The sequence below is a fragment of the Homalodisca vitripennis genome, unplaced genomic scaffold (genome assembly GCF_021130785.1).
Source record: "Homalodisca vitripennis isolate AUS2020 unplaced genomic scaffold, UT_GWSS_2.1 ScUCBcl_267;HRSCAF=1843, whole genome shotgun sequence".
Taxonomy (NCBI): domain Eukaryota; kingdom Metazoa; phylum Arthropoda; class Insecta; order Hemiptera; family Cicadellidae; genus Homalodisca; species Homalodisca vitripennis.
Window position 1 is genome coordinate 1 of NW_025776392.1, and position 224,988 is coordinate 224,988.

Genomic DNA, 224,988 nt, shown 5'->3' on the forward strand with positions numbered 1-224,988 from the left:
CAAATATTGTCCCAAAAACGGCATTCAGCTCTGTCTCCAACTTGTTTATGTTTCGAAGTAACACCAAAGCAGCTACTCCTAATATCTCTGAATCCTCTATGTCTTCTGAAAGTTTCACCAGTGCCTGTTTTATTTCTTGATCTCTTCGCCAAAGAGCTTTGGTAGCATCAGCTCAACATGACTACGATATTGTTGTCGTTTTATTTTGGTACAAGGACGTTTTATCAAGCCATGCTTGTTTCAAGCACTCGGTTGGAGTCTGGTATCTGTTGCTTGAGGCAGTGAAATATACAAAAATCTTTTCCAACAAATTGAAAGAATTTACATCATTAAGACAACAACCGGCTGCAGCTTGTAGTAATACATTCAAAGAATGTTAGCGGTAGGTATCCATGCTAAACGGTTTTCTTCTCAAAACAATCGCTTGCAACCCATTGCATTTTCTGCGTGCGCCTATGTCGCTTATGCTTAAATCCGGCCTGCTTCGTTGTTATTACCTGTGTATTAATTCATGTACATGAGCAGAAAGTGAATAAAATATATAACCTATGTATTATATTGAAAATGAAACTGGCCAGCCTTTGCTTATATGTTTATTTATTGCCTGCTATTGTTAAAAGCACTAATCAAAACTATAATTCACTGACAAAATTTGTTTTAAGTTCTTCATGCACACATATTATCTTTATGATGTATTAACTAACCAGTATTAATTTCAGTTTTTCTTCTACGGAAAAGTAATATCGAATTAAATTAGTACTTTAAAGCTAACTTACAATTTTTGATAAGTCTATATAGTTGAATATATATTGTTGTGAATTAGTCAATACAAAAACTATTGTATGCTAACCAGAGTCGTAGTTAGATCGGATTTCTCGGGTATTTTTTGTTGGGGCCCGGGTCTGCTTCAGCGTTAGAAATTTTGGAATGACCCGATCTACATTAATTTGCATATAAAATATATGGGATCGTTTCACTGTGACATTCATCTAGTTTATATTCTTATAAAGGAATGATAAATGTCTAAGGGGAAAAATGTCATTCAGGCCTGTAGCACGACTTGATAGATGTCGATGAGAACCTGAGCCCCGTTCTAGTTGGGCGATGAAAAACGTGTCAACCTCAGTGGTCTCAACAAATGACCGTCAACATTGGCACGCGGCAGTTGTATCGTCAGGTGTTTACGTTGTACATTAAGCATAGGACTAGAAAACATATTATCTGTGAGTAAAATACAGAGTTGTTACTGCTAAGGTCGACATTGGCGTAGTGTAGCGGGTACAATGGTTATCACAGGATAACAGTTTCAAGCAACATCGAGCGTGGTTGCTGCTTGGATGAGTGACCGCTGAGCGATCCTGTTCTTGCAAGCAGCCCGTCTGCCCGGCTGTTGGTGGTAGTTCGAAAGTCACCTTTATCCGTTGGTCCCCAGGTTGTGTTTAATTGTACACTGAAATATAAATACTTCACTAACAGGTATATGACATCGTTCTATGGTAGGTAGTAGATAAGTTGTATGAAATAATATGACATGTATGAGTATTGAACAGTAAATTCTATATTGAACTATGACTTATACATAACTATAGTTTCGAAGTTATTCAACCATTATGTAGAATGTCACAATTATACATAATGTTTGTTAACATTAAAGTAACTTTACAATTCACTAGAGTCCACACTGAAGATCATAAACGATCTTTCATCAGCCCATAGTGATAATGAGCTTCTCACTCTCGAGTCGGTGACTAACTTATCGTTTAAGGTATCTCGGACGAATTTTGAAGTAATGAGGAGCTCCATCTTGTCGGAAAAACAAAATTGAAGACTATGGTAAAATATGGATATTTATTTGCGATAAAATACTTAACTGAGAACTCAGAGAAAAGGGTTTATCTTTCCATTATTTTTACGGCTAGCGAAAGATTTCAGCTTACCATGTAAAACGAGATCTTTTTGTAATTCTGGTGAGGTAGATTAAGGGGCGAATTCAATAGTTTCTATTCGGTTTGTGACCCGATCAATTGAATAAGCCAGGCCCCAGAATTGTAAATTAAGTAGTTTTTGAGAAAACTAGTGCCAAACGCAAAAAGTTTAGTGAAAAGTACATTGTTTCATCTTTGGGCAACAGGAACTTGTTTCACCAAGAAAGATTTCAAAATGTTTAATAAAACTTGTATAAAATTTGATTCTGAACAAAACTGTGCAGAAAGCGAATATACGTTTGATTAAATGAATTTTAATTCATAACTGTGACACTCCTTGGTCTGTTCATACCCAAACAACGACGTGTGTTTTACTTGGAATGACAGAACGAGGGCTATAAGATTTTACTAATACAACACAAATTGAACTGAAACTGCTTCATCAAAATGCTCAATTTGCAACCAACAAAATTGGAAGAAATTCAACTCATGTGCGAGGATCTCAAAACAGATCTTCTTGTTGTCACTGAAAACGGTTTCAACAGTGATAACATCGCACTGTGCAAAATTCCAAATTATAAAATTGGCTTCCGCGTACTGTAGACCCTACTCCAAAGGAGGAGGGGTTGCTATTTTTATAAAACAAAATTTCACGTTTGCCCCCTTTCCGATCCAAGAATCACTCGAAAAAGATTATGAAGCAGTCGGAATCAAAATTCAAACAGACAAATCAAAATTAGTAGTGATCGGAATATATAGGTCTCCCAGTGGAAACGAAGATATTTTTTTTCTAAAAATTCGAACAATTACTGACAGACCTGACTGATCAACGTCAGGAATATGTCGTGATGGGGGATTTTAACATTGACGCGTTGGACAACACACACCATCATTCCACAGTTTCGATTAGTTGATTTACTTAGGTCATTCGACCTGGACTTGTTAGTCAAAACTCCGACGAGAGTGACGGCTACAACCCAATCGGCTATCGACAACATCATCACCAACCATCCAAGTTTCGCGGTGTCTGTGGTAAACACAGCTATATCTGACCACTACGGGCAAGAAGCTGTCGTCAGTGGAATGAAACTTGAAAGGGAGCCCAAAATTAACCAAACAATAAGAGACACAAGGCCAGAAAACATCGCTCACCTCAACACTTCCCTGTCAACAGAAAAGTGGAGTTTCCTTCACTCTTCTCAATCTGTAGAGCAGCAGTTCAAAACATTTAACGACGTCCTAAATTTCCATATTAACACATGCTGCTCTACAAAAACGATTAATATTTGCGAAAAAACGTCAAAAAAACAGATGGATCACAACAGGTATTCTGATCTCGAGAGAGAAAGTGAAATTTTTCTCTGAAATTAACAAACGTACTTGTAATGAAAATTTCAAAACATTCTTCAAAAAATACAAAATAATTTACCGGAAAGTGATCCAAGCTGCGAAAGCATACGATGTCTCCAAATCTATTCTATCTTCTAAAAATATTTCAAAAACAACTTGGGACATCATTAACAATAAAACAAAAGTTAAAAAAAAATCAAAATAAAAAATGGGAAACATACTTGTGGAGGATGGAAACTGAGGTTGCCAATCAGTTTAACGAATTTTTCGCATCCGTTGCTGTTGGGCAAAGTCCTCGGCCGTCTGAACCGCAAGTACGTCCCTCGCGAAGACAGAGTCCAGCAGCCTCAATGTTGCTGACAGCCTGTCACTGAGGATGAGCTTCACCGAATTATTCAGCAGCTCCCAGCCAAAAAAGTCAAATGATCTTAATCTAATGTCCACATGTCTCATCAAACAATGCTGCAAGCATTTGGTGAGACCTTTAAATAAATTGGTAAATTCTTCATTCCAAACAGGAGTTTTCCCCTCCCTCCTGAAAATTGCAAAAGTTGTTCCAATTTTTAAAAAAGACGATCAATTTTCAATCAATAACTATCGGCCTGTCTCAATTTTGCCAGTATTGAGCAAAGTTTTTGAAAAGCTTTTTCTCATAAGAATGCTTCAATTTTTGGACAAATACAGTCAGCTCTCAAATGAACAATTTGGATTCAGAAAGGGCAAATCGACGACAGACGCAGTAGTGAGTCTTGTCGATATGATTGTAGAGGGAATAGAATGTCGGAACCACACAATGAGTGTGTTCTTAGACTTGTCCAAAGCATTCGACTGCGTTGACCATAGCATACTGCTCGACAGACTTGGGTCCCATGGCATCAGAGGCGTGCCCCTTAAATGGCTTAGCTCATTTCTAAGTCATAGATCCCAAGTTGTCCAAATATCAAATCAATCGTCAAAACCAATAGAACTGAGGTACGGTGTTCCCCAGGGATCAATTCTCAGTCCTGTGCTTTTCCTGCTTTATGTCAACGACATAGGATCATCACTTCTGCATGGAGGACTAGTGCAGTATGCTGATGATACGACTCTCTGTTTTAGTGCAAGATCAAGTGAAGTGTTGGAACAACAGGCCTTTGTTGACATCAATAACTGTGTACAATACTTCCAAGCCACGAACTGCAAGCCACAGAACAGTGGTTTTTGAACACCTGCCCTCGCAGGCAGGTATTAATTTTATTAACAGACTGCCAAATTCAATAAAAAATTCCCTAACGCCCAAGGCGTTCAAAAGTCGCCTTAAACACCTCTTGGTGTCACAAGCATTTTATAATGCAGGGGAGTTTTTAGCATTTAACTGGGAGACCGCCCAATTACACGACTGATTCTGCTGTTTAAAGTGGGATATATTGGCGAAGGATGAAAGGTGCATAAGTGTATTGTATGTGTAAATGAGAATTTTGTGGCATGAATGTAAGAAATTTTAGATTAAAATTTGTAACGTTTGCTATACATTGTAATATTGTCGCTGCAGTAAAGCTGATTTGATTTGATTTGATTTAATAAAACGACTACTTTTCTGTGATCGAATAATATATTGAGCATGTTTCATTATCTAAAACAAAAGCTGAGATTAGCCACATTTATATCATTAAAACATCCACCACATTGCTAATTTGCAAGTAACTTCTGCGTAGGTCTACAATTGACCAACTGAGAGCATTTCTAATCTTGTACCAAGTTAGTTTAAGACATAAATAATTTAAATTATTATTTGGATATTACTGATATGAACTTGTATTCGTAATCTACTTCTTTCGGCTGTTAAACTAAGTAACACAGTCTGTTGTTTAAAACCGGATAATTCAATTAGTAAGAAATACAATTATTAAACTTACGGTTGCATTGTTTCTCGTAAAAGATTCATTGATCCTTAAGTGATTAACTACAGAATAGGTTAAATATTTACTAATGGTAAAACTGATTTAAATATTGTTTACTGTTGTGTGCATGTTATCGTCTAATAGTTTGGCGTTCACTTCAAGTGATAATCAATTCACAATTAATGTTTCTTGTAATATTGTAACCATGTTGAAAACATTTTTAGTTCACCCAGTTATAAATTGACTCAATTCACGCTTGGTGTTTATAATAAGAAATATAAGATAAACTGATAATTTGACTATCGTGTATGACATGGTTTATACTATACTTGAAAAATTACTATATTAAATAAATATTTAGACGACACAAAGGTTTCTAGCAATAAAGTTATATGACAAGCACAATAAACGATCTGATTATATTTCGCCTACTATTTAAGGATGTAGCCAGGAAAAATGTGGGGGAGGGGGAAGACGAAATTGGGGGCCTTCCCCTGAAACTTTGAAAATTTGAAACTTTCAAATTTAAGAAGCAAAATAGTGAATTTTGCACAAAGTTTTTACGTCTTTGAGTAGTTTGTATTTTTGATTGTTATTCATAAATGTGGAGGCACTGCTTTAGTAGGCTGTGGAGGATTTATAATTGAAGTGTTCCTAACACTTTCAACAAACGAAACATATGTGGGAAAGACTGATGTCATAACTGTCGAGAAACTCGGTATATAGCTCGTAACGACAGTCATAATAAACTGAAGTCGGGCTTTAAGAGGCTGCGTAGTAAAAACAATTTTAAACTGGTTTAAAAATAAAATAAAAGTAAGAGCTAAAATAGTAATACTGAATTATTTAAATAATAATAATAGTTTGATACAAAGTCATTTAAAAAAATTAAAGCTTTCGAGGGGGGGGGTTCTGGACCCTTGAAGCCCTCTCGCTGGCTACGCCCCTGTTTATAGACTTATATGTCTTATATAGACTTATATGACTTATATGTATAGGAATGACCCGGTTTAATCGGATCACCGAAATGAGGCGGATCTTCAGATATCTGACGTCACTCACTCCGTATGCTCGATCACATCATCGAATAAACCAATTAAAAATAAACAATTAGTTTAATGAATTGTTTTATCATGATGCAATCAAATATTTGTGAAAATAATCGATTTTGCTTTTATTATTAAAAATATAATGTAAAAGATTAATTTCATGGTTTTTCGTAATGTATAGGCCTAAGTAGTATACTTTGGCCGTTGCTGGGACAGAGCACCCGAGACCGGTTCTGGGACAAACCGTGTGAGACCGAATCTGGGACAGAATTTTTAGAGAGCGACTAAGAGTGTGAGAATGGGTGGTCAGAACCGCGCCGCGCGAATCACCACGCATGTCATCGCTGTCCCGTCACCGCCACCGCGCAGACACCACGCGTTGTTACTGTAAGTATACAAGCAATTGGCACGCGCCTCGTCATCACCGCGCCGCGAGACTGCTGAACCGTCACCACCACCGCGCCGTGTGAGACACCGCGTGTTGTTTCTATAAGTATACAAACAATCGGTACGCGCCTCGTCACTGTCCAGTCACCGCCGCGCCGCGCGAGACACCGCACCTTACTAATCCCACTCACCCACCTTCTTCCTACTCCTCTTCCTTTCAGAGTCAAATGTATTAATAATGTTATCATCCTTCCTTCCACTCATCCCACCCTCTTCCTACTCCTCTTCCTATTCTCATCCATCCATACCTCATCCTTTTCCATCGTCAATCGCCCATACAGTAAGAGAGTAGCCAGCTCTATAATAATGGCGTTTTCTCCTGCTAGCAAGCAAACAGCATTTCTCAATGCTACGGATGGTCTTCGAAGATCATCAGTCAAGAAATGTCCGAATTGTGGAGAAGAGGTTACTGCATCTAACCTATCCCGCCACCAAGAAACAAAGAAGTGCATCCATACCTCATCCTTTTCCATCGTCAATCGCCCATACAGTAAGAGAGTAGCCAGCTCTATAATAATGGCGTCTTCTCCTGCTAGCAAGCAAACAGCATTTCTCAATGCTACGGATGGTCTTCGAAGATCATCAGTCAAGAAATGTCCGAATTGTGGAGAAGAGGTTACTGCATCTAACCTATCCCGCCACCAAGAAACAAAGAAGTGCATCCATACCTCATCCTTTTCCATCGTCAATCGCCCATACAGTAAGAGAGTAGCCAGCTCTATAATAATGGCGTCTTCTCCTGCTAGCAAGCAAACAGCATTTCTCAATGCTACGGATGGTCTTCGAAGATCATCAATGAAGAAATGTCCGAATTGTGGAGCTGAGGTTACTGCATCTAACCTATCCCGCCACCAAAAAACAAAGAAGTGTATGTCAGCGTCAAATCCACCAGCTTATGCTTCTTCCAACGGATTCAATGAAAAACCTCCTTCGATGAAACAAGTATGTTCAAGGTGTGGTGCTGAAGTCAGGAACTCCTCCATGTCCCGCCATAAAAAAACAAAGAAATGCATGTCCAAGTTAGACAGACAAACTCCGGATTTTGATATGTCTATGTTGGAAAACTACGCTGATGCTGTGAGTGACAATCAATTCCAGAACGTGATTGCTGATTTTGATATGTCTATGTTGCCAGAGTCCTATTCAAATCTCAGACCTGAAGAACAAGACGCGATTGCTGATTTTGATATGTCTATGTTGCCAGAGTCCTATTCAAATCTCAGACCTGAAGAACAAGACGCGATTGTTGATTTTGATTTGTCTATGTTAGACACTCCAGATTTCTATTCCAAAATTAGAGCTATAATTGGTCCATCTACAGCCGACGCTCCAAAGTTTGAACCACCAGTAAAAAGGATACACCCCGATTCATCGAAAATTATATCAATACTTGGTCCACCACCATTTGAAGTTCCGGATACGTCAGACTATTCACTGCATATACCATACAGTCCTGTATACCATTCACCACTACATATCCCAGAGAGTCCAACATACAACGTGCTTAGTCCGACCGATGTACGTGCTCAAATAAAACCCCAGAAGAAACCATGTCCAAAATGTAGTAAGGAAATAACGGTTTCCAACATGGCTCGGCACCAAAAATCTCAGAAAATGTGCCAAAAACCAGCATGGTATGACATATAACGAACGTCTGAAAAAGATGGAAATCAAACCAGCTCCTAAAAGTAAAATGTGTTGGACTTGTGAAACACCAATAGAGTCATCCAACTGGAACCGTCACAAACAATCGAAACGCCATATCCGTTTGTCAGCACTTCATGAAGGTCCTCGATACAGGAGTGAAATATTACCCATTACGAGACTGACACCAAGACTGCCGGCACCCACTCCAGACATCAACATGTTGGTAAAGAAATACCCAAAACGACCAAGGGAAATCAAACAAGTACCGAAGGTCAATACAAACGATATAGCTCTTGAAGCGATGATCCGAAAACCGACTAGACCACAAAAGATTCCTACAGGTGTGAAAAAGATTATTAGTGAGACACCGACTAGTACAATTAATAGTGAGAATTCGATTAGCCCTACCATGGAAGAGAGACAGCTTCTGTCTGAAACAGAATCGCCTTCAACACCTCATCTGGTTCCGGTACGTACTCCAGAGGAGTCACAGACAATACTTGATGAAATATCAGAAGTCCAGTCGGCATTCACGGGAAGATTGAAAACGTATGTGATTATGAACAAACGTGGGATCAAAGATCCAAAAATGTTTCTTGAGATATGCAAACCACTCGTTGTTGAAAAACTTCAGGAAGCTGTAACAGAAAAAAATCTTAAGGTAAACATGGTTTATCATGCTGAATTCAAGAAAATAATAAACGATGTGGAGGTGACTCAAGTCATGAACTTTAAAACGAAAAAATGAAATTCTTTACTCGACAACGTCTCTGTCTGACTATTATAACTCAGCAAAACTTAAGATGTTGGTTGAGATGGAGGAGTTTGAGGCAAACGGTTCTCAATGGTCACTAAAAAGTGTGAAAGACTTGGAGATCAGAGTCAACCGATACGTTCCTTTTCACGGATCCAGCTATGTGGTTCTACCAAAACAGATTCAATCCAAAAAGGCTGTTATTAATGTAAAAAACGAAGATCAGAAATGTTTTATGTGGTCTATTCTGGCAGCTTTACACCCGGTTAAGGTTCATCCAGAAAGAATCAGCAATTACGAACCTTTCAAACGAGAGCTGCTTCATGCACTAGCAACTTGCGAATGCCCCATGAAACTTGATGATATAGCAAAGTTTGAAAGACGTAGTGGAATTTCTGTTAATGTCTATGCTTATGATGACAAGTTCGATATATTCCCGCTGAGAATAACTGATAACGAGATGGAAAAACATGTTAATCTACTGTTTATCAGAGAAAAAACAAACACTCACTACTGTTGGATCAAAGATATGTCCCGTTTGGTTAGTTCACAGATCTCACGAAATGGACATAAGATGTGGATATGCAATAGGTGTTTGCAACACTTTACGAGAGAGGATTTACTCATCAAGCATAGAGAAGACTGTAACACACACGATGCTGTGAAATTGGAACTACCAGAGCCAGGAACTGTAATTAGATTTAAAGATTTCAATTGCTCAATGAGAGTGCCCTTTGTGTATTACGCAGACTTTGAATGCTGTCTAGCACCTATTTCAACATGTCAACCGTGTAAAGTGGATTGTAATGGTAATCATCAATCGTTCACTATTAAATATCAGAAACATAATGCCATTTCATTCTGTATGTATGGGGTGTCAGAGAACGGCTTTTCCAAACCACCGATTAAATACTTTGGAGACGATGCTGCACATGTATTTGTAAAATCATTGATTGAGGAGTCGATAAGGATTAATGAACTTTACAAGAGTGAAGCAATAGTCCCCATGCAATTGATGACAAAAGAGCAACAGGAAATGTTTGAATCTACTACTACATGTCATATCTGTGGAAATTATCTTGGTGATGATCGTGTTAGAGACCATAACCATTTGACGGGTTTGTTTAGAGGAGCAGCTCACAACAAGTGTAACATCAATTTCAAAAAACCTAGGTTCATTCCTGTTTTCATTCATAATTTAGCAGGTTACGACACTCACCTATTCATTAAAGAGTTTGGTAAGTTCCAAAATCGCATATCATTGATACCCAACAACGAGGAGCGGTACATTTCCTTTACGGTCAGTGTGGAAGGTGGAATTGAACTACGATTCATCGATTCATTCAAGTTCATGTCACAAAGTCTCGATAGGTTGGCAAAGAATCTGACTAGATCTCAATTCAAACACATCTCAACATATTACAATGGTAAGGACCTCAATTTATTGCTACGAAAAGGAGTGTACCCTTACGACTACATGGACAGTATAGAAAAATATAGTGAAACATCACTACCTAGTCAAGAAGAATTTTACAATAGACTGAATAAACAACACATAACAAATGAAGATTACAAACATGCGTGCGATGTATGGACCGCCTTTAACATTCAGAACATGAAAGAATATACAATGCTATATAACGAAACCGATGTCTTACTGCTTGCAGATGTTATGGAAAACTTCAGGGATGTATGTCTCAATACATACAAATTAGATCCTGCATGGTATTTCACAGCACCTGGGTTGGCTTGGAACGCAATGCTGAAAATTACAAAAGTCGAACTGTCTCTATTGACTGACATCGATATGGTACTCATGGTTGAAAAGGGTATTCGTGGTGGTATTTCACAGTGTTCTCATCGATATGCGAAGGCAAACAATCCCTACATGAAAGACTACGACAAATCGAAACCAAACAATTACCTCATGTACTTGGATGCAAACAACCTGTATGGGTGGGCAATGTCTGTAAAACTACCATATGCAAACTTTCAGTGGAGCAGTACAGACATCGATGTAATGAAAGTTAGTGACGATTCACCCACAGGCTACATATTAGAAGTTGATTTGGAATATCCTGAAGAACTACACGACGTACACTCTGATCTACCTCTCGCTCCAGAACGTAGAGTCCCACCAGGATCGAAAATGGCAAAGCTTCTGACAACTCTCTACAGCAAAGAAAAGTATGTCGTACACTACAAAAATTTAAAGCTTTATTTGAGTCTGGGTATGAAACTAAAACATGTTCATAGAGTTCTTAGTTTCAGTCAAAGCAATTGGTTGCAGCCGTACATTAATCTGAATACCATGGAGCGTACAAAGGCGAAAAATGATTTTGAGAAAGACTTTTTCAAACTTATGAACAACTTAGTTTTTGGAAAAACTATGGAAAATATGAGAAATCGTGTGGACATTCGTTTGGGTACTAAGTCCAAATTAGTGGAAAGATGGGTTAGCAAACCGAACTTTAAGAGTCGAACCATCTTCACAGAAAACCTAGTTGCTGTACATTTTAGTAAGAAAAAAACTTTTGTTAAATAAACCTATTTACGTAGGTATGAGTATTCTAGACATATCAAAGACACTGATGTATGATTTCCACTACAATGTAATGAAAGAGAAGTATGGGTCTAATATAAAAATGGTGTACACCGATACCGATTCCCTGATATATGACATCAAAACTAAAAACTTCTACGAAGACATGAAACATTTAATTGGATTATTTGATACAAGTGACTACCCCAACCCCAACCAATATGGGCTTCCCCACGTAAACAAAAAAGTTCTGGGTAAAATGAAAGATGAACTTAATGGTCGAATCATGCGAGAGTTTGTAGGACTACGATCCAAGATGTATGCGAGCAATATAGAAGACAACCATTTCATAAAGAGGTCTAAGGGCGTGAAAAAAGCTGTAGTTGAAAATGAAATTACCTTTAGCAACTATAAAGACTGTTTGTTTAGTAACATCGAGCACTACAAAACGATGAATACAATTCGGAGTCAAGCACACAATCTCTACAGCGTAGAACACCATAAAGTGGTACTTTCATCAAAGGACGACAAGCGTTTCGTACTCGAAGACAATATCCGAACCCTAGCATGGGGTCATTATAGAATATGCGAAAACTGTTAAATTGTAAATGTATGTAAGAGAACATACTATGGAAATTCAAGTGTATTGCAAAGATAAATTCGAAGACCAATTTTTACCTAGACCGTTACGGTGTCTTATTGTAGGACCGTCTGGGAGTGGTAAAACGAACTTGTTATTGAATTTCATTTACAACAAAAGATGGAGTTCCGTTCAAGAATCTATACGTGTTCAGTCGTTCAATAGAACAACCTGCATATGTAGATCTGCGTGAACAATACAGTAGATTAGAAAAAAACCTTAGAAGACAAATAGCGTTTTTCTATTCGTCCTGTGAAGATCTCATTTCTATCGATGACTGCAAACCAAACTCACTTGTGGTGTTTGATGACTGCCTCCTAGAAGAGCAAACTAAAATCAAAGACTATTTCATTAGAGGACGTCATAAAGGGATTTCTTGTGTCTACCTGAGTCAGAGCTATGGTCGAGTTGATATGCAGGTCATACGAAACAATGTTAATCTGTTGTGTCTGTTTACAATGAACAAGTACTATACAAAGAGAGTGTTCCAGGACTTTGTAGGTTCTGACATGACTTTCAACCAATTTGAGGCTCTCTGTTTTGAGTGCTGGAAAACACCTCATGGGTTCATATCTATTAATACAACAGCTAAACCACAAAAAAGGAAATACATGTGCAATTTAAAAAGGAAACTAAGTGTTGAATAATACTTCGCTGTACAACGTACCAGTATAAACGTAATTTGATGTTTAAGTATAAACGTAATTTGATGTTCAAGTATAAACGTAATTTGACGTTTAAGTATAAACGTAATTTAACTTTCATAAACGTAATTTGACGTTTAAGTATAAACGTAATTTAACGTTTAAGTATAAACGTAATTTAACGTTCATAAACGTTATTTAACGTTCATAAACGTAATTTGACGTTTAAGTATAAACGTAATTTAACGTTCATAAACGTAATTTGACGTTTAAGTATAAACGTAATTTAACGTTCATAAACGTTATTTGACGTTTAAGTATAAACGTAATTTAACGTTCATAAACGTTATTTAACGTTCATAAACGTAATTTGACGTTTAAGTATAAACGTAATTTAACGTTCATAAACGTTATTTAACGTTCATAAACGTAATTTGACGTTTAAGTATAAACGTAATTTAACGTTCATAAACGTTAATTTGACGTTTAAGTATAAAACGTAATTTAACGTTCATAAACGTTATTTAACGTTCATAAACGTAATTTGACGTTTAAGTATAAACGTAATTTGACGTTCATAAACGTAATTTGACGTTTAAGTATAAACGTAATTTAACGTTCATAAACGTAATTTGACGTTTAAGTATAAACGTAATTTGACGTTCTAGTGTAAACGTGACTTGAAAGATTTGAAGAATAACGCTGTATCTATTACTATAAGTATACAACATGGCGAATAAACTAGATGCAAAAGAAGCAAGGCGACTTGAAAAAATTCAGACTGTCTTGGCTGCAAAGTTCAAACGTGCTGAACAGGATGAATTAAAAAAACTTCTCAAGCAAAAATACTATATCATCAACTGCTAATGAGACGTCTGCCAATCGTAACATATCAATAACACATGATCGACCGCTCACTGTTTCTAAAGCTAGAAAGTTGGATGAGTTAAACCGGAAATTACAAAGTGAGTTTGCTCAGACCCATTTTAAAGAGTTAGAAGATGTTCGTGAAAATGAGAAAAAGTACGAACCAATCACCAGAGCCATTAGGGAACAACAACATAGAGAATTGGAAACACAAAAGATACGTAGTCAAAACCGTATGAAACAGTTGGTAAGATTTCAACCTCAAGCATCAGATCGTCGAACGTTTGAGGATGTAGATTACGATGATGAGCCAGAAGTACAACCTCAAGAGCAATCGATGAAACAGTTGATGGATTCTAAAGTAGTAACACTTGGTTCTCTAGGAGCCCGATACCTTCCAAAATCCAATGACAAACAGTTTGGTATTTGGTACGATGAAAATCTAGAGCAGCCGATGATCGGTTCCGAACCGATTACATTTGATTATGATGACATTATATTAGTCAGCTCTCAAAAGAAATACAAAGGGACTGAGGGTCTTTGGAGATTGTTGACGAAAAACAATATAGTAGAGAAGGATCTGTACACCGATGAAGACTGGAACTCTTACAAGGACATGTTGGTGAGGACAAACTCGCTTTTCCAAAGAAACAATCCCAAAAGTAATCGTCCCAAATCAAGTCAAGGACTAAAGTGGAAACATATGATAAAAACCTATTTGGGATGAGTTGGTGAATGGAAAAGTGGCAACAATTGGTTCAGGGTTAAAGGTTTACAATGAAAGTCCGGTCGAATATAAGTACATAAAGAACTTCAAAGACCTCATTGACAGGTTACACTACATTCAAGCTCAGGAAGAAGCTGGGAACAACAACTTTCATAATGAAAAACTGTCTGTGGTTGATTTCCTTCACGATGAAATGGAAGACCTAATTGCTACACCTAAAGGGTTGAAGTACCTAGTCAGATGTTTGTCTGTTTTGCCTGAACATGTTATAGAAGGTAAAGGGCTTTTGAACGACATCATTAACAAGTTACCATTCGAGTTACATGCGCCCAAGAACTGGAATCTTGATACGTACAACTACTGTGGGCCCGGCACCCAGCTTGACAAGAGACTTGTTAGGGGAGATAAGGGAATTAACCCCCTCGATGAAGCTTGTAAGAAGCATGATATATGGTATAGGGATCATAAAAACACAGAAGACAGGTGGGAGGCGGACAAAATATTACAAAAGAAAGCTTGGGAGAGGGTTACCTCAGATGATGCTGACTTGAATGAGCGTATGGTCGGCCTAGCAACAACAGGAGGAATGTGGTTGAAACGTAAACTCGGTATGGGGTTAGGAACTTCAGGATGTATCTACCCATCAGATATATAAAGCAATGAGAGCAAATATTTTTTACCCTATATATAAGAGAGGATATAATAGAACAGTGATCAGTGGTAAAACCAGTGATGGAGAAACTGTATATTGAATTTTCGAGCGGTATAGCAAGAAGTGAGTATAGAACTGCAATGCCAGTTTCAGAGCTCAACTTCAATGCACCTAACAACAATACAACATTCAAACTGGATCATGGAGACGCATTTTATGATTCACGCATAATGTACCACATTCAAGGAAAGTATGTGCAAAAATCTGATGGATCTGATTATCAAACTAACTCTACCGTCAAACTGGTAGACAACTTCGCGGCCTTCTTGTTTTCAAGAATAGAGCTGAGGAAACACAATACATTGATCGACACAGTAGAACTCCCCGGCATCACCAGCACTATAAAGGGGGTTGTTAGTTACAGTAACACTGAAAAACAAACACTCTCAAGTAGTGGTTTCTCATCATCGTTTACAGGAGGTGGGAAGTTTGAAGCACTCGGCACACTTGGGCATTTAGGATTAGGGTTCTTTGACCACCTACGTTACCCGATGTACAAGGGAGGTTTTGAAATCACATTTACTAGGAATGAAGATAATGATGCGTTGTTTCACTGGAAAGGGGCAGGGTCCACAGCAAACGGATCCTGGTGATGGAAAAATTGTGATAGAGTCGTTTGTGTTACGAGTCCCCATAGTCGATTATACCAGCACTTCCAAAATCCAGTTCATTGATGGTTTGAAACATCTGAGTGACAAGGATGCTTTAGTCTACAACTTCTTTCAATGGCAATGCATCGACAAAAGAGGGGTGTTCGGTTCATCGTTCAGCTTCGATATTACAAGTGTTTACAGAAATGTGTACAATCCTAGATTTGTTATAATCGCACTTCAGACAAACAGAACAAACACCCAGGCGAAAGATCCTAGTAGATTTGACAGCTGCAACATCAAAAATGTGTCTGTGAAAATTAATGGAGAAAGGTACCCTCAGGAATTGCAGAATTTTGATATTACTAATGGTATATACAGGATCATGTACGATCAGTACCTAGGGTTCCGAAAAATAAACTTCGGAGACAATAACGTGTTAGTAAACCTGAAAGAATTTATTGATAACTCACCTTTGGTTGTAATTGACACACATCTACATCAACCAACAACAGACAGATCTCGAAGTGACATTCAGATTGAATTAGATTTTGTAAAAGCTATTGCATCTCCACAGGGGAGCAGCGGCACCACAGCATATGTTGTCGTTGTATCTGAGGCACATTTCTCATATGACATTACTCGAAACATAATCAAATTCCTGTAAAAACAAATAAAAAAAACAAACAAACAAAAAACAAAAAAAAAAAAACAAAAAAAAGTAAAATAAAAAATGATTTATTTTTTTCATTAGTAGGGGCAATTATTGTTTTCATGTCAGTGTTTTGTATATAAGAAAGCGTATAGAATGGAAAGTCAGTATAATTATACAGTTCGGCTATCCGAAGCCCAAAAACGTAAGCTTCGTATAGCGTACAAAAGACGGAAACCTACAGTAATCAGATTATCTAATGAACAGCTGTCTCACGGAAGTGATCGTATACTTCTTTCTGGAGAGCAACACAAAGCCGTTTCTAGAGCTGTTAAGAACAAAAAAGGTTTACAATTGCTTCTAAGTTACAACCAACTCGTATCTAATAAACAAGGAGGGTTTTTGAAGGAAATTATGGAAATGGTGGATTCGTCAGTTCCTGGAGGTAAACGCTTCATCTCTCCATTAATAAGAAGAAAGTTGGCTCCTTTACTGAGAGAAAAATTTATACCTTGGTTAAAGAGTTTAGTCGATGAGGAGTTGGACACCATTATTGAAAAAGACCCTACGGGTAGAGGGTTGAAACGTCGTATTGGTCGGAAGCTTGATGCACTGTTGTCTGTGAATAAAAAAAAGAGATCTTCCCGCTGTCTCTTGGTGAAATAGAAAAATTAGCAGGTATATTAAACATTAATGAGTTTAGAGGTGTTTTTCATGCGACAGTTACTTCCAGACAAACCTACAAAATATCGAACGTGGTATTGTAAATCTTGGTGACCTTTCATCTGGTGGTACTCACTGGACGTGTTATGTGAAACGTGGTGAAAAGAAATTGTATTTTGATTCATATGGCGATGTCAATCCTCCAATAGAAGTAGTCAGGTACTTGGGGCCAAAAGGGTTGGTTTATAACTCAGAGCGTATTCAGGGGTTTGATGATCCTCCTATCTGTGGACATTTGTGCCTTGAGGTTCTACGACGAGATTCAGCTGATGAGGACTGGGAACATATTCTTCGTAATATAAGGAACAATAAAAATGCATGGAAACCGTGGTTTTATTTTCAACAGATTTGGAGAAGAAATTGAAATTGGATCAATACCAACTCAACCCAATTCAGACCCTTCTCCTAACGAGATAATTGAGCTTGCAAGTGATGTATCAAAAATCTCACAAGATTTATCCGAAGTCAAGAAATTATTGGAATCGCATTTGGTAAAATCGGAAAAATAATAAATGCGATCGAGATTGTCCCCACTAGTACCGTAAATGGTGAAAAGATATGGGGCAGCTTCCTACTGAAAAACCACCAGAGAATTGGTCAAGTGAGCAAAGCAGTGGAGCCATATGATGTGGTTGTCAAAGTTCAATTGAGTGAATTAGAAGGCAAGATATACATCATGCAGAAAAAATTCAACAACGAAATAAAAAATATATGGAAAGAGGTTTTGAAGACTTCCATGATGGTAGTAACTTCATCTAAAACTTGTATAGAATTATAAGTATATAAAAAACTGCAACCATGCCATTACTCAAACTAACTGGAACTGAGTCTGTATTGACTCTCCATCTAGAACACCCCATCCACTTGGATCCAAACGCGGAGTATTATATAGCTCTTGTTGGATTTTACTCTGAGAACAACATATACAACTTGTTGCAACATGCAAAAGTCTATTTTTGGGAAATACATTTCATTCCGAAACCACTGATACTTCAATGCGGTTACTGGACCATTGAAAAACTTGAAAAGAGTTTCAGAGATTACATACAATCGTTGAATCTTAGTGTAAATTCTAACGATTTCAAGATCTTCAAAGATGGTGACAAAATATCAATTAATTCTCCAATTAAATTCTACTTGGATAAAACCGTTAGTGATCTCTTAGGTTTTGAAAAATCTGATGCAACAAACTTACAAAAAGAATCGTCTTACTTCAACTCAAATGAAAATGTAATTGCATCGAATCCACCGAATCTCAGAGCCGTTGATGTCATCGAGATACACTGCAATATTGTCAACAACAGTCTTGTCAATCATGATGTTCACTCTCACAAACATTTGGAGACAGCAATCCTCTACTCCTTTTCCCCTAATGTACCACACGGCTACAAAATATCTCAATCACCTCAAGAAAAACACTACATACCTCTTCGGAGCGGTTTACGAAAGATTCAACAGATCACAATCACACTTGTAGACCAAAACAACCAACTGCTCCAGAAACAACCATGTAAACAACATCGTCTATTTAGATATGATCAGTAAATCACAAACACATACATACTCACAATTGTGGTAGATAAAAACGCGTGGTGTCTGCGCGGTGGCGGGACAGCGATGACATGCGTGGTGATTCGCGCGGCGCGGTTCTGACTACCCGTACTCACACTCTTAGTCGCTCTCTAAAAAATTGCGGTGGCGGGACAGCGATGACACCGCGTGGTGATTCGCGCGGCGCGGTTCTGACTACCCATACTCACACTCTTAGTCGCTCTCTAAAAATTCTGTCCCAGATTCGGTCTCACACGGTTTGTCCCAGAACCGGTCTCGGGTGCTCTGTCCCAGGAACGGCCAAAGTATACTACTGGCCTACTATGAAATGTAACTGATAAGTAATTTTGACTATATGCCGCTCTGTACACTTAATTTACTCAAACGAGTCACTTTATTTGTATTTAATGTTAATAACACCCCAACGGAATCTCACCTTCAATAAATTTGGTACTAATGTGTGAGAACTGTACAGAATATATTGTTGTATTGGCTCCTAATTTTTTTGAATAAAAATGACCAGGTTGTGTAATAAAAATTAAATTCAAAATCCCTCCTTTGATTGTCTTTATAATCCCGGTGATACAAGTCGATAATTGAAAAGTTATAATAACTTTTTTATTAATTATATAATAATTAAATAATTATAAAGGCTTAATTAAAAATCTCGCCAACGTTCAAAATTTATTTTCAGTATTCAGTTTTAATTTAAAAGAAATCGCAATTGTTTATGTTGCATTGTGTTGCAAGTAGACAGTATTGCTAATTAAGTTCTTGTCCACCAGATGGAAGGCCGAGTTAGTTTGAACTAAAAACTGGTAGGTAGCGCTTTTACAGTTGTACTTTTGTTTGATAGTAAATATTATTAGTATTTTAATTAAAAATACAAACCCTTCTTCAATTAAATAAAAAGTAAATATAATTTAGTTTTAAAGCCCAAATAATATATATTAAGTTTAGTACAAAATAAAATAAAACAGAGCAAAAAATTACACATATTTAAGAAGATCGCGTCCGCAGATATAACTGTAGTTTGTTTTTTTTATGTCAATTCATTGTATTACGCCATACACTTGTTTTCATTACTCTAATTGACTTGTATGTAATTATTTGAGAGCTGCATTCAGTCATTTTCACCTAAGTGTTGAATCGCAGCTTATTGAGAATGAATACGTTTTGTCAAATGAACGGTAATATGCTGGTAAGTTATAAAAAAGTATATAAATAGCAATGCAATTGAAGCCTTCGTTTATTATTGACTATGACTATGTAAGTTAACACTCTCAACTTTATGTTATATTGTAATAGCTGATCCCGGTGATACGGGTCGATAATTGAAAAAAATTATAACAGTTTTCATGAAAAACCTGGCTAACTTCCAAACTTTATTTTTAGTATTCGGTTTTAATTTTATTGAATAGAAATCCCGATTGTTTACGTCGCGTGTGGACAGTATTGCTAGTTCAGTTCTTGTCCACCAGATGGCAATACTGTCAGAGTTAGTTTGAACTAAAACTGATAGGTAGCGCTTTATATTTGTACTTTCTTTTGTAGTAAATATTATTAGCGTAAAAAATTCAAGACTTTCTTCAATAGAATAAAAAATAAATATAATTTACCTTTTAGTGCAAGTAATATATGTTGTAAGTAGTACAAATAATAATAAAACAGATTAAGAAATTACTTAAACGTAAGAAGATTGCGTCCACAGATATAACTGTAGTTTTTTTATATAATTATCTATTTATTCCTCCTATTATGCACTTTGTTATTATCATCATCTTTGTAGATTGTTTGATAGCTGCGTTCAGTCATTTTCACCTAAGTGTTGAATCGCAGCTTATTAAGGATGAATAGGTTTAGTCAAATGAAACACTGCATTAGTGTTAGTAACGCCGTTATTCAGTGGTAACCTATAACCGGTATAACGTGTTCCCAGTAACACCTTTTATTACAGTAACAACACTGGGTCGAATGATTTGCCATTCTCATAACGATTTTTTTTGCATTAGTTACTCGGTAACCTAGTTAGTGAGTAACAGCTGAGGCTATTATCGTACGAGCAATTAGGCTAGGAACGGACCAGTTCTGGTAACGCTTTATTGGTATTAGGTTACTGAGAAACAAATAACGTAGTGAAGTGAGCTGGATGGTAAGGGGGGCAGGAATTGAATAATCATAGATAAATAAATAATAATAAATAGAAACGTAAAATTGTTTCTGAAAAAATGAAAAACAAACTAAACTTATTTGTCATTTAATTGTAGGCTATAATCGGCAAATTTATTTAAAAAGTATAGTCTAATAATACAAATATTACATTGTAGTCAGTTAGTTAAGTTTCTGTATACTAAATAATAAGTTAACTGTATTGTGCAGTGAAAATTTTAAGTAACCCGTTTATAATTGGTTAGTATATTTCAAAGCAGTCTACCAGTCTAAAATTATATTGTACAGACTTAGTTAAGTTTTGTGTACTAGTCTATGAATCACAGCTTATTGGGGATGAAAAAGTTTTGTCAAATAAACTTTAATATGCTGGTAAATTATTTTTATAAAAAGTATATAAATAGCAATGCGATTTAAACCTTTGTTTATTATTGACTATGATTATCTACAATAAACGCCAATACTCCCGACTGTATGTTATATTGTAATAGCTTTATAAACATTAAACCCAGTTATTAGAACAAGCGATAAAAAGAATCTAATATTTACAATTACTTAGGAGCTGCACATCGATATTTTTAACTCGATCTGATATGTACGGCTGGATAATCGATCACATATTACAATCGATATATTTGACTAGATTATGTGAAATGACAAAAAGCAAATAAGTGGTGATACTGAAATAAATGAATATAATACTACCTAATTGATTGTTATTCCAATATAAAAAAACTTATAGTCTACGGATCAAACATTAGCTATTGTCATGCTTGTTTCTGGCATTTCAAACACAAAAATAACGTAAATCTGTAATAGCTAAACAGTAGATATTAGCTAAAGTTATACTAAAATAATGTAAATACTTATTATGTTAATGTACAGCACAGTAGCGTAGCCAGAAATTTAGTTCGGGGAGGGGGGGGCTCCGAAACCGGGGGATCCGGGGGACGTTTTGTGTGTTATTTGCAAATGAATTCACTGGTAAAAGGTAAATACCAAAAATATGGAGCTTTAGTAACTACGCCTTATAGAAAGTGGAAAGATGTAATAGGCAAATTCAACTCTCACAGCAACTCTCGTACCACAAATTTTCTTGAATAGCTACAGAAACTTTACGAAGTTCGATTCTGGCCGAATAGAAGGCACCAAAGTGATGTTAGATTCACTGGATAAGAAAGAAAAAGAACAAAACAGAGCTTCACTGAAGCGTATAATTGACACAACAATATTCTTTGGAGAAAATGAAATACCCCTTCGGGGAAATTGGGCCACTAACGGCTGAAAACCCTTTAGAAAAGGAGGGCAATTTTCGTGCGTTGCTCGGGTATAGATCAAACTAACGGTCGGAAAATGCCCCGGAAAAACTCTACTGATTAGAAGTTCGGTTACTTTGGATATCACCGATTGAGGTATTTATGAATGAGTTATAATGACAATTTTTTTGTATCATTACACTGTAGACAAGTATATAATTATCAGAAAAAATAAAAAAAAAATCACTTTCGATCGGAAATAAAATACACCTGAAAAACTCTAAACGTGGTATTTTTGATTGAGTTTATCTCAATAACCGAAGTCCGAAGTAGTTGAAATTCTAATCATCAGAGTTAATCGTCAAAACTTGAATCTGTAGAGAGCTTTTCTTCGGTATTTAGTGAACAGAAGTGATTTTTTTTCTCGATAATTATATAGGTATTCGAGTACAGTTTAATGATAACAAAAATCGTTGTCCTAACTCAATCGAAAACACCACGTTTACCTCAATCACTGAAGTCCAAATTAGTTGAAGTTCTAGCCAGTAGAGTTTTTCAAGTGTATTTTCCGACCGAAAGTGATTTTTTATATTTTTTGATAATTATATACACGTTTACAGTTTAATGACACCTAAAATCAACGTCGCAACTTAATTCTAAGCAGTCATTTTACGTCCCCAAGACGAATTTGAACGAAGTGGTCGCTAATTTAAACTGTTCGCCGTGTTACGGTTCAGGTTACTTTGCGACGTCACGTGACCGCGCCCTATAGAAATACCGTGATTACACTACACTATCCGAAAGGCCGAGCCCAAAAGTATCGTTTGATACTTTATGATTTAAACAAAAGGACAATTATATTTTTAACAACGGTCACTTCAATCAATTAAATGTTTGTAGACAAGAGTAAAATTATAACTCTCCTTTTTCCTGCTCCATGCTTTATTTTTTAATATGTCTTAAAGTTTCGGGGGGGGGTCCGGACCCCCTAGACTCCCCCCTTCGCTACGCCACTGGTACAGCACCTATAGTGTGATTACTAATTTTTGGTATAGAAATGACCAAGTTTTATAATAAAAATTAAATTAAAAATCTATTTTTTATTATCTTTATACTCCCGGTTATATGAGTAGATCATTTAAAAACTTATAAAAACAGTTTTCATGGGAGATGTGGCAAATGTCCAAAATTTATTTTCAGTATTCAGTTTTAATTTTATTAAATAGAAATCCCAATTTTGTTTATTTTGCAAGTCGACAGTATTGCTAGTTCAGTTCTTGCCCACCAGGTGGAAGGCTGAGTTAGTTTGAACTAAAACTGGTAGGTAGCGCTTTTATAGTTGTCTTTTTCTTTGATAGTAACTATTATTAGTATTTAAATTAAAAATGCAAAACTTTCTTCAATAAAATTAAAAAAGAAATATCAATTATTTTTATTGGAAATAATATACATTGTGTGTAGTACAAATTAAAATAAAACAAAGCAAGAAAATTACATATATTTTATAAGAGCGCGTTGGCAGATAAAACTGTGGTTTATTTTTAATTTCTCTATGTTAATATGTCAGTTCAGGAAATTGAATTTGAAGGTTATTTTGAATTATTTGGGAGCTGCATTCAGTCATTTTCACCTGTTGAATCGCAGCTTATTGCGGATGAATAATTTAAGTCAAATAAACTGTAACTTGATAGTAAGTTATTTTTATAAAAGGTATTAAATAGTGATGCAATTGATACCTTTCATTATTATTGACTATGCCTGTGTACCATAAACGCCTACACTCCAGACTGTATGTTATATTGTAATAGCTTTATAAACACTAAACACAGTTATTATAACAAGCGATACGAAGAATGTAATATTTACAATTACTTAGGAGCTGGACATCGATATTTTTAACTCGATCTGATATGTACGGCTGGATAATCGATCACATATTATAATCGATATGTTTGACTAGATTATGTGAAATGACAAAAAAGCAATAATCCAATCAAACTTTAGCTATTTTTGTGCTTGTTTCTGGTTATTTCAAACATAATAGTAAATCAGTAATAGCTGAACAGTAGATATTAAGCTAAAGAGGCAAAGGATTTGGACTGTTCGAGAGAATTTAGGTGGAAACTTACTTTTAAGGATAAATGAGTGTATAGGTCTAAGTAATATGGATGACGTATATAAGAGGCCATACAACATTGTGTATACATTTACAGACTTGACACATGCTATGTACTGAATTTAAAACAACAAATATCGGTTCGCAGATTTCACTGCAGTTCCTTTAAAATAAATACACACGAAAGAAATATATATCTTACCATCATGAAGGGTTTATTCTAACTTGAGGGAATTTTTCACTGAAAAGGGAGAAATCTGTGTATAAGTTTTTAATACTTTTTATATTGTACAGTATGTTAAAATTGTAAAAAATGACGTGTTTTATTTTTATATCAGAAACATGTTAAAAACTACGGTGTTGGAAGAATTTATAGAGGCATGGCTTAATGAACATAAATAAATGGAGTTTGCTAGCTTTGAAATATTCTGAGACATTTGACCAAATAGGACCGATACACTTAAAATCTTTTTGAAATATCATAACACTTTTTTAATTTGTTATTTTTTGTATGAATGTAAATTGGCCTAATTATTTGCCTAAAGATGTATAGAGTAAATGGTAAACATTTTTGCGTATTATTATGTATATAACTTAGTTTTACAATCCATGAATTATGTCTCCCTGCTCGGTAATCTGCAATTCAGTGAAAAAGTAATCTTCAATGTGCAATACAATAAAACAATAAAAATACCCAATTTTAGAACACTATTTGTGTGTTTATACTTTGAATGTGCTTGTTTATGTGTACTTTACAAGGCCGAGTTAGTTTGAACTAAAACTGGTAGGTAGCGCTTTTATAGTTGTACTTTTCTTTTGTAGTAAATATTATTCGTATTTAAATGAAAAATACAAATCCTTCTTCAATTAAATAAAAAAATAAATACAATTTAATTTTTAGCCCAAATAATATATATTATTTGTAGTACAAAATAAAATAAAACAGAGCTGCAATGTATACATATTTACGAAGATTGCGTCCGAAGATACTGATCGCGAGAGAAAAGAAGAGACCTGGATTCTGGCCTATCTGAAATTTGCAGGCGCTACTACTAGTATGTTGCCGCGCCTTGTTTCGTAATTCCATTATTGTTTCACTGTTTTCATTGATTTGCGGCCTAATTGTTATGTTTTATAAGATAATTTAAATGACGGTACTGTTTTGATCAATTAAAATTAAGCAAAATTTATGTTTGTAATAAATTCTAATAATTAGGCTCTACAGGGGTTGTAAAGAAACAATAATTAAAGGAATGAATTGCTGAAATTGAAGGTTTTTTATTGTTAAGATAACAATTACTAATGTTCATATATGTATAATGTAAATTTAGTGCTTTTATGTATATAAAATTTAACATTGATACCTTACTGACTAACACAATATTGAATATACAGTAAACAAAAAACCTCTTACGCAAAAAAATAGGAACATTTGTAATTGGATAAAAAAATTTGCTTCAACAGCTTTACAAATACCACGTCAAAAGAAAATAATTATATTTTGCTAAAGTTGTAAATTGTTGAATATGAAACCGAGAGAACACAGTTTACTCCTCCAATGGTAAGCATGTTCGGAAGATAACATAAAAAACTTACTGTTAGTAATGTTGAAATTAACAAGACTGAAATAATGGGCGCGTCTAAGATGAGTCAAACTCTGCAGGAATGCCACATTACTGAAAAACAAATAACTCCATTGCTACTTGCTAGGATAAACAATTCGCAGGGTTAACTGTGGGGCGAAGCGCCTGAAATTACCGCGTGGCAACACACTAGTACACAGCTGTGCGCCGGCACGGGCCAGGACTCTTCTTTTCTCTCGCCACCAGTATAAATGTAGTTTGTTTTTTATATATCCATTCATTGTATTATATCTTACACTTGTAATCACCAGCCCACTTACGCGGATGTATGTAATTATTTGAGAGCTGCATTCAGTCATTTTCACCTAAGTGTTGAATCGCAGCTTAATGAGGATGAATAAGTTTGGTCAAATGAACTGTAACTTGATGGTAAGTTTTTTTAATAAAAGGTATATAAACGGCGATGCAATTGAAACATCAGTTTATTATTGACTATGACTATTGAAACTTATTGTGTTTTTTTAATTGAATTGAACTATCTAGGCCTACACTAAACGTCAACACTCCCGATTGTATGTTATATTGTAATAGCTTGATGAAAACTACACCCAGTTATTAGAACAAATGATAAGAAGAATCTAATATTTACAATTACTTAGGAGCTGGACATTTTTATTTTTAATTCGATCTAATATGTAGGGCTGGATAATCGACCACATATTATAATCGATATGTTTGACTAGATTATGTGAAATGACAAAAAACAAATAATCGATACTGAATCTAAAAATATTCAATTGATTGTTATTCCAATAGAAAAAATTATAAGGATCCAATTTTAGCTATTAGTATGCTTGTTTCAAACATAATTTTAACCTAAATCAGTAATAACTAAGCAGTATATATTATTAGCAAAAGTTATAGTAAAATAATGTAAATACATATTATGTTACATTATTTAAAATTTAGATTGTTTAACAATCATCTTAAAGTTGTAACTAAACGTCAACCTGAGATCTGAAAAGGGAGCACGGTATAGATAAAACTTTTGTTAATAACACATTAGTCAGTTTCTTTATTTACCAGTTTCTTAGAAGCAAGTACGCTGAACCTGAAAAAATAAAACTGATAAGTTTCAGTAGGAAAAGTATCAAAAAACACAGCAAAATAAGAATTGGAATAAAGTATTGATTGAAAGAGATGTTGAAAATCAAATACATAATTTCCTATCACCAAATTCGTTTAATAGAAAAATTAACAAACGAGAACTTCTAAGTACTTATTTTTTACATATCAATGATACCCAATGATTAATAATTATTATAAATAAAGTAGTTTGAACATAAAACTTATTGTTAGAGTAAAATTTGACCATGCCAGGGGTTTGACTGTTGCTGTTGGCAACCCTTTGAGGGCAACCAGAAAATTATCACCGATTCAATTTTTTTTACTATTATTTATGTATATTTTATTCCTGAAATTGACCTAAACATAACATGTTCTTGTTTGTAATATAAAACACTAAAAATTGCAAGTTATTTAATATTTGAATTACCACGATATTTCTTTACTTTGATTGAGGACTTATAGTTTGTGTGAATATTTGATTAAAATATGTTATACAATAAATGAAATGGAGTATTCCATAACCTCGGATGTATCAGAAGTTCACTACCAAAGGGTTGCAAGTTCATTGTCTTATATCTACAGTTAGGTCACCTACAAACCACGTTTTGATAAGAATATTATATTGTATTTGTCTTATACTGTACAATTTTAGTTAAAAAAACTCCGGAGAAGTGGAAAAGTAACAGCGAGTAAAATTTAATCACTTTTAAGAATTGTAATGTTTATAAATGGTAAAATCGGCAACCTAGAGGTTTTTGTACTTTTATTTTATTTTTGTTAGTAAAAAACATCGGTATTCATTAATGGCAAAATTGACTAAAAAACGACTACCACCAACAACGAAAGCAATGAGAACTACGTTAAAATTAGGCATTCGTGGTCTCGCTCTCTCTATTGCCCGAAGTGCAGGAAGTGAGGTCTGTATTATATGTGTCAGCCTCACGGGTTGCAGACGGACTCGTAAATTCCGAAAAAAAATTACGAATTATGCGTCCTGTGTTTTATTATATTATGTCAGCTGTTATAGTAAAAATACCGAAAATAATTAAAAAAAAAAAACTGTACTATGATACATTGTTCGACTACTAGTATACTTTCAGTGTAACGCAAGTTAAGATATACCTTGCATGTTTGTATTAATAGGGGGGGGGGGGGGGTTAAAACCCCCCGGATGCGCCTATGATTAAGGTGTATATCTATGGCTAAACCCACAAACTTAGAAACATTTGACTGTGATATTATTTTGTAATCTAACTAATTACCGGATTACGTAGTTTTGTTGAAAATAACGTTTGTTTTATTTTATACAAATAGACTGCAGCTCATTATTACTCTTGGAATAGTTAAGTAGTGATGATAACGTAAACATCATCATTAATCGATGTTTTATGTTTCACAATATCTATCTGTTTTGTAGAGCAAACGTTCAAAGCTTTGACTTGGAAGTGTTGGGATAAACAAAGTACTTAATAGTAATAATCTTAATAGTAAATAAGATGATTAAGATTATTATTAGTGTACGCGGTTAACGTTAAAGTAATGTAAGTTATCGGAACTTATCTTAGTGTAATTCAAAACGGGTACAGAGAGACATATTGCCAAACAGAACTAACATATAATATACATGTTATATGTATATATATGTGTTATATGTACAGTGATGCGATCGTCTTTTCCCCTGTTGCGGATGATGAGGGGTTATAACGCAATGCTTTTGGGTGGATCCGACATTGATGTTCACTTTGACAGTTTGAATATCTTTAAACAGAAATGCATTTCATTAATTTTGCATACCAGTCCTTCATAGTATATTTTTCCTTTTACAATTTCTTAAATTCAAGCTATATTTATTAAATGTTGATTTATTATTAATTTATTAATTAAAATTCCATTAATTTATTAAACTAATTTCCTGATATTGTCATTACCATATACTATATTTGTTATTTATCTGAAGGTGTATTATTTATTGTTTATTTATTTATAATAGTGCCTATGTAACGTTTAGAATAATATTTATTTATAGTTATTTTGCTTATAAATATTCCAGTGTTACAATGGACATGGGACTTGGACTCAAACCACTTATTTAACATTTTGATTTTTTTGTACTTCTATAATGTAATTGGGTGTATTTCCTGTTTCATAGCATGAAAATAAAATAAAAATAAATATATATATATATATATAAATGTTTGTATACATATATGTTATATTATATATATAATATTAATGTTTGTCTGTTTGTCCTTTATAGGCTCAAATTATTTGACTGATCGTTATGAAAATGTTTATGCATACGAATTTTTTACGGAGAAGGTTTATATACTATACCCATTGATGTAACTGCAAGCAATGAGGCTAGGAACGGACCAGTTCTGGTAAAGCTTTCCTGGTATTACGTTGCTGAGAAACCAATAACGTAGTGGAGTGAGCTGGAAGGCGCGGGAGGCAGGGATTAAATCATTCATAAATAAATAATAATAAATAAAGAAAATATATTCATCAAAATAGAAACGGTGACTTGTTTCTGGGATAATGAAAACAAACTCAATTTATTCGTCATTCAATTATTCGACCTGAAGAGAGCTGGAAGGCGCGGGAGGCAGGGATTAAATCATTCATAAATAAATAATAATAAATAAAGAAAATATATTCATCAAAATAGAAACGGTGACTTGTTTCTGGGATAATGAAAACAAACCAAATTTATTCGTCATTCAATTTTTCGATCTGAAGTGAGCTGGAAGGTGCGGGGGGGGGCAGGGATTAAATCATACATTAATAAATAATCATGAATAACTAAAATATATTCATCAAAATAGAAACAGTGACTTGTTTCTGGGATAATGAAAACAAACCCAATTTATTCGTCATTCAATTTTTCGATCTGAAGTGAGCTGGAAGGTGCGGGGGGGGGGGCAGGGATTAAATCATACACAAATAAATAATCATAAATAACTAAAATATATTCATCAAAATAGAAACAGTGACTTGTTTCTGGGATAATGAAAACAAACCCAATTTATTCGTCATTCAATTTTTCGATCTGAAGTGAGCTGGAAGGTGCGGGGGGGCAGGGATTAAATCATACACAAATAAATAATCATAAATAACTAAAATATATTCATCAAAATAGAAACAGTGACTTGTTTCTGGGATAATGAAAACAAACCCAATTTATTCGTCATTCAATTTTTCGATCTGAAGTGAGCTGGAAGGTGCGGGGGGGGCAGGGATTAAATCATACACAAATAAATAATCATAAATAACTAAAATATATTCATCAAAATAGAAACAGTGACTTGTTTCTGGGATAATGAAAACAAACTCAATTTATTCGTCGTTCAATTATTCGATCTGAAGTGAGCTGGAAGGTGCGGGGGGGCAGGGATTAAATCATACACAAATAAATAATCATAAATAACTAAAATATATTCATCAAAATAGAAACGGTGACTTGTTTCTGGGATAATGAAAACAAACCCAATTTATTCGTCGTTAAATTATTCGATCTGAAGTGAGTTGGAAGGCGCGGGGGCAGGGATTAAATCATACATAAATAAATAATCATGAATAAATAAAATATATTCATCAAAATAGAAACAGTGACTTGTTTCTGGGATAATGAAAACAAACTCAATTTATTCGTCATTCAATTTTTCGATCTAAAGTGAGCTGGAAGTCGCGGGGGTAGGGATTAAATCATACATAAATAAATAATCATTAATAAATCAAATATATTAATCAAAATAGAAACGGTGACTTGTTTCTGGGATATTAAAAACAAACTCAATTTATTCGTCATTCAATTATTCGATCTCATTAACACTAATTATGCGTAGTGTATTTAAAAGTAGTCTAAGTAGTAGGTACTAATAAACACCCTTCAACAAGGGAGTGCCACACCCCCTGCCTGCTTTGACTAGAGAGGCTGGTTCAGAGCTGGCTCACGGCCCCTTCTTCCGGGGAGACATGACTTTGCGATATAGTGCCCTAATTCTTCCTCATGGATCTCGATAGGAGGCGGCCCTTACTTCCTAACCTTGCCCATCCTGAATATCCTGTCACTTCCGGAAGCAGTGCTAAGGTTCTTATAGGACTAAGTGCAATTTATAAGCTTCTTGACCTAAGAGAGAAAACAAACTAATGATGATAAAAAATTGTTAGATGAATAAATAATTGGTTTTCATTTAACAAATGAGTTCGCCCCCTTTCATCAGTGCGCCCCTGGTTTGTACAACATTAATTCCGTTAACCGTTAAAATTTTGTTTAAAAACTTTAATTTACTGCAGATACAGACTTAAAAACTCGTACATGGGTTCAATGGCATAAATATTCTATGGTAGAATAGCAAGTTTTTTCCGCAGGAGTGATTATTAACTAATTAAATTACCCGGGAAGTTAATACTACACTACTTATAGTAATTCTAAATGTCCAGTATAAAAACCAATCACTGTCCAATTATATAATTAGTGATGTCAATTAACTCTAAACCCCCTTGTTTATCTTGATTCTTTACAAATCTTTTTTATATGTGTAAGCAATAAACAAAATCTAAAAACTCATTTTTATGAAACAAATTATGTAAGATTTCATACGTTATACATCGGCTGTACTTAGTTTAGTTACTGTCCACCAGGTTACAGCACGAGTTAGTCCTGACCAACGAACTATACTACTGGAACGCGCACTGCCCATAAGCCACATGTTGTGTTTTCCGGTCGCACACAGCTGTGCGTTACTGGTGTATCCATGGATTTGCAGGCGCTTAAAGTGGGCAAGAACTCACCGAGTTCTGTACTCCATGCCAATGATGCTGATCTTAAGAACACATTAACTTTTTATTGATTTTAAATCTAAGGGTAAATTAAGTAGATCAAGTGATGATGTACGGTATTGAAAATTGTAAAATATTATTATTTGCTCTAGTTATCTCAAACAAATGCGACCACTTCTAAGTTGACGAATTCACTGGAAGCCACAAGTCATTTTTAATTAAAACTGTGACTAAACTATTTTTTTAAATAATATCTCATCACATCGAAAAAACAGAAAACTTTTGACATTATAAGAAAATCCGACTTAGAAATAAGGCAAAAATTGGTCAAAATAATTTTATTTTCTAACACGTAGATTAAGTGTGTCATGTTTGTAAATTTTATGTAGTTTACTTTGAAATAAAATACTGTCAATAAAAAGTTGTTTTTTTCATCTGGGAAATATTTTAATGCCTGTAATCTTTGTTTCCGACTTTGTAAGAAAAATAAAAGTCAAAATCTCAGTTATTTTGATATTGTACAAACATCCGTTTTTTAACTAAAAATAAAAATCCACGGTAAAAATCAGCTACTAACATTTGTAATAATAAATAAAATTGTAGTATCTAACAATTGTATTAAGTATAAAAGGCGTTTTAAAGTGATGTTAGATCATTACTATAATGCCTGCCATATGGGCGAAGTTAGTTCTTGCCCATTTCCAGCGCCTGCAGACTCGGAACGCAGCCCAGGATTTCGGCTCGGTTTCTCCGGCCCAGAGCGCGTTCCATTATTATAATTCGTTGGTCCTGACTGAGTCTGTTGGGAGTACCTTGTTGCTGTGTTCATCTTCTGTATAGTCAATACTTTTTGGCATTTAAATTCAAATTTAATAATGTTTTCAGAGTATATAAAACGTTATTATGTTTGAATTTTATACCGCCATAAATATATGATTTGTTTTTAGTACAATATAAATAAAAACAAAACAATACAATCAACCGTACTTTTATACACTCTCGTCCGCACATTTAACTATAGTGTTTTCAAAATTACTCATTCCCATTGAAAGACCTGCAATGGTAATCCTTGAAGATCATGAGATGTTCTCATAACCCAATGTTTGGAAGTTGCAGTCATTCATTCTTACCTGAGTGTTGACTTAGCAACTCATATTCTTGTCTAATTTATAGTGTAGACATTTTAAGAGTGTCTAATTTGTTTTGAAGGTAAATGTTATTTGTCTATTTGGCATTATTATCATTTAAAACACTTAACTTATATACAACTATGACCAAGTGTAGTAAATACTGTTATTTAAATCCTGAAACAGAAGATTTTAAACACTAAACCTTGTAAATAAGTTGTACCGTAATTAACTTTTTTAGATAAAATGTGGCTATATTTTAATTATTGTCACTATAAGTATATAATATAAATACAAACAGAGAAGGAAATAAGGGTATTTGAATTTGTTCCCGTTCATAATTTAACTGTAGTACATTTTTAAAATAATACTTACTCTATACTGTAACCGTGTCTTACTTCAGACTGATTGCGATTAAATTGACTGTTTCGAACCTGCAATCATTCACTCATACCTGAATTTTGAATTGCAGCTCATCTGGATAGAAACACATGAAATACAGTCTTTATCATTAGAAAAGGGTCAAAATGTGGGTATATTTAATTGTAGACATTTGTCTACTACCTAATATTTTATTTAAATATTAATTAATTATCGACTATGGATACATAATGTAAACATTCTTATTCAAATACAAAAACATCGTTAATTGTTTTGTCCTTAAAATAGTCAGTCTGACTATAATATTGAAGCTTTAATTTATATATAATAAAACAGGTTTGAACAGATAATGTGTTATTAAATTATATATTGTAGGCCTAGTGCTGAATTTGTAAAAACGAACCCCATATACTAAAATATACATATTCCTTGTAATAGTATCGTGGTAAACTGCAAATGTCTTATATATAGGCTATAAAGTAGAGGAAAAACGTCTATTACAACTTCCTTTCATAAATGGTCAAAGGTCAGTTTAAAATTGTTTTGATTTGTAATTTTAATAACGAGGTATCACATCATACCGAACCTATGAAATATCTTGAAAATAGAATCCCTCTCTAAATAAAAAAATCATTATTTTTATAATATGATCTAAATGTTGTACACAAAATTCTAAGAAATACAATAGCTCCCTAAATTTATAAAATATGTATATATTTTGACATTATAAAATAAAAACTATGTTAACTAAAGTTCTATATGTAAATTAAAATTTTTAAAATTATTATTGTTAATACATTTTACTGTATATTTGATTTACCAAAGTAAAATACAAAGCTCGCTCCAGCACATTCCTCGTGTGGTCAAAGGCAAAGAGGAAGCAAATGATATTTTACTCACAGTTCCCTTTTGTGGTTATCAGAAAATAGTCTAATAAAAACTTCAGGCTGTATTACCATCATTATCATTATCGGATTTTCTTATCCACTGGAAAATCCAAACTACTCATGTTGCCATCGGCAGTGTTTGTGAAACCATCATAATTTTAAAATAACCGCTCCTATCAAGCTTTTTCTTACTAGGCTTCTCTTTAGATTTTGTATTGGCATTCAAATTAAATCCTTACATTTCTTTATTAATTTCTTAATATTTAATTTAGCGTTAGTATTTATTCTGGATTGATGGCCGATGATTGCATTAACACTTCTGAATTTCTGTCTATGATGAGCCAGTTAACATCCAAGCACTAGAGCTTTGCGGTCACTGCGTAGTGCTTTGTACTCTAGGGAAGTTATAGCATGACCGGTGGGATGCGCGTGAGTGGAGGAGTTGAGCGCGTGGGGGCACAATCTAAAGTAGGGGAGTGAATACGGTGCTACTAACCCTACTGAGAGTTTTCGGCTCCCGGCTCATAGTGGTGGCGGGAGCCGAATATTGTAGTGTTTGCCAACATTTCTAGACCCTTATGTTCTTACCACGGTGGTCTTTTATGATGAGCAATTTAATATAGGAGACCTTGAGAATATTTGAACATTTCTAGACTCTTTTGAAGTTACGGCGACGGACTTTTATGATGGGGAATTCAATACAGGAAATCTTGGAAATATTGGGACCGGATGTACGTGATCTTAACAATGACTATGTTCTGCCGAAATTGTGTTCATAGCTCACCCTTCTTAATGAGTTCGCAGTAGAGATACCTGGTGGTAAGAAAGGGTTCTCATAAATTGGGAAAGGGTAGGAATTTATATTATTCTTGATCTCCAACGACGACAACAGTTCAGAATTGTAATTGTTACGCTTTGTTAGCCATTAAAATTCAATTTATCATATAGGCCTGCTAACCGTGTAAGCTTCAGGATTTACGATAGTAGATACAATTATACACTACAAAATTTTCAACTGACATAGCCTAGCTGCTAAATTAAAAATTAATATAAAACTGGTTAAACTAATTTGTCAATATACACAGTAGAATAAGAAAAAACTCAGTTTTATCTACCAACTTGTATCAAGTTAATTTAATGATGTATACTTAAAATAACAATAACGCCAACGATCCACACGCAATAGTTAACATAACAAAACCCCGTTGTCGATGAAAATTATTTATTGTTCTTCGAACTACACCCAAATCAAAATTGTCCAGATTACTTTTAGTATGTTTGCGTTTTCTTACTTTGTTGGGCGTACTAAAAGAATTGCCAATTGGACTTATTTTTTTCCTCCTTCAAAATTCGTCTCAGCGTACTTTCAGAAATTCCAGTTGCCTCTACGACACGCTGTTGAACTTTCTTCAAATTTATAAGTGTGTTGGTTTCTGCTTCCCGTTTCATAAAATGGGAAGCACTTCTCTTGCTTGGCCGTATATAACCTTTCTACCTCCAATTTTACTTTTTACATTATGATCCATCTCAAACTCTTTACTTAAAACGTAATGAGCACAACGCAATTAATTCACAAATTGTATAACTCGTGAATTGGCACAAGCGAATGCTTTTTGCGCGGCACGTATAGAAGACTGGAGACCGAAGTTCACAAGGCTAAATACGGCAACAGACTGAGCCGCTCCACCCCCCACCACTTAAGTTCCGTCTTTGCCTACGGCGCATCTCGAAGTCACCGGTCATGCTATAAATTCTCTACTATACAAACACCTTGATATGTCTTTATAAACGTCTAGTGAGCACGAAAAAGAAGTTCCACAGGACTTGCAAAAACAGCTTACTTATGTGGCAGTGTATAAATAGACTGATCAATCAGTGGCTTACTTTAACCGTGTTTAAAAGCACAATCCATAACACAGTTTGCACGCTGGAACGCCTTATAATCAATAAAGGTTTGATTCCATAAAAAGTAAATATCTACACTTTTTTCTAATTCATGTTCTAGTATCGGCTTCCTTCTAACTTTAATAGTCACAAATTTAGAAGGGGGCTTCACCCTTTTTGTTAATATCTACCGTACTGAACGTTATAAAGATGATTTTATGGTTTTCATTTTCAACATTTTAGGTTATGTACGGCCAAGAACGGGAAGTGACTAATTTCATTAACACACAATTTATGAGTCTAGAAACCTATTCAAACAGGTAGATTACCGCCTTTAAATCTAGAACTAAAATACTATGATGCAAAATTGATAAATCATGTTTTTGTTACATCACTACAAGGAAACTTTGGTTGAAAATATGCTTCCGACAAGCATAGACAAAACTTACAGGTTTATGATGTAAACAGCATCAAGTTTACAACGAATATGTTACTGCATCAAGTTAATACGCAACATTATCTTCTTAGCAATTTTACTGGTCTGCTTGTCCCTTTTGTAATTGTATCAGCCACTGTTCGAAGTAATAGTTATTGTTCCAGTGCCGTTGTCTAGTTCTGATAAGAATTTTAGTTCTATAGTAGTAAATACAAATTTTGTGTTAGTGTTCTCTGGATCATATAATAACGTTATAACACTGAATTATGGAGAGGTGATTCTAAGACACCGAGGCTTTACTGGTTGTCTCCTACATGCCATTATCAGCGTTTAAAATCCAATATATCATTTTTATGAAACACATTATGTAAAATTACATTATGTTAAATATTGACTGTACGGTTAGGTCAGTTCCTGTCCACCAGGTTACAGCACGAGTTAGCCCTGACTGAGTCTGTCGGGAGCATCTTGTTGCTGTGTTTATCTTCTGTGTAGTCAATACTTTTTGGCACTTAAAATAAAATAAAAAAAGTCTCCTAAAGTTATATAAAACGTTATTATATTTCAATTTCTCACAATAAATATATATTATTTTCAGTACAATACAAATAGAAACAAAACAATACAATCAAACGTACTTTTATACGCTCTCGTCTGAAGATTTAACAATAGTGTTTTATCAATTAATCATTCTCATTGAAAAAACTAATTATGGTTACTCCTTAGACATTTACTCTTAACTGAATGTTTGGAAGCTGCAATCATTCATTCTTACCTGAATGTTGATTGGCAGCTCATCTTCTTGTCTAATCTTTTATGTTTGCCTGATTTGTTTGGAAGGTAATGGTATTTATAGTTATTTAGCAATACCGTTTAAGCATTAACATATTTACTACTATAACCAAGAATTGTAAATATTGTTATTTATAATCCTAAACACGGATGATTTGAAACCCAAAACCTTGGAAATTGTTTGTACCGTATTTAATAATCTTATCATGATATGTATATATTAATTATGAGTTTCGTAATATTTCTACCATCGTTAATAAAAAAGAGGTTCGTAAATATTAATTTAATATACACATTCTTAAATTAGTTAAATGTGTCTATATTTAAAATACTGTCTCTATAAATATATAATACTGTGATTAGTACAATATAAATACAAACAGAGCGACGTAATGGAGGGTATTTTAATGCGCTCTAGTTCACAGATTTAAATGGTGCGGCTGCATAGCACCTAATGTTATAGCACCTAATCCCATATCACCTAAAGCAAAATAATCGTGAAGTTAGGTGGTGTGACATTAGGCGCTGTAAGATAATGTACTGTGCGACGATCCACGGTTTGTTTAGGTGGAGTGCGACTGTGTCAGTGCCACATCACCTACTCATTTCGCATTGGTTTCAATCAAGCCTTGGTGGGGACAGAGCGGTTGGAGGAGAATAACAGCCCAAGGAGAATCCAACCTTACCCCTTCCCCTCTCCTGACGATCCGCCATAGTTACAGTTCGAGGACTTTAGCTGAGCGCGTGACCTTCAGTGTGTGGTTATAGGCGGGAGGGGTGGCGGGGTAGCATTATGCGCTGCGTCCCGAAAACATTTCCTGTGACTCATGGGTAAAACCCGCCTTTCAGGAATCGTAATGACCCAAATAACTCATCACATTTGCTAAAATCAGTCTGTTTTGTGACAGTGATGATTGTGGTGGAATTAAATAATAAGAGAATACCAAATAATAGCAATAATAGGACTTATCCTTGTTTTTCAGTTGCTATAGTGTTGTTTAACGTGTTATTGAAAATATCGTATTTGTCAATACTAATCTGCAAATCTAAATCGTGAGCTTAAAGTCGTTAAAGAGATTGTTGCGCCTTCATCTCAGCGGCTAGCACGTAAACGCAACCCGCCACACAGATAGCGTGTATTTGTTGAAAGGGTAGTATTAGGGCCCTATGAGCACAGCTTAATTCCTCCAACTGTACAGAAGGGCGAGCAGTCGACAGCACAAGGCGAGGCGACACGAGATAGACAATCTATGACGCTTCGCACAAGGAGGACGGGTCTGTGCGTCCCTTTATTATAGATCCTTCCCAGAAGGACCTATAATCAAGGGTATGGCGCACGGCGGTTGGTGATTACAACTAAGGATAGCACAAAAATTAAACACCTTGAATGCGAATGATGTTTAGGCAAAACTAAAAATCCTGCACATAATTCAATAATGTCACTGATTTGTTCGTCTAATGTCACTGTAGTTTTAAATATTTATGTCAGTTTTTAATTGTTTTATCGTAGTTGGAATCGAAAAACTATACAAGTTCAACTCTCATGTACTGTGCACCAAAAACCAGTAATAGTATCGCATTCCAATAACTTTTATTAAAAAAAAAATACAAAGCTCTCACCACTAAATCTCCCACATCCCGATATCACACACAGTTTAAATTTGACCCACGTAAGCATCATGACAAATATAAACAAAAGTATTTTGATAACAATCGATAGGACTATATTTTTATATTTAAACTTCCCGAAGTCCAACAACAATGAAAGGTGACACACTAGTGTCTTATACTCTCAACAGATAAAGTTAACTATTTCAAGTCAAACTGTCAGATAAATGTTATACTGAATACAAGTACTATGTATGTGATTAAAGTTTGTGAGCTAAATAGGAGATTTTATTAAAATAATCAAATATGGAGCATGGAAAAACTCGACAGACCGTAATGCGAGTTAGCGCACAAACGGGCAGATGATTCTTTTTTACTCTAAAATCAATACAGTTTACTTGGACCAATTAAACCTATGTGCCAAGTTTCACTAGGACCTTTGTAATGAGAGCTATCGCACAGACGGGGGTACAACAAACGATTGTAATAGGCCTTTTCGGTTCTTTATAGAGCTTTAATAAATAGGAGGCTTATTGCATTGTAAAGCAAATACATTAATTTATAATATATACGTTTAAAGGGCATTGGAGTTTCTATCAGTCATCCTATAAATTTACGCAACTGACTTAAGCTTTTTATAATAAAACCACAAACTAAGACGAAATTGAGTAGACTATATTAGATTTGTAATATTCAACACAATGTTGTTTGGCCGAAATGTCAGATTAATTCAAGAAAAATTATTTATTTTTCTATTAAAAACAGCATAATATCGTTCGTCAATATAAATCTTTGGTATGAGTTTACATGTCATAGAGGGGAAGATATTAAACTTTCTTATATCGTCATATTAATAATTACAATTTTATACATCTTATAAATAATAGAAATGAGTTGCTAATTGCTTATTCCGAGAACGGCTAGACTAATTCGGGTAATTTTTTGTTGATGTCTATTCGTTGAAATGCGAAGAAGTTTTATGTGAATAGAAAGATCAAAATGGTTGCCTGGAATATTTTACAATTTGGAAAATATTATATTTATGTTTCATAATCCAGAACGGAGTACTTAACAGCTTTTGACACTTTCAGTATGAAGTTCGTCAAACAGACAGAAAGATGTGTATAACATTTAAATTTTAAAACAATGCTTGACCAGTAGCGATGCAGACAGCAAACAATTAATATATATTAATCCAGCCTGCGTACAAACCTTGTAAACACTAGTTAACAGTGCTATAAAACCAGCCTTGATAATTAAAGCTGTGAATATTTCCACATAAGCTACTCCAAACCGGTGGGCTTCCTTTACATTGTGGTATGAGTTGAAATAACCATTGATAATTCATGCTACTCCAAGGACAAAATACGACAAACAATGCAGTTACTAATACATACCTTAGGAAGATATCATTTTAAACGAGTTTAATAAATAATTTTTCACTTTAGCGTCATCATCTCAATCTTATTTTCTTAGCATCGGACATCCTTTCGACGAATAGTCGCAAAAGTAAATGTTTCCGCTGCCTTCGGTCTTGAGTGGTTCAGTTTATCCTCTTCAAAGAAACGGACTAATAATTGGTTTTAGCTTACTAAAACAGTTAAAGATCTTTCCTTTTCTCAGTGATGGGATCTGTTCGTTCGATAAGACTGGGAGAATTCCTTGATATGAGAAGAATACGCAAGTTGATCTTACTCTTCTGAAAGCTTGAAAATACAGACAAATCGATCAAGTACGTAAGTACCCACCAAAATCTTTTTCCACAGACACTTCCCCCTTTATTTTCTTTTGTAACCCTGGATGCAAATTAAAGTATTACGAATATTTTTTAAATTTATCTTCATCAGTTTCCATGGATATACTTATTGTAGAGATAATAAATACAGTTCACTGTAGAAATCAAATTAAAGATAACTCGCCTGATGGTTATATTATATTATGGTTATTTATATTATACGAGATACCTGTATTAATATTAAAAGTATATTACTGTTAATCCACGTGTTCTAAATTCACTTGAAGTATAATTATATTGATAATTATTCTATATATTTTGAACTGGAACATACACTTGTTTTACTTATCCTATTAATAAAATGGCTGATTTCACAAAAGAGGCAGTATAGGCAAATTATTGCACCGACCAGGATGAAACTTTAACATTCAGCCAGGAAAGAATGTTATTTAAGTAACATTTAATGGCCCTGTAATAATTTCATACTTTACATGTGCTTAATCCGTTTGATTTTTATTACTCGATAAACAACAAATAATAACCTGTTAGATGAATATTCGTGTTTTAATTTGACAAAAATAAATTTTAATTTGAATATGGTAAAATATTTGTTTTCTTGAGCCAAGAACTAATCGTTAATCAAATGAGGGGATGATTAAACGTATATTTTTTATTCTTAGTTTACATGTCACAGTAAATATTATTTTGTATACCTAATTAGTGAGTATAAGATATAGAACAGATGAAGAAAATCATTGAATACTATGAAAATGAAGCAGAAGTACACTAGACTAAGTGTCGCATAACATGCTTTGCTAAAGATGTAACGATCTCGATTGTAGAATTTATTTTTCCCTTTCCCTGCGATACGGTGACTTGTAATGAACGAGGTTCTCGCAAGATTCTTTACGGTGTTACTCTTAGGCAGTAGAATGCGGTTTTAACACTCTTTATAGCCTACTGTATCTAGCAATGTTATTGGTTATGTTGTCTTTGTTTTAATCCTCTGGTAAAAGTGGCTTTGAAATTCAACCATGAATCAAGAATACACTTTTATACAATATTTTCTTGTTTGAGGTATTGAACTGTACTTTATGGCAACGCTAAATTAGGTAGATTGCAATTGATGGTGAAGGGGTTAATTCTGTTACGTATAGAGCTTTACTTTGGTCTCAGCCAACAAAATCAAGATACTGTTGTAATAAAAAGTAAACCGTTTGCTGTGATATTTTAGCATGTGAGAGAGGTCGCCAGGACCCGGCTTCATCAAAGACCTTTTTTAGAAAAACAAACTGTAATATTTTTCTTGTTTCTTGATACGTCTCGAAGCGTAGCCCGTATAGTTTGTATTGAGCTACCTGAATTTGTTTACTTTATATGGAAGAAAAATCTGTAAATAAACACACTACTTGAAATTTGTTTTGGGATATTTCTTAAAAACTTTGGTGCTGTGATATTAGGGGTTATGGTATTAGGTGCTCTGAGAATCGACCTTATTGAACGGTTGAATTTTAGATGCTATGGCACGAATACGTCTAGGTGCTGTGAAACTCCACAGTTTAACCGTAGCAACCTTATACATCTTTATAGCCCTATACTATAACTGCAAGTCTTACTTTAGTCCCAAGTGAAATAGCACAAGTAGAAAGTATTTCAACTTTAACGATAAGTACTAAGTCGGGACATAAACCCCGAATTACGACCATCACATACCAGAACGAATAAATGAATATTGTTTTTCAGCAAAAGTCAGGTTTGTATAATCCTTTCATACACTTAACCTGATTCAGTACATAAATTATATTTTGATTCTCGAAACTAAACTCACACCAAATAACATTTAAAGTATGATAGATTATTACAACACGTTATAAACCGAATTAGGCTGCTCCGTTGAATGTAAAAGGAATTAGTGTAGGCCTAACCTGTAACCTGTAGTCAGCGCTGTTATCCTTGTATTCACGCTAGAGTTGTTATACAAGAAATAAGTTCAAGGCAGGGCTATCAGCAAAATCCTAACGCCAAACTTGTACTACTGAAGCCAACTTGCACTCACTCGAATATTGTCTCATAACAATGCATTATAGTGCAACTGACAGGAGTATATGTAGATCTCTTACATGCTCCTGGAATTTATTTTATAAATATGTCTATGATGAAGATAAAAATAATTAAACGCCAAAATTTGATCATATGAATTCAAATATAAACTAATTTATTCACTGTTTATTCTATGTTTTAATCCAGGCTGACAATCGTGTTAATACTAGTTTAACTTGTGTCCACCAGGTTGCAGGCTGGGTTAGTTTGAGGTATTTGTTGTTTATTTCTGAAGTATGTTTATTAAAAATTGAAATGAAAAATTCAAAACTGTGTTAAATTTAGTTTAACGTGAATGCGTTAACAGGTTAGTAGTAATGAAAATGGATAGTCAATTGTGTCTTCTACAATAAAACAACAAACCGACAAAGAATATTAACCTTATTTTTTACCTTCCCACTCGCAGATGTAATATAGTACTTTTATAAACATTGTCCATAGACAAAGATTTTTAATCCGAGGAAGGTTTATATTTGAAGATTATTGTTTGAAAGCTGCTATCTGTCGTTCTGACCTGAATGTGGATAGCAGCTCATTAAAATGTAAACTACATATAGTTTAGTGTGAAATTGTAACATTTACATTAATTTATGAAATAGTACCTTAACGGCACACTTCTAAATACATAAATCGATTGATTTTTCATCGATTTATATTCGTGTAGTTCATTAATTATTACGATACTTATTCACCGACCGCTATAAACGTGTTTCTGTCACACTGTGTGTATTGTTATAAGGTTTTCCATTTTCGCCTTTGATTATTTGAACGTACCTAAAAACTGCGCTATGTTCTGTGTGTTGTGAACTGTAATTGAAAGGAATGGTACAATTTTTATGTCCGAAACAATTAATTGCATTATAAACTTCATCAATTGGCAATGAATCAGTTCATTTTGTATAGTGGGACTCAAATAATTTTTTGGACCACTAGGCTTTTGATAAAGTCCCTTTAATAATGGGTCATATTCTGAGAGAAGTTGAATGATTGAAAGAAAATTTCCTTTATTTGAATCTAGAATGTTTTTGATTTTGCTACGAAACGGAAGATTGCAAGTAGCTAACAACAGTGAAACGCCTTTAGCCCTTTTTAAAATCTTTCTCCAGTAGTTTCGTTCGTTCTTTAAGTTAGTATCCAATGCCCAATCAACTGTGCTATACATTCGCCATGTTTCAAAAAGAAGGCAATAAATTTTGTGGAGTTTTGAATCCTTGTGAGTTTTAATACGATCTGTTAAATGCTGCCAGTCACATATTCTAGTCTCCCACGAGTCCCGGAAATAACCACAATTAACATGAAAAGATCTTCCCTTCTGAGCAGAGTCTATTGGGGACCATCCGGGAGGTTGACAGGATATATTGACAATTATGTCTTTCTTGATCCTATGGTCTGTTATCACAGCAGGGAGCTCGTAGTCTTCTTTCGTAATAAACGCAAAAAACCGCTGTTACAGATAGGAATTACTTTTAGTAGCAGTCATGGAATACACATCAGATTCACTCATTTCAAATATTTTCAGAGTTAATTGTTGCATTATATTTAACTAGCCTATATAAATGTAATATGGTCTTTTTCAAAGCATTTATTTTTAATATATAATTTTAACTTTGTTACAGTATTTCGTAAAATAGGATTTAAATGCAATCATGTTATAAATAATTTTATGAGCCCTGAAATGTAATGAGAGAAACTCATAAGCTGAAAATAATTGATATACCACCATTTTATATATTTAAAAATGGTTTAGATGCATGCCATAGCGTCACTTACCTCACATCTAAAAAACCCGTGGTTTTGTTACTCGTATTAGCAGTTCCGTGTCCGGTTCCGGTGGTATGATTGTTTCTAATGATACTTTTAAAACATCCTGAACATCTTTGCCGCGGCCTGAAAAATGTGTAAAGCTTATAATTTTTTTAAATACAACAAGTAGTTGTAAAACAGTGTTTGTTGATACTTCACTTGTTTTAATACAAATAAAATTAATAATACAAACACTTTTAATAGATAAATCTTTGTTTGGCCAAGTTTAACCCATCTTATGCGTTGTCTATATGATACACGTATATTCTACTGACCATAGACAGATTTATCATCGTCACTTGAAGTAATTCTCTGGATGGAGAAGCAGAACTTGCAGAACTATTTTCCAATCGATTAGACATAGAGCTTGAATACTGAGCAGCTTCTTTTTTTCTGGGGTTTCTTTTATTGTCGTTTTTGAAAACCACTCTTATGAATTCTCTTTATTTTACCATCAGTATTTAATTGTAATTAATTATTACACTTTGCCAGATTAACACAAGAGTCAAATCACATCACCACAATGGGCGTATTGAGACTGAAACCGTGAAACCTGTGGAACATGAAAGGAGGGTATGAAGAGGAATGGGGGAACCACGCTGCTCAGTGCTAGTTCTAATTGCTAGCGTTGCTACTAGTAGGCAATGCATATGCCAGATTCGCTGTTACTCTCATGTAAAACTATTGATGACCTTTTTATTGATGTGTGGGACATTTTAAAGAGAGTGTAAATGATATTTTTGAATCAAATTAATTTGCTTTTTGAAGAAATATCTTTATTTTAATAAGATTTCTTACTATGAATAAAATGCTTTCACATGGCAAATTTTGAGTTAAAGAGAAAACTAGATGCGAGAACGCGGCTTTGAAGAAATAAGAAATTAGCTAAGCTGCATGTTTTCAGAATCTCAACTCCAAACCTCGGGGATACCAGTTCACCGAACCAGCCTAGCTACGCCCCTGTTTCTAAATGCATAAATAGATTTATTTTTTATTGATTTATATTCGTGTACGTTCATCAATTATTTACAGATCGCTATAACGTGTTTTTGTCACACTTTGTGTATGAAACCCAAAATTTAAATAACTTAAAACAAAAATATTGTACTTTGTAAATGATATTTAACTTGAAGTTCATATTGTCTGTCTATATTTTTTTCATCGTAGAGCGTCTGTCGCGTCTATGCACGATACATGCAGTTAACGTCAACCGCTTAGTGGCGGTAAAAACCAAGGAATTATACTACAATTTGTTGGTAAAACACAGTTTCTTATTTCCTGTTTCAAAATTCGTGTAGTTGTATATAAAGTAAATATATCCTCTATAAAATACACATACATTTTTATCCCAACATTTAGTTATCAGGAAAATGTATAATAATTATTTCAGTAATACAACTAACTATATATTTCAAGTATAAGGTATGTATAATGGAAGACCATTTTAGAATTTTTAAAGTCTAGGTAAAAGGTGAAGTATATGTGTTGTAATTCTTAAGATATAGCCATTTTTGCAAGCGCCTGTTATTCTCTTTTGTTTAATTGTTATTCTATTACGTTATCGGGTGGTCTCCAAAAGATTTAAATTTAGCTTAAATATGTTACAGCTGTTTTTGTAAAACATAAAATAAGAAGAAGAAGAATACTCTCAGATGGCTTTAAAGCTTAAAACTTTTAATATTATTAGCATTTAACATATTCCAAGGCCCCGTACCTCAGCTTGAGTGGAAGGTGGAAAATCTGTAGTGGTAAACCTCTATTAGATCGTCTTAAATACAGTTATGGCAATTATGGCAATGAGCCATAGTTCCTCTCTTAGTCGAGGAACTATGATGCCGCACCGTAGACCGCTTATTAAAGCTCTCCTCTCCTGTTTTCTATTTTCAATTAGTAGGTTTATTAAAGGGAAAACATTTATTTCATCAGCATACATATTACATATATGTATCCTGGAAAATGTACTTCAACCGTGGCCCAAGTTTCGTAATAGGAATGCCTTAAGGGTCTCTGGCGAGTAGCAATCCTAATTCTCACCAGCTATTCATTTCCCATATTAACTTAGATTCCGGAATTCTCAATTTTCACGTAAATAACAAAAACACCACAAATCAGGCCAATGGTTTTACATATTTTTAATATTCACTAACAAATTTTACTAATTGTATTCTTTTAAACCTATTTTATATTAACGTAACTAACAGGGAAACCACAATAAATTTTATCGGACTTTGAAGCAGCATGGCTTATTCCAAAGCATGCTTTGTTTGTGCTAATGTGCAAAACAAACAGAAAGAAGAAAATAAATCTAACCTCAAAAACTCTAAATCATTTAAATTAGGTTATTCGATTTGTTGTGAAATTTTTTATGTTAATTTAAAAGTATATTTCATATTTAACGTATAATTTTTTAATAATTGTATATTTTTATACTTAGTTTTTAGATTTAGTTATAATATAGAATATAGATTCATGTGATATAAACTTTTCAGTTGGAGACTAGTGAAATTAGTAATAGTTTATCAAACCAGTTTTAAATGTAAATATCAATGCAATTAATGATTAGGAAAATGGGTTCACTCTAGATTGCCTTATTCTTAATGCAGTATTACCAATAATAATGTTCTAGTGTTTTATGATTATGGATTCTACATGGGAAGATTTTGTTGGATTACCTGCTGATCCTCCCTCAAAGCGGGATATCTGTGATAAATGCAAGTATGTATAATTCTTCTTTGCACGCATTATTGAAATTGTTTATTTCAGTTAAGATGCCATTTTTCAGTGCAGACTACATTATAATACTGATATTACAAATATAGGTCTAGGTTTACAATTAAAAGATATTATATATGGCCCAAATAAACTATGTAATAATCTTGATTTATTTAAAAATTATATGCTAAGGGCTATGTCTAGAAATAGAAAAGATTGTGTTTTGGTAAGTAGACAAGCCTAATATAAGGTAATATGTGGGATCTCTAATGTCAAAAAACAATCTTTATTTTGATTTTCACCCCCTTAATCTAAGGTGACCAAACATCCCGGAAAACCGGAATTGTCTTGGTTTTTGATCATGTTCCAAAAGATTGTCTCAGGACATCTAAAAGTCTCGGAATTTGGTTTTTAAATGATTTCATTAAACTATTTAGAAATTTATATAGCCCATTTGAGTTTTACGATGTTGCTTCACCGTGCGTTGAGATTGTGTCTATCACATCGTAGTGCACTCAATTGTGCACCTGATGAGACAATGAGAATACCTTTTCACCCATATTACACTATATCTTGTGGTCTAGGTTTCTCTGATTTCAAACAATGTATTGAGTTCATTTAAAATTTCTTTGTTAGAGACTTTTTTGGATTTCTTCAAACAAACATGATTCCTATTTTGATTGCAGTGTTAACCCATTGCGGATTGTGTTGTTTTTGGCGCGCGCGGGCACGAATTAATTTACGGTCAGCAGCCGAACGAACAGCAATGGTGCGCCACATCATATTGCTCGCTATTGTATACTAGAAAATTCAGCTGTAAAGGTATTCGTTCAGATGGGACATGGGCCTGCTGTTATCCGTGATGTAGGAACGATAACACGCGAGCAAGGTTCTGATGTGGCAGGGATGATGTCTGAATCATAGTCTAAATAAAGCGGCTCGGGCGAAGTGATTACAACATCCGGGCCATTGTCTAGACTAAACCCGCCAACATGTACGTCTGCGTCGTTTAGTTCTTTGTCACTAACCTCAAAAGTATTATAATAACAACTGTAGAAAACACCCAATCAGAAGCGCTAAAAAGCAAATAGTAAACTCATATGAATGATTTTTCAAATTCGACATACAACTGCAATCTGTAGGATATTTATAAAACTTTTGAAAACTCTAAACGTAGACCGTTGTTAAACACGGTTGTTAGTTGATAAGTGAAGACGATCGCCCGATGTATCAGACATTACTAGAACTATTTGGAGGGAAACTTAAAAGCAGACTGCTTTTGCGACCTGAGCTCGTCATCGTGCTGTTAGGCCCGGGCGCTGCGTGACGAGCCCAGCTCGTCAGTGATCTGCAATGGGTTTTAATCCCTTTCTACTCATGTCCTTTTTAACTTGGTAAATCCACCTCATAGAAGGTTTGTACGGATCATGCACATGGAGGTTACATGCAGTTTTACAGTCTACATATTTTAGTCTTTAAAATTTGATAACAGTATTGTGAATGATATTTAATGTCTATGGAAAGTGCAAAATTAGAAAATTCCGTTACTCTGGAAGTTCTAGGAAGGGTAAATCATATAGCATGTGTTTGCCCGTAGTCAGTGAGAACAGAAAATTTTGCTGAGGAAAATATTGTGATATAAATTAAGGAAGTTGCTTACAAATAAGTACCATGTGGTTTGTATTTTAAATGCTACTTAAATGTAACTAAAATATTATATTTTTTCAAAAATATTTGCTTTTAATCTGTTGTTCATTTTATATTTCACTATTAGGTGAATGGAGAAAAACAATTTGACTAAGACTTTGCAAACAAATTATGAAGTAAGTGAGATGGACTACATTCTAATTTGTTCCCAGACGGCCAAGCAATGTCTGCTGGTGCCCATACCTGCCCAGCGAGCCGCTAAGCCCAGTATCTCGTGTCGTGCTGCTGCAGCATCCTGCAGAAGAGAAGAGATGTCTCAGAACTGCACCAATGCTGAGTCTTGGCCTGTCTCCTGGACGTTGTCTCATTTACAAAGGAAAAAAGTTTCCTCAGCAGAGGTAAATACTTCTTGTTAGGAACAGCCATCTTTAAATTTCTTGGTGTCTAGATTTGCAATTTTGACTGTTGCAAATATTTTCTGAGCTTGTTTGTGCTTTGTGGAAGTGAAAGGGTTTTGAAAAAAATAACAATATTAGATTATTTGAATTTATTTAAATATTTACACATTATGCTTATACATGGGATATTTTAGTTGGATCACCATTTTAATATCTTTCACTATCTCACATACAGTTATATCTAAAAGAATTATTAATATTAAGTTAACACATGTAACTATGCAATTTTAATACTTTTTCACGCATCACAGTGTCTCTACCTCTAATAACTATTACTAGCATATATTGGTTTTTCTTGTATTCATAGAAATTTCGTGTTACAAATTCTGCATCTATATAAATGTTTGAAAATGTAATAATTTGAATATCAACTTTTAAATATTGCTAATTTATGGAAATGTAAAGTATAGCTATGTTCATTGTATTAGTGTCACAATACAACTGAAAAATAATGAAAATTTAATTACACTGTTTTGAAACGGTTGATGATTTTCAACCTGGTCAAAATATTAAAAAAATTTAATTTTTAAACATGTGTTACTAATACAAATATTTTATTCTTAATACAAAATAAATTAATTCATTGGCCTAGACTATTACTCTTGCATTTGTCACATTAACACATTGGCCTAAACTATTACTCTTGCATTTGTCATATCAACCCATCAGCCTAGACTGTTACTTGTGCAATCGTTATTTGGACTGACATGGGCTCATTATCTCAGCGTAATTTTAGACTTGCAGTGTAATATTTGTTAGTATTTCTAATTTATACCGCTACATTTTGTGCCAGTAATTTTTTTGCAGACGTTTTAAGTTGTGGTTGTGTACAGTTACTAACTGTAAGCAAAACTTACAATATTTTTAAAATTGTTACAATTGATTGTCAGTGCTTTTTTGTTGCTCGTACTGTGTTATGTCAAAAATTACTAGGTGCTTTGTTTAAAGTATTACTGCATATATTACTCCATTTCTTAGAGTTTGCACTTTGGAACTCAGAACAGGATCATGTAAAAAAACATAGAGACAGGGCAAGGTCAATAATCCAAAATCCCTATAAGAATCTCAACAGGAGTCTTTGTGATTCAACCATGCAAGGATTCTCCCTGTCTCTTTTTGCAGCCTGAAAATTCATTCCATTTTGTGTTCGTCACAACCCTCCCCTTCCAGTTTTAACATTTTTGTTTGAAACATGTAACTTGCATGCATTGGAATTGATTCTTAAGAAGAAGCAAACCACAATTGGGCAGACACTGGATGTCACATTTTGGTTTGAAATGTGAAACTTACATGCATTGGCCTTTTATAAGCAAGCCACAATTCGGCAGACCCTGGATGTCACATTTTTGTTTGAAATGTGAAACTTACATGCATTGGCCTTTTATAAGCAAGCCACAATTCGGCAGACCCTGGATGTCACATTTTTGTTTGAAACGTGTAACTTGCATGCATTGGTCTTTTATAAGCAAGCCACAATTCGGCAGACCCTGGATGTCACATTTTTGTTTGAAATGTGAAACTTACACGCATTGGCCTTTTATAAGCCAGCCACAATTCGGCAGACCCTGCATGCCACATTTTTGTTTTAAATGTGAAACTTACACGCATTGGCCTTTTATAAGCAAGCCACAATTCGGCAGACCCTGCATGCCACATTTTTGTTTGAAACGTGTAACTTGCATGCATTGGCCTTTTATTAGCAAGCCACAATTCGGCAGACCCTGGATGCCACTTTTTTTTTTTATGTGAAACTTACACGCATTGGCCTTTTATAAGCAAGCCACAATTCGGCTGACCCTGGATGCCACATTTTTGTTTGAAATGTGAAACTTACACGCATTGGCCTTTTATAAGCAAGCCACAATTCGGGCAGACCCTGGATGTCACATTTTTGTTTGAAATGTGAAACTTACACGCATTGGCCTCTTATAAGCAAGCCACAATTCGGCAGGACTCTGGATGCCACATTTTTGTTTAAAATGTCAAACTTACACGCATTGGCCTTTTATAAGCCAGCCACAATTCGGCAGACCCTGGATGTCACATTTTTGTTTGAAATGTGAAACTTCCACGCATTGGCCTTTTATAAGCAAGCCACAATTCGGCAGACCCTGGATAAGGTGAATACTTGCACCTAACTAGTGTAACACTCAAAATTTGTATTGGTATAAGGTGTTGCGGTAGGGTGTGTAGTTCTTAAATCCTCGGTGATATGAGGTCGTCTTCTCAATCAGACGTTCAAGATCGTTTTGTACCATCAAACAGTTGCACGTTTAGGCTCTATTTCACAATTCGTGTCAGCATCTGCTTATCCGGCGATCGTGTGGGTTCCCATAGCCAAAATGGCTTTTACTGGTTGATAGCTGCGATTAAAATCAGCGTGCCCCACGTCTTTAACCCGGTTGCGTGTAATAGTGATGGGGAATTATTGACGCCATTACAGGTTATCATTTTATAAGGTTGAAAGGGATAAACCCTTTGCCAATTGTTTTAATTACATTTAGAATTCAAAACCAAAACATCAACCTCTCCGAGTATTGATGTCGGCGCACGTTACGTTTCGTGTGTGTGTCCGAATCCGTTCCGGCGTGGCTTGCATGTTCTAAATTGATTGAGCCTGCGTCAATAAATTACAACCATTCCGTCTTTCAGGATGGAGGTGTGCTTCTGTTGTTTCGACTTTGTTTAGTCTCTTCAGTCGTAGATAGGTCCGAAGACCACTACAAGACAACATTATAGTGAAAAGAAGTGATGTCATGTCATTGATGATAATCACAATTCACTGGGCGGTACGAGCGTTCGACTCGCTTTTACATACTCCTTCTTTCTGGAGTGCCCTTTTTCAAAATTTAATGAGACTGAACTTAAACCTCAAATGTATATAAATTTAAACTTGATTTTCTGATAAGTAGCTGAGGAGTTGCAGATTCCAGCAACTCTGCTACACAAGGTAACAGATTACAGTTACCTAGGGAGGTGGAGAGCAAGGCACAATATCCTTGTTTAGTAAACATTCTCTCCTCAATAAATATCAAACACCGTTCTAAAAAGACCCTGGATGCTGTTTATCTGTAACTGGTGCTGCAATTTTTTCATGATACACACAGACGAAAGCTTTGGGTAGGTCAATTAGTATGCTGGGTATTTATAAAGCCATCAACAACACTATTTAAGAGATTAAAATGTTTTGTATATGTATTTAAAATTGTATAGTGTTGAATGATGAACTTTTTCTGAAGCCATACTGTTTAGAATTTAGAATTTCATTTCATCTAAAAAGCATTCAAGCCTCTCACAGAGGTTTGCGTTATTTAAAAATATTCTTTTCACAGTGTATTATGTTGCTTCATCCCACTTCATGTGGTGATTTTTAGACTTAAAATTCTATACTTTTCTAATAGCCGTTTTTCTCATATTGTCTTTATGTTGTTTAGCTCTCATATTTAGTGATCGTTTTGTATATCTATATATTTCCTATCACAATAGCATTTATCATGTAAACACAGGTCTTTGAGCTCTGCGTGCCCATTTTTTGGTGTGTTTTTTGTGGGACTTTGCATGAGTGTTTTGGCTTATGTTTTAGCTTTTCTTAAATACTGGCATATAAGGAATTGAGGAATTGACACGTAGGTAAATTTTCCTTTGTTATAATTTTCTAACTCAGTGTGTATTCTAAAACCTTTTTTGCACTTATATGTGATAGACAGAGGTATTTTTACATCTGATGAAGAGGATAGATTCCAATCCTCGAAATGGAGTGTTCTATCCTTAAGGATGGCAAATGTCCGAATCCTGTTTTCCTTTCAAATCAATTTTTTGTCTACAACAGATTTTAAGCAAGGATATTATTTCATAAACATAAAACAAAATTAGACTTCAAGAGTAAACTTGAGCCTTGATGTATTTGAAACGTAAGAGTATAAATACCATTGCAATAACTTAGTTTAACATTGTATTAGCTGAAGTGTTAATAAGAGAAAATATTTTGCACATAGGATTTATTCAAAGGACCAAGTTCCAGATGGAACAAAAAGAAAAATTGAAATGATACAAGATATGAACATAATGATGAGAAAATGAAAGTATATACTATTAAGGAAATAAAACAAGTGAGTTATAATTTATATTTAAAGTATTTGCTTTAGCCAAAAGAACACTGTATATTGGAATTTACTTGCCAGTCACTCTTTAAAAACCGTTATTTATAAAAATACTAGTTAGTTTCGTGTGATATACCAAGCTCTGTAATAACTGTAATTCCTTGACAAACATCTTTACTGCAGCTGATGCAAAGGCTGAGTGCTCTGTTTGGTCTAACTCCGTGTAGCCTAACCATGAATGTTGCAATTGGCATAGCATAAAATATCCCTAATTCTGCGTCAAATAAAGAATGACACTTCATTTCTTCATTTCATTTTATAAATCGGATACCTTTACATTTTAGGCAAAATTAACCCTTTGAGCAAACATTCAACAGGCTTAAAACGTAATAAAAGATTTTTCATGTAAGTTTTTTATCATTATATCGATACTTTATTGTTTTTGTTAATTCAAACATTATAACATTTTGTGCCAAATTTGTCACTTAACCATTGTTATGGTATGAAACGAACTTAGAAATAACACCTAATTTTTAACAGTAATTAATTAGCAGCTTCCTAAATGCTTTCTTCAATCCATTTCTTAAGCCTTTTCCTTAAATAAAAACCTATTAGTCACTAATCAGTGCTAGTAACGACAAGACAGCCAAAGTAACAGCGTGTAGGCTGATTGGTATGGTGGAGGGTAGCTGCCTTACCTAGTAGCGCTACAGAAACTTTTTGATTCTGACACCTAGCAGATGTGATTAAAACTAAAAGAATTTGCTAATAAAATCACCGAATGATTGCAGAATAGGTCACTAAAAAAAATAAGTAAATCACAACATATAAAGTACGTTCATATTGCTTTAAGATAAATATGAAAACACAACAGTGATGTTGTTACTGCGGGTCGTTTGCTAGTTTTGGTTTGTGAACTTTCGGAAAAATAACAACTAAGCCAATGGGTTAAAGTAATGAAAATTCTAAATTATTTTTGGTTAATTTTTATTTGTTCAAGTTGAATAAAACCTATTTGAATATTTATGAATGTTAATAAAACTAATTTTGAAAATTATGCATATCTAAATGTACTATATTTTGATTTTCATCAAAATCAAATTTACCCGGAATCTGATGATTATGGAGTTTTATGAAATGTAACAAAAAAGACATTAAATGTATCATATTAAAGTACAACCTCATTTATATGGATCTCATTTATCTGGGTTATCTGGATCAGTTTTACAAAATTGGAGAGAAAAATATGAAACAAATAAGATTTTTAAATTTCCAACATTTATCTATTAAAACATGTTTGACGTTCATCAAATAATGTTTAAAATATAATAACATCTGGATTTTCATTTAGCTGTGTTACTTCTGGTTCTAATTACTTTGGATAAGTGAGGTTGTACTGTATGTACGTTTTGCCTTAAAAATAAACAGCTACAATGGTTGTGCCATTAAACAAAGTTGGCTAATATTAAAAGTCCGAAATTTTTTAGAGATTGCAGAAAGTTTTAAAGTGTTTTGTGTTGATACATTTTTGCAACACAAAATATTCAGGGTAGGCTTTAATAGCTGAAGCGTCTCTTAGTAAACAAAAACATATAGTTTTGCTAGGGGGTTTTAGTGTTAAATACAAGATGAAAATTAACTTTAGGTTCACCAAAAATTTTACAGGAGTGGCACCTTGTTGTATAAGCTTCTCTATGAATAATGTTGTTTTTGAAGACATGATGGTCTGCTTGAGATACTCTCTGACCCACATTCGGTACTGCTGTATCCGAGCAGGGCTGCCACTACATTGGATGATTTACTGCTAACCTCCAAGCCTACCAATCTTGTGATCATCGATGGAACATGGCCGCAGGCTAAGACCATTTACAACAACTCACCAATCCTACATTCAATGAAGCAAGTGAGTATTGTAAATTTTCGTACTTATTTTGTCTACCATGTCTTAATTTTGTTAATGCCGTTACTCCTAGCCTAAGTATATTTTTTGCTCTCTTTCACTATTTATAGCCTATTAATATATTTTTTTAACACCTACTTATTGTTTTTCTTTCACTTTTGTAGAACGTATTCATTTCTCCGTTTTATCTATTAAATAACAAGAGTTTTCAAAAAAAATGTTGATTACAAAAGTTAATTACAGGGATGCTACAGGTCAGGGAAATCAGGGAAGTCAGGGAAAAAAACAGGACTGGAAATCAGGGAGAAAAGTCAGGGAATCCGGTCTCAAGTCAGGGAATTTCGACGTTGGTCAGGGAAAAATATAAAATCCCTTTACACAAATAAACTTACTGCCGCCGCACCGAGTCCAAGCCTGCAGATTTAAGTCAATCTTTTTTGTACGTATTAAACTGTGTTCACTTTATTTTTTGCTTTTTTATATTTGCCACCCTGTTAGCCTCAACACCGCTTTTTTCCACCCATTAATTGCCAAAAACCCTGGGGATTGCGTCGAAAAAAGTCAAGGAAAAATGAAAAATTTGGTCTGGAAATCAGGGAAAAGTCAGAGAATTTCATTATTGGACTCCTGTAGCAACCCTGAATTATTACTTTGTTTCGATTCAAATCAATAGTGAACAAAACAGTAGAATGAATTTAAGCTGAAAGTATCAATGTCACTTGGTTAGTTTTTACTATATAAATTGTTATGCAGGTGAAGCTTGTGTTGGGAGTGACGAAGTGAGTATGTGATCCGCAGTCAGCCAACGGACGGATGCCTCTCGACGTTAGAAACTGCTGCAGAGGCACTGGCGCTCGTGGAGCGGTCGGCTGCTTACAAGGCGGGTACTTCTGCAACCTCTACGGGCCCTGTGTGATTTCCAGCTGACTCATGGTGCCGTTACAACACCAGAGTAAGGAATTCCGCATCAAAAATGAGACTTACCCCAAGCTCATCGGCAAGCGGCTTGAAAAACTTCTCAGGTCTACTGAGAGTTGAGGGGAAGATTCCTAAATTGTTTTCTAATAATGAAAACATTAATTACATTATTTATTATTTTTAATAAATATAATTACGCTTTAGTATTTTTTTAAATTGGTACTGCAAAAAAAGGATGTTTGTAGTGGAAAAAATGATATTGTATTAATTATAATTTTTTTCCACTAATACTTTTTGGATACACGTCATATATATTTTTATGATTTATATGATATGAGTATATTATGTACAAGGTGGTACAGTGTTTTAATTACAAACAAGCAGTGGTTTGTTTATGATTTTAAGAACGGATTTAATGTTTTCTAAAAAAATTATATCTTATATTAAGTACCACATCATGAGTGCAAGAAAAGGATTTGGATTTAGATAAACTAGTTTTAACTCTAGAAGTTGCAATGTAAATTCTCTGTATCGGCAGGGTGTTTTAGACCATCTGTTCATGTATTTTTCTAAAGCATGTTATAAACTTAATCAATGCCCCAAACTTAAAATTTATAATTTTTTTAATAATATTTACTGTATAATGTTCTTAATCTTAAATTAGATGTACAAGTCATCAAAAATGTAGTGGTGATTTCAAAAATATATAGTTTGTATATCTTTAAAAATACATATTTATACTTTTTATGTATATTTTTACAAAAATATACAAACACACTTATTTTTTATTTATAAGCGAATAGACAAAAATCTATCACATACATGTTGACATATAATGTATTTATGGCCCTAAAAAAATGTTTATGAATCATTTTGATTATAAATGAACTAAAAATAAATATAAAAAGGACGGATGCAACATACCTATATTTACAATATACACAAGTGTAAATATATCCGTTTTCTTATGTCCATAGAGGAATTATAAATAGTATAAAACTAAATTACACAAGGTATTAGTGAGAAATTTGACTCTTCTTTGCAAACATATGAGTTTTATCACTATCGGATTTACTCCTTCAAAACTAACATAATACAACACAATGTAATTGGGTCTGATATCAGGAACTGCCATTTGAACAACTACTAGCACCTGTCACTTCTAGAGCTAAGCTGCCAGATATCCTTGGTTTTGGGTTTGTATGTATTTACCAAGAAAATGCTGTATTAAGTATTAACCCTTTGAGTGCCAACGTCCGATTTTACCGGACGACAAAAGTTGGCCGAAAAGTGCCGACGTCCGATTTTACCGGACGTTCGGGAAAAAGTCACTAAAAATTGTAACCTTTAATATTTTTAAATAATATCATATTGAAATGTTTGTGAAGAATCGTTCTTTTCAAAATAAATTGTTATAGTACACTTCCGATCAAACTTTAAATTATGAAAGTGACATATAAACATTTTTGGTTGCCATAGCTACCAGAAAACAATGTGACAATAGTTTCTTAAAAGTTGTATAGCTCACTCATTATTGAAGATAATAATATAAATTTTTCAAGATTTACAGACAATTGCATACACTTTCCAGTGATATCGACTATGAAAAGGATATGAATTTTTTTGTCATAATAATTTGGTTGTTGAAAAAATGAAATTAAAAAATATTTTTGAAATTTGTTTAGATAAGTCCATTTTTGGTATTCCTAAATTTAGTGTTATGGTAACTTTGTTATTTTATGTTAATTAAACAGAGTTTTCAGAGAAAAATAAAAAAAGAATCATGTTGATAGCTTATTAAATAATCGAACTGTGAATTTTTTACTAAAACCTTCCAAAATGCCTGAAAAAGGGCTGGCACTTTTAGGTACACCCACTAGAAAAATACCTGGCACTTTTCAGTATACCCACTCAAAAAATACTTGGCACTTAAAGGGTTAATCATAATATATAATAAGAGCTTAAAATAATGGTAAAATACATATTAAAAATCAAAATACCGTCTTTATGTTGTTAAAATTCTGTAATGTAATATGTAATAAAACAAATAAGTATAAAGGTAGCTAAAGTGTATATTGTATCAAAGTGCAAAACTATCATATGTTTAAATAAGAATTGTACCAGTATGTAAACATTTGATTTATAAACTTTACTATATAAGACAAAAACATAGGAGAATAGCCTGCTGAGTACCCATGTAACATTTGTGAACAATTAGTACAGTAGAATTTTAATTTTGTATTCATACAAAGTTAATTTGTATAGAGAATATGTAACATGTATTATATGTATTGTGATTCTTTTTATATTCAACTGATAATGACAAGTGATCTTAAATTTGTTACATATACAATTAAAAATGTAAAAAGCATTTTTTTAAACTAAACATACAACATTTTTTAAGGCATGTGTAATGGGACTGCCATTAATTCCCACACTATAAAAAATCCTGCAAAGTTTAAAGTGTGCATTTTTTATCCATAATACTCATTTGATGACTGGTTGTTATTTTTAGTACTAAGTTTTTAAATCAAAAGAAACAGCAGAGTTGCTTGTCAATTTAAAAAGTACAAACAGGTGTTGAGTAAAACGAGCAAAGTATCAATTTACAAATATTTTTACTGATGTACTTATGCGCGAAATGAATAAACATTTTTAATTTGTTGAAATTGATGTTTTACTCTTGATAACTTTCGCAAAATTTGTCCCAAACTGTTTTAAACATTTTCTCGCTAAGAAATTTCTCGACATTTATAGAACAATGAGTATTTCTCAAAGGGGTTAATTGATCTGCAGAACCTACCCGTGGTCAAGTGATTGAATGTTTTTAAGAAAAGTGTGAACGTTTTATGGATTACACGTTTCAAAAAATAACTTGTAGTTCTAATTTCAGATTTTCATTATGTTTCATAACCAAATTAAAACTGAATTCTTTGTTTAGGTTCACCTAAGGAAGAAAATCGTATTGCATATCTCTAAACGTAATGTTACTGTTTTTTGTATCACTGAATAATGGCAAATGTTTTTTTCATAAACTGACTGTGGGTGACAATTATCTGATAGCAAAATCTTGAATAATGTATCATTACATGGATGTTTAAGAATGAAAAAAATTTGTGAATGAGGGTATTAAAAGATTTATCCACTAGTGCAGAAAATTTATTGTGAGCTTAATGGAGGAGACCATGTAAGAAATAACATGTACGTCTAAATTAAACTGCACATAGTTTTTTAATTATTTTTAATTATTAAATATTTACCATTCTTCTATCTTTTGCTTTCTGAATAAGCCTCATGAATTGTAACATTTTAAGAGAGTTTGTTCCAACAAGTTTTCTCGCCATCAAAATAAATTTGTCCACAAGGAGGAGTGAAAACTCATAGCACATAGAGGGTTATGTATCACTTTTCTCCATAATGGAGAAAAATAGCTTATAGTCTAATTGAGTTGAATAAGTCTAAGTTAGTCTGTACTTAATTTTGATACAGAATATTGAATTGCTTGTAATAAGCCCATCATCAGCTCTTTCCTGTTTGCTGCAAACATAAACTGTCCCAATTTATGGGTTTGTAATATAATCATGTAAATATGTAATTATGTCCAAACATGTAATAAATGTTTTATAAAGATAACTGTATCTTATTACCTCTATTAACTCTTACAACTCATACGTCGGACAGTATGGGCAACTAATTATGACAATGAGTTAAAGTTTATCTTCAGATAGTTTTTATGTGATGCATGGAAACCATATGACACCTTATCATCTGACAGTGTCAATTGTTTGGTATTAAAATATCACTTCAAGAATTCAATATCTATGTATCAGCCATTTATATTCTTTTATGTACTGAAGTTATCATTAATTGATCATCATTCAGTGATATATTATAAACTCGATGTAAATTAAAATTGTATTATACAATGATGTAATACTTCATCTTGGGAGTAATTTTAATTTCCATTAAATGTTATGTTGTGGATGAAACATTGAAAATGGTAGCATTAAGTTTAGAATATATAACATTTTATTTCTGTTTCGTAAAATTTGAAAATATGTACTTACTGGGGTATTAATTTTAACAAGAAATAATCTATAATTCTTAGTTTTGACTTAATAGTTTTGTGTAAATACTTTGTGTGTATATAGTAGGCGCTGCAGTGGACCGCCAGTTTAAGTGTCAAATATAGACTGTTGTATGCCAATTTAGTTGTTTGATAAACTGTGCTAGCCATCTCCACCTGTCTAGATGGCTAGAATTCCGAGTTTTTAATTATAGACAATAGACAATAGACAATACACTTTATTGACATGTTCGTTGAGAACAGTACATGCGTCATTGGTACAGATTTCATGGTTGTATAAAAATTACATAGCTTAATCTAAATTACAAGTTTAAAAATTCACTTTCTGAGTAAAAGGGTCTCTCTTGTAGCCAGGCAGTTAATGCTTTTTTTAAACGTTTGGGTGGTTCATTCTTTAGGGATTCTGGAAGTTTATTGAAGTAGGCCGCTCCCTTATATGATGGTTTCCTGGCTGTGAGGCTCAGGTGGTGTACAGGCAGTGTGAAGTCAAGGACATGGCGTGTGTGATACTGGTGAAGGTCTCTGTTTCTAGTTTTTCTTGAGTGTACCGCATGCAGAATTACTTCTAGGATGTACAAGTTTACTACTGTGAGGATCTTCAATTTTCTAAATGCTTCCCGGCAGCTTTCTTGGTATTGGAGTCCTTCTAGAGCTCTTATTGCTAGTTTTTGCTGCCTGAGGATCTTCTCCATGTTGCAGTTAGCTGTTCCTCCCCATAGTGCTATACCGTATCTGAGATGTGTCTCAAATAGTGAAAAGTAGGCGGTTTTAGCTGCGTCTTTATTGCTAATCTGTTTAATTCTGCGTATTACAAATATGCTGGTGCTTAATTTTTTGCAAAGCTGTTCAGTGTGTGCTTTCCAGGTTATATGTTCATCAATTAATATACCAAGGTGATTTGTTTGGTTTTTTGTTTCTAGGTCAGTGATTGGAAGATGTGTATTTTTTTGCCTGGTGGAGAAGTTTATTTGAACAGTTTTATTGCCATTTAGCACTAAGTTGTTCGAGATGCAGTATTGTTTTGTTGTGATTAGGGCGCTGCTTAGTCTTCTGGCAAGGTGTTGCGTGGTTTTGTCAGATATTGTTATGACAGTGTCATCTGCGTACATGGTTGTGTGACAGATGCGCTCTAGGTAGTCGGGTAGGTCGTTTGTAAAGCAGTAGGAACAGGACCGGGCCCAGCACTGATCCTTGTGGCACTCCCATCTGCATGTCGGCAGTTTTTGACTGAACTTTTTCTAATAAATTGTTTTTAGTGTATTGGATTTCCACCAGTTGTTTCCTGTTGTTTAGGTAGTTCCAGAACCAGTTTGCAGTTTTATCTTTTACACCCATGCTTTTTAGTTTTTGAAGAAGGCGTTTATGATTTAAGCAGTCAAATGCTTTTGTAAAGTCTAAGAATAAACTAGTAGCAGTGTGGCCCTCTTCCAGTTTGTCTATGACATGCTCTATAAGTTGAATTAGGGCTGTGGTTGTGGATCGTCCTTTCATGAAACCATGCTGATGTTTAGTTAGTAGGTTATTGTGCTCAAGATATTGTAAAAGTCTTTCTAGTACTATCTTTTCAATAATTTTGGAGAAGGTGGATATGAGTGATATTGGTCGGTAGCTAGTCATGTCGGTGGTTGGTCCTTTTTTATATTTCGGGTATACTTTTGCTGTTTTTAGTTTTTCAGGGTAAATCCCTTGTTGTAAGGATATGTTTATGATGTGTGTTAGGGGATCAGAAATTTCTTCTTTACAGATTTTTGCTAGTTTTGATGAGATGTTATCTAGGCCAGATGAGGTTTTTGTTTTCATGGAGTCTATTATTTTCTCCACTTCTTCTTTTGTTGTTGGTTCGAACTGAAAAGTGTTGTTAGTGAGTGGCGGGGGATTTTGGCTTGTAGTATTTGTGGCATTTAAGTGGCTGTCTTGGAGAGTTCTTTGTGCTATTGAGGAGAAAAATTTGTTAAAACAGTCTGCTACTTCTGCAGGGTTGTGAAGTATTTTTCCATTGATTTGAAGGTATATTTGGTTGTTCGATTTGTGTCTGGCTGTCTTCTCTTTGTTTATTATTTGCCATAGGGCTCTGGGCTTATTTTCGGAGTTACTTATATGTGCTGCTACCGACTCTTTTTTGAGCTTTAAGTCGTAGTTCTTTTTCCTGGCTATTGTCTCTGTTTTGTCTTCTATTCGGCCTGTGCACTGCTCTTTTTCTAGGGCTCGGATGTACTGTTCCTTGAGTCTTGTGCATTCAATGTCCCAGGTCTGGGTTTTGTTATGTTTATTTTTGAAGGTCTTCAGTGGGCAGGTGTTGTCAAGGGTTGCTTGGATGATATTGTGGAATATGTTGTAAGCTGTGTCAGTGTTGTTGGAGTGGCACACCGCATCCCATTTTTGTTTGGCTAGAGTTGATTTGAAGTTTTCTATTGATTTTTTGTTGAAATTTCTCTTCTTTGTTTTAATTTTGGTGGGACAGTGTTTTACTATGGTTAGTGTGGTTAATTGTGCTGTGTGGTCAGAGAGGCCGCTTTGGATTACTGATGTTTTTACTAATTCTGGGTTTATGTTAGTGCACACCCAGTCTATTGATTTTGAAGTTTCATGGGTGATTCTTGTGGGTGGGAGCTGCATCCTTACCAAATCAAATGCAGCGAGAAGTTCTTTTAATTTAGTGTTATCACTGTTCTCCTGTAGATTGTCGGCATTAATATCACCCATGACTATGATTTTTTTGTATGTGCTAAGTGCTTTGTCCAGTACATTTAATAATATATCGATGGCATTGTCTATCTTTGTGCTTGGCGGTCTGTAGACCCCGAGGACATTTATTGTTTCCTTTCTAAGTTTTATTTCGAAAAGGGCTGACTCACAGATAAGTTCAGTTTCATCTGAGCTGGTTTCTAGTAGTTTTACAAATTTTTGTAGGTCTTGTTTAACATAGCCTGCTACTCCTCCCTTAATGTGGTTCTTTCTCGTAAAGCCTCCAACGAGAGAGTAGCCTTCTATGTTTGTTCTTTCTAGTTTTTCTTGATTAAGTCCATGCTCTGTTAATATAATAAAGTCTGGTTTATTGTTGCTTAAAAAATGATTTAGCCTTTCAATTTTGTTTGACAGCCAGTTAATATTCTGGTGAAGGAGAGTGAATTGATTAAGATTTGTGTTTTGTTCTGTTGGTGTAGCTATTGTTATGTGTGTTCTTTTCCCTTCAGGGCCCGCTTCTAAAAAAGGGCTGTTATTTGGTAGTGTGGTGTATTTAGGGTTTTCAGGGGATGGTAATTGTCTGTTTGTTTCAGGGTTTAAAATACTGTTCAGAGGTGGTGGAGGATGCAGCAATTTTTGTTTTACATTTTCCAGTTTTAATTTTTTAGTTTGCTTATAGTAGAAGTCAGCTATGGTTTCACCAGAGTTGAGTTTTGTGGCTGTGATAGGAGGGGCTATTGTCACTTTGAAATTATTTTTGTAAGTTTCATTTTCGTGTGTGGAATTTTCGGTTCGGAGCTTTTTAATGGTGTGGTCTGTTGTATGTGACTCTGTATTTAAGCCTTGGTTCGATCTGTATTTTGTTATTTGCAGTGATGTGCTGTAAACATTTCTCGTTTTCTGTGTCTTTGATTTTTTGTGTGGGATTGGAAATTCTTCTTCCTGTCCTTGCTTTGTTTGTTTAGGTGTTCTGGAAGTCATTGGAGTTGGAAGTGTGGCTGTTCTCAGGTCTTCAGTTTTGTCAAATGTCATATCTTCAGTTTTGTTAAATGTCATATCTTGTTTTTGTGTTGTAACACTCAGGTTCTCCAGCTTATTAAGTCGTAATTTCAGTTCGGCTAATTGTGTTAGTACATACATGTTTGTATTCATGGCCGGTGTTTCATTATTGCTTGTCTGTGTTTCTGAGTTTTTCAGTATTTTTTCAGATATTGTGTATTTGTCCATTGTGTTTCCCTTTTCAAAGTGAGATTTGCGTTGCATTTCTTGAGCCCTTTTTTCTAATTTGGTAATTGTTACTTCTTTTTCTTTGTCATGCTCTTCAAAGTTCTTCTTCAGCTGTTCTTGCATTTCTTTTTCTTTCACTAGCTGCTTTTCCAGTTCGTAAACCAGATTTTCCAAGAAGTTATTTCTGTTCAGAATGCGCTCCTTTTCAATTTCTAGTTGTGCTATTTGTTCTTCATAGATTAGTTCATTTTTGTTTTCTAGTTCTAAGATTTTTGCATTTAGCTTACAGTTCTGTAGGCTAGTTTGGTATAGGTCTTGTTTAAGTTTCTGGTTTTCAGCAAGTAGCGCGCTCCCTACCTCTGCAGCTAAGGTGAGCGATGTTTCAAGGTCAGCGTTTTCTTGGTTTTCAAAGTTCTCTACTTTGGTTGTAATTTCCTCCATTTCAGTATCATGGATTTTAGGGATATCTAGGCTCGTGTTATTTCTTTCTTCCGTCTCTAAGATGTCGCATGGGGTGTTTTCAGATAATTGGTTCACAGGTGATTTTGGAATGTTAAGGCATTTCTTGCACATCCAATTTTTAATTTCATTTGCTGTTAGTTTTTTTAGTTGTTTGTCCTTAATGTTAACACAGCCTCCATGGTACCATAGTTGACATGAGCCAGTGCATTTAATAGATGAGTATTTGACTCCAATGTCACAGGCACCACAGGGGTATTTAGAGCCACTAGTTTTAGTTTTGGACATTTTAAAAATAAGTTTTATAGGCTTTGGCTGCCTGTCTGTCAATTTTTGGTGGTCAGGTTTAATTAAAATATGAATCAAAAAATGAGTCAAAATAGTTAAATCAATCAAGTTAGTATTTATTAAATTTATTTTAAGTATTTTTATACTCCTATAAAAGATTAACAATTTAAATACACTCAAGCCAGTAATATGAGTTTACTAGTATTTTTAAATATATTTAAGGACTGAGTATATTTCAATCAATATGTATGTATTATTCTATAGGAGTGATGTGGAAGTAATATTGTTTTTTATTTAATACTTGTCGTTGGTATTAGAACCACACAAGTCTCAGTGGTAATCGCAAGTTGTTATCAGTGGTTAAAGGTCAACTTTCTCTAGCCTTTACAAACTAGATAAGTTGATTACTGTTTGTACAGGTGCTTCTCATGACAGCATCTGGCTATTGTATAGTCCACATTGTGACTCACGTAGTGCAGTGATTGTAAATCTAAGATAGTTTTTCCAAATCCTTTTTTTTATATTAGTCATCTACAAGTTTGTTCAAAAATATGTTTATGAATTTTAATTTCAATATAAAAAACACAGTGTTTCCTTGTTAATTAATAAGATTGGATTAAATCTTCAGATACATGTGATTTTTATGCTAATCTAACCATACCTTGCAATAAGTCCATTTATATTTGATAAAACACTTTATATTTTTAAAATACCTCTTGAAATTTATTGTCTAACTTTGTTCAGTGCATACAAAATTTCACTATAGTATTGAATAAAACTTAAAAATATCTTGTTTAAATGGTAAAATTACTTATAAATGTAGAGCACATAATCATTTCAACCACATTTTAATTAGTCAAATCACACTTATGATTTATATCTGTATTTATTTTCAAATGGAATAAATATTTCTTATTCTTCTTCTTATTCTTATTCTTAATTTAGAAAATTATTTATATAATGATGGGCTTAGCAAATAGCAAAGTATGCCAAGGGATGTGAATTTGTCTTTCCAACAATAGACAATTTGTCAGATAATAAAAGTAACTTAGACTTGGGACTCACAGCAAATGAGATCATCCTTCAGAATGTTTAGGGATATACCATACATCTGTTACAATAAAACACTTTCTTGTTTGAGTAAAAGTTTATTTACATGTTATTTGTATAAAAAGGAGTTTACAATTTAAACATATTAAATATAATTATTTATGTAGGCTACATGTACAATAATTATCACTAAACTGGTTTTACATTTAAATTATGCCAAAATAAACACTAACTGTGGAGGCAGTCCTCAGATGCAGTCCAACTTGACACAAGTCAGATTTACAACTAGGAAGTATGTTTTCAGTGTAACGTTTGTTATGTAATATGCAATATTTTGGTATAATCATCATACTATTTTGTATGCCCTCAAGTGGAAATTATGAAAATTCTAATATTTTATTTGGTAAAATAGCTTTTTTTAAAGATAGACCAAATTTTAAAACAAAAAAGCATAAATATCGTAACAGTTTTATTTTTGTAATACGTTTGTTTCTTCTTTACTTCATAATTTACTTTCTATGATAAGACACTCTGTAATACAACCATTGTCAGAATAATAATAATAATAATAATAATATTTATTGTCATATTAAGTTTTGCACTCATCGACAAAGTCACTTTACAGCCAGTAGCCAAGTCAATAAATAAATACATGTTTACGTACTAAAATATAAGTGATATGTAAACACATCCAAGAAATATAAACAATTATCCTTATTTAGCTTTAGATATAATTATAAATTAATATGGGATACAGAAAAAAATTCATCTACAGAATAAAAAGGATTGTTTAGAAGCCAATTATAAAATTTATTGCAAAACACTTTTTTAGGGTATATATGTATTAAATTACGTAATTTGTTGTAAATTTTTAGTGAAACAACCTGGTGACTATTAATGGGTTTATTTAGTCTGCAGAAATTGATTGTAGTAAGCCTACTTGCCTTACTCCTAGTATTGTAGCTATGATCAGCATACTTAATATTGTTAGGGTATTGAAAAGTATACAAAACTAAGTCATATATGTATAAGTTGAAAATAGTTTGAATTTTTAAGTTTATAAATAAAGGTTTACAATGTTCTAAAAAACTAACACCACACATGATCCTGATTGCTCTTTTTTTGTAAAATTAATATTTCATCTATCCTGCTGCAGTTTCCATAAAATATTAAACCATATCTAAAAATTGATTGGAAATAAGAAAAATAAGCGGATCTAATATAATTTGTTTCAATACAATTAGTAAGCTTTTTAATTAGAAAAATAACCCTCGATAATTTTGAGCTAATGTAATCAATATGAGAACCCCATGTTAAATTTTTATCAAAACAAACTCCTAGAAATTTTACTTGATTTGAATATTTATCTAAATTATTATCAATACCAATAGCTCTTAAAGTAAAAATTATGTTTTGGGTTTTATCTTCATTTAAAAGAAAACCGTTTGCTTTAAACCAATCCGATGCCTTATCCAGAGCACTTTGTGCCAAGATATTAAGCTCATCAATGTTTGAATTAATGTTGAGGAAAGTGGTATCATCTGCATACAATATTGATTTACAGTCAATAAAAGCAGGGAGGTCATTTATACTAATTAAAAAGAGAAGAGGACCTAAAACCGATCCCTGGGGGACACCATATTTAATTGTAACTACCTGTGACCAATCACTATTCACTAGAACCTTTTGCTTCCGCTCAAAAAGATAAGATTTAAAAAATTCAAGTTGCAAATTTTGAATACCATAGTATTTAAGTTTTAACAATAATTCCGAGTGATTTACACAATCAAAGGCTTTGCTCAGGTCACAAAAGGTAGCCTGAGCAAAAACCTTATTTTCAAATGCTAGTAGCACTTCGTGCACCAGCTTATCTATTGCATCTACTGTGGATTTACCTTTTCTAAATCCAAATTGAGAAATACTTAAAAGATTATTTTTCTCAAAATAGGCACTTAGCTGATCAAAAACTAAAAGCTCAAATATTTTTGATATTACAGGAATAACTGAAATGGGTCTGTAACTTTCAGGTTTGTCTTTAGATCCCTTTTTAAAAATTGGACTAATTCTTGCAATTTTGAATTCATCAGGAAAGATTCCTTCTAACAGGCAAAGATTAAAGCAGCAGGATAGTGGCAAAGATATGTTATCAATGATTTGTTTTAGAAGATTATTGGAAATTTTATAAACATCATTACAATTAGAGTTTTTTAAACGCTTAGTTGCATTGATTACATCCAGTGGTGTTATTATATTCCACGTAAAATGTACATTTGGAACAGGGAAATTTCTCATATTATTCTTAACTAAGACGTCTAAGAAAATTAATCTACTTTTCATAGCAGCTAACTCATTATTGAACCAGGCATTATTCCTTTTTTTACCACTGTTCGAATTAACTCTTACTGGTTTAGAGAAATGGTTAATATTGTTTGTCAATATATAAAGAATGACAGAACAGACATTCCGAGCACCGACAACATCAGAGCTCAAAATATTATTCCAATCATAGCATCCCAATCTATCTGTTAACTTGGAGACCTTTTGTGTAGGTAAAATAACTTTAAGAAACTGCATATTATTGGGTATGTTTGTGTGGTTTTGTGAAGTAAAATCATTGATATTCAAATTCAGTGTGAGACCACAATGGTCCGAATATGGAAAATTAAAAATACTACAATTCAGTACATTATTTCTATGGCAATTTACAAAAATATTGTCAAGACAGTTATTTTTTCGAGTAGGTTTAGTATTCAAATGATAAAAGTTATACTGTCGCAAGAGATTAAGGAATTGGTTTGAGAATCTACTACCTTTAGTTACATCAAAGTTATAATTAAAGTCCCCTCCAATCACAGATGTATAATTTGACCATTTTGTCAAAAACCGCAGCAATTTGTCAAAAGAGTCAAGAAAAGTATTTGGGTTACCTGATGGAGAGTGATATATAGTTAAAACAATCAATTTTAAATTATCCACAAAAACAGCTGCCGCCTCTAAATCCAACTCAGAACAAAACTGACCAACATCACATATTCTTACATTCAAACTCTTACGTGTAAGTACTAAGGAACCCCCTCTAATATGTTCAGTTCTACAATATGCACTTTTACAAAAATAACCATCAGGCAAAGCTGAGAAAATTTCTACTTCTTTAAGCCAATGCTCAGATAAACCAATTACGTCCAAATTATTAGATATTAAAAAAGTTTCTAGGGTTAATGTTTTGTTGAATAGGCCTTGAATATTTAAAAATAAAAAATTTAAAGTTAAATTCTCAGATTTATAGGCCAATGGTGACTTTTGATTTTTTTGTTTTGTAGGCTTACTACTTTTGAGAGTGCTAAATATCCTGCTTACTTATGTTTAAGGGTGAAGTTGTATACAAACTATTTAGTCGGTGTGTAGTATTGTTTGCACTGCACTCTTCTACCTCAATTACACACTCATTAAAAACTAGACTGACTTTCAGGGCTACACAAAACACTCTGATCCTGGAACCTGGGGGATGTTGATTCACGAACGATAGTCTCTGTAAAAGTCACAGCCACTCCGGCTGACATATGAAAATCTGATGACACAGAATGTGCTAATGCAATTGATGAATTATTCTTGACTTCTTCGAAAACTTCCCTCATGTCGGCTTCCACAACAGAAATTCCGCCCTCTATGGGTAATAAAGATGGACAAGGGTTGTTCAGCGTAGAGTGAGTGTTATTTAGATTATTATTTTTGTTGATGATTTTTACTATCATTTCAGCTACTCTTGATTTACCCCTCTTGTTCATATGTAATCCATGATTTGTATAAAGATGGCGAGGTAGATGGTGGAGTGGTAGCACAGGACAATTTCTGTTAGCAGCAATACTTTCAATTTCTCTATTAATTATAGAAATTTTCAAATCTAAATTAGGCTGGTCATGCCTCATTGGTAATGTGGCTAGGATCAGATTCAAATCATTGGACTTATTGATCAATTCTTGAACCTCATTCAGGAAACGTTTTATACCCATGGTTTCCATATTGTTTGTTCCAGCTATGATAAGGACACTGTCATCTTTAGTAAAGTTCTTGCTTAAGGCTGTAATGTCTTCCACCACCCCACTAAACTTTGCTCCAGGCCGAACACATGAAAATACGTTCATTGAAGATCTTTGCTGAACCAGTGAACTTAAATTTTTTCCATGACTATCAGCCATGATGAGAAGTTGTTTCTTGATTGAAGCAGCTGATGTTGATACAGATTTGGGTGTATGAGTTTCTATATATTTTTGTTTGACATTTTTACAGGATTTTTTATTTAAGAAGTGCGATGTCTGGGTGGGTTTATTATTTAAAATGACTATTTCATTCTCAATTAAATCATCTTCAACATCATCTTCTATTTCTAGAATTTTAAAACGGTTATTGCTTGTCAGAGTATGGTTTTTTGTGGGAGGTGACATGTGTTTTGTTTCTTTATTCAAGAATTTAATTTTGACCTCTTTGAACTCAGAGTCCTGCAAGGGAGGAAAACAGTGGAGACATTTTTTATTTATGGCTGATTCATTTTGCATGCAGAATCATATCTACATAGCAGTTTTGCTGCTTGATTTGATGATTGCAAAACAAATGTTTTCACCTCATTGGTTATCATCACCGTCATAGGGCTAATCATTCAGATTCATCTTCTCAAGTCTGCCAAATAAGTCAAAAAGTATTTTGAAAAGTAAGAAAAAAGTAAACACCAATACATAAGTTGTAATAAAACTTATATGTTTGCTGCACTTAAAAATACTTTCCACCATGGGAAGAGGAAAGACTTCAGCTAATCTAATCTAGAAGCCCATTCTCATACTCAAGTAATCTCTTCATTTAAAACAGATTGTGTCTCATCATGGTATTTTAGTTTTTAGGATTTATAGCCTTCTCAAAATTACTATGCATAAATTTCCAATAATTAATTAATTTTTAATTTATTATGTTATTTTTGTTATGAAAAAATTTCTTATCACCACTTTATCAATGAACACATCTAGAAATATCAACAGACAAACAGAAATATGTAACGTTTTTAACTCCTTAGTTCTTTTTGTACTTTAAACTGTGTTGTTTTACTGAATATTTTGTTCTTAAAAAAAAAAAATATTTTTAGAGTTTAGATATTTACTTGTTTATGCAAAAAAATTACTTTTAGTGTCTTTAAATTTGTATTGTCTATTATACGTCACTAAGTCATTTTCTCTATCTGTGTTTGTGTCATCATCATGTAAACAAAGCCAATAGTCAATTTGTGTGTCAGCTATTGCCTTGTTACAATGAATGCTAGAACTACTTGTGCGAACCATAAAATACTCCAGGATAGTTGACATACAACAACACGTGGTAGCTGTCTGTACTGTGCGACTACAGCGAACTCACCATGGTGCAAACACTCATTACAGAGGACCAAGGAAGTGCTGACATCTAGTAGAAAACACCAGAACTACTTGCGCGACTTGGTTGTCATAGAAATCCTTCTTGCACAATATTAGGGCAGAGAACAGAATAGTAGCACACTTTTATACAATCGCTATGAACTTAATATTACTTCAAAAATCGTGAAGGGTTTAAATTCACATGCATAACAACACACTAGATGCAAGGTAATCAATTTTATTTTGACATGTTACAACACATATTATTTTATACACAATTAATTTACAATAATTTTAAAACATAGATAAAATTTCATAGTTTAGTGTTTAAAAACAAAATTTATTTATCACGTCTATTTACATTTATTTGGAGAATTTAATAAATCCACAAGTAATGTTTTTAACAGAAAACATAATAATGTGGATAATTTAGAAACTAATTGATTAATATTTGATGAATTAATCTTCATGTTATGTCACCCCATTGGTATACTATGATGAGAGTGAACTGCAGGTAATGACAGTACCACAATGACGGAACAGTCTAACCATGAAACTTTGGCTATGTAGTTGTTTTAAATAAAAAAATCAATGGATAATTTAGTAACTAATTGATTAATATTTGATGAATTAATCTACATGTTATGTCACCCCATTGGTATACTATGATGAGAGTGAACCGCAGGTAATAACAGTACCACAATGACGAAACAGTCTAACCATGAAACTTTGGCTATGTAGTTGTTTTAAATAAAAAAATCAATGGATAATTTAGTAACTAATTGATTAATATTTGATGAATTAATCTACATGTTATGTCACCCCATTGGTATACTATGATAAGAGTGAACCGCAGGTAATAACAGTACCACAATGACGAAACAGTCTCACCATGAAACTTTGGCTATGTAGTTGTTTTAAATAAAAAAAAATCAATGGATAATTTAGTAACTAATTGATTAATATTTGATGAATTAATCTACATGTTATGTCACCCCATTGGTATACTATGATGAGAGTGAACCGCAGGTAATAACAGTACCACAATGACGAAACAGTCTCACCATGAAACATTGGCAGAGTGGGTATATCCAGACCCTTTAGAGGAGAATTTAACGGAGCACCAGGTGCCACTCTGAAATAATCTAGCCTTCCCCAGACCTCTGCCTGGGTCGACATGTTAGAACCCTAACTGCTCATGGAAGCAGAAGAAAGAACAAACCAAACTGAATTGCCCTTAAACACTTGAAGTTGAGAAACAACAGAACCAGTACTATCAGTACAGGTTCAGGATCTAAGTGGATCGAGTCTCATTGAACACTGGAGGTTCCGGCGAGATCTTGTGATGCTTACACAAGATCTAAGATAGATATGGACTATGCAGAGAGGCGGGAGCTTTTGAGAAGTCTATATCTTAATACTCTCCAGACTTTCTTGCTGAGGCGACTCAGAAGCTGGGTGGGCTGAAGGTCAAGAAACCTAGTCACAGCATGGCTCAGTGAAGAGTGTCCATTATAATCAGGCTGCAGGAGTGGGGTAAAGAATGGGACCCAGCCAAATGGTGAAAGGGTAAAAGAAAATACAGAAGGAGACAGACAGAACCCCAAGCACTGAAGTACGCGGCTTGGTTTTGCCCTTGAATGAGGCACTGAGAAAGAAGGCTACGGTGAGGCTCAAGTTCTTGCAGTGGACAAGAAAAAAGGCAAAGAACTCACAAAAATGGCAATTGAAATCGAAGGCTTTCCAGAGGCGAAGCAGAGAGAAGTCATCGAAGATACACTCATGGATGTACTCCGACCAATTGACAATGGGTGGATTCTTTACAGGTGGTTATCTTGAAAAAGGGGCACTGGTTATCTCTTGCATCAATAATGCTGCCAAAACATAGCTGGAGTCATTGATGGGAAGTTCTGACCAATTGGTGAAAAGGTTAAGCTTATTACTGGACTGAGAGAGGACTTTATAAAGACTATGAGTTCAATTATTTATGTATCAGTTTTGGATTTGTCTTCAGTTTTCATCATATCGTACAAAATCTCTTTCAAAGTACTCTTCAATAGTGTACAAGAGATTTTGTAGTAGCCACTTCTTTACTTCACTCTTGAAACTATTTACTTTTCACTTAATGAGATCTTATGGTAAGTGGTTTGACAGCTTTATTCCCATGTATGTGGGCTTCCTTTCAAACAGAGCTAGCCTGTGTACATGAAGCTGAAAGTTTGCTGCACCTCGAGTGTTGTAGTGATGGATGCTGGAGCCTCTGGTTAGTCTGTTCTCATGAACATATGTTACTGCCTCCTGAATATACAGAGCTACAACCATTATTAAGGACATGCAACAGCTCTCTCTTGGTTGCAAGCCAATAAGTGCCTTCACTGCCCTCTTCTGGATCACTAAGATGTGATGTAAGTTGCCTGTTGAAGATTTTCCGACACTAAGAGAACATAGTAGAGATGAGTTTCAATCAGTCCTAAGTATGCTTTTTTAGTAACATTTTTTTTAGTCTTGTTATAAGATACATCCCAGTATTCAGTTTTCTACATAGATTCTCAATATGCGGTGTCCAGCTTAGGTCTTTATTATCACTCCCAAGTATTTTTGGTTCTGTTGCCACCTTAACACTAGGTAAGTGAGCTGTTTGTTCCTTTATACTGCCCATTATGATTTGCTGAGTCTTAGCTTCATCAACTACCAGGTTGTTATATTGGCAATACTGAACAGCAATGTTCATCGCAATGTATGATTGGATCTTTAGTTGTTCTAGAGATTTTTCACACAGAAGCAAGACTGTATTAATTGGTATACATTAAGGTTGTAGCAAATTCTTCCAGATACTTAGGGAGATCGTAAAAAAAGGTGTGAAAAGTACAGTCGCTAGGACAGATCCTTGTGGAACACCCCTTAGAATTTTTTGGACTTTATTTTGTTGAGTATGTTTAATTTCAACCATCTGCTCTCTATTCGTCAAGTAGATCCTAAACCATTGCGTTGTCTTGCATGCCCAAGGAGGGTAGTTTTCAAGAGTGGTTCAAAGTCAAGAGTGCAAAGGCTTTGCTTTGCCTTCTATTTGGTCATTGATGTATTCCATGAAGCTAATCAGAGTCATCATCAAACTCAGTTTTGCTTAATAGAAATGAAGCTCCATACAAACTTTAAAGTCATAAATCAGTTAATTTTTTATATATCTAGCGGACAGACAGAAATTAAAATTTTTTCCTGTCCTTTGATAGGGTTTTCTAACGCTCGGTCAATTAAATAAGTGAAAAAAATCCGCTGGAAACAGTGTTCACTCCCTAGATCTGCCACTGTTATTATTTTGTTGTTGGTTTATTTTGCTTTAAGAAAGAATAAATTAATATACTCCATCAAGTCTTGTATTGTTAGAGATTTTTTCTTTTACTGAAATATGTTTTGAAATTAAGGCGTTGGTGTGAATTAAAAATTCAAAATAATACAAAGTGTAAAATATGCCATCTTCACGTATGTGCTGTTTTGATAAGCACATCAATTAATTTCCAATTACTTTGCAAAGTAAAATATTTTCTATTTGTTGTGAAACCAAGTACAGTTAGATGTTAAAAAATTTTACAATTTCCTTATAACAATGATTTGAAAGTTTTAAACTAAAATGTAATCTAAAAACACTCTCAGTGATTAAATAAGGTATCTGGTAAACTGAGAGGTAAACGCAGATCTCAAATGGAGTGTAAACAGATGACTTGCCATAGATCTTGAATGGAGTGTAAACAGATGACTTGCAGAGTGTTCACATGAAGCCTCATTTATAGATTTATGATGATGACAGCTGACCTTGAGTTTGGACAAAGAGAGAAAACCCTACTAGGGCCTTGGAGAATGGTCAGTTGTAGACAAATTTGTATTTGGACTGTAATAGAATATATGTTTTAAAACGACTGTAATATGTTTTTAAAACGTATTATAATTGATTATTTGAAAATTACAACTAATTATACTAATACGTAAATGTAAAAGTTTAGAGGTTTGTATTTTTGTTCTTTCATCATGCAAAAACTATTGCTCCAATTGAGTTGAAATTTTGTATAAACTTAGTTTAAGACATAAGAGATCACACCTCCTTCTTGGATGTAAGAGATCATGTAAAGCTAATTGGTCATGCTTACTTTTTTATTATTTGCTATTTTCCTTTAGTAGGAAATCTTCTCAAAAACAACCTGCGATTAGTTTAACAAACTGCGTCTCAGAATATACAACTTTAATTATCTACAAATAAAACAGTGTTAATAAAAAACATATTACAAGTAATGTATAATTTGTTGTAAAATTTAGATAACACAGGAAATCGTGCATTCATGCATAAGCAAATTGTGTTGTGTGTTTTTTTTAAGCATATAAATAAAAGAATTGTATTTTAAAATGTGTTTTTTTAATTGTATGTGTCTAATTAGAGAAAAATGTACAAAACGGAACTTGTATTTATTATAAGTGAGTTATTATGATAGTATTCTTAAATGTAAATGTTAGTTTCAGAAAATATTGCTGAATTGGGTGCAGGGGACAGCAAAATTGTATTTATTTAAAAAATAAAGTGAGTAAAAGATTTACAAATTTCAAAGTCTTGTGTAGAAATATACGGGAAGACAAAATATGAGTTTCCAAGCTAGAGTTATTGTTGATCATAATATTACTACGGAATATTGAAGATTGTGTGGCATATTAAACACTAGAATAACATATAAGCTATACAGTATATTATCATTTCAATGTTATTGTCTTGCCAAATGACATTCAAACATCCCATTTAAATGCATGGAGATGTAAAACATAGAGATCAAACTGACACATTTGTTTATATAAGCATTATACATTTTGGAAGTATAGTATCATTTCTTATTTCAATCCAATAATTTTATTCTGCTCAGCGTTTGATTTGATAAGAAAATTAAAGAATCTATTCTAAATACACTAATAAATGCAGATTTAATTGGTATACTTGATAGTACTGTGCTGCAAAAGCAAAGGCAAGATTTACTACATAACGTCACAATTATTATTCAAACTTGTAATACATTGGTAATATAATTTAAACTCTGTCATAAAGCCAAACTAAATAAATAAAATGTGTATGTGTACATGCAGATACTCAAAAATAGTTTCCTTTTCTTTAACATTGTGGAACGACATATTAACAGCTGCATATAGAAATATGACATTTTAGCTGGCCACAAATATTTACTTGACAAACTTCTTTCTAAAATTCTTTATTCGTGCTGAAATGATTAAATACAAAATAATGTATTGAGCATGTTAAGGGGACAAGTTCATACAGTATTTATCTAGGCACTAATATCTTACGTACGATAATTGAAATTTTTAAGTGGTTATAAATTATACTTTCTGTAAACCCCAGTATATTTAAATGTACCTTTAAAAATGTTAAATAGGTATAAAATCCAAAAGATGAATATAATTCAGTTGCTGCAAACTTTTTACGCATCATATTTCCAAGTTTATACACAAAATTGAGAGCCCATTCATTTTTTATTGTTTGTGCTGTGTTATAATGGAAAATTGGACAATATTGCATGTTATTTAACTACGTATTAAGCCAATTGAGACAATGTTTGAACTTTACAGAATATTTTGAAAAATGTCATTTAAGAATAATAAAACATTAACACACGTCACAAACTAATTCCGTTGCTTTTATTTTGTATTTCATGTAACCATGCATTTAGTATTAAAGGATCTACTTGGTAGGAATTGATCTTTATTCAGTTTTGGTAAAAAAGAAGAAAATCATAATAAAAAAATGTCATTGCCAACAAATATATTTAGTTTTTCAAAACATTTTGTATTTTGAACATTTTGGTTCCTATGTGTAAAATTTGTTATTTTTCAGTAAACCCATAAAGTATAACAAGGAAGTTTTTGACCATAAACAAAGATCTAGCCAGTACTCAAATTTTTAATTGTTTCAATTACTTTTTAAGTAAATGATTATTATTATTGAAATAATTCCATATTACTGATATGTACTAATGCTGAAAGATCGTTCTCAACCCAGATATGGATCAAGAACTTTTTAAGGAACAAAATGAGGTTTTACTTTCTGTCTACTTTGGGAAAATATCATCTATCTTGACCCCCCCCCCCAAAATTGTTTTCCTGGCTACCTTATTGGCCACAAATACTATATAATATTTTTATATAAATTTTACCTAGTAAAAATGCTTATAAGGTGTATTTGTCTTACTCAACTTGTTAGAATTTAATACTGCAAGTAGGTGAAAAATAAAATAAGCTACATCAGTTATAACTAAAATCATAACAATTAGAGTAAAAGCTGTAATTCTGATAATTTTTATTGCTAATTCATGTGTAACTGAGGTTTTAAACGTCAGCTAAACAAATGGGTTCCTGAAATTTAAACTTACATATGGACTGACAGCAAATTATCATAACTGGATGTCCTTGAGAGTGGATGTGGAGAGAGAGAGAGAGAGAGAGAGATAGAGAGGGTTTAATGATGCCGTCTGCTGGACCTGTGAATTATCCACTCATAGCCAGCTTCTGTTAGTAGAAGTGCGCAGTAAAATATTGTTCAGTGTGTTATCAGCTGATTCTTTTTAGGTAATTTAATTTTACTGCAACTATTTTATCTATACATTAACTTTGTAAACAATCAGGAAAATAATTAATTTTGAAACAGTCTACTGTAGTAAACAGTTTTTTACTTGTTTGATATGTTCCAGCTATTGAAATGTTATAATGTAAAGAAAGTAAATTATTGTGTTAAATAATTTTCATGAAAACAATAAAATTAATAATGCAGTATCATTTAAATAATATTAAATTTATTGATGGTTTGTATAATAATTAGGAGAAAACCTTTTTTAAATAAATTTACTAAACAATATTATAACCTTGGTTTTGAAAATAGTTGTACTGTTGTTTATTATATATGTAAATTGTTTGATTTTGAAAGTAATATGTTTATACAATCTAGTTAAATAGCCATGTATTTTATACGTGTTTAACGTTTTTAGCTACAGTATTTAAAAAATATACAGAATTGAGTAAATAATTGAATTGAGGAAATACTCAACTGTATTTTATAGTTATTTAGACTCAGGGATTTATTTTATTAATTCATCAGGACTAAGCAACATTTGCTTTGTTTTAAGGGACAAGTATGATTTGGTTTGAACAAGAACAATAATTCATAAATTGTTGAGTGAGTAACTTTTACCATCCTTTATTTAAGGTTATAACCAAACATATGATAAAAAATGTATTTGGGAATGACAGAATAAAACAAAGAAAACTTGGTAATCTACTTGGTTTGTGAACCACAAGTATGCAGGAAGTAATAGATAACTGAATGTGATAATAGTGTTAACAAAGCTAAAACTGTTATTTTGGAATATTATTTTAAAACTTAAAGCTCTTATACGAATTATTTGTATGGATGTATAGTTTAAATTCATAATACTATCATCAGTTACTATGGGACTAGTTTGAACGGAATTCACATTATCAACAAATACACCACAATACTGAGTTAAAATATTACATCACAATTTAAATTTGTATTATTTAAAAGAATAAAGAACGGATAAGCTTTATTGTCATTAAATACATGAGGGCGCAATAGACATTCTCAGAAAAACAGTAAACACATGCTATACAACTAATGAAAACTATATTACAGTTAACAAAGTTATAAAACAGATACAATAATAAAAAAAACACAAAGTTTACAGTTAAAACATTAAGGTACTTGTGTCACAGGCTAAGAATTCATTGACTGAGTATAAAGGAGTTTTAAAAGCCAATTTATAAGAACAATTTTAAATTTACTGAGGCTTGTCCATACTCTACCAGGTAACTTATTGAAAAGTTAAACCTCCGTTACAGCAGTGGCTTTTTTAACTTCTCAAGTTTTAGTGGAATAAAATTTAACATATGTTACAATAATATTTGGTCCTTGTGTTAAAGTTATGGATATTGTGATGCATCTCATACCCATTTCGATTTTCGTCCACTTTGACAAAAAAATAATATATATATTCTCTTAGAGCAGTTTTAAAAGAAAACTACAATTATTTACTGTACAATATTTTGTTGTAATTGCAGCTTTCTCAAGTACATTGTATAAACGTACACCGAATGAAATAAAATACAAAAGAAGGAACACCTGATAACAAACTTTTTTTAAATCTCATTTAAGCCTCAGTGTCAGCTATGCCGGCTTGATGTGCTCTGGTTTTTACTTTAAAAGTACAAAGTAAATGATTGGACCTCCCTGGGATTTGAACCCGTGATCTTTCGGTTAGAGAACCGAGACTATAACCATTAGTCTACAGAGGACATAGCAATCTTTCTAAATGCAAATAACAATTTTCACACTCAAACAAGTTTTGATTAGTTGTTGATTTAAAAAAATAATAACATAATATAATTTTGAATTAAGGTATGATCAGATATAGATATATTATAGATCAGAATCTAAGGAAAAAAACAATAAGTTAGCGAATGTTAAGTCCATATGGTTGTATTGATTTTAATATAAGTTGGTGTGCTAATTCATTATTCCTTAGATTCAAATCATTTCAACAGCTATTTTCAATAGGTTTAATTTTGCTTATATCTTTGACTTTACAGCAATCCTCAAAGCTTTTGTTATGGTGAATAGCGTGTAAGGCTACTGGTTTTTTTGTCTTTGCGATTAATAGAAAAACGGTGTCCGGTCATTCTTACCCGCAAAGAATTTGAGGTTTGCCCAATGTAGTCCTTGGGACAAAACCTACAAGTTAGCTGGTAAATTGAATTGTTGGAGGTACCATCCAATTTACCAGCAATTGGATAAGTTTTCTTAGTGACTCTACTTTGGAATTGATCGGTCCTATCCATAATTTTACAAATACCACAATGTGGTTTATTACATGGTTCAGAGCCAAGTGTATATATACACAAGATTCTCTACCCTTCATATTCTTGATCAACCTGAAAGCTTGCTTTTACTATAGGGAAACTCTTTGTGGTCCATTACTATTGTACCGTACCACAGGATTATTCCATGTGACAGAAGTGAGTGAAAAATTGCAAAATATGATGTTAATAATGTATCTCTATTTACACATAAACTTAACCCATGAGTTAGTAACCCTAGATAACTTTGTACATAAACTACTTGTGTGAGTATCCCAACTAAGCCTGTCATCCAAATGAACCTCCAACTGAGTTACTTCTATTTGCCACAGCAGAGCTTAAAATAAAATAGTAGTGTCTGTTTTATTAGCGTTTATATTTAAATAATATGCAGTAAACCTATAAAAAGTGATCTTATAACATTACTCTGCACAATATCTAAGCTAATTAAATCTTTCCCAAAATTTAGTAATGTGGTATCATCTGCATATAAGACAGAATACAGGGTACAGTAAATGCAAAATAATTTACAGTTGTAACATACGAAAAAGGCCAAAGGATAGAGCCTTGAGGGCCAATTTGAACGGTTTTAAACTCTGATACATGAGAACCTTGAGCAACCATTTGCCTCTTATTATTTAGATAGGAGGTCATTAAGTTAAACTCTTTTCCTTGAATACCATAACAATGAAGATTTATTAAATGCAAATCATGAAATATACTGTCAAATGCTTTAGACAGGTAAATTAAAGTGGCAGATAATGTTTCCTTGTTTTCGATGCTTCTCAAGATTTTTTTAACAACCAATTTAACTGCAAAGCAAAAACTGCTCTTTTCAAAGACGTTTTCTCACAACAAAGTAATTGTGCAATTGCTCTTTTATACAACATTCAAAAACCTTACTAAATATAGGTACTATTGAAATCAGATGATAACTAGAATAGTATGATTTATCTCCTTTTTTTAAAAATTTTTAAAACTTTATCAACTTTAAGAATATTTCGAAAAAAACATCCAGATTAAGAATTGAGTTAAAAGAAACACTCCTTAGCTATTTTGGTGGAGGGTACTTTTTTACATCTTCACTTTATGATGAACTCGATTTAGAGACACATTGGAGCACATCAATTAAACATATCTGCTTCCGATGAAAAATGTTATTTCAATATTATTTACATTAGATGTGTATGTATTTAAAAATTAGATAGCAGAGTTATTACAATATTCACAACATTAATTACTCCGTGTGTGATTGTGGAATTAATAACAATATAATAAGTCTGTGTGGAAATTGACTTAACCCTCAATCTGTCTATGATATGAAACCATAGACTCTCCTACGGATTTCATTAACACTATCATCCGAGGTGTCTGTCGATTTACTTTTGCTTGTTTTCTTTGCTGTTGGAAAACTATTCTTCCATTAAAGCCCCAGCGAATCCGAGTTTCAACGGTAACCATGTTACAATTAGCTTTGTCCTGTAATAGATTGGATGGCTACTGCTTGTTTTCTTTTCCCATATCTGCTTCAAATGCAAGTAGCTGAGCCCTTCCTTTCTCCCTTTGCAATGTTTGTATTTCACCTTCAGCATCAAGTTTGCTAATTATGAATGCATCATTCAAAGCTTTCACTTTATTGTTGAGTTTTTTTAGTGATTGATATTGTAGCTTGAGCATATTTTCCAGTTATTGCTGAGACTTTTTTTATATTCATCCAAGGTATTCTGATTTAGCAAGATTAAGTTTACTGCCATAGTGAAGTAGATTCAGTTTATTCTTTGATATGAAGGTTCCAGATTTTTTAATTTACAATGTGTTATGAAAGGATTTCAGTTTTATTTTTGGATTCTTTTAATCTGTCTTCTAATTCTGAGTGAGATGAGCTATAATTAATTTTAAAATCATGAATTCCATTCTTTAGCATACAATAGACAATAGACAATAGACAGTTTCTTTATTCATGTACATAGAGTTACAGAATTGGCGTCAAGTAGGTAAAGGTAATAATTTGGGATATTAGTCAGCAATGTAGAAAACAGTGGATAAACCATTTTAAGCACTATGATTAATGGTTCCTCCAGTTTATAAATTCTTCAAGGGAGTAAAATGTCCTCTGTAGAAACCATTCTTGGAGTTTCTTCTTGAAGCATTTCTGTCCACTGTTTATTTTCAGATGGTCTGGAAGAATATTGAAGAGTTTAGGTCCTGCATAGCTTGGCTTCCTCTCGTACAGAGCAAGACGATGAATTGGCAGAGCATAGTTCATGGCGTTCCGGGTGTTGTAATGGTGCATTTCTCCCAGCCTTGTAATGTTCTGTGAGACAGCATAGCAGATCACTTCAGTCACAAACAGAGATATCACAGTCAAGATTTTAAGATTTTGAAAAGCTTGCCGGCAAGTAACCTTTGGGTCTAGTCCTGCCAATGTTCTCACAGCTTTCTTTTGAAGTATTAGTACCCGTTGGAGATTCCCAATGGAAGAGTTTCCCCATACCACTAATCCATATCTTAGATGTGCTTCAAAGAGTGAGAAATACGCAGTTTTTGCTGTGTCCAGATTGCTCATTTTTGTTATTCTTTTTAATACATATAGGCTACTGCTGAGCTTTCTGCAGAGTTGGTCTACATGTGGAGTCCAGGTTAGATTGTTGTCAATGATGATTCCTAGGTAGTTAGCTTCATTTTTCAATTCAATATCTGGCAAGCCATGTATTACTGCACTTGCTCTTCCTAAGTTCAGTTGTTGGGTTTTGCGGTCATTTAATATAAGATTGTTTTGGTGACAGTATTGCTTTGCCATGTCCAGGGCTACAAAGGAAGATATTTCAAGTTCTGGTATTTGTTTCTCGGCCACCAGCAAGGCTGTGTCATCAGCATACATCATGACTTGGCAGAACTCTTGTAGATATTTTGGGAGGTCATTAGTTAACAGAATAAAAAGCATTGGTCCAAGAACTGAGCCTTGGGGAACACCTTTGTCAATTAAAAGTGGTGGTGATCTAGTTTTATAAATTGTATTGTTTAATGTATATGCTATCTCTACTGTTTGTGATCTGCCTTTAAGATAACTTGACATCCACTTTGCAGAAATCCCTCTTATCCCCATGTTCTTCATCTTTTCTAATATAAGATCATGCTCTAAGCAATCGAACGCCCTACTGAAATCCAGGAAAAATGCACTGATGGCAGTTCCTTCCTCCATTTCATTCAGCACAAGCTCAGTGAAATTTATTATGGCAGAAGTTGTTGATCTGCCTTTGAGGAATCCATGTTGCTGGCTTGTGATGATGTTGTTTACTGTCAGATGGTTCAAGAGTCTGACAAGGACAATTTTCTCAATTACTTTGGATATTGTTGATAGGAGGGATATGGGGCGGTAGTTATCGATTGAGGTGCTCGGATTCTTTTTGAGTTTAGGAAAGACTTTTGCTAGTTTTAATGCTTTGGGAAAAATTCCTTGGGTGAAAGATAGGTTTATGATGAATGTAAGTGGAGGTGCAATTTCTTCCTTACAGTGTTTTAGTAGTATGGAGGACACTTCATCAATTCCAGAGGACGGTTTGGATTTAAAAGAAGATATGGTGTTTGTTACTTCGATGACTGATACTGGTAGAAAAGTCAAGTCAGGAATATAGTCAGTTTCTAGCTCATTTAGTTGTGGCCTTTGTTGTATCTGGCCAGCAGCAGTAAGAGTTTTCTCCGCCACTGAGACAAAATGTTGATTGAAGTGTTGAGCAATTTCAAGCGGCTCCTCAATCAGTTCATTTTTGACTAATAGTTGAAGGTTGATGGAATCTTTTGTATTTTTACACCTTTCATAGTTGATCACCTCCCAAAGGGCTCTTTGTTTGTTTTCACAGTTTTGAATGTAGTTCGATGTGATTTCTTTTCGCTTTTCCTTCAGTTTTAAGTCATATTCCCTTTTTCTAGCAGCTGTTTCTGTTTTATTTTCTTCTGAACTATGAAGTAGCATTCTGTCCAGTGCTTGTAAGTAGTTGTGTTTTAGTGTTTGTGTATCCTCATCAATCACTACACCAAATTTTCTTTTTTTCTTTGACCTTAATTTTTTGGTAGGACATGCTGTATTCAAGGCTAAAATCAAAGTATTATTAAAGCTGTCATAGGCCTGATCAACTTCTATTTTGTTGTAAACGTCACACCAGGTTACGTTTGACAGTATAATTTTTAGTTGATTGAGATTTTCCTGATTATACTGTCGACGTGTTGAGGATGGGAGTCTCAAGTTCTGGGGTTGGACGTTGATTGTGCTGATTTGCGCTTTGTGATCCGACAGTCCTGTAGTGATGACATCTACGTTGATGTCTTTAGAGTTTCAGTTAGAGCATACCATGTCAATAGATGTGGCTGATGTTGAGGTGACTCTAGTTGGCGGTAGCTCTAGTCTTTCGATGTTATGACTGCTCAACATATTTTCTAGTTTGTTTCTGTTTTGGTTTGGTGTCAGCATGTCTATATTTATGTCTCCCATGATGATGGTAGGGCATTTCCATGTAGGTATTTTGTCTAAGGTACTTGAGATTATATTCAGGGCATCTTCAAGGTTCGAACTTGGAGGTCTGTAGACGCCAAGAAGGTATACAGTTTTCTGCTTCACTTTAATATTGACTGCATATTGTTCACAAATCAGTTCTTCAGAGGTTGTGTCTTTCTGCGGATGTTTCAGTTTTGCTTTTTTCCTGTGTGTTGTCTCTAAAAAATTGTGTTTTTTGTTATGATCTGCCATGATGTTATAGTTTACAGCCATATGTTCTTTATAAAATGCTATATTACTGCTAAAGAAGTCATCTAGAGTTTGGTCCTCTGCTAATGTTTTTGAGTTTAGAGGTGGTTTGCAGTTTAGAGCAGATGAAGTCTTCAGACAGTCAGTTAGTCTGCTAGTTTTAAAAGTGGAGTTGGGGTTTAGGTGGTGAACATCTGCCTCCACTACAATGATGTTGAAGTCCTCGTCATCACTTGGAGTGAAATCCAAACCGTTAACCTGGGATCCTGTTGCCTGTAGGGTTGTCATTTGGCTGGATACTTCTGTCAATGTTGGTGTAGACAGTTTTTTAGTTGGGGTTTGACTGGTTCCCCCCGTTAATCCTGTTTCCAGTAGAGTTGTCAATTGGCTGGATACCTCTGTCAATGTTGGTGTGGACAGTTTTTTAGTTGGGGTTTGACTGGTTCCCTCCGTTAATCCTGTTGCCTGTAGAGTTGTCAAGAGGCTAGGTTCAGTTGCCTGTAGGGTTGTCAATTGGCTGGATACCTCTGTCAATGTTGTTCTAGACAGTTTTTTAGTTGGGGTTTGACTGGTTCCCCCCGTTAATCCTGTTTCCAGGAGAGTTGTCAATTGGCTGGATACCTCTGTCAATGTTGTTGTAGACAGTTTTTTAGTTGGGGTTTGACTGGTTCCCCCCGTTAATCCTGTTTCCAGGAGAGTTGTCAATTGGCTGGATACCTCTGTCAATGTTGGTGTAGACAGTTTTTTAGTTGGGGTTTGACTGGTTCCCTCCGTTAATCCTGTTGCCTGTAGAGTTGTCGAGAAGCTAGGTTCAGATGCCTGTAGGGTTGTCAGTTGGCTGGATACCTCTGTCAGTGTTGTTGGCAGTTTTTTAGTCGGAGGTGGATTTGTTCCCCCAATTAACCCTGTTTCCTGTAAAGTAGTAGTTGATGGTCTACTTTTTGCCACCTGCAGGGAGATGCTGAAAACATTGCCTTTTCCATTAAAAGCTCTTGATTTTCTGAGACTTGTGTTTGTCTGGCCCTGTGACTTCGGTTTTTCTTTATTTTGTTTACAGTAGTCAAGACTAGAGGCTGTTTTTTCTTTGTCACGTTGTTTGGAGTTATTGTCAAGTTGAGCAGCAATATCCCTAATCTTAAGATCTGCTTCATCTTGCCTCTGTCTTAGCTTAGCTAGTTCCAGGAGAAATGATGAGTTTGAGATAGTAGTCAAGGTTTCACTGTATGTTTGGGTCTCTGTTGATTTATACGATTTTGGGTTTTGCAGTTTGTTGGCACTTTCATGTGAACAATTTTCTTCATTATTCATCTTCAAAATTGATTTTTCAAGATTGGTTATCTTTTGTGAATATTGTGTGAGCAGTTGGTTTTGAGTGTAATCATGGTCTTCAAATAAATTTTGTAGTTCTGATTGGTTTTGTTTACTTTTTTCCAATTCTAATAGTGTGTCATGCAGTTTTTCTTGGAGAGTTTCAATTTGTTCTACATATTTTTCCTCAGCTGCTAGAAGATCCTCCATTTTGGCTTCCATGCTAGCCAAGGTAATCTCTAGTTTGGAGTTACACTCATGTTTGCTTTGGATATCTTGCCGAAGTTTGTTATTTTCATGTAATAGTGCATTCCCAGCCTCTGCAGCCAAAGTAAGTGAAGTCTCTAGGTCAGCTTCATCTAGCGTTTTTTGTTCCTGTAATTTTGACTTCACCTCCTCAAGCTCTGAGGTCAAATGGTTGTTATTCATCAATAAATAAGAGTTGTCTTTAGCCAAGGAGTTTTCAGAAACTTTAACTGTTTTACAGTCAATACAAATCCAGGATTCAACATCTGACTTGCACATCTTTATAAGTTTTTTATCAGATACACCTATACATCCTGCATGGTACCACAATTTGCAGTGACCTGTGCATTGTATTCCTGAAAATTTGACCCCAATACTACATACACCACAAGGATACTTAGTTGGTGGCATTTTATACAGTAGAAAAATATATTTATATTGGATTTTCAAACATTGTCAGATTGGCATTAATTTATTCCAAATGAATGAAGCAATTGAATTGAGTGAGGCAAATTTTGTTGTTCATTGCATGGTAAGAACAGTCAGTGTAGAGCTGTTAGTCAGTAGGCAGTTGTTTATGCGGGGATAGTTGAGGTAGGCTCTGTAGGTATGTGAGCCACTAGTGCAGTGTCAGCGATTGTGTCTGTCTGTCTGTCTGCCAGCTGTGCTACTCTGGTAATGGTGTAGCTCAGGTGTCGAGTGTTGCAATAATACAATATGAAACAGTTCTCTTGACTTGAATGAGAAGTTATGATTTTTATCTTTTACAGAGTTCTTGATAAGTAATTGTTATTATATACTTATGGAACAGACTTACAGTTGTTAGTTGCAAATGATGTGAGTATAGTTGTGAATATTTGTTGGTTAAAACACCACTAATACTACACTTTTTAAGAGGTCACTTTCACTTAAATGTTACTTGTCGGCCATCTTGGGTTTTTTTTTTTTTATATGTTTATTTATAAGGAGACTACCAGCTTCAGCAGTAAGAGTTAAGAGTCTCTAAATCTTGCTCTTCATTCGTTGACAGCTTTATAATTTTTTCTTTTAGAGTATTTTCTTTGATTTTTTAAGGCAAATGTTGTTGGTCATGTAGCAGTTTTTTGTGCTTCTACCAGAGCACTTTGAAAGGCAGGAATTTAAATTTTGTCATTAGAAGTTTCAAATAATTGAAAGTTTTCAAAAGGTGTGCTGTATTTTTCAGTACAAGTAGTAGTTTTTTGTGCCATAAAAAACAATGTGGTAACTTAAACGCATTTTAAGGTTTTCAATTTTATCGATGAATGCTGGCCATGGTGACAGACCCTTAATTTTAGCAAAAGTGGTTTTATTTATTTTAAACATTTTGTTTAAATTTTTACAACAGTAGATTGTGGATAAAAATATTTCTTAGGGACAGATTGGTGTTATATTGGTTGTGGGAAATTATAGCAGAGAGCAGTGTAAGAGAGATGTATCAGGTTGTTGTAGAGAGATACAGTTACACAGACACAGCTGTAAACTCTGCTGATGCTGACTGAACACTACAGCACAATAAATTGGAATTGAAAATAGGATTTTGTACTTTACACAATGTGTTGAGTGGTATATTTAAATTTTATTTATAGTTGAGTGTAATGTAGTAAAGCTTTGTTGCACAACTTTGATTTTGTGTTAATGAAGTCTGTTATTTTATTGATTTCAGATGCAGAAGTAACGTCACAGATATGGCTGTGACCACTGACTCTATATTTGTGGATGTTCTAATAGCTGTCATTCCTGCTCTATACCTAGTGTACTGGTACATCACAAACAATAACGACTATTGGGACAAAAGAGGTGTACCTAATGTCAAAAAAGGACTGTTATGGGGCACCTTCTTAGGCAAACAGTCGCAAGCAGATGCAGTTTTGGAGATTTACAAACAGTTCCCTGATGAAAAGTACGCAGGACTCTTTCAATTCAAAAGACCTGTTCTTATGGTGAGAGACCCAGTCTTAATTAACAAGGTTCTAGTGAAAGATTTCACTTACTTTCAAGACAGAGGAGGACCTATAGTTAAGAAAGATATCTTCTCCAAAACTCTATTTGGGTTAAGGGGACAAGTATGGCGGGCACTGAGATACAAGTTGACACCTACCTTCACAACAGGCAAATTGAGAGGAATGTTTGAACAAATTTCAAAAAGTGGAGATAACATGGTTGATAAACTCAAGGAGCATTTGTCCACAAAGGAAATGGCGAGAGGTATAGATCCCAAAAACTTCCTATTTGAATTCACCTTAGATGTAATTGCAAGCTGCGCTTTTGGTTTGCAGTTTCAACCAAACAGTCCTGACTTCAACAAGTTCAAGTCGATTGTTGAAAAGATGTTTAAGTTCTCCCCTTTGCGGTTTATAAGATTTGGTTTTGTAACTATAGCACCAAAGATATCTGACTTCCTTAACATTAGCATGTCGTCCAGTGAGGCTGCAGAATATTTTACCAACCTGACAAAAGCCACCATTAAATATCGTAAGGAAAACAATGTCCAAAGGAACGACTACTTCCAAATGCTGTTATCACTCAAGGAGCAAGAAGAGAGTGGGAAAGACATGTCCCATGTGGTACCCGCTCATGTTACTGAGGAAGATGCAGTCATTGACCAGATGCATTACACTCAGGAGGATGACCAGTCCATAGATACACCTGAGAAATGTAAGTTGTACATAGCTATAACTGAACAATTCCAGTGTTTTAAGTGGAAAGCATATATTAAAAGTTATAAAGAATAGAATAATTGTTGTCACACACTTATTCACAGGTCAATCATTAGTCCACCCCTATTAATTTTTAATAAAAAAGTAAACTATGAAGATATATTCTAAAAGAATGACATAACATTTTAATATGTTTAAAGTTTTGAGAAATGATTCCTCTTTTAAGAGCACCTAAAACTTTCAAATGCCAACTATGTCTTGGTGATGTATAAAAGCAAAGCATTTGGCATAAATAAGATATTTTTGGTTGTATGTTTTCAAGACACTCAGAAAAATCAAACTTATAATTGGACACACTAAACAATGATAATTCTGAAACATTCTGAGAGAAATTAACAATAGATCATTGATGCACAGAAGTTTTGAGAAAATTTAATCATCCATTAAGAATTTCTAACCTCCAAAAGAGATTTGCACCATCCAGTTTGAAAACCAGGTAAATAACTTTGTTTATCTAGCACTGGTAACACTGTTTTTTATAACACCCCACGAAGTTTATATGATCACGCCATAAATACAAATCTATATGTAAACCGCTTACAAAAAGACACTGGGCGATTTTAGTTCACGCAAGGTGGGGTAAATGCCCCTCCTACGCTGTGATGCAGCTCTCTCCCAGTATCCTCACCAATGCTCGGCACTTGGCCGCTTGCTCTATCCCCTGACCTGGCTGCTTTCACTTAGCGGCTAACCTCACAGCAAAATGCATGCTCCCTGGATACTTCTGTGGTTACATTAGTCTGTTCAATTATTATTCTACGCTTGTATAGGCATACACACAAAAGTACAAAATAGTTAGAGAGTAGGTAAGTAGCTGCAGTGTAAATAAAATGGTGCGAGCAAGACATGATCCACACAGCTGATAAAACAGAGACGAGGATATGCTTGTCACACTCCTCACCACTGGAGGGGGCCCCTCATGCGCGTGGCTGCTCAGATATTTGCTTCTGTGCAGGTTTCTTTGCGAGCTGTTTATCTATAATTACTTTTTTTAACTCTATTCTGTAGCAACGGAATCAGAAATCAGAAGTTATTTCTCGGAAGTTATTACGGAATTTATTGAATCAGTAATCAATTTATTAGATGAAAAAAAGAAAGTAATGGGGGTTTTTATGGACCTAAGCAAAGCGTTTGACTCTATATCTCACCCATCCCTACTTAAAAAGTTACACAGTTTAGGCATAAGGGGTAAGGCATATGATTGGGTTGAATCTTATCTTGAAAATCGAAAACAATTTGTTCAAATAACACACCTTGACGGTAAAAATATCAGGAATAATTATAGATCTTCAGTAAAAACAATTAAATATGGGGTCCTGCAAGGCTCCATTCTAGGTCCAATTTTATTTATTTGTTATATAAATGATTTTCCAAAATGATGCTGCTCTAGTAAATCATGCTTGTATGCTGACGACACAAGTCTAAATATTAATGGATGCTCATGGGATAACATTGAAATCAAAATAAATAGTAATCTAATAAGTCTTGAAAATTATTTCACTAAAAACAATCTTCTTCTTAATTTAGAAAAAACTAATTGTATGATTTTCCAAACTGTAAAATTAATGAGCCACCAATTAGCACAGGTGAGTTAAAAATATCCCAAGTATAAAAGGTATATTTTTTGGGATTAATTGTGGTAAAACTCTTAACTGGGACAATCATGTTGATAAAATTTTTTTCAAAATTATCCTCGGGTTTATACGCAATGAGGAAATTAAAATATTTGTGTGATTATAAAACTTTAAAAATGATTTATTTTTCTTACATACACTCCATAATTAGTTTTGGCATATCTTTATATGGAGCAACAACGTCTAAAAATCTTAATTCAATTCTAAAAGTACAAAAAAAGGAAATAAGAATTATATTGAACCTAAAGCCACAAACCCCAGTAAAGGAAAAAGTTGCGAAACTACAGATTCTTACTGTTTATTGACTATATGTTTATGAAGTGATATTGTCAGTCAGGTCAAGAATCGGAGAGCAAATGCTTAATGGTACTAATCACCAGTATAAAACAAGACAGAGAGATGAATTGGCTACTCCTTCTCATCAATTGGTACTTTTTGAAAAAAAACCACAATATGCTGGAATTAACTTTTACAAAAAAATACCTGAAAATATAAAATCAGGAACTTCTTTTCCAGAATTTAAAAATAAACTAAAAATGTATTTAATAAATAAAACCCTTTATTTGTTCAATAGACTATGAGGATAATGTACTGTACTCTATTTGAATTTAGTAAAAGATCATAAATACATGGTCTTAATTTGTAAGTTTTTGACACCATTCAATTGTATTCATGTAATACAGTATGAATAAAGAAAATTTAGATTTAATTTGATTTGGTATTATTTCTCCATAACAAAGTGGTTATATCATTGAAAATAAACTGCCCTTTTGGTTACGTGAAACTTTGGCGTATATATATAATTTCAATAAACTTTTTGTGATTCAATGTTTATTGAAATTAAATTAAATTAGGCTATACACACACACACACACACACACACACACACACACACACACACACACACACACACACACACACACACACACACACACACACAATACAACATATATGTATATATAAACAAACCTATATTCTGTATTGCTGAAGACATTTTATGTAGTTGCGCAAAAATGTACTAATATTTTATGTTCCATCAGTGTTCTCGGAAGAAGCACTCACTTCAAACACTGTCATCTTCCTCTCTGCTGGTTCGGAGACAGTGGCTCGCACTATTGGCTTTACTCTGTTCGAGATATCCAGGCACCCAGATATTCAACAGAAGCTTCAACAGGAAGTGGACTCTGTTTTGTCGAGGCACAGGGGCTGGTCATACGACGCACTCAAGGACATGACGTATCTGGATGAGGTCATACAAGGTCAGTCCAATCATTCACCACTTGTATTATCTGGTGTTTGTTTTTCTTCAACTGATACAATATTTGTCCAATAGAGTCACAAAGGATCTACAACCTCCTGCCCATGCTGATGAGAGAGTGTGTCCGACCCTACAAGGTACCTGATTCGGACCTCATCATAGAGAAGGGAACGCTGATTCTCATTCCTGTTACTGGTCTACACAATGACCCTCAATACTACCCCGAACCTTGCCAATTTAATCCAGACAGATTCAAGGGTAACAACTTCAAGCCCAGCTCTACATTCTTACCCTTTGGCGATGGACCAAGGATTTGTATTGGTAAAACATATTGAAATTAATTCTAACAACTAAAACATAGTCACAATTAAATTTTTGAGGCTTTGAGCTTCTTAATTGACTTGTAAAATGCAAGGTAATAACTTAAAGTTAATTCTGATTCAGCGATAAATAATTTAGGTTTCCGCACCTGGTAATCCATCCGATTTATGAAATATTTTATGTGTTAACTGGGTTTTTTGTGTGTTTGAATTGATAAGGATATTTTGAAATTTTGATTACTTCATATATGCTCCATCTGAAAAGCAATATCAACAATATAAGAACAAAATTTGGTTTGTATGAAACACTTGACTACAATTTCAATTGCTTGAATAAGGTATATTTTTTACTTCTGTAATGCTACACAATATTATTATATTTAGAATATTTTTATATGTTCTGTCTATCAAATTCATACTATACCTGTAATCATTAAATTTATAATTACAGTCTGGTTAAGAGTTCAGCAAAGAATTTCTGCTTCTTAAAAAAGTTAAATCAGTAAATTGTTTTGAAGTAAAACTCAGCGGCTTTTACCAAAACAATAATTGTAATCGTAGTTCAACAATAAGTACAATTCGGCTAGTACTTTGGTGTGGGTGGTGTCCCATTATTAAATTAACTTGATTCACACTCACTGTACTCTTCATGACACATTGTCCTGTGTTATTATTACATAAAGTGGTTGCTCAGCTGTTACTATCAGAGTACAATTACAAGATATTTTCAAAGAAGACTAAAGTAATTCTCCAAATCTTGATTGGGTTTATTGGAGTTATTGGGTTTATCATTCACACCAATAAGCTCAAAAGCTTTTGAGAAAATAGCATGCATTCATATGCATAGGCATACATTTATAGGAACTTTTTGGTTTGTTTTTGACACCAGAAACAACCTCCTAAAGTTTGTCTGTGTATTTAAATTACACCCTGTATAGACCATTGCGAATAATAAAAATAAATTTATAGAAAAAAACGTTTTAAAGATGATATAGAACAATTGTATGTTTTACATGGGAATATAATAAATGTATGCAATAGCACATACATTTTTACTTTCTATAATGAATTTAAAACACTTAAAAGTATAATTAGATGAGGGTTTTTAACTCCTATAGATGTTGCAAACCAGCCAAACCATAAAAATAACAATTCATGGGTGCTGCTGAATGATCACAGAAAAGTAGTATTGTAACAGGTTAATCATCTTAACAATAGAATACAAACTTACGGTATTAGTGGACAGATAATAAACAAATAGTACTGCAACAGGTCAATCATCTTAACAATAGAATACAAACTTACGGTATTAGTGGACAGATAATAAACAAAGTATCTCCAACAGCCCTACAATAACAATGACAGCCATAACATAACATCTCTCTGTTACAGCCATGAGATTTGCAGTGATGGAGGTGAAGGCTTGTGTGGCCAAAGTCATGTCTCAATACACAGTGGAACTCAGCGACAAAACTCAACTGCCTCTTCAGTATGAAGTTCGTTCATTTATGCCATCAGTTAAAAACGGAATTTTCCTTTCTTTTCAAAGGAGATCGTTGAAACCAGAAGTGTCATAGTAGTTTAGTACAATGGTATTGTTACTCTGTTGCTTAATTAAGACTTTATTTTTTATTACGCACTACACTATTAGTTACCATTACCTTTATATTCCTACTATATTCACATCTATTTAGAAACATATGTAACGATTTTCAACAATTAAATTTATTTGAATCGGATACGATTGCAAATTTAAAAATCATGTCACAGAGCTGTTGTTACAAATTGGAGTTCAAGGATGTGAGACTTTCATTTACTCAGACTGGGGACCGACCTGACCTTGACCCCTCCTCCCGTGATCGTCATATCACGGTCTTGTGTATGTAGTCTCACTTCCAGCGATGGTTTTGTCTGATACTCTTAATTCCTTCACCACACAACTAGTATTTCTATATCAGTTTATGCCCTAAAAAACATATTGACACATAACAGTTACACTCTTTTTCAACATTTAGATAACATTAAACTTTTCAATACAACTCTACCCTACACACAGGCTGCTTGCCTATGTAGGCTAATTTCCATTATAGACATAATATTTAGCTGTAACATATGGTCTTAATAACTCTTATTTAAATTATATCAATATTATCCAACTACTGTAATTAATTTAAACTGTTTCATTTAATCGCTGCTTCGTAAGTATTGTAAAAGGGTAACATAATTTACAACTGTATGTATTTGTATATGTTCTTGGAAATAAATAATTTTTCTATTTCTATTTACCAAATAGCCAATATATTTTACCTTTAATTTTTATTTTTCTTATATAAATTAATACAATTTCTATTCAACTATCAAAGTCTTAATCTTCACTTTTATGAAAAAGATTTTAGTAAAATAAAAGTAATGTATATAGCATAAATAAATAATTCTAGTACTTAAACTATTGCTCGTCTTAATAATATTATTGCGATTATATAATATAAGAGAAACTACAATAAACCCAAAAATCTCAAGGTAACTTTAGGTTTGTGATTTAGTTAAACAACTGTAATGGGCTTTGCTGATTAGAAAATAATGCCAGGAAAGTATTAGTAAAAAATAAAACTATTATAAATATATAACTCTTGGGACTTACATGAAAGTATAACAAGTGACTGACATGTCCAAATTTGTTCAAAAAATCAAAATCAAATCAAATCAAAACATTCTTTAATAACATGTTCATTGAGAACAGAAATGGTGTCAATTATACATAGTCATAATTCAAATCACATAGAGAAACAAATTATACATTTGTAAATGAGTCAGTGAAATGTTTTAACAGATAAAGCGTTCTTTGGAATCGTTTTAGTCATGTTGAAGGAACTCATTGATGGAGTAAATTGGACGTTCGGCCAACCAGCTGTGAAGTCTTGATTTCAGCTTGCTTCCACTTCCTGTTCTTATGTCCCTTAGCACCTTTATATGTGGTTTTTTTCTCATATTGAGTGAGGCGATGTGCTGGGAGGTTGTAGAGGTTGGCATTACGTGTGCAGTAGGTGTGTAGATCCGATCCTCTCAAGAGATCTTCTCCATCCACGTACATCACAACTTCTTTGATGTAGAGTCCAACAATCGTTAAGATATTTAATGATTTAAATGCTTCCCTGCAGCTGTCAAGTCGTTGCAGTCCGGCTAAAGTTCTGACTGCCTTTTTTTGAATGACCAGGATTTTCTCGATGTTTTCTGCAGAAGCTGCACCCCAGACGGCAAGGCCATACCTTAAGTGTGTTTCGAAGAGTGCAAAATATGCAGTTCTTGCTGTTGCTAGGTCACTAATGGCCTTAATTTGTTTAATTGCATAGACACTAGTGTTTAATTTTTTACAAAGATTTTCTATGTGTGGGGTCCAGCATAACATGTTGTCTAGAGTTATGCCTAGAAATTTCACTTCTCTTTCCAAGGTGACGCCTGGTATCTGTGGTACATCTTTGTTTCGGTGCCCAAATCCATCTTGGTTAGTTTTTGTAGGGTTGACGACCAGGTCATTGTTATGGCAGTACTGATAGGCCATGTTAAGAGCTATGTATGTGGTAACGGCTAATTTATCAGTTGTTTTGTCATTTAGTAACAGTGTCGTATCATCCGCATACATGATGGACAGTGGTCCTGAAGAAGTTGGGGCATGTCATTAGTGAATAAAACGAAGAGAACTGGGCCCAGCACAGAGCCTTGAGGTACGCCACGGGTTACTGGCAATTTATTTGATTGTACATGTTTGGTAATGCCATTTTCTGTGTGCTTGAGCTCCACCAGTTGGTGTCGTCCAGTTAGGTAGCTTTTGAACCAGTCTTTGGCTTTCCCTGATATGCCTAAGGCTTTCAGTTTTGTTATAATGAGGTCATGGCTCAAGCAGTCGAATGCCTTTGAAAAATCTAAAAAAAGTGCAGTAGAAAGTTTTCGCTGTTCGAGGTCGTCAATAACAGATTCTATGAGTTTAATCATGGCTGTTGTTGTTGACTTGCCCTTAATAAAGCCATGCTGTGCGTTTGTGAGGAGACAGTTTTCGTTGCAGTATGTCAGGAGTCTTTTAAGGACTATTCTTTCACATAGCTTAGAAAATGTTGATATTAGGGAGATCGGTCGATAGTTGCTAGCAGTGGCTGGGCAACCCTTTTTGTGTTTTGGATACACCTTGGAGATTTTCATTCCTGATGGAAAAAGTCCTTGATCAAATGATTTATTGAATATAACTACCAGTGGAATGAAGGACGGTGGAATGAACCAAAAAGTGTAGTCACACTGCATTTCGGCTCCGTATATTTTAGTAATTTTAACCAGTATTTTTCGAAATTGCATACTATTTTTTGCAGATAAGTGAATAGTGATCCGCTGGATGACATATTTTTAAAGTTTAAAGTAAAATAACTAACCTAATTATCGCTACAGTCGTGAAAATAACCTCAACGGTTCATGTTTCGATCGCCTCAGAAGCTAAGGTCTGGGAGTAAAGGTCAGCCAGTCCCTCTATCAGCTGGAGATAAGCGCAAGACCGCCCGTTCCCTGTCTACACCGGAGTCGTCTGCTAGCCCCGAGTCGTCTGCTCCTGTCATAACAACTAAGATGCCAACTGAAGTGGAGGCCTGTGTAGACGCCTATCTGTCAGGAGAAGCGTTTATTAAGACGTTAGTTGACAGATTGTGTGAGGCCATGAAGCCCATGATTGCAGAGGCCGTCCGGGCAGCGATCGCGCCCGTCAATGCCGAGCTCACGGATCTGCGCAAGGAGGTGGCATCGCTCAGAGAGAAAGTCAACAATATGAAAGAGATGGAAGACCTGGACGTCTGATGGAAGGATCCTGTGGATAACCGAGGATGGAAGAAAGAGTATGGCAACACGCATGGCAGACCTGGAGTAGCGAGACACATGACACTGAACAGTAGTAAGAGAAATGTTTGTTGATTTTTATTTCCATTGTGGCACCGTCTTAAAACGAACTAATTAATTTACAGTAAAATGCTTTATTGGTAAAGTGCCTGCGCTTGTTTTAAAATTTTTAAATAATTATATTGACTTTATGTTTTTATTCCGAGCTTTATGTAAGAGAGTAAACTTTTTTCTTTTTCTTTTTTTAAAAATATAGATTATGATAATGCTAGCCAATAAATAAACTTGATTTTGTATAACATAGTTGATTACTACATATTCCAATAATTTATTGTTAATTGAGATAATGTTTTAATAATGAAAGTCAGATTAGTTAAGTTATTGTTATTTTTCATTTTCAATACTTTATTATAGGCTGTTATAATAAGCGGTTAATATTTTATGTATATGTATATATGTGTATGTATGTGTGTATGTATGTATGTACGTATGTATGTGTGTATGTATGTGTATGTATATATTAGTATATCAGGTTTTGCTTATTTAACATTGAATGGTTTTGTTTAATATTTATATCGTTATCATTTAGCGGATAATTTTAATTTTAAGCTATAAGTTGTTATTTTTATTTAAATTATTTGTCCGGTTAAAAAAAAAATTACTTGTTTTTATTTTATTCTGGAGCCAAAGGGTTAGTGGCCAAGGTTGGCAATGAAGTTGTGCCCTGCATATGGTCACATATATTATAGAATGTATGTAAATTGTATGAATAGTATGTGCTTGTTGTGTGTGTATGTGTGTCTGTGTGTAGCCACGGTAATGAGAGTATCCGCGTCCCCGTGCCGACGCCATGTCTGGGCGGCTGTGGGTCTAGGATAGCAGGCCCGCACGACTCCGCTCACACTCCGCGACCGGTTTGTCCTCCCCCTCCCATTACTCCCCCCGCACCCCTCCTAACCTCCTTATCACGCAACCCATCACCACGGCCCAACTCCTTATCAATAGTATGTCTCCCTATCGAAAAACAATTTAAAGCAGCTCATCTGAACGCTCAATCGCTTAGATGTCATATAGATGAAGTTAGAACTATTTTTATGAATCAGATGTTTGATGTCATTACTATATCTGAGTCTTGGTTAAAGCCGAGTATTCCTGACGGTGAGGTAGCACTTCCGGGTTATTTAATTTTCAGAAATGATAGATTGTCCAAAATTGGCGGGGTGTGTGTGTATTTATAAAAGAAAATTTTGGGGTTAAGCACTTGTACTCTACAACCGCAGGAATATTCGGGTAAACCGGAATTTATGTTTTTAGAAATTAATGTGTCTGTTTCAGAGGTACTTCTCTTAGGATTATGTTACCGTCCACCTAAGGTGGGGCATATGGATGACTTTGAGGATAATCTCTTGCGCCTTCTCCCGGGCTATGGTCGTGTCTTGATTATGGGTGACTTTAATACGGATCTTCTGAAACCTAACAATCACAACACTATACAGCTCACTAGGATGTTTCAATCCTGCAACCTGACTATACTACCACTGAACGCCACGCACCACACTGCCGAAACCGCCACCTGGCTAGATCTTATGGTAGTCTCGGACCCTGAGGAATCATTATACCATGGGCAGCTTCCAATTCCGGCAATTTCCCATCATGATTTAATTTTCTGTGCCCTTTCATTAAAAGTTCCCAAACCTAAAGAAAAATATATAACTTACAGATCATACAGAAATATGAATGAAATTGCATTTTTTGCGGATGTTTATTCATACCCATGGCATTCCGTGCAGAATAAGGAGACTGTTGATGAGATGGTTGACTCTTTAAATTCTCTTATATTAAAGCTGTATGACAAACATGCCCCTCTTGTTACCAAGCGAATTAATAAGAAACGACCCGTTCCCTGGATTACCGAGAATATTCTCGGTCTAATGGCCGAAAGAGACGCCTTGTTTCGGAGGGCTCGGCGCTCTAGAGATGTCAACTTAATGATACGGTACCGCCATCTTCGTAACCAAGTCAAACAACAAATTAGAAATTCCCGTCTTCGATACATAAATGGAATGTTTTCAGACAGAAATCAATCGACAACTGCGTTATGGAGTAATGTCAAGAAGCTTGGTTTTGGTAAGCAACCCTCTCCTGCCTCTATTAATATTTCACTTAATGATCTAAACGAGTATTTTTCATCATTTTCTCAAAAATCTATCACCGCAGTTGTTCAAACCCATTTAGATGAATTGAGTCAACAAACCCATAATATTCCCTCAGACAGCCAGTTTCGTTTAAATCCAGTATTAGAGGTAGATGTCCTTAAAGCAATCAGGCGTATACAAACGAATGCTACGGGTTCAGACAACATATCAATCTTATTAGTTAAGAAAATTCTTTTTGCTATTCTCCCTGTCATTACAGCAATTTATAATAAATCTCTCACAACAGGTGTTTTCCCCACACAATGGAAGTCCGCCTTAGTTCGTCCACTAAATAAAATTAAATCTCCATCTGAACCCCAAGACTACCGACCAATTAGTATCTTACCAGCTCTCTCGAAAGGCCTTGAGCGAATAGTTCATTCCCAAATATCAGATTTCTTGTCTAAAAATAATATTATTAATGTTTTTCAGTCTGGCTTTCGCCAAAACCATAGTACAGAAACTGCACTTCTGAAAATAACTGATGACATTCGATTAGCCATGGATCGAGGTCTTTATACCTTACTAGTTCTATTCGATTTCAGCAAGGCCTTCAATACAATCATTCATAATATTCTATTTAAAAAGCTTAAAAATTTAGGTTTCTCTGAAAATGCTTTAGCATGGATAAAATCATATCTGAGGGACAGAAAGCAGTGTGTGTGCAATGACAACTCAATGTCTGATTTCAGAACTGTGACCTGCGGAGTTCCGCAAGGATCAATACTTGGCCCACTACTTTTTATTTTGTACATAAATGACATTAACACTGTATTGCGACATTGCAAATTTCACTGTTATGCTGATGACTTACAAATCTACTCACACTTTAACATTATCGACATAAACCAGACTGTGAAGTGGATGAATGAAGACATACAACGACTTGTTCAATGGTCTTTAAAAAATGGACTTAAACTTAACCCGGATAAAACCCAACCCATGATTGTCTGTCATCAACGACTTGCCAACTCCATTGACCTACAAAATACACCGACAATAACTGTAGACGGAAAACTTTTACCATACGTTGAAAGGGTAAAAAGTTTAGGACTAATCATAAGCAAGACACTTGGATGGACCGATGCAGTGGTGTACACCTGTAACAGGGTGTTCGCTGCTGTGCACACACTGAAACGAATGCAAGGACTTCTACCATTTCACATTAAACTTCTGTTGATCAAGTCACTTGTGTTTCCTTACTTTAACTACTGCAACTCTGTAATCAATGACATGACTGTAGCCCTTAGCACTAAACTGCAAAGAGCACAAAATTACTGCATTCGCTTTCTGTTTGATTTACGTCGTAGGGATCATGTTACACCATATTTTATTCAATCATCAATTCTAAAATTAGCTGATTCAAGATCGATTAGAATTTTGTCATTGTTGCACTCTATTATTAATACGGATTCACCAAAATATTTATCTGAAAACTTTCAGTTTTTGGCGGGGAGTGGCGCAAGAGAAACTCGGTCTGGTGCACTAAGTCTCAGAATTCCAATACACAGAACCAAAACCTATAACCGATCCTTCACCGTTACCGCATGTAGATTATGGAACTTCTTGCCAGATCCTGTCAAACAAATTAAGAGCCGAAAACGGTTTGTGGCGGAGCTTAGACGAAAATACCTGGACCGGATGATCGTGGCGGGCGGCGGGGCTACTCTTTGAATCGTGACTGTGTGAATGGAAGAGTGAATGGAATACTGTAAGTGTAAGCTATAGTTAATTAGCCTTAATTTACATTATTAAGATTAATTTTTTAAGAGGTTAAATGTAAGAAAGGACCATGTGGTCCTAATTTCGCCTCAATAAAGAAGTGTTTCTTTCTTTCTTTCTTCTTTCTTTCTTTTCTTTCTTTACCAGTGGTGTGCTAAGTTCATTGATACAGTGCTTTAAAAGTTTTGGTGATATTTCATCATTTCCGGAAGAACTTTTTGGTTTGAGATGTTTTACTATTTCTTTAATTTCTTGGTCAGTAGTGTGAGGCAGGGTTGAGAATGTATGATTTAATGTTTTTTGTGAATGGGCTATTGCATTTGATCTCTTTTTATTACTTTTTAAGGTTTCCTCTGCGATGCTGGTGAAGAATTTGTTTAGGTGGTCTGCAATTTTTCCTGCATCTCGGACTATTTCACCTTCTATTTGGAGATTTATTTCATGTGACTGTTTTTTCTTGACTCTTACATTGTTTATAACATCCCAAACAGCCTTGGACTTGTTGTCAGAATCATTAATGTAATTTTTAGAAGCCTCCTTTCTTAATGACTTAAGCCTCAAGTCATATGTTTTTTTCACTTCAGCGGCTTGTCTCTTGTCGTTAGGGTTTCCTGTTACTTCATAATGATTTAGAGCTTTTAGGTAACTGTTTTTTAGTTTTAAAGCATCTGCATCTGCGAAGTGTTTGGGTTTAAGTCTGTGTTTTTGCCTTTTCTTTATTTTAGGGCAGGCCGTGTTGAAGGATAGGGACAGTTTAGCGCTAAAAATATTATATGCTTCTTCTGCTGTCGGGGCATAGATGACAGGTTGCCAGTCCTCTTCTTGAAGTAAAGCTTTCAACGTGTCAAGATTTCGTCGATTTAGGCATCGGTAAAGTATTTGTGGTCTTTGTGGTTTCTCCGGGTAAGTTATATTGCACATTTGGGCTGTGTGGTCTGAGAGGCCAGCATTTATTACACTTGCATCAACATCTGTCGAGTCGAGGTTAGTACAAATACAGTCTATGGATGTTTCAGAGTGAGCTGTTATTCTAGTAGGAGGTAAGTCCACCCTTGTCAAATTATGGAGAGCTAAAACTTCATTCAGTTTAATTGTCTTTATGTCAGGGTTGATGCTGTCAATGTTGATGTCACCCATAAGGACTAATGGTAAGTTCTCAGTTTTTGTTTCCTCAATTACTTGTGAGAGTATGTTTAACCCATCATCCAAGTTCCCTGCTGGTGATCTGTACACTCCCATTACATGAATAATTCTTCTGTCTACCTTGATCTTTATCAGCGCAAGTTCACATGCGATTTCTTCACAGTACTGGTGTATGTCAATGGATTCTGAATATTCTTGTAAGGTTTTGATTAACATAGATAGCTACACCGCCTTGTTTGTGTGTTTTCCTGCTGAAATGAGCCTTTAAACTATAGTTGGGAATGTGGCAACATCCTTCGATTTGTTCTTGCTTAAGGCCATGCTCTGTCAAGATTATAATTTCAGGATTGGTATCTTCTATTAGATGGAGGAGTCTGTCTATTTTATTAGAGACACCCTGGATATTTTGGTGAAGGATACTTAATCTGGTTTGTTTTGTGGCTGGCTTGTCTCTAAAAAATAGGTGGATGTGCTGGGATAGTTGACATTGTGTCCAGTAGACATGAAGTCTTTATTGGTATTGGAATGCAGGCTAGTTGGTTTATTAAAGGAGTGGTTTATTTTTGTGTAGAAATCAATGTGTTTCCTGAAAAAATCCTCCAGGTCTTCGTCAACGGGTCGTATTCTTGCAGTTATTGGGGGTTCTTTCCCAGTTCTTGAAGGACATGTTGACATGAATGGTTCTTTTATGTTTATTGGGGGGGGAGTTGTGATTGTCTTGGGGGTTTGGCCTTCAGTAAGGTTTTCTGCATGGGAAGTGGCGGCTTTCACCTTTTGCACTTGAAGGGAGACACTGAATTTGTTCTCTTCTTTCTTATTGACAACTGGTTTTCTTGCATTATTGTGGTATCTTTTATGTTTGTGTGAGGGGGTTTTTGAACGATACGTGCATTCCTCTGCATTTTTCATAAGTGTTAGGTTCTTTATTATTGCTTCCAGACTTTTAAACTTTTCTTCCATGGAATTATGGCTGTTTTTTAAGAGTCCGATTTCCAAGAGAACTGAGGGGAAGGTATTATTTGTTTGATAGTCAGGGGCCAATGTTTGAGTTCCTGTAGTCCTGAGCCTCCTGTCAGTTTTTTTCAGGTGTCTGTAGCTGCAGTGTCATAATTTTACTCTCTAATTCTTCAATCTTATTTTCATAGTCTTTAATAAGTTCGATCTGTTTCCCGTCATGGTCCTCAAAAATAGTTTGTGCTTCAACCACATACAGTTTTTCCTTGGTCAACTGTGCTTCGAGCTCGGATATCTTTTCTTGGAGCCTTTCCATATGTGAGACATACTTTCCTTCGCAGTTTTCTAACTCCTCTACTTTGGCTTCTAGACTATTCAGTTTGTCTTGGAGTCTACGATTTTCATTTTTTAAGTAGTTGTTTTCCTGGAGTAAAGCGGATCCGATTTTGGCGGCTACTATCAAGCTTTCCTCGCTACTCTGTGTGTCACATTCTGTCAGGCTTTTTTCGAGTTCTTGGAGTGAGTTGCTTAAGGGGTTAAGTTCAGAGTTGCTGTTTATATGGGGTTTAGTTTGAGGGAGGTCCTGTGAGACAGACTCCGCCATTACTAGGGCTTCATTAAATTTTTTGTTTTTAAAATTGTTGGTTTTTTGTTTCCCATGTATGTGCTTGTATTCTGTGTATAGGCATATGTCATTTTGTCTGATAATGGCGGTGGTGTCTTCCCCAAAAAATGTAACTGTGTATTGTTGTTTTCTGTAATTTCTTTTATTTAAAGAATACAATTATTCAAAGAAACATCTGTTATAGCTATAACTCCAGTAGCACTTTCAAAGCACATACCACCAAGCTTGCACTTGATAAGCAGACGTGATAGTCAGGAGAGCCAGGTCAGGGTTGAACAGCAGATGATCATCTGCCCCCACTGAACTCATAATTAGCCTTGAATATCACCCAGATCATAGAAACAGTTCCCATTGTCATGGGGCAACATGATCAAGTCAAGTCAAGTCAAAGCAAACTTTATTCGTGAACGTAGAGTACAGAATATGTGTCAATAGATAAAAGTAATTATAAATTAGGTTGACAAATCTCTCCAATTTGAAAATTCTTCAACGGAGTAGAATGTCTTGTCGGCCAGCCAGGTGGTGAGACGTGTCCTGAATGGGAATAGTCTCTTCTCTTCTTTGAGATGTCTTGGCAGTACATTGAAAAATTTTGCTCCTGCATAGGAAGGTTTTTTTGCAAACATTGCAAGTCTGTGAGATTGAAGGTTGAAATTTACTGCGTTTCTGGTGTTGTGGGTATGGATGTCAATGAATCTTTCAGCATTGCTTGTGAGAATGTGATTGATGGACTGAAAGATAAACAAGGCAGTAACAGTTTGGATACCAAGGTCTTTAAAGGCACTTCTACAAGTGTCTCTTGGTCCCAAGCTTGCTAGCACTCTCACAGCCTTTTTCTGCATTATTAGGACTCTATTCAGATTTCCTGCAGTTGATCCACCCCAAACAAGCAGTCCATATCTTATGTGGGATTCAAATAGTGAGAAATAAGCAACTTTAGCTGTTGCGAGGTCTGTGACAGCTCTAACTCTTTTGAGCACATACAGGGCAGTACTTAATTTGTTGCAGACCAAATCAACATGAGGTGTCCAAGATAGAGCACTGTCTACAATAATTCCCAAGTACTTAGTTTCTTCCTCCACCTCTAACATCGGGAGTCCAGCATTTTCATTTTGTGCTCTACTAAACAGTACTTGCTTTGTTTTTCCTTCGTTTAGTGCCAAGTTGTTAACATGACAGTATTGTTTGGCTACATTTAAAGCAATGAAGGCCTTACAGTCTAAATTATCAGGTTGCTTTTCTGCCAACATCAAAGCAGTATCGTCTGCATACATTGTAGAAGAGGCATACTCACTGAGATGATTGGGTAAGTCATTAGTGAACAGTATATAGAGTACTGGTCCAAGGACGGATCCTTGAGGAACCCCTCTACTGATAGGAAGTTGATCAGATCTTGCATGGTAAGTTGTGTTGTTCACTGTATATTTGATCTCAACCAATTGAGTTCTATTTTTCAAGTAGCTTGAAAACCACCTTTCTTCTGTATTGTGAATTCCCAATGTTTTAAGCTTTTTAATAAGCAAGTTATGTCCCAGACTGTCAAATGCTTTAGAAAAAATCTAAGAACAAAGCTGTGGTCAAGTTTCCTTCTTCCAACTGGTCTATTACACCTTCAACAAAACTTATGATGGCTGTAGTGGTGGATCTTCCAGGTAGGAAGCCGTGTTGGTGTTCAGATAAGAGATTGTTAGAAGAGAGGTGTCTCATCAATCTTGTTAAAACAATTTTTTTCAATTATTTTAGAAATCGTAGGAATAAGAGATATTGGTCTATAATCACTTGCAACTTTGCATGTCTTTTGTTTATTTATCGGGATAACCTTAGCTACTTTAAGATCGTCTGGAAAAATGCCTTGTAAGAGAGACTTGTTAATTATGTTTGTCAATGGAAGCCTGATTTCTTCGACTATATATTTCAATACAGTGGATGATATATCGTCAATTCCAGCTGAGGGTTTTGATTTCAGTGAAAGAATTGTTTTTTCAACCTCGGTTAGATTTGTCATTTCGAACTTAAAATCAGAAACATTGTTGATTATGTCCATTTGGTTGTCAGTGAGGTCAAGATTTTGACCGGCTTCTTTCAGTGTTTTCTCGGCTACAGTTGTGAAATTAAGTATTTAGGTGTTCTGCTATTTGGAGTGGATTCTGAGTTTTGTTTCCGTCAACTTCCAGTTCAATTGCTGATTCCGTGCATTTTTTTTGTCGTTCATTGTTTATGGTGTCCCAGATCGCTTTAGGCTTGTTATCAGCATTGTTAATAAAGTCGGCAGTTGCTTGTCTTCTACAAAATTTCAATCTCAAATCATATGCTTTTTTCCTTTCTGCTGTTAATCTTTTTGCCTCAACCCCAGGTCTTAATTTTTCTTGCTCAAGAGCCTCAAGAAAGTCTTTTTGAAGTCTGTTAGCAACAGGGTCTGACATGCTTCTAAAGTTATGCCTTTGTTTGGATCTAGATTTTTTGTAAGGGCAGGCTGTGTTCATTGCTGAGGTGAGGATGCCACTAAGTTTTTTGTACGCTGTGTTTACATTTTCTGTATTTATGATTTCATCCCATTCCTGATCGCGGAGAATTTCTTTTAGGTGGTCCAAATTTTTTCTTGTTTAAGTGCCTTCTTTCTGAATTTACAATGGGCAGAGGAGCTGAACACTTGTAGATTGAGCTTAGCTGTGCTTTATGATCAGAAATCCCAGTAGTGAATGTAGAGACATTGATTTCTTGAGGAGTGATATTACTACATACACAGTCTATGGATGAAGATGTAGTATTTGTCTCTCTGGTAGGTGGGAGTTGTAAACGGTGAATATTGTATGCTGCCAAAGTATTAGTTAGCTTTGCGTTGTCCCTATCTTGTTTTAGACAATCGATATTTATATCCCCCATGATTATAATACGTGACTTCCATACAGGTACAGTGTCCAAAATGTCAGATACATGGTCAAGGGCTATGTCAAGATCTCCTCCAGGTGGCCTGTAGATTCCCAAGACATAAGTGCATTCCTGTCCCTCTGAGATAGCAACTAGTTGCGTTTCACACACCATTTCTATTGATGGTTTTGCAATGATTGGTTCTATTTTATATCCAAATGTATTGTTCTTATAAATGGCAACTCCTCCTTTCTTATGTGTGTCCCTGGAAAAACCTGCTATGAGATCATAATTTGGGATTCTGGTATTTTCAAGATGTTCATTTTTTAATCCGTGTTCAGTAAGAATTACCAGACCAGGATTTGTGTTCTCAAGCATGTGACTCAATCTATTTACCTTGTTTGCTAATGAATCTACATTCTGGTGAAGAATTGTCATTTGACAATTTTTTCCTCCATGTGTTCTATTTTGATTTTTCTTGGGATTCTTATTGTGAGGACGTTCACTTAGTTGGTTTTTTAAACCAGTTGCTTTGTTTTCCGGAAAGAATTTATGAAGGTTTTTGTTTTTTGAAATTGTTTCAATTTGAATTTTTTCCTGGGCACTGTTTCTAAAAAATTCTTTTGAACATTTTGGGCTGGTATCATGTTGTAGTTTTTGGCCATGTGTTCTTTGTAAAAAGTTATATTTTTATTGAAAAAGTCATCTACAGTTTGGCCCTCTGAAAATTTCTTTGAATTTAAGGGTGGTTTGCAGCTGAAAGGATATGTGATAATATGATCATTCTGTCTGTTTGTTTTAATTATAGAGTTGAAAAAATGAACATCTGTCTCACCTACAATGATGCTGGCGTCTTTCTCATTACTTGGAGCAAATGCAGTAGGTGTAGCCTGTGGGGTTGTCGACTGGCTGGGGTCCTCTGTCAAAGATGTTGTGGACAGTTTTTTGGTCAGGGTTTGACTGACTCCCTCCGTCAATACCGAATGATTCTTTGATTGAGCATTCATCTTCTTATATTTCAAATAGTTTTGTATCATTCCAACACTTAAAGTATTCTTAGTTTAAAATTTATTGGAATTAATATTCAATCTAATGGAAAATGGGAAAATCACATAAACTTGTGTTAGCAAGGGTATATTTGTACTTAGGATACTGAAAGATAGGGTAGGCACAGATACCTTACTATGTGTTTATTATGCATACATTCACAGCCTATTGTCCTATGGCGCTTCCCTCTGGGGCAATTATCATGGAGCTCAGAGACTTTTTGTGTTGCAAAAAAGGTCCATCAGATTAATATGTGGGGTATCAGCTAGAACACATTGTAAACCTCTCTTCATAAAATCAAGAATTCTTTCCCTGCCATCTATTTATGTATTGTCTGTTTTAATGTATATAAGAAACAATTTGTCTACTCTTGGGGATTACACCTCAGTACATGAACACAACACAAGATACAGGCAACATTTGGTGACAAAGAGGTGTTGTTATACTCTCACTCAAAATAGTTTTGTCTACCAAGGGATTAAAATGTACAATAGTTTACCACAACATCTTAAGGTGCTGCCTGTAAATAAATTTAAGAATTAATTGTATTAAGCTTATTTTATTGGATGAATGTCTGTACAGTGTTCAAGAGTATTATGACATAAACTTTCTTAATTATTGACTGTTATTAATTGTTGTAACTTATTAATTTATTGCTGTTGTTGTTGACACTTGTCCTGCATTCTGTAATGTGTAAATGACAAATAAAGGAATCTAAATTTTACTATATCTGAATACAAATTTTGGCTGGCCTATTTGCTGGAAGAATTGCTAAAATGCTGCCTTCATCGGGAAAACCGCAAAACCCACATGAAAGTTTTAAAAGTTCAATATGGCAAAGGATTCCTAAAACTGTATTTGTGGTACTCGGTACACTGAAACTAGGGACAACAGATGCATTCATTGGTTTCAATGAAGGAGCAGTATAAAACTAAATGTTTTCGATAGGCTAGGCATTTGATCTGGAAAGTTTTTGGTTTTAGGACTAAAGATAATCGACTCTGGAGAGTAAGAAAAGGTGATAAAGAAGTAAAATAAGGCAACAAGAGAAAGAGAGTCAATAGAAGGTTATTGTAAACAAAAAGAGAAAACAGTGAAGGTGAAAGTTACTCACCTGGTGGGGTTTCACAGTGAAAAGTCTGCAGTCTTGAATTGTGTTTACCCTTAAGCTAGTTTTATCATGTTTAGGAACAAATATTTAGGAAGTTTTTACTGCTTCAGGAGGAGTGTAAATCATAGGTTTAACAAGAGGAAATATATTTTAAACCCTTGCCAAGCTGTAGATAAATATATTTGAATGGTAGATTTTGATCTAATTGCCAAACACGATTATATCCGATATTATACTTTATGTATATTGGAGGGTTATTAAGGACACAAAAAGCCTTTGAATTGGCAGGTACATGCTCCGTGCCTATCGCGGTTGGCTAAGAAGTATTTTTAGATGATCTACATTCCGCGACAGGGGGCATCCTTCGTCAAGCTCCATCTGCCCTGTGCCATAACTAAATATATCCATTGTCTGCCGATGGGGTGTATTACTAATTCGTTGGTTGCCACAAATGGGTATACTACGTACCTCTTTTTTTTTGCTTCATCGTGATAGTGTTGTGTCTAAGTTAAGTTTTTTAATCTTGTTTTATAGTGCGACGAAGTGTACTTTATTTTAAGGGTAGAGTAATGACAATGATGAGAGTGTATTGTAAACTTCCCTCATAGTAGTTGGGCTAGAAATAAATGATAAGAAAATATACTAATAATTAGTAGTTCATATAATTTTTCAGTTTTATTACCAGGCCCGTGTTGGGTACGTCGAAAGGGCGGGGGACAGGGGTGGTGAGGGCGCCAACCAACTGGGAAACGGGGGATGTGGGGGGTATGGAATACCCCCCAGGTTGGCGGGGGGTCCGGGGGTTCCCCCCTGGGAATTTTTGAAAAAATAAACACCTAAAAACGTGTTTTTAAGCTACATGAAGCACATTTTTCTTCAAGCAGTAACGAAGAAAATTTACACTTTAGCAAAGACCTGTTCATTGTAAAAGTATTACAAATAATGCACACAAATCAAAGATACAAAAAAATTTAATAAACCACTTAAATCTGCGTTTTTTACCTTATTTGACACTTACAAATTGTAATGAACGAACATTGCTTATTTTTGTGCATTATCAATTTAAAAAATAAGAATGAAATCAATAAATTTGAACGTATATACCTCGAAAAAGGAAAATAAATAAATGGTAGTTAGTTGCAAACACTTTTAACTAATTAAGTTGTTTATGTTTTCAAGCATCTCCTCTTTCCTACCCTCCCCCAACACGACTGCGTTATAGAATCGCCCACTGCCACTGCGCAAATGTGTAGACCCGCTCAGTCAGCAATTCGGCAAGGCTTACATGTTACATTTTAAACAACATTTTAACTCATTTTAACTCAAACGAGTTTCCGTAGTTTATATTATAGTGTCTACAACACAGTTATAGACAGTTATCCTGAAAGAAGTATCTTCAGGAGAAGAGGCAACACTTTCATCACTACATTTTTCACCAGCCATTTTTTTTACTATCCTTGACCTTGACTTTTTGAATGTAGTTTCCATCATCAAATCTTTCAGATCCTCAAATTCTGAGGATGCCTCGATCTTCTCATTGAATTTCCTAACGAATGTGTGTGCTACTTCTAGAGTTTCATAAAACCTATTTCGCAGGTCTTTCAGTCTTTCAGTTGCTGACCCTATTAGCCTCCAGGCTTGAGCAAAGTCAAGATTCTTCGTTTGGAGGTAGTCTGATAACGGTGTAGTAACTTTAAATATTTGCAGGAAGGTCATTGCAATAACTGTTGTTTCAAACTCTAGAAACTTACTAAGAAGTCCTGTTGCAATACTCCTGACTGTAGTGTTAAATTCAGGGGACATGGAAATCTTTTGTAACGCCACGGTCAGTTCATGGAATAAATGTTTGGCTTGATGTGAAGGGTCAAGTGGGGTGCTTGTTGTCCAATTATCAATCCTGCCAAATATCTTAGTGGTAGCATCACTCTTACTCCGCCAACGTGTAGCACCAATAGCGCCGAGTTTAAAAACAGGATTTTCTGCTGAATAAAACTGTTGTCTCTTTAATAATTCCTTCAAAAATACTTGTGCCTCTTGGAGCAAACCAAAAAATGTGATCATTGAAGGAAGTATTTGTGCTGTATCAGTAAGAACTAGGTTTAAAACATGATCGTAGCACCAAGTGTGTATATGGTTCGGAATTCTCTCCGACAATTTCGCAGTTAAGCCTGCATAGGCTCCATTCATATTTGACGCCCCATCAAAAGCATTAGCTATACAATTTTCCACTGGGATTCCAACATTTTTCAATGTATTTTCTAAAGAATCCATCAGAGCATCGGCTTTAGTTGATGATACACATTGTAAAGCTATCAGTCTTTCCTGCACTTGGCCTCCGTTTACGAAAAACCCGAACAACGTATGAACATTGATCATTTCCTGATATGTCTATTGTAGTGTCCATTAAAATGGAGAAGTTTACCGGTTCCTTCACTTGAGCTGATATATTACTTACAATTTCATCACAAAGAATTTTAACAATTTTAATCAATGTTGTATTGCTGAGAAATGTCACGTGGCTACCTCTTCCGACTACCTTTTTCTTCTCTCCTGTTTCCTTTTCCTTTTTAGCTCTTTTCTCGAATGATTTTTTGCTTTTTCGTCTAGTTTCAAGAGGGCGCCGGTTTACCTTTAAGGTGAGGGCGCCTGTTAATATGTTAATAAATTTGTTAATAAACGGGCCTGTTTATTACACTGTACCATTAATTTTAATTTAGATAAAATTAACAACCGTCAATTTGTGTGTCAGATATTGCCTTGCTACAATGAAGACACTAGAAATAAAACTATAAAATACTCCAGACAGGTGACATGCAACAATAACATGCGGTAGCTGTCTGCACTGTGACTACAGAGAACTCACCAAGGTGCAAACACTCATGACAGAGGACCAAGGAAGTGCTAGAACTGCTTGCACAATATTAGGGCACACAACAGAATAAAACATGAACAATATAACGATACATAACATTACGCCAGTAACACACTTTTACACAATCGCTATAAACTTAATATTACTTTCATAACAACACAGACTAGATGCAATGCAATCAATTTATGACATGTTTATAACACATACTTATATGTAATTAAAGTACAAAAATTTTAAAAGATAAGAAAATATTCCATAGTTTAGTGTTTAACAGCATTTATTTAACATGTCTTATTTACATTTAGTTATGGAATTTATTACTGTCACAAGTAATGTTAGTAATATAAAAAATAATGCAATGGATAATTTAGTAACAAATTGATTAATATTTATGAATGTTCACTTTAAAAAAATTTGATTTCACAGTATTAACAACATTTACAAGAGATTGGTACATAACAAAAACATAAAACCATAATTCATGGAATATATAAAACTTAAAAATAAGTAAATAATAATATAATCTGCAGACAAACAAAATATAAACAGGCAAAAACCCAATGAAGTATACACATCAGATAAAACTTAGATAGTAAAAGAAAACTTGAAGAAGGACTGAACTGCTACATAAATAATATATATAAGGAAAATCCATACACAATCTATAAAACAAGCCATGGATATAAAAATAAAAAAGATTAATTGGAATAAACTATAAAAGGTAATAAAAACATATAATGCAATGCCGCAACCCAGTTGAGACACAGAAGTTGATGTGGCTGTTGCTGGATCCGAACACTCTCGTCAACTATTTTTAGTTGAGCAATCGATCTTCCATGGCTAATACCTTCAATCTGATTCAACAAACGTAATCACCATCTACTGGTGGTAAAATTTGTTAATAGCGGCCAAGATTAGGAATCCCTCAAGGGAGTGGCTTCTACATGGTCATGTGTGGCAATCCCAAGGTACTCTGCTATCCAGTCCAGATTCCTTCTCCTTTTGTTCTGGGTCTTTCGCTCTATGATCAGCACAACTCTTGAAGAGCTGACTGTACTTTTCTCTTCACTCTCCTGTTGAAGTACTCTACTTCTTCCTTTCCCTCTTTTTTTACTTTGTTTCAGGCCAATCCCAATGGTGTCACTCTCTGCGATCCTTGCAGAGGGCGTAGACCAGTGGCGTAGCAAAGGGGGGGGGCGGGCCGCACCGGGTGTCACCTTTTTTTGGGGTGACACCCAACCCGGTCTCTCAACTTTTAGAACAATGTAAAAAAAAAATTGCTGGCACAAAAATTTCTTGTTGGGGATTCCTCCACTAGCACTAGCTCAGCTGTATGTACTGTATAATTTGGGGATTCCCGCTAAAGAGCCTGACGTTGTTGTGGGGGATTCCCTGTCCCATACTCGCAATCTTTGACTTTTCAGTTGCAACATTTCTCATTTGCTCATGAAGTGTGTTGTGTTTGGTTGGCGTGAATTGTTAAATGTGTATTATTCTACAGTGATACATAATAAAAAGAAAAAAAATATATTATATCCATGACCTTTATCATATAAAATTTATTGCTTTTTACTTTCGATGGGGTGACACCACCAACTTCTACACCAGGTACCACCCAAGGTAGCTACACCACTGATCCGGCCCCTTTAGTGGAGAATTTAATGGAGCATCAGTTGCCTCTCCGAAACAATCTGGCCTTCCCCAGGGCTCTGCTTAGGTTGAAATTTTAGAACCCTAGCTGCCCATTAAAGCAGAAAAGAGAACAAACCTAACTGAATTGCCCTCAAACACTTGAAGTTGAGAAACAATAGAACCAGTACTATAAGTAAAGGTTCAGGATCTAAGTGGATCGAGTTTCAGTGAACACTGGTGGTTCTGGAGTGATCTTGTGATGCTTACACAAGATCAGAGACGGATATGGACTATGCAGAGAAACGGGAGCTTCTGAGAAGTCCAACATCTTAATACTCTGCAGACATTCTTGCTGAGGGGACTCAGAAGCTGGGCGGGCTGAGGGTCAAGAGACTTAATCACAGCATGCCTCAGAAAAGAGCGGCCATTATGACCAGGCTCCTGCTAATGAGGTAAAAAATGGGAGCCAGCAAAATGAGGAAGGGGTAAAAAAAAAATACAGAAGGAGACAGACAGAACTCCAAGCACTGAAGTAATCAGCTTGGCTCAAGTTCATGCAGTGGAGAAGAAAAAATCTAACAGCTTGAAATAGTTTAAAGATTTTCATACCTGTGAACACTTTTATTTCCACTTGGTGAAAAACTCTAACTTTAACCATAAGGCCTGTCTTGTCATAACAAGTAAAGATTGCTAGATAACTAAATAATCCTACCAACATCTGACAACTGGCTATCACTTACTGATATAGCTCAGGGGTATAGTATCCTGCTTCTAACCTCAAGGAACCTGGATCAAATCCCACCCAAGGCAATATCTTTTTGCTTGAAAATTCAAAATGAATTAATTTCATTCTGAGAGTTTATATCTGTATCAAATGTTGTTTTTATTGAAACTGACTGTGCAAGGTGTGTTATTTTAAGTGACATTCTCAATATTTACCTGGTTAATCATCCATGTTTTAATTGTCTATTGACACAGCTGCAGACAGTATTATTGGCTAGTCTTACCTACCAACTGTCAGTCAACAAAGTAAACAACTATTACTGTGCTACAAGCCCAAAGTCTAGAACTTTATGTCTTACATTATGCTTATCTGTTTGAATTTATTGAGTATTGAATTTATTACTGCTACTGTTTAAGCAATAAAATGATATAATGGTGAATTATATTATTATATAAATTATATTAATAACACCTTGCCTACTACATAACAGCCAACTCGTGTACACAGGCCAAACTCAAATAAATATTATAATAAATAATATAAATAAATAATGTTAATTTAATATAATATTATTATAACTCTTATACTCTGACCCTCAAGGTTTTATTTCTACTAGAGATAACCCACACAACATGTACATTATAGGAGAACTGGTCTTTGCTAGGCTTAGAGGCCATCCATACTGGCCAGCACAAATAAAAGAATGCGTCACAAATGAAAGTGGAAAACCTCCAAAGTACAATGTGGAATTTTTTGGAGACCACGACACAGCTATGATGAAAGAAGGCGATATATGCCTCTATTCTGACTATAAACATATACATGGTAAGCCTAAAACTGATAATTTCAAAAACAAAAATTTTAACAAAGCCTTGACCGAGGCTCAAATGTTTTACTTAAATAGCCTAGGAAACGATACCCTTAACAAAAAACGACTCATTCAGTGAAAATACAAACGGCCGCAATGAACCACAAAACATATCAATCAAAGTCCTTGAAAGTAGTCTAATCGAAAATAACTTCCTAGAAACCTCAGGCACTCAGGAAGACAAACTAGAAATGGCCGCCAAAATAGGCTCAGCTCTTGTAGAGGAAAATGAATACCTAAAAAAAGAAATAAACCAACCTTCACATTAAACTAACCATCACGGAGGGAAAATTGGAGGAATTGGAAAATGAAGAAAGAGAAACCACATAAATAAAATAGAAACTCTGCTAGAACTAAATGCAAATACCCAGGCCTCAACTCACTAAAGAAAAGCAATCGCACTCAGAAGCCCAAAGAACATACGAGGATCACGACTTGGAACTAAATCAACTCATTGAAAATGATGCAAGAAGAATAAAAGAGCTTTGAAAAAACAATCTCTACATTAAATAAAAAAATACAAACTCAAGAAATAAAACCTACTACTACTCTAAAGGACTCCACAACCCAAACCCTCCCTCCCTCTAAATATACTCAGATGAATAAAGATAGTAATACATCCCTCCTGCATGAAATGTCACACATAAAGACTAAACTTGACCAGTTAATACTAAACGTCAGCCCCTTGACAACAGAGCTTAATCAGGCTTATCAAGAAAAACTGGAAAATATACTAATGGGGCCCTAAACCATCAAAACCCCTAGAAACCACACCACACTACAGAGAAAATCTGACAATACCAAAAGTGACACAGTCCGTCAAGTCCGTAACAAGACTAGCAGGCCCGCCCACAAAAACTAACAAACACTTATTCCAGGCAGCTGGCAATAAGCAAATAAATAAGTTCAGTGTGTGTCACTTCAAGTAAAAAAATCAACTGAAAAAACCAAAGGTCTCAGCTATTAAGCTCTCAACTCATTCGACAGAAAAAGAAAGCACTAAGTGGCTGTCCCTACACAAGAACACAAAGATCACAAGAAACCAGCAGATGAAAATCAGTGATGGACCTCCACTGAATGCAAGAAGAAGGAGTAAAGATGAAAGCTACAACGACTTCTTTGTTAAAAACATTGACTTCTATATAACGCTCAAGAAGAAAGAAATGGACTCAGAAAAAATCATGTGGAAAAAACAGGATCCAGTGAGGACCCTGACCCAACACCACACCTAGAGTCTAATCTAACAGCCTCCTCATCAAAAGAAGATCATAGACAACAACAAAATAATCTTGACCCAGGATGAAACCTACCAACAACACTTTTTTTAGACAAACCGCAAACTGAGAAACAAAAATCCCTGACAAAACCTAAAACAATGACATTATCAGAAAGCATGCAAGACCAATATAAACAAAACACTAAACGAGCCCCTTCAAGGAATAAAAAACTTTCCATACTACACCAAAATGTAGATAGAATCTCTAATAAAATAGAACGACTTAATGCTCTCCTAAACACCCCTTGATCCTGATGTCCTAATTGTCACAGAGCATGGACTAAAGAAAGAAATACTGGAACACACAAGATTGACTGGGTATAAATTGACGGCCAATTTCTGCAGGGAGTGCCACCTGAAGGGAGGAGTCACAATCTACACTAAGCGACACTACAGGGAAGTGTTGAAATTATAGAAACTCAAGATTTGAGCATTGAAATGACCTGTGAAGTAGCAGCCTTAAAGATAAGCCTAGGTAAAACTACATCCTATCTCATTGGCACATACAGGACAAAACACAACTTATCACTTGGACTTGAGGTAATATCTGACTTGCTTGAAAGAACCCCAACAGCTAACCATCCAGTGATACTTATGGGTGACTTAAACATAGACTGTCTGGACAAGAAAAGTGACTATTTTCAACTGCAAAGACATGCTGACAAGCTTTAATATGCACATACTTGACCTCCCCCCCACCAGAATTACTCCAACCTCCAGGTCATCCATAGATAGTGTCTGCACAAATCTTCAAAACGAAGAACTTGAAGTCCAAATCATTGAGGAAGGGCTATCTGATCACACAGGTCAGCTCTGCAATATAACTTGGAAGAGCGATGGCCCAACCAAAATCCCCACCATTGAATGCAGAAATCTTAATAAAAAGAACCTTCTTCACCTTAAAACAGAACTTAGCCAACAGAACTGGGTGGAAGTATACACTGCTGGAGAAGTAAACACAGCCTATAATAACTTCAACTACATCCTGACAAACGCATTGAATGATACCTGTCCTTTGAATAAATTTAAGAAAAGAAATCTAAGACCCAAAATAAAAGACCTTCAGGCGATTCATCTAAAAACCAGATTTTTGGAAGCTCAGGACAGGTACAATATAACCGGGAAAGAAGAAGATAAAAAGAATGCAAGTCAACTGAAAAAGGAATATGATTTATACCTGAGGACACTAAGACGACAAGCCACAGCCAAGATCATATCTGAAGCCAACGACAAAGCAAAAGCAGTGTGGAAAGATAATAAACACAGAAAGAAAAAGTAGAAATAAAGCCACATCACCTACAGAACTCGACATCAGTGGCAAACGCACATCAGACCCAACAATGATGGCAGATCATTTTAATAACTTTTTTATAAGTGTTGCAGATGAGACGTTACAAAGAAGTAAACAGCCTTGCAACCAACAACTGTCTGTAGAGACAAGAGAACCTGAACACTCCTTCACTAGTTCTCTACCCCACAAATTGTGAAGAGGTTTATAAGACTATAAGCTCTCTAAAACCTAAAACCTCATCTGGGTATGACGGGATATCAGCTAAATTAATTAAGACCTGCAAGGAAGAACTAGTTAACCCACTGGTTGAGATTATAAATAAATCATATTCCTCAGGGACCTTTTCCCAACGCCTTAAAAACTGTCAAAAGTATATCCTAAGTTTAAACAGGGATCTACTATTCAAGCATCAAACTACAGGCCGATTTCTCTAATATCGACCTTTTCTAAACTGATAGAAAAACTGACCCTGACTAGACTCTTTCACCACCTATCTAATAATGGACTTCTCCCAACCCATCAACATGGATTTCTCCCTGGCAGATCAACCACCTCAGCTTTAATCACACTTAACAGAATACATAATTGACCAACTTGAAGTTGGTAACACCACCACTGCCATTTTCCTGGACTATAGCAAGGCTTTCGACTCCCTTAATCATGACCATCTTATGAAGAAATTGGCCACGCTAGGAATTCGAGGACAAGCTCATGACTGGTTCAAAAGCTACCTCACAGGAAGAAATCAAATAGTTGAGATGAGCTATGTCACCAACAAAACCATTCAACAGGTCAAGTCCAAGCCAAAGAGTATCATCCGAGAGTTCCACAAGGGTCCGTACTGGGGCCAGTTCTCTTTATCCTATACACCAGTGACTTCACAAGATATCTGAATAGCTATAGCCAATGCATTATGTATGCAGACGACACTGTCCTACTTCTTAGTGATGAAAACCCTAATCAGCTGGAAGTAGCATCACACATAGCTTTTAACATGGCAGTCCAATACTGTCATCAAAATGACCTTGTTATTAATGAGAAAAAGACTCAACAGTTAATCCTGGGAAGGCACAAAGACAACACATGTCGACTACCCGAATCAGAAGATAACAACGTGACAAAATATTTAGGTATACTAATTGACGACTCTCTGTCCTGGACACACTCATATAGACCACATCTGTAACAAGCTGAGTACAGGCCTCTTTGTAGTGCGAAGAATAAAGTGGATAGCCAATGCAGACACTGCAAAGACTGCATACCACTCACTATTTGAGAGTCATCTGCGCTATGGAGCTTCAGTTTGGGGTGCTACAACAAAGCACAAATCTGGATCGACTATTGATCATACAAAAACGTGCCATAAGAATACTGGCCGAGCTTCAGCCCCAGAGAAAGCTGTAGAGAATCGTTCAAAACCATAAACATTCTCACAGTAGTAAACCTCTACATTATGGAAACAATAATACACCATCATCTAAAGTCACTACAGCCTTTGAAAACAGCAGGCCAGATGCATCACTACAATACCCGGCATAGAGCAAAACTACTGTCTCCCTATCCACCACCGCTCACTGACAGAAAGAAAACCAAGCTACGCTGGAGGAAAAATGTGGAACGCCCTACCCTTGCAGCTGAAGACAATTGGAGGACAACGTTTTCCATGAAGAGCTCAAAAATTGGCTACTGGCCAACCCATTCTACACGATATCAGAATTCATGAACCGGGGATAACAGCAAAACATTTACATTACAATCAACCTAATGTATATAGCATATCAACAATTTTTTATAACCTCGTAAAAACTTGTATTTATGACGCTAACACTGTTCTTGAAGAACATGTAAATAAAAGAAGTATTGTCTATTGTCTATTGTCTATTGTCAAAAGGCAAAGAAGTCTCATACATGGCCATCTGTCACAAAAATGGCAATTGGTATCGAAAGCTATCCAGAGGCGAAGCTTATTGCGATGCAGAGAGAAGTAATCAAGGTTACATTCATGGATGCGGTCCGACCCACTGACAATGGGCAGATCTTTCACAGGTAGTTATCTTGAAAAAGGGACATCAATGATGCTGCCAAAGATAGCTGGAGTCATTGATGGGAAAGTTCTGATCAATTGGTGATCAGGTGAAGCTTATCTACTGTACTGAGAGAGAAAATTATAAAGACTATGAGTTCAGTAATTGATTTATCAGTTTTGGATTGAAGACTTGAAGCTTTCAACATACCATAAAAAATCTCTTCCAAGATACTCTTCAATACTGTAAAGAGAGTTTGTAATAGCTACTTTACTTCACTCTTTTAAATGTCACTTCTTAAGATCTTCTGGTAATATGTTCCACACCTTTATTCCCATGTATGTGGGCTTCTTTTCAAACAGAGCTAGTCTGTGCACATTAAGTTGAAAGTTTGCTGCACCTCAAGTGTTGTAGTGATGGATGCTGGAACTTATTCAGTTTTCTACATAGATTCTCAATATGCAGTGCTATTATTATTATTATTACTAGCTTAAGACCAGCTTAGGTCTTTATTAATATCACTTCCAAGTATTTTGCCTCTGTTGCCACCTTAACACTAGGTTAGTGAGCTGTTTGTTCCTTTATATTGCCCATTATGATTTGCTGAGTTTTAGCTTGTCCAGGTTGTTATATTGGCAATACTGCACAGCGATGTTCATCGCAATATATGACTGGATCTCTAGTGCTAGTCTGCAGATTTTTCAGACAGAAGCAAGACTGTATAATCAGCAAACATTAAGGTTGTGGAAAATTCTTACAGATACTTAGGAAGATTGTTAGTAAAACTTGTGAAAAGAACAGTCGCTAGGACAGATCCCTGTAGAACAACCTTTAGAATTTTCTGGACTTTATTATGTTGAGTATGTTTAATTTCAACCATCTGCTCTCTATCCATCAAGTAACTCCTAAACCATTCTTCTGTGTTGTCTTGCATGCCCAAGGAGGATAGTTTTGTCAAGAGTTGTTCATGGTGAATAATGTCAAAGACTTTGCTTCAGTCCAGTCATATTGCAGTAGATGTACTTTTGCATTCCAATTGGTCAATGACGTCTTCAATGAAGCTAATCAGAGCTATCATCAAACTCATAATTTATTATAATTAATTGTTTGAAAATTACAACTAATTATACTAATATGTAAATGTAAAAATTTAGAGGTTTGTATTTTGGTTGTTTCATCATGCAAAACTATTGCTCCAATTGAGTTGAAATTTTGTATAAACTTAGTTTAAAATGTAAGAGATCACATAAAGCTAATTTTTCATACTTACTTTTATGAAAAATTTTCATTTAATAGGAAATCTTCTCAAAAACAACCTGTGATTAGTTTAACAAACTGCGTCTCAGAATATACAACTTTAATTACCTGAAAACAAAACTGTGTCACTAAAAAACATATTGCAAGTAATGTATAATTTGTTGTAAAATTTAGATAACACGGGAGATCGTGCGTTCAATGAGCAAATTGTCACAAAGCATGTAAACAAATTTGTACTTTTAAATAAAATGTGTCTAATTAGAGAACAATATACAAAATGGAACTTGTATTTATTATAAGTGAGTTATTATGATAGTATTCTTAAATACTAAAAAAAGCTCTTCAATAAGTTACCATTAGGCTGTAGAGATATTACGTGTAAAGTTTTAAAAAATGTTGTTTTAAGATGGCTTAAGAAAAAAGCTTTTTATTCTGTTGATGAGATGTTATCAGGCAGTATTGACATTGTATTTTAATTTTAATTTAGTTTTTTTTTGTTTTCTGACATGTACTTATGACCATAAGTGCTAAACCTAGTATTATCTAATTTCTTTGACTTTGTCATGGCAATGTAATGTGGGACGACAATAAAATGATTCTTGATTCTTGAAATTTAAATGTTAGTTTCAGAGAATATTGCTGAATTGGGTGCAGGGGACAACAAAATTGTATTTATTTTCAAAACAAAGTGAGTAAAAGATTTAGAAATGTCAAACTCTTGTGTAGAAATATACGAGAAGACAAAATATGAGTTCCCAAGCTAGAGTTATTGTTGATCATAATTTTACTACAGAGTATTGAAGATTGTGTGGCATGTTATACACTAGAATAACATATAAGCTATGCAGTATATTAACATTTCAAAGTTATTGCCCTGCCAAATGACATTCAAACATGCCATTTAAATGCAAGGAGATAATTATAATACTTTGAAAATAACATTTCTTATTTCAACCCAATAATTTTATTTTGCTCACAGTTGACTTGATAAGAATATTAAAGAATCTATTTTAAATACACTTTTAAATGCTGATTTAACTACTAGTATACAATGAATGCAGGATTACTACTGTACTGCAAAAAGGAATGATAAAATTACTATCTAACTTCACAATTTTTCAAACTAGTAATACAAAGGCAATATATTTTTAACTCTGCCATAAAATCAAACTTAATAAACTACACTATGTACATGTAGATAAGATTAGCTTCTTTCTCTTTGACATTGTGGTACAACATATTAACAGTTGGTGACAAGAGACAAAACATTTTAGCACACATGCTACAATATTTTCTTGACGGAATTCTTTCCAAAAGTCTTTATTGGTGCAGAAATGATTAAATACAAAATAATGTGTCGAGTTGTTACGATAACCATTTTATACACATTTATTTAGGCACTAATATCTTGTGTATGATACCTAATTGAATTTTTAACTAGTTAGAAATTTTAGACTTTCTGTAAACCCTAGTATATTTAACTGTGCCTTTAACAATTTTAAATGGGTATTTTAATCCAGAAGATGCATATTTCAGTTGCTGAACAGCCCAATTTTAGCCAAAACTATTCCAGTTATGAATCAAAAGTCTAACTTTTTACACATCATATTTTTAAGTTCATACTTGTAACATCATAAATACACAATTAAATGGTTATACTCTGGTCTCCACGTTTGGAAGAGTGCATAACATTAAAGGAGGGATAGCAATATACAAAAGTAACAAAATAGAGAATGAAACTACAAGTTTGGAAATGGAACATCTCAGTATACCCCTAGTCTGTGAAGTAACAGTTGCCTCTATCAAACTTTCTGGAAAGGGACAACTTTATATGATAGGTGTATATCGGCCTCCTATAATCTGATTGACATCACAGCAGAAGCTATCGAGGTCCTTCATAAAGTTCTGGATAACATTCTGACTCACAGCAGAATTATTTTGATTGGGGATATAAATATTGACATTTTAAGACCTACTAGGAAAACTATCATGTTTGATGAATTTATTTTGTCCCATAACATGACACGACTCCAACTTTCAGCGACCAGAGTATTTTAAGGTCATCAGTCCTCCATAGATGCTATCTGCACAAATGCTGAAATTGATGAATCTCAAGTGAAAATTCTCCATACTGATATAAGTGACCATTTCGGACAACTTTGTTATCTGTCTCTGTCTGTTGAATAAAAAAAAAAAACTACTACCTCCTTTCATCGACATGTAAGTCCAGAGAACTTAACAAATCTCAAACGATATTTGGCTGAGGAATCTTGGAATCAGAACCAGAATCAGAAATTTATTGTCACGTAACGTATTGGACTAATGTACTTCAACAAGATAGTGTGGAAGAGGCCTACAGACAATATTTGGAGACAATAACATACTTTTTAGATCTCACTTGTCCGATCAAGACATTCTTAAGTTATATATAAACTTAAGTATGTCTTAAGTTTATATATAAAATTGGAAGCGTATTCACTTTTTTCAATTGTTTGTGCTGCATTATAATGGAAACTTGGACAATATTGCACATTATTTAACTACGTATTCAGCCAATTAAGACAAGTTTGAACTAAACAGAATATTTTTAGAAATTTTATTTAAGAATAATAAAACACTAACACACATCATAAACTAATTCCTTTGCTTTTATTTTGTATTTCATGTAACCATGCATTTAGTATTATAGGATCTACTTGGTAGGAATTGATCTTTATTCAATTTTGCTAAAAGAAAAGAAAATCATAACAAACAAGGTTTTTATGCCAAGAAACATATTTAGGTTTTAAAAAAATGTTGTATTTTGAACATTTTGGTTCCTATGTGTAAGATTTGTTATTTTTCAGTAAACCCATAAAGTATAACAAGGGAGTTTTTGACCACAAACAAAGATCTAGCCAGTACTCAAATTTTAAATTGTTTCAATTTATTACTTTTTTAGTAAATGATTATTATTATTAAAATAATTCAGTATTACTGACATGTACTGCTGAAAGATCATTCTCAACACAGATATGGGTCAAGAACCTTGTAAGGAACAAAATGAGGTTTTACTCTGTCTTTGGGAAAATGCCAGTTGTCTTGACCCTCCCCAAAAAAATGTTCCTGGTAACGTTCTTGACCACAAATACTATATAATATTTGTATATACATTTTACCTATTAAAAATGCTTATAAGGTATTACAAATTTTTGCTACTCGCTTTGTTAGAATTTAATATTTCAAACAGAAGAAAAATAAAATAAGCTACAACTACTCATAACACTAAAATCATAACAATTAGAGTAAAAGCTGCAATTCTGATAATTTCTATTGCTAATTCATGTGTAACTGAGGTTTCAAACATCAGCTAAACAAATGTGTTCCTGAAATTTAAACTTACATATGGACTGACAGCAAATTATCACAACTGGATGGCCTTGGGAGTGGATGTGGAGAGAGAGAGAGAGAGAGAGAGAGAGAGAGAGAGAGAGAGAGATAGAGTTTAATGATGATGGTCTAGTAAGCTGGACCTGTGAATTATTTACTCATAGCCAGCCAGCTTCTGTTAGTAGAAGTGCGCAGTAAAAATCTGTTCAGTGTATAGTCAGCTGATTCTTTTTAGGTAATGTAATTATATCTGTCTATATATTAACTTTGTAAACAAACAAGAAAAATAACAAATTTTGTAGTAAACAATATTTAGCCATTTGAAATTTTAGCTATTGTGATGTTATAAATAATTACAGAAACTCAGCCTGTTAAATTATTTTCATCTAAACAATAAAATTTTAATATAGTATCACTGAAGAAATATTAAATTTATTTATTCTTTATATAATAATTAAGAGAAAATCTTTTTTTTATAAATTTACTAAACAATATTATAATCTTGGTTTTGAAAATAGTTGTACTGTTGTTGTTTATGTATGTAAATTGTTTTATTTTGAAAGTAATATGTGTTTAGACATAGACATAGACATAGATATTTATTTGTACAAAACGTTCTTTACATGTTTTTTTACAATAGTGAACTGGTACATTGTCATAATATACAATACATACTAAAGCCTTTATGGTAATTTTATTACGTTACAATAAAATTTAGTCAGAAAAATAACAAACACTTGATTTTTATTTAGAATTAACTAAGGAGGTTTAGCTGTAGTTCATCTATTTCATATATAGCTTTTGTCAATAAGAACAGTCTTTAATTCATTTTTAAATTTTCCTATGGTCATAGACTTTAAGTGTTAAGGGTAGGTTATTGTACAATATCAACCCCGATACAAAGGGCTTTTTCATAGAATGTTTTGAGCGATGGAGGGGTATTCTAAAATTAGCGTTATTTCGAGTGTTATAATTATGTTGAAAATCTTAGATATTCTATTAGTTGGTCTTTGCTTAAATGGATATAAACCAACAACTCATATATGTACGAATCCTGAGGCAACGGGACTGAATGGTGGACGAATCTATGTGAGTGAAAATTTATCTACATGCTATCGTAACTTGCTGTTGAAAGCAAAACAAAGGGGAAGGGAATTAAATTTCAAGTACATTTGGTTTAAGAATGGTGTTGTCAAGATGAGGGGAAACAGACACAAGTAAAGTTTTTGACATTAAGAAGTTATCTGACTTGGATAGGATGGGATAACTGGTTAGTTTTAGGTACAATTCATTTTTTTGTTGTAATTTTTCTAATGGACAGAGATGTAACCAATTTAGAAGATCAAATTAATTGTAGAACTTTTGATGATATTATGTGTTTTTTGAAAAATATTGTGTTGAAGGTAATATGGGTAATGGTTTTTAACACTTCATGTAAATATAAGGTCTTTAAAACAAAACTGGGACCAGTTTTTGGGTTATTTTGGAGGTTTGCTTAATAAGTTGGATGTAGTTATTTTAACAGAAGTTAATATAAAGTATGACCTGATAGAACTGTTCAAGTTGGAAAATTTTGTAAGTTTATGTAGTCCTGAGAGAAGCAAGAAAAGGTGGAGGAATAATGTTATTTTGTAAAAGGATAATTTAAGCTTTGAACAGTGGAAAATAAATGTGGAATTGTTGTGAGGGAATTCTTGTAAATGTGAGGAAAAATGAATTAGAGTTAAATTTAAATATTCAGGCACTATATAGACCCCCTACTAAGAATATGTCTGTCCTGTACGAGTTTTTTAACTGACCTGGAAAACGTAATACGTGAAAAAGTAAATGAAAAAAAACTTGTTGGTTATAGGAGATGTCAATATTGATTTTGACAGATCTAGAATTTAAAAATAGTTCAAAATTATAAAAATTTAATGCAGAAAACGGTTTTTTAGTCTCATATATAAATGGTTTTACAAGGGAAGAAGTTTTGGGAAACAGACTAGTTTAGATCCTGTCTTGATCACGTTTATCTCAGGGCTGATAAGGTTACAGCAGAGGCTTTCTTACTGAAGTTGAAACTGGCTGACCATTATACTTTGCCTTATCAATGTACAACCGGATAGTGGGTCCTTTCCACATAACAAAAGTCTGTCTACTTATCATAGGATTGATAAAAAAATATTAAAAGAAGTATTATTTGAGTGCGATTGGACTGTTCCATACGGTAACAGTCATGACACAAATTTTTTATGTAATTACTTAATTAACAATTTTAGCAAAGCATATGAGAAATGTACAGACACACTTGTAAAAACGGGCAAAAATAAGAGACATAAAAAACCATGGATCACAGGAAATATTATTAAAATGATGAGAAAATAGGGATAAATTGTTTAAAAAATTGAGGCAGGATATCAATAACTTATTTATTAAAAATGAATACAGAAAGATAACGCAATTCGATCAATAAAGAATTGTTAAGAAGGAAAAAGGCAGTATTATTTGAAGTTTTAAATAAATGTAAAAAAAATATTAAAGATGTATGGACTAAAATTAATTGTATAATGGGAAGACAAAAAAAAAAAGTCTGTTGATGAATACAATCAATAATTTTTTTATAAATGGAAGAGGCTTAAAGGAGTAATGAGGTTTGTCAGGGATTTGTGGACATCTTTACAAAAGAAGTGGATAAAGTAGTTCATGACTGTGATATAATAGTATTGGACGAGCAGAATGAGAATGTGCGTACAAATCTGACATCTTTTTATATACCAAAGGCAAGTAGTGGAAAAGTTATTAAAATTATAAATGAAATGAAAAAGAAAAGTCCAGGAATTGATAATATTAGAATTCAAGACATCATAGAGTGTGAGAGTGTAGCTTCACCCTTAATCACAAAAATGATTAACACGTCAATTAAAAGTGGAAGATTTCCAGATAAGCTTAAAACTGCAATAGTAAGGCCGATATACAAGGGAGATGATCACAAAGAATTTAAGAACTACCGTCCAATATCGATATTATCTGTATTAGACAAAATAATTGAAAGGTATGTTGGGGATTATTTAACAAAGTATCTGACAGAAAACAAAATTATAAACATTAAGTCAATACGCTTTATCAAAGAGGTAAAGGCACCAATGAACTATTAAGTGATTTTTCAGATTTTGCAAATAATACATTAAATGAAAAAAAACACATACTCATACTTTTGTTGATTTTTTCGAAAGCGTTCGACTCCCTAAAGCATTGCAAAATACTTAAAGTACTTGAGAAAAATGGAATTAATGGAAATTTGAAAGATTGGTTCAGAAGTTATTTAGAAAATAGGAAATTAGTTGTTAAAATCAATGACACATATAGCAGAAGAGCAATACTAAATTCAGGAGTACCACAGGGAAGTATATTGGGGCCAATACTATATTTACTATATGTGAATGAAATACCAAATTTGATGAAATATGCAAAAGTATACATGTATGCAGATGACACTGCGCTTGTGGTGGCCCATGAAAATGTATTGGAAGCAGAAAGACAATTACAGCATGACTTTACCAGGCTAACAGTGTGGTGCCATGATTATGGATTGGTTATGAATGGGGAAAAAAAAATCAAAAGTCATGCATATTCATTCCCCAAGGTAAGTAGTGTCCAAGCTAATATAAAACTGCATACAAACTCTTGTCTCCACGATTGTTTGTATATTGATAATGTCTGTAGTTGTGATGTGTTAGAACAGGTTGTGAACTTTTGTTATTTAGGAGTAACAATAGACAAAACATTTAAAATGGGATTTTCATATTAATAAAATATGTCAACGATTAAGATTATGTCTGGGAAAATTCTACTATTTAAAACAATATTTGCCATATAATACTTTGCACCTAATATATGCATCTTTATGTGAATCAATTATAAGATATGGGATTAGATCATGGGGAAGTGCAGTAGACACAAGGTTACTACAAGTAGAAGACTTACAGAGAAGGATTTTGAAAATTATACTGCCTGACCATATGAGACATTGCATACGAGAGGAGATCACAGTGTTTCATATTACACAAACTTTGCCAGTCAAAAAATTATCTTTTTTCATTAATTACGTTGATTTTTATTTTTCTCTTGAATATAAGACTATTAACATCCACAAATATTTTTCGAGGAAAAGATTGTATGTAGTGCCAAGGATTAACAATGGCTACGGTAAAAGAACCAGGCAGAGATTAATTCCAACACTTTTTAATAGGTTGCCTGAGGACCTTCAAAATTGTAATACATATAAACAAGTAAAGGTTAAAATAGGGCAGTTTTTAATGTTAAAAAAATATACATGTTTGAAGCTTGAAATTGTTACTGTTGTTGGCACTGTTGTTTGAAATAAGTTACTATTGTATATAAATTATTGTATTGTATTTTGATTTGTTACATTGTTAAAAATTTAGAAGTATTGTTAGATGTTATAATTACAGTTAAAATTGCTCAGTTCTCGTTTGTGAAGCTTTATAAATATTTAATTTGTTTGTTATGTTTGTCCTGTTATTCTTTGAAGTTTGTGTTTGTTATGGCTTTTAAAAATGTTGTCGTGTTATTTTTGTACATAATTTTATTGTTGCTGATTTGAAGTTTTTATTATTTTTGTTACATAGTTTTCTTGTTATTAATTTATTATATATTTATTTATACTTATTGTAAGAATTAACTGTTAATACTGTAAAACTGAACAACATTTGGTTATTCAAAAATTAATTAGAGCTGCTCATGAAGATCAACCACATCAAAATAAATAATAAATTAGTTTGTATTGACTACAGGCAAACCTTTTTAGGTTTTTGTAGTTTTGTGTAAGCAATGCATGTAACTTGATGTTTTTTTCGTGAATAAATTGAATTGAATTGAATGTACAAACTGGTTAAAGTTAAATATTTTTTTTATTTCTAAACAATGATTTGCAAGGTGCTCGAAAATGAGAATTTGTCATTATTCGGATAATTCTTTTTTGTAATCTGAAAACTGCTTTAATGGCAGGAGCTAGACCCCATAACACAATCCCATAACTAAGAATTGATTCCACATAACCATGGTAAACAGATTTTAGAACGTCAAATGAAACATTTTCTCTTAAGTGTAAAAATATAAAAGAAATGGATCTTAGTTTTGACAGAAGGTCATTTAGATGAGCTTTCCATTTAAAATTACTATCAATTTTAATTCCCAAGAATTTATGTGAGTCAACTAAATTTGGGAAGTTAAAATTGCCATTTTTATTATTTCTAATACCAAATTTTATTACTTGGGTTTTATCTATATTAAGTTTTAAACCATTGGAATGAAACCAAGAATCCAAATCATCCATCACTTCTGAAAGAGTGATTATTAGTTCTTCACTAGTAGAGCTTTTGATAATAGCTGTTGTGTCATCAGCAAATAATATTAAATCTTTGGTAATAGATCTAGGAAGATCGTTTATAAAAATTAAAAAGAAAAGAGGACCCAAGATAGAACCTTGTGGCACTCCCACACTATTACTTTTCCAATTTGAATACACTTTATTGTAGTTCTCTTGAATAACTGTTCTTTGTTTCCTTTTTGTTAGGTAAGACTTTAGAAGGGACAAACAATTTCCACCAATGCCATAGTCATGTAGCTTTAACAGTAAGACCGAATGATCTACACAATCAAACGCCTTAGACAGATCACAGAAAATACCTGCTGTATTCCGTGACCCGTCCAGACCATGTAATATGCTGTTTGTAAATTCTGTCAAAGCTGATTGAGTATTCATGTTTTTTCTGAACCCGAATTGTTTATCGTAAAAGAGTTTGTTTTTTTCAAAGTAATCAACTAATCTAGAGTGAATAATCTTTTCAAATATCTTTGAGAAATTGCTTAGAACTGAAATAGGTTGATAATTATTTAAATCTAACTTCGAGCCCTTTTTAAAAACTGGAGTAACTTGAGAATACTTTAATCTATCAGGAAAAATCCCTTCATTTAAACATTTGTTGATTATTTGTGTCAATGGTTCTGAAATGATATCAACAGAGATTTTAATTAGTCTTATTGGTATCCCATCCCACCCTACAGAAATTTTATTTTTAAGACCTAAAACACATCTCCTGATCTCATCAACTGTACAAGGTTCAAGATTGTGCAATGCAACCCTCTCTTCAGTACAAAAATTTCTTAATGAATTATGAATTCCTTTTACAGTAGCCTTTGGAACACTAATTTTTTGTACAATGTTAGAAAAATAATCATTAAAAAGTTCAACAATTTGAGCTGGATTACTTATTTCCGTGTAATTTGAATCTATTAAAGTAATTTTATCTTCTCTGTTTTTATTATCTTTACCGAGTACTTTATTCATAACATGCCAGGCAGCCTTGCATTTATTTTCTGAGTTCTGTATAAACGAGGAGTTTGCCCTTTTCTTTGCCTCAATAACTACTTTTTTGAAAATCTTTTTGTAGGATTTAACATAACTTAGAAATTATATACTTCTACTGAATTTTGATTTCCAGTGAAGTTCACGTTTTATTTTTGCTGATATTTTTATTCCTTGTGTAATCCAATGTAAAACTACTTTTTTTCTTTTCTGTTTAACTTTAACAGTTTTTGGAACAAAAGCAGACTCAAAATGTCTTAAAAAATAAGTTAGAAAGTTATTGTAGCTTTCCTCGGCATTTATACTTGGGCTTACTGTTAAATCGTCACAATTTTTTATTGATTCCATAAAAATATTAATTTGTTTACTAGAGAATATCCTTTTCCGTACCAGTATTTCTCTAAAGCCTTGCTTTTCTATTGTATTTTGTGGGATATTTAAAAAAATCGCATTGTGGTCAGAAAGACCTAGGTCAATATTCATTTTGGCTATAACATCATATCCTTTTCTAGTTAATATGTTATCTATACAAGTTGAAGTATTTACTGACACTCTAGTTGGATCACCAAACATACACTGAAAACCATTACATTCAATTATTTCTAAGAATTTGCTTGTTATATCATTTTCTACTAGTACATTAAAGTCACCTACTATTAAGATCGATTTATTCTTTAATACTTTTTCAATTATTAAGAACATTTTCTCAAGTTTGGCAAAAAATATTTTTCTGGCATTATAGTCTGGTGTAGTGTAGATAGAAACAATGACTACGCTATGATCAAGAAGCTCAATGCACGAACATTCAAAAATAAAATCTTCATATAAATCAATAAAAAGTTTAATTGGTATATAGGGATAGTGTTTTTCTATTAAAAGACAAGAACCTCCTCTTTGATTATTTTGTCTTACATAATAATCACCTAAAATATAATTATTTAATATATTTATACACTCATTGTCAAGCCAATGTTCGTTCAGTGAGATTATCTTTATTTTTGATTCTGATAAAAATATATTTAGTTCTGAAATTTTGTCTTGGCTTTATAATTTAGTCAAATAACTGTGTATTTTATTTGTGTCTCATATTTTTAGCTACTGTATTTAAAAATAATATGCAAATATTGAGTAAATAACTGAATTGACAAAATACTCAATTGTATTTTATAGTTATTTAGACTCAGGGATTTATTAATTCATCAGGACTAAGCAACATTTGTTTTGTTTTAAGGAACAAGTTTGATTTGGTTTGAACAAGAACAAGAATTTATAAATTGTTGGTTTGGTAACTTTTATTCTACTTTTTCTAAGGTTATAACCAAACAGATGACAAAAATTAATTTGGGAATGACAGAATAAAACAAAGAAAATTTAGTTGTATCTACTTGGTTTGTGAAACACAAGTATGCAGGAAGTAATAGATAACTGAATTTGATAAGAGTGTTAACAAAGCTAAAACTGTTATTTTGGAATATTATTTTAAAACTTAAAGCTCTTATACGAATTATTTGTATGGATGTATAGTCAAATTCATAATACTGTCATCAGTTACTTATGGGACTAGTTTAAATGGAATTCACAATTATCAACAAATACACTACAATACTGGGTTAAAATACCACATCACAATTTAAATTTGTATAATTGGAAAGAATCAAGAACGAAGAAGCTTGATTGTCATTAAATACATGAGGGCGCAGTAGACATTCTCAGAAAAATAGTAAACACATGCTATACAACTAATGAAAATTATATTACAGTTAACGTTATCTTGTCTTAGGTGATTTGCATATTTGTGGCCTGAAGATAAACATTATTCTAGTCTTAAAAATTAAAATGTCTACAATAACAAAATAAATACGGTACATAATTTACCAAACAGAACCCTGCAAGTGATATTTTTACTAAAAGCTTTATATTGAGTATTATGAGGTTTTCTTTCTCCCTTTGCAATGTTTGTATTTAACCTTCAGCATAAAGTTTGCTAATTATGAATGCTTCATTCAAAGCTTCCACATTATTGTTGAGTTTTTTTAGTGATTGATATTGTAGCTTGAGCATATTTTCAGTTATTGCTGAGACTTTTTTTATATTCTGAAACATTGATTTAGCAAGATTCAGTTTACTGTCATAGTCAAGTAGATTTGTTGTAACTGTTTCTTTCAGAAGTTTGTGTTTTTAGTTGTTTTTCTTTTTGTACATTATTATTAAACTCATTTATCAACATTTCTTTGGCCTTCAATTTATTCTTCAGATGTAAAAGTTCCTGATGTTCAAATTTTTTTTGATGTACAGAGTGGGCCAGATAAAACCGGTCCCGAGCGAGTTTACGTAATACTCATACAATGCGTACAGGAAACTGAAAAAGTGACTAGGCGAAATAAAAAAAATACATAATATTAAGTAAAATGAAATTTTATTTTGTCTATTTTACAACATGTACATTTAAGGATTTACAGTCTCTGTTCAAAATGGGAGCCACCAACTTGTATGCAAATTTCAGCACGGCGAATCATGTTCAGGAAAACAGTCTGCAATTCTTCTACTGGAATGTTGGCAATTTCTTGTCGTATGTTTTGCTTCAATTCTTCTAAAGTCCGTGGGTTGTTGTGATAGACATTACCTTTGAGACGGCCCCAGAGATAAAAATCGCAAGGCGATAGGTCGGGCGATCTGGCTGGCCACAAGTCTTTACTGATGGTTCTCTCTTTAGTAAAATCACTGTGGATTTTACACGTCTAGCCAAATCAACCTCTTTCAATTCCTGAACAACACTCACACGATAGGCATGCATTTTTAATCCATGCAGTATACGCCGACAAGATGTTCGAGAAATTCCGACTTGTTGCGATAATCGTCGTGTTGACTTTGAAGGACTCCTTCCAATAATGGTCTGTACATTGGCCACAGCTTCTGGTGTTCGTACAGTTGGTTGTTTGTCTCTCTTCATATTGGACACATTGCCTGTTGTACGCCACTTTTTAATTAAATCCTGAATGGTTGATTTAGCAGGAACTCGACCTTCAGGATACTTCTCAAGAAACTTTTCATGGACCGACATTATTGAAGTTGTACGAACATATTCCTCCACTATGAAAACACGCTGTTCTATTGAATACGGCATGATCCACACTGCTCGGTCAAACACTCAAGCTACACTGACGTGGACAGATAGACAGGACAGGAACGGACGGCAGACAGTAGTGGAAGGGGAAAGGTCAATGTCCCGTCATGCTGTACATCGGCGCGCCTACGCCTCTCGGGACCGGTTTTATCTGGCCCACTCTGTACAATGTGTTGTGAAAGGGTTTCAATTTGATTTTTGGATTCTTTTAATCTGTCTTCTAATTCTGAGTGAGAAGTGGTATATTTAATTTTAAGATCATGAATTTCATTCTTTAGTAGATTATTTTCATTTGAAAGGAGGCTACCAGCTTCAGAGCAAGAGTTAAAAGTCTCTAAATCTTGCAGTTCATTTGTTGACAGCTCTATAATTTTGTTCTTTAGAGTATTTTCTTTGATTTTACAAGACAAATGTGGTTGGTGCCGTAGCAGAGCTTCTTGTGCTTCAGCCAGAGTACTTTCAAAGGCAGGATTTGAGATTTTGTGTTTAGAAGTTTCAATTAATGGGTAGTTTAAAAAAAGTTCACTACAAGGTAACTCAAACAAGTCTTGAGGTTTTCAATTTTATCAATGAATACTGGCCATGGTGAGTGAACCTTAATTTTAGCAAAAGTTGTTTTGTTTATTTTAAACATTTGGTATTAATTTTACTATAATAGATTGAAGATAAATGTATTTCTTAGGGGCAGATTGGTGTTATATTGGTTGTGGGAAATTATAGCAGAGAGCAGTGTAAGAGAGATTTATCAGGTTGTTGTAGAGAGATACAGTTACACAGACACAGCTGTCGACTCTGCTGATGCTGACTGAACACTACAGTACAATAAATTGGAATTGAAAATAGGATTTTGTACTTTACACAATGTGTTGAGTGGTATATTTATTTTTTTTTTATAGTTGAGTGTAATGTAGTAAAGCTTTGTTGCACAACTTTGATTTTGTGTTAATGAAGTCTGTTATTTCATTGATTTCAGATGCAGAAGTAACGTCACAGATATGGCTGTGACCACTGGCTCTATATTTGTGGATGTTCTAATAGCTGTCATTCCTGCTCTATACCTAGTGTACTGGTACATCACAAACAATAACGACTACTGGGACAAAAGAGGTGTACCTAATGTCAAAAAAGGACTGTTCTGGGGCACCTTCCTAGGCAAACAGTCACAAACAGATGCAGTTTTGGAGATTTACAAACAGTTCCCTGATGAAAAGTACGCAGGACTTTTTCAATTCAAAAGACCTGTTCTTATGGTGAGAGACCCAGTCTTAATCAACAAGGTTCTAGTGAAAGATTTCACTTACTTTCAAGACAGAGGAGGACCTATAGTTAAAAAAGATATCTTCTCCAAAAATCTGTTTGGATTAAGGGGACAGGTATGGCGGGCACTGAGATACAAGTTGACACCTACCTTCACGACAGGCAAACTGAGAGGAATGTTTGAACAAATTTCAAAAAGTGGAGATAACATGGTTCAAAAACTCAAGGAGCATTCATCCACAAAGGAAACTGCAAGAGATGTAGATCCCAAAAATGTCCTGTTTGAATTCACCTTAGATGTAATTGCAAGTTGCGCTTTTGGTTTGCAGTTTCAACCAAACACTCCTGACTTCAACAAGTTCAAGTCGATTGTTGAAAAGATGTTTACCTTTTCCCCTTTGCGGTTTATAAGATTTGCTTTCGTAACTATAGCACCGAAAATATCTGACTTCCTTAACATTAGCATGTCGTCCAGTGAGGCTGCAGAATATTTTACCAACCTGACAAAAGCCACCATTAAATATCGTAAGGAAAACAATGTCCAAAGGAACGACTACTTCCAGATGCTGTTATCACTCAAGGAGCAAGAAGAGAGTGGGAAAGACATGTCCCATGTGGTACCCGCTCATGTTACTGAGGAAGATGCAGTCATTGACCAGATGCATTACACTCAGGAGGATGACCAGTCCATAGATACACCTGAGAAATGTAAGTTGTACATAGCTATAACTGAACAATTCCAGTGTTTTAAGTGAAAAGCATATATTAAAAATGATCAAAACTAGAAAATATGTAGTCATACACTCATTCACGAGCCAACCATTAGTCCACCCCTATTAATGTTTTAACAAAAAAGTAAACTTTGAAAATATATTCTAAATGAATGGTATAACTTTTTAACATGTTGAAAGTCTTGAGAAATGTTTCCTCAAAGTAAGAGCACCTAAAACTTTCAAAAGCCAACCATGTTCTGGTGATAGGATAGGAAAAGCAAAGGATTCGGCATAAATCATAAATATTTTTTTATTTGTTTTCTAGATATTCAGAAAGGTCAAACTTCTAATTGGACACACTAAACAATCATAATTCTGAAAAATTATGAGAGAAATTAACAATAGATCATTAATGCTCAGCAAATTTGAGAAAATACACACTAATCATCCATTATGAATTTCTAACCTCCAAAAGAGATTTCCACCATCCAGTTTGAAAACCAGATAAATAACGTTTTTTATCTAATACTTGTTTTTATAACAGCCCACTAAGTTTATATGTTCACGCCATACATACAAATCTATATGTAAACAACTTACAAAAAGACACTGGGCGATTTTAGTTCAAGCAGGGTGGGGTAAATACCCCTCCACTGCTGTGATGCTGCCCTCTCCCAGTAACCCCACCACTGCTTGGCACTCAAACGCTTGCTCTATCCCCTAACCTAGCCACTGCCACTTAGTGGCTAACTTCAAACCAAAATGCAAGCTCCCTGGATACGTCTATGGTTACATTAGTCCATTCAATTAAAGTTTTTCGCTTGTATAGGCCTACACACAAAAATAAAATATAGTTACAGAGTAGGTAAGTAGCTGCAGTGTAAATAAAATGGTGCGAGTGAGACACAATCCACACAGCTGATAAAACAGAGCTGAGGAGATGTTTGTCCCACTCCCCATCACTAAAGGTGGGCCCCTCCTGCACGTGGCTACTCAGATATTTGCTTCTGTGCAGGTTTCTTTGCGAGCGGTTTATCTATATTAATTTACTTTTTTAATTGTATTATTTTTCAATTACATAGCGGTTATATTGTTGGAAATAAATTAAATAAAACTGTCCTTTTGGTTACGTGGAACTTTGCAGTACACACACACATACAACAAACTTATATTCTGTATTGTTGAAGAAACTTTATGTAGTTGCAAAAGTTTAATATTTTATGTTCTAACAGTGTTCTCAGAAGAAGCACTCACTTCAAACACTGTCATCTTCCTCTCTGCTGGTTCCGAGACAGTGGCCCGTACTATTGGCTATACTCTGTTTGAGATATCCAGGCACCCAGATATTCAACAGAAGCTTCAACAGGAAGTGGACTCTGTTTTGTCCAGGCACAGGGGCTGGTCATACGACGCACTCAAGGAAATGACGTATCTGGACGAGGTCGTACAAGGTCAGTCCAATTATTCACCATTTGCATTATTCTGATGTTTGTTTTCTCCAACTGATACAATACTTGTCCAACAGAGTCACAAAGGATGAACAACCTTCTGCCCATGCTGATGCGAGAATGTGTCCGACCCTACAAGGTACCTGATTCGGATCTCATCATAGAGAAGGGAACGCTGATTCTCATTCCTGTTACTGGTCTACACAAGGACCCTCAATACTACCCCGAGCCTTGCCAGTTTAATCCAGACAGATTCAAGGGTAACAACTTCAAGCCCAGCTCTACATTCTTACCCTTTGGCGATGGACCAAGGATTTGCATTGGTAAAACATATTAAAATTAATTCTTAAAGTTAGTCCCAATTAATATTTTGAGGCATTGAGCTTCTTAATTGAATTGCAACAAATGAAACTTATTAATAAACTTCAAGTTAATTCTAATTTGGCTATTAACAATTTAGGTTTCCGCACCTGGTAATCCATTCGATTTATGAAATATTTTTTGGATTAACTGGGTTTATTTGTGTTTGGGTTGATAAGGGTATTTTGGAATACAATATTTTGATTACTTCATATATGCTCCATCTGATAAGCAATATCAAAACGTAAGAACAAAATTGGTTTGTATCGAAACACTTAACCACAATTTCAATTTCCTATATAAGGTATATTTTTTTTACTTCTGAAATGCTACACAATATTATTATGTTTAGAATATTGTTATGTATTCTTTCTATCAAATTCATACTATACCTGTAATCATTAAACTGATAATTAACAGTCCGGTAAAGTGTTCAGCAAAGAATTTCTGATGCTTAGAAAAGTTAAATCGGTAAATTATATTGGAGTAAAACTCAGCGGCTTTTACCAAACAATAATTGTAATTGTAGTTCAACAATAAGTACAATTTGGCCAGTACTGTTGAGTGGGTGGTGTCCCATTAGTAAATGACCTTGGTTTACACTCTCACTGTACTCTTCATGACTCTTTGTCTTGTGTTATTATTACACATGTGGTTGCTCAGCTGTTAGTGTCAGAGTACAGTTAAAGTAATTCTCCAAACACTAATTGGGTTTATCATCCACACCATTAATCTCAAAAGCTTTTGAGAAAATAGTATGCATAGATATTTGAAAAAAAATATTATATTTTTTTCCCTTGTTAGTTTGGTATAACGACTTGTTTGCACAGTGGAACCTAAATATTGTTTATCTAGATTGATGCAAATAATACAAAAAAATCTTTTTAGAGATGATATACTACATTTGTACATTTTATAGACAATAGACAATAGACAAGAATCTTTATTTGTAGTTTCTTCAAGAAATACAATGGCGTCAACAGAAATGAAATGATATTTTATGTCTCTTGCTTTACAATATTGTAGAATTCGTTAATAGTGTAGACAGGTCGTTCCACTAGCCAGTCCTGGAGACGTCTCTTCAGTTCATTTCCTCTGAGGTTTTTGAGGTTTTGTGGAAGTGAGTTTAGAACTTTACGGCCCAGGTAGGATGGTTTTTTACTAAAATGTGTTGTCCGATGGGTAGGAAGAGGGTAGTTTAATGCTCCTCGTGTATTGTATGAATGAATGTCTTCATTCCTGGGAAAGTCCATCTGGTCGGTGTAAATGACTGCTGCAAGAAGATAAAGTGCTGTTACGGTTAGGAGCTTCAGTGACTTGAAGGCATCTCTGCAGCTGTCTGTATGATTCAGGTTTGCAAGTGCTCTGACTGCTTTTTTCTGAAGGACTAAAACTTTATTCATGTTGCACTCAGATGTTCCTCCCCAAGATAGTATTCCATATCTGATATGGGATTCGACAAGAGCATAATAAGCTGCTTTGGCTGCATCTGTGCTTGCAATCCACTTTATTCTTCTTACCACGTAGATGCCTGATGAAAGTTTTTTGGTGAGGTTGTGTATGTGGTCATTCCATGAAAGAGCACTATCTATAGTTACACCCAGTAGCTTTGTTGTATTGTCAACTATAATATTGGGAGTTTCCGGGATTTGCTCATGTCTTCTGCTGAAGTTGATCTGAGTGGTTTTAGACGGATTTATTGCGAGATCGTTTTGAAGACAGTATTGCATTGCATTGTCAGTTGATGTTAAAATGTCCATGTGTAGTCCGAGAGGTGTGTCATTTGTAAAAAGTAGAGTTGTGTCATCTGCATATAAAATGGGTTGAACCCTGGGGTCATTAATGTAATTAGAAAAGTCATTGGTAAAGAGTATATATAGAAAAGGACCCAGGACTGACCCTTGGGGTACTCCTCTACTTACTGGAAGTTGTGTAGATCTATACACACATTTTTTCTTGTTTGCAATTTGTTGAATTTCAACAATTTGCCTTCGACCAGTTAAATAGCTGCCCAGCCAATCTTTTGATAAACCTTTTATCCCCAAAGTTGGTAGTTTTCTCAAAATGAGATCATGGTCAAGACAATCGAATGCTTTACTATAATCCAGCAAAACGGCCGATACAAGCTTCCCATCATCCAGGTGATCAGTTATTTGTTCAATCAGACTTGTGAGAGCTGTGGTTGTTGACCTTCCTTTAAGAAAACCGTGCTGGTTATTTGATATCAGGCTGTTTTGTTCAAGGTGTTTTGAAATACGTGAAAGTGCTATTTTTTCTGCTATTTTTGAAAAGGTTGATATCAATGAAATCGGGCGATAGTTTTCTACTTTTGTAACTGGACCTTTTTTATGCTTCGGATATATTTTGGCAATTTTCAAAGAAGATGGAAAATGACCAGATTTGAAGGATTTATTTATAATGTTTACCAATGGTGGTGCTAATTGTTTAGCACAGTGCTTTACAACTTTTGAAGGGACTTCATCCAGTCCACAAGAAAGCTTAGATTTGAGGGAGGATATCACTGATAGGACTTCTTTTATGGTTGTTGGTGTAAGATTCAATAGCTGTTCGTTAAAGTCTGGAAAGGTGAGTGGTTTGGTTATGTTTATGTTATCCAGTTTTTTTCTATTTTCTTTTAGTGTGGAATCTGCTATTGTTGAAAAATGGTGGTTGAAGAAGTTAGCTATTTGGGAAGGATTACTTAGCATATCCCCTTCTACTTCAAGCATGAGTTTGGATTCTTCTTTTTGTTTAGACTGCTTTTCTGAATTTATAATGTTCCACAAGGCTTTGGGTTTGTTGTCTGAGTTAGAGATATATTCAGCAGTGACATTTCGCTTAAGATTTCTTAGCTTTAAATCATAAGCTTTCTTTTTTGTTATCATAAGTATTCTGTCGTTTTCGCTTCCAGTAAGTTTGTACCTGCGTAGAGTGGTTAAAAATTCTTCTTTGAGCATAGCTGTCTCTTCGTCGTAGTGGACTCTCAGTTTATTTCTTGTTTTTATCCTAACCTGTTTTTTGGGGCATACTTTATCCAATGTGTACCTTACAATTTGTTGAAAGCAGTTATAGGCCTTCTCTGTGTCATGAGTTTCAAACACACTTTCCCAGTTTTCTTCTGCAAATTCACTTCTCAGACAGTTGAGGTTCTGAGTAGAAAAATTTCTCTTTTCACAAGCAGGTTTCTTGGAAGGTTGTTCGAATTCCACTTTCAGAAAGCAGATTTGACCAGTATGGTCTGAAATACCAGCTTGAAAAATTGTAAAGTCAACAGTGTCTTGTGAGATGTTTGTACAAATACAATCGATGGAGGTTGTTGATAGGTTGGTTATTCTTGTAGCTGGAAGGGGTAGCCGTCTAATACCGAAGGTCAGCAGTTCGTTTTCTAGAAGTGTGCTGTCTGAATTTACTGTTAGGCGATCTATATTTATGTCTCCTATTAAAACAAAGGGTTTGGTTTCAGGTTGGATTGAGGTAAGTATATTTGATAGAAAGTCAACGCCTAACTTCGTTTGTCCAGCTGGTGAACGATATACACCTAGTAAGTAGAAGGACTTGTTCTTGATGTTACATTTTGCTAATGCAGCTTCAAAAGTTAGTTCTAGACATTTGTCTGCTATGTCAATGGCTTCTACCTCTATAATTGATGTTTTACGGATATAGATAGCAACTCCCCCCAATCTGTGGTCTTCACTGCTATATTCTGTTACAAGATTGTACCCAATGATGTTGGTAAGTGACAATCTATCTTGGCTGAGACCGTGCTCTGTTAGGACTACAAGTGTTGGATGTAAGTCGTTCAAAAGGTGATTTATTCTTTCCACCTTATTTTTTAGTCCTCTAACATTTTGGTGTAGGATAGTGATTGAGGTGGTTTGGTTTGTTTTTGTGCTGTGTTCCAAAAGGTTCTGGTGTTTGGCTTGTTTGTGATCGGTTTGTATTTTTCTCTCTTGTGGATTATACCTAAAAAATGAGAATCATTTAATAGTGAGGTATGGTCTGATTCTTTGGATGCTGTGTGCGAGATATCTATGTTAAGATTGTGTGGAGAGTCCTGCCCTGCGGTTTTTGACAAAACATGTTCAACTTTTTTACAGGCAGGGGATATTGTCCCTAGGCTATCTATATATTTGTTCAGAAAGTCTTCATATGTTTCTTCTTTTTCCAGTTTAGTAGCAGTCATTGGTGGTTTCCTGTCTTTAACTTTGTGCACTGTCAGAGTGTTGTTTCTTGGTGGTCTAGTAGCCGTGACTTCCTCATAGTTTGAGTGTGTATTGTAATGCATTGCATTTGTGACAGTATTGCTTTTTTCTTTTACATGTTTTTTGTTTTTTGCTACCTGGAGAGAAATGCTGAACTGGTTTTGGCGCTGAACTGGTCTTATTTTACTTGATGCTAAGCTAGTTATTTTTGAAAAAGACCCTTTTCTAATAATAGGTGTGTTTTGTGTTACTTTCACAGATGTGTTTGGTTCCAGCTTATTTTGATTTTGCATTTGTTGGTGTAGCATCTGTAGCTGATGTTCCACTTGGTCTTGACGGGTAGTTAGCTGAGTGAGTTGGTACAGTACAAGAGCAAGATTGCCTTGCTTGTGCAAGTCTGTACCAGTAGTTTGCGCTTCTGGAGAAGTAAATTCTATCACCTTGGTGTGTAGGTCAGCACTTAAAGTTTGCGTTTCCACATTTTTACTTACTCCAATTTTTTGATTTCTTGTATCTCGATTTGAGGTAATGTTCTTTTCAAGATTTCTAATTGTATTCTTTAAGTTACTAATTGTCTTTACATAGTCATCAATAAATTGTCCTTGTTTATTGTCGTGCTCTTCAAAAAAGGCTTGTGTGTCTAAGCGAAGTTTCTTTTCTTTTTCCAATTGGACTTGTGTTTCAGAAATATTCTGTAGTAGCCTTTCTATTTTATTGATGAACTTATTTTCTTCACTTTCCATCTTCTCAATCTTTTCTTCCAGAGTTTCTATTGTAGCTTCTAGTCTAATATTTTTCTCCTTCAGGAAGTTATTTTCTTCTAGAAGAGCTGCTCCTATCTTTGCGGCCATTTTTAATTTTTCATCATTATCTTCTAGATTGTGTAGAACGTTACTCTCATTCAGACTGCGTTCGAGTTCATCTAATGAGGTATACAAGACATCTGAGCTTTTGGAAGAGCTAGCTTTATATGCCACTTCTGCTTCAGCTAGGGCTTTGTTAAATTTTCCATTTTTGAAATTTTCTGTTTGTGGTATACCGTGGATATGAACGTTTGTAGAATATAAAGATAGACAGGACTCTTTCACTGTGGCTGTTGTACTGTCGCCAAAAAATGTGACAGAAAATGTTGAAGCTTTGTTTTCATGTTTTACTATTTCTGTGATTGTGGCAGGCCAGTGACGTATTCCTTTTAGTTTAGCGAAAACTATGTCCCCCTCTGAGAATTGTTGTTTATTGCAAGCCATATCTAATAGGCTCAAAACTGAAGTGGGTCAGTTTTTACAGCCTTCAGTTTTGACAGAATCCTATTGCAATACACTGTTGTTGCCTGGTTGCATTCTTAAATCAGCAGGCACTGACAGATGTGGTTGATATTAGATTGGCTCAGTCCTCTTGGTAAACTAAAAATTTACTGAGCCAGTTGCCTTCGGATTCTTGGATGTGATTCAAGCAGTACACTGTTGTAGTCGTGTTGCGTCGCTGAGATGCAGGCACCAGTGAGTGTTTGCTCTTTAGCTTAGAGTGGTAGTAGTCTGGTGCTCTGGTTGTGAAGGATGTCAAGTTATTGAAGAGTTATTGATATATTATTTGCATAATATTTCTGTCAGAAAAGAAATACTTGGGAATAAATATTAAGTTAGTTAGTAATAATAGTTAAGGATTGCAAGTAATCAAACTTGTTCGTTATCAGATAACACAAGATGCATTAAACAACCTCAGTCAAGTTTCAAGGTCAACACAATCAAGATAATAGTCAAAGCTTTATCAATTGTGAATGTCAAAGTTCGATTGTGCTGTGGTTGGGGATGGAATAGTCTCAGACAGGAAACTACCACAGTTATCAAATGCAGGTTATAACTTCTTGTCAAAAATAAAACTAAGAGATTGTTAATATTACTATTTCCTTATTGAAGACACTGGAAAGAGTGTTAGTTTTTAATAAAATCTTGACTACTTGCAGTGATTTTCACAACCCTAAGCTTTTTAATTAATAAACCACAGTTAATCCAACAGTCACAAAACATGTGATTGAGTGAACTGTATAGGTGAGTTTTTTACAATGTTATTTATCCCTAATACTTAAATTTATGGAGTAAAATTTACTATCTCAAAATTATTTAAATACTTAGCCAAAACACCCTTTACACTTTTCTTTCTAAAAAACTAAAAAGAACTTGATTAACACAGTATATAATTGGCACTTGTTGTCACACACATAAGCTCAGTCACACAGTTTCAGCTCTGTTATATATTTTACATGGAAATATTATTCAATAGTACTTAAATTTTTACTTTCTATAGTGAATTTAAAACACTTAAAAGTATAATTGGGTGAAGTTTTATAACTCCTATAGAACTGAAGATATTGCAATTTGTAAAACCACCCAAATCATAAAAATAGCAATTCTTCCCGGATGTAGCTAGCAAGGGATCCAAGGGGTTCGGAACCCCCAAATTTTCAATTTTAAAAATTACTTTTGTAGTAAACAATTATTATTATTTAAATACTTTAGTATTACCAACATGCACTGTTGAAAGATCGTTCTCAACAAAGAAACAGGTCAAGAACTTTTTAAGGAATGAAATGGGGCCTTACTCTCTCTCCACTATATGAAAATATGAGTTGTCTGGGCCCCCTCTCCCAAATATTTTCCTGACTATGTTTTTTCCAATTAATTCTTGGTTGTTGAATGATCACAAAAAAGTAGTATGGCAACAGGTCAATCATCTTAACAATATAGTACAAACTTATCAGTGGACAGGTAATAAACAAAATATCTCCAACAGCCCTACAATAACAATGACACTAATTCTCTGTTACAGCCATGAGATTTGCAGTGATGGAGGTGAAGGCTGGTGTAGCCAAAGTCATGTCTCAATACACAGTGGAACTCAGCGACAAAACTCAACTGCCTCTTCAGTACGAAGTTCGTTCGTTTATACCATCAGTTAAAAACGGAATTTTTCTTTCTTTTCAAAGGAGATCGTTGAAACCAGAAGTGTCATAGTAGTTTAGTAAAATGGTATTGTTACTCTATTGCTTAATTAACGACTTTATTGTTTATTATGCGCTACACTATTAGTTACCATTACCTTTATATTCCTACTATATTTCACATCTATTTAGAAACATATGTAACGATTTTCAACAATTAAATTTATTTGAATCAGATGCGATTGCAAATTTAAAAATCATGTCACAGAGCTGTTGTTACAAATTGGAGTTCAAGGATGTGAGACTTTCATTTACTCAGACTGGGGACCGACCTGACCTTGACCCCTCCTCCCGTGATCGTCATATCACGGTCTTGTGTATGTAGTCTCACTTCCAGCGATGGTTTTGTCTGATACAATATTATCTCTTAACTCCTTCATCACACAACTAATAATAGACACAACTATATCAGTTTATGCCCTAAAAAACATATTGACACATAACAGTAACACTTTTTTCAACATTTAGATAACATTAAACTTTCAATACAACTCTACCATACACACAGGCTGCTTGCCCATGTAGGCTAATTTCCATTGTAGACATAATATTTAGCTGTAACATACAGTCTTAATAACTCATATTTAAATTATATCAATATTATCCAACTACTGTAATTAATTTAAACTGTTTTAGTTAATCGCTGCTTCGTAAGTATTGTTTTAATGGTAACTTATAATTTACAACTGTATATGTTCTTGGAAATAAATAATTTTTCTATTTCTATTTAACAAATAGCCAATATATTTTACCTTTAATTTTTAGTTTTCTTATACCAATTAATAAAATTTCTATCCAGCTATCAAAGTCTTAATCTTCACTTTTATAAAAAAGATTTTAGTAAAATAAAAGTAATTATACCAATTACATGGTATACTTTAAATAAAAATAAAAATTTAATAAATAAAATTTCAAATTAAAAATATTAGCAAAAAAAGGACAAAAATCTTATTTTAGAATTGTAAATGGATAGGGAATAAAAAGGTAAATTTATATTGTAATCCAGCGGCAGGCACAACGCGCTTGGAATCTGGTCTAGACCTGACTTGATGGCAGTGATTGCTAAACAATAGTTTACAGTGGACTCAATCTTTTGTTAGGGGGCGAACCTGCGTTGAGAGAGATTTAAACAGGCCTGCAGGAACAGGAGCGTAGTCGGTGCAGGCCGAGAAACCACGCTCTGCTACCATTCCGAGTTGAGAAGCGATAGAGTAAAGTCTTTTAGTGCGAGTTTAAAACTAGTGTCGGGCGTAGGATCCGTCGGTATAAATTATTTTAATACCGAACTCCAAGACCTTCACGACCAAAGAGCTAAGTACTTTTGACTGAATTATTAAAATTTTCTAAATTTGAAATTTGCAAAATTAAGAAGTGAATTAATTTGAAATTGGAATTGAAACTTTGAAATTAACGATCCAATTCTGTTGAGTGAGGACTATAATATATATAAATTGTAAAGGAGTAATTTATTTAAAGTCTAACGTAAAATTTCATTGAAATTAAAGGGATTGTAGTAAAAATTAAGAGCTGCAGGTGCTGCACCATATCCTGTAGGAACTTGTGAAAAATTCCTGTTGAGAACTGTTTAGTTTGTTTGAGAATTTTATTTGAAAGAAGTTTATAATTATTATTTTATTAGTTTTGAGAAGAAGCCTATTAATTTATTTCATTCAAATTTATTCAAGAATATTATTTTACTTTATATTTTATACACACGTATTTAGAGGACAGTGAGCCCATATTAAATAATTGAAAGTGCCATGCCAAAGGAAGTAGTAATTTTAACCTGTTGTTCAAAACATTGATTTGGTGAAATATAAGGTTAATAATTGACATTTGAATTGATTTAATAAACCTGAATATAAAAAAATAAAAAAAGGGTGCAGGTTAAATTCCACCAGTATCTACTTAAATCTTATGTGTTCGAGACTATTTAGGGTCATCATAATAAAAACAAAAAATTTTGTATATTAACATTCAGTATAGTAATGTACAAGTATATAGCATACATAATTCTAGTACTTAAACTATTGCTTGTCGTAATAATATTATTGTGGTTATACAGTATACGAGAAACTACAATAAACCACAAAATCTCAAGGTACCGTAACTTTAAGTTTGTGATTTAGTTAAAAAACTGTAATGGGCTTTGATGATTAGAAAATAATGCCAGGAAAGTATTAGTAAAAAATAAAACTATTATAAATATATAACTCTTGAGACTTACATGAAAGTATAGCAAAAAAGACTGACATCTGAATTTTTTCAAACAAACACCTTACCTATGATGATAGCTATAACTCCAGTGTCACTTTCAAAGCACATACCACCAAGCTTGTACATGATAAGCAGCCGTGATGTCAGGTACTGCCAGGATAGGGTTGAACAGCAGATGATCAACTTCTCTCACAATTAGCCTTGAATATCACCCAGATCTGGAACCGGTGCCCATTGTCATCGAGCAAAACGATTCCTTGATTGAGCATTCATCTCTTTATATTTGATATGGTTTTGTATCATTCCATCAATTACAGTATTCTTACTATATATGAATACAAATTTTGGCTGGCTTATTTGCTAATGGAGTGGTATTAAGCAAAAAGGAACCAACACACAAAAATAAAATGTCGTGTTAGGAGCCTTCAAAGTTAGAGCCTTGCCATAAATCATACTTTCATTCAAAACTATTGTTTTTTATACTAATCTGTTAATGTTACTTTTGTCTTTTTTTTAATGAAGAAATAATGTGCTTACACCAAAAAATGTACTGTAATATAACAATTTTAATAGGTCTGGATCTATTTTGCTATTGGAAATAAAAGTACATCACCATTAAGCAGAAAGGAACCAAGTAGTTGGTTCTGTTATCTGAAATTGGAAACATTGAATTTTTATAACAAAGGAACCAACAAGGTGCAGATTAAAAACTCCAGCTTATTAGTCAAATTTCAGAAGTTTATTTAATATATTACACAAACGGAAAAAAGTGTCAGATTAGGTTGGCTAGTTGTTTTCTTCAAGATCAAAATCCAGAGGAGCACTGTACCCATCGATATCATCCTCTACTGCCCTGCTTCCACTTAAAGACTGATAAAAGGCCTTAGCATCGTTTGGGATGAGGTGTAGAATTGATTTGATATCCTTTAATTTTGGAGCAGAAATCTCCTTTCCATGAATCCAAAGAGGTTGCAGGGATTGCTTAAAACTGAAATTTCCACTATTTGGTCTCCCTTTCTTTGCTTTTTTTTCCAAATCAATTTTGTCATATTCAGAGTAAAAATCATTCCGACAAAACAGTTTTAGTGGTTCTTCTTTTTTTTAAATATATTTCCCTTATTTTCAGCCAATTAATCTTTTTAGGATTTTCTTCATCTGTTTGCTTCCTATTAACAATTTTCTTTTCCAATACTGATGTTCCTTTGAAGTCATTTGGTACCATTCTGGTTACAGAAAATGGTTTTTTCTTTCTGCAGCTTCTCATGACTTGGACATACTCGTCAGGGAGATACAGTCTTTGAACATGCTTTAATGCTGACTCTATGTCAGAGAAATCAGAGTCATTTGGGAGAAAGCTATGTCCTGGTATTAAATATTTTAGCTTTATAGTTTCAAGTGAGGGATGACTTTCCAAACATGATTTCATAATAAGAACAATTTTTATATTCCTATTCTGCCCTCCACATGAATCACTCCAAAGAACTAAATGTTTGATGTCATTCCCAAGTTGGGACTCTATGTGTTTTATTAGGCAAGAGCCAATTTCTTGTGCTCCCCTCCCCGCTTCTCCCTCAGTCCAAACATAACAGTATCCAGTGTTGTTTTTGAAAGAATGAACTCCTGCATTATACACCCATAATTGCCTTTTGTAAAATATGAGGTTGGTAGGGATCCTTGGTAGGGGTAAAGTTTTTTCTAAGTCGAATGTTAAACATTCAAATTCTTTATTTCTTTTTGCTTCTTCACCATCTTCTTTCATTTTTTCTCTTGCTTCTTTCCACAGAGCTATATGTTTATTTTGAGCATCTTCTATTTCATTCTTTTCAGAAGGTGTAGCAGATTGGATTCTTGCAGAAAAATTGTCACATGTATTGCATGTGTCACTTTTTAACGCTTTAAATTTCAAGTTAAAATATTTCAAAAAGATCCGTCTGTATGATGAAAAGCTTACAGCGTCTACATTTGCCTCAATATTCCTTTTTTCTTTTTCACTTCCATTTTTCCATTTATTTTTCAAATACTCTCCGCCATTTCTTTCAATTTTTTCTTCGATGTATAAATCAAACATTTTTTGTAATGTCATTTCTGGAGGAAGGAATTCATTGTTGTTCTCTGCTCGTTTGTAGTGGGAAACATACTTTGGTATTTTATTGATTTGAGTTTTGACTTCTTCTATTCTAACATCACTAATCTTGTTGTTACCTCCCTGTTCCTTTCCACGCCGATCACCAAGGTCATCAGATCTTAATTTACACAGAGCAGTGTTAACCCTCTTAGTAGAAATTCTAAAAGTTTCTATGAACTGTTCACGACAAACTGGAACTGATCTTATATTATATACTCTTGAATAGTTTCTCTTTGAGTTTTTGTTTGTGTACTGTCGTTTTTTCTGGATCTCTTTTACACATGCTGCAATAAACATATTTTGAGAGTTATAGTCTCCCAGGTTCCAGAATTTTTCAAATTCAGATTTTCTTAAATCTTCTGAGACAAGCTCATTACATTTTTTTATACAGTTGCATCTGAAATTTATGAATTGCCTGGATTCAACCAATTTCCCTTTATAATCAAAATATTTATCATTGCTATTTCTTTCTTCTTAGCAATTTCTTTAGTTTGACTTTCTATTTTTCTCTTTCTTCCTCTTCTTTTTCTTTCTTGCAAGTTATTTTGTACTACATCGCCTTCAATAGTCTCATCAGGATTGGGTTCACCTGGCCACTCCTCTCTAGAATCACTGTGATCAGAAGGAGGAAGCCAATCAGGATCACGTTGTGAAACATTATTACCTTCAACATCCACTTCTAAATCATGGTCAATCATTTGGTTTGACATCTCAACTTCTATTCCCCCTGACACAATACTCTGTGATGGCACAGCTGAATTTTCAGGATTCATCTCATCTGCACATACCACAATGTAGCACTCTTGACTAGTCATGTTGGTATCAGGGCAAATTTCCTCGTACACCATCAGAGATGAGTCGTACACTGATGTAGATGGGTCCTTATTGATTTCTTCTCCTGAAACAGACAATAAACAAAAGCCTCAGTATGTGACAGACAAAAATATATTAATATAGACAAATATACAAATTAAATTACTTTACAAATATAAATATGTTTTTCACTTTTACTGTTATGGTGACTTTTATTGAAATTATAAATGCAACTGCTTTGTTATAAATAGTTTTTTTTATCATGAGATGATTTATTTCTAAAAAGTTGTTTAATACATTTATAAGTAACGTTTACCTTCAATTGGTGGTAAAACTGGTAGGCCTGACAGAGTAATCAAAGGTAGGCTGATCTCATATCCAGACTCTACACTTGGTAGCTCATTGGAAAGATTCATGTCCAGTGAATTTAAATCATCAGTTTCTGAAAACAGGACTTACTTGAGACTATAAATAAATTATTTCAGTATGCAAATGTGTATATCTTTATTTAACTAAAAAAGAACAACAATACAATTTGCATTGGTGTTAGTGAGAGAAACAATAACATTGCAATATTACATTTTAAACAATAGACATTTGATGGATGCATTTAGTTTTGATAACTACTATGCAATGTTACCTTCATTCGATGGTAAAACTGGTAACAGTGTTATCAAAGGTGGGCTGGTCTCATTTTCAGATTGTAGACTTGGCAGCTCAGTGGAAAGACTCTGGTCCAGCGAATATACATCAGCAGTATCTGAAAACATCAACTTGTTAGGCCTACAAATTAAATTTTTCAGTATGAAAAATTTTTACATTTATTCAACTAAAATAACCAACAATACTATTTGCATTGGTGTTATTCAATTAAAATAAAATACAATATAGGCTACATTTCAAAATATGAATTACAATGATGGATTTTTTTCTGACAACTACTATAAAGCCTTGTTACCTTCATTCGGTGGTAAAATTGGTAGGTCTGACAGAGTAATCAAAGGCGGGTTGGTCTCATTTTCAGACTGCATACGTATTATTGGTAACTCAGCGGAAAAATTCTGGCTTAGAGAATTTACATCAGCGCTTCCTGAAAAAATCAACTGATCAGGCCTATATAAATTAAATATTTGTGTAAGCAAAATCTTTCTTTATTTAGCTAAAAATGAACAGTTTGCATTGTTGTTATTCAATACAACGAAATAGGATAATAATACATTTTAAACTTTAGCTTTAAGATAGATTTATTTCTGACAACTACTATAAAGGTAAATGCATGATTGGGGCCTGCCTCCATTCAATGGTAGAACCGGCAACAGTTGTAGTGTCAAAGGTGGATTGGTCTCACTTTCACACTACAGTTTGTATTGTTGTTATACAATACTTTATTTACTGAGAGTAATATGGTCATTGTTTGCACTCCTATACAATATTCTTAGTTAGGACCATATCAGTTGTATAACCTTCATTCTTGCCAAATATTGATTGTTGGCCACTACTTAATAACTTGAACTATGCCAATGTGCTGCATGCAATAACATCAGTACTCACTGACATTTCAAATGCCTCTTTATTAAGCTAATTTTATTTTATCCAAACATGAAACAGGGTTGTCCATCAACAAAATACCTTGCCACTACAACCAATCCTAAACATAACCTCAATTATTCTAAAACATGTTTTAGACTAAAACAAAAGTTAGTAATCTAAAATAGTTAAGAAAATATGTCTTACCTTCTTCTTTTTCAAGGCTTTTCCTAGCTAGGGACACTAAGAACTGTCCTCTTGACATTTTCCAATACAACTGACTACAACAACAATAACACCTTGTGAATCTTAATACTCGTACACACCAAAATCAGCTGAACAGATCCAAGGGTGGCTTGGTTCTTTTCTGCTAAAATACAAATGCACACACTTCCCTCAGTTGTGGAACCAACTACTGTTGGTTCTGTTCTGTTGAAATAGTAATGAAAACATCTCAAAATATTATAAAAGAGCCAATGATGGTTCTTTACTGCTGAAATCAAAAGTCTCATTCGCCATTCACAGAAAAATATCTTTTATTTTCTACAATGCTTACTACTAATATTGAGTTGGTTCCCTTTTGCTGAATGCGTAATCTTCTATTCACAAACCAGACATCACTAAATCTCACAAATTACAATTTTGTTGGTTGGTTCCTTTCTGCTTAATGCCGCTAATTATGATAATGACGTGAGTGTGCTCGTCTCTCGAGTTGGGCCTCAGCCAATGGGCTTCTATCAGGATCCCAGAAGGGCTCCATGCCTGCTGAGGGTTGTCTCGAGCACAACTTCTTGCTTCAGGAGCTCCTTGATGAGGCTCGGCGTCGCGGCAGTGAGCTTTGCGTGGCCTGGCCAACGCATTTGGAAGTGTCCCCCAATCCTCTCTCATTGCCGCACTGCGCTCTGCCGGGCTTACCGCCAACCAACTGCGGCTCATTGAGGATCTCTATGAGGGCAGCGTGACTTCCATCCGGCACAGTAGCGGGTTGACTCCGGACATCCCCTTTGGTGCTGGTATCAGCCAGGGTTGCCCCATATCACCGCTGCTGTTTAACCTGGTGATGGAGTCACTCATTAGGCCGCTAGTGGCGCTGGAGGACCTGCACGGAGCCGACCAGCAAGGCACGCGGATCAGCGTCCTGGCGTATGCTGATGATCTGACCTTAGTTGCGAGGTCTGAAGCGTCGTTGAGGCCGCGGATCGAGACAGTCGTCCCTGCTGCATTGAGTTCAAGCCCGCCAAGTGTGCCACGCTTCACGTGGCCAGGCGGGCTGTAAGGCCTACAGAATTCCTTATTGACGGTGCTCCTCTTAGGGTACTTGGCGAGGGTGAGCCCTATCAACATCTGGGGGTCCCCACCGGGATGAGGGTGGACCAAACCCCGGTGGCTACCTTCACGAGGCTCGAGGGTGAGGCCGCTTTTATATTCGGGAGTATGCTTGCCCCCTGGCAGAAGTTACATGCCTTGCGCACCTTCCTGGTCCCGCAGCTGATCTTTAACTTAACACTGCTAGGATCAGGAAGACGAGCCTGCGCGAACTTGATAGATCAATCATGTTGGAGTGCAAGCGAGTCATGAATCTCCCGCAGCGTGCCAGTGCGGAGCTGATCGCGCTCCCCCCTTCCCGGTGTGGAGCCGGCCTCCTGCCACTCTCTGACCTCACGGACCTTTCGGCTGTGGCTCACGCCTTTCGCCTCGACATACCCCGATCCTAAGATTGCACACCTATCACTATAAGGTCTCGCTGTCTCCGCAGGTTAGCGCACTGCGGCCAGAGTCTATATGGCGTTCCTCGTGTCATACCTGAATAGGGAAATTGGCGGTAACACGAATGTTGCGACGTTTTTCTTGGCCCGGACTGCACTTAACCGCCTCCCCGATCTCCGGTGGGGGTGGTGCGAGGAGAAGAGATCCTTCCAACTGTCCGTCCCTGGGGAGAGGTCGACTATTACTGTGGACGGCGGCTCCCGGTCCAAGCTTTCTTCTGTCCTGCGATCCTCCCTGCAATCCCACTTTCCGGTCCGTTCTCTCCAACAAACCGGACCAGGGCAGGACCATTCGTGTTACCGCTGGTTGCCCCTCCTCCAACCACTTCCTCTACGAGAGGCGCCATATGCGGTTCGCTAACTGGAGGTTCATCCCCAGGGCGCGACTTAATTTACTCCCCCTCAACGGTTGCAGACGGTGGGGAGCCGGTGTGGCCTCCATGACGAGACCACGGCGCATGTGCTTTGTCACTCTTTGCCCACCATGTCCGTGGTCTCCAAGCGGCATGACGCGGTTCTTGATCACCTCATCGCTGCGATTCGTCCGTCGCCGGGGGTGGAAGTGCGCCGGAATCAGTGTGGCCCTCTGGACCGCCTGTTGGTCAATCGTGAGGTTCCGGATTACTTGGTTCGCCTCCGACCGGATGTGGTGGTCATCTCCGATGAACCATTCATTCGGATCGTCGATGTCACCGTGCCCTATGAAGACGCTTGGCGTGCTATAGTCGAGGCCAGAGCGCGTTGGGTGTTTGGGACAGGGCTAACTGGGACACCCTGGCTCGCTTGGGTGTCTCATGGCAGTACGGTGTCGCCCTCTCCCGCCGTTGTGTCTCCACAGCGGTCCAGTGGAGCCCCGGGTGTGCCCCAGTACAGTCAAGTTCAAGGACAAGACCGTGATCAGGATCCAGAGAAATTAGATTAATTACCGTTAGAATAAGTATATATATTATATTTATTAATTGTTAATCATTTTATCGCTATTTAGTATATTTAGTGTTTTAATTAATATTAGTTGTATTAGTTTTGGCCTGTATTAGCATGATATTTAAGTTATTGAGACATTTGCATGTGACGCTACCTTTGATTGTTTGTTTTAATGCAAGACATAATACTGTGATCTAGATTGGAAAATAATAAAGCCAGAAAAGAAAGGCCCAAAATATACATCTCCCACATACTAGTTGGGCTAGAAATAAATGATAAGAAAATATACTAATAATTAGTAGTTTATATAGTTTTATTACACTGTAGCATAAATTTGAATTGAGATAATATTAACAGTTTTCTATTTTTATCAATAAATACACTAATTTGAACTAAAATGCCCTGGTTAATATTTTTTTATGTTTACCTATTAGGTCATAGTAATAATAAAAATTAGCTTCAAACTTAAAAAAAACAAATTTTTAGTTGCCTTGGCATTAATATTTTTGATTAGTTATGAAATTCATTAGCAGCAGCATTAGAAAAGATGTGTGAGGCAAATTGATTGAGAAAATGCACTTCAGTTGAGTTGCTTTGTTATGAAAATATGGAGAACTGGTGAAAAATATTTTATGGATGTTGATCATTGTCTGTCAAGTCTTTCATCACTGACAAAGGTGTTTCGAAGAAAAGAAGGTAGCATTGGGCAAGATTTAGGTCTACTAGATGTGGAGCATCTACAAAACACAGTTCTTACGATAATGTTGTTTTAAGTGTCCACACTTGTGTGTTAACACTCTTAGTCCAACATGAAGAATTATAATTAATTATGGTATTTACAATTTTTGTAGAGAAATGTTGGCACCTGAAACAAAAAGTGTTATATCGCTAAGGTACACATCGTTAAAAGCTCAATGGGTTCTGATCATTATATGAATTTCATTTCTTCGCAAGCCATGGTGTAGAAATCCGACCTTACATTATGTAGTTCCAAATGTATAAGTAATAAAATGTATATTTGATAAATGGCTCTAAATTTTTTTTCTTATACTGGTTTTATTTTATTTACTGTTTTACTAAGTAATAAGTAGTTACTAAATTCAGTAAACATTGTTGTTCTTTCAGCCCATCAAATTCCAATCAGTTTTTGTTTTCTTATTTAACAGTAATTATTTTAATGTTATAATGGTTATTTTCAGAACTAATTTTGTTCTATGTTGAAAATTTCTCACCAACATTCCTTCACCTGAGATTTAACCCTTAACGTGTTTACTTATTGTTGGATGGAGATTAAGATCAATTACAAAATTGAGCATAACCTTCACGTTCGACTTCACTTGTTGAACCTTTTTCGGTATTGGCGATCCAGAATGCCTCCACTGGGATGATTGAGCCGTAGTTTTGACATCATATCCGTAAACCCACGTTTCGTCACCTGTTATAACACTAATTCTGTATAATTGTTGACTTCATTTAGTGACTCCTGAGCAACTTCTATTCGCCACGGTTTTTGTTCAAAATTCAACAATTTTGAAAAAAATTTTGCTCCTACACGTTTCATTCCAGAAAAATTCTAAAATTTTTATGGCATGAGCCAATTGATATGCCAATATTATCAGTGACTTCTCCGATTGTAATACGGTGATTGTCCATAACCATTTCTTCAACTTTTTCACATTTCCATCAATTGTTGATGTGTGTCTTCACGGCCATCTTTGAAACATTTATATCACACTCGTAAAGCCTTGTTTTACTCATAGCAGACTCACCATACGCTTTTGATAAAATATTCCACAATTTGGTACACTTAATTATTTACACAAAACTTGATCAGTTTTTTTAACAAACGAAAACTGCTGATATCATAAAACATATCTAACTTTAGCAGCTGCCACTAAAAAAGTAAACAATGAATACAACTTGCGGTTGTATTATACCAACAAAATAAACAAAAATATTGACAATCGGACTCTCCAAATCAGTGAAACTTAAAATTCCCATTACTTTGGATGGTAATAAAAAAAGATCATCGTCAATCTCCTTTCACTGCACCACACAAGATCAAACTGTTTGGTGCACGACAGAACTATAAAACTAATAAACTATTTTCACTGTAAGATCAGTTGAAAAAATTATTTGTTAGGACGATAGAAATAATAACAGACACTTCTTTATTAATGCCATTTTTAATGCAATATTCTTTGTACAGTAATAAATCAATCAAACAACTGACCCTGAATAAGTTATCTCACGATGTAAAATAAAATAAAAACCCAACAGATCAATAAGTGTATTGATACTATAGTATAAGCTTAAGAGCTGAAAGCTTGAATAAAAGTTCAACTTATAAAATAAAACTAAGTCGTCAGAATTTATGATACTACTATGTTCCAGGTATGAATTAACTTTTATGTTTTCATCAACCAATATAAATTAATTGTTCCAGTATATCAAATTAAAACTAAGTCAATGTTATACAGCTTAAACAAAAATTCGTAATAAAAGTATCAAAATCTAAAACGTTTCCAACATAAACTCTTTATGATAAAGGCTATATACATTTGTTACCTAGCTCCAGGAGTATACAATAAAAGCTGTCTGCGTAATTCAATACACCAACTATGCCCAGAATAAGAACTTAGGTGGAAAAAAAGATATTGATTGTGTTGTATCAAAGGAACATATGAAAATGTATTAAGTAGACAAGGGTAAATGCTGACGGTCTGATGTCCTACGGACGGCAACGCTCCAGGAACCGTGGGTACAGGCAGACCTCGCGGATGTGGTAACGGTTCAATAACCAGCACAGAAATCGCTCCAGCCCCAGACCGTAACCACCATGAGGACAGGTTCCATACTTCCTCTGAAACATAATGGTTCAGTCAGATAACTGGTACTTCACACAACTTTAATCAATGAATTCTACTACTAAAAATGTTATAATTACGGATAGAAAATCTTAAACTACTAATTACCATGCTATGACGAGACCATCCGAGCCTCGTCATTTGTCTACCATGGTTGTTGTACGTTGTCTGTTAGATAGTAGCACTGAACAGGTTGTGACTCTTCCTAATCTTATTCATTATACATTTTATTGTTTTTAGTCGGCATAACTGCAGAAAATATTACTTTTATTTTAATGCAGCCACCTGATCTTTGTTGTTATTTCGATGATCATGAAAATAACCATTCCTATAGGCAATGTAGTATAAAATGTGTTCATCTAGGTATTACAAAATAATGAAAATTATATGTTTCACTAAAACTTGTTTAAGGTGACATACTATACTTATATATACTATATTTCATATAGACCTATAAATATATATATATATATATATATATATATAAAATGTGTATACAGGGTGTCCCACGAGTAACCCGACAAAATTCTCAGGTGATTTCTCTCATCAAAATAATTTAAAAAGTTCATATAAACATAATATGTCCAGAAACGCTTTGTTAGCGAGCTACGGCTAGCAAAAGATTTCACCTGATTTTCTAGGAAAGGGCAAAAAATAAAGCGAAACTGATGTTTTTATGGCGTAAGGATAGTTGTAGAATTTATTGGATTTGATGTAAAATGAACTGAAAAATTGAATAAAATACGTCCCAGACCTGTAAGAGCACTCATTTCTCAGATATCAGACAAAATATGCAAGATTCTGTCTCGCAGAAACATACTTTGTTTAGATTTTAAGTATATTAACTTCATTAAATGGTTAATAAACAGGTAAACTTTTTAACCAAAACTTTAAGAACATTCAATTCTAAAGAGAATAATGTAAAATAGGCACATAATAAACAAACACTAAGTTAAAAAAATTAACACTAAATCAAATCAACACATACAAAAAATAAGATTAGAAAAATAAATTACAAACCATTACTGATTTTCATCATATTTGAAATATTAGTGCCTTTAATATTCACTTCCAGTTCCAAAATATAATTTTAATAACTTTTTATGACGTGTATTTGGCAATTAGAACAAGGGAGTTACAGTGGACATACGGAAGAGGCTACAACCTCCTTGCTCATCAGTTTCTGGATATGCCTTTTGTACTAGAGATCCACACCATTGTGTTCTCATGGTGCAGGGTCAATCAGGTTGAGAGTAAGAAAGTTGCAGTGGGGTAAATGTTAAGTATATGTAGGAACAAACAATCAATTTATCAATTTGTCTCCATTACCTGGTCAGTATACCAGTAATAGGGTGTGGGGTCGATACCAGCACTCTTGTAGCCTTCCATCAGAGAGTCGTGATCCCACAGACGCATGGAACCTCCCACGATCTCCCCAACGTTGGGCAACAGGACATCCACAGACTCGGTGAGCTGGTTATCCTCCGGACAGCGCGCCATGTAGAAGGCCTTGATACCCGCAGGGAAGCGGCACAGCATGATCGGTTGATTGATGGCATCCGTCATCTTTCTCTCCGGCATCTCGGGGATATCCTGTACCAATCAAAGATGGTAACCCTTCAATTCTTCATTAGATACACCACTTAATTTATTAAGATACATTGTTGCAAATGCAAGGATTCTGTCAAAACATTCAAATCCAGCTTTGTAACAAGAATACAGAGATGGAATAAAAATATCGAGTGTGGGTTGGTTGCCAAATGACGTATATTGAAGTTGTTCCACAAGACCCTACGTGGCCACATCAGAGTCACACTGTAAATTTTGAATGGCTTGCAGATCACGAGTAGAGTGCCTATGGAAGTTTGCAATCAATGTTTCCACACTCACAAATGTAATCAAATCAGTAAGTTAATGAGTCCTAGCCTTGTCTTTTAAGTTAAAACTGTTGAGAATATTGGCCAGTCATAATAATTTAATGCAGAGTTTTGCTATTTTGGGAAGCCATAGGGTGTACTTATATTGTACATGCAATTAAATTAAAGTAAAAAATTAAAGTCAATCGTTTCAATAGATTGGACTTTCATAAATAATGATGTTTGATATCTTTAAATACATTGTGTATTATCTTTTAACAAAAAATGTTATGTTATGTTCTGTTCGAAATAAATTCGTTATTCATGCACTGAACTAACGTTAATACTAAAATTGTATTATAAGTTCTTCTCTTACAATAAAGAAATACTAAATAATATAATCACTTTCATAAAGTGTCCATATAATGATATTCCAAGACTACACTTAAGTGAATTCACAATTCATAAAAGTAAAAGTGATAATAATTCAAAATCTTCAACGTTTACTCAATCTTTTCACCATTAACATTCATTTCAATACGTCAATACTTTCTAGATCTCTCATTTAATCTTTGTAAATTAATTTACGTACTCCTCAATGGAAGCTCTTAATCTAAATGTAAAAAAGGGAATTTATTCAGAACCAGTTTTATCAGGGCCTGCAAATTTCAATGTTAAAACTTAACAATACCATAAAAAAACCGAAAACATCCATATAAATTTTCACTGAAATAAGATGTCAAAGGTGATAGAACAGATGTATCGTTGTAGAGACGAAACATCTGTTCACTTGATCGTATCTTTATCAACTAAACAGATCTCGACAGGAAATTATAAATGGAGGATGTAGGAAGGAGGAAGGTGGGTAGGATGTGACCAGGAGGCAGCAGAAAGGTACAAGTGATAAAGAGCGTCATCCATCACATTTGCGAGAGTGAGGTGTATTAAGTGAACCGATTTCAACTGGGTACCATCACAACTTCTATAAGAACTTTGATGGATTTTTAAAAAGTGTAATTAAAGCATTTAGTAGAAAAGTTAAACAGAAGTGGCATTGCTAATATTATGATTAGAACTTTAAATAGACATTGCTACCAAAGGATTTCATTAGGAAGTTTAATCAAGAATCAACTTAAAAAGTGAATACTCTCAAGATTGGACATACTCAAATCAAATCTGTCTAGAATGACTACTGGATACATTCAGCTATGAGACTAAAAGTTAGTTTTTGTACTATAACGAAGTAACATGTTTACATGTAGGCCTATATCACAACGAATGAATTAATGAATAATTTCTTTATTTGTACAAGAAGTACAAAGGTGAAATTAAACAAGTAATTAAAGCATAAATAAATTATATTGGAAGGAACAAAGTTACACACATAAAGAAACGTATTGCTCACCTCTCCAAATTCGTAGAAAGAACCATCTTCTTTAGTGATGTTGTTGTCTTTCAGGTACTTTATGGCATCAGAATAGTTCATACGCAAGAACGGCTTCTTGGGAACCTTGAATTCCTGCAATGAAATGAAACATGTATTATTAAATTGGAAAAATTAATTTAATAAAATTAACAGTAAACATAAGTGTAACTTTCCAAGTATTTTGCATACACTGTAAAGGTTTTATAGATCAGTCATGTATTCACACAATAAAAGATAGTGAATTATTATGAATGGCACAAATGTGTTTCCAATAACTATACGCAAACAATAATAATAATTTACTACTTTTAAATATTTAAAACAACAAATTTAAGTCCTTAAGTAAGACATTTACTGTTTTAAAATATAGTATAAGAACCAAGAGCCAATTTGAATTATATAAGCTCTAAACCTAGTTCTTTGTGAAATCGATAAGAGTAATTTCTCCGAAGAAAGAAATAAATTATATCAAATTTAGAGTCTTAATATGATTGTGGAATATTATTATAAACACAAGTAGATTTGGCCATTTCCATATCGTATAAGAATGTATTTATAATATTAAATATTACACAATTTCATATTAAATATAATTAAACATACATGGATCTAATTGTTGAGGTTTTTTATAAAACTTTTAACTTTTCCAAAATATATACTGAGCCGGTTCAATACCTATATCTCCCCGGCTCATGTGTGTTTTATATAGTGTATGTGTGTGTGGTTTATTGGCTGCAGAGGCCACTGATCATTTGAAGGCGTTTGGCCTTTCCGGTAGAGTGGCAAAGACTCCGAGCCGTGGTGTACAAGTTAGGAGTAGCTCCAAGTTAAAATTTAGTTTAATTAAGTGTTTGTTAGTTTTGCGGAGCTGTTCTCCTTCTGACATGTGCGGCTAAGTTTACGGCCCCTCACTGATGAGTAAGTTTTGCTTTCTTTTAAATTTTAGTGATTATTTTTATTTTTCAAACTGTGAAGGTTAAGAGCACATGGTTTTCCAAATTGTAGTTTTGCTTTTTATTAAATTTTAGTACTTCTGGCTGTTAACTAAATTTTTAAATTGGCTTTCAAATTAATTCTCTTACTCTTTTATTAGTTTTCACCCTTTCTATTCGGCTTAAATTAATTTTCTGTCTCTCAGTGAGGACCAGTCCTAGGCTATATGTTACAGTTCTTTTTTATTCTGCAGCCAATATTGTTAGTAATGTGTCACTTGTTATGTAGTTTTTGTAAACAAACCCAGAGAGACTGCTGAAGGTTCATTTTACTAAATTTTTAAGCCTTTCTGAGAGATGTAACGTTCTTCGGGTCTTTTAGCCCATAACTCCCCCTTATAGCCTACTTGGTTAATTTAAGGCCTTCTGCCATCAAATTTTAAATTTAGTTTCCTGTTAATAGGCTGCTACTTATGGCCATCAGTTTTTTTTCTAATAATTTAATTTTTTTTACCAAGAGTAAAACGCTTAAATTTTTGTTCTGTGACAGAGGGGATTTTCATACTAACTTTCTTTGGGGTTGTTGTTTTGAGTTGGGAATTTTATTTTAAGTGCAGAATGCCCTTCCCCTGCTTTTCACCAATTTTGAGCCAATTCTGTCAACAAATGCCTGTTTTAAAAATGTTTGAACCAAATTGTTACGTATGGTAGGCTACTGCGTATACCTCAAATAAATTCCTTTATAACTTATTGTTTTAGTCTTTTAAATGGAATATCTTGTTTATTTATTGTTTTCTAATGTTACCAGCTTCTATATTAAGGTTTATTTTAATTTTTATCAGTAATTGATTGGTCTGTGATATTTTGAAATTTTGGTAATTTAACTTAACTTAAAATTCTTGATAGATAACTTTTGGCAACTATTTATTAATTATTATTAACTTTAAAAGGGTACTAGGCTGAAACCTGGTTTCAGGGTCCAAGAGATGAATTGTTTCCTCCTGTCATCTCTCCATCATGCGTGGTCGCAGAGAACCTTCGCTTTTGCGCTCTGCTGAAGGAGGGCCACCATGATGGACATTTCTTCTAGTCAACACCCTGCTTCTAGTCTTCTGTGATACCCTGCTTCTAGTCTTCTGTGATACCCTGCTTATATTCTTTATTTATTTGTTATTGTTATTGTTGCCATTTATATAGTTTATATTTTGTTATTTAATTTTAAGTTAGTTTTAGATATATTTAGTTATTTCTTGGATTTCATTAGGAGCCCGCCCTTAGCCGAAGGATACCGGGTGAAATTGGCATTTCTTGTTTCAAATTATGGCGTTTCTAATTTTTGTATGCAGGTGCACCTGACAAGGATTGTTTGAGGTATCTACTACTGCAGGCACTTTTTATTTTTCTTATTTATAGTATATATACTTATATATTTCTATTGACTTGATAGGCCTATGTTTTGTCTTAGTGAATGAACCTGAGTATACTGACCACGGTGTTCTTATTTTACCTAGTTAGTTTTGATCCGGCATCCCGTTCGCCGCCATGGGCGCGCGCTTCCCTGATGTTTGCTGTGGGTGTGCGAGCGGCGATGTAACGGTTTCAATACACAAGGCAAGGTGAGAATTTTAATCTTTAAAGATAGAGATTTACCTGATTTTCGAACGTAACCTGCAATTACCAAAAACTTCAATCATGGACTTTTGACTTATGAACAAATTTGTGCTTCTTAGATAGTTCCAGAACTCAAACATAGTCAAGAGAAATATGTACTTTAAGAGATTTATTCCTAACCGGTATATTTGCAAACCAACTATTAAAAACTTCATATTAATAAATTATGGTATGATTAGAAAAATTCACTTAATAATTTCTACATGATGCATACACAAAAATGTAATCAGTTACGTATAAATAATTTTGCTATACATAATTAGAATTTAACTGTATATTTTTTATACGCTTTATACGATAATTTAATTAAAATCAGCCTATGACTAAGAAAAAGAAGTTAAAAATGATTTAAAGGATTAAATAAGATAAATGATTGAAATTTTAATGACCGACACTGCTCTTCAGTTCTTGCAAACAACTTTCAGACACTGGTTGCAGCAGCAGTCTTGAGAGCTCTTGTGCCCGTTTAGGCTAGGCTATCGATTTATTACTCTCGGACGCAAAACTCGCGCAACATTTTGTTAGTGTAAACACACCTAGTTCAATCAAAGTTTAGATATGACCGTGATATAAAAACACAACATCACTTTCTTTGTTTTAACCTATGTAATCTGATGTCCAACCAGAACATGTGTGAGGAGCAATCATTCATAGATCAACCAAGACCTCGGCCACGGTACAGGTGGGAAGTGGTGGGCGGTAAGCGTTAGAGTGGCGACCTAAAGATTACATATTCGGAGAACGCTTGACTCTGGCCACGACATGTGTGAGCAGCATAGTAATACCCACATGATGCCGCTGATCTGTTGCAAATTCCGGACATCACCTTTTTCCCTGCTGCTTAGAACTCAGATCATTCTGTCATTGCTGCGCATCGTGTCGGGCCCAACCGCCTCCTTCTTAGCTTTACTTAGTGTCACAAACCATTCTCTTCTCGAAAAAGGTATCTTATCAGGTCCGGTAAAAATCCAACTGATGTTCTGGTGTACTCAAAAAACCAGGTTGCATCTCTTATCAGGCTGTCAAAAAGATAATAATACTCACAGAATCGAACTCTAAGCCAATTTATAGGGCGAACACTGTACATTTTAGGCCTGCACAATCAACAAACATCTTTTCAAAACGCTGGTCTTATTCAAGAATAAGAGTTGTACAACTTTGTTCAGAGAATCATTTCGGTGACTGAATAAAACTCAAACAGAAAAACACTGTTTGTATCTTGGCCACCATCGCTTTGCTGCTTACAGCTACCACTCGTATAGTGGCTTAGGCCCGAGATGATCAGTGGGCCGACTTTAATTGATCGTTACGTGTTTGGGGACTTGCTGTGACACGGGTAGAACCAACGGAGATAAGCTTTACTACACTAGTGAATGCAACCGGTGTCAGATGAGGCTTGTGAATATATGTCAATCTTTATTCACAGTTTTATGAACAATGTCACGTAAAAATAAGATGAGATAATCAGGTCCTGATTCAAGGAAGAATGAAATTATATCTTGATTTCATAAGTTCTTAAAGATGGAGAAATTGTTTATGAGATTTTCTTAGTTCTACAGAAAGATTCCCAGTTTTCGCGGTCGGGTGGCCACCCTGATATAAGTAGCTTTAAATTAGGTTATCATAAGTATGTTGTTAGTAGTACCAAAGTTAAAGATAACTTTTACGAGTGTTCACGTGATCTGAGCTTGAATTTGGGTACTATCTCGTTTTTTTATTTTTGTCAGTAGTGTGGAGTGGTGGCCAGGGTGTTTCTTATCGCTATTTTCCCGACCTTAGATCACGCCCCAGATTGTCCGACTTTTCTCATGTTAGATCACGTTGACCAATTTGGCACATGATCCGTGGTTGGGAAAGTACCGATCGGAAATGCCCATGTGGCCATCAGTGCGCTTCAGCAATGAAAGAAAAATTTCTGTATTCAAGCTCTGATCATGTGAACGGTCATTAAATTTTTATATTTATAATACGTATGTATGTACGTACATATCCTACTTATATAGCCTAGTAACAAATAAAAGCATAGGGACAGAGTGGCCTCCTTCTCACCAACATTGTTTCATTTTGGAAGGTAGAAAACAAGAACTGATCGTCATAATGACATGCAATTTACACGGTAATTCAAATAAATTCGCTTCTCTATAATAATGTAGTCTTTTTAGGTCCTTGGTAAGAAAAATTCTTTGAAAAATAGTGGCCTCCGCATAATAACAAGGTATCAATTATTGATCTTTATAATGGCCAAGATATGAAAGCAATTAGAATTTAAAGATAATATAGGATAGAATGTCTAAAAACAACAACATAAAATAGAAATGCAACAATACATGAGAAATATCTTCTTCATTGTGAATATTTATCATGGTAAAGTACTTACAGGGTTGAGCTCGTAGACAATCTCACCATACGGGGAGTCGAGAACTCGCTGAACTACATCGCAGACCAAGTCTTCCAGCCGGTCCAGCAGATCATCAAATGAGATAAACGGACACTCTGCCTCAACATGAGAGTATCTGGACAGATAGTTTTATACAATAAAAATTTGTCTTCTCTTTTCATTTATATATAACCTATGCTAAAAAATCATATTTATTATTTTCTTGTTTGCGTATTTCCTTATTTGAGAATGTATGAGTCTAACAATTTCCCAATATTCAATATAAACATTTTAAAACACTACACCACACATTACCACTTTGAAAACTAACCAGTTTAAACATGTTATACTAACCTCTGCTACACTAATAAACAAACAATAATAAACCTATAAAATATATATGATAACAAGGCCAGTTACTGAAAAATGTATAATGAAATTATCTTTAGTATTTTCAAAATGGCAGCCATTAAAACTTTGAATATCTTAAGAACCTGCAATTTTTCTCAAGAATTATTTAGAGGATTTTATCACAGATCTAATGATACCAACATTATTTATATTGAATAATAAATATCTGATTTAGAATAGATTTACTGTGACAAGACATGGCCCATATTGAGAGCTGCCATTTATTCTGTGTTTGTATTCTTGGCTATCACTGAGAACCTCAATTTGGGCCATGTCTTAAAATTTGAGGGAAATTTTTTACTCCTGTTATCGAATTAGGGCATGGGATATTGATTCACTGATGAATTATGGCTTTGTAGGATGGCTTACTTGGCAGATATTTTCCCTAAGCTCAATGATGTTAACAGGAGCCTTCAAGGAACATACAATACTCCATTTCAAGTATGTGAGAAGATTCAGGTTTTGCAGATGGTGAAGCTAAGAAAGGGAAGGTTCCACTGTTCCCTTCACTTTTGAACCTTTGTATACAAAAATAAGCTTTCACTTAGTAACACACTATTACGTGATATCAGTAAACGTTACAATGTTTTACAAAGAGTTAAAGGAAAATTTGTGCAAATTCTTTCCAGGAAACTTCGATGTTGATATGTGGGTCAAAAATTCATTTTGTGATATCACGAAAATAGTAATAACTGAATTTTTTAAACAACTTAAAAAGAGCAATTGTTTGAATTAAACTGTGATTCAGATCTGAAAGAAGTTTTTAACCAAACTACTCTTATCAATTTTTGGATCCAAAGACGCCAAGAGTACTGTGAGATCGCAGAGAGAGCAGTGAAATTTTTCTACCATTCACAACTTTGTACTTGTGTGAAGCTGGATTCTCATCCTTAATATATCTAAATAACAATTACAGTAATAGACTGGCCTCTTTTGAGAATGACTTGCCATTTCACCAGACATTACAATTTTGAGTTGATACATCCAAGCCCATCTATCTCATTCATTTGTTAACCCTAGAACTGGCAATGGTTGTTCCTGAAATGCCACAGAATTTTAGATTGATATGTAATGGGTTTTTAGACAAGTATTTATACCAATTAACTTACTCCAAATGTAACATATTATACATGATTATTTTCAGAAAAGATTTACAGAATCTAAATATGCCTAAAGAAATTAGTAGTCCGGTAAAATAAGGATGCAACCTCGGAATGAAAGATAATAAGCTAAAAATTTGCATACGTCTTTATTGTGATGGTATAAAACTTACCTCAAAAGTCTCATATAATCACGTGTACGCGTCTTTAGATATTTAAGGTCAAAGTTCACGAAAATCAGTTTTTTGCAAATATCTCGTTTCCCTTAAGCTAAATGACTTTGAAGGTGGTTAGAGAAATTGTAGAACGGAGAATTCTCTTCAACTTTTGTCTGAAGTAATTTTATGTACGTTCAACCCTTTTTTAGATACAGCGCAAAGAGTAGGGGACCACTTACCTTTATATACGATAATGCGAGGTCAGCCAGTAGAATACAATAAATAAATTAGTTATATTGTTAATTATTCATTTACTATTATTATTATTATTATTACTTAATACTATTATTATTGTTAGCATTATTATCATTATAATTAAATTTTTATTATTATTTATTACTTAATATACCATATTTATAGATATTAATTATAAATTATATATTCTCTAAATAATACTTATTTTATTTTTACCAAACATACAATATTAAAAGAAATATTTCAAATGAAGTTTAATTATATATTTATTTATTGATCCAATAATCAATGTATTAAAATTAAGTACAAATATAAAATATTTGTTTTCATTATTAGTGATTAATATTTTTGTTTAAATTTTCTTCTTTTTCTTCTCCTCCTCCTCCTCCTCTCCTTCTTCTCTTCTTCTTCTTCTTCCTCTGGCTGTTCAATATCGGATTCATTATTATCATTCTCGTTTACTAAATTATCAGAATAGAAAGATTCAAGAATATCAGGTGCATATTCACTTTCTTCATTGAAACCATCTGAAGTTGATGAAGCGTTGAGGCATGATTGTCCATTACACTGCCCACAAATTAAAGTGCATCGCAATCCTGATTTCCTGCATCCGCAATTAGAAACACAACCTTTCTTGCAATTGCAAAATATTGTATTCAGCAGTTCTTCTGGTGCTGGTGGTAATAATGTTGTTATTGGTCCCAGGAGTTCATTTTGCAGTACCCAGCCGAATTCCTGGGGTTCTAAATCATTTCCCAACCTAATTTGGGTCTAATAATAGACACGAAGGATATGCTGACGAGCTGCTGTACTTGAAGATAACTGCACTGGTTTGTTGAGTCTTGCTGATTTGATGAACTGGGTGTATCGAAAAGAGTCTATATCGTCTTCTGATTTCGGAGCATTATACGTTGCTAAGAAAATACGTACTCCATTTTCAAATAATTCTTGTACAGAGCAGTTTTTTTGTTTAAATAGTTCAGCTGATTGATTTAAATCGTAATGTTTTTCGAACATTTTAATAAACGATATTTTACCTTTTTTATAAAGCCCAGAAGTCGTATCACATCCACTAAATGCGTGTAAAAATAATATGTGTTTCTTAGAATGAGAGTATTTATCAAAACTTTTCGATGAATACAGTTTTGTCTCCACATTACCCTTACCCATTTTTTTTTAAAAAGATTTCTTGTTGATATGATTGAGCACGTCCTATCAAGATAACTAGCAAATCAATATCTTCGCCTACAATGACAGAAATTTTTTTAAGTTCAGACTAATAATTAATAATAATAATAATTCTTTATTTTGTCAAAAACACATAATATACATTTTGCATATACATATTCATGCATAATAAAATACATACATACATTTACATAGTATAAATCAAAATAAATGTTCTTACATTAAATAACTACAATATGTTCATTTTAAGATGCAAAAACAGTCTCAATAAAAGATAATATAACTTTAAAAAAAACTGTATTTAAGACAAGACAAAATAGGAACCCCATAGGTAAAACCAGTATTGGGATCTCCATCACTTAACTAAAGCAAAAAAAAAATCGGCTTGCAGCGACACGCAACTCGTATTAGGAAAAAAAATTTATTTTACTCAAAAAATAATCTCTGTTTAATAACTCTGTGCTTTAAATTACACAACTAAATTTATCCCTTCAAAAAAGTAACTGTACAACAATAACAAAATATAGACTCTGCAATAGCTGTTTCTACAATGAGAACATCAGCATCATCTCTGGCTTGTTTTGTAGTGATATTAACAGTTTTTAATTTGTTGATAAGCATGTCTATAAATATTTTTTTATTACATGAATTCGATAAAGATTTTTCTTGGCTGATTGGCACTTCCATTGTTTCATCAGAGCGAGTTCGTAAGATTTTGACACACCAGCAGTTCTTCTTAATTGTTCCATTGCTTTAATGTTCTTAGTGTTGTCTGAGTAACCATCAAATACAACAACGATACTTGACCCATAATGTGTTTGTAAATAGTTGACGTATTTATTCAAAATATCAGAGATAGTATCATCTTTATTCCATAAAACGCGATGCAAGAAAAAACGGTCATCACTTAGGGCATTTTTTCATTTGAAATCAGTTTGTCCTCCCTCAGTTATGAGACTGGCTTATTTTTCATTGATTAATTCTAGGCTGGAGTATGGATTGTCATTGTGGGGTAGTTCATATGTTTCAAATTTATCTAGTCTAATAGTCCTTCAGAAAAAATTTATAAGATTGATATGTAATTCTAATATTAGAGAACATTCGTTTCCGCTTTTTGTTAGAAATTTTATTTTACCATTAAGATATTTATATGTTTTTAAAGTTTTAGTAATTTTTTTCATACTAAGTGGTAACAGTGGACCTGTTATTGACAACTCTGGTTATTCTACTAGACTCAGTAATCAACAGTATTTGCGATTGCCTAAACCAAACTGTTCTTTGTTTCAAAAATGTTTTGTGTTTTTAAGTTATAAGTTTTTTAATTTAATTCCAAGTGAAATTAAAATTAATAGATCTATATTTATTTTTAAAAAGAGGCTGAAGGTTTGGTTATTGAGTAGAAGTGTTAAAGATATTGAAAATTTATATTTAGTTGTTCAGTAAAAATATTTTGTTCTTATTTTATAAATTGTAAATGTATGTTTTTATATTGAAGGTGAGTTGGATTACTCTAATTAATGTGTGTTAATTTGATGGTTAAGAGTAATTTTAGTTTGTTTATTATTATTTGTTGTATTTTCATATTGTTATTATAGAACTTAAGTTAAATTAAGAAGCTGATGATGGCTCCCACCCAAGTGCAAGATTATTTTCTTTTTGGGTTGGTATATTTTTTCTCTGTAATCTGTATATTGTTGTATACTGTATTTACATGTATTTAAAAAAAAGAGAGAAAAAATAAACGCATTTATTATTATTATTATTAAACCACCATTGATGATATATGTTGTAGTGGTTTCGTCTCGGTATATTAAATAATAAATAATAATAAATATTTAATAATAATGATAATAATAACAATAATAATAGTATTAAGTGATAATAATAATAGTAAATGAATAATTAACAATATAACTAATTTATTTATTGTATTCTACTGGCTGACCTCGCATTATCGTACATACAGGTAAGCGGTCCTCTACTCTTTGCGCTGTATCTCAAAAAGGGTTGAACGTACATAAAATTACTTCAGACAAAAGTTGAAGAGAATTCCCCGTTCTACAATTTCTCTAACCACCTTCAAAGTCATTTAGCTTAAGGGAAACGAGATATTTGCAAAAAACTGATTTTCATGAACTTTGACCTTAAATATCTAAAGACGCGTACACGTGATTATATGAGACTTTTGAGGTAAGTTTTATACCATCAAAATAAAGACGTATGCAAATTTTTAGCTTATTATCTTTCATTCCGAGGTTGCATCCTTATTTTGCCTTATTTTACTGAGTTATAGATAAATTATAAAAAAAACCACACAAAATTTTGTTTTACAATAAAAAAATTTTTTGGAATTTTTTACCAAAATATTCCGTTGCCTAGCAAAGTTTCTGTGTATAAAGAAAGAAATCTGAGATATACATTTTCTTCCAAACTTTATGCAGATTTCGGCAATATATAGTTTGTTGCACTTTAACCCTTTGAGTGCCACAGTGTCGCTAATTTTGACGTTTCGTATTTCAATAATATTTTATATAGTACAAGATTATTTTGGCCAAATAATCAGACGGCTGTATTCAATAGGTTCCAAACCATCAATAAATACGAGTTTTATGTTGTTTCTCTACTATTTTATCTGTGAAACTTATTTTTGGACGAGTTTTCCTTATCGGGGAAAAAATAAATTACAGTATTAAAAACAACTGACTTTATTTAACCTATTTTGGAATTTACAAGTTATTACGACAATCAATTAAATCAAAAACTATAAGAACAACGTTTCATTATTCGAAAATGTCAAGTCATTTGTGTGTCTATTTGGAGATAAAGAGTAAGACTCATCGAGTATTTTTCGATTCATTATGGAAGAAGGAACGTATAATGAAGTTTATTTTGATCTCTAATAAGGAAAACTCGTCCAAAAATAGTGGGATGTGATAAGTACCTGTACGATGATTCTGTCTTCCAGTCACGCGACGTAGCGGACGAGTACTGTGTTTGTAACGGCCTTTCTTGTTGTTTATGTGCCGATAACCAAGTATTTGAGTAAATACAAAATAAAATAGTAACTTATACAGTATTTTACTGTATTTCTTTACAAAAGTAATGTATGATTTGAGTTGTGTTCAAGCGAAAAACGTGAATTTTCAGTGTAAATATTATTAGGGTTGTTATTTAGTAAATGTAAACTTTTATGTAAATATGTTAGCAAGTATTTGCTTCTAAATTTACTAATCACATTTATTTGTGTTGTATTAATGTTTTATTAGATTTATTGGGAAAACTACATCATTTCTAAGTAATTTCTAAACTCTGACAAATGAAGCACAGTTTATAAAATGTCGGTACCGGGCAGCATTTTGTTAATACATATAATGCCATGTTTTTAAAATTCTAGAATAAGATATTACACATGGGTTTTATTTAGAATCATATGGCCTTTATCATGGTATAAAGAAAAAAAATCTTAAAAATACCGTATACACACAAATTAGGTCGAAACTTAACTTTTTATACAAAAGTAAAAAACTTTTTTTATAAATACTGAAATTTGTATATTTTTATAAATAAAATTTTATTTGTAACAATATGTATCATATTCTGCATATAATAAGAAAAAAAAACAACAACAAAATGATGGAAATCTGTTTGGTAGTTATTTTACAACAGCTTTTTTCCCAAAAGCTTACAAATATGCGAAAAACAGCGTGGCACTTTATGCATATGCCTACGGAAAATACCCGTGGCACTCATAGGGTTAAATGCATATAATTATACTTATACTAGTTTATATAAAAATCCGTACCCGTATTTTATTCTACGAGGCACGTCCAGAAAGTAAGTGTACTGGTACTCTCACAGCTGGAGGGAATACTTTTTCGACATGTTTGCAACATTGCCGCGTAGCTTGACTCCTCCCCTTCAAAACGAGACCAATTCGAGGTTACTGTGTTGAAAACTCTTGACGCAGTACCACCTCTTGCGAAAAATGTCGATCGTATGTCCCGCCAAGTGTAACATAAAAGCAAAGACCAACAAAACCGGTATCGATATGTAGATTGATTCTTCTTCCTTACATTGGTATGAGATAAAACGAGATTGGTTAATAATTAAACACTTTCGCGAGTCGTGAAAACAAAACAGTGCAAATGGACCGCATATGCGGCGATGCCAATTCTGGAAGACCAAATGAACCGCATATGTGGTGATTGCCAGTTCTAGGGTTAAATAAAATTGTTTTGTATTCGCATTACTGTAATTACATTTGAAAAATATAAAATTATCCTGGTAAAGGTTTTTTATTTTTGTTAATATTTTCCAAATAATCCTGATTTTGATTTGTTTCTGTTGCTAGTCAACAACACATTTAGTTTTTAAATTTTTACATTAGTAATATTTTATTACAAATTTCAGTTATTATATTAAACATAAAAATCTACACAAGTTTTCAAAGTGATCTTTAAAATAAATTTTTGTTTTATTTATTGTAAAGGTAAAAACAGCAACTCTTTACCTAAGAATAGTCTTAAATATTAACAATGTCAAAATAACATTTTTTACAGATACATGGTTTACTCTTGTATATAAATCAGTGATATATAAATGTTTTGAAATATATTAGGTGGAACAGCACCAAAAACGTTTATGAACCACTGCTGTAAAGTATTGCACTATGCAAAAATTGTTCATTTACGGAAGAGCTATTTATGTTTGAGCAGTTCTATTTGTTGTCACAGTAATTATTCAACATCACTTGGTTGCTGAAATAAGAGACAAACACGCAATATCTACCGGTGCCGAGTACAATGCATCAAGTGTGAACACAGCTGTTAGCTGGCTGTTTATAATAAATGTCGAATTCCTGATGCATCGATAGTAAACCGCTTCGTTAGTATGATTGCTGCTGAATCAGCATTAATTGCTTATTGTCAATTGACGTCATTCCGCAGGAGAATGGAAAGAGAGCTTGAATTTTAGAAGTGTAAAAAAACAAGCAGTAAGAATGCTATAGATAGCCAGTAGATACTATAGTTGAGCCGATTTGAAAGTGACCTGTTAAGTGAACAGTGCGAGGGGAGGGAGGGGGGAGTGAGAGAGAAAAATGTGGAGAGGGAGAAGAAGCGCGGACTCACATCCCCCTCAACATTCCTTACCAACCACTCCTCAGTCATCACTTTACCACTCGTAGGGTATGTGTTACATAACAGCTGTTTTACAAACACAATAATAATAACAGCTGTTAACAATAAACATTTTGTTAAAATACTTCTTAATTATACTAATACATTAAATAGATGCAATGGACTATTCTTAATATAAATAATATTTGTTGTTCCATAACAACGAAAAAACACAACATAACGTAATGTTCCAAAACACAAACGCAGGGAAGCAAAGTACTTGGTTCCCACTTGTGTCTTGTAATGGAAATAGATCAAGCAGTGAAAGAGGGGTAGCAGTAAGTGTGATCGAGCTTCTGCTCCTCACACTCCCTATGCGCAAGAAATTTCTGCGCAGGTCGCTTTCAAAGCGGCTCATCTATACATGAGTATACGGTTCTGTTTTTGTAGAAGATAGTGAAAGAGTATGGTGAGGCGTACTTACTCTGCCAGGTGACGTCTAGTACGACTCTGCTCGGCCCGGTAACTCTGTGCGATACAGAACACATCTCCCATAGCCGGGATACAGGTCTCCAAGTACAACTGGGAGCTCTGGGTCAAGAACGCCTCCTCTCTGAAATATCATATCACACATCTGAAATTACTATAAATATTCATCGAGTAAGCATTTTTTGAAACTCATAATCACTACTGTATTACAGTGTATATATAACACAAAATTTCATCAAAAACTGAGAATCTCGACAATAAATGGACTGCAACGGCTGCGGTACAAAAGGCTCCTTCATCGCACTCAACAGAAGTTCACTAATATCACAAACATTTTGGCCGAACAAAAATGGTGGCGTGATTTCATCACTTCTAAGAATGTTTGTCAAGGCGTCCACACACAAACAAAAAATATTTGTCCAGTGTGGATGTACTTTAAGGTCATAAAAAGGTTTGTTTCATTTGTGATTATTCAAAAACCTTAAAAGTGTTATCACTTTCCAAAAACGCTAACTGAAAAGATATTATGCCTTTATTACTAGTACAACTACATAGAAAGTGTCAAAATATGCGCATGAAATTAGCAGACAATTTTTGTACTACAAAATAATTCATAATTTGAGATGTAAAAAATATCTCATCGAATTTTATTAATTTAAATATTACCACCAACATTTGTATTAATCTTTTGGGTATAGTAAATGGATTGTTCGTCACTTAAGAATAAATATAAGAAATTATTAATTTTTCAGAAAGATATGAACCTAAAATGTATTGCCAATCTTAACGTTTACATATTGTATGTTATCAAACATAAAGTTTGTCATTTATTAGTAAAAACAATAGATCTCTAATGAAAGACAACTAACACTTTTAAATTTTATTTTTTTTTTTTTAGAACAAGCTGTAATTATTCACAAGATTTATTAACCCTTTAAGCGTCATGAAAAATTTGACCTGATCTTTGAAAAAGTTACAATTTTTTTAAATTTTCAATGTGTAAAGTTAAATTTATTTTCGTTTCTGTATGTCAAAATAGAGTTATTTAACGGTAAATAAAATTTGTTTAGCCTTTTTTGGATTTCCTAGGCTAATTTTTAACTTTTGAGATTATCGCATTGTAGTTTAGTTGTCACTAATATTTTTATCATTTATTCAGTAAGTATGGGAATGAAACACAGTTTTATAGATAAACATATACTATATTACAAACCAATAAAATTAGAAAAATACAAAAGTAGACAAAGTGAGTTTATTTTGTGGCGGGCTGTCACAACTGACATTCTGCGCGTCTCCCACAAACCACTGTTATCGCGTGGACTTTGAACCTTCTTATCGCTCGGCTACCTGTAGGACGGCCTTGCAGGGCTTGAATTATGTTTCTTGCTTTCTGATAACATCCTTATGACCGTAGTAAAATATTAAAAAGTTTGGGGTTGACCAAGTTATTGCTCAGAATTACCAAATCTTCAAATTCCGAATCGTCTGGATTCGCCATTCACACGAATAATGGTAAAAAAAACACTAAATAAATACTGGAAACTGCTGTATATAATATGAATAATTTACTTTAAAAAGAATAGGACACAACAGAAAATTATCGAGAACCGAAATACATATGCGTGTACCGGACGCTTCTCACTAACTAACTGACTAGATGCCTTGACGGGAGCTCCCGTCAATGACTTTGTGAAAGGCGCGGGGCAACTCCCGCTAGACAGTTTTTGGCCAATTAGAAGCAGCTGCCACTCCCATTGTAACAGAATTCGAGGCAGGGCAACCCGTCTGTATGTCGCATGACTACTAGAACCATCTAGCAGCAAAATATTCAACTAACATAGCAGTAAAAAAATAAAGAATGCAAAAACGCGGATCCACGGCAATAACGTTTTAGGCTTGTAGTGGCCCTCCGCGGATCCGCGTCAATAACGCTGGAAAGGTTAATATTTGGTTGCCAATAAGAGGTTGCAAATATAAATGTGTATAATTCAATAATTCCCTTGTTTACTCAACTAATTATCATAGAATAAACACAAAACAACAGCAGAAATATTAATTCTCCCCATCTAAAATGCAACATGATGCATGTCACATCCAAGTAGTTGGATAAATATTCACAAGATTGCAGCACCGACCTGACATAATCTTCTACTTTGTATCACAAAAGCAAAACAGATGATAACTTGAAAACGAGATACCTCGCGTGTGGCGGTTGTTAACTAATCAAGTGTTGCAAAATACTCATCTTGAGCGTGGTGGTTTTGATTTACAACTAGCCTGAGCTGGAGTTAAAAATATTTATAACAAACTTGTAAACATGTGGTAATGAGGTAATACAGTAATGATTCTGTTAAGTTATTGGGTGTTATCCTAGATAGTAAATTAAGCTGGCAACATCATGTTAATTATTTATGTACTAAACTATCTAGAGTTATATACCTATTATGTAAACTAAGGAATACTGTTACTCAGGAGATGTTGATAACTGCTTATTATGCATTTTTCCACTCACACTTGAGGTATGGTGTGACTCTTTGGGGAAACAGTTCCAGTGCCAAAAAAATATTTTTATGGCAAAAAAAGCTATTAGGATTTTAAAAAATGTTTCTAAACAAGAATCTTGTTCACCTTTTTTCAAAGAACTTCAAATTATGACCTTGCCAAGTTTATACATCTACTGCTCATTACTTGATGTAAAAGAAAATTTCAATAGTTTCATAAATAGACAAGATGTTCATACACACTGCACAAGAAAAAAGTATTTACTCGATCTACCCCCAGTCAGACTCGAAAAGACCAAAAACAGCCAGATATTTTTCAGTATAAAATTATTTAATAAATTACCAGAGAAGGCATGGAATGTTACACTTAATAATTTTAAAGTTACCATTGCAAAGTGGCTGAAAAATAAAGCTTTTTACACTGTTGAAGATTACCTAGCCTGTGATATTAGCTCATTAAGTTTGTAATCCATTGTTAATTTAAGATTAGGATTGTTAGCACATATTGTATAGATTTTTAAATTATTTAATTGTAATTTTATTGTTTTTATTCACATTTATATTATTGTTATTTAGTTCTAGCTGGCAATACTGTATTTTGTCCTATAACTGTGCCTAGACTAAAAATTAGATTAAAGTAGGCTATATAATATGTTGACTTTGTCTATTGCATAATATGTATTGTGCTTAATGACAATAAAATATCTTGAATCTTGAGGAGAAGGGTGCTCTAGTACGTACCCGAAATAGTCAAGCTTGAAGAGTGTCGAGCCACCCTCCACCTGCGTTTGCACCAGAGTAGGAGGGGTGACCTCGCAATAGCCTCGGCTAAAGTAGTGATCTCTAAATGCTTGCATTATCACTGATCTCATCTTCAGTATTTTGGACGTCTGAAACACAAACAGCTGTGACTTCATGGGCAGAAGATGTGGTCAAGAATTTGTAGTATGACTTCGGACACGATATGAATCACTAATTCTTTTTGTACTTTGTTCACAAGAGAGTAGTAAATCAAACTCACATTCTCGCCACGGATCATGATGTGCCTATTGTCAAGCTGAACATCAGGGTGAGCGTCCTCATTGAGTATGCTGTCCGCACCTCCAGCAGGCGCCAGTCCTACCAGCTCCCAGTAGTCCACCTGCAGCTCGTGGCCACCTGGCGCCTGAACAATTAGTGTCACATTACCTCCAACCATCACAAACCATTTAATAGAAGTTTGACTCATAATTTATAAGACAATACTGCAAAATTGAGTCATCTCACTTAGCAACATCCAAGAGAACATGCTGTCTTTTATAATTTAACTCCATTATTTTTGTTGTTATTTTTCAAAATATCTACATCTGATTTGTAACTAATGTTTATCCAGGAAGCCAATTAAATTTTTAAAATTTAACTGCCCAAATATTAAAATCTTATATACAGGACCTTTTTTCCAAATTCCCGGTCAAAAATGTTCTCTAGTACATTTTCACACTAAATACGATCAACTATTTTTTTACACTAAATATGACCAGCTGTATTTAACCCTTATGTCAAGTGCAGTTGGGATGGTTTTTTTTTGGCACCAACAGTATTTGCAGGAAATGCCATTAAGCACTAGCAGCCTAGCAAATTTCATCACTAGCAGTATATGTGAGAAATTCAGTATTGATTCATCGCTCCCGACTTTTTTCAGCTCCTTTGTTTCTGTCTATGTGTCTTAATGTGTCAACATAACATTGTGTATGCATAATAATTTTACATTCTATAATGTTTGGAAATTACATTATATTTGGAAATGCAGTCTCACAATGAGGTTCAGAGGTCTGTGGTGCATAACGTTTGATATGAGACCACAATTTTGCCGGTACACAGTCAGTTTGGCACATCCAAAAAATAAACCAAAGAAACTTATATTTGAAATCTACTTTGTTAATCCTTTTGGGGAAAAACAAGCCTAAAAATACCATGCTATTGCAAAGACATTTACATAGGTTCTGGGAAACGGATATATAAAAAAAGTTATATTCCATTATCACTTTTAAATTATAGAAATGGTAGACTATAAAATGAACTAGAATAAATTCCATTTATGTAAAAATGTATTTTTATATATTTGTATTAATTACTACACCAAAATTTGAAAAATCAAGCATCTGTATGTGTATTGTTGAATAGCTGACGTCCACGCATAAAACCAGCAGACATGCTGACATTGACAAAAATAGACATAGAAAATTTGAACTTCAAGTAAAATATTATTTTAAAATTACATAACAGTACAGCATCAATAATCAACATAAAAATCCAAATGGTTGCATTAAACATGTGAATTGTATTTAGCATGGCATTTTGAGAGGACAATGACCTTGCGAGTGTTTATTTTTTTTAACCATCCACTCACCCTTTCCTCAGTGGGTGAGTCTATTTTTAACCCTGTCTGCATCAGCATCGTAATGTCACTGTCACCAATTAGTACGGTGTTATTAACCTAAAAAAAGGCCTAACCTTGACATCCAAAGTAAAAGTTTTATTCCAACTCCAAATTGTTCTATATAACCCTCTTATTGTTTGGTAAAAAGTTACACCATTTTGAGCGTCGGGTTTGGGGGGGAGGGGGAGAAAAAGAAGGAAATTTAGTAGTTTTTTTAGTTTTTTGGAAATTGGTTGAAAACTAAGCTGTTTAGCACAAAGAGTGTTATATACAAAAATATTCTACATGAAATTTTAAACAAAAAATGTCCTATGCATATTCCCTGTAAAATTTACGGTTCATGAGTTGCAGACGGTGTAAAACAAAAATGATATAATTTTTAAGGTTTTTTTCCAAATAAAGCTATATAGAAATAAGTAAATGATTTAATTAAAGAGTAATAATATACTACAGTATTATAGTCAAAAAGAGGCTAAAAGGCACCATAGAAGGTTGAAAAAGTAAAAATAATTGTTAGGAGAAACGTGGTAGTACAAGCAGGCGTGGCCGCCATCATAGTGACCTTGGACCGCGGGCCGCAACCAATGGCGGTTCTGTCTTCTGCACCGATAAAGCATTTGAAATAGGAGCCATATCCATCAAATCTATTGAAAACAAAACATTTAAAGAAATACACATGAAAAGAAAGTTTGCTGTCAAGTCTCTAGCCTCTATAACGAAGTCGGTGAAAATTAACAACGACATGGTATGTGTAAATCCTAACACTCTCTTACATCGGATGGTGTGTACAGTAAGGAGTGATGAGAGATTAGAGGAAATTTTTCAGTTTGAACTCTGTGCATATCCTCCATCACTGTTTGACGAATCTGGCTTGATGAGGAAGGGGAAAAAATCATCAATGGTGACGGTTTTGGTTTCAGATTCAAAAGAATCATCAAACATCGATGACCCAGTGAAAGTGTCCTATATAATTGACGGAGGCCACCTCCTACATCGTGTTGTCTGGCAACAGCCTGCTACATTTAAACAGATTTGCGAGCAATATAGTGATTACGTATGTACTCATTATGGAAAAGCGACTGTTGTTTTTGATGGTTACGAACGAAGTTAACACAAAGGATCAAGAACACCTACGAAGATCACGTTCCAACATTGTGGTCAAAGTAGAAGACTCAATCCATGTCAACATAAATAAAAATGAATTTTTAGCTAGTGCTAAAAACAAGATGGGTCTAATAACCCTCCTTTCATCGCACTTGCAACAATGTGGTTGCACAGTTCTTCAAGCATCGGGTGATGCTGACCTATCACCTAACATAACAGCCATAGTCTTAACAGCTATTGATGAAGCGAAGAAAGATGTTCAAACGTGTGTTATTGGTGATGACACGGACTTATTAGTACTGTTGACTGTCCACGCACCTTCAGGGAATAAACTGAAAATGGTCGTACCTAAAAAAGGAAATCACCAGGAAAAAGTGTACATTATTTCTGACATTCAGCAAGGCATTGGGGATATGAAAGATGTACTTCTGGTTACATACGCCTTCACAGGATGTGACACTGTGTCTGCTGTCTATAAGAAGGGAAAAATTGCACCTTATAGGAAAGTTCAAGCCAACAACGTTCTTCGTGAAAAACTTCTGGTCTTCAACAACCCCAAAGCCGACCCCAGTGCAGTGGCTGATGCAGGAAATTACTTCCTACTTGCAATGTTTGGAGCCAAGAACACTGAAGATCTAGATTGTCTCCGCTACCAGTCCTACTTGAAAGCGATTGCAAAGCAGCCTACATACATGCATTACTGAAGTTGGATGCACTACCCCCCACTTCAGAAGCATCCAGACAGCATTCATTTAGGACCTACCACCAGGTACAATAGTGGCTGAAAGAAGATAAGGATCCACTCGAGTGGGGTTGGAAGAAGATTGGCGACCACCTGACACCAATTACAACAGCACGTCCTGCAGCCCCCCAGGAATTACTGTCCCTTATAATGTGTACTTGCAAAGATGAATGCGTTCGTAATTGTGAATGCAGAAGGAGTGGTCTAAACTGCACTAGCATATGCAGCAATTGCTCAGGCCAAGCAAGTGATAACATGGACAATAATAACATCTTAGACGAACGGCTAGAGGAGGAGGATAATGTGCTGGAGGATGAGTGAAGTTAATAAAGACATTGAACATTCCAAATTTGAAAGATATTTATGCTTAAGAAGTGAATTTATGTTGCAATGTTCGTAGAAAGTTCAGGGTGGGTTTCTCCGTACCACAATATGGCCTAGGCCTGTGGAAGCCTCTTTTCCCTTAAAAAAGAGTGCCCCTTGATAAGGTGGTGAGGTTGTCGTTCCTTCAAGGGCTTATCACTAACATACCACCGGCCACTGAAATAGCAACATTCTTTTACGAAGCTTATTTTTTAAAAAAAATTATCAAAATTACGAAAAAGTTAACATTTACACCGTCTGTAACTCTTGAACCGTACAATTTAGAATGATTATGAAAAGGACCATTCTTATTTAAAATTTAATGTAGAACATTTTTGTATATAACAATGTTTAGGATAAACCGCTTAGTTTTTGAAATATTTACGAAAAACTAAAAAAACTAGTGATTTTTCAAATTCCCCCCTCACCCCCAAACCCGACGCTCAAAATGGTGTAACTTTTTACCATAGAATAAAGGGACTATGTAGAGCAATTTGGTGTTGGAGGAAAACTTTTACTTTGGATGTTGAGGTTTAGGTCTAATTACACCGTACTAAATCCAGTTGTTTCACTTGTTCAGTAATGTAGTCATAGTTGCATGTTGCGGTTCGTAGTGCGTACATAATTTGTATTTTAATTATACAGGGTGATTCATGAAGTTCTCCCCCCACTTCTACAGCACATTGTACTAGTAAAAATAATGAAAAAATGTTATATAAACATAGGTCCGAAAACGCTTCGTTAGCGAGTTACAGCTAGCGAAAGATTTCGCCTGAATTCCTGGGTAAAGAGTAAAATAAAGCCATACTGAACTTTTGGAAAGGTTAATTAAGTAAGAAATATCGTGGATTCTTATGTATTTTTACCTGATAAAGCTAATAAAATAGGTTTCAGAACTGTACCTGTAGTAGTTTTTGAGGGATTCAGGGTTAAATGCAAAAAATTGGGGCACGAACAATGTTTTTCTAAGTTTGATGTACAATAACTTTGTTAAAATGGTAATAAATACATAAAATCAACAAACATTAATTGTAGAAAATTTAATTCTGAGAAAATTGATATAATCAAAGTCTAAAATAAAACAGAAATAAGTACCAAAAAATCGATTTTATTCAGTATAATACATTACTAGCTGTAAAGAAATACCGTACGGTATTTAGTTAAAATAAAACAAAAACAAAATGTTTGTTCCTTAATGATGAGATAAATTGAGAAAACAAGATTAACCGTTAAATAAATTTGTTTGTAAATAAAAATATCATGTTTCATTACGTTGTATTTTTTTTTTAATAAAACTTTTTATCAAATGTTCAAAAATAAATGAAGCAAACATTTTTCCCATTATTGTTTACTAATCATCGAAATGCAGTTTTTTGTGTTATTAATTTCTAAGTTGGTAACGCACGAATAACAGGTGATCAACAATGGTATTCTGTACTGTTACGTTAGAACTGTGTATTAGTGGTGTTTTGCAAGCTACATCAGGAGATCGGGTTCTGTGAATCGTGTTATTAAATGCAATTTTTCTGTGAGTTATAATTCGATTGTTTATTCAGCGAAAAAATGCCTTACTTATTTACATCAGAGGAATACGCTGATATGGTTTTTATTTTGGGTTACTGTAATGGTAATGCTAGAGCTGCTGTAGAAGAATATGAACTACGTTACCCTAATAGGAGGATTCCAGATACCAGAACAATTTCAGGAATTTTTCGTACTCTTCGGGAAACAGGATCACTACCAAAGTACTAGAACCAATTATGAACGAGCTGTCCAACTTGATGATGATATTGTTATTAATGCTGTTCATCGCAGTCCAGATGTAAGTACACAACGTATTTCTAGGCGGATAGGAGTTTCGCAGTCAACGGTGTGGAGGACACTTAATCGAAACAAATTTTATCCGTTTCATAAACAAAAGGTTCAACATCTACAGCTAGGGGATGGTCCGCTTCGCTTGGAGTTTTGCAACTTTTTGAATATTAATAATCAACTCTACAAGCATATTTTGTTTACGGATGAGGCACAATTCACTCGGGATGGTGTCAATAACTTTCACAATGAACACTCATGGGCAGAAGAAAATCCACATGAGGTAGTGGAACAGAACTTTCAACACCGATTTAGCGTCAATGTCTGGTGTGGCCTTTTGCACAATCGGCTGATTGGACCTTTCATATTACCTGGACGCCTAAATGCTGAGTTCTATTTGCATTTCCTTCAAGAAGAGTTGCCGCAGCTGTTAGAGAATGTTCCTTTACATCTCAGACAAAATTTGTACTTCCAGTATGTCGGAGCACCTCCCCACTTTTCACGTGCCGTTTCTGCTTACTTAAATCATCAATTTCCTGGACACTGGATTGGTCGTGGAGGGCCTCACCCTTAGCCACCAAGATCACCAGATCTATCTCCATTGGATTATTGCATCTGGGGATGGATGAAAGACATTGTATACAAGACAAAAGTGAATTCTCGTGATGAATTAATTGCCCGTATTATGGATTCGGCTGTGCAGATACAGGGAAGTCCTGAAAAATTAAGAAACGCAACAAAAGCAATACACAAACGTGCTGCAAAATGTATTGATAATGATGGCCTCATTTTCGAACATCTATTATAAAAAGGTGCGTACGGTTGGCCCAACCTGATTAATTTTGCTTAAAACTAGTAATGTATTATACTGAATAAAATCGATTTTTTGGTACTTATTTCTGTTTTATTTTAGACTTTGATTATATCAATTTTCTCAGAATTAAATTCTCTACAATTAATGTTTGTTGATTTTATGTATTTATTACCAGTTTAACAAAGTTATTGTACATCAAACTTAGAAAAACATTGTTCGTGCCCCAATTTTTTGCATTTAACCCTGAATCCCTCAAAAACTACTACAGGTACAGTTCTGAAACCTATTTTATTAGCTTTATCAGGTAAAAATACATAAGAATCCACGATATTTCTTACTTAATTAACCTTTCCAAAAGTTCAGTATGGCTTTATTTTACTCTTTACCCAGGAATTCAGGCGAAATCTTTCGCTAGCTGTAACTCGTTAACGAAGCGTTTTCGGACCTATGTTTATATAACATTTTTTCATTATTTTTACTAGTACAATGTGCTGTAGAAGTGGGAGGAGAACTTCATGAATCACCCTGTATACTGTGGGTGCCTTATACGGTGTTGTATCATGGCGTCATGTGGGATGCTGATGAGGAAACATAAATTTTTAACTATAGAACCAAACTCGATATTAAACAGAGTTGAAAGAGGTGAAAGTGGCTTGCCTTTGCCAAAACATATGAAGGGGGTAAAGCTACCATCTTGGACGTTAAAAAGGAAAAATGCAGCATTCTAAACCAGACAATGGGTCTAAAGTCAGAAAAACAAGAAGAACCATGAAAGATGATAAATAAGTTTATCTCAGAGGCGAAGTTTAGAAGAACCTTTGATCTGTGAAAAGGCTCTTTACTTTAACGAAAAGTTAATACCATTTTTAATGTAACTTGGAATTTCTAGGTTATGTTCTAAAATACGAATTCCACCCAGTCCCAATAAGTTTAGATTTTTGACGCCCTACTGTATTTTGTTACAGTATGTATTGAAATAGTTGTTTTAACATAAAGAACTACAAAAAACACGTTTTAGTATGGATGTGGCTCATTTCCCGCCATTTGAATGTCAAATTCGTGCTACTCCACCTGAAAACTCCCAAATACCTATTTTCATTCAAATCCGCTGAAAAATGACTAAGAAACTAAAACGACTAAAATGAAGGATACCAAAGAGGGGAAGATGACCCTGTACTTCAGTTATTTATACTTCATCCAGTGACATTTAATTAATATCAAAAACTTATATAGTTAAATTTATACAGCACAATTTTATATAAAATAGACTTATGGAGAGATCTAAGAATGATATATGTAGCCAGCGAACCAAGCCCCCTTCTTCTTAAATTGAAAGCCTCGGTGCGATGGTGGATAATTTGTCCCTTACAAGAAGTAATTTGAAATTTATATGTTTTACAATGTGTGATGTAAAAGTATTAAACAAAATATTGGTCATGTTTAAATATGTTTGGTGAGTGTTAGTAATAATTTTGTTAGCAGTATTTTTGGAAATGATTGTATAGGACTGATAACCTAGGAATGGAAGATAAAGAAGTCCTACGGATGAATCTACATTCTACAAAGTAGGAATGATAATAAGAGAATTGAATAAAAACTGTAATATTGTATAAGAGACTGTTTAATTTAAATAATAAACCAGTAATACTCGTTATGTTGTTTGATTGTATCACAGATGTAAAAATTCACTTTTACGTTGCAGGGCTATTAACATCCTATTATAACACAATTTTTTAGATGTCACAACATGCTCGCTCACACTAAAACTATTCAAACATTCAACTAAATAAATAATCAAGTAGGACAGTGAGAGGCTTGTAAACTGGAACACAGAAAGAATCATGTGAGATTCTTATGTACACAGTTTATACCTTTAACTGAAACTTGTGTTGGATTCATTACTATTTTTTGCCTCTGTTTGGGCTAAAATTTTTGTTACCTCAGTAAACAATGACGATTTTAAAATGAGTTACATTTGACGACAAACGAAAACACAATAGCTAAGTTAATATCTCACTGAGAATGTTTATGACCATTCATTCTCTTGATGCAATTGAGGATGTCCAATCATTTACAGCTCAATATGGAGTCCAAAGACTTACAGTCCGATGCATAATTTCACAGCCTATTCATTCTTCTCTTGCACAACGTATTCCAAACAAGTACTTGGATGGTATTACTTCTATCACTTACACTCTTTCCTTCAGGAACCTCCTTGAGCACACCGTACAGCAGCACCGAAGACTCTGTGGACAGCACCAGAGCCTCGTATGTTTGCACCAACACGTCGTTGAGCACACACTGCAGGAAACCCGTGCCGTCACGTAGTGTAATGAACATCAGCGACTTCCCTGCCAAATAAATATGGTATGCAAATAACTAACTAAAGGTGAACAAACTCTAGAATAAACATAATACTTTCAATCATAATCAAAATTTGTATAGCTCATTTTATTAGACTAAATGTGTTACTACGTTTCAAGTTGCAATGTAAACTGATTGTATTAAATTATATTACTATCTCTGAAACTATTTTTAGAATTAATTTAATGGATTCATCATTTGAAATTTGAAACGGAATACAACATGTAGGACCGTAATGGTGACTGATGGCGATGGACTTTCGATTCACGTCAACTCCATGTAAATATGGAATTGTATTACGACAGTTGTTGTTTACATTAAAAGATTGCTAGTCGACCAGGAAGATGACCGTTTAATACACATAAGTCGGTTGCAAAACAGAAGTCAAAAGCACAACAACAAAACTATTTCCCATTTCCAACTTCCAGAAAAAATTTAGCTGCCACTATTTTTTGAAAACGACAATTCAAATAGCAAATTTAGCATACTTTTGTTTGAAGACAAGATTGCACGGTGTGAAACTAATAAGTAGTTGTGATCATGTGTGTATTAAGGAATGAGCACTGTTGCTCTCTATTACATTGTATTCAATGATGACACTTTACTATAGCAGTTTTTATTTTTAATGCTGAGTCACAAGATATTAGGTATGATCATATTTTTAAAAGACTGTGCCTAAAAATGATCAAGTTGACGGAACGATAACTGAGAACCAAAATCAACAAGGGATCTGACAAAAAAATTGGAATCAGTCCTTTATTATCAGTCTGCACATATGACTTGAAAACCTCTATTAATGTATATATTCATTTACTGTAGGCCTGTATGAAATCAATAAATAAATATATATTATAGTAAATTCTTATTTTGTACTCGTCTGCCTTGGAATCAATCTTCATCTTGGCTCTATGTCTTATGCAAAAATCTATACTGAATAAAAATTAAAGAATTACACTTTATAGATGATCGTATTTTTAAGAATTCATTGGCATTGAAGCAGAAAAGTTTCTGAAGTGAAAAATGTATGGATTTGAGATGAATTCTTATATATAACGCTGTTTTAAACTTTAAATGTTAAAATTGGAATCACAGATGTGCAGCCAGAAGCTAACTAGTGTTCCTTCTTGATTCTGACACCAATATTCAACATAAATATTGATATATTTGAATTGGTCTTTATATGATCATATCTGATAAATAAGTATATACAATCTCCTATGGCTGAACATTGATATTTCATGTCAACGTAGTTTAGTACGTCTAAAGCTGACTTTTGTTGGAACAAGTCGCTTAACGCAGCATGAGCAATCATGTTGAGACACCTGTACATTACCAACCTGATGGTATAAATTTGATCAATTTCATATTTGTATTACCATCAAATTTTACTGTAAACTAAAATTCTTCTAAATGATTATGCAGATTGTACAAGTAATATCGGTGATAATATTATAATGGTTTTATTTCTATACAAAGAATCCCATAGAATTATGAAAAATTGTTCGGTTTTCATATGAAACCCCAAACAATTATGACATACCTTGTTTTCTCAACCGATGAACCCAGCCATATATTTTCACACGGCTACCTCTATGTTCTTTACCATTGAAGATTTTTATAAGTTTCGCTTTTGGTAAAGATTTGTCCTCTTCTATTTTGATCTTCTTTGCTTCTTCAAGATTCTTCAACCTGTTATCCGCATCTGTTTCTTCTTTCTTGGCCTTGTCTGCGGACTTGTAACTCTCTCGTACCCATATCTTCTGGACCTTCTTGAGCTGAGATTTTGCCACCACTTCGAATTTCTGGAATAATTTGAAGCACATTTAGGCTGAAAGGTATTAAATGCTTTTACGTCAGAAGGATCATTCTGTTAGATATTTCAAAGGATAAGGATGTCCTTTAACACAGACTACATCCGAGAAGATTACATCTACAACCCACTCTTACTAGCAGTACTTGGCCATTACCCCCTCTTCATAGCACCTAATCTTTTAGCACCTAATCTCATACCACCTACAGAAAAAAAGTCGTCATTTAGGTGCTGTGATATTAGGCGCTATAAGATTAGGTACTGTGCAACGATCCACGGTTCGTTTAGGTGCCGTGAGACTGTTTCAAGTTTCAGTGTCACAGCACCTCTCGCTTTGTTCCAAAGGGGCCTTGGTGGGGACAGAGGGGATGGAGGAGAATCCAACCTTGCCCCTCACCCCGCTCCCGACGACCCGCCATTACTGTCCTCTACAGCAGGGCGAGCAGTCGACAGCACAAGGCGAGATAGACAATTGTCTCCTCGCACAAGAGAAGGGTCCGTGCGCATGGCGTGCGGCGGTTGTTGATTACAACTAATAATGGCACCAAAAATTATTTACCTTGAATTTGAATGAATGTTTAGGCCAAACCGCAAATCTTGCACATAATCCAATAATGTAAATGATTTGTTCATCTAATTTCATTGTGTTTTACATTTTTATATAAGTTTTTATCGTCATTGGAATTAAATGTGTTCAAATCGTATATTCCGTGCACTGAAAACCGGTAATAATTTGCATTCAAATCTATATAAAAATAGGCAAAGCCTTAAATCATTCATCATTTATTCAGCAATTTCCCTACGTCAGACAAAGTAAATATTTTATACACGTAAGTATCATGACTTGCATAAAAAGCAAATTTATTTGGATTAAAATGTAACATCCATAGGGAATTTCAACTAATTAGAAGAACTATAGTTTAGCTTTTTAACCTCCCAATGTTCTATAACAGTGAAATTTGACTCACGAGTTTTATACTTTCAGCCGAAAAATCTAGCTATTTCATGCCAAACTGCTAGATAAGTGTTATAATGAATACAAGTACTATACATATATGATGTTTTTGTGAACCAAATACGAGATTACTTAAAATAACCCGAACGATGTTAGAAGCATTGAAAGACTCGACAGAGTGTAAAGCGCACAGCCGATTCTTCTTTATCTTAAAATCAATAGAGTTCTTATTTAGACCAATAAGAGCATATGTACCAAGTTTGAAGTCACTAGGGCCTTTATAATAAGAGTTTTCGCACAGACGGACGCACAACAAACCATTTCAATAAAGCCTTTCGATTCTTCATAAACCGTTAATAAATAGGCGGTTCTTTACATTGCATTAAAATATATATTTATTTTATAATTACTATATAAACTTATAAGTCAAACTGCAATTTCTATAATTCATTCCATAAAATAACGAAACTAACCTGAGCTTTTTAAAGTAAAAAAATCAAACTGTACAAAAATGGATTATATTAGTTTTTAATATTTAACTCAATGGTGTTCTCCGTGTTATCAAGATGAGTGATTGTGCCGTTTGCGACGATCTTCTGCCTGATGTGAGTGCCTGTTTGTTCTCAATGTAAAACAAATCTACACTTCGTGTGTGCTGATATTTTAGAAAGCACATGGAATCGCATGGGACAAGCACGTCGTGAATCATGGAAGTGTAAGAACTGCTGCTCAGGTAAGAGTAAATAGCAAAAAGAAACAATTACTAAGGACATTTTGGCCAGATTGCACGAAGAATTTTTGTCAAAATGGAGGATACCATTAAGGCTCAATTTGAAAAATATGATATTACTTTTAAGAAACAAATGGGTGAATTTAAGGAGCCCATACGATTTTTTTATTATTGCTTATAAATTTGTAATGCTTATAATTACATTTTTTTTGTACATATTGTTAATGCTGCTTTATTTTAAGTAATATTGTATAATAATCTCGTGGTATACCATTTATTAGATTTCCACTGCTTTTGGCTAGTTTATGAATTTAGTTTAAGTGAAGACAATGCTATGGAAATATGAATTGGACAATGAACACTAAGATAATTGTAATTATGATTCAACTGAACTCCCGCACGCGCGGCTTGAGGTGCACTGGGAGGTAAATTTTATTTATATTATGTATTTTTAGATAATAAAGAAGATTGAACTTTAACTTGAACTTGAAAAATTGATTCAAGAATATTATTTTAATATTCTATTAAAAAGTGCATATTGTTGTCTATCAATGGCATGAGTATACATTTTAAAAAGGTGAAGATGTCTAAATTCTTTCAATCTGGCTTATGGGCTTATATGAAATAATATCCATAATACGATTACAAATAAGACCTACATATTACACATAAAAATGAATCACAACATATTCTTATTTCGAAAAATTTTTAGTAATCCGTTGAAATGTTAAGAAATTTTATAAGAAGAGGTGGATAAAAATAGTTGCCTGGAATATTTTACAATAAATTTGAAAACTATTCTAATATTGTTTCATAATCGAATTTTAACTGAGTATTAAAAAATTGTTGACACTCAGTTCATGTTCGTAAAACAGGCAGAAACATTTTAATACAAATTAAATTTCAAAACGGTGCTTGATCAGTAGATACGTAGACAGCAAATTTTATATATATATATATATATATATATATATATATATATATATATATAATATATATATATATATATATATATATATATACTTAAATATATATATATATATATATATATATATATATACTAGCAGTTACCCGCGGCTTCGCACGCAATTTTCTGTTGAAAAACTGTACAATAGATCTATGTATTCTTTTTCTATAACATAATAAACAGTCTAGAGATAATCGATAGTCACTCAAAGCTATTCCAATCTCCTGATCCAATTTAGATTTAAGTTTAAAGAACAGAGATTTGGGATCCTGAAGTCGTAAAGCGAAACAGTTTTTATAAGATATTGACGTTCTTCGATGACTTCAGTAACAATAAGAGTTAGCCTTTTTATCCCAATGACGAAAGTGTATCGTACAACTCAAAAATTGCTGCGGTCAATATGGGTCTGTTCTGGTCGCTTAAATTCACCCCCGGTCTAATCTATTTATAGTTCCACAATTGATTTATGCTGTTGCGCTAACCAAAACAATGGTCTCATATGTTGGTTTCGGAATCTAACTTAGGTTAAATTTTGATGATTAAGTGATTTTGATATTTTTACCGATCGCTAAATATGTATTAGGGGTATATGCTTCAAGTATTAGGGCAATATTATCTCCATTTGCTTTTCAATAACTACAGTAAAAAGGCCATACACAATGTTAAAGGAACTAACCAGATTAGATTACGTTATGTGCAAACATTCACAGCTTTATACAATAAGGTAGTTGTTATAACAGCGTATAAATAGCATTTCTATTGTATTAGATGGATTATTGATCATTGGCGCAATCTAAATTTAAAATTAAATAACTTCGTATTTGCAATCTACATTACACTACTGATTAAGCACTTTAAAATAATTCAATATTTACTCAAATCTAATTGTAAACACATGTTTCTGCTTCTTTGATAAACTTCAGCTGAAAGTGTTAACAGCTACTCTAAGTGTTAATTCAGACCAAAAGCTATACCGGTTCCAAATTTCAGCACAATCCGTATAGCAGTTTTAGCGTGATTCGAGGACAAACATCTTAACATCTAAACATACAAACATCCAAATATCCAAACATTCAAACTTTCGCATTTATAATATTAGTGGGATATATATCTTATTACAGATTGCGCCAGTAACGCACTTATAAGAGCGTGTCTTGTTTTGGCTGTTCAAAGAAAATAACAACTTGTTATGAGTCTTTATAAAAATTATTAATCAGCCTGCTATCTCTGGATTTTGGTGTATTGGCGCGAATATCTCTCTTAGTAATGATTGCATAACAAATTTAAATTAATGTTTAAATTACATTGTCAAAGCTGAACATTCATAGATTAAAAATGAATGTATGAGACCATGTTAAACAAGTCGTGAATCTTAAAAAGAGGATGATGACTATTAGAACATTACTTGAAAAAACTGAGAACAAGTATACAGTAAGGCTTCAGAAGACCCATATAACATGACATACAGTGCAAGACGACAACATCAAAACGTATATTAACACTTTTGTTGCTGGTATATACTGAGTGAGATCGACTACTCTCAGTCCTCCCACTGCGTCGTAAGAAGTTTGCCGCAGTCTACTTGTAGACTGATTGTTGTTAAAATTAATCTTCCTGATTTTTGAGGATCAAAGTTATTAATTGTTTAGGACGCAATCTCAATACCTCTTAAAATGTTCCATATGATACTATTAATAACATATCCATTTCATTGTAATCTATTTATACAGGATGTATTACATAGGAAAGAAATAAAATTTTATAATATAGAACAAAAATAGGCTTTTAATCTCGGTTTTTATTGTATATAAAAAATTATAATTATCAGAAATAAACTCTAGTTATTGCCTGGCTCACTTGCCTACATAACGGGCATTGGAGATTAACCTGGCAACCATGCAGTGTGTCTCAGCACTCAGTGCACTGGCACAAGGCACAAGGAAAGACCACATGTGTAGACCTTTGAATCAGGCACACTGCACAGTTACGAGGCACGCAGCAGGAGTGCCCCGTGAAAAATACAACAAATATTGCAATTTGTCTTCTGAGTAATTATAACATGCCTATTTTGTTTTTTGTTTAATCTGCAATGCTCAATAACAATATTATATTTATTTCTGCTATTGTAATTATGCAAGTTGCTAGTCAAAATTAATGATGACATGTTTTTTTGTAATATACAATACTGAGTCAAAAATATTTAAATTTATAAAAGTTTCTACCAAAGCTTAATAAAAAGTGGTTCACAGTGTTCTAGTGGTTGTGATTTTGTTATTATTCTGATAGCTTTGTTTTTCAGGATAATGATTTCATTAATTTTAGCGCTATTACCCAATAATATTAGGCCATACCTTGTTATTGATTAAAAATAGGCATAGTATGCAGATTTAAAATATTTTTCAGTAACACAATTTATAATACGTCTAAGTAAAAAAATTACTCTACCAAAATATTCCTAGAAATTTAGCACAAGAAAAGAAATAATTTGGTGTGTCAATTGTAGGGGTTTGTCGTAAAGTAAACAAAATGTTTTGAGTTTTGACTTCATTTAGTAAAGATCCATTTGATCTAGACAACACTGAGGCTTTCTTAACTGATTCAATGACAAGAACTTGTAGTTTGTCAAAGTTTGAATGGATATTCTAAAGAGTTGTGTCGTTAGCATATAAAAGAGATTTTAACCTCACAACGGTAGGAAATTAATTTATATGTAATAAAAACATAATAGGGCCCAGGACTGACCCTTAGGTACAACAATCCCGATCACCAAATTGTTGGACCGATTTCCATTAATAGAAACAAACTTTTCGCCTGCGGTTAGATAAATAGTCTTTAAAGAACTCTTTAAAGCCGGATTCCCATTAATACCGTAATAGTTAAGTTTTAAGGCCCTGCTCAAGTCAAAATATGTTACCTGAGCAAAGGCTTTAATCTCAAAAGTGTTTAGGACCTCCTTAATTAGTGAATAAATTGCATCAATGGTGTATTTACCTCTTCTATTGTAATAAATTTAGATTGATGTTATTTTCCAGATACGCAAAAGGTTCATCATGTAAAACAGTTTCTATTATTACAGGACAGGTAAAATTTATACTGATCAATAGCTCTCAGGGAAACTCCTAGACCCTTTCTTAAGAATCGGGCAGATATACATATAGTTAATGGGTTCAAAAACGTATGGTAAATTCGTTAAAATATATTGTTAGATTTGTTATAAATGTCTTTGCTTTCTGAGTTTTTAACTCTTTTGACAGCTTTAATGACCTCATCAATTGAGACTTCTACAAAGATAAATGTTTTTCTTTCAAAATATGGTAATTTCTTATTAAGTTCATTCTATTAACATGAGGCTTTTTGATACTACCCTTTATTTGGTGTTAACCGAATTGATAAAACAAATTGTTTAAGTTACCTGGAGTGATATTTATTGATAATGTCGATTGAGATGCTAAATGTTTGTATTTCGTTTATCTGCACCGAAAACGCCTTATATTGGCGTTAAAAACCTCTCCCCAGGCCTTATATTGGTTACTGCTATTTTATATTTTTGCGACATTGTTAGTTCGCATCTTCTACGGACTTTTTATAACATTTCTAGAGATTTAAATAGTTAACACGAAGCCTGTCACTAGTAGAAAGTTTTGCCGATTTCTCCAAAAACAAAAATTTCTTTAATTTGGTCCAGTTCCCCACTATACCGATAATTTTGATTTCGACCTTTAATCTCACTAACTGTGGAACGTTGTTTTTTCACTGTAGAGTAAAATGTTTATTTATGAACTGAAATGGAGAAATGTGCATGAACGAGTTTTTAGGTAGAGAATACTCTTCCATTACTAAGTACGACATTCCAATCATGTAAAAACAAATGGTTTGTCAGATCATCAATAGAGGATTCTGGAAAAATTAAAATAAAATGTGTCACTTGTACTTTTGGATTTAGCAAGGTTTTAGATGTTTCAGACAAAGTATTCTTTTGACTATTTAAAATAAGCCCATTACGATCCGAGAAAGAAAAATAAAGATGTTGCATGAAATAACCTGATCTAGGCAGACTAAAAAACATTATCAAGACAATGGGCTCCCCGAGTTTACAAAGGAAGTTTACAAGGAAGTAAGGAAGGGAAGTTTACAAAGCAAAACGTAGTTTTTTATAGCGGGTACTACTTTCATGAAAACGAGTAATCTAGGTTTATCTTCTTTAACATACGTTGTGTAATCAATTTATATGACGAGAACTCTGTGTGTGTGTGTGTGTGTGTGTGTGTGTGTGTGTGTGTGTGTGTGTGTGTGTGTGTGTGTGTGTGAAATTTAAACTTTTTTCGGATAGCGGGAAGATGAAAAATAATAAGATACTTTTTCTAGGGTTTTAAATTTTATATTTCAGTCGCTATGGTAGTTAATCTTCATAAAGACGCTATTGATTTTCTGTGAAAGTTATGAGGCATGTGTGTGCCACATTTTATGTACATAGGACATAGGGAAGGTCTTCTAAGAAAATTTTATATTTCAGTCGCTATGGTAGTTAATCTTCATAAAGATGCTATTGATTTTCTGTGAAAGTAATAATAATAATAATAATAGTAATAAATATTTAAAGCACCTATGAGCAAAAGATATAAGGCAGAAATTACAGGATGGTTTACTAGAAAGGAGTCACTTTAGTTCAGACATGAAAAAGTTGAACTTCTAGTGACAGTCAAGCTCCACGCGATTGAACTAATATGGGCTTAAATTAATTTACATATCGCAAAAATAATAAGTCGTTCACTATTAATTCTATCACAAAATTTGTAAAGAAGCTTTGGAAAAGACTACGCCTGATTGTTGGATGAAAGTTGTAGAGAATACAAAAATAGTAAAGTTATAGATAACGCTTGAACCAATGAATGCTTGCTGGGGGAGGCTGTAGAGAGACTACTAATATTTTGACTGAGGGACAGAAATTCGTCGGAAGACTGTGTCAGTGAACATGAGGTAAACAGTGAAAATATAACACCGATAACAAAGACGATGGTGATAGGATTATGGAAGGTATTCGGCCGCTTCGCTTTGAGGAATATTAATTTCCCTCAAATTATCTGTTAGTGAATTTACAAATATAAGTTTAATTAAATGTTTGTTTTGGGTAAATGGATAATTTAATTGCCTTTCCTTAAATTAATATATATAGCAGAATCATACAAGCCTAATTTAAACACTTTCCTGTTGTGGTTTGTGTGAAAATAAAACTGTCGATATTTTATTTTGTGATTTTGGCACACGGGGCAAGTTGGTATGTGTGTTTCATTAAGCCATAATGTATTAAGGTTCCGGCACAGTTACTGTGTACCTCGCTTGTTCTGCACCCTCACTCATAAGTAAAGACTATTAGTAATAAGCATTGCGTGATGTATAAATAAATACAAGTCTAATGAGTTTCCCAAAAAACTTGTTACGCCTTTAATTATTAACTTAGAACTCTGAATTATCAGTATGTCGTTCTTTAAGAGACATACAACAAATGATATATTATATTTTTAACTGTAATTATTTTTGAATTAGGAGGAGTTAAATTGGAGAAAGCTTAAATTTAAAAGAAAACTGTGTTTTTCTTCATATTTTTGATTATCACAATCAATAAACATATCTAAAATATCTCACTTTCGCTATAATATATAGATTAAAACTACCTAAGCCGTCAAACTTTTTCAGATGTAATAAAGGGGTATATTTTAATGTGGTAGACGTTTTAAGTGAGATGTTTAGTGTGTGTGAGAGAGGTCGCCGGGATCCGGTAAAAATAACATAATATGTCATAATATAAATTCCTAAACGAAACGTCCACCGCCTTCAATTCTTCCAGCGAGCGCGTTAATGCAACCCGCACAGCACGTGTCAATAACCAACTCAGAGCTCTCCCCTAACCACGCGACTCAACGGACGGTCGCCCACTGGCCACGGACAGTGGTGGCGGCCTACCCTTCCGGCGATCCCCACCACTCCCTTTTAGGTGGTGTGATATTAGGTGCTATAAAACTCCAGCACGATCTTTAGGTGCCGTGCGACTCTCGGGCATTTCCTTAGGTGCTGTGAGATTAGGTACTATAATATTAGGTGCTATGAGAATCGGTGCTATTAGACGGTTAAATTTTAGGTGCTGTGAGATTAGGTGCTATTAGATTAGGTGCTGTGAACCCCCACGCCCTCATTAGCATGACAAATTGTAATTAAATAATAGTAGATACGTCTAATGACTAAAAATCTGTTACATCACAATAATCTCAACCAAGATGCCTAAAATAACAAACTAATAGGGTAAGCAAAATGTACACACCTTTCCCTCCTCCTTTGCGTCTACATATATAGTTGGGAGTGGCTCCTTCCCAGCATGCCTCATTGCCTGCAAAACGGTCTTGAAAGGCTTATTTTCCGTTCCATCTCCAGTGTCATCGCAGCCAGTCTTCTCGGACGTATATATTTCACCTGAAACCAAGGCGAATTAACAACTGACAGTGTTTTGATAAGACATAAATATTAGAACGGCTTGATCATATAGAAAAATCCAATTTTATATATACTCTTAGATGAGTATTTTGATTAAAGACAAAAGTAAAGATTTAGTTTTGAACAATTACATTAAGGGATTCTGCGAGGAAAAATATTCATATGGTCAAAATTACTTGTTTAACGGTTGTATTGTACATATGATATGGGAGTATATGAGAAAAATTAAAAACACGATCTATAATCTATCTACTTACAAGTGATTTTATATAGAAGATATATAACCACAGTATGTTTACTGAACACTTAATTAAAATTCAAGATAAATTATTTGAATCTACACTTCTAATCAAGTCGCTTAATATTAATCAACTTAATGTAGCCTATACTCGCTTACCTAATGATATATCACCCATTTTTGACTCCAGATCTGGCATCTTGTAAACCTTGGTTATTGCCTGGAACAATCAAAACCGTTTCAAAGCCTTGTAATAGTGAGTTAGAAAGATGGTACTGTATTCTACAAATATAAATGCCCACAGTTTCAATGAGAACCTATTGTAACTGGTCACAAAACACTGACATAGCTTAATTGATTGCAATTATTTAATACGAGAATTATCCTCACTCAAGCTAACTATACTTCCCACTAACCTTGCAACATAAAGTCCTACCCACGTGGACAAAAGGAACTATAGAATAACTTGGAAACAATGCAAATAAACTTAATTACAACTTCCTACACTTTAAACAAATAATTTCAACTAGCATACAATAACATTCATGAACCCTTTCAGTGCCAGTAATGTTTGTTTGGATTCTAGTCAAAAAAAGTTTAGAGTACTTTTAAAACGTTATCCAAAAATAGTATGTCAATTCAAACAATTATTCTTGTACGCTGATTAAAAACAACATAACTTTGTTATGTATTGGCCAATATTTATATTTTTGTTTTGGCCTGTAAAAAATGTGTATAATCAAAACCATCATAAAAATGTAAAAACTGTTAAAACCAATTTTTAATTTTTAGGGTTGATTTGTACAAAAATTAATTTTTATCAATGGCGAAGCGATGAAAAATTTTAATAGTCTACTATTAGTCAGAAATCCGTGAAAATAGGCTGACTTAACTACTAGCTAGAACGTATTTAGTTAACTGCTTCTGCAGTTTTATAAGCGTGTTTTGTTTGCGTTTGAAACACTATGTCTTTACCTATAAAGAGATATTTGCACTTAATTTCAAATTGCAAGTTCAGAGAACCATAAAAAAAAAAAAACTGTAACTGTTGACTCATCTGAGTCTCTATATATAGGAAACAACTTTATTGTGCATGTCTAAAGAGGTGAGCAATCAAGGATTTCGTTTACAAGCTTGCGCATAAACAGAATGTCATGAGTGAAGCTTCTTGATTCAAGGGACGGTAGGTTAACACGTTCTATATATTTATAGTAGTATTTGATGGAATCAAAGTAAAAAAATCAGTTCTTTACTTTTAATTTCATACCATAAAAAAATCTACGATAGCTAATAATTGATTAATACGGTACAATGACATTGTTCTTGGCACTTCTTGCATATAATGGTAAAGATGATCCAATTGGCTCTTGGCACTCAAAGGGTTAAAATCATAAAATTACATACAAGTTTTTTATTTTCAAAATTAAATATTTTACTATCTACGAAATTTTAATAGATTGGTATCAGTGAGGTTAACAGCCAGAGTAGCCAATAAAAATTTCAACATTATTAATGTATTCTGCTCAACCTCCTGAACAAAATAAATGTGGTTTTAGGGGGGTGGAAATCACAAATAACCTGGATTTTTAATAGCCTAATTGAAATGAAAATGTAAATTTGTGTACTCTGCTTCTTGTTATCTACGACTTTCAGTGTTATCAGATAACATATCAGTGTCTTGATAGCTTATCAAAGTGTTCAGTGGTCAAAACATTTTAGTTAAGCACCATCAGCTATCTCCTGCAGTACCCTTCATTGCCTTTTTATAACAATGGCTTCCATTACTCAATCACAAAGCGTTAACTCTAATACAGTTGATTAGTTTTGAAAGATATTTACGTATTTGATTATGGATTATGTAAGCAGTTAAAATATTTAAAAAAACTAATTTACTCTTATTTAATTGGTCATTGTTTTTTCAAAGTGGGAATATAAGTTCGTTGTGTATTCATGTGTTATGGCTACAGTATAATTAGCGGCCACCAATGCAATCGGATGATGATTATCAATTTTAAATATCGATACTATCGAGTACGACATTTGACCTACAGATATTTATAATTATTATTCCCAGCTTTATTTAGACTGGTGAAGTCATTACCAGCTGTTACTAGTGACATCATTATCACCTGTTACTAGTGACACCATTATCAGCTGATGCTAGTGACATCATTACCAGCAGTTGTCATTTCGTTTATGTTGAAGAAGGCTAGTGACGACAAGATGGGTATGAATGTGCAAGTATTAGCCATCATAAAGTTTTCATTAATACTGAACAATGGTTTCAAGAAAAGGAGCTAGTTCCTTTAAATCCGAGGTGTCGAGTTTATAATGAGGAGATGAATACCAGGATTAAAGGTGAGAATCAGACGGATTTGTTTCGCTGCAAGAAATGTCAGAACAAACACAATGTGTCTAAAAACGCAATGGAGAAAAATTTTTAAACATTTAAAGTTTGATATAATTAGCATAATAAAAAATCATGTACTATTTTAGTTGGAAACGAACTACTTAAGACACTTTGGTAAATGAGTAGTTTTAAACGGTATAAGTACATGCAGAAATGAAATGAAACGTTTTTAAAATATGATTTCAGTTGTTTTGTTTGGTTGGATACAAATCTGAAAAAGAAGAACTATTGTGTAGCGAAGGAGTGGTAGTTGAAATCGACGAAGCAAGGATTGGAAAAAGAAAATCGTGGAAGACTTTCAAGATTCAAGAATTCTTTATTCATATTATGTACAAAGGTACAATAAATAGCGTCAAATTACAAAAGGTCAAGACTTAGTACTAGATAGGACTTTAATATAGATTTTATTTATATTAAAATATATTATGTTATATACCAAACATAGAATGGCCCCTCCTAGATTCCTTATAACAGTTAGGTCAGAATTGCTTACTTCTAGCTGAGAAAATATTCATCTAGCGAATAAAGAGATAAATTTATTAAATAACCTTTCGCTTTAGATTTGAATTTACATAAATTATTTTCCAGTAAAATATATGCCTTGGTAGCATATACAAAAACTTTGTTCCTATATATTTAGTTTTTTCTTAAAAAAATCTAAATGATGTGTTTAATTGATGTGTGATGTGTTCTGTCTATTTAATCGAGTGTTGTGAATATGATTATTTACATATAAAATCGGGTCAAAGATCTGTTTCACGTAAGTCATAGTTTCTCAAATATAGAGCCCATATACAGTTAATATTTTTAGATTAGCAAAAAGATGTTTGACTGAGTCTTCTCTTTTTAATTTGCACATAATTCTTAATGTGCAAATTTCTTTTGATGTATTAAAATACTATCTAAATTTCCCTTTTTTGTTGCTCCATATATATGCTTATCCCATAAGCAAGATGTGAGTGAACTAAAGAAAAATATATTATTTTTAATGTTTCCAAGCTACAGTACTTTGCCAGTTGTCTCAGAGCAAATAAGCCTGTTGACATTTTGCCTACCACATGACCTTTTAGAAGGTACATGGGTAATAGGCATGATGGACTGAAATTAGCCTTGACACGATGGCTTAAAAAACGACCATTTTACTTGCTGGATGAGTTCTTAAACTGGATGAGTGAAGAAAATTGACATTACTATAATTACTTGACTGTAAAACCCACCAAATAGAAGATTTAAACTTATATATAAGAACTATTTATTGACCAGATGTATCTGTTAACTTTGAAACAAATTGAAAATCTTCATGTAATGTGACACCATTCTGATCTTTAAGATTACAAATAAAGAATTTTGTCTGACGTAGACATTTATAAGAGGGAGAGAAGACGTGGTAGATTCCATTTAGAGATTTACTCCGAAAATAACGTGATGCCGAATCACTAATCCCATTAGTTGTGAAACATACTAAACATGGAATAAAAATCATTACTGATCTATGGAAAGCTTATGTTGGACTAAAAACACAAGACAATTAATAGACAAAACTCTTTATTTCATGAACTTTGAGTACAGAAATGTTGTCAAAAGTTTGCAAGAGTTGGAACTTGATGAATACAAACTAGGCTTGCATTACAAATAAGTGATAAATCCATGTACGAAATTAGTTTTGGTTAACCTAAGCGAAATGTTACCTACATGTAAAATTGAAATATACAATACATTTTATTATTAAAAATGGCAGTCAATTTTAGAAAACTAAACGACATGGCTTTAAAAGATGATAAGACATGTTTTACGTGGCTTCAACATGTTGAACTCGTACCGAAAAATCCATTATGTGAAATTTGTGGGATAGAAACAACTGTAACTGTGAGGGGAGGAAATATGGTCGTCTTCAGTTTTCCTAATTTTGCTTATAATAATTTGTTTCATAACTGTAAATATTAAATCCATATTTTAATTTAAAACATATGATTGTTACTGAGGACTACAGATTGATAGTCTAGGATTTCAGATGCGAATATTAGTATCGATGATTACATTCTTCTATATAAAAAACCGGGTCTGCTTATCGTACCCTACCCAAATAGTTTAACATCTAGTTACTTTTTACTGTTTCCAAGGATATACTATGATTCTATTGTGGTGGTGGCCTCTTATTATACTGCAGCCAAAAGTAGTTCCACTTTTAATGTTCTATAATTTTGCTATTTTGTCATTTCCACCCATTGAAAGTGTATATTCAGGAGGACTATAGCAATAGGTTAATAATGCGAAACTAGTATTTTGTCACTTCAGCCGTTAAGTTCACAATTTACCAATAGTTTTTTTAAATTCAAATAGGCCTAGGGTAGAGTACGATAAGCGGACCCGGTTTTTTATATCGAAGAATGAAATCATCGATACCTAATATTCGCATCTCAAATCCTAGACTACCAATCGATATAAAAGTATCTATAGTCCTCAATAACAATCATATCTTTTAAATTTAAATATGAATTTAATGTTTACAGTGATCAAACAAATTATTATAACCAAAATTATGAAAACTGAAGACGACCATATTTGCTTCTCTGACAGTTACAGTTGTTTCTTTCCCACAAATTTCAAATAAACATGGGTTTTTCAGTACGAGTCCAAAATGTTGAAGCCACTAAAACATGTCTTATATCGTCTTTCAAAGCAATGTCGTGTAGTTTTCTAAAATTGACTGCCATTTTTAATAATAAATGTTACTTGCATGTAAAATTGAAATACTACCGTACGTGTATTATTTGAAAGTGTTTACAGCTGTTGATATAGGTTTATAAAGTTAATTGTTCAAAATAATTCATCAGTATCGATTGATTATATCGATGGTTGTGATTACATAATATCGTTTGCCAATTTCGATATAAAAAACCGGGTCCGCTTATCGTACCCTACCCTTCAAATATTATTAACCCTTCCAACGCGGCTAAAGCCTAAAGACGCGGTACTGCCGATGCTTTAAACGCGGAATACGTCTACAAACGCAAAAGCTTTAATTTTGAAATGGCGAAGAATTAGTTGTTAAAACTTCCGTAAGAGAGCAGATTGATGTTCCTTTTGACTGTCGGGACTAGACAAAACGCTCTGTCACCATTGGTGGACGTAACGGTATCTACTCGGGTTGAAAGCAATCGCCGCCATTTTTTTGTATGGCCTGTGATGCGGCATACGCCTACAGACGCGTTCGTTTTATTCAGCTGTTTAACTACGTGTGTGTTGGTCGTATGTTGGTTATATTGTTAAACAAAGTGTTTTGAATCAGTCCGTTGTTATTCTTATAGTGTTTTAGTTTGTTTTTACTAACATTTAGTATAATTTTTTGTTATAATAGCTAATCCAGATGATCCAAGTTTTGACGAATGAGCGCATTTTTGGTATATTATGTGTAATATTTTTTTTCAATTATTTGTTTTGTATTTTATACCAGTTTCACCATACAAGTCCAGTTTATTTATTCTAAATAAATAAGGTTTATAAGTACAATATTTGATTCATTTCTCTTGTAGGCTATCATATAAATAAGTTTGTGTTGAATTTCACATTATTACATTTCAAAATCTTAAACTGAACTTATTTATTTTATGTAGGCCTACTAATTACACAGGAACTTCAGTTACAATTTACTCATTATAAATAACCTGTATAAATGTAATGTAATCCGTCAAATAGTGTTCCTATGTACATTATCCTGCAATGCAGTTTATTGAAAATTTCAAATATTTTCGTGTGTTAAAATTCTCAAAAATATGTAATATTACATGTTTATTATTTTTTCTTATTAAAGTAATACCAAGGTATATGAAACAAAAATTAGGGTATCAATTTACAATAACGTGACCATGGAAAGGTATGTTCATTTTTTTTTCTTGAAAACTACAATTTTTCCTGAAAACAATAGTGAAGAAAAAATTCGTCGGCAACGAAAATCAAAGGAGTTACGATTTTTTGAAATCCTCTGAAAACTCTGTTTTTGACAGTACCTCTGGCAATTTTACTGAAATGATGACGTTAATCCTGTCAACGATGCCTGCCCGCTGCGCACTGCTTGCTCTTTTAGAAAAAAAATTAACTCGAGCTTGCAAAAGTCGAATCCCAGATCACGTGATGCCCCTGATCCTTAACCCTCCAAGTGTTGTTCGACAAAATTTTGTCGGTTATTTTCCATCCTTAATGCAATAATGCCCGAAAGGCATCAATATAATACAATGATATACTTTCCCCCCAGTTTATATGCACCTGTGATAATAATACTTGGCTATAAATGCCCAACCCATGAAAAAAAGTCCATTTTTCATGGTCACGGTATTGTAAATAAATACCAAAATTAGCATTGGGAAATTAAAAAAAAAAAAATTTTTTATGTCTTAGCGTTTGACAGTAATTTAGATTAGCGCTTTAAGGGTTAAGTTAGGCCTATAGTCTACTCATCCAAGCAACATAATAAAACAAAAATCATCCCATTATGTTATTTGTGAAATAGTTTGAACAATTTAAGTGAGGATCACTACAAAAATATCATAAATACAAATGAGGGACTGTAAATGTATAGCACTGACTGAATCACCCCCACAATAAGTGCTTGACACTAAAATGGTTAAGAATTTTAAGCATATTGTAAAATACAAACTTGGCTACAATAAAATTTAAATTTCAACCGAAAACCAGTAGGATAATCAGAAATTAACACTTGGTTTATTTTTGAATATAACCAGTCACATTCTTTCGTAACCTATGTTTCAGAATATCAATACAGTAAATACACATTACAATAATGTATAAAACACGAAAACAACTAATAACGTTTGCTTACATGTAACAGATACAAAGTAAATATATCCAATCACTTTTATGTAGTTACTCTACAAGAGGAAGATAAAAGCGGTAGGATGACAGTTACTTGAACTGTTAAATTTCGTCTTCTGAACTTCTACTGCACCACATCACTACTACCACATACACCACAAGACCACATGCTGTGGGGTGCAGGTTATTCTGATGCAACGATTTGGAATTATGTTGTGATTATAACCAACGTGGCGAAACATAGCTTCTAAAACCACAACACCGACAACTTGATTTTTTTTGTTTAGGCTATGTCATTTAGCCGCGACGTTCCCTGTGGTTTTTTTTCTATTCTGTGGTTGTATTTTTTCTACTTGGTTTATGAAAGGATTTCTATTGGTTGTTATTCGGTACAAACATGTATTTTTTAGAGTTAATAAAGTGTGGGAAAACAAAGAAGCTAATGGTTTTGGAAGTGGGGATAATGTGGGGATAATCCTCGTAGAGACAAACCTTGTACCCGATATAGATGATGATGAACTTGGCCTTACACATTATCAGATATATCGTTGCGATCGTTCAGATGAAACCTCAAACAAGATGAGCGGTGGCGGTGTTATTGTGGGTATTCATGACAGATTGGTCTCCCAAGAGATAGTGCATCGTGCTTGCCCTGTTGAGTGTGTTTTTGCATCAGTTAGATTTACTGGTTTTTCTATGTTTCTAAGTGCTGTTTATCTTCCACCCAGCATGCCAGCCAGCCAGTATGTGGACTTCTGTGTTGCCTGTGAGGAGGCATTACTTTCTGCAGGCACAAAGGGGCCTATTCTTATAGTTGGAGATTTCAATTTGCCTAACAGGGACTGGACATGTTCCATTGATGCTGAGCGGGATTCTTCCTTTCGGCCTGTATTGGGTTTTGTTAACCTCTTTCACTTGCAACAGTTTAATGGGGTTAAGAATGACCGGGAAGTTGTGCTGGATCTTGTATTCTCCTCATTGAAGAATGTATCGGTTGAGCTGGCTTTGGATCCGTTGATGCCTGTCGAGTCCCATCATCCCCCTTTGGACATTGAAGTTGTGTGCAATGGCAATATGAAAACAAGAAATACAGTTAATAAGTATGATTTCAAAAGATGCAACATGGAAGCGGTCTTTCAAGACTTGCAGCTCTGGCAGTACCCTATCTTGGACGATTGTGAAGATATTGAGTATTCCTTTACACACCTTTGTACTAGCCTGAGTTCCCTAATTAAATCTCAGACTCCAATGAAAGGTTTAGGGAAATCTTCCTTTCCCTGTTGGTTCTCCCCGGAATTGAGGAGACTGGTTCTGTTGAAGAGGAAGCTTCATAGTCAGTATAAGGCTACTTCTGATATGAATATTTACACGGAATTTAGTCGCGTGAGAGGGCAGTGTAAGGAACTTTCGTCACTCTGCTATCAGCTGTATATTGAGCGGGTGGAAGGAGCTATGGAGACCAATGTTAAGGCTTTCTGGGCTCACATAAATCATACTAAGGACTCTGCTAGGTTTAATGCTTGGATGTGTTTCAATGGTAAGACTGCTGAAGGATCTCAGGACATCTGTGAACTCTTTGCCGATCACTTTTCTTCAGTGTTCAGGCCACCCACTAGGAGACCTTCCTATGGGGACTGCTTGACTATCGGTTCTTTCACTGAGTTCTCTGCCTCTTGTGACGAAGTTGAAAAGATCCTCTCTTCTCTAGATGTTAATAAGGGGCCGGGGCCTGATGACATACCACCCTCGATATTGAAGTACTGCAGTTGCATTCTTGCTCCCCACTTGACTTTATACTTCAACCGATTTTTGCACTTGGGTATCTTTCCTCAATGTCTGAAGACAAGCTTTATTACACCCATTTTCAAGAGTGGAGCTGTCTCCGATATAAAAAATTTCAGGCCAATTTCTATACAATCAACATTGGCTAAGGTGTTTGAATCTCTGGTTCTTGCTAGACTATCTTTTTTCTTTAAGAGTCACATATCTAGGGCCCAGCATGGCTTTTGTAGTGGTAGATCAGCTTTAACAAATCTGGTAATTTATCAGGATGATATTATATCAGCCTTTGCAAGAGGTCATCAAGTTGACAGTATATATATCGACTTCGCTAAGGCTTTTGACAGGATGAGCCATGTACATCTCTTGGCTAAGCTTAGCAATATGGGTGTCGCTGGACCCATGCTGCGGTGGTTTGAAAGCTATGTTAGTGGTCGTCACCAGAAGGTCAGATATAATGGGGCAACCTCTCGGGCCTTCCCTGTGCTTTCTGGAGTCCCTCAGGGTTCTCTGTTGGGCCCTGTATTGTTTACCATATTTATAAACGATTTGACTTATGTTGTCAAACACTCAAAAATATTACTTTTTGCAGATGATGCTAAAATATATATAATGAAGTAGCCTCAGAACTTGATTGCAGATTGCTCCAGGATGATTTGAATAACGTACTATTGTGGTGTTCTGAGAATGAAATGGAATTGAATGTATCTAAATGTGCAGTACTATCCTTCTCTCGAAGAACTGACACTCTGATCTTCAATTTTTCTCTTGGAGAAGAGCCACTTACAAGATCTTCTGTGGTCAAGGACTTTGGAGTTACAATGACATCTACATTGAGTCCCGACATTCATTTAGACTGTATTAGTAGGAAGGCAAGTTCGGCCCTTGGATTTATTATCAGAGTGTCCAAGGATGGTTTTTCTCCTGGAGCGTTAAGGACACTTTATATTCATCTAGTTCGCCCCATCCTGGAGTACTGTTCTCCTGTCTGGTCACCATATCAACTAGGCCACATTGATCTTCTTGAGGGTGTTCAGAGAAAATTTCTTCGGGTCATTGGTGTACAACTTGGATTTAGTTATGCGGATGTTCCTTTGGATGACCTAAGCCACCATCTTGAACTTCAATCCTTGGATTTCAGACGTAAAGTCCTTGATCTAATGCTCCTAAAGGGGATCATCTCAGCCACTGTGGACTCAACTGATCTGCTTGGGAGAATCGACATTCGTGCCCACCAGTCTCTTAGAACCAGACAACTTTTTGAAAGAAGATTCTGTCCAACCCAATATTCTTTCTTCAGTACCATACCACGTCTCCACCGTCTGGGGAACAGCCTTCCTTTTGACTTTGATTTTTTCGCTATATCTGATGATGCTTTTAGGAGAAAACTCAGGAAACTCAGTGCTTTGTGAGCTGGCATGTCCTGCTGCAGTAACTTATGCATGTTGTATTTATTTATGTAGTAATTGTTGGTTTGTTGAATTTTTTTTTTACATATTTTCGCTCACCTAAATTTTGTATATCTTGTAATTATTATCTGATAGCATGTATCTGTTTACTTTTCTGTCCTCATTATAAATGAATTAAGTTTTTTTGTTGAAGCTGATATGCATTTGGTGTATGTTGTAGCTTTTGTGTGTTAATTATTCGTTGTAATTACATACTTTTACCTCTTGTTATGATCATTGTCAATATTTGTTACAAGCCATGTATATTTATCTATTGCTATGGCTTTTGCTAAAGTCATTATTATAAATTATATTGGTTCATTTTTTGCTATTTATGTATAAGATTATATATATATATATATATATATATATATATATATATATATATATATATATATATATATATAAAGTCCAGTTGCATGTTTGGCTTGACCCATAGCTTGTAAGTAGTAGTTTGGTTTGAGTGATGTTGCATGTTTGGCTTGACCCTTTGTAACTGAGTTTGGGTTTAGTCGTCTTTGTTGAATTATATTTGTAATATTGTTGTATATTGATTGGTCCTTGACCGTTGGAAGTTGAAACAGAATATGTTAAGTTCTCATACATATATATATTTATCTTTTGAATTTGTTATAATATTGATTCATACTTTGCATGTTATGTTACAGGTTACCGTATTTAATATCATAAATTATTCTTTTATACTGAATATATTGTTGTTCATCTTGATGTTGGCTGCAAGTAAAATTACTGTATATTGTAAAATGGTGTTAACCGTATATGAATGAATAAATACATGTTAGTTGGAGAGATCTTCTCGCCATGGGTCATAAAAAATTGATAACTTTCACTAAAATAATATGCCCTCAATATCAAAGTGCAAATTAACTTCCAATTTCACAAATAAAACTGGTGTATGGTCATGTGACTAAGCCAACCAATCAGTTGCACTATATGGCTCACTCTGATTGGCTGTGGGACAAAACATGCTTTGACCTAAACTGGTCAGAAGACAAAGCACTTTTTAAATAAATAATAAGTAAATAAAAATGCCTTTATTAATCCAGCGCTTCTCAGTACAATACTGCTTTTCAGAATTACTGTCGTCTAAAAACTAAAGTAAATACAAAAAATGACACAAACTTATCTAGGCCTAAGAGTAAATACAAGAAGTAAGATAACAAATAAATATACAACATCAATGTCTATACCAAAGATTTTAAAAATTTTTTCTTGAAACTAGGGCTTTATAACTTTTTAATGGGTTCGGGGAGGTCATTGTACATCTTTGGCCCAAAATAAGAAAAACTTGTTCTTCCCAATTCTAACTTAATTTTGGGAAAGTGAAGCACTCCATGCTGGCGAGTGCTGCGCAGGGAAACCTCGTCTCGACACTGGAGCCGGTCAGTAAGGTACCCATGCACTCGAAGTGTAAGGGCCTTGTGCACCATACAGCACGTCATTATCCTCCATACGGTCGCCATTGGGGCAAGTTTGGCAGCCTCGCGGTAAGCTGTCACATGGTCATATTTTTTCAAACAAAACACAAACCTAATGGCTGTGTTTTGAATTTGTGGGATCCTACCGCAGTCCCCCTTGGAGATACTATTTCCGTATGCAGGATAGCAATAGTAGAAAACAGACAGGATAAGTGACTGCATGAGCTTAAGTTTGGCGGACTCTGGGAGAAAACTTCTAAACATGTAAAGTCCTCTAAGTCTGTCCAGTGCTCGTTGACAAGTAAATGTGACATGGTCAGAAAATGTCAGATTGTTGTCTAACCCAACCTGAGAGTAGTTATCTTGTCACATACTGGTAACTCCTCATCTCCGAGCATCACACACAACCCACTACCATGTATCCGTTGTACAACGTGCTGAGAAGCTGTATGTAGGACACTGCACTTTTTAAAATTAATTTTCAGGCCGTTGTTTTCAGCCCATGCACATATGTTGTGCAGGTCATAATTTATATTGTTAACAGCTTCTTCCATCAAACTCTGCTTGTAAGACAGATGCAGCTGACAGTCATCTGCGTATAGATGGACTTTACAGTGTTGAAGATAATTGGGGAGGTCAACTGTATAAAAATTTAACAAGATGGGCCCCAAACAGCTACCTTGAGGCACACCTCGCTCTTTAATGAGCGGATCCGAAGTCTCACTCCCCATTCTTGTGACTTTTTTTCTTCCTGTGAGAAATGACTTCATCCAATCTATAGCCAAGTCATCAAATCCATAATAATAAAGCTTCGCTGCCATAAGTTCGTGAGAGATCGAGTCAAATGCTTGAGAGTAATCAATAAGCACAATTGTACTACATTTACCGTCATCTCTTGCATCAATTACGTCACTGAACAGGTTAACAAGTGCAGTGCATGTGCTATAGTTTTGTCGAAAACCAGACTGGAGTGCAGGTAGTATTTTGGTGTCGTTCTAAAACTTGCTTATTTGTCGGATGACTGTTTCTTCTAATAGTTTTGACATTGCTGGCAGAATAGAGATCGGTCTGAAATGCTGGGCAGTGGCAGGAGAAGCTACTTTTGGAAGTGGAAGCATAATGCTTGTTTTCCATCTGCTTCGAAACAGCCCATTTGCCAGCGATGTATTCACCAAATGGGCGATTGCCCCTATACGGACTGACGGTCTTTATCATCATTATTGATATATCATCATGTCCCACTGCACGTGATTTCACTTCACTCATAACTTCCTTCACTTCCACCTCAGTAACTGGTCTGAAACTAAAATTCTGTCTTGTGTTAGATAGACGGGATTTGTTCAGTAAGTCAAGTAGTCTATCGTCGATGTTATTTCCAGAACCCATTTCAGAAAAGAACTTATTCATGTCATTGGGCTTAAGACCGGGGGGGGGGAAGTTCTTATTGGAAATTTGGCCTGCTATTCCACTTTGCTTAACGCAAGACCAGAAGTCTCTAGGGTTATCTGATGAAGCCAGCTTCTCAGAAAAGTAATCCTTTTTGTTCGCCAGACCAACACATTTAACCTGTTTCTTATGTCCTTGTAATTATCCCAGTCTGAGTTTAGCCTTGTTTTCCAGTACTTTTTCCTCATCTTGTTCTTTGTTCTTGTCATACGCTTTATAATTTCACTTCGCCAAGGGGCTTTTTTCTTACTGACCTTTTTACATACCACAGGTGCATTTTGGTCAAATACATTCATAATGTTGTTTGTCAGGAACCTTTCTATATCATCTGTCTATCTGTAAGGCACTCTCCCAGTTTATTTCAGCAATTTATTTAAGTGCCTTTTCCTGATCAAACTTAGAAAAATCTCTATACCTTATAATGTGGTGCTCATTTTTCTCTCTTAAAAACTTCAAGGTACAGTAGACCAATTTATGATCAGTTATAACAATTCCCCTGTGGTCTTTCAGGCTAGACGCATCAAGAACACCAACCCTCTCAATTTTCGTACTGGTAAACTTAACCACAATTAAGTGATCAATCAATGTTGCTGAATTAGATGTTATTCTAGTAGGCTCATTCACTAATTGCACAGCATTAAGTTCATGTAAGAGCCGACGTAAATACTGGGCGTCATTCCTTTCTTTGGATAACAAATCAATGTTCATATCACCCATAAATACAGACATTATGACTTCAATCGCTAAATCAATAAACAGCGAGCGCAATAGAGAGGTGAGACAAGTGTATCTAAGGCGAGGGGGCCTATAAGCAAAACATATCCCCAATTTCATCCCCTTTTGTCTTACAACTAAAGAGACGTAATCAATACCAGGGTCAACATGTTCCGCAAGGTAGTTCTGTTCGTATACCACGCCATCCTTGATATACACAGCAACACCACCACCCTCTGAGCCGGGCTGTGAACGGTCAGATCTAATCATTGTGTACCCTGGTATTATGTAAGTGTCTGAGGGAGTACCAGAGTGCGGCCATGTTTCCGTTACTCCAAAGGTGTCAAAACCAAAGTTATTTACTAGCGTACACATTTCAAAGAACCCAGTGTTTAGAGATCGCATGTTTAAGTGAGCTATTTTCAAACTACCTATACCCCCCTCCTCAGCTAGTTTCCCGAGTTTTGTGATTCATGGATGGCGTCACTCACAGCAGGATCACTATTCACTGCAATCTCATTCCCTGGACTGTAGCTGAGGTTAACATTGGCTGCAGCCTGGTCAGTACTGCTCAGTAAGAGTTACGCTGTTACATCTTCAAACAAGGAACCCAGACGCGACACATCTCTCCTGTTGAGGTGTATCCCATCGCGAGCAAGATCCCTCCTGCCAACACAACAGTTTGCCTCAACAAACTCAACATTGAAGTTGAGACACATCAACTCCAACTGCTCGTTGAAGTCAAACAGTGCTTTGTATGTGATATTACGTCTGATTAAAACACTGTTGAGGACAACCTTAGCTTGAGGAAACCTCGTCCTGGCAGTGAACAGCAGGTCTGCCATTGCGTGGAGAGCCTCACGTTTCCCGTGGCCCCCATTGTAGCCAGGACCTCCCCTATACCCACGCTTTAGATTGTTAGTTCCTACATGAATTTATATTAATGATAAACTTACATCTAAATATGTTAACAATCTTTTCTTTGTATCTAATATCCTACCCCCTGGACAGCACTCAACATAAGCCCCCCTGTTCATACAGTTCCTGCTCGTGTGACGAAGAAACGAGTCACCCAGCAACAACACGTCTTTGAAGTCGTCTATAAAGACGTTGCGTGCAGAGGAGTTCTCGTGACTAAGGGTCACAGAAGATGCCGAGGAAGGCAAATGCAGCTCGTTTAAAGCGTTGTCCGTGATGTCATGAGTGCTGTAGTTGAGAGACTGTTCTCGGATTGGGTCTGGAAGTTGTACAGCTGCGTCACGCCTTACACTCGTCCGCCACCGCTCCATATTCTTCAGCTCAGCCCTCAGACACCCAAAGGCAGCTTCCAGTACCTCAATGGAAGTCAGGAGACATTTTTTTCTTCCATTAACCCCATTATCTTGTTTTCACTCTCTGCTAGAAGCTTGGCTGTGTCCATACTTTCAAGCTTACTTAAAGAGCCCTTCAACCTAAAGTTCTCTTCACGCATGCTTTCAAGAGCCGTGGTAAGACGAGTGACCTCCTCCTCACACTGGTCCTGCAGCTCATCTCAACGAACAGCCTTATCCTTATTACTGGTGTTGAGTTCATCGCACTTGTGCTCGGCTAGATTCAGGTCTTCACTCACAGCATCCACTTGTTTATTTAGATCAACATTTTCCTTAGCGAGCTCATTTAATTTGCTGAACAGTGTAACTACATGAGGAATAAGTTTCTCAATAGCGTCTTCCCCAAAAGTGGCTGTGATGGACCTAAGCTCGTTATATATCCTAGAGGCCAGGTCAATAACATAGTTGTCTATAAAGTGTAGACCGTTAACAATATTCAGTAACTCACTGGATCTAGTCAGACGAGGCATTTTGTCGGGTTACTAAAATAACTAAATCTATGAAAACTGATTAAAAATAAATAAATAATAAATAAATGAATTCAATAAATAACAGTTACTGTACAATTAATAAATTACCACTTAAATCAATACAATCACTGTTATAATTACTATACAATTACACAATTATTATTTAAACTATCATTAGTAACCCACTTATTACAACTAAACTATTAATTAAGTTACAATGAAACTAATTAAAATAATACTGTATAGTGGATCAGTCGTTATATCTCTAAACTAAACGATAAAAGCTTCAATATTTTCATATGCAATGTCCAAGCAGGGATGTAGCGTGTGTAGCAGTGAACCATCTGAAGGCGCAACAGAAAATCTTCGCAGAGGGTGGGTGATCCAGTGCCTTTTCCTTGACAGAGGTTAGAGGCCGTGAGAAACGAGGCGGTCCCTGACCTTGAGCAGAGAAAGCAGTTAGAACCGGATTTTCAGTGGTGGGGACGGCAGACGCTTAGTTCGCTGCTATCTCTTTCGCAGTAAACATCGTGCCATACGCGCCTTACTAAAAACATTATTTCTCGTGATATATACGTGAAGTGCCAATTTCATAGTATTTAAGTACCGTAAGTTTAGTAAAACGTGTTACGTACCGTTATAACAGTGTGTATTTTACAATTTATATATACTTAGTAAATATTTTTGTTATAAATTTGTGAATAGTGTCGAGATGGGTGACAACAGAAAAAGCAAGGTCGGTGGTAAAATTTTACACAGCCAAGCTAGAGAAATAATTTTTAACTTGTACACTTTTATGAAAAGGGAAGCAGAACAAGGGCCAATATTATTAAAACAAGTTCAACAGCGTGTAGCAGAGGCCACAGGAATTTCTAAAACTAGCGTAAAAAGAATTGTGAGTGAAGAAAGAACCGCGCCGAGAAATGGTCCACGTTTCTCAACTCCCAGAAAAACATGGTCGAAAAAAATTAAAAAAACAGCTGTTGACGACTTTGACAAGACTGTTATACGGCGGACTGTTCATGAATTCCACAGAATAGACGGTCAGCGACCTACCCTAAAAACTCTTCTTCCGGTATTAAAAGAAAAAATCGGGTTTAGAGGAGGAATATGGACTCTGAGACAAGTTCTCAAGGAACTTCAGTTTAAATGGAGAAAATCTACAGATAACAGAAAACTTTTAATAGAAAAACACGAAATAAGAGAACACAGAGTTCGTTTTATTAGAGCTATAAAACGTTACAGAGAAGAGGGTCGACCAATTGTTTATACGGATGAGACTTATGTCCACGCTTCGCACACAAAGCCCCACTCATGGTCAGATGGCAGCAACAAAGGCCTCTTAACACCTATTTCTAAGGGCGAATATGGAATAATTGTTCACGCAGGTAATGAGAACGGATTTATCGACAATGCATTGTTGGTGTTCAAATCAGGCCAAAAGTCAGGTGACTATCATGATTGTATGAATTTTAAAAATTACAAAAAATATCTACAAGAAAAACTTATTCCAAATTTACCACCAAAAACCGTCCTTGTGATAGACAACGCATCATACCACAATAAACAACTAAACCCCGCACCTACCAGCAATTCCAAGAAAGCAGAGATAATTCAGTGGCTAGTTAACCATAACATCCCGTTCCATGACAAAATGCTTAAAACAGAACTCTATCAGATTGTGAAGCTTAATAAGAACCCGCACAAAATGTTTGAGATTGATTCCATACTTGCAGAACACGGTCACTCCGCTTTGCGCCTCCCTCCTTATCATCCCGATCTTAACCCGATAGAAATGATATGGTCACTGATAAAAAACCACGTTGCCCTGAAAAACACGACCTTCAAATTAAATGACTGCATCAAGCTAGTGAGAGAAAAAGTCCAAGATATTACAAAAGAGGAATGGGCGAAGAGATGCCAGCACGTTATAAATATTGAAAAAAAGTATATGGAACATGAAGTATCTATTGATGACATCACAGAATCTTTCATCATAAATCTAGAAGCCGGCAGTAGTGATGACGACAGTGGAAGTGACAGTGAACACTCTAGCCATAGAGAAGACAGTGGCGGTGAAATGAGTGGAGTGGAAGTGCTTGAATAACATAAATGACAAGTAAGTGACGCAATTAATTTATTTGCTTATTAGGTTTAATAAAGAATATTTTATTTTGCAATTCTAAGATAATGAAACGTCAATAGTAAGTATTGATAATAATAAATATATAGAAAAATACAGCAAGTCTCTTTCATATTTTTATGATATAAAAATAATGTACATTAACTTTTCATGACAATATAAACTAATAACATACAGTCAGACAGACAATATTATATATTTATGCTACTAGCTAACGTGTTGCTCAAAATCGAACAAAAGTGAAATGTGTAGTTAAATACTAAAAACCAAACATTTAGTAAACAGCTGTTAAATTGTAGTTAGTAGACATCGATATAAAAATTGAATTTAGTTTGATCCAATGTCGAAGGATAGCGTCACTGTAGACCTTTACTGTATTAAAGTGATACTGTGATACCCGTACTGTTGTTAAAGTTCTAAGAAGTATTAGCAAATCTAGGTAAAGATACCTTTAATTTGACACCTCAAACGTTAATATCTATCAAGCCGTTATCGAATATTATGATTTCGAAGAAAACCCCCTAGCGTATCAATACAACGCTCCTACTGGGCTAACTTTTCTTCCTAGAGTAGTACATCACTGGGCCGCTATCATACACTTCCCCTCCACTGGCGAGCTATCCCACCATTACCCGCCTCTTCCCCTACTCAGGGCTCAGCTCGTTACTCACGTCCTCTAGTTACAGGTTAGGTTGGTACTCTTGGTGAGGCGGAGTGGGGCGTGCGCCAGGTGATTGCGCAGAAACTTGACTGCTGTTATCTCGCCGGCCTCCACTGTCCCTCTTGTCAGTTATCAGACACAATTCCACAAATAGTTTTTACTTACTGCAATGTTTGTGAGCAGCACTGCGGCGTCAAATATGCCGCGCCAAGTCATTCGCTATATACTACTACGCACCATGAGTGCTAACAAACACTTGTAAACTGCCAAAACACAGTAAAAAAACAAGGAGCTTCAAATTCAGCTAGCGTGCAAAGCAGACCAGGTCTGCCATCCCCCAATGAATTACACTTTTTTGATCGAAAGTGTAATATTTGGACCTTATTTTATAATAGGAGAGATTTTTTTGATCGATATTGGTTTTTAAAGACCTTCCTTGAATCAAAACAATTACTTCTCAATGCATAACCCATTTTTTATTTTTCGGGACAAAACACGTTTTGAAAGTTTGCTCCTCATACATAGTTTATATAAAACTACAGTAGTCTAGTTTTGACCTCATTAGACCTTTAAATATTTGTAAAGCAAAGTCTGGGTGTGTGCCACATCTGCCACGTGTAACAGATTTTATGATGTTTAAGTTTTATAAGCATTGTTTATACACATTATTGGTTTGAGGTTTGAAAGTGAAATCTTTATACAAATAATACCCAGTACCCGCAAGTTGTCCACAATGAGAACGGGTGTGTTTTTAATATATAAGGGTGTGATCCAATTATTATTTCTTTTTCTGGATATTACTGTGTGGTGTTACTTTTGTTGCCATTAAGTTCTAGACCAATTCTCATAAAATCGTTAGCTATTTTAGTTAGAGTTTCTTGAATGTTTTCATATAGTATATCATTGTTCTTATTGTATGAGTATATTACAGTGCCATTTGCATACTGTCAGCATTTTATATTTTTTCTAGATTAGTGTGTACGTGTATACCAAATTTATAGAGAACAGTAAAGGACTCAATACATTCCCTTGTGGCAGGCCTCTACATGTCTGTCTTGTAAAGTTTGCTTTTGGAGTGCACATTTTTAATTGCCTGTCAGCGAGCCGTTTCTGACAATAAATAACAATTTTTGCAGGAATAGAATATAGAATAGAATAGAAACATTTTTTATTTCCAAAAACATATACACCAAGATATTATATTTATTTACATTTGATAAATAGTAAATTACCCTTTTACTATATTTACTAAGTGGCGATAAAATAAAACAATTTAATTTTAAGTACAGTAGTTGGATAAATATTATTTATATAATTTAAGTAAACTATTTATTACATATATTCTAAAATGGAAATTAGCCTACATGGGCAAGCAGCCTGTGTGTAAGCTAGAGTCGTACTAAAAAGTGTATGTTATCTAGATGTCGAAAAAAGTGTTACTGTTACGTGTCGGTGTGTTTTAAGGCATAAAATGTAGAAATGTAGTAGGAATAAAAGCTCTAGTTATTTGTTACAGAAGCGTTGGTATATAAATTTCATCATAAGGATTTGATATATCCAATGATGTTGGGACGACATTTTCCTTATATGATAAGGCAATACAGATATCAGATGTAAGATTCAGGATGTAGTCGTTGCATCCTATTTGTTTCCTGAATCCAAATTGAAATTTGGGAACAATATTGTGGTTTTTAACAAACCATTCCAATCTGTTTTAATCATAATGTTCAATATTTTAATTATGCAAGGAATTAAAGATATTGGTCTATATGATGTGAGTAAGTGTTTATCTTTATTAGGTGTTAGTAAAGCTATTACTTTTAACGTTTTGACGTGACAACGTCTTAAATTAGGTTGCGGCTCGGAGTCACTCATGAAAAAGTGTAACGCCCGGTAACGTTACGATTCCCGTCCAGTGGGTCCGCCGCACGGGATCCGCACGGGATAAAGCAGATAACTGTGGGTCCGCCGCACGGGATAAAGCAGATAACTATGTTTATTCGTGAAAATGTGGAGTGCTTAGATTCGTCATTTACAACAACTACAACAATAAAGGTAAATAATTGTACACTGATATTTCATTATCGTAAACTATGATTGATTGATTAATTGTTAGATTGACACAAAAGTTGAGAAACTGAGTTTATAGGTTATGTCATACTATTGACAAATGTACAACAATAAAGGTAAATAATTGTACACTGATATTTCATTATCGTAAACTATGATTGATTGATTAATTGTTAGATTGACACAAAAGTTGAGAAACTGAGTTTATAGGTTATGTCATACTATTGACAAATGTTGATAGTGTTAAGTAAATTATTAGTTTAAATCACTCTGCAATCAATCGTAATTCAGTCGATTGAGAAGAAACAGCGCGTATTGCTAGTCAAACATTTAAAATAACAAATTATAACCTCTAACCTGTCATAACAGTGCGACCAAACAAACGAACTAAACCGACCGATCACCACGCGCGGAGTTAGAATTTAACTGTGTTTAGCAAGAATTTCAAATTCCAATTTTAGTAAATGTTTTATTCAACTTTACCATTTACAATAACAAATTTTAATTAATTTCAAATTATGTACAATGTTTTAGTAAACAAAATATATTTCTATAGTTAAAATTTGTGCAATTCTTATTTTCATTCAATTCCTTTTTCCTATTGTGCAATTTAATAATATTCATATCAATAAATATTCTACCGAGAAAAAGACGTTGTCACGTAAAATCTTCGCCCGTAAAACCGACTTTACAGGCAACCATAATTTTTTTTCTTTCTTCTTTTTTTTTTTTAGAAGCCGATCTCCTAAAAGATCTCCTAAAAACGTTTCGTAAACGAATGTTTCGTTCGTGTTTAACGTTTTCTATATTTGAGGAGGTAAAATTCATTGATTGTATTAGTTCCAAACATGAGATTCAAGTACTCATTTCAGTTAGGGCAGCCTAAAAAGAAGTTTAAAAAATGATTTTGTTTTGGCAATAATACCTTTTGCAGGAACTCAGTGGAAATAGGTCGTTTTACATGCAATATGTGTGGACATAAGCCAATTTGCATGTAAGCAGTGAAGTAAAAGAACAATGTTTTTCTGAACAAACTTTTATTTTTATAAAATAATAGTATAGACCTTACCTAAGTGACAAATATTGTCATAATACGTAGTTAAGGCAAGAAACAAACAATTTTTAAATATGCAAGTCACAGCGCTCATCGTCGAGGCAGCCACACATTTCTTCCTGCTCCTCACCATCAGCTCCTATGTAGCCAAAGAAAACAGTCAGAAATTTAGACGTTTTCCACTTCCGAACGAACAATAAAATCAATAAAATAAAAAATAACGGTAGACGAAACGTTCCGTTGGTTCCGTTTAGAATGTTAGTATAAGAACGATAGCGGGTGAACTAAATCCCGTAGCTCAAATCTGACGGTAAATTTAAGTAAGAGAATTATATTTTGTACAAAAAATGTTTAATTACTTTTTGCCGTACGTCCAGCGGTTAGGCCACAAAACGCGATCAAAGTCATAACGTTAGTAAAGTTGGAAAATTACTGAGGTTTCGAACAGGTAAAATATGCAACTTCTTAAAGAATAAAAAAATCGGTTTCGTCTTGTTAACAAAGTTTCAAAAGAAACAATACTTCTTAAGACAGTTGTTGACAGGTTTCGCTCACAAGAAACATGACATTTTTAAAAATACAAATACCTTAGAAACTTGTTTTGAATTAGCTCCAGAGAAGCAATGCTGTGTAACGAATAAGGGGTCCAAATTATTGCACAATACTCCAGCCTACTTCTTACGAATGCATTGTATAGTTTAATGATAGGATTAATTAACATATGTTAACAATATTAATGAAACGTAAATTGGATAAAATGGGACTTCTAATAATGGATTTCATTGTTCTGGAAATATTTTTAAAAAATATTAAAATAATAAACGCGTCTACTATGTTCGCACTCTGTATAACATACACGGAGAGCTACTGCGACGAAAATTATTACTTTTGCTGAAGAAACTATTTAATTAGGGCTTTATAAAACAACTACCATATCAGAGAAAATTTATGTATAAAATTACGTGTAGAATTACAGAATAATCACGAAACGTAATACAGTAGGAAGGTACACGATATCAAACAGATGAATGTACCGATGTGGCCTTAACATTTCATATAGCCTACTACGTTCACACACATTCATGCTTTCGGTCTCTGTCAAAACCTTTCAGTGAAATAAAAACCCCTTTGAGGGAGGGCAATATATTAAATAATTCCAGCGTAACTGACTCTCGTATTATGAATTTGTTACATATTCCTACGACATATTATTCTTGTTTTAAATGTGTATACTGATTGATCTTCAGCTGACTGACAAAACAGTTTTACCTAGTGTTTTCTAGTCCGCTATTTTCTTCGAATTGTTTGTTCAAAAGTTTTATTTAAGTGTTTTTTAATTATTGTTTTTAACTTTTTACCGTGTTTAGATTGTATTTGTTTGATTAATTCACAAGATTCGTTCACACAAGAAATTTGATGTTCAATTCAAATATTGTAAACAAAGGCTTAACCTAAAATGTTTTAAACCTACTCCTACCGCTATGACAGCCAGCCAGGCTAATGAATTGTTCCCGCTCGGACAAAGTTCGACGTTAGACATGAATGAAATGCTAACTGTTCCTCTTCCCGATAACAAACAACGACTTCGTGAATCCAAAAAAAGCGACATATTACTAAAACTGCAAATGCTTCTCCACCTCCTAAGAAGTACTACCTCGATGTGAGTGAGATTCATTCAAAAAAACCGATTCAAGATACTTGAACCAACCCATACCAATGTTGCAGATCATAGCTACTGTCTTCCTTCCTCACAACAAGGACATGAAATGGAACAAGGATCTCCTGATGATATAAAGAAAAATAAATCACGATCTAAGATCCCACCAATATTTTTTGCGTGACGTAAATAACCACCAAGAAATAATAAAAGATATTAAGTGTAATGTAATATCAAGTTTCACAACTGAAATCAAAGCTAAATCGATCAAGATAAACCTAACAGAAATAAATGACTACAGGAAACTAAACTAACTTTTATGAAACAAATCAAGTAAAGTTTTTCACGTTTTAAACCTTCCCAGGACAAAAACCTTGAAGTGATCATTCGTAATGTTCCCTACTCTCTAACTGACGAAGAAATCAATCAAGAGTTATGTGACATGGGTTACCCGACCATTAAAGTATCAAGATTGTTCAACAAAAACAAAAGTCCAATGCCACTCTGTTTTTGTAGAGCTGGAGAATTCGGAAAGTGGTCGTGATATTATGAACCTTGAACAATTGTTTCACGCCATAGTTAAAGTGGAAATTAAAAGGAAGTCAAAAAACATCCCACAGTGTCTGAGATGCCAAGACTTTGGTCACACAAAAAACTTCTGCAAACTGGACCCTCGCTGTGTGCGGTGCTCGGGATCCCATCTCTATTCAGACTGCCCGGTCAGTAAAGAAACCAAACCAGTGTGTGTTAACTGCGGCGAGGAACATACTTCAAATTACAGGAGGTGTAAATACTACCAGGGCATCAAGCAGAAATTGACCGGTCGCAAGAAATCCTCCATAGGGAACGACCAAGAATCTCGTCCACAAGTTACAACGACACGACCCGAAAACTCAACGAACCTAGGGAAAACTCAACCAAAATCATCTCCACCTCGATCTCCGTTGAATATGAACTCCCCCAGCTATGCTGAGGTGGCTCATCCGTCGTACATTCCTTCAACTGCAAACTCCGTAGAGGATCCACAATCTCTGGAAGCAGGTAACATCTCAGGTCTTGACGAAATAATAAGCAATGTAGTAAAAATACTCATACCCCAGTTGAAAAAGGTTATTCAGCAGGTTATTGCTTCTTTCTTTAAAAATGCCCGTGACTAACAATCAGGCCCCAACTCTCTTTAAAAACTTAATTGTTCTCAATTGGAATGCCAATGGCTTGAAAGACAAAAAACATCTCTTTACAGATTTTCCTAGTAAGACATAATATAGATGTTGCATGTGTCACTGAAACTCACTTCCTGCCCAATGAATAAATTTAAAATAAGTGGCTATTCTATTTACAGACAGGACCGAGTGGCTCCTCATGCCTCTGGGGGTGTCGCAATTTTGATCAAAAGAAACATAAAACACCACGAATTTCTTGCTCCCCAGTTACAAAGTTTAGAAGCTGTTTCCATAAAAATATTTTTTACAAAATGGACTCAACTTTTCATTAGTATCAGCATACTTACCTCCTAACAAACGTTTTGTTGATGAAGATTTTAATAGGATTCTCTATAATAATAGTCCTACTATTTTAATGGGAGATCTAAACAGTAAAAACACTTTTATGGGGATGTCGCACTAATAACCCAAAGGGTAATAAATTGAATGACTACTTGATGCGTACAACTATTAATATATCTGCTCCTGTAGAACCAACATTTTATCCGTGGCAGAGAAACCAGCAACCTGACATATTAGATATTGTTTTGTTTAATAATTTCAATGAACCGATAGTACAGCAAACCTTATGCGAGTTAACGTCTGACCACTTACCAGTAATTGTAACTTTTTCAATTAAACCCGATTTTTACCAATCCTCCATTGAAACTAATAAATGGTAAAGTTGACTGGGCTGTATTTCATAACGAATTAGAAACTAATATTATCTTGCCGAATTGTTTACAGTCTTTCGAAGATATTGACAACTGTGTACTACAATTCACTGAGCTGATTAAAAATTCGGTTAAAAAAGCAGTCGCAAAACAATCACAAACCATGTTTTGTCCTAATCGCCCTCCGCAAAGAATTCTTAATTTTAATTAAAGAAAAACATGTTTTTAGGAGACGGTGGCAGAGACACAGGCATCCAGAAGATCGCATGCAGCTTAACAGGCTCATCAGGAAAATAAAATCAGAATTAGATATTTTCAAAATTAATGACTATCAGAAATATTTGAGTGAAATAAACCCAGGCGATAGTTCAATGTGGCTGGCAACCAAAAGAATTCTCAGAACGCCTTCTACGATCCCTCCCCTTCAACAAGGCCAGGAGACGTACCAGAGTGACTCTGAAAAATGTGAGGTTTTTGCGAATTATTTTGAAAATGCTTTTTCCCCTAACCCTACTGTTAATTTGCAAACTGAAGATGAAGTCAACAGGTTTTTAAATAGCACAATCTTATCTGCTGAGCTTCCCACTCAGTATATCTCAACATCTGAAATTAGAAATGTTATCCAATACCTACCGTTGAGGAAAGCTCCTGGGTATGACTTGATAACAAACTTAATATTAAAGGAACTCCCGCCAACAGCCCATCAGCTATTAAAAACTTTATTTAATGCATGCCTACACGTTGGTTACTTTCCTAAATCCTGGAAACATGCTGAAGTTATTGTTATCCACAAGCCCGGTAAGCCTGTTAGAAATCCCTCTAGTTACAGACCCATCAGCCTACTACCCACTCTGGCAAAAGTATTTGAAAAGCTAATACAGAAGAGACTATGCAGATTCATTGAAGATGCTCAATGTATTCCTCCCCACCAATTCGGTTTTAGGGCAAAACATTCTACTACGCAGCAACTTGCGAGGTTAACACAAACAATAGTGCAAGGGTTTGAAAATAAAAGACACTCTGCTGCTTTGTTTCTGGATGTTGCTCAGGCCTTTGACAAAGTATGGCACAAAGGCCTTCTGTATAAGCTATTTCAAACTGGACTTCCAAATTACTTGCAAAACATCATCGAATCATTTTTTAGAAAACCGGACTTTTTCAGTAAAAATAAATTCTACTCATTCCACTGTTCGACAGATCCGGGCTGGTGTGCCACAAGGCTCAATTTTAGGACCTATCCTGTTTAATATGTTCATGCATGACCTACCCATTCCAGCTCATTCTACGCTTGCTCTTTTCGCTGATGACACTGCCTTGATTTCCCAACATCAAGACATTGACACAGCAGTTGACATGCTTCAGACTGATACAGACCTACTGTTGGATTGGTTCGTTAATTGGAAAATCGCACTTAACCCTCTAAAATGTGAAGCGAAAATATTTTCGCTAAGAAAATTCAATCCCTTAAGGAATATAGAAATTCAAGATAACATCATACCATGGAATGAAAATGACAGAACTGTTAAATATTTGGGTGTCTTATTAGACTCTAAACTTACTTATAAACAGCACATAAATTCAAAATTAAATCAAGCAAACACAAGATTGGCACAAATGTACCCAATTATCAATAGAAGATCATCTCTTAAACTTAAATGCGCTCTTTTAATCTACCAAGGAATATTCAGACCCCTCTTAACTTATGCTTGTCCAGTTTGGGGTCCTTGCCTCCATAAATCAAAAATGAACAAACTTCAAGTATTCCAAAACAAGTTTTTGAGAATAGCAACAAATTCTCCATGGTTTGTTAGAAACCGACAGATTCATAATGAATTAGAAATTCCGACCATCTGTGACTACATCCGAAAACTAAGTGCTACATTTCTAGAAACTCTGGACCAATCAACAGGTGCTGTCCATTTTAACATTGGCCAAAGAACTGTCAACAGAAGACTGAAAGCACGTCTTGCTCAAGACATTTTATTATAATTTGAAACTTACATTGTTTGTCAAGTACTAATTTTACTGTTTATTTTCTGTTAACTGTATTATGTTATAGGGTGTCTCCATTGGAGCAAACCCACTAATGTTAATATTTCTATGTTCTTCTGTTCTCTATGATTCAAACTTCTGTGTATAATTATTTACTTGTAGTAATTGAACCAGAAATAAAGCTTTTGAAAAAAAAAAAAAAAATAACTCACAA

General features: G+C 34.4%; 7 protein-coding genes across 9 annotated transcripts; 4 read left to right on the forward strand and 3 right to left on the reverse strand.

Annotated features, from left to right (window-relative positions):
- The first annotated feature begins 46,715 nt into the window (after nt 1-46,715).
- LOC124370526 (tRNA-uridine aminocarboxypropyltransferase 2-like) lies at nt 46,716-56,187 on the forward strand. The gene is made up of 4 exons (XM_046828816.1): nt 46,716-47,202; nt 49,059-49,244; nt 55,121-55,307; nt 56,058-56,187. The coding sequence occupies exons 1-4, from the start codon at nt 47,120-47,122 to the stop codon at nt 56,085-56,087; spliced, it is 486 nt and encodes a 161-aa protein (XP_046684772.1). The 5' UTR covers nt 46,716-47,119; the 3' UTR covers nt 56,088-56,187.
- On the forward strand, nt 56,089-57,024 carry LOC124370527 (tRNA-uridine aminocarboxypropyltransferase 2-like; the record flags this gene model as incomplete). The annotated part of the gene is given in 3 exon segments (XM_046828817.1): nt 56,089-56,184; nt 56,186-56,248; nt 56,250-57,024. Coding segments are annotated over 3 exon segments (252 nt in total), but the record flags the coding sequence as incomplete, so codon positions are not given.
- A 20,911-nt stretch (nt 57,025-77,935) lies between these two features.
- On the forward strand, nt 77,936-145,622 carry LOC124370530 (probable cytochrome P450 6d5). Of its 3 annotated transcripts, none has more exons than XM_046828819.1 (5): nt 77,936-78,023; nt 88,304-89,295; nt 92,032-92,250; nt 92,325-92,570; nt 93,962-94,854. In XM_046828819.1, exons 2-5 carry the CDS (start codon nt 88,326-88,328, stop codon nt 94,144-94,146), a joined length of 1,620 nt encoding a protein of 539 aa, XP_046684775.1. In that variant the 5' UTR covers nt 77,936-78,023; nt 88,304-88,325; the 3' UTR covers nt 94,147-94,854. The 3 variants fall into 3 exon arrangements, with proteins under 3 accessions (XP_046684775.1, XP_046684777.1, XP_046684776.1); XM_046828821.1 differs by lacking the exons at nt 88,304-89,295; nt 92,032-92,250; nt 92,325-92,570; nt 93,962-94,854 and adding exons at nt 134,887-135,878; nt 137,116-137,334; nt 137,409-137,654; nt 144,720-145,622 and having other exon boundaries at nt 77,966-78,023; XM_046828820.1 differs by lacking the exons at nt 77,936-78,023; nt 88,304-89,295; nt 92,032-92,250; nt 92,325-92,570; nt 93,962-94,854 and adding exons at nt 124,528-124,654; nt 134,887-135,878; nt 137,116-137,334; nt 137,409-137,654; nt 144,720-145,622.
- LOC124370528 (BICD family-like cargo adapter 1) lies at nt 103,574-104,059 on the reverse strand. The gene has a single exon (XM_046828818.1). The coding sequence runs from the start codon at nt 104,057-104,059 to the stop codon at nt 103,574-103,576; it is 486 nt and encodes a 161-aa protein (XP_046684774.1).
- A 3,998-nt stretch (nt 145,623-149,620) lies between the features above and the next one.
- Nucleotides 149,621-151,077, reverse strand: LOC124370531. The gene is made up of 4 exons (XM_046828822.1): nt 151,005-151,077; nt 150,687-150,806; nt 150,363-150,488; nt 149,621-150,131 (listed from the first exon to the last, which is right to left on the reverse strand). The coding sequence occupies exons 1-4, from the start codon at nt 151,075-151,077 to the stop codon at nt 149,638-149,640; spliced, it is 813 nt and encodes a 270-aa protein (XP_046684778.1). The 3' UTR covers nt 149,621-149,637.
- Nucleotides 151,078-156,430: 5,353 nt separating this feature from the next.
- On the reverse strand, nt 156,431-204,826 carry LOC124370532 (asparagine--tRNA ligase, cytoplasmic-like). The gene is made up of 12 exons (XM_046828824.1): nt 204,663-204,826; nt 197,575-197,635; nt 197,008-197,156; nt 187,770-188,031; nt 186,059-186,216; nt 177,633-177,776; nt 177,353-177,501; nt 174,106-174,234; nt 165,393-165,528; nt 160,392-160,505; nt 158,460-158,723; nt 156,431-157,126 (listed from the first exon to the last, which is right to left on the reverse strand). Exons 2-12 carry the CDS (start codon nt 197,612-197,614, stop codon nt 156,995-156,997), a joined length of 1,677 nt encoding a protein of 558 aa, XP_046684780.1. The 5' UTR covers nt 197,615-197,635; nt 204,663-204,826; the 3' UTR covers nt 156,431-156,994.
- Nucleotides 204,827-213,744: 8,918 nt separating this feature from the next.
- On the forward strand, nt 213,745-216,143 carry LOC124370533 (the record flags this gene model as incomplete). The annotated part of the gene is given in 1 exon segment (XM_046828825.1): nt 213,745-216,143. A coding segment is annotated over 1 exon segment (1,395 nt). The 5' UTR covers nt 213,745-214,033.
- Nucleotides 216,144-224,988: the final 8,845 nt, after the last annotated feature.

Bases quoted from the DNA above. Each gene is read 5' to 3' on its own strand.
- LOC124370530 (XM_046828819.1), top strand. From the start codon at position 88,326: ATGGCTGTGACCACTGACTCTATATTTGTGGATGTTCTAATAGCTGTC. The intron at 92,251-92,324 runs GTCAGTCCAATC...TTTGTCCAATAG, and splicing joins TCTGGATGAGGTCATACAAG to AGTCACAAAGGATCTACAAC. The intron at 92,571-93,961 runs GTAAAACATATT...TCTCTGTTACAG, and splicing joins TGGACCAAGGATTTGTATTG to CCATGAGATTTGCAGTGATG.
- LOC124370532 (XM_046828824.1), bottom strand. From the start codon at position 197,614: ATGCCAGATCTGGAGTCAAAAATGGGTGATATATCATTAG. The intron at 174,235-177,352 runs GTACGTACTAGA...ATGATATTTCAG, and splicing joins TTCAAGCTTGACTATTTCGG to AGAGGAGGCGTTCTTGACCC. The intron at 165,529-174,105 runs GTAAGTACGCCT...CTATCTGTCCAG, and splicing joins ACTAGACGTCACCTGGCAGA to ATACTCTCATGTTGAGGCAG.
- LOC124370526 (XM_046828816.1), top strand. From the start codon at position 47,120: ATGATTATGGATTCTACATGGGAAGATTTTGTTGGATTACCTGCTGAT. The intron at 49,245-55,120 runs GTAAATACTTCT...TTGTTTTTGAAG, and splicing joins AAAAAGTTTCCTCAGCAGAG to ACATGATGGTCTGCTTGAGA. The intron at 55,308-56,057 runs GTGAGTATTGTA...ATTGTTATGCAG, and splicing joins TCCTACATTCAATGAAGCAA to GTGAAGCTTGTGTTGGGAGT.
- LOC124370531 (XM_046828822.1), bottom strand. From the start codon at position 151,077: ATGCAGTCTGAAAATGAGACCAACCCGCCTTTGATTACTCTGTCAGAC. The intron at 150,489-150,686 runs GTAACATTGCAT...TCCTGTTTTCAG, and splicing joins AGTTTTACCATCGAATGAAG to AAACTGATGATTTAAATTCA. The intron at 150,132-150,362 runs GTAAACGTTACT...TGTCTGTTTCAG, and splicing joins AGTTTTACCACCAATTGAAG to GAGAAGAAATCAATAAGGAC.
- LOC124370528 (XM_046828818.1), bottom strand. From the start codon at position 104,059: ATGGCGGAGTCTGTCTCACAGGACCTCCCTCAAACTAAACCCCATATA.